The 251,221-nt window shown below is 37.9% G+C and overlaps 4 protein-coding genes and 3 long non-coding RNA genes across 17 annotated transcripts; 4 read left to right on the top strand and 3 right to left on the bottom strand.

The window, feature by feature from the left end:
* Window positions 1-28,619: 28,619 nt before the first annotated feature.
* PDE5A (phosphodiesterase 5A) lies at window positions 28,620-161,032 on the top strand. Of its 5 annotated transcripts, none has more exons than XM_052681609.1 (21): window positions 28,620-29,127; window positions 112,797-113,379; window positions 114,820-114,909; window positions 123,088-123,159; window positions 124,193-124,282; window positions 125,394-125,531; window positions 126,266-126,333; window positions 128,230-128,338; window positions 131,513-131,597; window positions 135,143-135,318; window positions 136,737-136,796; window positions 141,488-141,634; window positions 143,379-143,504; window positions 144,552-144,646; window positions 148,559-148,646; window positions 149,788-149,888; window positions 149,975-150,052; window positions 151,547-151,610; window positions 152,111-152,185; window positions 152,699-152,782; window positions 156,041-161,032. In XM_052681609.1, exons 2-21 carry the CDS (start codon window positions 112,801-112,803, stop codon window positions 156,176-156,178), a joined length of 2,463 nt encoding a protein of 820 aa, XP_052537569.1. In that variant the 5' UTR covers window positions 28,620-29,127; window positions 112,797-112,800; the 3' UTR covers window positions 156,179-161,032. The 5 variants fall into 5 exon arrangements, with proteins under 5 accessions (XP_052537569.1, XP_052537567.1, XP_052537566.1 ...); XM_052681607.1 differs by lacking the exon at window positions 28,620-29,127 and adding an exon at window positions 97,353-97,759 and having other exon boundaries at window positions 136,737-136,787; XM_052681606.1 differs by lacking the exon at window positions 28,620-29,127 and adding an exon at window positions 97,353-97,759.
* Window positions 116,011-173,355, bottom strand: LOC128079925 (uncharacterized). 2 transcript variants are annotated; one of them, XR_008206376.1, is made up of 4 exons: window positions 172,687-173,355; window positions 154,706-154,822; window positions 121,894-121,946; window positions 116,011-116,453 (listed from the first exon to the last, which is right to left on the bottom strand). It is a non-coding gene; the product is annotated as an uncharacterized LOC128079925 (long non-coding RNA). The 2 variants fall into 2 exon arrangements; XR_008206375.1 differs by lacking the exon at window positions 116,011-116,453 and adding an exon at window positions 117,070-117,783 and having other exon boundaries at window positions 172,687-173,354.
* On the top strand, window positions 168,980-171,909 carry FABP2 (fatty acid binding protein 2). Its single transcript, XM_052681634.1, has 4 exons — window positions 168,980-169,058; window positions 169,696-169,868; window positions 170,465-170,572; window positions 171,373-171,909. The coding sequence occupies exons 1-4, from the start codon at window positions 168,992-168,994 to the stop codon at window positions 171,421-171,423; spliced, it is 399 nt and encodes a 132-aa protein (XP_052537594.1). The 5' UTR covers window positions 168,980-168,991; the 3' UTR covers window positions 171,424-171,909.
* Window positions 173,356-173,538: 183 nt separating the features above from the next.
* On the top strand, window positions 173,539-174,447 carry LOC128079921 (uncharacterized). The gene is made up of 2 exons (XR_008206363.1): window positions 173,539-173,709; window positions 174,109-174,447. It is a non-coding gene; the product is annotated as an uncharacterized LOC128079921 (long non-coding RNA).
* Window positions 174,448-178,967: 4,520 nt separating this feature from the next.
* USP53 (ubiquitin specific peptidase 53) lies at window positions 178,968-213,128 on the bottom strand. 3 transcript variants are annotated; one of them, XM_052681587.1, is made up of 16 exons: window positions 213,004-213,128; window positions 203,412-204,056; window positions 201,302-201,394; window positions 197,173-197,307; window positions 195,632-195,745; window positions 195,469-195,551; window positions 195,064-195,169; window positions 194,031-194,177; window positions 193,315-193,464; window positions 192,707-192,869; window positions 191,695-191,844; window positions 190,596-190,739; window positions 189,610-190,342; window positions 188,206-188,279; window positions 183,118-183,223; window positions 178,968-182,289 (listed from the first exon to the last, which is right to left on the bottom strand). In XM_052681587.1, exons 2-16 carry the CDS (start codon window positions 203,553-203,555, stop codon window positions 181,305-181,307), a joined length of 3,327 nt encoding a protein of 1,108 aa, XP_052537547.1. In that variant the 5' UTR covers window positions 203,556-204,056; window positions 213,004-213,128; the 3' UTR covers window positions 178,968-181,304. The 3 variants fall into 3 exon arrangements, with proteins under 3 accessions (XP_052537547.1, XP_052537548.1, XP_052537549.1); XM_052681588.1 differs by lacking the exon at window positions 213,004-213,128 and adding an exon at window positions 212,328-212,539; XM_052681589.1 differs by lacking the exon at window positions 213,004-213,128 and adding an exon at window positions 204,523-204,647.
* A 190-nt stretch (window positions 213,129-213,318) lies between these two features.
* LOC128079908 (uncharacterized) lies at window positions 213,319-249,591 on the top strand. The gene is made up of 3 exons (XR_008206362.1): window positions 213,319-213,727; window positions 227,675-227,742; window positions 249,424-249,591. It is a non-coding gene; the product is annotated as an uncharacterized LOC128079908 (long non-coding RNA).
* Window positions 227,063-248,588, bottom strand: MYOZ2 (myozenin 2). 4 transcript variants are annotated; one of them, XM_052681602.1, is made up of 7 exons: window positions 248,369-248,588; window positions 244,716-244,948; window positions 244,055-244,158; window positions 238,306-238,475; window positions 236,094-236,223; window positions 234,313-234,496; window positions 227,063-227,493 (listed from the first exon to the last, which is right to left on the bottom strand). In XM_052681602.1, the coding sequence occupies exons 3-7, from the start codon at window positions 244,128-244,130 to the stop codon at window positions 227,262-227,264; spliced, it is 792 nt and encodes a 263-aa protein (XP_052537562.1). In that variant the 5' UTR covers window positions 244,131-244,158; window positions 244,716-244,948; window positions 248,369-248,588; the 3' UTR covers window positions 227,063-227,261. The 4 variants fall into 4 exon arrangements, with proteins under 4 accessions (XP_052537562.1, XP_052537565.1, XP_052537561.1 ...); XM_052681605.1 differs by lacking the exon at window positions 248,369-248,588 and adding an exon at window positions 245,996-246,010; XM_052681601.1 differs by lacking the exon at window positions 248,369-248,588 and adding an exon at window positions 245,856-245,887.
* Window positions 249,592-251,221: the final 1,630 nt, after the last annotated feature.

Genomic DNA, 251,221 nt, shown 5'->3' with positions numbered 1-251,221 from the left:
AGCTTTCATTTTATTGTCATACTTCAGGCTGACATTTTGTGTCACATACTTTGTTACTTTATTCACAGACACAAATGTAAAGACATTAGAAAATAGAAAAGCAGCAAACTGAGGTCAGCTGGGTTCCACTTTCAAAAAAGTAAATGCTGTTATTTTGTTTTGTTGTTGTGCAAGCACAGTCCTCTTTTAAGTGACCACAACTCACATTTGAATTAAAGCTATTTTCTTACCACAGGAGGAATAAATTATGTGGACTTAAGCCACGGCTTAAATCTTCATGATAAAGGTGTAGCTTTCGGGACCTGAGTGCTTCTCTTTGCTAACTGGGATTGTTTGCTATTTAGGGAACAGGCCATTGTTTTGGGATGCACTGGTGGTGAGCTGTATGCATTCATGGAAGGAACACATTGCACCAAATTCTAGTTATCTGCATTGCCAGACTATCTCTTCAGGTATGAGAGATGGCAGTCATAGACTCTAAATTTCTACGTGTTTTATCCTAGACAGCACTTTATGTCCCCAAAAGAAATTGTTACTACATGCCTACTGAGATCAGAATTTCCCACCCTATACTTACCATGTGTCTGTTTAGACACTGGCTCTTGTGTTACAGCTTTTCTGAATATTTCTGTGAGTGGATAGTTAATAGTTATATCAACTGTCACAAAATAAAGATTACTATCATTTAGTTAATAGTAACATGTTTCATTGGCACTGTTACATAACTATATCTAAGCCACTGAACCTTGACATAGAAGCATATAAAAAACTGACTCACTTTAGTGCATGCACATTCACAGCTCTTATGATGAAATCTGTGGTGCAAGGTAAGAGTAGGGGCAGTGCTTCCTCAGGGGCAAACCAGGAGTAACTGCATGGGCATGGATTCCAAGAGGCAGGAGCAATGGGGATGTCATAAGTATCTCATCCACAAAGCTTTCTGCCTTATTTTATCTTCTCACATTAACAGGAGAGCATGAAACTCCATTAAATTCAGTTCAAATCCACCAAATCTCTGCTGACATTGAGTGCAGTCTCAGAACCGTGCTTGAAGTCAGTCACTCTCGCCAGTGAACCAAGTCCCCCTCTGAAATCTGCCTGCAATGAATTCCTCATGAAAAGAGCCAACAAATCAGATTCTGTTTATTTTGCCAGACTGTGATCTAATCTTGGGAACATTTTAATGGGGGAAATACCTTGTGATCTTAAATTATGCCATTTTCAGATCTTTTAAGGAAAAAGTTTATATGATTTGGAAAGAGGCCCAGGAACTGCTGTATACACATACTCAAACCAATGTTAAAGAGAAAAAAAGCTGGGTGGTCCTGGATTTTATTTCATGAAAATAATAATCATATGGAGATAGACTAATATTTAATAAAAATATTTCTGCGAAAGTTGTAGATACATGCATATTTTTATTCTTGTAATAACAGGGTTCCTTAACTACAGCATTTTTGTCAGAAACCCTGCAAATAATCCTCAAAGGGAGTAACCTGGGTATGAGAGATGTTCATGGGACAAACAGCAGTGACTGCTGGGCAGCTGATTACTGCCTAATATGTCCAATTAAAAGAGCTACAAGATAAGGTTTTGGCTTTGTGTGTCTCTGGAAGAAACAAAAGATAAGTGTAGAAAAACAATTCTGTATGGTTGATATGTCACATTTAAGAGAAAAAAATATATAAAAATTAAAAACTTCTTATTTCTTCCAGTTTTTCTTTTGTCTTGCTCTCTTCAAACTTAACTCAGATGATTACTCATTTTGTATTCAACATTTTGAAAATAAAAAATGACTTTTTAATGAAAAAATAAGAGCAATTTTTCAGGAAAAGAGAATCCAGTGTTTCTGCTTTTTGCATGTGTCAAAAGGAAATGTTTGACATTTCATATTTCTGCCTTCATCTTTTCACTTAAAGGGATTTACTTCATTTGGCTTTCTAAAAACTTCCCAAGCAGCTCCTCAAAATTCTATTTCATGATCTTTGTTGCAAAACTTTGCCTGCAGCAGCATATTGAATTGCAGATAACACCGGGGAAAAGTACTGATGTTTGTGTACATCCCATCCACAAGGTAGACTCTTTCTGGATAACTCCCACACGTAACAGAGCTTAGTGCATCTGCATCCACGGGAAGCCTGTTGGGCATAAGCAAGGTGCAGTCAGAAGGGTTTTCAGAATTTCGCTCCAGATGTGGCCTTCTGACATGTGAGAACACATTTAATGCAAAGAGGATCAATGTTTACATTTAGCGTTATTGCCAAGTTTTTACTGAATTCTAAGGAAATAGGATCAGACAGAACTCAGTATTATTTAAAACACTACTTTCCATATACTGTGCAGCATGCGTCTTACAAATACATTAAAATAAGCACGAACATAAAATTACTCTCCATCGACTGTGAGAGCAAAATTGCCTTCCCCATTGCAGACATCTGTTTCTGCAAGAAATCCCACTACTTTCCATGGACCTGCAGATGACTCCAGACCTCTCCCTCTCTGGGATATCTGCTGGGCTGGGCCAAAGCTGACTGTGGGAGACAGGAACTCCGCATCTCTTGGGAGGTATGCACACTTGATGGGTCTGAACATGAGGTCACTGCTCAGTCTGCTCATTCCTTCGTGGCCTCATTGCCTTCATGCTGCCTTCTGTGTGAGCAATGACCTGGCTGTTATCAGCTGCTAATGTGGGGATTCTCCCACTAATTAACCCAAGACCAAGTCCTCTAACACTCCCCCCATCCTCTAGCTGACTAACAGCTGCTGCTGTGATTTCTTCTCTTTCTTTAGTGCAATTCATTTACAAGCATTAGTGGAAAATATTCTAAGAAATCTTGATTTTACAGTAACTATTGTGAATACTTCACTAGAAGAAAAGCAGACTGCTAATAAACCACTCATACTGTTCTCAGTCATTGTCCTGGGAAATTACACCTGGAGTTTTAGGAGTTTCTATGTTATGAATACCAAATTATACTTTATCATCAATTTTGACATTTTCTGAAAGTGGTGGTACCTGTTTGCAGGCTTCCAAAGCAGTACACTTACAAGAAATTAAATGTAAATTAATTTTACTTTAAAGTGCTTGTTAAGGCTTGATTAATGATCCTGAAATAGAAAAATTAATGTTTTTTAGTTACAATAAACAGTGATTGCAGTGGTTTATTTTTCCATCTTCTCTGATCATAACAGAGGGCACTGTTACTAAAAATTTAATTTTTTTTTGGGGGGGGGTGATGGGGGATGGTAAAAAGAGGCATTGCTATACATGGTCTCCACAGGCCTATATGACCTCTCCTACCTCCACAGGGATGAAAGGTTACAGTTTATTTAGGAAAAAGAAGATAGACTGAATTACTTTTGAGATGAAAGACAGTGAGAGGAGAATAGATGTCTTTTCCAGACTCCGTAATTGGGAATCCTGCCTCCTACTAGGTTACTTTTTAATTGAACCTTCAAGATAAAAATACAACTAATTATGCCATTTAGGTAGCGGAAGCATGTTAATAAGTTCACCACAGCATGAACTATTCATAAAAATACTGCAGACTAGGGAGCCATAAAAAGAGATGCAATGAAGCAACCTAATTAGGCGGTTTATCATTTCAACATGGAAAACTTCATAGGAAATGCTTTATATACACAGATGTAATTCTTAAATGTCAATGATTCCAATATGGGAGTGGTAGCTTCCAGACAGCAATTTGTATCTTAAAAAAAAAAAAAAAAAAAAAAAAAAGCCTTCCAAAAAACCTTTTTAATTATTCTTCCTTTATGGTCCAGTCTATTATTAGCAAACTACAAAAAACTCTTTAACAACTTCAGGAAGGTAGCTGTTGTTTGGAGCAGAAAAATCATGCAAAAGAGAATTAAAACAGCATATGTTGGAAGTGAGTTGCAGTAATTTACACAGGATCACAGCAGAATAGTTTCACTCGTTTGCAGATTGTGCTGTTGAGCTCTAAATGAAGCTGTGGTTCTGGTGCTGTAACAGTGTGTGATAATAGGGCTGCAAAGATCCTCTACTCTTTCCCTGTTAATTTATGCAGGGAAAGATTTCATCGGAACATTCTGTTTTGCCTACAATTATTTGAGACAACTGTCCAGCCAAGATAAAGAGACAGAGCCTGAGGGACGTCAGCAGACACTGAAGCTCTATGCCAAGGAAGGAGCTGAGTCCCAGACACTGAGCTGACAACATATGGCAGGAGCAAGGAATGGGAAGAGATGGGTGCAGGCTTCTCACAAAACCTGGAACCCTCACCACTTACTGTTGGGACCCTAACTTAGCTCACTACTGAAACTGCATTTGTCAGTACTGGATAACAGTAGATGAGCTGAAAGCTTTCACTACAAGCATCCAAATAGAGGCTTTCAGAAAATAAACACCAGACCATGAATGTGGCAGCAGAAATACTGATCTACCATTTCACAGACACCTGACATCAGTTCATGCCTTCTGCAGTGGGTACAGGTCCAGAAGTAGGTATTGATCTTCACAACACAAGCTCATACATAGACATGCACTGCAGGCAGCACAGCAGAAAACTTTATGAGGCAGAGCACCATGGAAATAAGATGGTAGCAGCCTTTCACAAATTCATACATGAAATGATGGGGTTCAGGCAAATTAGCAAGCATGGGAGTGAGGTTCTGGAACTACTATAGATAAATAAAAGTATCAGCTCTATGTTTAGGACAAGAAAGAATAACAATAATTAAGAATTATTTCAAAAGGGATCCACAACACAGCAGAGACTATCATTATTACATTATTGTAACCCCCTGCATATTCTGAATTCTGCAGCTTTGGTCAGTCCTCATTCTTCCCATTCATTCCACACACCTCCTTCCCTGCCCAAGATACAACAATAGAATTGGAAAATGTTCAGAGAAAGAAGATCAAAGATACGGAATGGTTTCCATCTGTAGAACAGTTGAAAAGGATGGATAGTTGGGCTGGAAAAAATATGCATGGGGGGAGATAAAATAGTATTAGAAGGGCCTAACGTTTGCTTACCCCTTCTGCCAGAACAAGAAGAAGGTAACCTCAGATGGAGCAGCCGGAGGTAGGTTTACAACAAGAAATAGGTTCATCAGCAAATGAACTTGTAGTTAAGACATGGACCTCTTGGCCACTAGATTCCAAGAAAGCTGAAACCATATACATGCAACAAAGGCTGAACAATTTCGCAGAAAATAATGCCGGGGGTTCTGGTGGATGGGAAGCTGGACATGAGCCAGCTATGTGCCCTCACAGCCCAGAAAGCTAACTGTATCCTGAGCTGCATCGACAGAAGTGTGGCCAGCAGGTCGAGGGTGGTGATCCTGATCCTCTGCTCTGTGTTCGTGAGACCTCATCTCGAGTACTGTGTCCAGATGTGGAGTCCTCAATAAAGGAGGGACATAGACCTGTTGCAGGGCCATAAAAACGACCCATGGAATGGAACACCTATCCTCCTGGGGCAGGCTGACTGCTCTTTAGCCTGGAGAAGAGGAAGCTGCGAGGTGACCTGACAACAGTCTTTTCGGATGACACCAAGTTGGGAGGGAGTGTTGATCTGCCAGAGGGTAGAAAGGCACTACAGAGAGACCCAGATAGATTGGATCAGTGGGCCAAGGTAAACTTTATGAGTTTCAATAGGGCGAGGTGTCAGGTACTGCATTTTGGTTACAACTCCAAGCAACCACACATGCTTGAGGAGGAGTGGCTGGAAAGCTGCCTGATGGAAAAAGACTTTGGTGTACTGATGGACTGAATATGAGCCAGCAGTTTGCCCAGGTGGCCAAGAAGGCAATGGCATCCTGGCTTGTATCAGGAATGGTGTAGTGAGCAGGACTAGGGAAGTCATCCTGCCCCTGTACTCAGCACTGGTGAGGCCTCACCTCAAGTACTGTGTTCAGTTTTGGGCACCTCACTACAGAAAGCACATTGAGGTGCTGGAGCGTGTCCAGAGAAGGGCAAGAAGACTTCTGAAGGGCTTGGAGAATATGCTTGATGAGGAGTGACTGAAGGGTCTGGGGCTGTTTAGTGCAACCTTATTGCTCTCTTCAAATATCTGAAAGGTGCTTACAGCGAGAATGGGGTTGGTCTCTTCTCACTGGTGACAGGTGACAGGATGAGGGGAAATGGCCTCAAGTTGCAACAGAGTAAGTTTAGGTTGGATATCAGGAAACACTTTTTTACAGAAAGGGTTGTTAAGCGCTGAAATAGGCTCCCCAGGGAGGTGGTTGAGTCAGCATTCCTGGATGAGTTTAAAAATCATTTGGATGTGGTGCTCAGGGACATGATTGAGTGGAGGGTTGTTAGAATTAGGGCGGTATGGTCAGGTTGTGGTTGGACTCGATGATCTTTAAGGTCTTTTCCAACCTGAGCAAATGTATGATTCTATAACATTGCAGGTTCCTCACACTTCTTGAAAGAAACCAGCTTTTATAGTGCTCAGCCCGCCGTTAGGAGAGTGTATGATGAGGGGCAAGCCTTGACAGGAGTAAAGCCCACAAATTCAAAGCAATTGTGCTGATGCACTGTGCTCTGTAGAACTCACTTCTTTGGCAGCTTTCCACAAGCCCCAGCAGGATCAAGGCCTTTCAATATGAAATGCTGCGATCTCACATTTAATGAGTTTCTTCTCAAGGAATGGATAATAAACAAATCTGGGTCCCATTTTTAAACCAATCAAGAGGAAAACAGGTGTGTCTTACTAGCTTCAGTTTTCTACTCACACAGGCTAAGTTTCTTCATTCATCATGCACACAAAAAGGTTTTTCATCATATCTGTATTTCTGAAGCAAAAAGAAGCTCCTTCCTGTCAGTAAACAACCTCAGTAGTGATAGAAATCAGTTGGTGCAGGTGTGCTTCAAAAGAATGTTTGTTCATAAAAGTGCTTTTCTCTCTGAATCTGATGTTCTGCAGTTAGATCAGAAAAATGCACACACTTTTTTTTTTAAACCAGTTAGGTCAAGTTCCAGCCTAATTCTCTGTGTAAAAAGGCAAAGATAATCAGGAGGGTAGATTTTATCAAGAGAAGATGCTTAAATTTGCAGGAGAGGGAAGAATCTGATGTATTTGACATCCATACCATGCTTTCATTTCATGCCTTCACAGCCTTCCTAAAGGAGTTTATTGTCTAGCCAATATAGAAAGTATATGTGTGTTTTCATACACTTGAGTCACTTAAGTGACTAAACCTAGCTCTCAGTTTCTTCCTCCAAGAGGAAAAATCTTTTCTCCTAACCTTTTAGATTATCTACAGAAAATGGAAAGAAATGCCTTCAAAATTTGACAATCTCTGTTCAGAGACACTTGAAAATATATTATTTAAAATGTGTGTAAAATAAGAGGAAAAAATGGAAATCGGTGGCCTCTCCATCCCTCATTCTTTTCAAATCCCAACTGACTACCTTTATGGGAGATGAACTGAATGAAACACACATTATCGTCAGCATACAGTTATCGAAGCAAAGTACAACAGGGTTTCAAAACACATTGCTCTAAAGCACTCTCCCTTCCTTCTTGTGCTGGAAGCAGCACTGGGCACTGAGGGGCTGCATGCTTGTGCCCAAGCTGGAGCTGCAACTGCAGCTCAGCCAAGGTAGGACCCCATCCCCTGCCCCTCTCCTTTCCCTGGTTTCTGTGTGAAGTCAGACCTGTATACTGACAGGTCAGAGAAGATCCACAGGATATTCTTGCTGCATCCCAGGGATGCCAAATGGCTGCCAACCAGTGCTTATCTAACGCAGCGATGTAGTTAGAACAGTTCACTTCTTTATAACTGTTCAAAACCTGAAAGGCAATGCTGAAATGCAGCCCCATTGTCTGTTTGTAATAACATGTGAACAGACACCTGGGTTCAGTTATGTTTTGTTACTGCAATCGATCACCCATCAGACAGTTCAGATAAAAAAAAAACTTCATATGACGAACAGCTCATGAATTCTCCTCATCACTTCAAAGCCTTGCTTTTCACCACTTGTACTACTCCTTGCGTGTATTTTTTGTCACTAACTCTCTTTGCATACCACCAAATCCAAAGACTGCTCTTAGGACAGCCACATTACCTGTAGGTTGTGAGCACCTCTGCAAATACCATGGCATTCCCACTGCTTTCTGTTGCTGCACAAGGAAATTCTCTGGGAAGTGAATGCAGGGCTTTCCGTATGGTGCCAAAAGGGAAATTTGAGGAGTTTAGTGGAACAAATGTGATTTTTTTTCAGTCTTAATTCAGCTGTAATTAAAATTAATATAACTATCTCATACTAGCATCACCAACTGTAAGAAAGTTTGTAGCTAGAGCTGCCAGCTCACTAAGCTGCTGCACATATGGTTTATATGATCACTGAGTGTTCACAATGACAGCCCATATGGCCTACAACAACCATGCAACGAAAACAGTGGTGCTGTAGCCTTGTTGCTGTTGTGATTAACATTTTTCTCAGTTGCACTTCTACCTGTGAGACATTTATTGCCAGTAAGAAACTTTTCCTCCGGTTACTTCTTAACTGGGCATTAACAGTGTCTTTCATTTAACAAACAAAAAATATGAACAATAGGAAGCATTTGTTCTGTTCTTTTTTTTTAAACTTGATTTATAATAGAAACATTTGTTGTGCTGCTTGCTTGTTTGGTGGGTTCTACAATTGTTGCTAATATTATGTGAAATATTCCCTTCCATCAGTTTCAAATTATTTTGAAATCTAGTGATTGAGGTATACCTCTCCTGAGTTGTTTTTTTCCCTGTTTTAATGAGTTTTAGATGCTTATTTTGTTTATATAATTCATCTTACTCTTCTCATGAATCCTTCTTTCCTCACTTTAACATAAGAGTACATTCAGAACAATAATTACCACTGGTGCAAGCGTAACAGCTTAAAGGCAGTGAATTAGAATTAGTGGGTTTTTGAAAAGCAGAGCTCATGCAAGTGCCAGTGAAGTGTGGCTTCAGTGGCTGTCCATTTTATGGCTGCATATTGTCTGAGGGTGCTTAGCAGAAATTAAACACATCATCTGTAGCAAGTGGAGTACACATGACAAATCTGAGAATATCACTCCTTTGTAAGCCAGCACTTTTTTGTACCTGTGATTAATCAGTGAATGCCTACGAGCCGAGTAAGCTTATCCATGAATTAAGTCATAAGGATGCTTGAATAGACAACTGAGTTGATTACAGAGATTTTGTATTTTGTTCTTTTGTTAGGGCCATTGAGTCAGGAACTCCATCAATCTCCCAGAGCTGTCCTTGCTCTCACCAATGCACTTTAAGCTGAAAAGGAAGATTTGGCCACATATTTTGATAGCTTGTATTTTGTTACTTCCTATCCTCAAGTGTTGTATCTTTATTATACTGACTGTAAAAAGGGAGAAAAAACAGAATTATGTCAAAACTTAGTTTATGTAACTCTAATTTAATAGGAAGCTATTAAAGTGCAGCAAAAATAGAAACACACTCTTCAGTCCAAAGCTGAATTTCAGGTGAACTTTTGGTCTTCACAACCCAACTGGAGGTCCATATTAAGTTTGTAAAAATGAGTTTTTTGTTCAAGTTGAACTTCCTTATTGGTAGCATTTTTGAGACAGGCAAAAAAAAAAAAAAAAAAAAGTTTTAAGTTGAAATCATTAAGGAAAAAACGTATGTATTCCTACAGTTGTTTCCTGCAAAATTACTCACTCTCAAAAGCTGTTAATATGAAGATAGTCATAATTCTTCATGAGTTTTTTGTTTTGCATGCTATAAGATGCACTACTTTTTCAGGAAGTGAAATCTGAGTCAAGCACTTGGGAGAGAATTAACAGCCCACAAGGGGCCCCTCTTTGTGTTTAATTAATATAAATAGCACAGGCAAACTCATGATCAACATGACTCTTAGGCATAAAGATCCCATCATCTGCAATATTTGTTGATAGTGCTTTTCTCAAAGAAGTAATTCCATACTTGGAAATACAGTGTAAAAAGGTTACCTTTGTCACATTACAACATAAACAACATTTCCTACTGCAAGCAGTTGCAAAGCCATCTGCAAAGGCATCTCCCAAGGCCTACACTGCAGACAGGATTGGGTTGGGGTCAGAGATGACATGCTGGAGAACAGCTGTTTCCTCATATCCTGATGGCACTCCACAAAGGGCTGATGCTCACGGGACCATCCTAACAGGCTGCCTCAGAAACATCTGAAAATGGGGAGGGTCAGAAGTGGGGAAAAAGAGATTTCTGAGGGCCTGTTCCTCAATGTTATGAACTAAAGCAGCTGTGTTGCTGCTGGTGGGGTGCAGTACAGAGCCCCACAATAACGACCTCTGGGCTGTGAGCCATTTTAAAATTGGATTTGATTTTAATCTTGTCTTCGTTGTGTCTGCTGTGAAGAAGGAAGAGTGGCAGCAGTTACTGAGCATTTTGAAATGCATTCACACTCACATAGCTTAAGAAGATTTTGTTTTGTTGAGACCTAAGATTGGTGTGGAGCTGGGACAGGAAGTGGAATGCAAGTCCAAAGCAACCTGGTGAGGCTACAGAGCCACCACCGCAGCAGAAGAAAGTAACCCCTGGGCTTCTGTGGTCAGAAAAGATATGGCTATGGCAAACAGGTGTGGGCTGTGAACTGCTCCCCCCCATTTGTGCAGAGAATATCTTTTTCTTGTTAAACACCAGCTAGACTTCTGCCCACCAAAAGGGTCAAGGCTGGCTATAATGTACTGGTCTTAGTTTGATTTGGCTTGTGAAGATCTGGTATTCTCAAGCAAAATTTCAAAATCATAAAATTTCTTCCCTAGACACCAGCAGCTCCAGGACAGCTCTTGGCACAACACAGCTCCCATGCAGCTGTCCCTACTTTCCATCAGCTACATCTCCAAATCCATAAAATACTGTAACTTTTCTGAACTCTCATAGAAATATTTAGTACTTGTAGAGCTACTGCACAGCTGGTTCTAGAAAAGTAGCTACGAATAATTGTAAAAGAAGTAGTAGGTGACAGTTTAAAATTCCAGAAGGGACCAAAACAATGTAGAAAAAAGAAGCCACTAAACTTGTTCTTTACTTTCCCAATTTATGTGCAACAAGTGGAAAAACTTCACAACAAAATAAGATCTGGCAAACACCTCCAGACAAAGTCCCCACTACTATGAACGCATCAGGGGTCACTTGAGACTGAGAAGAGACCTGCTGTGTTAACCAGCTCTGTGCACTTTATCACAAGCTGTAGGAATTTACTATAACAGTGCTTTGCAAATAAACTATCATCAATACAACAAATACATCCAGACATTAAATGTGAAAAAAGATATTTCTGAGATCTTTGAAGAGGGAGAAAATTCAATTAGAGTTGCTCAGAAGACAGTCCTAAAAGAATGTCTTGTTTAAAAGCATTTTGTCCAGATCTCTCACTCAGACTAATAACAAGCTGTAACAGCAACTGGGGCTTCTACAGGACCTTTCACCCGTGGAGCTTAAGGAACAAAAGGGGAATTCCTTTCTAGTTATCCCAGACTTTGTTTTGTTTTCTTTTATAATCAGAGGCCTAAGGGCAAAGCTCCAGCTCTGAGTCAAATCTCTTGGTGGGGGCAGTGCTGACACCGAGGACAACATAAGGGATGCTGGAGGGACCATGCCTGAAGCAGTCAAATGTTCTTGGTACTCCATGAGCTGCTACAGAATTGAAATCGCTCAAGGCTGGCACAAGCAAGCTGGTTTTGGCAACTCAAACCCATTTAAGTACATCTTGCTAGTTTCTAAACACATCTATTACTTCTATTACTTAACGTGCAACCTTGACATGTGTCTACATCTAACTGAAGTTACTGTTACTTGGTGCAGATGACTCCTTAGCAACCTAACAGCTAATAAAACGTGTTTGCCCACCTTTAAATAGCTTCCCTGCAGCTGTAAAATTCCTGTGTTAGTGATGCTTCTCATTTTACTGAAGGGCATTTCACTTATTCCACTACTCAGCAGCAATACTCACAAATGGCAAGCAAGCACTAAATTGCATGATACGAAGCTAATAAATAACAACACAATACAATAGATGGGTGTCCCAACTGAAACAGGTATGGAAGCCAGAATGTGCCCGCTCTGGACTGAACAGGAAGGTAAACCGTACCCAGTTCCATCCCTTCCCCCATCTCTTCCCAGTTGTCAGACACATTTCAAGTCAGAGCACACTCACATGAACTGCTGCCTCTGTTCAAGGGTATATTAATTACAGGCATATCAGAAATGTGAACAAATTAAAACTCTTTCTTCACATACTCTTGCTTTAAGTATTTTCATCCTCTGTTTTGAATTTCCTAACAGAAAATGAGCAATTAAACTCAGTATTTTATGATGCAGATTCTCCTAGCAAGTGTACGCAGCCTTGCTATGGTTGACAAATGGCTGCAAGAAAACATATTTCAAGGTACCCAGAAGCTTGAAAGAGAAAAATTGAAAGGTTGAGTGGGGAGTACCACATACTCAGCCTTTGGAACTGCTGCAGGCAGTACAGGGCAGGCAGAGACTTCCAGCACAGCACAAGGCCAGAAAAGGCTGTGGATGTTCTTGAAGCCAAGGAAGTAAAGCTCAAGCAAAAAACAGGAGATATATGTAAGACATGGTTGTTGCTTCATGAAGGATGTAAACCAATCATAGGATCATAACATGGTTTGAGTTGGAAGAAACCTTAAGGATCACTTAGTTCTAACCCCATACGTTGGGCAGGGAAACCTTCCGTACATCAGGTTGACCAAAGCTCCATCCAGCCCAGCCTTGAGCAGCGCCAGGGTTGGAGAAACCATGGCTGCTTTGAGTAACGTGCTCCAGTGTCGTGGAGAACTTTACTGCAACCAAGACAGCTAACTAGACTGACTAATTCAGTCTGGCAGCAAGGGCATGGGGACAGATCAAGCACTGTTCCCCTTTCTTAACCACCACTCTTTACAGACACTCAAACATTTAGCCCATGTGGGACATCTACTAAAACAAAGGCCTCCCACTGGAGTGCTCATGATGGAAGTCATGTACTCCACAGTGCTGCTTTAGCACAGCAAGTACAGCACGGCCAGGAGGCCCTGCCAGCTCAGCCACCAAGGCAGCGAAAGGATGGTCATGGAAGGACAATGTGCTGGCCTATCACTAGCCTTGTGTGCAATGGTAAACAAGCACGGCATCACCCCTCCCTGAGCACAGCAACAGCACTGGAGCAGAAGAGACTTCTTCCAGGCCCTGCCTGCGCCCACCAAGGCTGCTCACCTCCTGCCTTTGTATGACAGATAAAAACCGCCCCCTCACACGCTTGTGTTTTGCTATCTTGAAACAACCCACATGAGAAAGTACATCCAGTGAAAATGGGTATAAGACCACACTGCTCTGAACACTGAGCTCCGAGCTCACAGCCCAAGCAGGAGGCACTGGGGCAGCCAAAGCAGAGCAATGCGTGTCGGCTGTATAAGGAAGAGAAGGAAGAGATCCCCAGGACTGCCGTCTCAGCAGGGAAAAGGCAGCAGCGAATAAGGTGCTATAAATACAGACATGTTTATGGGACACGTTACATAACAGCTTTCCATGAGCTCCATGCTTTCCCCTTCGCTGACAAACACCACAAAATGTTTAATCTTACTGTCTCTTTATGTTGGAAGGAATTTAATTTTAAAGTCAGAAGCTGTGCCTGTATTTCATGATTTAAAACTGCAAGTTAGCATGAGCAGAGTTTGTTTTTCATTATATTTTATTTATTATTTGTACCATTTCTTCTTTTCTTCCCAGATAATACACATTTACATGCTTTCATTTTTTATTTGTTGCATAGTGTTAAAAGCAGTATTTTTCCACAATTTCAGAATGTACTTAGGAAAAAAAAAAAGATATTTAGAAAGTACAGTAATTAAAGGAACACACTGAAAGACTGAAGTACCTTTTAAGATATGCAGGGTGATAGAAGGCATGTGTCATTTTTCTGCCATTTGTCAAATAACAACTCTATCAGCAGTAAGATGAGGATAGCTGCTAAAATAGGGGGGCAGAAGTTGCAGAATAAATTTTTAAGCCTTTTCTTGAAATATTATAAGGTAGAAAGTCCAGATTTGCTGGGTTAATATGGGGAGGTGATAGCTAGAACCTCAAATAATCAATCCTGAACTGAAAGGAAAGACAAATGAAATGGCAGCTCATCTCAACCCATCCCAAACGCTCAACATAATGTACTTATACACGTTCACTTTGAATGTAACACAGGTTTTGCCATTTTCTTCAAAGAGGTGTGGGTTATAATACTTTGCTACCTCTAGTCTTTAGTGACAGGGTTTTTTTTTTAAAACAGTTTGATTTATAAGTTTGATTTATAAGTTTTTTTAATAAGTTCTGCACCGGAAAGGAAGGGAAGACAAGCCATGTAGGAAACAACTGACAAAAAGCCCATGCTGTGGGAGTGCATCCCAGGAGTACACACATGGGAAGAAGCCAGCTTTGTAGCACTTCAAGAGGTTCATCTGGCAGCACACCAGGAACATTTTGCTCCCAACTCAGAGTGAGTAAGGGAAGAGGTCAGAAAATACAGCACCTTCACAGTATGTCATTTCTCATTGTAACTAAGCTGTCATGGCATGAGGGAAGAACTAGGGGAAAAAAAAAGAGGAGCAGGAAATAAAGTATCTGGAAAACTCAGCAGAAGAGAGAGTATGAAGTATGGAGGAAACAGTGAGGAGAAAATGGGAATAGAGCGGGTTGATGAATAACGAATGTATAAGAAGAAGAAAAGAAATAGGAGAGGAGAAAGTGATTGAGGAACAAGCCTTTTTTTTTCCTTCTCTTTTGTCTAGCACAAAGCTAGTGATTGTGTCTGTGTGACCAGTTCTTGATATCCATAGAGCTGCTCTTGGGAACACATTTACATCTAGTCAAACCAGACACCTACCCAATCTCAGGTTTCATCCATTCATCCATTCATGTCTTATGCCACCTTTTAAGAGACACACATTAAGACACACATTTCAGTATCCCCCTAAGAAAAGACTAATGGGATGGAGCATGTCCCATGCTGGGACAGGGTCTTTAGCTACGAAGTGACACACAGGGTAATATCCATGCATGGAGAGATCACACTTTACTCGCCTTAAAATGACACACTCTTATCCTTTTGCAGATTTCAGAACTGCTAATTCATGTTACTTCTCCCTGTTTAGTATGGCATCATTTTCCTTTTCTTTCCACAAGACTGCCTTGTTTTCATTTCTCCACCCGATACCTTTCTGGCACTTCCTTTTTCCTTATTATTCCTTCTTTCATAGATTGAAAAATTCACTGCTCAAGGTGCAAGAATTGCTCCCTCGTTTCCACTAGAAGCTCAAGTTGAATTATTTTCCCTCTCCTTCCCTCAGGATTGGGCATACTGCTCCACAGCACAGTTGACAACCTGCAGCTACTCGAGGGTGGGCTCAGTAAGCAGAGAAATGTGAGCAGGGAGCAGCAGAGACACCTGGATGTTGGGCTGAGTAGGGGACAATACATTTTTTGTTTGCCTTCAAGGTTTCAAAACCTGTTTTTGTTTCACTGAAGAATTAAACTTTTCAAACAATTCTATGAAACTGAACAGTGTTGAAACATCTGCTTTCTGGCTGAAGGCTTGTTTTTCATTACATTCTCTCTCAATTAATTTATGATATGATACGTAGATCCTTCCAACTAAAACTTTTGTTAGTATCTCCATTAAATATTTCAGCTACACAAGAACAGTATGTTTGTGCATTGATGACAAAAGTATAATCAATGAGCGAGGAACAGCTTTGCAGTGTCTAAGCCTCAATCTACTGATAAGGAGGAAAACCAGCTGCAGCCTCTAGGAATACAAATACCACGGCCAGAAGTCTTTCACCTGCTTGCAGCTGGTAACTTGGCTATCTTGTTCCTTTATTCCCTTCATTTTTCATTCTCTCTGTAGCTTGTTTTTGCCATAAATTACTCTAGCGTTGCCAGTGACAAGAGAGTAAGCTTGGACTGCACCTCACCTTTCCTAAATAGATTTACTTCCTCTGTTATTAAAAAGAGGAACTAAATAATGCATCTATCTTCTAAAACACAGAAACGTACTGGCATTAGTGTATCAATGATACGCTGTTTGATGATTTCTTGAGCAGGCATTTAATGGAGGCTACCCTCTGGAAGGCCACAGACTACAGTGCCACTCCTCAGATTAAAAATTCATTGTTCTTTTGCTTTTAACAATTTCTACTCTTCATTATTGTAACTCTATGAAAGATCGTGAATTTTTAGCTCACTTTTTCTTAAAGTTACTGCTCAGATATGCTTTATACAAAATACCCTGGAAGTCCAGTAAATTTTCTTTTTGTCTCTATTGCGTATGTGTTTACTGCTTTAGGCTCTCAAAAAATCTGCATTCAAAGGAAGATACCATTTATTAATTGTTCATTAAAAATAATTTGGTTTATGCATGAATAAAGCATGTTCCACATGCATCTGCTTCTCAGCAAGAAAGGAAATATGAAATCAATACATGTTTCAAGCTCTATTTCACAAGGGTTAACTTAATTTTTTGGAGTGAAAATGAAGAGCATTTCAAATTCAAAGAAAAATATGGCTAGGAGAGAAAGAACCAAATTGCATTTGAGGCCTTCAACTGTGACCTGAGCCTGCAGCTGTCTTTTGAGCTGCTGAAAACAGTCTACTCAGGAAAGAAATCCTAGATATCAGTGGTGCAGCCAGCACCAAAATATGAAAAAAGCAGTTTTATAGGAGGTACAAAAATGTTTCCTGCTTAGTACTTTTTCCACTTAAATTTAACCTACGGAATTAATTTAGCTTTGTCAAACAAACAAACTAACAAAAAAAACCAAAAACACTTGTTCAAGGATTATGTTTGGATATTCACTGTTAAAATCCTGAATATGAATCTGCTCTTTTCTTGTTTGTTTGTTTTAATCATTGTTTAAAATTAGGTGAAAATAAGTAAAATTAAAAAATTGTAGAACATAAAATTTTTGTATGCCTCTCAAACTGGATACTGAATTTCAGTGAAACTTATTCCGAAATACTAAAAATGATCTTGCTGAAGATTAAGAATCTACTAACGACTGTGTTGAATACTCTTCTTATTGAGGAGTATGAACATGAAATTTCCATGATTTTTTGCTATCATTTCAGCTGTGAAGTCTTTGGAGTCCAGTAGGGATACTGAAAATAAATACACTGAACATTTTGCTTCACTATTTTTCCTCAGAAGCAGAGGATGCAATGTTAGAGACAGCGCTACTCACTTCTGTGAGCTGTCAACTCATTCTAGCATAAGGAAATGGAAAACAGACCGCAGAAGAAAAGGCTATGCTTTCTTTTTGCTTCCTTTTCCCCTCTCGTCTAATAGCTCAATTTAGGGCACATACATATTTCTTAATGTTGTATCTACACGCACACCACTCCCATTGCTTCACCTGAGACACACAGTGTGGGAAGTACCTCAGCTGCAAATAAGACAAAATAGCATCTCTAAGATACAGCCTGTGTTATCACAACACCAGAGAATTTCACTGCACAAGAGTACTACTGGGCCTTTTCAGTAAGCGTGATTTCACTCTGAGCTGTGCCAGCACTTCTTGCTGGACTCACAGTGAGATGAAGCAAGTGGAGTTCTAATGGAATCAAAGCCTTACCAGACACAGTCTCTTCCCAACCAGTGCACAGGCACCCAGCTGGATCTACCGCTTTCTTCCAACACCATCACTTGCTCTGGTCACATATCTGACACAGGTAGGAGTCTTCTATCTGCATTAGGCAGTGTTTGTAGTCTGCTTGCCTAGGATGCAAAGTGTTCCATCTCTAAGGAAGATGTTTTACACAGAGTGCATTGTTTCATTTTTGCATCCTAGCTAAAGCTTGCTAAGGTCAAAAGGTTTAAAAGAAACAAACAAACAGAAACACTTCAGTAATGTAGGTGGGCTCTTTACAGATAAATTTCAGAGGAAAAAAAAAAAAAAAAAAAAAGATTGTTTCAGAAAGATTAAATTTCACATTTGTGTGTAGATCACAGAACAGCTTGGGTTAGGAAGGATCTTTAAGTTCCAAGCCCCTGCCATGGGCCGGGCAGCCTCCCACCAGATCAGACTGCCCAAGGCCCTGGCCTTGAATACTTCCAGGGATGCAGCATCCACAGCTTTGCTGGGCAGAACATTCCAGTGCCTCACCACCCTGAAATGTGATCAGTTCCATCAGTTTCTTCCTAAATCTCCCCCTCTAGAACAAATAGCCTTTATGCTATCATTACAGGTCCTAGTGAAAATTCTTTCCCTTATAAGGCCCCTTAAGCACTGAATGTCTATAGTCAGGTCTCTCTGGAGCATTTTCTTCTCCAGGCTGAATAATCTCAGCTTTTTTAGGACACTCCCTAAACTGGAAAAGGCTAAGACAAAGTTTCCAGACCAAAGTTCCTATACTGATAAATTAGACTTTAAGCACCTACACCAGATTTCAAGGATTTGCACATTACTGCAAATGAAGAGGATGCTAATATAACTGAAAGGTAGGTGATTTCTTTGGTGCTCAAATCCGACCCTGCACTAGGACTCTGCCACAGAAAGCATAATATCCAGGAACCCGCTAAGGATGGTGCCATTTATTTTGGCTGTAGCAAGTGATGCTCATTAAAGCAAGCTCAAAGGAAAAGAGATAGTCTAAGAGATGTGAGAAATTAATAACTTCTCAGATCCAGGCTCCAACCAGTTCAAAAAGCTTTTCTGCTGACAGCAGGTTGTTTTCAGCACTAAGTATGAAGTATTTATCTTTGTCCTTTGAAGTCGCGCCATTCACACCAATATATGCACAAGGGTTCTGAAATGGATACTTAGTAAAACAAAATGCCTGTTCAAAATGAATATCTTTTTCTACTTCAAACCACACTGTACACAAATTCTTTGGAGCTCTTTAAAGACAAAAGCAAGAAAAATAAAGGAAAGGGGAAAAAAATTAAACAATTCTATCCCTATGAACCAAGCAGTAAAGTAAAATAGAAAAGTCGTGTCAAAGTGAACCACTAAATGGGTATGCCTTCTGTAATTCTAGCCAATACAAATTTCATAAAGCTTTCCCTGTTAGAAGTACAAACCATCTGTTAAAAGAATAACATTGCAGTGCCATAGATTTACACAGGTCCAACTGAAAGTGATGTTGTGTATTGCACTGAAACAACAGTATCAGATATCGTAAAAATGTGTCGAGCCTCATGAGGCATGCTCCCCGAAGGCAGCCTGATGCTGGGAAGTGAAATCTTCATTATGGAAGTACTGCTGAGATGTTGCTTTCTTCCAAGCATTAGGTTACTGGTGTATTAAAGTTTTCAAATGGGCATCTATAAAAGTGAATTTACCATTGTTTCCTAACAAATGTAATAATCAATTCTGGCATGCTGTGTTTATATTTGTGGATTTAACCTTTTCAGGATTTTGCATGGCATTTAGCAAGGGGTTAGCCATACCAACCATGAAGAATGCTTTGCCTGTAAGGAGTAACATCAGTAATTTGGGTTATTTTTCATCATTCACAGTATTAGCTGAGACTAATTTCAAAGCTTCCATCTATTTTCAACCCTCTTTCTATTGGTTGGACTAGATCATCTTATAGGTCATTTCCAACCTTGTGATTCTATGAACAGAGACAACAAATATCTTTCCAAAGAAAGAATAGTTTTGATATGTAGTTCACTTAGGCAAAAACTTTTTGGTGTCCTTAATTGAGCTAGTTCTGAATTACACTGACAGTACTTTTTGCTTAACAGCTTCTAAGTAGAGATGTTCAAAATTAGTTAAAATTATTATAAGAAAATGAAGATCTTGCAAACAATAAACTTTAATAAGTTCCCACAGCATTTTTACTTTCAAATTTCATAATCAAAAATCTATGAGGATCTGACAGGTGCAAAAATAACTAATCACAACTCTAGTTGCCAGCATGGGAAACTGATACTTCACAGTATGATCAAGGTCGCAGCAGTAGTTCATTAAATGTGCAAGTCTGGTTATTTTCTGTTATCTATAGATATTTTGATCATTAAGATAAAGGAAGTGAATGCCAAGGTTATGCTATATATACAAGCAAAGTTGACCATTTACAAGAATCACTCTCTTCCTGCTTTCTAACATTCAGAAAGTATCATATAATCATAGGATGGCTGAGGCTCGAGAGGGTCTTAAAGATCATCTAGTTCCAACCCCTGCCACGGGCAGGGCTAACACCTACCAGATCAGGATGCCCAGAGCCCCATCTAACCTGGCCTTGGGCACTTCCAGGGATGGGAACACAACCTCTCTGAGCAGCCTGGGCAAGCACCTTAATACCCTGAAAAGTGAAAATTTTCTTCCTAACATCTAGCCTAAATCTTCTCCTTTTTAGTTTAAAGTCATTTCCTACCGCTGTCAGACTGTGTAAAAACTGAGTCCCCCTACTGCTTGTAAGCTCCCTTCAAGTACTGGAAGGCTGCAATGAGGTCTCCCCAGAGCCTTTACTTCTCCAAGGTAAACAAGCTCAGTTCCCTTTCTTCATAAGAGATGTGCTGAAGTCCTCTGATCATCAACGTGGCCCTCCTCTGGACCTACTCCGCCAGCTCCATGTCCTCGCAAATATTGGGACCCCAGGCCTGGGCAAAGTACTTCAGATGGGGCCTCACAAGAGCAGAGTGGAGGGGGACAATCCCTTTCCTTTCCCTGCTGCCTCCCCTCTATTGATGCAGCCAGATTGCAGCCAACTTTCTGGGCTGCAAGCACACACTGCTGGCTCATGTCCAGCTTTTCATCTACCAGGACTCCCAAGTCCTTCACAACAGGGCTGCTCTTAATGAGTTCTTCTCCCAGTCTGTACTCATAGCTGGAATTGCCTAGACCCAACTGCAACTCCTTCACTTAGCCTTGTTGAATCTCATTAGAGTCTTGTGAGCCAACTTTTCGAGCATGTCTATTTCATTGATAAAGATTTTGAAAAGCACTGGTCTCAAAATGGACCCCTGACTGACATTTATGATGTATACCTGAACACAGAGCCATTGACAACAATCCTCTATTTATGACTATCCAACCAATTATTTATCTACCAAATAGTACACCCTTCAAATTCATATCTCACCAACTTAGAGATAAGGATGTGGTGTGGGAATATATCAAAGACCTTGTACAAGCCCAGGTAGATGACATCTGTTGCCTTTCCTTTGTCCACTGATGCTGTCACATTGTCATAGAAGGCCACCAGATTTGCCACCACAATCTGTTCTTAGAGAAGCCATGCTGGCTGTCTCAGAGCACCTTCACATCTTGCATATAACTGAGTATCTGTTCCAAGAAGATCCATTCAATGACCTTCCCAGGTACAGAGATGAAGCTCACCAGCCTGTAGTTCCCAGGTCTTCCTTTCTCCCCTTCTAGAAAATGGGAGTGATGTTTCCCTTCTTACAGTCACTGGGGACTTCATCTGACAGCCACGGAGAGCGAGGTCATGGGGGTCTAAGTATCCATCTCCATCTTGTGACAAAAACTCTTTGTTGCATTTATTTCACAAAATTCATAGCTTATGAAGTTATCCCTATTCAGATTGCTCACAAAATTGCCATATTATTTTATTACCTGGATGGATGCATCTGCACCAGCCTTATTAGTTCAGTCTCATTTCAGAACTACAGTACCTTAGGGCCACAACTTTCATTAACACATTTTATGTGGTTCACGTAAATACCACAGCCATTCACTTTTAAAAATAAGATGAAAAAGATTCCACCTTGAAATTCACTAAATTCATTAACATCACAAAAAGAAGCACCTAGAGATTTCTCACAACTCACCCTGAAGTTTTCTCCTCATGCCTGCTGCTGTCATTTCCCATTTGTGCAAGAAAAGAAGTGCCTTTGTTCTGTACCTTAAGGCATTTAGTCATGCTGCAAAGACTTTTTTTTTCTTCATCAAGAGAAATCCTGAAAGACATTGCCATGGGATTCAAAGTAGGGCAGCAAATACTCAAAGCTGCCTCATAATCAAAAGATGTGCCAAAGCTCACAATTAAGAAATACACAAAAGTTTTTCATAAACATGAGAACCCAGAGTACTTGCAAATGTTTGAATTCTAGATAACTGATTTTGTTGTGTTCATTTCTCTTTCAAACATTTTCAAATTAGATAGCTTTTATAAACTCCATAGGTTTCCAAACACTTGTGTGTAGACGCAATTAGTTAAGAAAATAAAGAAAAATGTTCAAGAAAGTATGAACTTAATTTACAACTGAGCTTGAAATGGTGTGAAACTATAGTGAGGAATACACTGCAAAAGTAATTTACAAAATGTACTGGGCTCTAAAGATCAACATATCAAATATGCGTATGTGGAGCATTACACTTATTGCAAGCTATCCACTTTCAGAATGGTGTTTTTCTTGAGTAATCCAAGGAAAGGTTAATTTCTACTAAGTTTGTACAGGCAGCAATTGTAGAACAGGTTCAATATGAGCAGGCTAGAAACAACAAGTTTGAAGGTTTTTCATTTCACTTTCAGCCACTTCTAAAACATCTTGTCAGCTGCCTGGGTTGATTTTTATTATGACTTTCTGATTTACCCCTTCAAGAGGAACTCATTACGTTTACAAAAAATGCAATGACATGCCAGCTCTTTCCAGGAAAGAAAGACTTTACAGTGCAAACTGTAAAGGAAGCTATGAAAAATACATTTAAATTCAACTGTTCTGTTAGGCAAGGGCATATACACAAAGAACTGGTGATCCTGTATCAGCTGCAGATATGCAATAGGAACAAAAAGAAAAGCACCAGATCTGGCCATCCACACAGCAAAAACACTCTTAAAATCAACCATAGCAGCTCAAGTGATAATTCTTGCCTACTTCAATTTTCTGTTCATCAAACCAACATCAGACCAATTTCTGCACGTATTTCTCCTGCAGTAAAACAATTTGGCATAGCTAGAAAGGCAAATGAAGTCCCTTCATTATAATCTGAAAATTTTCACTTAGAACTGTACACCCTTGAAGATAAGAAGATTCCTCCTATGAAATCCAAAAATGGGCAGCTGAGAAGAAGATTCTTTTTCCCTGTATTAAATTATTTGTTTCCTGTTAAAGCACAGAACCTCTAGGGGCTCTTCTGGACCAGTGCTCAGATCTAAGCTTGAACACAGAACCAAGAGGCTCAGCTGTTTGCACCCATATTCTGTCTCCTCACTTAGATGCAGGTTTCTCTTTCACTCCATACTCCAGCGAGAGCAAGAGCCAAAAGAGATGGATTGAAGAAAGTGGTCTCAAATGGCCAACTAAATCCTTAAGCTATCATCACCATTGACCTCAGAAGCAAACTAGATTATTTTGTGTCATCGTCATAAATTGTAGGATTTGTGATACCTAGAACAACAGGAAGAAGAGCACACATCCTTCATCTCTAATTTTTAAGCAGTTTGATAAGTACTATGTAGTCCCTTGACAGAGAATAGCTAGAAGACCTATTACCTGCTACACAACCAGAAACGTAATAATTGCCTTCAAATTATTGAAGCTTCATTTTCTTAGTCTGTGGTCCAGACAATTCAGAGGCAAAACCCTGAAAAGTGAGAGCTGCTTTTTGCTGCTTTCCCATCTGTTAGGAGGACGATATAGCAACTCAATAAGCCTTTTAAATGCACTGGCCATCTGCAGTGCAAGTCTGGCAATAACATGATTTTGTTAGCAAAGGTGTCTATTTGCAATTTAAGCATTTTTTCAAGTACTTTTTCCCCCTCGAGATTCACTACAAAGGATTTCTTTCTTGCTAATTTTTTTCTTAATTAGAAAGCTCTCAGATTAAAAACAAGGAACAAAACAACATTCTTCTGAAGTTTAGATTCAATATGATCAACTTATTCTATCAGATTTGAGTGTGTCAGAAGTCAGGACATGAAAGTTGAAATTTTTAGCTAGAGACAGTAGTATGAAAGTGAAAAAGTTTGATTATTTTGTTATTTGCATGCAGAAAAAAAAAAGAGTATTTCAATATATTTTGCTTTTGATTAGATTTTTGTATTGAAAACTAACTATAATTTGAACAATTATCTCACTGCTAAAGGGAATTATACCTATGTCAAGTCACAAATATTGTAGATGTGTTTATTTTTGGAAGGAGTAAATCCAGATCAAGCAGAGCATAAGTTGATTTACTTTGGTCTTGGTCTTTGAAATGGAAGCATTCTCCCTACCCTTCCCATCCCTTCCCCCCCCTAGAAGTAACATTAGTGGTTTCACAACAAAGTCTCTCAGATAACTCTCCAAAGTTTCACATAGATGACTAAAATCTGTTACAAAAAACTAGGACAAAAGCAAATGTGTTGTTTTTGTCTGCAGCTATTACAGACAGTGTAGAGTGAACAGAATGCCTACTGCATCTAAACAATTGTGGATTCCTACCATGACTTCCTTCTTACACCAGGGAGCAGCAGAAATACAGAGAAGGAGGCAGTGACACCACTGCCAGCTGGCAGTTTCCTCAGTGTCACAGCCTGCAGTAAAGAAGAATCTGTCCTGATGGTGTCCTAACTCATTTTCTTGCTGATTCTTTGAAAAATATATCAGAGGAAGCAACAAAATTCCTCCTTGCTACCTTCTGATAATCCCAAACTATTTTGATTATATCCATTATTTCTAGTGGAGGAGCCACAGTCAAGTGTGCTTAAAGGTGACACTTAACTGAGAACATTAGCCAAGTTTTTCCCTTCCTCTCTTCATAGGTATGCTGGAGAGCTTTCCTTCGTGACAGTACCCCCAAGTCTTAGTTCAAAAATTCTTCATTTCAGTACCTGCTTTCTGGAGCAGGATGAAGTTTGTTACACCAATTGCACTACTAGCAGCAAGGACTGTGCTCCCATGGCACCACAGAGTACCAGTTGCCAGGCTTGTTCTTGGCCTGCCTTGATGACTGATCACCATTGTGTGACTTCAGCAAGTCTCCAAGGTTTTAATAAATTTCAAATGTATTCACATCCCCTTGGCCAACGAGTTGTCTCATTCTCTGGGACTTTCCAATTTTAGATGGCTCTGAAACAGTTCTAAAACTTTCTTCTCCAAGAAAAGCAGGGCTGCTCCTCCAGGGAAAGTTTTAGGGTACATAAGAGCACTTTTTAGCTGAGGAATGTCTGCATTTCTATGTAGCAGTATATGTAACAGTACGCCATGGTAACGCAAGTATTTCACACTGGAATAACACTGACTTCATTCTGGTAAGGTGAAGAGTTTCAGTTTCCTCAAACACCCTGAATGTTTTGCTGTCAGAGTGGGATCTATCCTTTTAATAAATCAAGTGCATCATTATATGATGCTATAATGTCTGCACACCTAGCTGCTTCTAACTCAAGTCTGCATGAAAAGTTACATAATTGAAGAGGACATGAGAACAGAAACTTCCAGTATTTTCTGTTGATAACTAAAGGAAGTCTCTTTAGCTAAAAGACCCTGAATTATAAGGACAGATATATAAGGACAGATTCTTATTACCTCCAACATCTTTCAGTTAATTAGAATGGGTGTCCAAAGTGTACCTTTATACATATAAACACTGAATCTTTGAGTGTATAAATTTAGATTTAGAGAGGGAAAGATTATCAAACATTCATTTTTTGGTTACTTGGGACTTTAGACCTCCGGACTGCCTGAAATCTTTTATTCTGTGAGAGAAAAGTGAACTATTCCAGAGCATTTATCCCCCAAAAACACTAATTTAAATTGCAGCTAAAACATAGAATGAAAAAGCCTATGTAAAGAACATTTACAACCTCGTATTAATTCATTTTGCTTCCCTTCTCTTTGGGGATCAGGAGCATAAGTATCAAAATAGAGCAAGAGACATTTCTTCCTCTATTGCATTCCTGGCTGTAATCAGGAAAGACTGGAAGTCTCACCGGAAAGGCTGGTTGTCCACAATTTTCCCAACAGCAGAACTTTAGTGATGCTTCAAATAAAAAGGGAAAAGGTAAAAGGGAAAGTAAAGGGAAAACTCCCTGAAAAGGGGAGTTTAATAGTTAGATTTCTTAGAGAAGCCTGGGCACTCAGAGATTAGCTTTAAACAGTTTTAGTTATTCTGTATGCAAATCAGTGCCTGGCAAGAATTTCAGAAAACAGCTCGCAAACTAAACCCCTTTAGAAATGTTTTTGTTACCGACTGAACCATTCTGAAGTCATAAGGAAATCTTCGGGAAAGTTATTTGTATCAGTAGCTATCACACCCTTGAAGTCAACCAATTTAATCATCCCTAGAGAATTGCAACAATGGGAAATATAAATAGCAAAAATATCCTGGATATCTCCTTCAGTGTTTTATAAACACTGGTCATACAAACTAGTAACTAAGAAGAAATATCTCAGTTTGAATATCAGACTATATGCTCCCTTGTAACTGCATGTACCTCTCCTAAAGGTCAGATGCTTTTACTTCTAGATGGGGGCCAGACAGAAAATACATATGTATATATAGTGATGAGATGAGGTAAGCAGGAGCATTTAGTGTTCATTTTTATAGGTTGTCAGGAAACGTAACAGGTGATACAAGCTTACAGAAAGCACAAGCTGGACTTCTGATTAAGAAGATGAATGCAATCAAGATGTGCTTACCCTGAATCTATTTGTAGATGAATTAAGTTTTGTCATCATCTTCACTGTGGTTGAAGGCTATCCAGGGAAGTGTAACTTCTAGGTCTACATGTATTTATATATAGAAAAATTATTTTTTACAACTTTTTTCCCTGTCAGTTAAAATCCACTGAGTTTTAGGTAGTAAAAGATACATATTATTTCCACACTATTATGAGCATGTTTTCAGTTCCTTGGAGAAATTACACACTACTCCGTCTATCTAAACACCATGTTAGGAAGGCCCAGATGTCTTCACCCCTCTTTTCACTTTGTGTTTTGCAGTCTTCAGCAGTCCTTCCATAACGAGCTACAAGAAACCAAAGATTTCCCCACATGTTGTTCCTCAGCCATCCATTTTATATGAAGGTCCCAATGCAAACAAAAACAGTGGTTAGTCAGATGACATCAGAGTAGACCTCACTTGATACTGTGTTTTAAAAAATTTTTACTGGTGTCCCTTTGGATAGCATGAGTGAAGTCATTTTACACTAAACTAAGGCTTTCAGCACAATTTAAAATGCCAGAAAAGATGCCAGAAAATATGTTGCAGCCCTTGCAAAACAGAACCACTTCCTGCAGAGAATGTTTCTTTTTGTTCAGTTAAACACATGAAGAAAATTTTGAAAGGTTTAACAAATACAAGACAAATTGGCTACAAGCTGGGAAGTGTCCTGGGAAAGGTTAAGCAAAATGAAAAGCTTAGGAAGCTGTATTACATTTCTGAGCACTTTTCTTCTACATCCTTAAAAGATAACCTACAAACGTTTTCTCCCACCATCCTCTGAAAACATCCAGGTAGCTAACAAATAGGCGGCACTTGTGCAACTGGACCACACTTAAAGACCTATAGCATTCAGTTCTGTTATGGGACCATGTCTGTCTACTAAGATAAACTGTATTACAAAGAAGTAGGATGGGCATATCCTGACCCTTTCCTTTTAGTCTTAGTGCTGTTATTATAGGATGAGCATATTATGAAATCAACAGTTCACTCTGCCTAATTATTTTTGCTAAACACTTAGCTTTTCAAATATGCCAAATTTCAACCAGTAAGGTTGAAATTTCTGTTACTTAAACTCTGGACTTTTCCTTATTTATTTGAAAGCTTGATAGAAAATAGTTCAGCCATTTTTGGAACAAACTTAGCGAAGGAAATTTTTGCCAACATCCATATTTTTCATATGTTTTCTGAAGAGCCATAATGATTTGTAACAGAGGCTTGAAATCTGGCAGCAAGACAACCTTCAAGTTAGAATGGTGCCTTTTTTGTTCTCAGGAAAACCCATTCTTATGCAGCTGGGTTAAGTTACAGAAATATCCCAGCTAGTATTTACGGAACAGAAGCTGTTACATTTTGCACTCAGTTCGTTGACTACTTTAACAGGAACATGCAAACTCTGAGGCCTGCTGAGCCTCTTTTCCTGAGGAGGTACTACATATCTAAAGCTAGAGCTTAGGACAGCTTTATCCTGAAGAGATTTCCACGGTTTTCTGACAACTATGCCATCAATAATAACAACATTAAACTTCCAGTTATATTTTCCTTTCCTGTTAAATTTCCACACATTACCTATACAGTTTAGGAAAATATTACATCCTTTCAAGATACTACTGATATGTTCTTACCCTGTAGTGATTTCTCTAGAATCTAAGGACTATTTCTTTTGTTGTTGTAACTCCACTCTGCTATTTATTAGTGGACTTACATTAGTTTATCCTCACTAATATTCTTTAGCTAAGCAGCCAAGCTAATAAAATTAGGCTGTGCTCTTAAACTAATTCCCAAATATTGTAAGAAAAAATCCTTTAGTGCAAGAAAAACACTCCAACGTAAGGCACAGCCCTGAATGTATTGCACAATCCAGACTACAGGTCAATAGGAGCTCTGTGAGGGTACCTTAGGTCAGTGCTTCCTCACAATGAGTTCACGGGGAGAAAAGAGTTTGAAAAACATTCCAAACTTCTGCAGAGTTCTTCTTGCCTTGCAGACACAGAAGTTACTCTGCAAGGTCCAGAGGGACAGCCTTAGTGAGCCCTGACATTCTATGACAAACTGAACCATGAAGTTCCAGAAAGTAATAAGTTGGGACAGCTAAATGCATGCCAAAAAGAAAACTGCTCCTTGGATTTTTTCAATCAAGTAGCACTATATTTGGACTGGAAACAGCCTGTGGACAAGCAGGAATAACCATTAGAAGGCAAGTGAAAAGTTCCAAGCAGATGATACTACAGTCAAGGAAGAAACAACTTGAGCGTATCTGGGCACGTTTCCATACTGACTCAAGCAACACTTTTTCCCATGACATCAGACTGAAAACAACCAATATATTATAGCCCATATGTTGATTAAAGAAAACCCAAGCAGTGCAGAGACGTGCGCCAGCCTACTGAACACGACTGAACAAAAACTGGACTGCTTGCAAGGCATGGAAGTTAATAAAACAAATAAAAAGCCCCAAGTTTCCAGGATAAGAAGCCTGGGTAAGACTTCTCAGCAAGATGAGGTTGTGAATACCAAGGTAAGGCTGAAAGTAAACTGGCTGGATAAAAATTATACAATCTAACTAGATGACAAAAACAATAAATGAACAATGCTTTGAATGCACAGCAGTCATAAGGCTCAGAAAACTGAGAAGTTGGTTACAGATAATCTACTTCAAGAACCTGCTACCTACCTAATGTGATGTGGCATTTACATGAGAAATTTTGGCTGCAGAAAGGTTTGTAATTGGGGTTCAGGAGATTTTTTGGCACATTAAGTGTGTTCTTAGCAAAATAATGCTAAGGATTAACATGCAAAAGAAATATATATATAAATGCTTTCATAAGAATAACGCAGCTTTCATAGAACTGATTTTATTTTAAGAGAAAATAGAATGCTTGCAAGATGCCAACACAATCTATTGAGAACAGTTACTAAATCATATTATTTAGTAACTAAAAATAGCATGGTACCTTTTGAAATCCCAAGCAAAAACAAAGCCATATTCTGCATAAAAAAGAGTTACTAGGAGTAACATAGTGGTGCTTTTTAGAGAAGAGCTGGGAATTCCACTCTTACTTTAAGATGGCCTAATAACAGTAGTGCTTACTGCATGCAGCTGAATTTACTGAGACATTTGATCAGACCTTACATGATATAATCTGTTCGTGCTGCATAATAAGAGACCACAGGCTATCTTTGTTCTTTCTCACAGAGTACATGAAGTCATAGTTAGAGGTCTGTCAAATGAAGGGAAATTTGACTAGTAGGATAAATATGCAGGTGGTTACATTCCAGTTGTTTTAGCAAAAGTGATACAAGCTTATAAAGCTCATTAGCCACGGAATACCATGAAACGAAGCATCATTGTGAAATTCTATGTTTATAGGGGAATTATTGGTCAGTAACATTTCTTTTGGTTTAGACAGTACTAAACACATTCACAAAGGTAAGAAATGCCTTGTTATTAACCAGATTTCTGAAAACAATTCACTTGGAGTTTCTTTTCTTATTTTTTTAATGAATATATGTAAAGGCATGGTTTTCCAATCTTGTGCATCCATTTTCACTGCGTTATACAGCTCCCAGATGCTCCCAGATCAAGGAATGACTGGTGAGCAAACCACATTGTGAGAGTAAAAGATGAAAGACCAAAAAAAGGTTTGATAAAACTCAAGTGCTGTAGCAAAACAAACAAAAAAAAAAGTAGAAGTGTGCTTCCTGTAAGCAGGTGATCCTCCTGAGACAGCCTCAACAGCAAGCTGTTATCTGACAAAAGAACCCTCAAGGTCCTCAGTTTTAATAATTACCTCCCACATCTTTACAAACCTCATTGTGTCACTGTGCATCTGCCACAGTTACCTGGAATGTTTCCACGTTCCACGCAGTTTCTTAGAAGTTGAATACTACTGCTAACAGAAGGACATTAATGTCTGCATAGGGCATTTGCACTGATCTTTAGTGCTTAAGGCAAAAGTTAACAGCTATTTTCGTCACATCTTCCATCTTCCTCCTTGCAAGAAATCACCAAGTTTTTGAGTGAGACATATGGAAGTATGCCCACAATTCTTCTAGTGATATCACCATTTGAACCCTGATCTGTTCTCCAAGGTGGAGAAATTGTGGTCTGGTCTGCTGGTAACAGTTGCCAGTACAGAGAAGCTGCAGTTTAGAGCATCTTGTATCTAATGTAACATTTTGATTGGGAAGAAATAAATCTCTTGCAGGCACAGAAGTGGTTTTAAATGGGTTCTCCCTGTTCCTCCTCTTTTCTCTTCCTCAGCACCCTGCAGGCATAAGAACAATCATGCCAGAAAACGCACAACTTTAGTAATCTTTTTCCACCAGCATCCTCTGGAACACTGGCTTGCTAGAATTCCCATGAAGCAAAGATAATGTCCAGGCAAGCATGGACTTCTTTAATCTAGATGGGGTAATTCCAAAGTCCAGTCAGAGCAAACATTTTGAAAATGGTCCTAGAATGGTATAAATTACAAAAACTTCATTAACCCAGATGCATCTAACAGCTTTCATCAACAGACTTGCACATGCTTTAAGGTTATTTTGGATGGCGGCAGCACTTGAATGTTCTTCTGACAGAAAGAAGTCCAATGCATTTTTAGAAAAAAATAAAAGACTATAATGAACTCATCTTAAAACAGTACTAATTTAATAAATGCATAGTCTAAAGATTGTCAAAATATATGGACAAGTATCAGTGAACAGTTTTTTTGAAAGAAGAATCTCATATATTTATAAAGAGAAAAATATATATTCTAGGTTCGATTTGAAACCATAGTCATAGAAATTAACTACCTATCATTGTTCCATGCTCATAAGAAAGTTACACAGGGTAGAGAGCACATGAGGCATTGGCACAGGTTGCCCAGAGAGGTGGTGCATGCCTGGAGAGGCTCTGAGCACCTGATCTAGTTGCAAGTAACCCTGTTCATTGCAGAGGTGTTGGGCTAGATGGCCTTTAAGGATTCCCCTTCCAACTCAAATGATTCTATTATTCTATGATGAACATCTCTCTACAGTTCTTTAAATTAATTTAAAAAATGTAATTTAAGCTGCTTAACAGGATACTTAACTGCTCTGCTAAAACTACTATGGTGTAACATGCCAGCATTTTTAAATAGAAAATCCAGATATTTTCACATTTAGTCTTAGCATAGTCTATTTGCATAATTTCTTTTTATGATAATATTTACCTTAGTGTATGAAAAGAAACTGAATGGCACTGCGGAATACCATGAACTGCTAGGTAAAGTATAGTTTATTGGACTGAACCAGCTGTTCAACATGTCTTTTCAAAAACATGTTAAATGCTACATCTTATTTTTCGTGCACCTCAGCAATTCTTCATTTTGGCTGGAAAATCAGAATATGAAATAACTGTTCCTGCAGCATTGTGAGTGTGCTATGGCCAAGAAGTCCTGGAATTGCAATAGTGTATTTTTTGGGGTATATTCAATGTTCAACTAAATCTCAAAATATTTCTTGGCTCTCCTGCCATTAACTGGTCCTTGAACTCACCATTCGTGTTCAGCAGTGGAGGGGCTTGCATTGCCATCTGTTTTGACAAATGTTTTCCGTTGTCTGCATGGCTGACAGAACATTAGGCACATTTAAAAAGAGATTAAAAAAAAGATGTTCTCCGATTCATTCAGAATTTCTCACTCAGAAATCCAATCAAACGTAGCTGACTGTGTATCAAACTAATTGTAAATCAGTTTGTAAAGGGTTTTAGTTTGTCATAAGCCACTAGTCTTGGCAAAGTCTTCCTAGCTGCATAGCAGTTAATCTGAGCATCTGTCTGCTCTTCATTCCTTCTGTCAAAAAAATGTATATATAAGTGGAAAATCATAGCTAGAGGAATTCTGCATAAAATTGTCTTACATGCTGATTCAAAAGGAGGTACAAGTTATAACCATGTACACTGAGAAGAGCATTTGTGCAAAGTCAGACTTTTTTTAAGTTATTAAAACTAGCAACACATAAATAGCTTTAAGAATAGGGCTCTATCTTTCTTAAAAGAAAGCTAAAGAAAGACAGATTGTTTCAAATTGTTAGTTTTAGGTGTGACTTAAATAGCTTTGGCATAGCGATAGGAAAAATGACATCTCAGAATTCTTGTATTCAATGCCATTAAGTTCTTATTTAGCCTGCAAGAAATTTTGATAATAACTTTAATTTTTAATAAGTTCCATAGCATAAGAGCATGAAGCAAATGTTTCTTCAAATCAGAATTGTCATTTCAGAGTATCTTCCTAAAGCAATGTCTAACACTATAGCTCTCCAGCAGAAAAGCTAGCACGAGTCAGCTACACTTCATTTGTTTTTTAAATGAAGCCAGTCTCTGGCGCGTAGACCTGGGTATCTGCTGGGTACTCTCATTAGCAAGAGAAAGCCCAATCTCATTTCAGAAGCAATCATCTGCATAGCCCTCCGGATCTCAAGACCACATTAGATTGGTGTTAACAGATGATCTATGTGCTGTGCAAGTTCCTCAGGAACTTAGCCAATTGCCTCATGAAACAGGAGGAAAGTATTTTTTTTCCACTCCTTTTCCATATAGAATTAGTCACTTATATCACGATGATGTTTTCTTCACTCAAGCAGTAGCTAGAAATTGATTATAAGCAGAAGTTCCTTGTGCCTTCTTTAAGTGTAAAACTCTTCAACATAGCACACATCAGCTTCTGGAGCAGCTACTTCATTAGCCTCTAGAAGGTAGAGTCAGGCTTATTCCCAAATTTGAAATGAAAAAAAAAGCACTACTGACTGACCAGAATCATGAAGATTTCTTACCTTCCTCTGTAATATGCCTTGTATCCTCAGTTTAACACAATCTGAGTTTTTGAAGCAAGCCTGATGGCAAAATAAATCCCAGTGTCCTAAAGTGCGATTTTACTCAAAAATAAGCACGTAAAAAAGCTTTAATTCTGCCTATTATTATAAAGCATGACTTGAAGGTATTTCTTAATTTCACATCAAAAAAATCAAGTTTAGACACTGAAAGTATCAACCCTGGTCCATTCTGGTTAACACAGTCATCAGTAATAAAAATTCAGTGACATGTAGGCTTGCCTTAGACAGGTGGAATTTAGTTAGTCTAGATACCTTTTGTTTTTTAACTTTGCAGGTCTAGTAGAAGGAAACAAAACAGTGTTAATATTTATTACTAAGCAGATGTAAAGATAAAGTCAGTTCTATCAGGTATTAACACTTTAATTCCCAGTGCACTACACGATGTTATGATGCGGAATATCGATAACCAAAAATCACAAAACCAGGACATTTGGAGAACAAAAACAGAAGGATCAAATGCTAGGAACTCTTTCTGTATGCACAGGTACAAGGCGCACAGAGGGGACAGAGCACAGACCTACAGACAGTGCTACTTACTGCCCAGATTGCACTCTGCATAATAAAGTCATCCCCATTGCTATGCCTGGTGCTAGCTGCCTAGAGAAAATACAAAGAGCAGAGACAGTTGAAGGAAATAGTGCCCACTTATACAGTAGTAACAGAATTAGTTTGTAGCAGCAGTGGGTACCACCATCACTACCGGGAACAACAGTCCCAGAAGGCAAGTAGCATTCACTTCTCTCGCTCCTGCAGCAGCTTCTCCCCCAGTCCCGATTTTTTCATACGCCACCTATCACACCCAAACACAAGCAGTGTCTCCCTAGCTATACTTGCCAGGCCAACACAGCACATCCATGTCACTCTGCTATGGCCCTGCTCTCTTGGCCAACACTGATATCACCACCAAGTGCAGCACTAAGAGAAAACTGGTAGCCTTTTCCTCCTGAGATGCCAATGGCTCTAGTGAATCTCTATCCAACAAGAGTTACCTGAAAACGGTTGTCTTGTATCTCAGCTAGAAAATTTCACACAGAACTGAGAGCTGACATCATTGCATTTAACTTAGAATGGCTGGATGGCACCAGCAATAAATGAACAATATCTCTGTATGACCAAGTAGAACATAAGTAAAAATTGGACTTGGTTGTTCAATTTGTTTAACTGAAAAATGTGAATGATCATTCTAAAAATTACACTGTTGGATTTCTCAGAAATGCACTTTCTTTGGTAAGAAATGCTGCTAAGGATCAGTGACTGCCTGGGCTGATACAGGATTTGTCTTCCAGATTTCAGATTTTTCTTGTACTTATTAGATCCCAATTAGTTCTCATTTCATGTTATATCCATCTGCTTTGCTAATCGGTCTCTTGAAACTCTAAAAAATCAGCTTCAGCTTTTATCCTACTTTTCCCCCTATATTTGGTAATTTACTATTTCACTGTCTCTCTTCACAATCCAGGCCCATCTTAGTCACTGTATCCTTTAATCTCTTAAAACTACATGCTTGTTTAGATTATGTCTTTATAACCAAAAACCTCTGCATCTTCTCCTTGAAAGGAAAGAACAAAGAAACACTGTTGCATGCCAATACCAACAAATTGCTATTAGCCTCATTTTATTTTTTTCTGGAGCTAAGATGGATGAGATATTTTTGGTATAGGGAAAATGTATATTTAACTAAATAAATGTACAAGCCCTGCCACAAAATGCTTTTAGGCAGATAATATATGCAGACATTTATGTAAAATCACTGAACATCATCATCTGAGTTACTTTCATTCTGTGTAAGTAAGACAGCAATCTTTTAGCAGTAAAAAAGCATTTGGGGGAAAAAAAAACCCCACAACTCTTCTTCAGAAGTCTAGTGTGATGTCCTAGAGTTTCTTAAGTTTTCCATAGGACTTTATTTCCAAGTGGCCTTGGTATCACGGTAAAAGAGACATAAGCAAGCTTTAAAAAGTTGGTTTTAATTGGCCTGTGCACTAGACTTCATCATACTCAAGTGCTGACTTCAGTGTCATAAGTATAAGGTTCTGCCTACATGCAGCACTGTGCAAAATTTGGTCCCCTAATGCTCTTGAGATATATATGGAAACTAGATACGCATCTATGTAACTGGAGATTGTTTTCAACACTCTTACGCTATGGCTTCACATACAGTCTTTCTCCTTATTCATCACAGTCTCAAAACTCCCTAGCAATGTTATTTACTATCTGCTATTCTCTGGCCTTTTTGAGCTCACCTTTCATACTTCCACAGAGACAATCCAAGTAAAATTTCAGGAACCATTTTTGAAGCTTATGAATCATTTTACTGTTCCTATACTAAATAGGTCTGCCTAAATATTTTCTCTAACAGCAATAAATTCAGTCTTCCTATTTTAAGAACAAGAATTTCCAGCCTCTTATTAGAATCATGAGAATCATGGAAGCTTGATAAGGTTGCCAATTATGATAAATTAAATAAGAGTAAAAAAAAAAATTTAAATAAAAAACTAGTAAAGAAAACTACAATTAATTCTGAGTTTTAAGATGAGCTTTTGCAATTTCTGTGGAAAACATATACCACACACAATCAGCCTTGCATAACTCAAATCACAAGATGTGTTTCTAAAATATTTGACTTACCCAACTTTGAACTGAATAATGGATTTAATTTATCGGAATAAAAAAAGAAAAGATGAAGACTAATTGGGCTTATGAAGTTCCAAGTAGATGAATCACATTGTCACATACAACGTGAATTGTACAATAGGATTTTTTTGTGCATGTCATTCCTATGTGATGGTGGTGAGACACTGGAACAGCTTGCCCGGTGAGGTTGTGAAGAATTCCAGGCCAGGTTGGATGGGGATTTGAGAAACCTGGTCTAGTGGGAGGTGTCCCTGCCCATAGCAGAGGGGCTGGAATTAGGTGATATTAAAGGTCTCTTCCAACCCAAACCATTCTGTGATTCTGTTCTATGATTCAATGACTTGTGTCACATGCAACAGTCATCATATACATATATAAATCAAGTGCTAGACATACAATTAGATTAAAAACTGTTTCAAAACCATTTCAGCCTTGAAATTTAGTCGCAAGTTAGCACTCACTTTTTACAGATTAGTCCATCTCTTACTGATCATAACTGAATCAAAATCAGAACAACCATGTTTCATAGATTTTTCACATTGTTTAGGCACCTCCCTATACTATAGTCAGAGCCACGCATCATAGATACCAAAAGTCTGTCTGAAGCATATCCTTAACCTGTCAGACACTTAACAGTGCACAACAGAAATATGTTGATATGTCCAGGTGCATCAGTTGTTTCTGGGTCATCCCACATGCAGAAAGAATTTTAAGATGTTGTCTCAAAAGGCGGTGACAACTCTTGTTGAATCATACAACAATATCATAAACAGATTGCTGAAACACTAAAATTCTACTTCTAATGCTAACTGACAAGAACAACAACATACAAAGCTGCTTTAAGCAGCTGCTCAGCATCACTGCAGAAGCCAGTGAAGGTAAGGTACTACTCACTTGAGGCTTCTTAGATCATTTGATCAGGTTGACTCTCACGTTGCCAGTTCTTGTATGAGGAAGGCAAGGGCATTTATTGGTTTGTTCTTGTCGATTTGTTCTTGTATACCAGAAGGCTTTGATAAATCACCTAGATAAGATTAGCTTCATGAAATTAAGTAAATCTGGACATTATTTCACAGAATCACAGAATTGTAGGGGTTGGAAGGGACCTCCAGGGATCATCGAGTCCAACCCCCCAGTTATTTATGATTTTACTGTGGTCAAGTGCCATTTTCCTCCAGAAGCACTTTATCTAAAAGTGCAACAAATGTCATCGCATTTGTCCAGATCAAACTTCCACTGCAGCAGCACAAAGCATCTCTTTTTAAAGAAAGTCATTTGAGTTTTCATATATAACTTCTCTCATTAGTTTTAATTTAATTCCTAGATTACATAGTAATTCCCTAAGTGTATATCCTAGTTAAATATTATAAATAAGATCTTATGGGAAACAACCATTTAATACCAAAAAAGAAAAAAAAAAAGTCATTTTCTCATTAACTATAAGTTGGGAGATCAATTTTCTTTCTGAAATGTAACTCTTCATATGTTTGTCTTTCATTTGTCCTCACTAACAAAACAAGAAACAAACAAGAAAAGCTAAAGAGGAAAAAACAAATAACTCATTTTCTGTATTCATATTATCAGATTAAACAAGTTTCTTTATAAAAAGGTGAACGACAGCCCAGGGTATACGCCTAGCCTAGAATTTAAAATACTCAAGATTAGTATTTTAAAACTTGAGACAATCTTAAGCAGAAATAATTCAAGTTTCTCCTATCATAATTGACAGATATTAGGCCCTGAAAACTTTTGTATTATACTAAGTGATTATTTTAAATACTTAAAAGGAAAAGTTCTGCACGTGCACTCTCTTTGAGGAACCATTCCTTCACCTCCACAAGAAGAGACTCTGCTCATAGGAATTACAGCAAAAGCAGCCAAATGATTTGTGGGTTTACATTTTATTTAAAAAGGTGATCGTTTAGCCAGTAAACGTGTATCAAAGGGAAGAGTGAAGCCCAGTGATATTATCTATTAAACATTTGAAGAATAAAACTAAGAAATATTCTGATTTGATTTAGTCCGTATGACATTTTTATGTCCACTTCAAACTAACAGGTCATTAATATCCAGATCAATGTAAACAAGGGAATTGAGCTAAGAAGTCTTGTTCAGAGTAATAAAACTTTTACTCACACTCAGCATGTGCATCAAGACTTCGTAACTTGGCAGCCCTGAGCAAGTACTCTGAGAATCAGCCATCCAATGGCACAGAACAGAATCAGTCAGCGTCTGTTAACAAAATCCTTGCACAGCTATGGAAAAACCAATTACCATCTGCATTTTTCCCCCCAGAGAAAGCTGGCTATGTATGGGAAAAAACAACAGACAACAAATTGCATGTGGTATGGACTTCAAGTTTTTCCTTTTGCCTTCTACTCAGAAGAGACTCTTTGCAACCAAAGTTCTTTCACAGACTTTGACTTCCTAAAGAGCCACAGGAGAATTTGGTCATCCAAACATCTCTTCCAAAAGCAGTCTTGTTTTACTCTGAAATATTCTCAAATGTCAAGATTAGCAGATAACAAGCACATATGTCATGAAAGACATGCTTTTATTCAGGAGAAGATATTGGATAAAAATTTTAAATTTAGATATTTTCAGTTTCAGATGTTCTCATTTACCTCTGGTTTCTGCCACTCAGTTTCTTTGAGCAGACTATTCTACCACAGCATATCAAAGCGATACGTGGTACAAAGCAGAATAGAATACTAAACAAAAAAAAAAGAATATGATTCTTGGTATATTATTTAATTGTGCAGTATTTATTAGAATTTACAAAGACAGCATACCAGCATTTAACTCCATATACTAATAAACAGAATTAACTAAATATTATAGCTGCATGTTGTTACACAGATACAGTAACTTTTAAATATCTACCGTCAAGTAAGAATTCATTAGTGATAGACAACCTTCAAGTAACAGCAAGTCTTATTTTGAACTAGCCTGAAAACAAAGTTGTTCCAGTTTCTCTTGTATCTTTCCTACGCCAAAGGAACAGTCCTGGGGTATGTTACTCTAATTGCAGAACTGAATAGGAAAGCCCCACTGTTTTCAGCGGTGCATCCAATTTGTTTTAAATACTTTTTTTTTTTAATTCAAAAACTAATTTTTAGATTTTTGTAAAACTTGAAAATTTTCCTGAAGGTCTCTAGCAACTTATACAAATACTAGTATAATATATGTATGCATACACACACAATCATTTTAACACAGTGATAGATCAGCACTAATTCAAAGATAAATAAAGAAGAAACTGATACAAGAGGTTGCAATGACTAGCTGAATCAACAATATGACTAATGGCATGAATTTCAGCTGACAGCACATCTTTGTGTAAGACCACGACAAAGATAACTGGTCAGAGAAGAATGATGACTTAAGAGATACTTTCCAAAGCACAAAGTAAATGCAAGCAGATAGTATCTTCAGTGCACATGAAAACAGCGTTGGTTGTCAAGGCCTACAGTATTCATTGCCTGCATACCAAGATATGGCTGTGTATTTTTCATTAGTACATCTTTCCACTGTTTCAGAATGTTACGTGCCAATTATAGTTGTATTTAGCCGTGGTCATTTATTTCAGCAAATATAATAATGTCAAACACTTTTTAAAGGAACACAGGCAGATGTGGCTAGAAGCAATGTCTGATTTTAGCCACAGAACTGCTAAAACTAATCAACACTCACATCTTGCTTCTCCTCTATGCCATGTACCATAACAGGTCCCTAAGTAGTGTACTGTGTTTACCAAATAAAATTTACGTTATTTCAGTCCTACTTGTAATCATTCTGAAAGTTTAATTACTGTTGCCACTTACATATTTTTTTGCTCTGTAGTGCTAAATAATAAATAAAATTGATTTGCTTTGGACAATTCCTGGGGCTAGCAAGTTCTAGAAGGCTGGTGAATCTCTATTAATTTGTTGTTCATTTCACTGCCCAGGAACTATGCTGGGTTTTGGATTATGGAGGCTTTAAAGGCAAACCCCTTTGATGTCTTTGATGTAGGGGGGATTATACAGTGTTAATTACTTGGAAATTAATTACTATTTCTGATAATGCAGACAGGAGCAGAATACACTGACTTTCTCATCTATATTTTTGTTGTGGGGACAGAAAGTGATGAAAAATGATCTCTTACAACATTAAACCCAATCTCTGCTGCCACAGGAACCATTTTATCTAATCTTTCACAAACTCTAGCAGAGAATTACCTTGCCTTCTTGCCATCTTTCAGTCAAATGAATATCTGCTTCAGAATCTCTGCTTTAAAAATTAAAAGCCTCTTCTACTTTGCAATCTAAAATGGCTTTAAGTGACCATGAATTCATTGTGTCAGCTTTATCACATAGCTTAAATTACCTTATCATTATTCATTTTCAATGTATTATTAAAGAACACGTTACCCCTCTCCTATTTAGCTAGTATAACAAAAAAAAAAAAAGCATTCTCTTTGACGAGTAGAAGCCATGGCTACAACTATTTCTACTGCTGTAGGCATTCCAACAGAGAATTACTTAGAACCAAGTGATGAGCTCATTTTAAAGGCTGTTTTCAACCAGATTTTCTCTTCCAGATGGCATATGAATTAGAACCTTCTATCATGGACTTAACAAGTAGTGGGTTGCTGTTAATTGTCATTTCCAGGTTTTAATGTTGTTCATGAGCCCCTAATAAATCTGTTGTTCCTCTTACTCAAAAATTAGATAATTAATTCTAATTTTTAAAAGAGTACAATTCATGCCCTACTTTCTGCTTCATTATATTCCTGCCTTGACTTTTGGCTGTATATTTCTTACATAATAAGCAGTAGATCAAAACTTCATGTTTGTTGAGATTTTCCTCATATCTTTTTCAGGTTAAGTTTCTTGAGGGAATTTACAGCATAGATCAAGCACCTACCCAAATTCTTACTCTGGTGAATAGTCCCTAAACAGAAAACACACCATATACCATGCATTTACATACCATATGAACACTTAGTATTTTTAATATTTCAGTTGCCTGACAATTGCAGGCCTTCAGGCAAAGCCCTGAAGAATAAGCTACACGAGACCAGTTGTCAGGTATGTATAAAGCAGACAGAAGCTGGGTCTTTCAGAATTGCCCTATGAATGCTTAGGGTACATAAAGCCACAAATATCTTGTTTCTGGCATCTCAGATGACAGCAGAGCATCAAGGCCAAGACTGCTCTGCCATTAGCAAGACCTATCAGCAGACACATTCCTCTCAGGACGCAGGCATACTTTGGGTTTTTTTGCATGATTAATGCTATGGTAGCTACGCATTGTAAAGTGTAGACATAAAAAAAGTACTAAAACCAAAGCCTTAGGAGGGGAAATGTGCAGATGTTCAATCATCCCTGCAGCAGGGATTTGTAAGAAGAGACCAAGGTCATACTGCATAACAACAAAAACCACTTGGCCAGTCCATCTACAGATGAGCTCTCCAAAGAAGTTACTTTAACCTAAGGCCAAATTCACAGCTGTAAGACATATAAATGCCCTGGGAGGAAAAATTCCTCCCTCAGCCCCCAAGGTATTTTCCAGCACAAAGCCCAGCTGATAGGTCTGGGAATAATTCAGAATTATATATTATTCAAAATCCTGCATTTTAATAGTTCATTGAAAACCAGATCTGATGGAAACTTATCAGAGAGGTCAAAAAACAGAACTGTTGTATGCATGCTTCCCCTGTACACATCAAGAAATAAAAACCCAAACAAAAAAAGTCTATTTGCACTTGTAATAAGCACTAGTCACAGGCTCTGTACAACAGATTCAAATTCACTAGACAACATTAGGCTCTTACAAATACTCCTTCAAGAGAACATGCACTATGGAATTGAATATATAAACTCGGTAGGAGCTCTCTAAGCCCCTAAATGCAAACTAAATCTCTCAAAGCTCTAACTTTCTATTAAATATGCATACAAATTTAATACACAATAACCTTGCATGCTAAACAGAAAGAAAATCCACAGAGTTACTTCTCAGGCTATCTTCCTGTTTGTTTCAGGACTACTGGAATAACATCTGCTTTGCTTTTAGAAATCTCTTCTCCTCTGCCACCACGCACTAACACAAAAACAAAACAGAACTAGGTATATGTTGTATACTAAGATGTACACACAGTACATTCATTTGGAAGCTCATGAGGCTCCTGAGCTTGCCACACAAACAGCTATTTTTCATCTGTTTTCTTGAGTAAATAATTCAAGGAAAAAAATAATGTTGCGTTCTTTCAGTACTTTGGAATGTGTGTTGGGGCAAGAAGGTATTATGTTGGATTTACTGTGCTTTTTGATATTTCTGTCTCAGTTACTCAAGATCAAAGCCAAACTCCCCCTCACAGGGTGGGGAGGTGGGAAAATCACCTTAACATAGGATTTTATAACTTTATACTTTATATAGTATATATATTTATAACTTTATATATGTATATTTATATATATTTATAACTTCATATATATTATATATATATATTTATAACTTTATACTTTATACTTTATAGTATAAACAGTATTTACCTTTGGAGAGCATAACATCCTGCTATCACTGAAATAAACAATTGCTAAACAGTACAGAATACTAACAAATTTCAGTTGATTAAATCAGCTGCCTTTAGTTTCCATACACCGGATGACTTTATAGTCTAACCAAGTATTATTGTTGGCCCTGAGTTGCAGCATTTTGTTCTAGATGTGCATCTGGTCTCCAGGATATTTTTAAACAACTTCATGCAGCACTACATAGTGCAGATCCCAGCATATTTTCTATGGTCATCTATATTGATTTGAACAGATGTCTATTCCCACAGTAGATGTTACTGAGGAGAAAAAGTTGTGAACATACCATGAGTGGCCCTAAGTTTTCAAATGGAACACAGTAGTTCATTTTTTTCTTTATTTCTTGTGTGAAATATTAATATTATAGTAATTAATGCAGCACCTCTAAAACATGTTATTTATATTAATTACAAATTAAAAACTGATGGATTATTCAGGGTTAACCCCTCTATAGCTAGTTTAGTTTCTACTTTATTGGCTGCCTCTGCAAAAGTGTATTTTCATTAGGAGATCATCTCTCCAACCATTCTGCTGGGAAAGACAACTCTTTCAAGAACCTTGTTTGTAGACACTGAGTCAGCTTACCTGACAAATTAGTCTTTCAGAATCTTTTGGAGACTGGGGAAAGCACTGTACTTTCTGTTAGACAACAAAGGCAGATATTTTAGTCAATTTCTTGATGGTTTTATCATTTAACTCCTCTTTTACAGACTTAATTATGGCTCAGTACTTCTGATATGAGTAGTCCCTCTGTGTGCAACAAATGATTTAAGCCCTTAGCAGCTGGGAGTTTCCAGGTTTCACCTCCTGCTCAAACCCCTAAGATGTTCACACATGTAGCTTCAGCTGCTCTTCCAAAAACTCCCATCAAGCTTTCAGAAGAGATATAGCAGCGGATCTGCAGTGTTTTTTTTCCTGCAAATTTTAAGTTTTGTCTCAGTAACTGCAGTGAAGCTCCTTTGAAATCAGACCCTGGAATTACTGTTTGCCACTGACTCTCAAACATTTGGACTGCCCATGTAATTTAAATTTCATAAAGCCCAAGTAATTCTGTTTTCAAAGGAAAGTAGAGCTGAAGGGTAAAACAAATCAAGCTATGAATCCTCATGCCCTTCTTTCAAAGGAGCAGCTAACAACTTTCTTTGGGAAGACTAGAAAGAGATCAAGTATGAAGGTATGATTACGAGAAGAAAAGTCTTCAACACTAATTATATCCTCCATGCTTTTGGCTAGAATCTGTAACCCTGCTTCCGGGAGTAACCTAGTGACTTTGCAATTGCCTAATCACACTTATAGAGTCAAAGGGATGGATGGATGCTATCAGTTTGGCATTTCTTAAGCTCAGAAAGAGAGAAACGGGATTGGCAAACTGTCTCTAATTCTGTTAGAATATAATTAAAAAGCAAACTTAAAGCAAAATGCAGCATTAGAATAAAGTCTTCCAAAAATAAAACTACTCAGGTTTCCAAATATTCTGGTATTAGTGACCATACAAAGATTCTATTTTTTCCTGGCTCTTCATCATCACTGTTTCCAGCACCACCACAGCTTCACAAAAGCCTTCAAAAACACAGGAAATTAGAATAAAGCAATGAATTCCACCACAGTATAAAGTACTATGCTCAACATGCTCTCATTTGCTAACCGTCTACTGTTTTTCAAAACTAGTTAGCCTTCTTTGTCTTCTGCTTTTTCATCTGATACAGGCAGAACCGCAGACATCTGTCCCAGCAGCAAAGTTAAGTTCTCCAACACAAGAATCCATGGTGCATTAACAAGGTTCTGCTTTGTCTGACTGGGGAAAGTTTCATGCCCTGACAATACTTTCCATGTTTTCAGCCAAATTAAAAGGATAAATCTTTGTTTAGGGTATGAAAACTTCAGTCAGCAGAGTGAAAATACAGAGGCAAAGGGGAATAAGTTGTGATGCTTTCAGAGCTGCAGTATTATAGGTGCTTCTGAATAAAAGCAAGCATCTAGGAAAGAGCTATTACACTTACAGCCACACACAGGTGCACCACAGCTTCCAGGCCATCTTTACAGCAATGTGTCACCTGCCTTTCAGGGTTTGTCACAGCACAATAAAGTCCACAGCCCTCATAAGGCTCTCATGTGCTGCTGCAGGTTTGTAGTTCCACCTCTACACCACCTCAGCATAGGAATAGTTGGACAGTAGAGCAGAGGGAAAGGGAACTGAAAGCATTCCTATGATCCCAACTGTAAGAGTGGTTCTGATAAAACATCCATGTAGCTGCTGTAATTTGTAATAAGAAATATTTTGTTCCACTAAAGTCAGAAAGGCCTGATATAATTTGTGATAAGTATATTAATTGGAATTATGTTTTTATGTTTGTTCGGGTGTTATTTTTTTTTTTTCCCTGCAAAGATCATGAGTAAAAGGAATTAGACCAAATAGCATTTGAAGTCTGATGTTTTCTCACTTGCTGGCTAATATATGTGATCCATAGCGTGTTAAACAAGAGCTAAGCAAATATAGAGCTTTCCAGTTTACTAGTAGTTATCAGATCTGTGTATATGAATATAAATCTAAAATCTAATGGTTGCTTCTTGATGCATTTCTATTTACGCTCTCAAGAGCCCTTTTCACAACTCTCATTAAGCTATGTACTAATTCAAATTAAATCCTAGGATAACTTTTGTCATTTTATTTCTCATCCATTTAAATGATTTATCTACAGTAGGCATGAATCCAAAGGATATGATCTACAGTGGTTATTTAATACAATTTCTGACAAAGCAGTAAATAGTCAGCATGGCCAAAGTAATGGTCATCTTGAGCTAAGTGACTAGGGTTGGGCTTCCCCCTTCACGTAGACAGCCAAAAATACAGTTTGTTGCAATAGAATTGAAGAGATTTACAAGTGGAATTTCCTTTAGTATTTCCCAATTTCTTTACAAGAGAACTTATTCGTTGTTTCTGAACTACATTCTACATTTTGGCATAACTTAATGCAGCGTGAGTAGACTAATTAGAAGTGATGTAAATAGTCCTATGAGGAAATAATTTAACTGACAAGTAGTGCCTGGACGTGAGCAAAGCTCTTCATTTCCTGACTTGAAAGGAAAGGTTTAAATTGGAAATTTAAATTGGAAATTGGAAATAACTGGAAAAACGTATACTGAGAGGATGAACAGCCAGAAGATTCATAACTAGCACAAATAACAAGACATAGGCAATGGTTGGCATGTGCTATTATTTGTCTATATGTACTGATTACCTTTAACACAACACAGCACCAGTCTTCTTGCATAAGGACACCTGCACATGCTGGTATCTTGGAGACACCTAGGCAGTAGCAGTGCTACTTAAAAGTAGGATTCTAATTAAATCATATATATTGTGTGCTCTTGAATAAGAAAATGGATAGTTATTTCTGCAGAGCAATACCAGTGGAACAAAACAGTTTAAACTAAAGCCTTCTAATAAAGTTTTAGAAAAATTCTCGGAAAAGTGAGGGATTACATTTTACAACTTATTCTTCAAGCAACAAGTGAAAATACTACTAGTTACTGGGAGCTCTCACACTACTTAAAGCAAAATGCAGAGAAGCCATTCTCATTTAGGCTGACATACAAGTTCTTTTTTCTGATTGAGCAATATCTTGTCTCCCTCTGTGTATCTATCAGCCCAGTTGGAAAATGTAATAACAAGGTTAAAAAAAAAAAAAAAAAAGTAATAATAAAAACAAAGCAAGAGACAGTTTTTCAGGAAGATCCAGATGTTCTAAATAAACTGCTCTTCTCCTTGATAAAGACCTTGCAAGCCTTAGCTAAATAAGAACTTAAACAGAAATACGAAGTTCTGTAGAATTGCATTTTGCAGCGATTAGAAGGCACCATGCCTCTGTGAAAACTGGAACATTAGGTTCTTATATCCCTTGTAAAGGCAATTACAATGGAACTGTACTGATGCAACCTTAAGATTAGAGGATCATATATTTTATGATTCTGTTTATACAGTAAGATATTGTGTGGTTTACCTTGGCTAGGCAGAGTGAACACTGGACTGCTTCTTATTATATGAAATTCAATCTTTTCCACTGTTACCATGTCCTTTTCTGGCCTCTAACTGTCATTGTTGAAGGGCTTTTTATCTTTATCTATTAAGATCACAACATTTTATTGAAATATATTTATATTTGTATTTATGCATACAAAATAATCAAAGCTGAACCTGAGCGCACAAGAAGTTACACAAGTAAAACTGACCTTATTTCAAGGCAACTTGAGTGTGAGCTTTAGCTGAACACGCATTTGTTTCCTACACAAACAGATAAGATGAAAGCATGGGGTAAACTATAGAACTGATCACGCAGCAAAAGACTGATATCATAATGGATACGCAGCTAAATCTGTATAGAAATCTGCTACCCTGCTGCGCTATAGTGTTCTACTTTACAGCACAGCTTACTTTTTAATTAAAGGTTTGCAACAAGCATCTGCAGCGCATACTGCCAATTACTCCACCTCAGCAAGAGGGCAGCAAGACATTTGCATGACTTCTTATTGACTCAAATCACCCCATTAAGAAGTCACTGCAGCAGCTGACATCAGTGCAGCCCCAGTAGCTGGATCTGCAGAAGTTGTTTCTGATGTGTAAAGAAAATGTTTGTGAACACTTGACTGCTGGGAAAGTACTATCCTACCACTTGATAAACAACTGAGCAATGCTTTGCTACAGGCAAATAAAGGTTCCCAGGCCATGCATAAATATTTCTTGCTGCCTGCCCTAGATTTGAGATTCAGAATACAAAAGTAAGGTCTCATGCCTATTTGACTATTAAATAGAAACAAACAAACAAAAAAAAAACAATAAAAAAATAACCCGACTAGAAGCTTACTTGAAATGCAGACATTTTTCTAGAAGCATCTCATTTTAACTATAATATAGGCAGCAAATCTGGATCTTCCTATCTGCTTCTACAAGCTTCTGCCATTCTGCCAACTCAGTCACATATAACATGCCACAGAGACCTGATTCCTTTACCTCAGAATTTGAATATAAAATACAGCCTTTTGCAGTAGAATCTCTTACACCAAATGACTGGCACCTGGGTGAAATATCATACTGTGCTTCATTTCAGGTTGGGCTTTATCCTCTGCTAACTGTCTCCAAGGGACTTCTAGAAGCATCACACACACACCTGGTACTTGTAGTTACCATTCCTCCAAGCATGCTGCTGGGGCGGTTGAGGGTTCTCTCATCACCTCAGCAGTAAATAAGAAAGCAAATAAAAATCCAGTGAAACTTTTCTTTGTAATGCCTTTTCTTTGTAGAAACTGCAGCCACAGGGTACACTGTAAGAATTAGTTCTGCTTGAAATAATTTCTCAACTTATTGTCTGCTCTTTGCTATGTAGGCAGAGTACCCCACGTGCTCTTGTTTCCTATTGCTGGGAACCTGACTATAGCCTATACAGACCTGAGCAGATTTCAAATTCAACGTAACAGCAAGAGATAAGAGGCGTTCTCTTTAAAAATCTCACTTAGATAGATAGATTATCAGATTCGCAGCTGAAATAACAGAACACAATTGCTTGCTTATGGGTATGGAGAATGTTTAATACATACTACAAATGGTATTGCTAAGTAGCAAGTGATAGAAAACCGAGAGAACCAAAAGTTATTCATACCGACACGGTCTTGAACAACGCCGGTCCCACAAACCCAGCGCATGTCTTCTCACTGCCGGCACCGGGAATCCTACTTGCTCCCGGCTGCAGCGCCACGTCACATTGCCACCTAGCGGGCACCGGCACTGATACTCTCAACCTTTAGTCAGAGGGGCACAAATAGTTTTAGGGAGTTTTTTATTAAACTCACTATTTTTATTTCAATCCCCAGCTATAGCACTGTGAGTGAATGCCAAAAACACCCACACCAGCAGCTTTATCCTGGATTGTGAGTGTATCTGGAAATAACGATTTCTTCTCACAAAATCAAAAATCTGTAACACCAGAACAGGAAAGCCAGTAGCTAGATTTCTGCTTATTAGAATTATTTATTTGTTTGTTTGTTTGTTTGTTTGTTTTGCTGTACTGCATCACTAAAGCAACTCCTCCATTCTAAAGCAACACGAAGCCACTCATAAATAAAACACATCAAAGGGCATTTCACCAGTGGGAAAACCCCTGAAAGTTTTAGCACAGTTCCTTGCAGCAACCAAGCAGGCTTCATGAGAGAGATCTAAGAAAGACACACGGTACATGCCAAGATTAAAGTGCAGGGAGATAAGCAGATACTGCTTGCACTGACACTGATTTTTGCCTTCAGCCAAGACACTTAGTCCTTCCTTTTGTAACAAGATGTGATATAATTTAAAAATGGAAACACTGTTGGAAAAAACAATGAATGTTAATTTGAGAAAAGCCACCTCTGGTGCGTATATAAGCTTCCAGCTTAAGAATGACATCTGGCCAAACATGACAACCTGAACTTGGATCTGTGTCTCAGCAGTTGTCTGATGCTTCTGTTTTTCTCATGAAGAAAAGTAAGTTCTCAGTAAGTTCAGCCATTTACTTGGTGTATTCCATTTCTGTTCTGCCTATTTTTCACTAACTTAAAGTGAAAATACAATAAGAAAATTATTCATTAAGACTACCAATAAAGTTTTTATTTTGAAATAGCCATAATCCAGTACAGCTCTTAGAGCATCATAAGATTGTTTCCTACTCCCTCACATTTTTATGTTCCAAAGTTGCCTGCTCCCAACCCATCGTGATGGGGTGGTTGGACAGCTGCAGCCAGACAATTGCCAGTTCAGGTGCCAAGAAGTGGCACTTTAAGACAGAAAGCCAGCTGTGAGCACAGAGTTGCGCAAGTGCTCATTGGAAAGAACAAAATCATAGGCCTGAACCCTACTTCACCCACTCATTTTTGAAGGAATTGGCCTAAAAGAATTGGTGGTTTTGACCTCAGCTTCACAAGCTAAAAGTTAGATCATCTTGAACAGAGCCATTGATGTCAGTAAAGTCATGCCTAATTTGCTCCATGAGAACCGAAATTAAAACCTAGCCCAAGGGTAAACACAGATTACCCAGGCTAATGGTCCCCTTTGCAAGTTTGTAGCTTCACCACAGTGACTTTTTTCTCCTTTTATAACCAGCTCCTATGATTTGAAGCCTATCACTGATCCCTTCTAAACACATTGTAGACAAGATTCTCAGGGTCATAGTTAATCATGGGCTTCACTTTGTGAAGGGAACATTTCTCCCAGCCTTCTCATATGTTAGCATTTATCTGTATTCTCTTCTAATTAAGGGCAACTACAGCTTGGCAAAATCAGAGAAACTCACTAGGCAGGATAACCTACAGTTTTGTCAAGTCCAAGGAAAGCTAATTGGTTAATTCTGAAGAAAAAAAAAAAAAAAAAGAAAAAAAAGAAACTGAGAGAAGCAAACAGAAGTGTACGTTTCACTGTTATATTTTTTCAGGTCAGGGGACCTAATGAGAATCAAACTATTCAGGGAAGGAAAGACTAAGTGACAAAAAAGGTGGAGAACAAGGCAGGAACAGAAGAAACTAGATCAAGTCAACAGAAAACAAGTTCATGAGTGGATTTGGCTGCCAAAATATCTTCCCATATCTCTCTCTCCTGACCTCTAGTAAATTATATCCCACGCTGTTCTTCCTCCCCACAGAGCCAGAATGAACATTTACTTTCCTTTGGCTCGAAGCATGATTTCAATGCAGGAAAGCCAAGCAAGCTAAAAAAGATTTGCAAAAACAGACTGACACTATCACTGATTACTGCAACAATGTCTCTTGAAAGCATTCTCCAGGGTAGCCCAGGAGCTGAGGGGCTGTGCTGAACACATCTCTCGCTGGCTCCAGCCAGGAGACACTGAGCAGGCTGTGAGACTTCCAGCCTCCAGCATGAGGACGTGACTGACTGCAAGAGGACATGAGCATCCTGCTGTAATGCCGACAACAGCCTGTCTTGGACTCTGCAACTTCCTGAAATCCCTTCCAACATAAATATTCAAAGATTTTACCAACATCTTTAAGATTTCACTTTTTTTTTTTTTTTTTTTTTTTAATAAACCTGAGTTGAACAAGGATAGAGGAACAAAACCTCTCCAGGAATACACAGAGCACGATTAAGTTGTATGCTGTAATAAAACCTTTAAGTGAGCCATAAGTGACCATTAAAAATGTAATAACACACCTTACTACAGCCAGCAATGAAACTGAGTTCTGAACCCTACACTCAGAACGAATTAACTTTGCATAGATGTCTCGACAGTTATTCAAATGTAAAAAATAAAGGACTGCTGTCTACAACGTTAGAGACATGTTGCCATGTGAAAAACTCATTCACAACTTTCTTCTGTAAATTGCTTTAATTTAATCTGATAGGAACTTTTTATTTTGAAAAACAAGACTAGACATAAAGTTTCTTTAATGTTGTTAGAGAGAAGAAAATCTACCTCAGCTTTGGTAGTTATTACTAGTGGTTCCTAGACCAGGCCTAATTTCTTACCTATGACCATATCTTTCCACAATGCTTATTGCTTTCACAGACCAGTGTATGATGTAAAGGACTGGCTACAGCAGCTCAGGGGCAAAGCAACCAGCATACCTTATGTAGGTATAGTGAGTTAGAGATTGTAATTCAGACACCACACCCGAGGAACTACACAAATAGCCTAGCTGGCTCATTCTAGGCTCACTAATTCTGGGGGTAGAAAGAAATCAGCTTTATAGTTAATCTAAATTATATACACCTGGAAAACATCTTCACAGCCAGTACTTATCCATCTGGCAGCTCTCAGTCTAGAGCTGTGTTGTAGTTCTTTAAATTAGGGTTCTAAGCTGGTTTGTATAAAACTGCCTGTCTTGGATCTGCAGTCTTCCTCTTTGAGGATTTGGAAATAGCCCTTTAAACCAAAAGGTATTTGCTGTGTATGAAGCAAAGCAGCACTAAGTCAGAAAATTTATCATAGTCTTGTTCACTTTCTATCCCAGACTTTGTCTGTTAATCTGTATTTGTTGTAGAAACTCCCCAAATCATATTGGTGACTGAAACAGCCATGGTAAAGTCATAATTACAGTTGGAAAGCAATGATAAATTAAAAAAAAAAAAAAAAATCAGTGTTACTGTATTACTAAAGGAACTTCTGTCTGCTTTGCCAGAAGACAGATTTTCTTTACAGTGTTACTTCCTCACTATTCAGGAAGTGTTTTGTACTGCTAATTGTAAAGTTACAAATACAATGTGAGCATATCACAGCATTCTCAAACAAAGGACTACTACATCATATGTGCAATTCAATTAACTATGTGTCCAAAATGCCTTCTCTGCACTTACTATACAGTCCTAGAGAACCCACAGGGAAGTGGAGATGCTGCAACACCATCAGGAAGACAAAACCATTCTAATACATGTGCAGCATTTAGGATCAAACTTTATGACAAGTCATAAAACAAATTATGCTTTTCAATGCAATACTAAAAATCAATCTCTCCAAAGCCCACTATACTGCCTTCTGGAGAACTTCAGGTTCTCTGTTTTAAGTTTTTTTCTGCCTTGATGCCAACAGACACAATGACCCGAAGGAGGCAGTTGCTCCTGGCTAGCTGGACAATTTGATTTGCTGCCCCAGCGTCCTTACTTCTGCTTTCTCCTCACTGCCTACTCCCCTGTACTGTCCAGACAATTTTCTCCTTAGTGCCAATCGTAACAGTTTGTTGGATATCTGGACTTCTAAGCTGTAACAATAATAGAAGTTCATAGGTTTGAATCCACATCTGCTATCCCTGTCTCTAAAAGCCGTGATGGATACACTGATAGATTTAGCCATAATGTGTTAAGGCTTTTCTACTCTCAGCCACCCACTCCCCTCTTGGCCAGAGGTGATAACTCGCAAATCCGTGCAAACCTGAAGATTCTGTGGTTTGCAGTTTGGCAAATTTAACTGCAGTTACTTACTTTTGTAACTCTTGCAACATAAGTTCTGCAGGCAGGTCAGGTAGGCATCTGAGAACAGGAGCACAACAGGCCATATGCCTTAATCCAACAGAATTCAAATGTCACTGCCAAAAAGACCAATATTTTAATGACAGATTTCTGATATGGACCCAAACCAAACAAAAGCCCCTTCTGACATGCTGCTACATGCAATTTAAGAACAGATTCTTCTTATTTTCTGTTAGATCTCTAGGTTTACTGAACTTCTGTTTTGTCCATGCAGTATTTCCCTTTACAGGTCTAAGGCAAAAAATGAGCTCGTGCAGACTTCCATTTCAAGCACCCTGATATCCCTCCTATAATACAAGTCAAACTGACCCTACCCAGTCAATAAATATTTCCAGTGTTGCTGCTTTCTCCGTATACAGCTTAGATGTAATGACACCACAGCAACGGTTCCCAGCACTCTGGAGATGATGGGAAAGTATAAACAGCGCTCCATCTGCAGTTCATTTGCTATTGCTATAAAAAATAGCAAAACAAGCCTTTGACTGATGGTTGGTTTCCACAGTCCAGTGGCAAAAGCTTTGCAAATGAACTTTTTCAGGCAAGAGCTGCTGGCAGTTATTTGATAAAATGCATCAGTTCTGATAATATGTGGAATTTTTTAAACTAGGACTTTGGAAATGATTGTATTCAAGGAAAAACTTTCCAGGTCAAATTTGACCCAGTTGCTGAGTTTATAAAAGCTGAGAGATAGAGATCGCTCTGAGAAAGATTGATGACATGACTATCATGAATTTGTGCAGCTACATGGCATGCACAGAGCTGAAGTTTTGTTTGGAGGCACAGCAAATGAAGCCTTGATACGCACTAGGGATACTTTGATTCCTTCTTCTGTATAAAGATATTTTATCTCACTTATTCAGATACTTGAGCTACTATATGCAGGCTTTAAAAATCAATATTTTCTTTACCTGATGAGTTACAAGATACACTTTGTTTAACATTACTCACCTACCCTGCAGTGAAAGATTCTCACGATATGCCTCATGAGCCTTTTTTCTATTCAGAGGAAGTTATACTCTTCAGTTACTCCTGCTCTACTTAGATTTCTCCTCTGCAAAATGAACCCAAATACTTCTCTGGTACTCAGGTATGAAAAAAAGGGGGTTTGTAGCAGCTGCCTGCACAAATTAACAGGTGTGCTCAGGGTTTATTGCTCCTTTTAGCCCCATTGAAAGTCACTGTAGTGTAATGTGGCTGTAATTGAAAGGCATTTAAGTTCTGATTGGAGCTACCTCTATCCAGAATATTATAGGAAAATAAACAGTCTGTTCATGTGTAAAATTCAATGTTGCTTGCACTTTCATCTCTCAGGTACCTTTCAGAGCTCCTAATCGAAAGCTTGACATTCTCTGTTAATTCATTAAGAAAAATATTTGTTTTTTTTAACTATGAACTGCAGTATAATTTGGCTTTTCACTCCTTTGCACAGTGACAAACTGGAATTTCATCTTCTTTCTAAACCATTCTTTCACTCATATGGGTAAATAGGATACAACCTCCCATTTCCAGCTGATTACTGTTTGGAGAAATCCCCTGTTACGCATACTAGAAGTTTAGGAGTATGAATTAAAGCAATGACACATATTAAGCACTATGCCATGCTTTATCTAGGTATAAAATTTCAGAATGTCTGCTCAAGTACAAAGTCAGTTTGTAACTTCACCTACCTCTCATTTCCTTATAATTATTTACATGAACAGTTGGGATATAGCATGTTGTAATATTAATCATACTTGTTAACCACAAACAAGGAGAAAGCTAAGCCAGGACCAATGTAAACAGACAGAAGCAGATTAATACATTTCTCTATGAATAAACAACAAGTTTTTTGCTTCCTCTCTTGGAAACTTTCTTGGATTATGTTCCATCTCAGTTTATTCTTCTAGAGATGAAATGAACCTGCTTCAGTAGTCGCATAATATTTTAAAGCATCATCAGATTCAGGAATCATAAATGGCTGAAGTTTCAAAGAACAAAAATAGATCTAATTTTTAGAGCCAAAAATCCATCACTTGTATAGATTAGTAATAGATTAGTATTAGCTAAATAACGAAATAGACATAATGAGCTCTACATATACAAAAACAGTACTAATGAAGGTGAGAAGTTGGAAGTGAGCTGAGCTAAATGTGAATGGCCAGGTTGCTCCTACATAAAAGTTACTTTGCACACCTGAAGCACTGCCCATATTTTGGAAGGGAAAAAGGGACAGAATTGTGCTTTCCCATCCAGAATAGGATCATCAGAAGAAAATACAGAGAGCATGTCTCACAAAAAAAAATAAGCATTATGCATCTCCCAAGTGAAAGGATTCTAATCAACTTCATGATAGGAACTGTGCCAAAAATCACAGGTTGGTAGGGGTTTTTCACTGCCTTTGGTGGACCTTGGATAAAGTTCACAGATTACATTTGATTAACACTAGCTACAAACTCTAAGATTTATTCAGTCTCTATGTTATAAATGTATAGATTTGCTTTCACTAGGAAAGGATGGAATGCTTCAGGCTTTTTACCATAAAATGTTCAGGGAAATATCCATATCAAATCAAAGTAGATTTCAGATTTAATATTTGTCATAGATAAGTAGATATTTTCAGTTATTTCTAGTGACTTCTCTGATCCTAAATCTATGTTCCAAAGTTCTCAAAGAGATTTATTCCAAATTTTCTCTAAATTCAGTCTGTTATGCTCAAGTTGGTAGAAAAAAAAAAACAAACCTGTTACAGAAAGCTAAAATAAAACCAAATGTTTTCTATCGCCCATAAGAAAAAAATTCTCTATTTGGTGTTGCAATTTTTTATGCTAAAATTAAATTCTAACTTGCAGAACCACAAGGACTATTTTCTGGCTAAATACTACTGGAAAGATAAGATCTACTTATCACTTACAGTTTTCAGTAGTTGGTTATATTTATTTGTTGATATTTACAATAGTTCAACAGTTACTCACAGAACTTAATTTTTTTAATTTTCTCAGTTGCATTTCTCAGTTATATATCTTATTTCTTTCCTGACTGAAAGGACTGAGCATTCCCACAAAAAAGATTTCCATAGTTTATTCACAGACTTTTCAGCAGCAGATCTAAGTCTGTTCCATTCATCTATTGTGTAAATAAAACAGCATTTCCATCAAAAGATGAAAGCATTGCTTTTGCAGATAACCTTCCTGTGAATCTAGTCAAACTGGAATCCAGAGTTCTTTTGCTTTCAATTTGCAAGCTTGCAAATAACCATCTTGTTATTCAAAGATTCATAAATAAGAATGCTGTTCTACAACCAAGCCTGCCAAGTTTGAAAAAGCTCTGCATAAGTTTAGGAGTCTCATCAGGTGGCTTTGTGAATGTACTTGGCTTACCTGTAGGAAGGAAGGAAGCAAAGGTAGAATTTAACCATGTTTTTACACTTGTTTTGTATGAAAACTTATCTTCCAGCTACCTTTATCCACCTCAATGAGGTCATGACAAATCTAATATGGGAGTAAATCAGAGAATACTTATACCCAGAGCTTTGAATACTTAATGCCTAGTAAGATAAGACAAGACCAAAGAGGACAAAAAAGGAGAGAGCAGTTCTTAGTTATCTTCCATGTGTCTTTCTCTGTCCTGGAAAGTTTTACAACTACTGCTTATTATTTGAAGCTATTGGGTTTCAGACCCCATGGTGAAATCAGAGGATTGAAATTTGGTCTAAAGAAGTTTGCCAGATCTGTTACTTAAGTTTTAATGGGTCAAAAGTAATGGAAGACAAAATACAGAATATTGTAAATAAATAGTGTCATGTGTCTGAAGAAAGAAGAAGGGGGCAGATGAAAGACAATGAAAGACCATGACAAAGTCCCATTGCAGACCAGCATAAATATAGTGGAGTTCTGTTAAGAATTCTTCTTTCAAAACTATGGAATTTTATTTTTGGGTTGAAAATATTTTGAAAAGGAACTTCACAGGAATTTGTAATAATGAAGAAAAATACATTTCCCTATTTGCGCTCTCATTGAGGTTTTAATCCCTTAAAGTAAACTCAATCTGATGATTTGTTTTTCTAAGGAAATTTATTCCATTACGGCAGAAAGAGATAAATGTCCCAAGAAAGCATTTTAGCACAGGTATTCAAGCTCTGTCGCTGGAAAGGATATTCGGCAAGCTAAACATCTTGAATGTTAAGTTATTTTCTTTGTCATATTTTCATTTAGTGGTCTTGAGTGAACTTTAGAAAATTGAGGTGTGTGCATACATGCATCCTTCTGTTTATGGAGGGTGTAATAACTCTGGAAGAGCTGACATATTATGACAAAGAATAAATACAAAACTGAATAAACAGATTTGATTGTAATTGATACTTTCTTGTATCCACGTAGCGTTGATCTCAGTAAAGACATGATTTAACAAAGCTGAGTATAAAGTACAAAACAAAGTTTGAATTCCACTTTGATGTGTATTATATAAACGTGGGATACTACTAATTTATTGCTAATCTGGGAATAAAAAGATCAAGATCTAGCCCCCATGGAATGATTAAAATATAAGTGTTTGGTTCACTTTTCTGCAGATCAAATAATATGCTAAACTTTGTGATTATTATTTTTAAATGCTTTTAATTAAACTAGGAACAAGTTGTAGCTGAAGGTCATGATTTCAGTGTAGAGATATAGCTCTAAGGGAAAGTGTGTTTTCCCGCTGCTAGGAGAACCCTTAATTTGTGATGGCAGCAGTCATGTGCAGAAAAAAAGAAAGGAAGCATAAGCAAATACTGTTTAATGAGAAGCATGAAAAGATTAAGTCAAAGTTTGGAAAATCATTAAGCATAAAAAAAGGAAGAGAAAACATTTTCTAAAGTATTTTAAAAGAGTGGTACAATACTTACATATTAAAACTATATTTAATTATTTCAGTGGATAAGTTTAGATCAGAACTATTGCCAGAGATTTCTTACAAAAAGGTTTAAATAGAACTCTGAAAAGACATCAGAAGCCTCATAATACATATGTGAAATCACTGGAAAAGTGTAGACTATAGATCTTCCATAATGTTTTCTTCAAAATACAGAGACTGGTTAAACTTTGCACTGCAGAATCTGTCATAAATACATCTCAACAATGTGATAAATTTGTATGTACAGTTGAGCCATCTTTTACAGTAATCTCCATTGCCAAGGTGCAATGAAAATCCTTCTGAACTAAATCCTAAACAAAACTTTTTTCTGTTTGCTATGGATTGAAATCACTGCTCCCGATAATCACTAACAGTCATAGAGTCAAGGTCTCATACAGACTGCCAATTTATATCCACTAAACAGATCGTATGGTGCAACAAAACAAGGACACGAGGTGTCCTTATTAAAGAGAGTCCAAAGGAGGGCTATGAAGATGGGAAAGGTCTGGAGGATGTATGTAAAAAAACTGTATGTATGAAATGTATGAAGAGTGGCTGATACCCCTTAGTTTGTTCAGCCCACACAAGAGAATGAGATTGAGGGGGGCCCTCATGACAGCCTACAGTTTCTCATGAGGGGAATCACAAAAGAGCCTGGGTTGAAAAGGACCTTAAAGACTATCTAGCTTCAACCCCCCTGCCATGTGCAGGGTCACCAACCACCAGACCAGGCTGCCCAGAGCCACATCCAGCCCGCCCTTGAATGCCTCCAGGGATGGGGCATCCACAGCCTCCTTGGGCAACCAGTGCTTCCAGTGTTTCAGCACTCTCTCAGTGAAAAACTTCCTCCTAATATCTAACCTAAATCTCCCGTCTCAGTTTAAAACCATTCCCCTTGTCTTATCACTATAAACCCCTCTAAACAGTCATTCTCCCTTCTGTTTATATGCTGCCTTCAAACACAGGAAGGTCTCCCCAAAGCCTTCTCTTCTCCAAGCTAAACAAGCCCAGTTCCTTCAATCTTTCTTCATAGGAGAGGTGCTCCAGCCCTCTGATCATCCATCCTCTGGGCCTCCTCCTCCCATTCCAAGAGCCCTGCAATTTTCTTTTGCTGGGGGCCCCAGGCCTAGACACTGTACCCCAGATGGGGCCTCAGAAGAGCTGAGTAGAGGGGGACAATCGCTCTCACCATTTGATGAGGGGCCATGTCAAAGGCTCTGCAGAAGTCCAGTTGGATTACATCTGTCACCCTTCCCCTGTCCAGCAATGCCATCATTCCATCATAGAAGGCCATCAGATTGATCAGGCAAGATCTGCCCTTGGCAAAGCCATTGTTTCTCCCAGAGCCTCGCACCTGCATATTGCAATTTGTTGCTTTGGATAGGGAAACGTTTAGTCCTACTGCCGACACAGAAAGGAGAAAAAAGATGTGCGTATTATCTCCTGTTAGTTATTGGAAGCTTATTTCCTTCATACTTTTTGTAGTGCATCATGCAAGGGCTGCTAGCAGAAACGTCACAGTCATTGTTATATGAATATATACACATGAAGAACAAAAATGTGAAATGTCCATTAAATCATTTGATAATTTGGATGTTTCCCCACTTCACAGGCTTAATGATCAAGAAATTCTGCACTCTTGCACTGACAAAACTATAAAAATTTCATAGTCTTAAAAGGACATTACATACAAAATTACATACTCTTAAAGCACAGCATCTGCATTTGAATTGTCCATAGAACCCAAGTCAGCAGTCATAAAACACAAACAGGATAATGAATTTATTAGATCTAATTTCTATGCACAGTCCTCAAGACTAATCACTAGTTATTGCATTCCCAACTTTATCTCCGTTTTTTTGACTGCAGGATTATCACATATATTGACAGTATCATATTAAAAACCTTAAACTAAAAGGGAATACGGACAAATAATGAAAAATAACATTGGAAAGCTATTGACCTCAATACAACAAAATTCACTATTTGACATTTTTCTTCTTTGCATCAGACATTCAGAAAGAAACACAAATTTCCATAGGGACAAACCATACCATAATCTCTTTTGTGAGAAGTATTGCATTAATATACCTGAATTAATGTACTGTTATTTAGGATACATAGAACTAAGTTTCCAGTGTATAATCCTGGATTCAGTTATGTGGCATCAGATATTTCATTCTAAAATGTTTGGTGTATACTAGACATTTATAGCAAATGCTTACTCCAGAAGTTTTACAGAAGGGAGAAAACATTTTGTATTTTTCATTAGTTATGACTTCTTCCAGCTTAAATCATAATTCTCTCTCTTTCACACAATCTTTTGAGTTTCATTTTACTTTTCATGCTCCAATAGCATTAATAACAGAACAGCTAAGTAAGGCATATTTTAGTTGAGTATGCAATAAAAAACAAAGCAAAATCCATAATGTTTGCCATTTATGACTTCATTGTTCCCATATTAAATTTCTATAATTACATTAATTTTCACAGTACTGCACCAGCATGTAACTAAATAGCACATTGGAGGCTAATGCCTGGAACAGACAGGCTTCTCATGAGCCAGTTCCCCAGCTGTTACTCGCCAGCACAGCTCTGTTGAAACCAATGCAATTACACTAACATCAGCCAAAGATCTGCTCCACTGGGTCATATTATGATGTATTTGCACCCATATATATACACATATCTACAAATACAACATGTATTAGAAATGACATAAAATCATAAAAATTGAAAACAATTGTGCAGTGCTCCACTACAATCGGCCCAATAGCATATCCAAAATCCCATCCAGTCACAGGAAACTGGGAGAGTAGCATAAAATATTGCAGATGTATCACACGAGCTTCCTCTAGCAGGGGTTCAGGTTCACTGAGAGCAATTAGTGAGCTGAAGACTTCTCAAGGAATACTTTGTATCCACCTCAGACTTTGTACCCACTGAAGGTCCTATTCTCATTATGTCTTAGTGCTTTATAAGCCCATTTCTATTTTTTAATTCAGCAAAATCCAGCGGCAATCACAGCTGTCTGAAAAACAGCTCTTTGTATGTATGTTTACCAGCTGCTCAGTATTTTCACTAAATACTCACTACCTCTCATCATAAATGATAAATAACAGGTCCCCCAACTCCTTAGCAACCTAGCCTTTCCAACCTGCTTTCCATGCTGATTTACCCACTGATCAGACCAGTCCATGACAGTCACCCACACTGTCTTTTTCCCCAATTATTCCTACTGGAGATTCCCACTGGAGATGTTTCACTAAAGTTACACAGGCTTGACTGCTTCACACCTTCTGTAATCATTATAACATACAGGGCAAATAAAGTGCAGAGTAGTTGAAAAGGAATCTTGATTCAACAGCGTTATACCCCAATGCATGACATAATATATGTTTAGTCATACAGGAACTGACCACAGCTTGATAGAAATCTTCCTGTCTCTAGTAAGATCAACAGAGCAATGTTAATTTACACCAGATGAACATTTGGCCTAGCCTGTGTAAAGAAGTTGAGTAGGAAATACAATATTATAACTAGCACAAACTACAGGACTCTGCAATAAAATTTAAATTTGGATAGAGGATTAGTTACTGCTTTGGTTATTTGTTAAAGGTGGCTTACTTTTACAGCAAACAGAAAATTGCAAATAACTGGAATCAAAGTTTTTGCTGTTTATACAGTGTCACTTTCATGAACTGACCTTAAATGTATTTATTATTGAAGTGAGTAAATGACATGGCTAAACAAGGTGAGAAAAAGGGTCTGATACTTTGTTTCTCCCTTGTTTTTCTAAAAAAGCTTGACATAACCAGTCACAGCCAGCCAGCCCACTCTATGCATTACAGAATCACAGAATGGCCAGCGTTGGAAGGGACCTCAAGGATCACAAATCTCCACATGCAGGGCCACATGCAGGGCCACCAACCTCCACGTTTAATGCTAAACCAGGCTGCCCAGGGCCCCATCCAACCTGGCCTTGAACACCTCCAAGGACGGGGCATCCACAACCTCTCTGGGCAGCCTGTTCCAGCACCTCACCACTCTCTGGGTAAATGCATTATTTATGTAGAAATGAATTTTGATATGTTGCAATGTCCTTCATAAACCATAAACTTTAAAAATCAGGGAATGTGAGAATAGAAATATTCATACACTAACCACAACTAGGGTTTTTATGATTCTTGGGTTCCTGAAAATACTTTCAGGACCAAGGTTCAAAGCAAGCAAGTTCTCAGAGAAAAATAGCTTACATAACAGTCTTTTTCTCCTTTCATGAGGCCAGATGCTTGGCCCTCCCTTAGCAACTGAACACTATAAGAAAGCTTGCTTCCTACCTATTGTCCAGGCTTTCTGAAGTAAACCATATTCTCCTTCACCTTGCTGTAGTTTCTCTACCTTTTCTTCCACTGCACCTAAGTGATCCCTAGTTTTAAGGTCTGGCAAAAACCTGAAAAAGATAAACACAATTACATAGTAGTAACCTGTTTTTTAGTAATTTTCACCTGGCATTCCAGAGATTAAATTAAACTTCTCCAATTCTGACTATTGCCAGGAAGTGTGACAGACCAAGGAGTAATCACCTGAGTTTCTGCAGCCCCTCTTGCAGGCTCACTTTTCAATCACTTTCAGGTCCTCCTCAATGGTGTCAACTATGTATCATACCAGCTGCACCACTCAGTTTAGTATCATCAACAAATTTGCTGAGGTTACACTCAATCCCTATGTCTATTTCATTGATAAAGACATTGAAGGGCACCAATCCCAAAGCAGATTCCTGGGGGACATTACTTGTGACTGGCCTCCATCAGAACTTAGAGTGGTTGACAACAACTCTTTGGCTATGACCATCCAGCCAATTCTTATCCACTAGCCTACCCTTCAAATCCATATATTTTCGATTCAGGGAGACGGATGTGTAGTGAGATCATATAAAATGTCTTGCAGAAGTTCAGATAGATGACATCAGTTGCTCTTGCTTTGTCTACTGATTCTGTTCCATCATAAAAGGCTACCAGACCAGTTAGGCATGATCCAGCCACTGGGGACTTAACCTGACAGCCACAACTTTCTGAATATGATGGAGAATGGCTTGACAACTACATCAGCTAGTTCCTTCAGGACCCTGGAATGAATGCCGCTAGATAGACTTGTACACAATCAGTCTCATTTGTTTGTCTTGAACTGACTCTTTGTTTACAAAGGGGAGACATTTTGCTCCATAACCCCTGCCTAGAGGTTCAGGGCCAGGAGAAGTGGGGGAAGCCTAACTGCCAGTGAAGACTGGGGCAGAAAACTTGAGTACTTCAGCCTTCTCCATGCCTGCTGTGACATTTTCTTGCTTCTCATTTAACAGAGGGAGTACAATTTCTTTGGCCTTTCTCTTCTGACCACCATACCCATGAAATCTACTGTTATTTTCTACATCCCTCATCAAGTTCACTTCCTTAAATCCTCTTGGCACACATTCCTATCTGTTTGACCTTCAGAACCATATATGAGGTTCTGAATGTTCAGCAATGTAACTTTACTGTTACTGAAACCTATTCATGGTAGTGGAAAGCAGCCTATGCTCCAAATTTTGTTAACTTGTGTTTGTCATGGAGTTTGATCACTGGTATTTTTATTTAAAGCAAATATCACAAATTATACGAATGCATCACAGACATCTGAAAAACTATTGAAAGATCCATGGAAAATGGCTTTCAAACAGTTATTTTGTCAGGACTATCTCTGGCTTTTTCTTTTCATAACATGTCTGTACTGAAATTATTTACCTGAAATTTGTGGAATCACACTCATTTATAAAATAAAGGCAAAATTAAGCAACACGACTTGTTCCTAGTTCGCATTTGAAGTCCCAAACCCAGTATTCAAAAATAACCCCAAACTGTCCATCATAATGCAAAAAAGCCTACAACCCAATTCTGATAATCTTTCATCATATGTTTTGGAATGAGCCTGGGGTTTCCAGCAAGCCTGGTACATAACAGCTACAAACATCTTAAACCAAAACTGACATTGTGAACATAACATTTTTAGTGCCTTAAGTATGTGCCCAAGGCCATAGGAATAAGCATGAAATAATGCACCAGGCAGGAAATCTATGTGAATTGCACCCAATATAGTATAATTTTCAATGTTAAAACTGTTGTTATTAAAAGTTATGTAATAATCAATTACTTTTAAGTTACTTTCTGGCAGATTACATATACAAACTGGATTCTCAGTTCTTGCACTCTTAACAGATGGCTATAAGCTTGACTTTGCCACAAAAGTTAGTATTTTCTGTGTAATTATCCTTTTTAATAGGAATTTCCAGCACACTGAAAGAGCTTTCTTTTTCATTTGATGCAAATGTGTCCTTTAAGAAAGAAATAAGAGATCTTGCAATGGTACACTACACATAATTCAACTGGCAAAAGCCTAACATGTAGAAACTTGTTTTGGTGTAGAAACTTGGCAAGGGGGGCCAAAGAACCAATGGAGGGATAAGAAAGCAAGGGAAGAAAAGAAGGGGATATTACATATAGGATCTATGCATACATTTTTATGTAGAACTGTTCATCTTAAATAGTTTATTTCTGGCCCCTTGCTCATGGGATTTTTCGATGACAATATGGTATAAGAAGAAAGACAACCTTCATGGACAATGTTGCAGACAAATTATGGGAAAGATGAGATTCTTTTAAGTTTGAGGGGATATTTTATGGCTTTGTCTTTCTGTGCTGAATGCTTGTCATCCTATATGATCACTATGACTTCTATATATTCATGAAAACTTATTCCATATCATCAAGATGAGCGTTAGTTTATTTTTGTCCATCTCACACGTTACAAATAAACAGTATCCATCTAAAAGTTGTTTAAATTTAATAAACTCAAATCCCATCAGTGTTAAGGTAATGAAAGAAGCATTATCAAAAATAGCATCAATTATTTAGATAGACACCAGAAAAACCTTGTGCTTATATGGCACTAATGTTTTAAAAAAATGTTTCTCCTAAAAAAAATAAACCATTGCAAGATGTACGGAGAACATTATCTTCGGGTTATCTGAACTTAGTCCAAGAACTAGTGCAGAAATTCAGAACTAAATACAGCAAACTTGAATATTCAACTGTTTGATTTAGTCACTTATTTCAAACCATACGCTCTTTGTAGGAGACAATGTTGAGTGCTGTTTTATTATAACATTGGATCAATCACAAGTTCCTGAAGTAAAAAAAAGGTCAGAAATATAAAGCTGATATAAGGACTAAACAATATTTTGCTCTTACATAGTAGCTGTTTAATAAAAAAAAAAAAGTATGCAATAACATTTATTCTGAAAAGGGAAGTGACCTATTGTTAATTTTGTTTTTTTCTAAATGTATATCTAGGAATTACATTACTTTCATGAACTATGGTTTAAATCTTAGGAAAAACAGGAGCAATTAACTAGGTTTGGCAGCTAAACATTGAGCAGTGATTTCAGGAATAGTTTTCCATATTGAAGACTTTTCCATTGATAACTCTATGATACAGTGAGAACAATGGAGCACAATGTATTCTTACAGCAGGAAGTCAGAACAGATAGAACACTAGATATCAAGTGTATTTTAGATATGATTTCATATTTTGAAAAGATGAAATAATGTGTGTTTCCAAAATAACACCTGCAAAATAGCTTGTCATTTTCCTTTACTCACTTTCTTTCTTTCTTACTCGCTTTCTCAAGACTCCAGGCTTATGCTTCAACATTAATTCAACTCTGTGCAGAAACATTTTTCTGCAGATAGAATGGTGATGTTTTTGCAAAAGTGGAAGTACTCCTCCAGCATGGATCCATTAAAGCTGTTCACTGCATCTTTGGAAGTGACAGCAGCAGTATAATTTGAAACAAATCATTCTTGCCAATCCATAGTTGCTCTAAATTATTTCCAACTGTACATAAAGTATATGATTCTTTTTTTCACAGATCAGCACATTTTGTTCTTCAAAACCTCTGATCAAGCTACCAGCTGCTAAAGTCAAAGCTGACAGTGGCTGACACACAGTCCTATTTTTTTACACCATCAATATTAGTGCTTCAGTGGCATCTCTAGTGGAAATGAAGTGCTGTGGAAAGGCTCCTATGGCAGATTCAGTAATATAGTCAATGTATGGAGGGAACTGAACACAGAGCTGTCTTGACAATAAAAACCAAGCTAAGTTTCGATAAGAAGTTGAAAAACATCTGAAGAAATACCTACTAGTAGATAACAAAGGAGTCCTGCCAGGGCCCTAAGCAGGACTATTTATAAGAACCAACACAAGGCCTCTTCAGTGGTAAAAGTTGTTATTTTTAAAGGTATGACAAACCAAAGAATGAATATGTCATACACGTAGACTTCTATACTCAGAAGTTATCTTCTACCATTTCTATTCCCCAGAAACTTTTGAGTTTCAGGCCGTGGAAGACAGATGAACAAGGACACATTCTTGTCTTTAGAATACACAGTGTCTTGATTAAACTGGAGGTATTTTTCCAAAAGAATGTGTTATGTTTTTGAGAAAAGAAGTTCACTGTGGGGTTACAGAGATCAACAGTTTCTTTCCTGGAAGAAGCTTTGTTTAGTTTCCACTAAGTAACGAGCTGCTAAAGGATTTGCTGCTACAAGAATCCAAAAAAAGACACCTTAAGCAAACTAAAGCATTGTCCTTTGAGACAATTGCAAAGCACAAGTTGGTGCCAGTAGGCACTCCATCACTGATATATGAACTAGAAATAGCTAACATTGAAGATCTGTTCCAGAAACATTCTTGAGAAAATTGTTTTCCTGAAATACATAATCATGCTTATTTTTTTTACATTCCAGTGTTTTTACTGGTTTGGTAGCCTTGACAGGAGGCATGAATCACAAACTTACAAGAAGACAGCATTCTGCATTCCTTTCTGTGGAAAAGTCAGGCCCTAATGATTTTTGCAAGACAGACCAAGGGAATATGCAACATTAACATTGCTTGCTCGAGCTTCTTACATAAAAGTGAGAAAACAGGATACTTCCACAGATAGAACTACATATAGAAAACACTGGATGAAAGTCATGCCAAAGACATGTTCTTTGCTCTTTATAGCTAGGTCATATCTTGTTCTGTAAAACTATTTAGTGTTAAGGGAACACTGAAGTACAATGCTGGTAAACTTAAACAAGAATGACAAAAGTGAAAGGCAGTAGGGTCAGTCTGCTGATATGCCACTCTGACTCTTTCATTCAAAAATTCTCACTATTTATTCCAAACATTTATTCCAGAGTAGTTTTTAAGTTGTTTAGGAACAATTTTGAAAAAAAGTCTAGATAGATTAAAGCAGTTCTTCCTTGCCGGGGCATCAGAAGGATAGAGACATAAAAACTGTCAGTGTCTGCCAGTTCAGCTAGTGAGGCCTGCACAATGTCAACAGTATTATTAATGTATGCATTTGCATAAGCATTTTCCCAAGTGTGCAGCAAGAAAATGTGTCAGTTGTAGAGACAGTACATCAAGTTCTACAGGATTTCAACAGGTATACAGTCCAAGTCAGCTGGTACCACTTCAAGATCTCTCTGCAGATGAAAAAACAAGTATTACTTGTAAAAGGGTAACAAGCAATACTTGTACAAAGACTGAGGCTCCTTCACTTCTTGGCCTTTGCAAGTGCTTGCCAACTTGTAGGATTAAATCTGTTACTCATTCACAAGGCAACCTGTAGCTCAAATCTGTGTTTCTACTTGGAATTGAGGTAAGCAACTTAATCCTCCAGAGACAGTTTCAACTTCTGCAAAAAAAGTTTGAAGGCAGTATTTTCCCCTACAGGGAGCATTATGAAGTGAACTAATTAACACTTAATAAGTGTTTAAGGTTTCAGGAAACTAAATGATATGGCAATGAAAGGTGTTTGGAACCGACTTAAAGCTGAGTATTTGCATTTGACAGGTATTTGAGAAGTAGCCTTAGCATCTTGAAGTGTCCTGCACCCTTATGAACATCTTGTTCTCTACATAGTTGTTTTCCACAGTTATTTACCATTTTCAGACAACAATTATCATTACGATCCAAAAGTGGCAACTTTCTTACAAGTCACATTTTGTTTCACTGTTACTCCATTATATTATGAATACAAATATCATAATTCTCTTTGCACTTCTTATTTCAGCTAGACAGTTCTCTGCTACCTCTACTTAGAAAAAGTGAGTGAAGTAATAGCTTTTCTTTCAAACTACAGAGCACTGAGTTTTACACCTAACACTCTGGCTACTGTTGTATAGAAAATACTAAAGGTGACAGCAATGAGAGGAAACAGCCATTCATAATCGTAAACTCCTGGGTGATCTATGTGGTATGAAGGTTCTAAAGTAAGAATAAATGTGTTTCATATCTCTGAGTGCAAGCATAAATTACAAGCATGCATTTCCAAAATATTTCAAGCCCCTGAACAACAGCAGGACTCCACTGTCTATTCCACAATCTTTTTCAGACAGGTCCATTAAAGTTTCATATACAGTCGCCTATACATGAGATAAACAACCCTGTTTAATGATACTTAAAAAAAAAAAACAAAAACACCTCTGCCTAATAAAGCAAAGATGTAAGTAACACGGGGTAAACCAAAATTACAAATGCAAACACCTGTAGGTTTTCAGAACTTTAAGATCTTTACACAACTTTCATCCTGCATCCAAGTATTCTCACGCTGATTTTGAACTTACTGAGCAGCTGGAATCTTCAGAGTAGAGGATGAATTTCAGTTACCAAATGCTCAAATTCTTTACAGTTTGAACGCTTATCTGAATTTGAAGTATATCATGAACTCATTATCACTGTGCAGTAGAGATGATTTAATGCATGTGTACCAAATACAGCATAAGTTACGCAAACATTTACATGTGCAGTCTTATCATACATCAAGAGTACTCAGACCAAAAAAAACTTCTTGATATTTAAATTCTGTATTTTGAAGAAGTAAAGTAATACAAAATATGCAACTTCTTTTATTTGTAATTTAAAGGGCTGGTCTGTTAACAGCTTGTCAAGCTAAATTAATCAAAATTGTATTCCTGACAAATAATGCTCTTGAGGAGATACATAACCTTTACTGACATTACAGTGGCACCAGCCCATTTAAAAAAAGCTTTAGAAAAAATAAATCAGAACAGATTTGAATGCTTACCTCTAGATTTTCCTTGCTCCTGGGAGGTGGAGAAACAATATGAGTCTTAAATATTTAGAATTCATTAGTGTTATCTCTGCAATATTGTCTCAAACAACCACCTCACTCCTCATAAACCAGCCAGGGGAAAAAATCTCAAATATGAATGCAAAGCTGAATATGTTACCAAAGTTCACATATCAGAGGAAGGATGTACCAAATGGATTTCCCACTGAGATCTGTTCTGGGTCCGGTGGGATTTAATATTTTTACTACTGACCCAAATGGCAGATTAGAGAATAGGCTCATTAAACTTAGAGGCAGATGTAGTCTAGTACATAGTAACTACTTTGGAGGACAAGAACAGGATTCAAAATGGTCACAGTGAACTGGAGATAAGAATGATAAATGGAAATATATTTTTCAGCTTGTGCAAGTGTTAAGCTCAGCAATGAAAAGGTAGGTACACAGAAGATAGGTAACACAGAGAGGGAGAAATGCAGATTGGAATGGGTATAGAAATTAGAACAGACATGAGTTAGCAACATATTGCTGCAGACACAGAACTGTTCTGGAATGCAGATAGCACACAAGTTTGTGAAGCAACAATTTGCTCTCCTAAGTGCTGATAAGGCTTTATCTGGATTATTGTGCCTAGGTCAGGGACCACACTTCAAGAAATTTATGAACTGGTCAAAGACAGTCCTAAAGATAGCAGTAAAAATGATAAAAAAATCTATAAAATATGAATTATTATGAAATATTTAAAGTGGCATTTTTAGCATAAGAGGCTGAAGGAAGGTTTGTTAATGGTCTTTCAGACCCATAGAAAGCTACTTCATCTAACTACAGAAATAGCAGTCCATGCAAAAACAAAGCAAAGAACATGTTTACCTAGCTCCAATCCTTCCAGTCACTCAGGTTCATTGCAAGCACCTGAGCTCCCCTGGGTTGGCCCTGTCTTCCCACCAGGTGCTCAATCACAGGCTCACGCTGTGACTTAGCATTTCCGCTACACTTGGACTGTATGACTTCATGTTCCTTGTATGTAGCAATATGGTCCTGTACTTTAGGCTTCCTCTTTTTCCTCCTTAAGGTAACAACATATGCCATATTCTAAGATATGTATATCGTAGAGCCCAGTACATGTTTCTGCTTCTCTTCTTTCTACTTTCATTTTCTAATAAAGGGGAAATTCTAATTATTGTTGTTCTCTTTCAAACCAAATGTTTTACTGCAATATCAGCTTCTTGGTAACAGTCCAGAAAACTCAAGTTTCAAACTTTTTAAATAAGAATATTCCGGTCCTTATTCAGATCAGCAGTGAAGGGCAGGAAGAGCCAAGCACGTGCTTACTGTTTAAGGAATTATGATAATATCTGACAGATTGTTCAGAAGGTTCATTATCTTGTGGGGTAGAGACAACACAGAATCACAGAATTACACAGAAGGATTAAGATTGGAAGGGACCTTTGGAGGTCATTCGGTCACCCCCACTGTTCAAGCAGGGAGACATAGAGCTGGCTGCCCAGGACCATGGCTGTGTTCACAAGGCTGATCTGGATGCATCTCTCTCACAGAAAGAAAACAGAAAATTAAATCTTCAGTGCTGTCACAAATATCTTCAAAACCTCATTCCATTTACAACTTCAAACAACGGGTACAGCTTAAACTGAGAGGACAGAACTGATGCACGTAACCACAGGAATTAATGAAGAAATTTTCTTTTATTACCAACAATGGTATTAATACTTTTTTTTTTTTTTTTTTTTTTTCTGAGCCAACATGAAATGTTTGATTGTATGAAAAAAAACCAGTATTTATTTTTTCAAAAGCAGACCAAGGTTTTTTTAAGGAAATATCTATTCACAGCTGGTTTGGAGGTATTGGAGGAACTAGCTGAAAGGCACAAATTGTAATTACAAGTCCAATCATGCCAAGCCACCGTGGACATTGTTCAAAAAAAGTCATCCCCATTGGCACCCTAAACATGCAGCGCAGAAAGACGGTTTGCTAGCAATGTGGGGAAAATTATCTCACATCAGCATTAACATTGTTTAAAAAAAAAAGAAATTATGTCAGCCAGTTACATAGGGCTTGGCTGCAATCTAGGTTTGAAACAGTGATGAAGAGAGCCATTAATGCTAAATGCCAAGCCTGAGTTTCATGTCATTAATATTTATGACTTAGCGTGAAGAGCCTTATTTAAATGCCACTGTGTGTGGGTTGGTGTGGAGGAAGACGGAGACGCTAAAGGAAGAAAGTTATTGTACTTATGCTAAAATGTCAAATTCTTGACATGGAACAAAGCCCTTTACAGACACAGGGTAGTAATAATTAACCTAGTGTTTGAGTAGTTACACTTTATGCAACCTTCAATTTTAATGGCATGAAATTGTAAAAACTAACTATTTTGTCAAGCTGCCAAGGGGAATACATTTGGATGGGATTTTGGAAACCACGGATAATCTTTAACTATCATCTATTATTTTGGGCAAATTGCCTGAAGTGGACTGAACCTCAAATATTTATTTCATGCTGGCCTAGCACTTCTGATTTTATGTTGTAATTTCAGACAGACTATGTGCTTTGTTTAACATCATGCTATAACTTCTACCAGTGCTTGCTGAGGTCAGAAGTAACTGATTTCCTCCTTTTCCAGACTGTGGGCAAGGAACTCCACGCTGCAAGGAGTGCTGTCCTAGATCTTTACCGGGTCACAGGAGGTGATTCAGGTCTTCCAGAAGCAAGATTTTTTTGATGATGAGATTTAGTATCTAGGTCCTTCCTTACTGAAAGACAGCTCCATTCTGTTGTTGTACTCTGTCCTGGAATGACAATGCTCTGCACTTTGTCATACTAACACGGTGATTTGCTCTCATATTTTTATACAATTCACATAAGATTTGCATGAACTATGGAGCCAGTCCTCAGTTCTCTCTTTTTAATTGCAAATTGTCTCCTTCTCTTGACATAAGAAGTCTGTTTTATGTCATAACTTAATTCCTACAAACTTCTGTGTATCTTCAACTTCTCCTGTTATGTCAAGAAATAAATGAAGTGCATTGTACACATCATATTTTTCATGCAAGTGTCTGGCATGCTTATTGCTTACATAAAAATACAGCATTGTTTAGAAAAGAGAAAAAAATAGAGTGAGCTGGTATGAGACCACTTTTTTTCTAATGCAGGAATTCCTCGGTGATTAAATTTTTTAAAAATAATAATATTTCATAGGCTACAGAGAAAAATCTGCTTTTCAAAATGTAGAGGACACTCAAATGAAAACAAATGTATAATTTTATATGAAAATGCATTAATTTTTCATTCACTATCTCCTCTTTCTGTTCACAGAAAGCCAAAGCTCAGGTTCAGCAGGAATCTAGAAACTTGTAAAGTAAGGCCAAATGAACCCATACATGTCTTCTTAAACAATCTTAGACAACTTAAACTACAGAGTTATTCTGTAGCTACACCCATTCAGAGTACCCCATAATAACCAGAAGAAAAGCATGAGTAACCATAGAATCATAGAATCACAAGGTTGGAAATGACCTGCAAGATCATCTAGTCCAACCACCCTCCCATTACCATTGCTACCACAAACTAAACCATATCTCATAGCTCCTCATCCAGGCGCCTCTTGAACACAGCCAGGGACGGCGACTCCACCACCTCCCTGGGCAGCCATTCCAGTGCCTGACCACCATCTGAGAGAAAAAGTTCTTCCTTATGTCCAACTAAACCTCCTCTGATACAACTTGCAGTCACTTCCCCGGGTCCTGTTTGTTGCCTGGGAGAAGAGGCCAAACCCCTCTTCACCACAGCCCCCTTCGGGAAGTTGTAGAGTGCAATGAGGTCTCCCCTGAGCCTCCTCTTCTCCACACTGAACAATCCCAGCTCCCTCAGCCACTCCTCATAAGGTTTGTGCTCCAGACCCCTCACCAGTTTCGTTGCCCTTCTCTGGACACGCTCCAGGGCCTCAATGTCTTTCCTGTAGTGAGGCACCCAAAACTGAACACAGTACTCAAGGTGCAGCCTTACCAGTGCTGGGTTCAGGGGGACGCTTACCTCCCTGCTCCTGCTGGCCACACTATTTCTAGTTCAGGCCAGGAGGCTGTTGGCCATCTTGGCCACCTGGGCACACTGTCGGCTCATGTTCAGGTAATTTGTAATTGTAATTTGGACTGTAAAATTAGCCCCAAAATAACAGAGTTTGGTTTCTCACTGATTTAAAATTGATACCAAATATTAGACCATGGAGAAAACTCCTCCTAAAAAACTCCTCCTAATGGTTGCTCATAAAGTTTTCTCTCTAGTAATTCATTTGGGTTAGTAAAGACTACGGAGTACACACAGAGAACTCCAGAATCCCATTGCCACAACATCAAAGCTCTGCATACTAAGCTCCAGGTAAAAAGCTCCCTATTCATTTCCTGATTAATATAAATAATGTGTATGTTGAAAGTTGACTTCCAAACATTTAAGGGCAATACATTAACTAAAAAATTAATGTTTTCTATTGCATCAATCACTTACTGAGTTTGCTCAGATGTCTCTGATATCCTCTGTCCATTTTCTTTAGTCTTGACTAACCTAAATACATTACTAGATCCCACTACGTAACTAAATTAAATAGGTTCTAGATACCACCACATGATAATTTTGTGGGCTTCCTACCTCATTTATTACTATCCTTTCATTCAATTTATCAAGAATAAATTCCATATTCCCTTGCTCCCAGGTTACATTTCATACACTTTGGTTCAAACCTATATTTAGCACAATAGATTGCCAGCTAAAAACAACAGCAACAACAAAACAGCACAGAACAACAACAAAAACAACCAACCAAACAAAAAACACCACACTGTATTGTTCCATATCTCTGGAATGTGCTATTGTTCTTTAATACACCAATACAACAAAAACAGAACCAAATTATGAAAATTAGAGACCACTCACCTCAAACTGAGATCACAAGGTCTGAAAGCATTAGCAGACCTTTCTTACAATGTGATCTCAGTCTACAGTACGTGTGTTAAACACTGATCACCAGAACCTCATGTTGCAAATCATACTTATTTGGGCATTTTGTAGAAAGATTGTATTTATACACACACTCTGCTGGTATTTTGCTTTTGTCAACTTATATGGTGGCTCTCAAACCTTTCTTTCACTCTTACACACATGCCATGCTTGCCTAGGGTTCATATTAATGAGTTCATAGATACTGGATGCCATTATCCTTTAAAGGAGAACAATATTCTTTTTGATAACTCCAGAATAGCCATGCTCAATGTTAGAATCCAGGCTGCTTAGAGCACTTGACCAAAATTTTGCTACTGCAGATGCATTAGGTTCAGGGGGAGCTTGCCCACCATCTGGAATTGTTTCATTTTTACTGATCATCTTTTACTGCAGCACTAAGATTACCTTATCTCTCTTCATTACCTCTGTATGATGCATACACGTGTGTTTAAATAAGATTATAATTCAGTCATATTACTGCAGTCACATAATTGCATCAATCAAGTGAGTATTTTGGACATATAACTCCTTGGCATTTGATCAATTTCCTGAAAAGATAGTAAGATATTTGATCTCAGTCCTAAAGAAGGTCACTGGAGGGTGATCACAAAGATGCTGAACACAGATTTCAGTGGACCTGATGAGCAGGATATCTCAAAAAGAACTGCTTAGTTGAAGAGTTCAGCTAATCCTCCTAGGAGGTATGGAGACCCTACAGCTGCTCTTGCTGTAATGGGAGCTGAGGGTGCTTTGTATTTTGCATAACTTGGCTATAAATGCATTGCACTTAAGTGCAGAATCTCAAGAATAAGATAACATCTGTCACCAATAACAGCAAACACCATCTGCTTTTGTATCATTGTATTCCTACAGACTCGAACAAATGAAGCTCGAGTGACACTGGGCACTAGTTCAAAGAAAAAAAAGTATATATACACATTTACACTTGTTACTTTGTCCTTTTTCACATTTTGAACAACTATAATAAAAGAATTTGCCCACAAAAGTTTTCATAAGAATAATTTGCTATTTTTGTTATCTCAGCTATCCTTTCAGAATTACATCATTTTTCTCTAACCAGTTCATGGAATATATCCAAATTCGTCATGAAGTACTTTGCTTTGCATTAATCCTGACCCTAGCCAATAGCCTATTTATTTTTTTTTTTTTAAGATAATAGCAAGTGCTCTTCTTAATCTTTTCAGCTTCTGTCCCAAAGAAGAATGGTTGGTCCAGCCTTCTGCTTTTCTTTGCTGGTAGTAAAACAAATGAGCTGCAATATCAGCACAGTATCAGGCCAAAAATCTTTCCTGTCAGAGTGAACTAAATCTCTGGAACTTCACCAAAAGAAATTCAGCTGAGTTGATTTGAACACTTCATACTGCTCATAATTCATTGTGTCTTCTTATTAATATTTTTAACGTCTGAAGGAAAATAAAATTATACTTCCACTGCACTATGAATACAATTTTTAAAGATCTTCAAATTACCTGACTAGATAATTTTTCTTCTGACTTCTAATTAAGAATGTTTCTTCCGTCTCTGGTATAAATAGATAGGAGAATACTTGACCCAGTCTAAAGTAGGAAATGGTTCTTTAGAAAGCTTTGGGAAATTCATTGGTTAGCTACCATGTATTCTAAAGGCAGTTAACCACAGCAATTGATGCTATGCTTTCCAAATTTAGCCCTGAAGAGATTGATGTGATCTGTCTGATTGCTGTGTGCCCCCAACAGAATACCCAGCTTGAAAAATCCAACTTGGGAACTCGTGGTAGAAAAGGATGCTGAAGTAGGCCAAATGAAGCAAATATAAACACAGCTCTGAGAACTAAGAGGAAATTAGTGAGTAACTGTAACAGCATACATAAACTGATGGAGACAAAAATACGTTTGTTTGGAATCTTGGAATTCAGAAGCAATTTATATCTACAGTTGATATTTTAAAATGCTCATCCTTTTCTATATAACTTGTTCATCTTATTATAATTTGTAAAAAAATCTATTTCACTAAAAATGTACACAGACAAGTTTTGTAGGTAACTTTTTGTACTTCTTTGACCAATTCCAACCATGCTCATACACTTTCATAGATAATTTGAACAAATTGAAACAAATGAACAAAACATCTTTGAAAGGCCTACACATTCACAGATAAAGTTGCAGCTTTAAAATGCCCAGCAATTCTAAAGCCCCAGATGTTAAATCCACACTTTCTCTCTATTCTAACCATAAAACTGAGCACTGACCACCCGAGGTAATGCTTAATATTCTTACATGTCTTACAGTAGCATCTGAGGACTCAAATGACATGCTTCCTTTATATTGGGAACTGTGCAATATCTGCGATAGGAGGCTGCCTTGTAAATTAGCTCCTAGGGGACAGACTAAAGGCAAAGAAGGAATAAGCTCACAGAGAAGAAATGTTAAGAGATCATTTCTATTGATTTTCAATTCAGGGTATTACACAACAGAATGTGCTGACTCTTAAAACATCATATAAACTATAACTACTTTTGAAGTGTCATCCTTTAAAGCTCTCTACTGTCACTAAAATAAAGATTTTTGTCTCTTTGGTAATGCAAAATAAGGATGTGCAAAAGTCTCCTTAGGCACACTTGGAATAAAGTCTCAAATACTTTTCTGCCAAGAGACCTAGCCTTCAAACACAGACACTGCAAGGTTTTCCTGGTTTTATCTACTCTGTGCACTGTGTGGAACAGCACAGACATAACTGAGCTAATTCCAACCACACCACCTCAGCTGCTGAAAGCAGAATCCCTGTTAGTGCTGGCATCAGTGCAAGCTTATCACTCTTCCTTAGCCATGGTTCTCTACTACCAGGCTTCTCTAAATGCTTTTTCAGCATTCAATTAAATTGTAAATTAAATAATAGTTCATTTCTTTTCAGGCTATTTGTGGTTTCAGAGAAACCTTATTTCTCAAACACAGACTACCATGAGGCCGTGGAAAAGAAGACACAGGCAGATTCATCGGATGAAAATGTTTCCATTATGATCACACTTCTAGATTAACATTTCCTTAAATTTGTTGACATAATTTCACAGGTAGTCCTCCTTATGTAACAGATATTTCTAAGTAAATCTTAGTTTAAGACTTACTAATAGTGGGTTGAGGGTTTTGTTTTGTTTTTTTTCACTGAATTATGTTTGCACAAATTTCATGAATGATTCTTTATCTGGGACATGAAAGAAGCCAGGAGAGAGCCTTATCTACAACACTGCTTGTAATAAGGTTTATTAACCATTTCACTGGTATTAAATGCTTCAGTTCAATCCACCACTTTCTGTTGTGAATTAGCTACCAATTTTTCAGGGAAAATTTAATCTAAAGTAACTGTTCAGGACAAGGCAAAGCACGCAACAGGCAAAGGCAGAACAAGTCTTTTCCAGCAGGAACACAATATGCCATACTATGGAGAGTCTTTAAGACACTCAAGGAAGGAGTAATAATGTAATCTGATCCATTTTGTTTTCTGATGTAATGTTAGTAGAGCTTGCCACCTTCCCTTTATAAGAACAGAAATGTATTTGAGATACCAAGTGACCAGTTTGTCCTAAAAGATTATCACTTTGGCAAAAGTCTGACCACTATTATTTCTCAGCAACTTCCCATAATCTTAATCATGGATTAAGATTATAAACTATCAGCAACTATTTTATTGGCTGGAGTGACACAACAAAGAGAAGCAGTGACTGTTGTGCCTTTCCAAGCATCACATAGTGAGCACTCCCCAGGACTTCCCACTGCTGCACACTAACTGCTGCATACCATAGCCTGCATCTGGCCTGCACTGATCTAAGAGCGTGCTTTTTCTCCCGTGAGAAAACGAGAAAAAATTACTTGAAAACTCTTTTTCTGATGTTTCCAGAAATAATTATTGGTTGATTTTGCTTTTTTTTAACTTGTAATAGAAGACAAATTCCATTGTGACATTTTAATTCTTGCAGTGGTAAGAAGAAGCTGAGGTTTCCTCAATGTACTTCATGGTAGTGCATGAAGACTAGCTATATACATATGAGTATTTCTAGTCTGGTTGGATAAAAAGATATAAGCAGTGTTTGAAGGATCATATGCAACAGCATCTCCTCGCAGGTAAAGCCTCTGTGGAGGAAAGAGCAGCCTCTGTTTTCCTGTGATTTATAGCCCAAACCAACCCAAACCTTTTCTCTCTCTCTCTCTGATCTCTCTTGCACTGATTTACAGTAATCAGCTCAGAGTGTTGTGTAGTGTCACCTATAACACAGGAAATTAGCATAGGAGACAAAACTCTTTCCTGTACAAACTGTAGCTGAGTGGGAGAAGTCTAGTTGTCCTGACTCAAAATGTAAAAGCAGGCAGTGCCTTCCTTCTTACTTCCCCAGGAATGAACCTCATTTTTTCCAGTTTGCTGTTTTCCAATGATCTCTTAGAAGAGATAAATTGGCAACATTCTTCACTTTCAGTCTCTGACGTATGTTCACGTATCAAATGCCTTAACTGTCAGTACATGGAGTAATAATAATTAAAGATCAGGAATCAGTGCTCTAGTTTAGAAGGCAAGTGAAAAGTGAAATGTAGCCTATGACTAAGTCAAGCCCACATAGGGATAGTGGACTTTCTGGGCAAATTCAGTTAGGTCAAAATGACTGCATGCAAGCTGGTATAGAATCAGAGAATCAGAGAATGGCCTGGGTTGAAAAGGACCACAATGATCACCTAGTTTCAACCCCCTGCTATGTGCATGGTCTCCATCCAGCAGACCAGGCTGCCCAGAGCCACATCCAGCCCGGCCTTGAATGCCTCCAGGGATGGGGCATCCACAGCCTCCTTGGGCAACCTGTTCCAGTGCATCACCACCCTCTGTGCGAAAAAATTCCTTTAATATCTAACCTAAACCTCCCCTGTCTCAGTTTAAAACCATTCCCCCTTGTCCTATCACTATCCACCCTCATAAACAACCGTTCCCTCTCCTGTTTATAAGCTCCTTTCAAGTATTGGAAGGCCACAGTGAGGTCTCCTGGAGCCTTCTGTTATCCAAGATAAACAGGCTCAGTTCCCTCAACCTTTCTTCATAGGGGAGTATGTCAAGCCTCTGTTCATTGCACTTCTCCATTTGGATTTCTGAATATATATTGTGAATTAACATCTCTCTCCTCTGTTCATTAGTACTTTAACATGGGATTGCAAAACTTATTTAAATTGGTTTACAAATGTTAAGGGACAGTAACTCATAATGTTTTGAAAAGCAAGTATTTTACACCTGTTTTCCAGCTATAGCAAAGAGAACTAATGAAAGTAAATCTTTGCCCATGCTAGCTGCTAAATTATGAATTTTTTTTTTTAATTTAAAGAAAGGAAGAAATTCTTACTTTTAACAAATAATCAGTTGTAACAATAATTAGTTATAATAGCAAGGAATGGAAAAAAATAATCCTGGATTGAAACAGAGGTAAAATGGAGAGGAGGAATTTTGACTCTCTGCTATAAGAAGCCACTATGAAAAGTCAATTAGACCAAAATTGCAAAAAATAGATGGAAGCACAACTAAAGCCCTGCTTGTACACGAAGAAGCAAGAAATTATGCTGCTGTCAGCTCTGTTCATGAAACTGAGAACTTGAGTCACTAAGACACTCAGTGTCTTTCTCTGATTCACAGCTCAGAATTCCCATCCATCTCTCATAGGTATTTTATTTCTGGTCTCCACACCACAGCCATAGATTAATTTGTGAGCTGGAAACTCCTTTCCTTAGAGCAAGCCAATTCAAACAGCAAAGCCAGCCGAGCAGGAGCTGAGTCCCCCACCTCATACACATCTGGCTGTGCCCAAACACTGCCTCGTGCTGTCGGGACAGACCAGAGCACCAGGTCCAGGTCCCATCACTGTTCTCTCATTTCATTCCATGTGTGCCTGGGAAAGCATGCTTATGCCCTAAGATGAACACTGGCTGATGTGAAATTAGGCATTCAGGGTGAAGCGCTGTGATGGTATGACCCAGCTGTCCCTCTGCTACAGCAGGGCTGACTGTGCTCGCATGCCTATATCAAAAAGTAACAGCCACAGAATATCCTAGACTGTTTTTCCTCTCCAAACTGACTGCCTGTTGTTTTTTCTCAAAACATGAGTCCATCTGTGTCTTTCCAAGCTATGGACACACGGAGACATCTGCGTCATTTTTTAAAAAGCATGTGGGTTTGCTGCTCATGGAAAGCTGAAACTTGCCAAGAAATAATTGTCAAGATCCTTTATTGTTTTCTTTCTTTATACGTGTTATTCCTGAGCAAAAATGGCCTGAATCTCCTCTCTTCCCAATGTACATCTGAATCAAGCTCATAGAGCTATAGAAAATTAGGTCCTTAAAGAACAAGTATTCTTTGATCCAGAAAGCATTTCTTTAATTTTATTATGTAGAGGACCTACATCTACACTAAGTTCTTAGTGAATGCCACTTCAGGGTAGCAAAGGTTCGCATGGCTGCTATGGCTCACCCAGTGTGTTATTCACTGAGACATATCCAGAGTTATGGACAGTACTAAGAATTTCCATGACAGAGCTGGAAGCAGAGCCAAGACCACTTCTCTAAACTATCATGGTAAACAAGCATCAAAAATTTTATTTTGGAAAAAGCTGGTAAAGAAAAATAGCAGCAACTATTAAAGCAAAATTAGCAAGGTGAAATACTTTATCATTGCCCAGATTTGCTGTTTCCCTATGGTTTTAGTAGAAATACCACTTCGGGTGCAAATGTCCCAAAGAGGACAAAATGTCATTTTGAACAAGATTCAAAATGGCCTTGTGAAGCCAAACGCTGTCCCAAAGCTACCAGTGCTCCAGCTCTGGAACCATATAAGCCACTCTTTCCTATAGAATCATAGAATCATCAAGAATGGAAAAGACCTCCAAGATCATCCAGTCCAACTATCCACCTACCACCAATATTTCTCCACTGAACCATGTTCCACCGTACAATATCTAAACCTTTCTTGATCACCTTCATGGTTCCACCACCTCCCTGGGCAGCCTGTGCCACTGCATCATCACTCTTTCAGGGAGGAAATTTTTCCTAATGTCTAACCTGAACCTCCCCTGGTGCAACTTGAGGCCACTCCCTCCAGTCCTATCACTAGTTACATGGGAGAAGAGGCCGACTCTCACTCAGCCACAACCTACTTTCAGGCAGTTGTAGAGAGCAATCAAGGTCTCTCTTGATCCTCCCTCCAGCCTAAACAATCTCAGTTCCCTCAGCTGATCCTCATAAGACTTGTGCTCCATTCTCTATAGGATACCTGTATTTCACAGTTTATTCTCTTATCTTTGTTACAATTAATGAAATATATTTCAGGGCAACCAACAGTAAAATGAAAATATTTTTCTCCTACTCTGCAAAATCACAGAATCACAGAATAATATAATATGGAGACAGCTCTACAATGATAACATCATTCATTAAAAATATAAGATCTGCTATGCAATGTTATTTACAATTTATCCTTTTTGTGGGAGGAGGAACATTGTTGTGGCAGTCAGGATTATAAGCTCTGGAAACAAATCCAAGCCTTATATCCAAATATTTCAGGTGCATTCTTAAAATGCAGCAGTAGTTCTTCATTATCCTTCTTTTTAATTAGGAAATTGCACTTGAAAGCTGCAGCTTTTCCTTAAGTAGGAAAAGTAGGTTACTCAGAGACAAGGGAACTGTCATGTGAAATGTTCAAAATGAGTGGGATGACAATATAAAGTAAACAAAATTTAAATATTTTTGCTTCTCAAAAGCAATATTTAAAATATTTAATATTTAAATATTTAATACTTAATATTTAAATAATTATAATTTAATTATTATAATTAAATAATTATAAATAATAATAATTAATAATATTTAATAACATCTTTAAAATCTGATTTACATTTCCTGTGGTAAGAACTTCTGGCAAAGTACCTGAAAATACATACTTATAGGAATACAGTGCAATTTCATAAATATCAGCATTTATCTTCAAAAAATTCCAGATCAGTAACTGAATTTTTTATTTTACTCATCAAGTTTTTTTTATTTTTATTCATCAGTTTTATTCATCAAATGCAAATCTATAAAATCTTAGTTGCTCATGGCATTACTCTGCAATCTGGAAGTAAAACAGACTGGGAAGTAATACAATACTTTCTGAGTGAAAGAAGTCATCTTCCTATAAGAACGCCCTTGGTGTTTGGAAGGCTTCTATCTTAAAAGTGTGTTATGAAAGTAGTAGAAGGTTAGAGGAAGGGCTGGATATTTCACAGTACTACAAGCATTTTTCTCCCAGACACTATTACCCTGTGGGAGTCATATGAACTTTCTTTGTAGACCACAATTTTTGCTTTAGAATGGCTCAGACTGTACTGAGCTGCAGGTATTTTGAAAACAAAATTAAGTTTCCATACAAGGTTAAAAATATTCTCTAAGCCTTCTCCCACATCAGACTGCAGGAGCTGAATGCTACTAAGCTATCAATACAGTCAGTATATTTTTCAGGAACAAAATATAAACATTGAGTTAGAACACTTAATATAGGTTTGCTAAGTACTTTTGCTTCCTTTCTTGGTCATGGTTTTGAGAAACTGTTTGTTTAAATGTGGAGTAAAATGAATAGGTTTCCCAGACTTCTCTCCTTTGCCAGCAAATATAGTGCTCACTGTATATTGCATAACATACAGTGAAAAGGAAAATGAAAAAAAGATCTTATTAAAACACTTGCTGTCACTAGTCCATTTGTTGTTAAGGGTTGGTTTTTTTTGTTTGTTTTTGGTTGGGGTTTTTTTCTATCTTTTTCCTATAAACGTGCACCTAGCACCCTCTGAGCTTCCACTGACATCCAAAGGGATGGGTCTGGTCCTTAAGAATAATGGTAAAAGTCACTGGTCTAAAATCTGTACTAACATTAATCCCTGTAGTTTTCCTACCAATCCTAGTAAATGCTGGGCATGTAGTCCTGTGCAACTGCTCTAAAGGGAAAAATACTTAATATGGAGGCATAGTCAATTACAGTAAATGCACGGTACTTAGACCTGAAGAATGCTATTCCAGCCTCACGCCCCAGTTTGCTGTGGCCAGCAGCAGCAACGTATGAAAGAATCAGATGCTGCAAAACACCCAAGCATCATTCACAAATTAAGTCACAGATATTAGGAGAGTACACAAGTAGAGTTCAAAGTGCAACCTCAAGCATTTTTCTTTCAAGGAAACTTTCTAGATAGCAGGAACAAAGCCCACCATTCATGTGGAGGCTGTTTAACAGTGTACAGTAAGTGAGATTTCTTTTTCCAATCGCTTTCCAGTAGACTGTGTTAACATAAGAAATTATGTTAACTACTACTTTCTTTATTGGCAAAAGTTTATGTTAACTACTACTTTCTTTCTTACTACTTTCATTATTGGCAAAAGTGTAGCGTCCTAAGGGAACCAGCAACGTGAACAGACTGAAAGACTTCTTGGACACAGAAGTCTATGATGTTGTTTGCTCACACTAACAGTGCTCTCTGAAGAGCAAGACATGCAGCATGCTCTGTGAATGCAGACCTCCCAGTGACAGAGCACTACCTTCCACAAACACTCCAAAGCCATTATGCATAAAAGTAGGAAAGAGTTCTTTCCTTAATTTCTGGTAAAAATAACTTTGAGAAGGAATTTCAATTCAACATATGTAAATAATTTCCTTTTGGATCCATCAAGATGGACCTTAGAGTCTGATAACAGTAAGAACATCAAGAAAAGTCCAGGTATTAATTCCATATCCCTTTTCAATGAATTTCTGTATCATCTGTGTGGCTAACATCTGTGAATAATTCTGCTGCTAGAAACTACCAAATGCAAGTGAAAGCATCTGTGCTCCACATAGCACAGCTGTCTGAATGCTGCTGCTTGCCTGTCTGCAGAGCACATGCCATGCCAGCCGTTTGACAGGGTGAGCAGCAAGGGAGATCAATGAGAGGCTTTCTCAGAGAGGCCGTGGTGCACTTCAAACTTCCTCTGCTTTTATGTACTGCTCACACTGCTTCAGTTATTTTACTTCTTTAATCTGATGAACATTAATAAAACAGTAAGCACTTCTCCCAGCACCAATTTTTTAATGATTTCTTTAGACAATGAGTTGGAAGTCTGATGCAGTGCCAGGGTCAGACAGCTCTGATCATGCAGCTGCATCCCTGTAGTCACACCCCAGGGTTTATGTAGAAAGTTCCTATTCCACTTCGTAGTCAGTGGAAATCAACAAAGCTTGCAGTGTATCAATCAGCTTTCTAGTGGTCAGTAATGTTCTGTACTGGAGGGAACATTGCTGTTAATTAAACAAATGTTTTTACCTTTAATGGCTTTCTTTACATTATTTCTCTCCATTGTTTGTGCTCAGCTTGACGATAAATTTGCACTAATAAAATATCAGTTATATTTTTTTCTCATTTCTGGAAGAAAAAAAACCAGATTAACCTGAACTCTAGTTACCCTTTTTGTCAGTGGGAAATAAAGTAAATATTAAGAAAAGCTTTTCTCATCGCTTTCAAGGCAGTTTTATCTGTGTTTACAGCTCTTTTCGCTTGAGCTTAATAAGCATTTGCGTGGACAAAATTGGGTTGGCATTAACAGTACACAGAGTGAATTTCAGGCCTGTAAGAGATTTGCTATCTCTGAATTAGATTCTTGATTAAATAAAACACATTTTGGCAGGCTCAGAGTTGCTTTTTAAAGGTCAAGACATTCAGACAGAGAACAGAAACAACACTATGTACAAAACACAAAGGCTCAGTCCATATCCCAAGGACCTTTACAAAGAAGCACAGCTCTATGAGCAGTATACAAGTGAGATCAAAACGACAGCAATAAAACAGAACCACTAGCGTGCATGTTCAGACAGTGATGGCTCACTATTGCTATTAACTTGTATTTCTAAATGCTAGGGAATAAGTGCTTTCTGAGGGAGACTTGAGTAAGAGAAGATATTGTACTTTTGCACTGGAGCTTAAGATATTTTCAAGCAATAATAAGAACACAAACAAAATGCTATAAAAACCACCAGAGACACTACAGTATTCTTAGTCTTGATCTGTAAGTTGGAAAGGCAATAGACAGAGGTGCACTTCTTCGATTTCTTCCATGAAAAAAGCTAAAAATGGGAAGGAGAACAGAAGTTAAATATCTGTTACTGTTTTTGAAGTAGTGGGGAAGAAATGTTTACACTCAAGCATAGATGAGCAAAGAAGCAAGAGAACAGGTAGATTCCAGTCTAAAGTGGGAGCATAGTTTCTTCTGAGAGCATCAGAACAAACACAGTTGTTTCCTTTTTGTTGGTTTTTTTTTGTTGTTGTTTTGTTTTTGTGACCAAGTGATTTAAAACTGAATTATGCTAATGTTCCAGACAGCAAAAAGCCTGCACAGGAGAGCCCTTGCTGTACAAATATTGTCTGAGATGGTACAGACCTCCAGGTGAAGCTCCAACATGGGCACTTTGTGAGGCTCTCTACTGTGCAAGTGCTGTTGCCTCCTGAGACATTAACAGCACATCTCTTCAATTGCACACTTGAACACATGAACATTTATCCTTCCATCAGCTTTGTCGGGTGCTGGTGGATGTGAAGGATTGTGAAGTTAAAGACAGACACTTCTGTGTCACAAACTGATAAACTATTTTCTTTATTCAATTGTAGCATGAATTTCAGAAATAATTTAATATTACTGTTCATGAGCTTCAGAAACACTGTAATGAAAACAAAAAAAAAAAAAAAAAGGAAAGAAACTCTACTTTTGAATGAGGGCATTTGTTTCACACTCAGCTTTCTTAATGCTCCAAGCCACTTTGAATAAGCAGCAGCATAATCCTTCAGGGACGAGCACAGTAAGTAAGGAGCCTTAAGTGAAAAAATAGTACTACGCATGTTTCAGATCAATGCTCAGTGGGATTGTATCTGTCTTTAAAATCTACAGTCTACAAAGCTTTTATGGCTGAAGAGCACTTGGGGGCATTGTAGCCTTTGCTTTGTACTTTACTGAATAGTTTAAGATCAACTTTAATTTCTTATTTTTCTCCCCTGAAAAGGAGCAATAGGCATTATAGGATTCCAATTCCTGGTTTGTTTGTTTGTCGACATTTATATATGCATATATATATTTATAGATAGTGTTCACACATTTTCCATTCTAAATCGCTTGAACTGTAGCAATCAATAGAGATACAAGATTATAGCAGCGATTAAATTTGTTTTACCTTAGAGTAATATTAAACTGCAGGTGACAGTTAAACAGAGAATCAGTCCATATAAAATGAACATCTTTCAACCTCAATAAAATTCCAAATAATCAGGAAAACTGATTTGTGGTGGTTTTTTTTTTTTTTTTTTTCCTCCTTTCACATAACTCTGAATTCTCTTATCTCACCAAAACTGCTTTTAGGTAGAAAAATAGGAAGGTATTTTTATTCACAGACAGACTGAGATCAGAAAATTTAAGTCAGACATGAAGTAAAGGGAATAGCAGTGATCTACGTCCTACAAACTAACAAAAAGATCTTGCTCAAGACAGAAATGATAGGAGGAAAAATTAATTAATTTCTAAAAGACATTTAAATAGCAAATTGATGGAAGACAAATCGACCAAAAGAAGTGTTCTGCTCATTTATTAATAACATTTAATTCCCATTATACCGGAAAAAAAAAAAAACAAAAACACGCAGTGGCAAACTTTTGACTTATCCCGGGACTTCAGGAAATTAAAGACCAGAGGAAGAGATATAGTTCCTTCGGGCCTACTGTAGTTTTTTTTCCCCGTAAATACAGACCTCGCTCCTGTCAATATTAATCTAATCAGCAGAGCTGTTTCCTTATGAGACCTGTAAAGTCAGCTGTCAACACACAGAAAGCATTCTTCTAGATGATTAATAAAGAAGAACATGACAGATACAGACCACATACCTACCGCACACACATTCTATCTTTCATTCCATCTTGCACCTCTGTTCTCTGGCCTCCCATAAAAAGGAGAAAAAAAGCACAGTGGAAAGGTGAAAAATGTGTTCATTGCAGGGTGAGGTGACGGGGCAGGGCTGCAGCCTTTCCTCCCAGGCTGTCATGGGCTGCGCTGCATTTCAGCTCTTTGAGGTGACTGGCGCAGTGAGAACACCACAGGAACTTCTGCTTCCACATAACCATTTTACTTGGGAAATGAATAAACCCAAAATAAATTAAATCAGTGCAAATAAAAATTAAATGTTTTTTTTTTTTTTCTTCCCTCCAGGTCTCTGAAAAGAGACCAGACTGTGCAGGCAGACAGAAGGCTAGTCAGGCACAGCCTATGGCTTGCATGCAGCTGGCAGAAGGTTTCAGATCATGATGAGCCTCCTTAACGTTCCTGCCTGGAACAAGCAACTCAGCAGAATTGTGTGCTTATTTCTGTATTACTGTCTCCATATTCCTAGCTTTTTTCTGGCTCATACAATCCGATTCCCTTGTCTAAAATCCACACCAAAGGCCCAAAGGAGGCCCCAAAGGGACCTCCTCTATTGGAAAAGAGACTTACTTGTCTTCCAGAGATGAATGCCACAGTTCACATCTGCATATGCTACCAAAGCAAATGCAGGCTGTTTTAAATTTTTGAAGTGAGTCAAAGTCAAGTCTGCCACTTCTCCCAAAGGACACTGTCGATGTGGTTCTTCCCTGCTCATAGGAGGTGACAGAGGCTCTCGGAGGCAGCCAGGTAACCCTTGGCTGTAAGGATGAGATTAAAAATCAGCTCCCCAGTGGTCTAGAAGGATAAACACCATACTAAAAGAAAGTGACTCATTCTACATGATTTTAGATACGACAAAGATTTCCTCTGTACTCTAAGTCAAATCACATAATCTTTCCACTAAGTCATAGTAATCTGTAGTACATGAGTAGTGACAACTGTCTGTCTTCATGGATGTAATGGGAGGACACTAATAGAAAAGCTTTCAAGAGATGCAAATTGTATTTCGGTTCCAACAACAACAACAAAAAGATTTTATTCAGTCATTTGTGTTGTTTTTACAGCAACACATGAAGGAATGGTTATTCTAAATGCTGCAGAACCACGAGGCTAGAGACAGCCTCTGTCTCAGAAACAGCGTGCAATCTGATGGTGATGAAATGTAAAGCTGCAATTGGAGAAACTGCATCACGCATGAGAAGGTGTGTAGCCATGACAATGTGGACCCTGTTGCTCTTAGATCACTTGCTGTTTTCCTGAGAAATAATCATTTCTTCAGGAAGGGGATGGTGGTGATGACCCCAAGGTATTCAAAGGGAAAATCTGAAAATCTATGTTACTGTCTTGATCTACAATTGTTTTCTTCTACTTACTATACAGAAACCAGTAACTTGGCATTAAATGGTTTTGAAGGTTCCAGATACTCCTGACAGCCATAGCTTTAAAAAAAAAAAAAAAAAAAAAAAAAGCAGCATGAGCAGCCACTGGGGGAACATCTCTTTATCAGACAGCAGGTGATTTAAATTTAGCAATGGTACATTTGAACAGATTCATTCAAATTCCTTTGGCTGAACAAATGTCTACACAGATGCCTTCAGGGATAGGCATGAAAGCTGAAGCAGAAAAATATAAGGATCCCTACTACGCCATATCCATCCAAGAAAAAAAAAAAAAAAACCTTCTCCCTTACACGTTCCCTCACTTGTTCAGAACAGTGAATGCTTTGTGGTTGTACCTTTAGGTTATAATTTTGATGTTCTGTGTAAGTAATCTTTTAATTCATCTTGTTTACTGTTTAACTTTTGCTGAACTTCCACAACCACAGATTAACACTATTTAATTACCAGAATTTGTCTACACATTCCTAAAATGCCCTAAAAACAATTTTTATGCCCACTGCATAATTCTGCAGTGATATATACTGCACTTACTTGTAGGCTCAATACCTGACTGGGTCCAAACTTCTATTCCCCTCACCCTTCCATTAAAAAAAGTGACTATTTGATGATGTACCCACCCAAGCAAAAGATATATTTGTTGTACAGCTTCCAGTACAAAGAAGTTTTACTTCAATTGTGTTCTTTAGAAAGTGTAGCAATGACTCCTATTCATAAATATTTTTCTAGAATCAATGATGCATACAGAATACCAAAGAAGTTTGTTCTCATCACTAAATCAGACCACTGTTCTACTCATAGTATGTTTACTCAGTGGGCTAAAAAGAGTTAATTTATTCAGTTAAGTAAAGTTTGGTCAAAGGAACACCTCATCTTTCAAAAATCTCCTCCACATAGATCACTAGGAAATGTTAAACAGTTAATTGCTTTGGGATCTGGACTAGATCAAGTCTGCTCTTACTCTAAATAAATAATGTAATTGAAAGAATTTTAGATTCATCACATGCTTTAAAACTTTGGCACTAGCCAGATTTATTACTTATTCCTATTTGTACTGAAATTTCATTGGGATATAGATTTTATGGGCACCATAGGATATACCAGATACTTCACAATTTCTGACTAACTGCATTTTCCCTCTTAATGGGAGGATAAAGCCATGAAGGTGTTTGTATTGCTGCCTTTTTTTACTCTGTACATTCTGGACTATGAAGATCTCATATTGAGAGTAATAAGTAGAAAGGCTGATCAGCTCTGTGTCAGTAAAATATTCTTCACATGATCTATTGATGCAGAAATTCAGATGTTCATTAATAAAATTCCAAAATACTAGGAATTAAAATTGTACCTGTTTAACAGGCCTAAAACCTCAGTAAGATAAAACTTACGACGAAAAACATGTCTTGAAATTCCAGGCGAGTTCCCAAAGACAGAAGAGAAGCAAGCATTGTTCCATTATTTAATAAGGAAATTGTAGATCATTTTGTCTGACATCAATGTCAGGAAAACTGATGGAAAGACTGGTACAGGAAACAATCAGTGTACAATTAAAGGATGATAGTACAATTAACGCCAGTCAGCATAGTTAGAGAGAAAATAGATTTTGTCAGAAGGAAACCCTTCCTCTTTTCCCATGAGATTGTATATTTGATAAACATCTGCAGATTTCTGCAGGACTTTAGCTGACAACTCTACAAAAAAATCTGGTAAGAAAAAAAAAAAGCAAAACAAAAACCAAAACAAAATGATGTATACCATCAGTGTGGTCCATACTAAGTGAAGCCAAACCATACTAAGTGATCTAAGTAAAAATAGAAAAGTATTGCTGGAAAAAGTAGCAAATGACAAAAAGTTATAGAGTGATAAAAAATGGGAAGGGCAGGAGTTTAATATAGTCTAAATAAATTCACTTAGTCTGGACTATATTTTAACACACAGGAGACAAAGCTGTTAATCAAACTACAAGGAACCGAATTCTCATATCCAAGTAGGAAGAAGGTATTTTGAAGAGCAGGGACTCTGAAAAGAAATAAACACTAATAGCAGACCCAAGTAGACACGCATTCACAAAGCAAAGTGTAGGCAAAGGGTTACTCTTATTGTTACTCTTAAGTTACTCTTATTGGATATGATAGGCAATGGCTGGTAGGAGTTGCTGGTGCTATTAGACCTGCCTACGATTTCAGAGAGATCATTACTTTAAAAATATGCCAAAGACAACATAACCAGAAAAGCAAGGACTTGTGCTGAACTAAACTCTGCTAATATTGTGTGCAGACAGGGAGAGCATAGAAACTCTTTGTGAGAAGCTTAACAGAGAATTATGGTCTGTGAATGTATAAATGGTACAGCAGATGACTTTCTAATCTACTGGAAGAAAACAGCACACAAAACAGTAGGATCAGTACATGATACTGAAGACAAATGCAATGCAAAATGACAGAAATATCAATTGGCAAGGAAAATTAACTGTGTTAACAATGTATTTGGGGATGTGCTGGATTCAAGACCCTGTATAAAAACAGACTTCCTAAAATCTTGCATTAATGCCAAATTGTGAGATTCTGTGACCTATCATGAGGAAAACTTGAGATCACTGTCAGATCTACACATTTAACACTACATTGGAGGTACTTCTTGCTTTCTTTGAGATTATTCCCCTATGTTCCAATTCAATCATGCTATGCTACACAAATATTCACAGCAGAAAACACCTAGCTGTACAAACTGTGCCAGGGTTGATCAGATCCTCAACAGATTGATAACTATCCTGCTTTCTTATGCAGATACAGAGTTTATCTGCTGCAAAGCCTTGAGTGAAGTAGTATTATGTTTAGAAAACATGAAAGAGAGAAATAGCATGGCATTTCATACGGGTGGGGAAAATGCCTTTAGTCATACACTTGGCCAATTCTTTATAATTGTCAACTGAGAATATAGAGAGATGGAAGCTGCAAACAAAATTCAACTCTGGATCCACCGACATCGGTTTAAAGCATTCCACTGCTTTGATTTTCCTCCTTACACAAACTTAAGCAACCCATATAATCCTAAAGCAGCATGGCCCCAATTGAAAGGATACATATTCAAGAAACATCCAATTAATCTTTGCTTTATTTAGTCCATCACTTTTTTTCCTTTCTTTTTCATGCTGATGTCACCTTCTCCCAGAAGGAAAAAAACAAACAAAAAAAAACAAAACAAAAAAGCCCCTTATAATTTACCTTCATAATAATTTCTAAGGCTATGTACAAAACTAATATTTAAATTCAAAAATCACAGATACTAACAAAAATGCCAAAAAGAACACTTATTGAAAATAACCAGCTAGCCAGTAGATGCTAAAAACTTGGCTCGAAATTAACAATGTATCACATCAATTAAAAAAAAGAAAATAGAAAAACTGTTCCTTATACACTGAGAAGGGCCTCAAATCTGGTTTACACAATTTCCTGCTTTCTTAATGCTTCCTATTTAAACTTTGAACTGAATGCATACATAAAAAAAAAAAAAGGGATTATTAAAGTTTCAATTTCAAACACATCAGAAGCCTAGAAGCATCTGCTGAATGTAACTGGAAATCGACTATATGAGCACACATCCACAGATTGTTGTAGCCTCCCCACTTTAACCAATCAATGCATTGTGCTTGCTTTTATTCCACAGTATAACCATTGCATAGCCTCCCTACTTTGATTAGGACTATGTCAGTACATTCAATGAAGATGTGGCTCTGACACGTAAGGAACAGAAACTCTGGTTAAATGAACCAGAAATAATGCTGAGAATCCCCTTCACAATTTAGCCATCCCAGTCATTGCCTAGATACATGTCCTTCAGCAAATCTGCACTTAGTTTGGCAAGGCCAAGAATACACTGGAGAGCAGATATAGGATTCAAAATAATGATAGAATGCAGAAATGGGTAGTTACCAAAAGATGAAATTCACAAGTCTAAAGAGAAGGAAGTACTCTTAGGCAAAAGGAAGCAGCTGCACAGGGAATACCTGCCTACATAGCAAGTCATTAAGAAAAGGGAATAGAGAATACAGTAGGTCACCATGATCAGGCTGTTGCCAAGGTCACATATCCATAGGGGACTGTATGAGCCTGCAGGGCTGTATAGCCAATGAATATAAAGATGTTATAATTACGAAACAAACAAGAGAGTTTGGCAAAGCAGATTATAATAAAAAAAAAGGGAATAGATAGAAAGCTTACCTGTGTCTTGGGCTCACCACAAAACTCCAGAGGAGGGATCTCCAGAAGAGATTCTTTCCCACCGGTAGTCAGCTCTCAAATGGTCATAGAGTCACAAGGTTGGAAACAACCTATAAGATCATCTAGTCCAACCATCTCCTCATCATCATTGCCACCACAAACACTAAACCATATCACGCAGCACGCCACCCAGTTGCCCCTTGAACACAGCCAGGGACGGCAACTCCACCACCTCCCTGGGCAGCCATTCCTGTGCCTGACCACTTTGAGAAAAAAAGTTCTTCCTTATGTCCAACTAAACCTCCTCTGGTACAACTTGCAGCCTGTATAATCAACGGATATCAAGATGTTACAATCACAATATAATCAAGAGAGTTAGGCAAAGTGGACAATGATAACAAAAGAGCATAAAATGGATGGCTTACCCTTCAGCTGGGCTCACCACAAAACACCAGAAGAGGTGATCTCCAGAAGAGATCCTTCCCCTCTGGTAGCCAGCTCTTAAATAGCCTGGCTCCACCCCTTCCGGCAGCACAGGTGAATTGCCTTCACCTGTGCTCCTCTAGCTGGCTCATGGCTCGCCTCAGGTGATCAATCAGAGGTTCAGGCCATGACTCAGTAGTTCCCATACACGGCCATTTCCCCATGTCCTGCTCATTGCCTGGGAGAAGAGGCCAAACCCCTCTTCACCCCAACCTCCCTTTAGGAAGTTGTAGAGTGCAATGAGGTCTCCCCTGAGCCTCCTCTTCTCCACACTGAACAATCCCAGCTCCCTCAGCTGCTCCTCATAAGGTTTGTGCTCCAGACCTCTCACCAGTTTCTTTGCCCTTCTCTGGACACACTCCAGGACCTCAACATCTTTCCTGTAGTGAGGAGCCCAAAACTGAACACAGTACTTGAGGTACAGCCTCACCAGTGCTGAGTAGAGGGGGATGATCACCCCCCTGCTCCTGCTGGCCACACTATTTCTAATGCAAGCCAGGAGGCTGGTGGCCCTCTTGGCCACCTGGGCACACTGTCGGCTCATGTTAACCGAGCAACAACCAACACCCCCAGGTCTTTCTCTTCTTCACACTCATCTAGGTCTAGGAGAGGTGCAGCCAGGCTCCACCCCTTCCAGCAGCACAGGTGAATTACCTTCACCTGTGCTCCCATGGCTGACTCACTGCTTGCCTCAGGTGATCAATCAGAGGTTCAGGCCATGATTCAGCAGTTCCCATACAAGGGTAAACAGAATATCTCTTCCACTTTATTTGTTACTGATATGTGTTCAACTAGATTACTTGATCCTAACTCAATAAGACACCACAGGAGTGGCAGAGACCATGTGGGAAGAGCCCACATTGAGAAAGAATGATCAGAGGGCTAGAAAACATGACATTCAAGGAAGAACTGAAATAACTAGCACTACTTATCTTAAGCCAGAGAAGGCCGAGAAAAAGAGAAAAAATCAGCAGCAGTCTTTAAACAGTTTCTTTATCCTGAGATTTTAAATGCTAATATGTTAAAACACAAATTCGGAATTACATTTTTTCAGGAGATAAAGTTAGACAGTATTTTCCAGACAAATTTCTGTGTGCTACAAACTACTTAGAGAAACTGCTGCCTTCCAGGGGTTAATAATAATTTTGCATGGTACTTTGACTGATGCAAATGCTTGATGACATTCGAATCAAAACAGGAGGAAGCTACTATTTTACATGGCTTCCTGTAGGACATATGTAATGTTATCCCAGAGGAGAAGGCAGATTATGCAATGAATGAGCAGCTCTGCATTTCGGTTGCTATTTCATCCTTTGTACATCTTAAATAGTGGCAGGGAAATGGATACTTGCTTTACTAATACTAAAGTTCTTCCACTGTGTACATATTTGCATGTGTGTAAAAGTGCTGGCTAAAAAGGAAGCAGAATAGTTTCCTCTGCCTTATCGTATTATGGTTTCATTGGCAATACGATACAGTCCTAAATTTGTTTTAGGAGCCAAAATGGATCAACTGTTTTCCAGATTTAAGGGATGGTAGAAAGACAGAAAGACAGCCAATTCCCACTTCTTAGCAATGCTAAATGCTGCTCCAATTCATCTAATGAGTAAGTCAGACAAATAAGTCAACTGTGGTGACATTTGAAACCTTATTTTCTTCCCTTTTGAACGGGAATGTTATAGAAATAAATGAGCTGCTAGGAAGTTTAAATAAATAAAGGGTACTTTGAGCATAAACATCACATAAATATTTCTCTGATTATGCATTTGTTCTATAGTCATATTCTTACATCTGACCATGAGTTAGCAGCATCTCTGATTCAAGTGCCTTGCAAATAACAAACAAACAAACAAACAAACAAGCCCGCACAAAATACCTTTCTCATCTACTTATGTTACAGTATTTGCAAAGTATACAAAAATTTCACCTTAAAAACTTTTCTTTCAACCACTTCCACTGCAGAATGGTCCTCCACAGGACAAGCATTCTGGTTTCTGTATGAAGCTCTCAAGCACCCTGCTTTGCTACAAGTAACTTTTGAACTTGAAACGAACATACTTGTCATTACCACAGACCCTTTTCAACATTACAGCTGCTATACTTCTGTCATCCAAATTCTGGAAGCAAACTGGAAAGCTGGGTGTGAGTTAAGATGCACGGAGCTTTTTCATAGGACTTCAGAAGCCAAAACTATGAAAGACTTTTTCCACCTTTAACATTCACTTCCCTGTTATGCTTGGCCTTCACCCCCCTCCTGTCATCTTAAAAATGAAAACAGCATGTTCATTTTTATTCATGGAAATCCACTGGATATGGAGAAAGTACCAATTTTCCCCCAACATCTCCAGTTTTATGATTTATTTTGGGAGAGACTACACAATTCTTTGCTTGGGTAGCAGTATTTGAACTGATGTTTTACCACTGAATTCACAGGATGCATTAGCTTCACTGATTCATATCTGTAGGATGGCTAACTGAGTGGCTGTCAGCCTGGAGCAAAGTGCACTGCAGCCCTGCCCAACTTCCCCTCCTTTGGTACAAAGTCAAATGCACATTCTCCCATTCTGGGCAGCTGTCCACATTCCAAGAAGCTTTGCCCAGGGTCCCAGTACCTCGCGGCATGAGCAGGGATGCTGTACTCTCACTTCTCAGCAAGCCTGGACTTTAATATTATTGTTGGAACTAGGTGACCTTTAAGGTGCCTTTCAACCAACCCGTTCTACGATTATCATTATTAAGCCTAGACTTTAACACTACTGTTTACAGAGCTCAGCACAATGCTTATTTATTCTTGTCTGGTGTTTACTGAATCTTGCTACAGTATAAATGCATATTTACCTGTAATTATATAAAATGAGATGGTACATATTGCAGCCGACATAATTTTGTTGACTATTATCTTGTTATTCTCCAGTGAGACACAGAGCAAATCCTATTGTATTTTAAATACCAGGAATGAAATTATATATTTGCATTCATCCTTTCACAAAAAATCTCTTTTTTTCTCTTTATAGAAAAGAGATTTCCATCAGTTCTGGATTTCCCCTCTAGATCAACTGTGATAATTCTGCAATAGTTTTTGGGGACAGGATGTGCAGGACTGTGATCAGTATCCTATACGAGATCATTCAGGGAAAAGCTTTCTGATATTTATGAAATCTGTATTTGATAACTGTATATTTTATATTTCTCTTGTATTTCTTAAGCATTCTAACATAATGTTGTTCTCTGAAAGCTTTGCCCAGCTCAGAAAAAAATATATTGCCATGTCTAATGTATCCTCAAGCCCCTTTTCTGGATGAAACAGTTAAATACATAATCTATGAGTTACATGACAAATTTATTTTTTTTTTAACAGATCATACTTTTCATGTTTTGACACTAAACATCACGCTCCTTTATTGCCATGTTGTCTGCTTCTGTGGTTTACTGCATTCTGAATTTCCCCGTTGAAAGATTCCTCTTTGCTTTGAACAGTGGCTTGACTTTTGCAGCATGTCTTAACCAGTTTATACTTTATCTTCACACTTTGGTCACCATGTGCGCTTCTGAGATTTGTTTTCCAAGTTGAATTATAAGGATATAAGGTTGATGTAAACTTTCCATTTCAGTGTGCCTCATATTACACAAATTACAGCCAGAAGACAGATGTTACACAAAGACAAAGAAGAAAACAGTTTGCCCCAAGCTCACAGACAGGTTCTCAGTCGCTTTGCTGTGAAGTTCCTGCTGCAGCCTCTGCTCACACTGCAGAATTCCACTTCTGCCAGGAGCTGGAGGCAAGGCTCTTGAAGCACTGCAGAGTATTGTGGAGGTGTGTGGGGCTCTGTTTATTGTATCAGACAATCATTTTAAAGACCCCAAAGATTCTTTTCCACAGAAACATGCCGCTATTCATTATTGATGTCTTGCTTTCAGAGACACTTTATGTACGTAGATGACACAGGAAACAATATATGTGCATTCTATTTTGCGTACACTCTTTTGTGAATGCAGTTGGCAAATTACTATGTGTGCACATGTTTAGCACAGAGTGGAACTATGAGACATAGAAGTGATGCTTGGCATTAACCCAGGTTTTCAATGCTGCTTTCCAATAGTAGAGAAAAAAAAAAAAAAAAAAAAAAAAAAGCAGTCGTGAGTCTGGAGCACCTTCAGAGCTAGGCTGTGTTCATTCAAGGTCTCAAACGGATTTAAAAGCCTCACTGTAGGGTTTTAGGATGAAAGATCGAAAAGCCAGGGCTGTCCTACTCGTATTCACGCTGACACCCAACCGTGAAACACTGCGAGGCGGCTTCTATTTTCCCACTTTTTCAAGCAGGCTTAAGCAGGCCATATCTTGAAAGGAGAAAAACTGAAGGGGGGTTCCTTTGCCAGACTCACAGAGAACGACTTACTTTTACATCTCTTTGCGCTTTTCCCTTGCCCGCCCGGACCGCCCGGCCCATCCGTCCCGCAGCACTCCCGGCGCGCACAAACGCCTCCTTCGCCCTCCCCAGCGCCGGGCATCGCCAGCCCGAGCCGGGGGGCTGCCGCCGGTGCTCTGCGGCCGTTCCGAGCAGAGCCGGGCGGGGCGGGGGCGCGGCAGCCCCCCGGGGCGCTGCGGGAGGTGGAGCCGGCTGCCTGCCACGGCCGGGGATGCGCTGAGGTGCGGCGGAGGGGCCGGGGCCGAACGCGGGCTTCCTGCCGCCCGAGCCGGGCGAGCACCTGGGAACCGGCTCCGGCAGGCCGGGAGCCCCGGCGGCAGGGAAAGGAAGGGAGGAAGGGTGGGGAGCCCCTCGCCCCCGGCCCCGCTCACAGGGGAAGCGGCGGCGGCGGCGGCGGCCGGGAGAGGAGGCAGAGCGGCCGCGGAGCGGAGCATGGAGCGCAGCTGCCACCCCTCGCCTGAGCAGGAAGCGGTGGAAGCGTGGCTGGACGATCACTGCGACTTCACCCACTCCTACTTTGTCAGGAAAGCCACAAGGTAAGGCTGGGAGGCGGCGGAGAGGGACAGATCCTTCCCTGCCGGCAAAAGGTCGCTGTTCGGTTTCCCTTCTCTGCTTCCGAAGAAAACGAAAAAGCCGTTCCCCCACCCCCACCCTCGAAGGAGCCCAAGCTGAAGCCAGGCAGGAGCGGCTCCGTCTCTCTGCCACCGCCGTTCCCGGGCGGGCGCTGCCCGGCTCCGGCTCCGGTTCCTCCCGCTCTCCCGGCCGCCTACGGCCGTACGGGGCCGTGCGGAGCGGCGGTGCCCTCCGGCACAAGGAGCTGTCCCAGCGCCGGGCTCTGCCCGCAGCCCCGCTTTAGACGCGCGTTGCTGGGGCTGTTCCCAAACGGGTTCGCTCAACTTCTCGAGAGCGGCGGGCGATACACTTCTCCTTGCCCTGCGAATTGGACAGAAATACGCGGGAACCTCACAATAACGTCTTCTCGGAGCGGGTGGGGGGAGGGCGTGCCACGACTCGGTCCTCCCAAAACAAAGTGCTGCTCGACCCGCGAGCTCCTCAGTTTTTCTGACGTCCCGACGGAGAGCGCGGGGCTAAGCGGCGCGGGAGCCGAGAGCCGCGGACGGGCATCCGAGGCTCCTGCGGCGGGTTCCGCGGCCCCGCAGCGCCGAGTCCGGCCGGGCCGGGGCGGCCGGCGGAGCGGGGGAGGGAGCGGCGCCGCGCAGCCCGGCAGGGGGCAGAGCGGAGCGGGGCTGCGGCCCGGGGCGGGCAGAACGGCGAGTTCCCCGCGGCTGAGCGCTCGCGGTGGTTGCTCTTCCGTGCCCTGCTCTGTCCTCTTTATTTTTATCGGGTTTTGCTTTATTTTTGCGAAGAGCTAATGTAAAGACCCGAAGAGCTCGTCTAGGCTTTCCCCCAGTGGCTTGACATGCTGCCTTTTGGAGATAAGACGAGGTATTTACGTACCGTTGTCACACTTCAGCAGTGGGACTTCAAGTTGAAACTCAGTAAATTCAGCTATTTTTAGAAGTGGAGTCAGGTTTCCATTTTGAATATTTTCCGATAAACAAAGCGGTGGGGATGCAGAGCACAGGCGATCTGCAGCTCCCACGGTACATCCCAGTGGAGAGCTCGGGTCAGTAAGTCCTGCGCTCTGTGCCTCGGACACGCCATCTCCGCGGGCTTACTTCTCCTCTCGTCTCCTCTCCTGTTCCTGAGCTTTGCACCATCTGCTCACCGCTGCCGATTTGCTTCTTTCGCAAGTCACTTAGCGGGGATGGATGCGTTCTGAGGAAGGCTTTGCTGCCGCTCCTCTCTGCATGGGATGGGGCGGTAAGAAGAGAAATCCCCATTAATAATTGACTCACAGCAAGCTAGAAAGCTTCAGGGGTCGCCTGCTTTCTGGTGACCATCTGTCACACAGTCCCTTTTTTCTGCTGCTGCTTCTTCCTTAGGTTCATTTTGCAGAAAAGTAATGAAAACGCCTTTAAAAAGGTCTTTAAGGTATTGAATTTTTTTAAAAAGGCTGTGCATAGCTGTAACTGATGGATGCAGTTAACTTTGCTGCTCTGCTGAACACTAGTGCATGGTATGGAACCGAAGGGTAGCTTGTTTGCCCAGGAAATAGGAGGTTAGCAGCTTTGAGAAGTAGCATTTTATTAGTTCAGCATGTCACACTTCCTTTGGAAACTGGAAGTAGTATTGAACAAATAAGAATGTTAATTAATAGTAACCGCTGTGTCAGATTTGTTTTCCCCATGGAGAGGTTTGGTTAGTCCTTTTGGTTTTTTTCTGCTGAAGCACAGCTTTGTGTTTGTGTGAGTCTGAAACAGGCAGTAGTTTGCAAAATACCATTCAGGCGTGTCTTGGTGACAGCAATGCCTCTGCATTTAGAGAAGGTTTTGCAGAAAAGCTGTTGACTTGGAGATCTTGCTTGGCGATAATTCCGTGATGTTTTACTGTGATGGAAACATTGCTTTAGTTTCAAAACTGTCTTCTCTGTTGCTTTGCATGGAATGTTTTGGTTTGCTTCTTGTCTTTTTACTTACTGTCTAAGTAGCAAGCTATAAATATTTAATAAGGAATACCTCTTTCATAAAACAGTTTGGATTTGATGAGACAAGTTATGAGTTACCCAACTGCATGGTGGTCCAGATTTTATTCGCTAACTGATATCCCGTACACCTGAGCAGTCTGATAGAATTGATTTCTTTTGATAAAAAGGTTTAACATTCTATATTGTTGTGATGTGTTAGAACTTGAAAAGAAACACCCTGATGTTTAATGTTATGCTTTGTGTTAGTTGAATCTTTGTATGACAACAGGAACTGGCTGTGCTGTGAGTGCTTTGGTTACTTAGCAGTAAAGTGGCTTATTCTGTCAAGCCAAAAAACGTTCATTGAGCCTAATTTGACTGTTCTCCAATCTTAATTTACTTCTCTCTTTGTGTTTTGTTTTGCTTCATGATATGCAAATTCCTCACAGGTCCTGAAAGCAGCAGAGCTAGATGTTAGTTAGCTTGGTCTCTCACAGAGCACAGAGGCGCATTCCACTTCACACTGTGAGGCATGATTGCTTCTGACAAAATTTTCTGTATCTGTTTTTCAAGTATTTGTACACAGATCACCAGCTCAACCATTTATTACACAAGACCTTTCTAATGACAATAATTGGCTTTGAATCAGATAAAATAAAGAGTAACTTTACGCTGCTGATTTTATTTTTTAAGTATGGGAGTTGCATAAGCCAGTATATTCATGCTTTGACAAATTCTGTTCTAAAGCTATGATGATCAGCTTCCACCTGTGCAGCACAAGGTTCCAATCTCACAAATATGTGGTACAGCTTAATAGCTTTACATTTATCCCTGCTTCCAGTATGTGAACAAACTCTGATCCCACGAGTAGGAAGCTACAGAATCACCTATTTATTACTTTATTTTGCACAAGGGAGATAAGTGATATATAGAGATGACATAAATAGCTATTATCCACCAAGTGTTACAGTGTGATCAAAGTGCAGATCAGCAAAGGGGAAGTATGCCATCAGCACTCTCAGAGAAGTTTAATCAGACACGAATTTGGTTCACTTAGGGACTCAGTCTTCTGGCTGGCAAACCTGCTGGACAGAGTGTGTCTTACTGCACACCTAGGGTTCAAGACTTCCTAAATGCCTGGGTGCTACTACATTTAAGCAATTTATTTTATTCCTTCCTTTTTTGCTATTTTTTCCTTTCAAAGCTCTAGAATTGCATAGCACATGTTCGCTTCCTAGAAAGCAGAAAAGTTTTCAAGTAAAACTACTTTTAGACTGCCTTGTGTTTCCCCACACTGTTGTTAAAAGCTCTCTGTAGCACTTGGAAGCTATTAAGTATAATTAGATGTTATTGTCAGAAAACTGAATGGCTTTTATGGCCGAATCCATTGCCCTTTTCATCTTCGTAAGATTTATCATTTTACATTCCCTTAAAAAACGATCCATGCATTGTCATGCTCAAACTTGATATGTATTCCATCTCTCTGTGGAATACTTCTGCATTTATGACTTATATTTGTCCCTTCTTTTACAAATACAAGAGTGATTCTCTTTCAGTTCTCTTAGCGATCCCAAACAGCGGACTGCCAAAACAACCAGTGTAAAAATTCTTCTCTTGGTTAGAGGCATTGTTCCAGACAGTTTTTATCAGGCTTCCGAAATGTGTGGTATGTGGATATAAATTATTAAACCAAGTATGCTTTTCACTGGAAATAGGTTATTTTGTTATAAATACATCTTGGCTTATTAAGCAGGGTTAGAAAATACTTACAAATGAATTAAGGTGGAGTTGTTTTTTGGAAAAATAAAGGTCCTTAACAGCATGGCACTTCCAGAAGTGGTATCTACTGGGAACCTGCACTTTGCTGGAATTCAGAGATTGCACAATTTGAATATATCAATTACGTTTACTACTTCGAAAGTAAGTACAGTTTTGGTTTTTTTCTTCTTGATAGTTGGTGGACAGTTTGTGGTATGCTGCCTGGCAGGCAGGTATGTTTGCCTTCTAATCGCTCTGTCTAGAGGGCATCTCATTCCCTCTTGAGCTGGATATCTGATGCTTAATCTCATAAAGATTATCAGTCATTATGCTATTACTTTGGTAAATTGCTTAATTTTTTTAATTGAAAAGAAATGAATTTTTAGAGCAACTATATGACAATTCAGATTATCACAGATAGAGCTATATAAAATTTTCTGCACTGAAATGTGTTTTGGCCTATTTCTTAGGATTAGTATTCTTTCATACGTCAGTAGTTTTTTTCTAAGAACATACAAGTATGAGCCATTCTTAAACCTACTGTGACCATGGAAAATAGGCAGTGGTTTCTAAAGCTCTCTGATTGAAGGACCCTGTACAGTTTTCCCGTAGAGGCACAGAATCCTATACAAATTGTTCAGGTATGCTGAAAGCAGACTTGCTTTTCTAAGTAATTTGGTCTGAAGCATTTACAAGAGGACTGCAGACCCACTGATTCTGTGGACCATGGCTTGAAAGCCACAGGAAGCAGAGGTGTTAATACAGGGATCAGAATATTTTCTCCCACTTACTTTTATTACATGCTTACAGAGCTTTTCTGAGAAAGATGTGCAGAAAAAAAATCATTTCTATGAAAACTTGGAAAGCTTTCTTGTAAGTTTAAGGATCTCCATAGTTGTCTCAATTATAAATAGTCTTCAAATCCTTTTGCCTTTCTTGATAACTGCAAGTATTAAGATCATCTCAAAATATTTTAACCTCCTGACTCAAAAAGCATTCAGGAAGCATTAGGAATGTTATCCACATTAATGAAGTTGTAAATATGATTAAGTATTTTTGGCATTTATTCTTGGAAGTAAAGTTAGGTCTGTGCCTGAGTATTTTGGAAACAACGTCTAAAGCAGCAAATTCTGTAGACTGAGGAAAACATCATTTGAGAAACAGTTAGAAATCACTTACTAGCAATTTATAACTTTAATCCCTCTAAAGCTACAATCTCAAATCCCACACAGATAAACTAACCAGCAGATAGTATGAAGCATCTGCAAGGAGAATATGCTTTTACTACTTATTTTTTTGCCCTAGATGATAAATAAACAGGCAATCACAACACATTAATTAAAATACAATTGGTGAGCCTTAGAGACCAGGTAGAAATAAAATGTGGTTAACAACTTTTAGTTTACATCTTTCTGCTTTCTTTTGTTTCAGGATAACTTACAGTATTTGTGATAACACGAGTGGGCATATGAAACTCTTTTCTATTCTTACTGCTGTTAATAGGATAAATTTAGAAAATGGGGTCTAAATTTATGGCAACTAGGAAGAAACACTGAGTTGAGGTATACGTTGCCTTTCTGGGAGACAAAGTAGTTAAATGCTTTTATCCGTATGGTATAGAAATTGTGCTAGCTAACAAACAAGTATTAAAATCATGACACACCACCTATGATGTCATCAGATCAAAGGAAGCACATTTAAATATTAAAGACTACATTTATGCTTATTTGAATGCTAGATTAAAGATGAATTGTGTGGGAATATGTGATCCAGATTCAAAATAAAAGCAAAGCCAGTGTAGACAGCACATTCTAGACTTGAATTAATATGCTACAACTTATTTTCATTTTTAGTAGAAAAGAGGAAGCATTTTGCTTTTGTCATGATTAAATGAACAAATATAATGAATAAAATCACAGAATACAAGTCTTTCTCTGGCCAAGAAGCATAGATAAATTTATATGGAATGTTTCTTGACTTAAATGATTTACTTAAAAAAAAAAAAAAAAAGGCATTAAATACAAAAGGAACTATTTACAAAGTGCCAGAAAAGAAACCCTTCTCAAATGGCCCTTGTGAAGTTGTAATTTCACATTAGGTCTGGCACTGAAAATATAGCCACAAAATATATTTGCTTAGTGAAATATATATATTTTCCCATTTATTTGTGCATTATGGTGAACTCGCCCCAGAACAGAGGGCCAGCCCAAAGTCTGTGCTCCACTTAAGTCTTACTTAAACCCCTATTTTGGGATTTTAAGTCGAAGGGAAGTGGTGGAAACTTATGGAAATTTGCTGGGCAGGTGTGAACTTAACTTTTCGTCATTGGTATTGTGCTATTGCTTTCCAGAACTAAATAAGTGGCTCCATAGATATTTTTAAAATTTTTGAGCCTGGAATGAGAAGTAAACATTTGGAGGGGAAATTAAGGGTCACATTTTAGCATTTGACCTTCAACCTCTGAGGATTTTCTCTGTCTTTATACTGTGATTAGGAAGTCCATATATAAGATAGCTATTCTTGTGAAACACTAAGCTTGCAGTCCTTTAAAAAAATACTTGAAAATATATAAGAATTGGCTGTTAATGAGTTTCCCATTTCTAATACTTATGCTTGAAGTAATAAATCAACTTCTGTCTCCTGCTTTAAAAATTACAGGAGCATCAGACAAGATTTATACTATTTCATTTTTCCACAAAGTGGTTATTTCTCTTACATGAGTGTGGTTTGAATCATGATACAGAGTTCTTCATTTAGATCTGTATTCAAACAGAAATCGACCACTTACATGTTTAACATTAAGTGTAAGTCTATATATTTGAACAAGTTGTGCCAAAAAAATTGACATCAACTTCAAGTTATACTTTGTCTTCAAAAACACTGTTTGCCTACCACTGTTAGAAACGGCATCTTTAGTAACCACAACTGGAAAGGGTTTGAGGAAAAACAATTATTGTCCTTGGCAATTTACATTTTCAGTAAATGGGAAAACACCTTTTTGCACAGTCACTTCTAATGCTTCCATCTAATGAGGCCTTGCACAGTTTATTTAAGTCTTTCCATAGCTAGAAAGGAGACAAAAACACATCAAACATGATGGTGAAACAGGACACACTGGAAAGAAAATGGGAAGGCGAGTTTAATTCCCAAGTGACTTGTGGTAGTTTTCAAAATTATTTTTTAATGTTGAATAGATTTCAAGTTGTTAACCCTTTAAATGATTTCTGTGTCTAAATTATGTCAAGACATAGGAAAGAAATTTGAAGACATCTTGTGGTTATTTTCAGGAAAGCCACTGAGAAAATAGACAAGCTTGCTGTGAAATATTGTTGACTTCAACATTTGCAGGATTAGACCACAGGAATTAAGATAACTAAAAGCTGGCATTCTGAAAGTAATATGTCCTATTTTATGATGTTGGCCTATGACATCAGAGGCAGATGTTGGTAGTGTGGCAGTAGAGGCTGAATGTTCTGTTACATTTTGTTCCATGTGCCAGATGGCAGCACAAAATGAGTCCAACAAAGTGGCATCAGATGTGGAAGTGCACATGAAGCAAAGGTGTGGAACTATGTGAAAAAAATAGCAACCACAGATATTCATCAGTGCTTGCTGAATGTTTAAGGAGATGAAACAGTAGATGTGAGCACAGTGAGATAGTGGGTAGTGCATTTCAGCAGTGGAAACTTTGACATGAAAGACATGCCACATTCCAGACAGTCATGCAGATTTTCAAAAACACAGCATGCAGGCTCTTGTTCATCATTGGCAAAAATGCACAGCTAATGGTGGTGACTGTGTTGAAAGGTAGTGTTTTGTGGCTGAGAATTTGCTCTAAGAAGTAATGTTATTGTGTTCTTTGTAGTTGTATGGGAATAAGTAGGAGGCATTACTTTCAGAGTGACCTATGTATAGTAGGCAAGTTTGAATTCAGTTCCTTCCTGAAGCAGTGTTAAGGTTTAACCTGGCAGGTGGCTCAGCACCACACAGTTGTTTGCTCACTCTGCCCTTTCCCAGTGGGATGGGGGAGATAATAAAAAATAATAACCAAAGTAGATAGGACTCACAGGTTGAGATAAAACCATTTACTAAAATAGAGAAAAGGAACGAGATGATAGGACAGACAAGTATATCTATACTATATATACATATGTACACAAGCATATACAACAAGTGATGCACAAGCAATTGCTACCGAGATGCTGACCAATATCCAGATAGCCCCCAAGCAACGGAAGTGAGAGAGCTGAACTCCCACCCCTTTTCAAACTTTCCTTCCTCATGATGTCATACGGTATGGAATATTCTTTTGGCCAGTCTGTATGAGCTCTCCTGATTCTGTCTCCTCCCAGCTCCTTGGGCCCCCTGTCATTGGTAGTATGGCAGGAGAAACATAAAACTGAAACGGCCTCCGTGCAGCACTGCTCAGCAACAACTAGAAACATCAGTGTATTATCAACATTGTTTTTCTTTTAAAACCAAAGCGCAGTATCATACCAGACACTGTGAAGAAAAACTGTCCCAGCTGAAATGAAGATAGGCAGCTTATCAGTAACTGCTGGTTTGAGTCTTTCAAGGAAAGGCTGGATGTTGTGTTGAGGGACATGGTTTAGTGGGAGCTATTGGGAATAGGTGAACGGTTGGACTGGGTGATCTTTTAGGTCTTTTCCAACCTTGGTGATTCTATGATTCTATGAATGCAACACTGGCAAAACATTCAACACACCTTAAAAATGACGTTGTATATCTGGAAGATTTATGAGCAACAGAGAAAATGTATTTGTTATTTGTTATTTCACTAAAATCCACTCAGCACTTATTCCTTTTGTGGTACAGTAATTATTATGCATTTTTGTGCCAGATGGGTAGGATGCAGTATACTATCATAGTTGATTCTTAGTATTACTTTTGTGCTGTTTTTTCACTTTTTCGCCAAACATACTTAATGCTTGCCTCGTGGTCACGTTTGTATGGCCTTAAATATGGTTACAAGTGTGCAAGGCAATTATCATTTGGCTGTTACTCTTTGCACTTCTTTAGCAGGTTCTTTTTGTTGTTGTTGGTTGTTGTGGGTGTTTTGAGAAATACACTGAGTATTCTGAAGACAAGCACAGTGATGCAAAGAAGGGTAGAAGAAATTACTTAATATTCCTAGACTGTGAGTAGAGTAGTAATTAGATCAGCATGGTTTGATTGATAAGGCACAGAAAATAAAGCCAGCTGAGGTTCTTTTCAGGTTTGTGTTCTCTTCTGCATGACCAAGCTGTCTCTGTTTGCTCAACTTCTGATTTTCATTTTTCTTTTTTTTTCTTTCTTTTGTTTTGTTTATTTCTCTTAAAAATCTCTTGCTTTTGAGGACAGTTCCACTTTCTGTACAGTTGAACACACCAGGGCCAGAGAGTCTGAAGTATTCTGAAGTTTCTGAAGTTCTCAAGGGATAATGTAATACAGATTTTACACATGTAGTTGGATACAGAATCACACAATCACAGAATCACCCGGGTTGGAAGGGACCTCAAGGATCGTGATAGGGAGAAGAATCACACAAATCTCACAACAGTCTTTTTTTTCTTCAAATATTTCATCTTCTCTGTACTTTCATTTGCTTTTTACCTCTCTCAAAAATGTATGTCAAGATTTATCATCTGCTCAATGAAGTCACCTGCCAAATTCAGCAGTCGGTATTATCATGGTCCTTTGAATTTATATTTTGTAGAGGAAAGACCAGGTTTGTCTGGTTTAAGTGACTAAAGGATTTATTTTTTTCATAGTAAACTATTCCTGCTTATGAATTCTAGGGTAAACCATAGCTTTCTCAAGTGGAAGCTCAAGGATTGTAGTGCATAAAAGGATGTATGCTGCACATATGGAGGAGTGAAGATCCTTAACTCCCCAGTCTGTAGTGATTGAAGCTTTGCTGTGATGGAAACACTGCATGCTTTTAACTATCTGCATAGATCACTAAAATTCAGTATCTCTTTCTGACTAATGTGCTGTAACTGCTAAGCTTACTTTCACCACTATCCTTATTATCAGCTCTTAACAATGACAGTGCTAACTGAAGGCTGCTCCTGTGAATAGAATAGTCAAGGGTGTTTTTTTCTTCACGTTGTCCTTTCAAAATAACATCTTGGTCATACGTAACACTGGTTACTCATTTCCGGCTCAGTCACAGCACTTGTGGTTCAGTATGTGTCCAGTATTGGATCTCTTGTGCTCTTTGCTGAGAAAATAGTTATTTGTAGAAATTTTTTTGTCATGCATTTTTAAATAGGACAGATTGTCAACACTTCTCAATACTTCATCTCATAGATTCCACACACAACTAGAATAGATCGGTTGATGTGAAAATCTGTTCTTCCACCCATAACTGTGTGTAAAAGGGCTAAATAGTTTCCTTGTTAACAGTGTTCAGTAAAAGGTCAGCAAACACTGTTCTTATTCCATCTGAATTTGAACAGCTTTCTTGTTGCCTAAACTAAAATGCCTAAATGGTATGAAGTTCAAAAAGTTTTGAAGTTTAAAAAGTATAGGTAAAGATTTTGTTGTTGCTGTTAACCTACAGAGCTCTTTGACAACTGCATGCTGTGTTGGCCATCTATTGGAATGTCATCTAAGAGACATTAAGGGGTAGAGGAATATGTTACTCATAATTATGAAGCTCCACATACAGTTCTGTTCTATGTCAAAGCACTTCTAAGTACTGCAGATGGCTAACAAGTAGCCAGATCTTATTAAAGAAATGCAATTACTTTCACTAGAAAGGTTTTACAGTTATGTTCCACATCCCTCAATAACCTCCAGAAGACAGAAAAGCATTACAGCGCTTATTTTACAGAGCAAAAAGCCAAATAAGTAAAAACTAAATTATTTCATGTCCACAATTTGAGAACTGGTATTAGAATTCAGAATGGTTTTTTTTTTTTTGGAATTGGTTTTACTTATTATTCATACTACATTATTAGAGCCAGAGGACATCATTGCACAACACTCAAAAATAAATGAAAGGACAAGTTTCAAGACAGACCAAAATTCTGCTTTAGTTTTTGCTTTTCCATACAGGGCATACCTGAATCTTTCTCTGCTTTTTGCCTTATATCAACACACTCACCTGCGTAGATTCAATGTAAATGAGAGCTAAACAAAATAATAGCATTTTATACTCTATTTCTCATATATAAGTAAGTGGTTAATCAGATTCCTCTAAAAAATGCTGTCACTCAGTGCAATAGACGGATTCATGCCAATCCATTAATAAAACACACATAGACAAAGCATACAGCTTCCTATATCTAATCACTGGCTAGTTTAAGAATGCTCTCTCCATCTCATATTAAGTTAAAACAGTCAAATATAAATCTTATTTTACACCAGTGGCAGTCCTCAGTGTCCAAAAATCAAGTCAGCACACACAAACATGAAATTGGCTCAACTCACAAGACTTCTTTTCAAACTATTGATTATTCTCTACTTATCTGCCTGTGTTTGAATGTGTTTTAAATGTACTCAGCTCATATTTTCAGATTCTTACTTGAAGACTTAGTGCTATATGCTAAATTTTGGTAAGAAGAAGCCATTTTGAATGCAAAAGCAATTTTGAAGTAATTGCTTCTTTTGAGGAGATTAATATTAAAATAAAACATACAAACAAACAAACAAACAAAAAAAAAACAACAGAAAACCAACCAACTGGAAATATAACATAGTATGTATGATAAAAAGTTATTAGCACTTATAATTAGAAGTTGTACTGGGTTTACTTACACATTTTTTCCATTTATGTTTTTATCTTTCTTAAGGATATTTTTAGTCATTGCCATTGCTGATTTTCATTCTGCTTTTTCATTCAATTTAAAAACGAAGATTTCAAATGTTATAAAATGAATGAATGCTACATTATTTTGATTCTCATTGAAATAGTTTTGCAAATGTGATATTGCCTTATGTATATTATGTATTTCAGCAATAAATAGTCACAACTCCTACATTTAGTATTTATGCTGTGTAAAGTACTATAAAGTAAACTTGTTAAAATTGAAGTCTTAATTAATATATCAAATGTTCCTTGTGTTTCTTCATTTAAAGAAATATTTGAGGTGATTACTGCTTTAATTAAAAAAGATCAGTGGTTTTTATTAATATACTTAAAAAAACATAGTTTATGTCCTTGAATACTAAGTAACTAAGCAATGAACCAAAATTCACTCAGAATAACAACGGAATTTCATAGTATTCATTGGCATAATGTTTCCAATAATTGGATTAGCTTTAGATTGCTGGGAAAGTTATAATAGCTGTTGATTGAAGTGTATTACTGCTATAGCAAGCACTTTTTCAGGAGCTTTATGGAAAATGGAAAAACAAGGAATGAAATACTAGACCTGTGGAACTCAGAGGCAAATCTTTCACTGCCTTAATGCTATCCAATTTTTCATTTAGTGGCTTTGGACAAACACCCTTACAACTAAAGAGTTGGGAGCTGGACTAGATGACCTTTTAAGGTACCTTCCAACTCAAACAGTTCTATAATTCTGTGAAACTCAATGCTCTCATCTTCAGAAAATTCACAAATGTGTTATGTGACCACAATGGACATTCAGCCTTTAAGGTACGGATGTCATCTACCTAGCCTTCTGCAAAGCCTCTGACATGGTCTCATACCACATCCTTCTCTCTAAATTGGCGAGGTATGGATTTGAAAGATGGACTGTTCAATGGATTAGGAGCTGGCTGGCTGGTCTCAGCCAAAGGGCTATGATCAATGGTTCTATGTCTGGGTGGAGGCTGGTCAGAACTGGTGTCCCCCAAAGGTCGGTCTTGGGACCAGTGTTCTTCAGCATTTTCATCAATGACACAGATGATGAAATTGAGTGCACCCTCAGCAAGTTTGCAGATGACACCAAGCTGAGCAGTACTGTTGACACACTGGAGGGAAGGGAAGCCATCCAGAGGGACCTGGGCAGGCTGGAGAAGTGGGCCCTTGTGGACCTAATAAGGTTCAACAGGACAAAGTGCAAGGTGTTGCACTCAGGCTGGGGCAATTCCAGGTATTTATACAAACTGGGGTAAGGTCTCCTTGAGAGCAGCCCTGTGGAGAAAGACTTGAGGGTCCTGGAGGATGAGAAGCTGGACATGAGCCAGCAGTGTGCGCTTGCAGCCTGGATGCCCAACTGTGTTCTGGGCTGCATTAAAAAAGAGGTGGCCAGCAGGGAGAGGGAGGTGACTGTCCCCCTGTACTCGGCTCTTGTGAGGCCCCATCTGCAGTACTGCATCCAGGCCTGGGGCCCCCAGTACAGGAAGGATGTGGAGCTCTTGGAGTGGGTCCAGAGGAGGGCCACTAAGATGATCAGAGGGCTGGAGCACCTCTCCTATGAGGAAAGGTTGAGGGAACTGAGCCTGTTTATCTTGGATAACAGAAGGCTCCAGGAGACCTCATTGTGGCCTTCCAATACTTGAAAGGAGCTTATAAACAAGAGAGGGAACGGTTGTTTATGAGGGTGGATAGTGATAGGACAAGGGGGAATGGTTTTAAACTGAGACAGGGGAGGTTTAGGTTAGATATTAAAGGAATTTTTTCGCACAGAGGGTGGTGATGCACTGGAACAGGTTGCCCAAGGAGGCTGTGGATGCCCCATCCCTGGAGGCATTCAAGGCCGGGCTGGATGTGGCTCTGGGCAGCCTGGTCTGCTGGATGGAGACCATGCACATAGCAGGGGGTTGAAACTAGGTGATCATTGTGGTCCTTTTCAACCCAGGCCATTCTCTGATTCTCTGATTCTATACCAGCTTGCATGCAGTCATTTTGACCTAACTGAATTTGCCCAGAAAGTCCACTATCCCTATGTGGGCTTGACTTAGTCATAGGCTACATTTCACTTTTCACTTGCCTTCTAAACTAGAGCACTGATTCCTGATTTTTAATTATCATTACTCCATGTACTGACAGTTGAGTCATTTGATACGTGAACATACGTCAGAGACTGAAAGTGAAGAATGTTGCCAATTTATCTCTTCTAAGAGATCATTGGAAAACAGCAAACTGGAAAAAATGAGGTTCACTCCTGCGGAAGTAAGAAGGAAGGCACTGCCTGCTTTTACATTTTGAGTCAGGACAACTAGACTTCTCCCACTCAGCTACAGTTTGTACAGGAAAGAGTTTTGTCTCCCATGCTCCTATGTCACACAATTTCCAAAGCCATTTTATTTTTTCATAGCATGTTTGCCTGCAGCTGAGGCCTATGAGTTGTATACAATTGTAAAATCTGAGAAATTCTTTCAAACCTACTCAGTGTTAAGACAGATAAGTTTTCTATTGTGGATTCCTTGCTAATAGATATAGGATTGGTGGATTTTAGGTTTTAATCAGCTACATTTCTCTGAATTAGCAATTAGCAACTAACTTATGGTGTTGCATTCTACAACATAGATTAATAAAAGAAAGGTCATGTGCTATGCTCCACATATTTAACACATGCTGATGCCTGTAACCTATCAGCAGCTGACTAACCTGATTAATTTCCATGGTTTCATTCAGCTTCACTCTTGAAATTCTTGTGGTCTGCTGAGCAAATAAAAAATATCTCAAATTTAAAACATGACCACCATGAAAGATTTCCAAGAGATCAGACTTTTTAATAAGATATTTGCTGTTCATAGGACCAAACATTATGTAATTCAGAAAAAAATTACTTCCACTGTGAGCAGATCATGAGCTGTGAGAAAGCCTTGTTACAGAGAGAATTAAATAAAAAGCCCCATATTAAAAGGAACCAATAAATTTTGGACAAGAAATATATTAGAGTACATACTATACTGATAAGAAAAAGTATACTATGTTATTGATGATATACAGATAAATCAAGATAGAAAGGTAGAATTAAAACAAGAAGTTTCGTCTTCGTTTATACATTTTATAAATCAATGTATAAATTTTTCAGTTTCATTTATAAATAATTGAAATTATAAATTTCAAGCACAAAATTAGTGTAAACTTTTGATCTTCTATATTCTGAAAGCCACATAATAAGCAGTCTTCCTCTGCCTTTTCAGGCATTTCCTTCAAGGAGAAAGAGTTTTCTTGTCATGGAGGATAAAACAGTATGACTTAACATAGGCTAAGCACTGCTTAAAATAGAAGAATATTGATAGAGAGGAGCTCTAAAGGTGCCCTCACGTTCACTGTATGAAAATGTTCAAAGTTATCCTCTTTGCAGTGTCTTCTTCAAATATATTAGTTTCTGAAGATTTTTAACTTTCACTGTTTACTATATTTTATTGTTGTTTTACAGAGAAATGGTTAATGCATGGTTTGCTGAGAGAGTTCATACCATCCCTGTCTGCAAGGAGGGGACCAAGTCTCAGAGTGAATCCTGTGCTTGTCACCAGCCTGCCTGCCCTGAGACCACCAACTCTGGAACACCAGCAAGGAAAATCTCTGCTTCAGAATTTGACAGACCCTTGAGGCCGATTTTTGTCAAGGACTCGGTAGGAGCAGTAAGCTTCCTCTCTGGCTCTGAAAAGAAGGAACAGATGCCTCTGCAATCTCCAAGGACTGGGACCAATGCAGGGGATCGGTGCTCAAGGCTTTTAGAACTTGTGAAAGACATTTCTAGTCATTTGGATGTCACAGCACTTTGCCATAAAATTTTCCTACATATCCATGAGCTTATAGCTGCTGATCGCTATTCCTTGTTCTTGGTCTGTGAGGATAGCTCTAACGAGAAGTTTCTTGTAAGCAGGCTGTTTGATGTGGCTGAAGGTTCCACCCTGGAAGAAGCTTCAAATAACTGCATTCGCCTGGAGTGGAACAAGGGCATCGTGGGCCACGTAGCTGCTACAGGCCAGCCTTTGAATATCAAGAATGCATATGAGGTAAACCAAGAAGACCTGTCATGAACTATTGTGAAACTAGAAACAGCCATATTACCAGCTGATGTAATATTGTCATTTTAGTACATGTATTTGGAGCTACACTGACATACCCCAGTAAAGATAGAAAGCAGACAGTAAACTTCCAATTATAATACATGTATTACACAGAGACTTGGAGCTATGACTAATGCAACTGGAATGATAACTTCCAAATAAATTATTTAACTTTGTCATTAGCAGTCTGATTTTCAGACTTAACCATTTATGTGCACATTACTGTTTGCACTTCTAGCTTTGAACAAGAAAATGTTTAGGTTTCTGTACCAAAAGGAATGAAATTATTAGTGTAATTGTCTGCAAAACTACAGTCTTACAACAGAAAACAGTTCTGAGAATTTGATTGTATCTGAGGCATAAAGAGCAAGAGCGGAAGAAATAAGACCAGGATGAGGGTTTGAACTGTATAGCAGTCTTCCAAATAAAATAAGACTATAATTTGTCTAATTTAATACAAGGCTAGATGAAAAAAAGGAAGGGAATCCAGCAGTGGGACAAGACTTCTCTTACACCTCATCTGAACATCACTTATTTCCAGAATCTTTGGATATGTTTACTTTGTGCTTTAGGGGTGACTGAATTTAGTGGTGATGGAAATGTATTAAATTAATTGATTGAGTCAAATATACAGAGATAAAAATGCACAGTGCACTTCCGATCAATCGTGTCTTGGTTACTCTGAGCATGGTTGTAGAATTGGGCACCATTACCAAGTAGTATTTTTCAGAAGCTACAAGGAGTGCAGAATGATTGCATATATTGGTGTAATTTTCAAGGAACTCAAAAAATGTTTGCTAATTACATTATTACAGTGGGACTTTACTTATCCTTGTATTTTAAAAGTTTCTCCTTGACTTGGGTCACTGTGCTCAATTTGAAATAAATTGCCAGAGAAAAGACAGCACTCTTTAGAAATGGATAGTGAGGTTTAAAAAAATCAAGGCTTTATAACAACATTCAGCTGAAAAAAAAAAAAAGATGCAACAGAATAAGACAAAAAGACCAGCCATCTTCATGAAACTTTGTTTTCCTGTGGCCACGTCTTTCTGAATGTTTCTGAAATTTCTGCTTGATGATAAAAGCTTCATTGGAGATACATGCATAAATTAATTATAATGATGGTCTAGACTGAAGAAAGGCTTCTTCTGACAGTTTTTTTTTGTTTGTTTTTGTTTTTTTTCTTGCTCTGTCTGGCAACTATTTATCCATTGGCACTCATGATGCACTTTTTTTTTCCTTTGAACACACAGTTAATAACAACTTTGATTATTAAGTAGTAATGGAACCTTTGCTATCCTATATAACGGTTAATTCAGATGTCAGACTTTTTCAACCTTTTAAAAAGGCATGTATTCAAATAATCATATTTTTCTCTTGTATCAGGATCCAAGATTCAATGCAGAAGTTGACCAGATCACAGGGTATAAGACTCAGAGTATTCTCTGTATGCCAATAAAGAATCATAGGGAAGAGGTAAGTTGCAGAATTGGGATCACTTTCTGTAATACAGTTTCTTGCTATGCTAATTCCTTAAACTTTTCTTAACTGTCAATCATTATTTTACAGCATAAAACTATCTCTTTTTAAAAAAGACTTTGTGCTTATGATTGCCTGGACTTCCATTTTTTCTTATCTAGCTCAGTAATATAAGACAAATGGAATTGTCAAGAGGCAGAAGTAGAATATACATATTTAATTCTAGATGTGCCATTGATTGTTCCTGTCAGCATTGAAATTCTCTGCATATTTATTGGTCTTTATCAGCACACTCTCAGATTGCAGTTAAGAGTTAGTGCGCTTCAACTTGGATTGTATCTAGATTATGTTCATCACAGGACACTAATTGTTTTTATCATTGTCTAAAACATTTTTTAGATTCTGTTAACTCTGGTCATTAACAATAAATTTAGAACCATAGTGCTTAAGACCAGGCGCTGAAAACATGTGGTGTTTATATAATTCAGAAAAATCTCTGTTAAGTTATTGTCCTGGTTTGGGGGAGATAGAGTTAATTTTCTTCCTAGTAGCTGGTATGGGTCTATGTTTTGGATTTAGGATGACAGTAATGTTGATAACACACTGGTATTTTCGTTGTGGCAGAGCAGTGCTTACACTAAGTCAAGGTCTTTTCAGCTTCTTGCACAGCCAGAAAAGATTTTGGGGCACAAGGAGCTGGGAGGTAAAAGAACCAGGGCAGGTGACCCAAACCAGCCAAAAGGATGCCTCGTACCGTACGGCGTCATGCTGGACAGTTAAACTTGGGGGAGTTGGCCAGCAGGAGTTGCTGCTGCTCAGGGACTGGCTGGGCATTGGTCAGCGGGTGGGGAGCAATTACACTGTGCATCACTGGTTTTATATATTTTCTTATATTTTTCTATACTTATATATAGTTTCCCTTCCTTTTCCATCCTATTAACCTGTTGTTATCTCAACCCATGAGTTTTAGTTTTTCTCCAATTCTCTCTATTGTGGGGGGAGTGAGCAAATGTCTGCATGGTGCTTAGCTGCCTATTGGGTTAAACACAATGTTCATCTAACTTAAAGTGAAATCACTATAAAATAAAATGTCTCTGTTTGTTGATCTCTTGCATGCATTTTCCATCGATGCTAATTATCACAGAAGTTCTCCCTTTGAATATGATGCTATCGCAGTAGGGAGAATTCTTATTATGAAATTCTTGTAATGTCTTCTTATGCTGAGATATTCAAGAATGAATTCAGTAAAGATAAAGAAAGCATAAAATTGGAATTGAAAAAAAGGCAAGATCCATGTTCTTACCTGGGGAGATAGTTTGTATTTCTTTGCTGTTTGTTTTTTGTTTTGTTTGGTATTTGATCCTGAAAGTAATAGCCTTCAGCCACATCACCAGTTCTTAGAATGCTTGCATAGCATAAGGCTCTTCACAGAGTGCACCCGGGATTTAAGATGGAGATTTTCTCTCCCATATTTCCTTTGTTTTTGCAGACTATGTATCATTTCCAGATAGTTGAAAGTCCTCAAACTCCAAGAACAAATTCTGCAAAGATTATTTTGAAGATACTAAACCACCTTTTTCCTTGCTCTTCCATTTTTTCAAATCCTCTTACGAAGTATGTCACCCTGACTGTCACATTATTAAATAAACTGATTAAGCTCTTGAATTTAGCTGATCTGTTGAACCTTACTCTAGCTAACCCAGACGATCAACCAGAATTTCCTTTCTTTACCTACCGTAAACTTTGGTTTAAAATATCATTTCAGTACTTTCAAGGAGAAAGCTTGAAACTGGCTTGAGTTGATAGTGCCTCATGGACAACACTTGTAGTCTTGCTCTCCTGCTCTCATGCCCACTGAAAAGCCTCCCCTGTTCCAGTCTGCAGCAGCCACTGCTGACCCTAAGCCAGCTGACAAGCAAATCAGATGTTGTGTGGAGGGCATACAGAGAGCAGTGCTCCATGTCAAACTGATGTAAGGTTTTAAATTTCACCCACGCCATCCCATTTTCTTTGTTCTCAAATGGAAAAAAGTCTGTGTTCTCCTGTAATTGCAATCAGAAATTAATTACAAGGCCTTGCAAGCCAGAGAGCATGAAAGTGCTAACTTCTTATTGAGTCCTCATGGTGAATGGAGGACAGAATAGGACTTGTGTTTGTTGGTGAAATATGCCATGACTTACAGGCTGAATAAACCTGCAATTGGCCGTATCTTCTGTTAGGTTTCTCCTCTTAAGTGCATCAGCAAATGGAAATGAAGCAGATACGTATTTATTTTGAAAGCTTCAGCCAACATGAATTTTGTGGAGAGAGTTACGCTGACTCTTATATGCAGTAATTTGAAGGAGCTAAGCCAGGAGATTTCTGCTAGGAAAGGATAACACTTTTTCTTTCCCTTCTGATTTTAAAGTCTCTACCAGAAGGTTTTTGTCCCTCTCACTGTAACAGTTTGCTGATATCCTTCTGGACAGATGTTGGAGTCAGTGAAACAGTCTTCAACTTGCCATCCACTTTTTGAAGAAAAAAGAAGAAAAAAAAAGAATACTGTCTCCCCCCCTGTAAAAACAAACTAAATAAGTAAATAAATTCCCAAGGCCCCTCTAGAAATACTGAAGCTAGTGAATGCTTCCTTAGCCCACATCAGCAGCCACAGTCAAAAGATAATTCTGGAAGACTTCCAAAAATAAACACTGAGAATGAGAAGCAAATGTATCTTTTTTGTTTGTTTGTTTAGTATTGGTATTCTTTTTTAAAACAAAGAAGTCGTTAATTCAGGACGAAAATCTCATGTTGATTATAAAATGCTCTGGGCCTGCTAAAGTATGAAGATTTTTCCAGTAGATGTTTTTCACATTTCCTTTATTTCCATGAGGCCTGTGAGAAACCAACGTCTTACTTAAAAATAACTACTAACAAGAAATTCCATAGATGAAAAGAAGAAAACAGTTTGACTCACAGTAGTGCTCACAAAAGGGACCCAGCAACTAGTATTAATCTTGCCAAGAGAAAAGTAGTAAAGTATACGTCTGTCTGCACAGACGCACTGAAGAATGGAAACACACGGATGTGATAGTAGAACATTTAATGTTTTTCATTCCCCTGCTCAGTCTACTCTTGCTGACAGAAATGCCACAAAAACATTATATTACATCTTGTGATCAGATCACAGATGCTTGTGTAGTGCTAGTTTGTAAAGAGTTTTCATTTGCTCATAAAACACTGCAAATACAAAATGACCAAACTTTGTTTCAGCTTCAGGGGCTTTGATCAAAGTCCTGATACCCGTAAATCAGTACTGTGCAATGACTGTCTAATAATTAAATGGAAATCCTGTCCATCTCATCATATGCCAAAAGAATTGCCACATGATGCTTGGGGACAGACAAGGCTATATCATTTGCTATTTTTTTTTACCTCTGAAAAGCCATAAAACCATAGGTTGAAAAAGACTTCTAGGATCATCCAATCCAACTGCGCACTTATCGCTGATGTTGCCCACTGAACTATGTGGCTAAGTGCTACATCCACCCTTTCCTTAAACACTTCCAGGGACATTGACTCCACCACGTACTTCACTGGGCAGCCTGTTCCAATGCATTACCACTCTTTTTGAGAAGAAATTCTCTCTGGTATCCAACCTGAATGAGGAATGTGAATGAGGTAGAAAGGCCTTGAATGGGAGTCATTAGGTTAAACCAATTTGTAGAGTTATCCAGAACTGATACAAGGGTCAGTACGGCTCTCTGGTTTGGGATATCTGTAGAATGGATGTTTCTGGACTGGGAGAGTCATCACAACTGGTGTGGAATGTGTACTCAAATGACATCAGTTTCTGCTATTTCTACATTATTTTTCTTTCAGTTGTGCAAAGAAATTTCCATAATATCCTATTTTGATTTAATTTCTATTAAAATCTGTAGCATTTTCTCATTTGGGGGACTTTCAGTTGTATTGAGTGAGACTTGTCATTCAGACTCTAGGCCTCAAGTGCATGAGGCTGAACTTCCTACTAATTGGCAAGGCAACTCTTTTTTTTCTGGGAATACACAGTTCAATTGTTCAGTTGTTGGTGTTGTCTTAATTTTCTCTATCTCCTGTCACCATGAAGCTTTTCCAAATACATCAGGGGCATATTCTGTTTACACCAGCCTTTTTAAGTATCCTGACAAACTTTATAAAATATAACCATGTTAACGTGGTGCAGTGTAGAAATACCCAACTTCACTTGAAACAAACTGACTCTGGTTTCTAGCAGCAGCTGTTGCTGTATGGAAAACAGTCATTTGCTTCTTGGATGGATTTTCATCTTATGCTGAGATATTTTGTAGCAGCTAGACTGCTAGGAGTCACGCAGGCTTCTGCTGGCAAGAATGATAGAGGACGTGAAAGTTTGTTGATTAAAAATGAAAGCCTGTAAACACAAGTCTGTCCCTACAGGATAATTTTGTAAGCCTGATCAAAGTTCTGCAAGAGCAGGAGAGCAAAGAAAGCTTAAAACCACTTAATTTGTCCTCTCATGTGAATATGTCCCACCTTTACAAAGAGATAAAAGTTGAGTTTTCCTCTTCCTGTTACCATTTTTTGGCTTTGCTCACTTTTTTTTATGGTGCCAGGAAAAAAATACATACATTTTTTATTCTGAGGATGCAAAACAGTCTTTTTAAAATCAGCTGAAGTAAGAACAAACTAAAAAGGGCACTGAATCCCTGTAGAGCTGGAAAAGCTTTCACAGAATTAGGCCTGCCGTCTTAATGTACAGAGAACTGCAGCACATTCAGATAAAATTCAGATCAGTTACCAGGACTGAAGTCATTAGTTATCATCGGATAAGAAACATTCCAGGTAACCTGCTACTTCTAGAGGCAGGAGACAACTACTGGAAGAGAATAGTTAGTAATGCCTTCTGATAATTAAAAGAAATCTCTCCTTGTAACGTGGATCACATTTTATTGAATGGGTTAAGTGTTACAGCTAAAGAAGAAAGGTTACAGAACAAGCGGCAGCACTGGAAGATTGCTCGTGTTGCCAGCAAGAATACAATTAGGAGAGCTGTGTTCTGATCTGGAAAAACAGGTATGGCTATCAACCTAGTAACTGTTAGGTGTTTGTTTTTTATTTCCTTTTCTGAGACTACAATAAGAGAACTATTCCATCATCAAAATTGCTTTTGTGTTCGCAATATATGTTTGCCTTATGGCATCTGAATATCAAATTACAAAGTATTTGGTATCTGATCCAAGAGGACTTTTTTTTTCTATTGATTTATTGATCTATTGAAAGAAGGCTGGACAAAGGAGTAAGCTCCTTTGTGTACAGCTTATTATTTTCTGCCCACCCCTTTTGCGCTTCAAATACAGCAAACCTGGATAGAGGGTCTTGCTAGGAGTTCCATGACTGCTATGGTGTAACACCCTACCTAAAAGCTCATAAAAAAGCATTTTTAGCACTCAACAGATCACTAGTTACTTTAGGGATTAGGGCACAAGATTACAGATATCTGAGTACAAGCAAATAGTAATTACTTTAATGTTTACTCTCCCTTATTCTTGGCTTTCTTTTTTCCACAGCACTTCCTAATGATTTTCTAGTAGTCATCCCCTTTCATGGCTGTTTAAGCCTCTGTTTCCTACTAATTTTTCCTTGGTTGAACAACAGATATGCAGGATAATTCTGTAGGCATAGCAAGACAGTGACAAAAAGTAACTATCTTTGATTTAGTGCTGCAGCTTTTAAGAAGGTTCATTTAGTGTTTGCTTGTTAAGGAAGAAAGATGAAACAGTAGGTGATTTAAAAAAAAAAACATATTTTTGTTAGACTGGAACAGTACATACATCAGTGAATGTTCAAGTGGGCTGTCACTTTTTTTACAGTGTTCTTCAGGCTTTCCAGAGAATTATCTTTATCTCATATATACAGATATGTCTTGTTTATTGCCACAAATATATCACACTTTTATCTGAGTAACATTTCTGTACAGCTTAGCTCATAGTAGCTACTGTCAACCTTTTATTCAACATATATTCAACATAACACCCATCTGGAGAGACCAGACCTATGTTGTTTCAGATTTATTTATATTAAGTTTGAAAAATGAAGATTTGGTTTTCATACTGTGCTTAGAATTCTTTAAAATGCAGGCCTATGTTTGACACAGCCTAAAATGCTATTACTTTTGTCCTAATTACGTAATCATTTCAGTAAAAGGAACAAATCTCCCTGGGTTTTTTACATCTCCTCATTACCCTATCTCATACCCCAATCATTAAGATTGGAAAGACCACTGTGATCATGTAGTCCAGCTATCAACCTATCACCACCATAGCACTATATCACATCACTCAGTGCAACACCTCCACATTTCTTGAGCACCGCCAGGGACCATGATTCCACCACCTCCCTGTGCAGCTTGTTCCAATGCCTCGCCGCTTTTTCTAAGAAGAAATTTTTCTGAATAACTAACCTGAATAATACACATCTCAGTGAAGTCCACTTAAATTTGTACTGGTATAAATACAATTCAGGCCAGAATTTGAGTCAGTTTAATTTTATAATGTGTCATTTTATATGCAAAAATTGCTCATAAAACAAGGTTCTCTTTAAAAGTTTAGAATGTTACTGGAAAATGTACTCTTTTTTGTCAATATTTTTTACTAAAAAAAAAGTACTTTATACCGTTTGTCTTTTGCATGAAATTGTTATTATCAAGACAAGTATGAACTTTTAATAGGTTTACTCTCCTCAGTGTTCTTTCCCCCTTCTATTAAAAGCTTTTATTGGATGGACTTAACAAAGACACAAAATGACCATTTCCATTGGAACACATGCTTTTTTTAATTTATGAGAAACCTGCAGGCTAATGAAGGGAGGCTAAGTAGTCTTTCTGTGGTACTAATATGGTCCTGTCACTGTTTCCTTTTAGTTCTAAACACGCCCAGCTTTCCTTTCATTGTGAGGGAGATGTTTACACAAGACAAAATTACTCACCTTTAAGAGCCTCTTAACTCATTAAAATTGTCTTCCTTCATGCTGGATCAAAGCTGGAAAAAGAAAAAGAAAAAAATGAGAAACCCAGAAAAGATAGCAGTTGGAGAAATGGCTTAAGCATTAGTCTTTCCACATGCAAGTAAATGTAAAAGCATACAGATTTATTAAAGGATTTGCTTACAATTCAAAGCTGGCTGTAGAAATAAATACGGCAAGTATATTGTTATTACAGTGAGAATGCTCTCTAGATAAGAAATCATCACTGAAGTAAATGAGAAGTTGACTGTGGGAAGTCTTGCATTGTATGGAATGGACATGACAGCTGAGCTTTATTTCAGACAGACATTTTTGAGCCCACAGTTGGCAGTGGCTCATGCTGCAGAACAATGACCTTACTTGTAGCATCAGTATTTTGGGAATGCTGCTGTGAGAGACAGTAAACTGTTGTCTTTTCCATTACAGAAATATAACTGTATGACCTCCTTCAGTTTAGCAGTTATAAATGTCATGAGTAACACATAAATACAGCTTCTTAAACACACACAACATTTTCTCCTGATATTGTTTATCCTAAAAAAGTAAGATGAAAAAACTACTGTCATTAACAACTTGAAATGGTCTTGTATGACTTCAATCTCAAAGCAATTTTTTTCAAAACCTATCTTTAAGTAAATACTTACAGTAACAAACTTGATTCTGGCAGGTACCCAACATGTGCATACTGTTTTTCAATTCTAACTGAACAGTTCCAGAAATAAACAGAAAGCAAAAAGATCACAGTAGAGAGATCTTGTAAGAAGCCTACAGTAAGAAGGGGAAGGTTTTGGAAACTTCATCAGAGCTAGCAGGAAGGGTAGGTTCTACACACAAAAGTAGATGACAGTTTCAGAAGTATAAACCACTGCTGCCCTTGTGTGAGATGATTGCTTCACTTTACAGAACAAGTCTTGGATCAAACCAAACATTCTTTATAGGAGCATCCAGGAATTTTGCCACTGTTTTTCTTTCTGTTAAGTCAGGCTCATGCTCAAAAATTTGTAATACAAATAAATTAGAAATAAACAGGTTTAAATGCAAAAGTCAACCAAAGGAATACATGTAGTAATCATTTATTTTCATGTATGTCTAGGAATACCACAGTCCAACGACAGACTTCTCAAAAATGATCTAATTATTTCATTTTTAATACACTAGGTTGTTGGCGTGGCTCAAGCAATTAATAAGAAATCTGGAACGGGTGGGACTTTCACGGAACAAGATGAAAAGGTACAGAAGCTGGACATTTATGTCTCTGTTTTCATAGGAGAGCAGGGGTTGAAAATGTTACTGCTTTTCACACTGATCAGACATTTTAAAGTTATGAAAAATGAAACACCTCTAACGAGAAAATTCCTTGTTATATTGCAGAGTTTTTTTGCTTGTAAAGTCATGAGAAAAGTAGATGGGATGTAGTTTAATTTCTTGATCAGAAAGATACCTCTCATATGCCTCTGAAACACAGGCTTACTCTACTGAAATACACTGTAGGACAGCTTCACAGCTTATAACAGACATAATCTTTTATGAACTGATATTAACTTTCCTGGCATTCCCAACAATATGTATTTTGGATATTAAAATTTGTCTAGTGATTACTTTTTAAATACTGCATCACTTCCCAATACAGCAATTGCAGGAAGAGAAAAGCCTCGGATAAATTATAAATATATGGCAACTTGATTCCCAGTTCTCACACGGTAGTTGTTTTCCAGACATTTCTGGAACTCACTTTAAATTTGTATAGCAAAAAAAACCTGAAGAAGATGATTCAATATCTGTCAATAAAAAAATCAGAATTTACTGTTTCCTTTTGAAAACTTTCCCATTTAAAGCAAAATTTATACAGAGTATCTGCAAGATATCAGAATTAATCACATTCAGAAACTGAAAAAAAATTTGTGGTTTTGCTACGTTAACAGAATATTGTTCCACTTCAGAAGAGACTGAATTCCCCATAATAACAGATGCTGATTGTCTGTACTGTTTTTCTAGGTAATATCTGTGTTATTGCAAAACGAGTTGATTCTTATTCTGGTCCTACTTTCACCAGGATAAACTTGCAAGACTATTCTTTTAAAAAAGGAAGAGATTCTTGAGGACAAAAAAGTATGAGTGGCTGAAAAAAACCTGAATTGCCAGAAATATCTTTAAATATCAATTAATACTTCAAGATGAAAAAATGTAACAGTTGAACTTTGAATAAAGCTAAGAAGCTGAGAGACACTATCTTCATCAGAAGCTTATGTTTATTTCTCTACAGGATTTTGCTGCATATTTGGCATTTTGTGGAATTGTTCTTCACAATGCTCAGTTGTATGAAACATCTTTGCTTGAAAACAGGCGTAATCAGGTATGATCAACAGGTTTGTCCCAAAAATATAAAAATTACAGTTAGCTAGAAATCAGTGCATTCTGCTGTTTCCTTCTCATGTGGCAGCCGTTCCTTGGCAATTTTTAATTTCTCTAATTGAATACTATGCATAATATTACGTAAATATTCTAAATGTTGCCTGAAGTTCTCCTGTGGCTCACTGTGTATATTACACAACCAGATTCTTCCATACTCCAGAAATTTCAGCTAAAATTGTCCATACAAAATTGTAGAGATTATACGGATTGCTCTTTTAGACTCCTACAACTATAAATAGTCACTAACAATATTTTCCATAATGATCAGACAGGAAATAGAATTTTCTTTTTACTCTGTAGCCATCTATGTAATTGATGGTTTATTAATGCCATGGTCTCTACGGGTGGAGTATGTCTACCCAATATGGTATGAAAAGGTTTTGGAGAAACAACTAGGCAGCAGGTCTTTTAATAACTTTCTGGTAGGTCTGGGTTTCCAAGTGAATATCAGCGTTCGTAAATTGGTACAAATTTGGATAATCTTTTCAAATTGGTTCCATGCTTCCTGTGGGGATAAAGGGAGTATAATTTGCCGACATCTGAGCAGAAGTCCTTCAGCAACAGCTTTGAAATATGACAGCCTGTGTCTAAATGATGTTTTTACCAAATGAGTTCATTAGGATTTCTTTGAATTACCACGAATAATTGTGTTTGAAAGTCTAAAGTAATTTAAATATCACTGTTGACGTTCTTATAATGCACACATGAGCCATAGGAATTTATTAGGTTTCCTAAGGGCAAATTAGAGTTTTTGGTCTGGACTTCTCAAATTTCATTTGATCAACTGTTAATGCCCAAATCTACTCTGTCTCTCCAACTGAAAACATCAGACAGCTAAGTATGCTATCAATTTCTTCCATCAAACATGTCAAACTGGCTTTTAATTACTGCTGCCTTGCGGTCTGTGTAAGAGCCAAAGCTTAATCTTTGTCACAGATGTACGTGTTGACTTCCTTGGTTCAGGGAGTAGGGGGAAGAATCATACTGAGTAGTAACTGTAATTATTGTTTTCATCACAGCTAGTCAAATTTTCACAAAGACCTGTTTTCCAGGTGCTTCTTGATCTTGCCAGCCTTATTTTTGAAGAACAGCAGTCTTTGGAAGTCATTCTGAAGAAGATAGCTGCCACTATAATATCCTTCATGCAGGTGCAGAGGTGTACCATTTTCATAGTGGACGAAGATTGCACTGTGAGTAGGATTTATTTATTTAAAGGCAGAAGAGCTTATTCCCTAGAGGAGGTATGAACAACCCATAGGCTGCAGAAAAGGAGAAGGATTTTATTTTGTAATAATAATCTCTCTCAGTATGTTTAAGAGATTCACTCCTGAATAAAACAGTACAGAAGAAGAATTTACATAATGCATGTATTCACATAGTCATGCTGTCTCTGCAAGTCAACCAAACTCCAGCACTTACTTTCCAGTCTGTAGTTTGAATCTTTAGTGCAGGGACAATCTAATTTCTCCCTGCAATTAGGATTCTCAATTGTAGGGAAAAAAACTACATGAAAAGCAATACAGATTTGTTGAAATGCTTAGAAGGCATTGATGTCCTCATCTCCACAAGCAAAGCAGATATTATGCACTCTTGGTGCATTCGCTTGGATGAATGTTCAAATTTGGAACTTTCAGAGATAGATGGTACAGCTTATATACTGGCATTTCTTCTCAGAGTGGTCAGTAGAGATTCAAGATACTTCAGTGATATTAAAAACTATGTATTTTTGTCATAGGATTCTATACTGTTGCTGCTTGATATGAAATGAAGTTTAACAGTTTTATATCTACATTTATTACAGAGCAGATGTTGATAATAGCACATGAATGCTTTCCACATGAATACTACTCTAGTTATTACTCTACTACTACTCTAAGTTATTACATCCACATCTATAAATTATAATATCCTCTTGTTTTTTCAGGATTCATTTTCGAGTGTGTTTCATATGGAAGCTGAGGAATTAGAAGATTCAGCAGAAAATCAGAAGAGGTAAAGCAATGAAATTAAGCTTTTGTTAGCCACCGGAAAATGTTGAAGAAATTATGTTTTTAATGTTATTTTTCATAATAAAGAACCGGTGTACCATTTCATCCCACTGGCTACCACATATTTCTGCTATCTGTTTGTGGAGCAGATTTATCCTGAAACATACATAGACAAGTTGTCAAATCGAGAAGCCTAGGAGAACAAGGCCTGGCCTCTTCACTTTTTCAAGTTCATTTCTACAACTCAAGGAATACGACTGACAAAATCAAAAGAAAAATTGTAAAGTTCTTTCAGTCATCTTCAAGAAATGACTAGGGATTTAAGCTCGGAGGAAGAGAAGGATGTAAAAATAATTGAATTCAAATATTCAGATTACATAGTTGGCAAAATTTAATCTGAATCTCTCTGTATTTCAGTTTTGAAAATTAACTGCCTCCATAACCTGTCTGTCATCAGAGGCAGTTGATACCAATAGTGTCAGAAGAATGAAACACAGTCCTATCAAAAATACAGTACTACAGATGTCACGTCCAGAGAGAAAATCAAAATTTCCATACCTTTGATCTTTTTTTAGTGAACATTTCTGATATGAATTTTAATAATATGCATTTGAAAATGAACTCCAAAGTGTGTGGCTAAAGCAAATAACCCTCGAACTGTGTTGGGATTTTAGACAATGTACAGTCATAAAATACATAGGTACAAAATGGTCCTAAGATCACAGGATAACTGTTATGTAAAGAGACAGAATTCACCTTCCTCTGTATTATCTTTTTTATGGGTCCTAGTTGATGTACTAGAATTTAATTTACTGCTTGCATGGACCGTCACTAATTTTTTTCTCATGATTGATAAGGAGGGAATGCTAGAACCTTAGCTGCATATCTGAATTTTGTTCATGAAACAGCACAGTTACATGTCATGGACTGAGTCAGCCACTGGAGTTAGAACTGGAGCTTTGTTTTAGGGTCACATTATCAGGCAACAGAAGAAATCTAATTACGTGGATTAGATGGGAAGTGTTACTTTACAAGATATAATTTCAGACTTATTACATAATCAAGGACCCCGAATCAAGCCCAAATCAGACTAATATTCAGAACTGTGGGATACAGCCTTATATAATCAAGTTGGTGAAATAATGAAAAAGTAATTTTCTCCCTTTAGCACTGCGAACATCTTTTGCAAGTGCACTTGCACCAGAAGGATAACTAATGTCAAGTCAAATGTCAGAGTAAACTACAGGAGCTTGATGATAATATGCGCATTACTAGGATGTATATGCTCTCCTCTAATGCTGACAATGTGTTCTGATTGAACACCTCTAATTAAAAACTTAATGTCTACAAAAGCAGGAGATGATTGATCTTGTGAAGGTATTTTATGACCCAATTTAGAAAAAAACATCTATATGGCAATAGCAGAATCCCCATACCGATTGTTCTGTTAGAAAAATTTGAAATAAACTTTGACGTAGAAACTTCACAAGTATTACCAACTGCACTCAGTCTAAAGAATATGCATGTCTCATACAGTATTGATTTTTCAGGTGTGCCAGATTTGCAAATAGTTTGTTTTCAGAGTTGTTTATTTCAGTGTAAACCCAGTTGCTCATTCTTTGTCCTTTATCTGCATGTCCTGTATTATTTCTTAAGTTTGATGTTTGGTGATAAAATTTTGGAATATTGAAGAAATGGTGCAGTGTATAAATTAATTCTCCCAGTCATTTTGCAATGACAGATGGATTAGTGTACAGGATTGGAACTCAGTACCACTATAATGCTGTTGGTTATATCTTTCTTGGCCCTATACGTGAAGGATATTCACAATTACCTGCTTTGCATAATGAAATGATTTGATATCATACTAAGCATATAAAAATAATATTGCATCTTTCAGGGACTATGATACAAACAAAATCAATTATATGTATGCTCAGTATGTGAAGAATACAATGGAGCCTCTCAACATCCCAGATGTCTGTAAAGACAGAAGATTTCCCTGGACAGTAAGTAAAATAACGTTAGATTTGTAATTCAGAAATGAATTTTTCTTTTCTGTTCACCTTTCAAATCTTTCTTGCTTTTCCCTTAGGGTTTTTTTTTTTTTTTTTTTGTCTGTTTTTGTTTGATTGATTTGTTTGGTTTTTTTTTTTTTCCTTCTAATTTAATGGTCACAAAATGCTGCAAACAAAGAGATTTACTACCTTTGTTTTATAAAATTCACCATCAGTGCAGAAATAGTACAATACTCACAAAGTGGGCAGTGTATCTGTACAACCATTATTTAAAAAGCTCCGGCATTCATTTGTGAATAAACAGACATCATGATGTGGAGAGCTTGCAATACATTCTCTGGAAAGCATTTAAGTGAAGAACAGTTGGAGATTTTCATAGTAATCCTCTGTAGCTTCTTGTGATTGTTGGGAGGCTTTCAGAAGTTCCTTCCCTTTTACTCTCTCCCTTCCCTACTTGGCAAGGATTAACGATATGCATGCAAGTTCTTTGCTGTTTTGGATAAGCAACAACTTCTTTTTTTTTTCTGGAAGCTTTTGCTTTACACTTCATCAGATATATGCTCATGCCATAATGTACTACAGAATGCATACTGCCAGTGCCAGTAGGGAAGGCCAGTTGGCAAGACTCAGATTACAGTCATGGCTGCGCTGAAAGCTGTTGTCAATACAATACAAAATTGTAATTCTGTGTTTTCCTCTCAATGCAGAATCTTGAAAAAAACTCTTCTTACAATAGATAGGCACATAAGCTCAGGGAGAGAGTAAGAGGAGAAGTGTTATGGTGATGAGCAGGTTTTTACCAAGCACTTTGTTCTGAATCACACAACCAAGAGTTCAGAAAGTACAACGTTGATTATGATTGTACCAGTAAGTGGATAGGAGGAGCAGCATCATGGTGGGGAGCTATGTTGCTTCCCTTTTTCTCTGTGCAAGGTTTCACTGATGTTCTGGAGTGGGATTTTATGAAGGACAGAGCAAAAAAAAAAAAAAAAAAAAAAAAGAGTGCTCACCATAGCACAGGGCCCAAAGTTATCTTACTGCAGGAGTGGAAGAAAAAGAAGAATCACATGGATATACTACATGAGATCATTAAAACATAAGCAACTATTTTGAAGACATTTTAAAATATATAAAAGGAATACCGAATGACTGTCTGAAACAAAACTTTCTATTTGTCAGAGAAGTTAAGTTCTTACACATTTTCCCTGGAATCTAGTTGATCTACACATTATGCATGTGAAAGAAACATAAAGAAAATAATGTTTTTAACACAGCCACAGTGGCTGCATCGCTACGCAACATAAGAGAAACCTTAAGGCTGAACTGTAGGCAAAATCTTTTTAAAGCTGACAAACCATGGCATGAGGAAAATCCCAGGTGTACCTAGTAAACTAAAAATGCTGACTTGCCTCTTTCTTTGGAAAGTTCACTTCCTCACTTTATAAAAAGGACTTTGTGCTTTCTAAATGAATTGGCTGCCAACGTAGTGACATGAGGCAGAGAACCAGTATAGGTTCCTTCACAGGAGAGCCCTAATATTCCCTGCCTCGGGTTCAGTACATACAAGGACAGTAAGTAAACCAGCAGCCATGCATCTTTGTTTTCCCCTGAACCAACAAAGCTAGAGTAGTGGAGTTAAAGTTCAAATAACTACAACACTCTGGAAGCCATTTATGCCTGTTCTTGTTTAGTCTCCTTCCTTTTCATTAATACTGAGTCAAGTATTTTTTTTTAAGCACTGTGAACTCTGTTTTTATCTCACTCCACACAAGTTTGAGTTTCAGTGCATTTGAACTTTACCGTAAAACAGCAGGTTCTTATTAGGGTAGCCTTAAACCAATTTTCATGCCAACTTGATTTAATGTTTCTCAGTTGCCTCTGCTGAAGAGGTCTAGGGAGAGATGCTGGCTCTTATCCTTTTACAGCTGATTACACATGTACATCTTTTTAGACCAGAGTACAGAAACCAGTAAATCATAGTCTTGAGTAATTCCATCTATCCTATGATAATGAGCTACCAAATACTGAATTCCCATAGTCATGTAAATTATCCATCATGACATAATCCTTAATGTTTTCTTCAGATACTCATACTTCCTATTGCCAGTTACAGGCAATATAGCTTTTGTGCATTCGCTTGCAAAGGAAACTTTCAATCTCTTGCAGAGCACCAAATAGCAAAGCAACAGTAGTAAAACCAAACAAATAATTCATCCAAACCCTTTGATCTGAAATATTGGTGTGTGCACATCTTTTGTGCCACATACAATTAGAGATTGACCCTAATTTACTTCTCGGCAACTGCCACATTATTCTAGAACTAAGAGCTACAGAACAAAACTAGGTCACTTTCTCACCAGAAATTTGGAAAAGATGCCTTGTCATTTTGTTCTACCCATCCACACTTTTACCTCATAAATAAGTAAATAAATTCAGTGTCCTTGGAGCATGAAACAAACTGATAGCAAAATATACCCAACCTAGCAATGATAAAAGGCCTTTGGAAGACTGCAGAATGTTGACCTACTTGGAAAACTGGGCATTCTTTGGATCATAATTTGGTCTTCACCAAGGCACCTTTCATTGCATTGGTGGGTTAATTAAGTCATTTCAAACAAACCAAAAGGGTTTACACAAAGTTTAGCGTCACAAAGTACACAATCAGCTTAATGTCATGAACTCTTCTTTTATAACTTGTATGGCCCTACTGCAAGTACAGGGGAGATGCTAGAAATGGAAGAGATCACATAATTTCACAGCTCTTTAAATGATAAGAGTAGGAAGTTGTCCTAAAGCCCAGCTGGTCTCTTTTCAGCTGCACTGAGTGAAAGACACACTTCGTCTTGGTGCAAAATTGTTGTCATGAAAGTGAAGTGAAAGAACCTATTATAAAATTAACGCATTTTTAGCATGATGTTGCAAGTCCCTGGAAAGTTTGAATGGTGATTATCATTGTTACTTATATTATTTTTCACCAAAGCTTGTAACAGATGTAGTGTTTATTACACCATCCAGCCAAAGATGTGCAAACTCTTCAAAGACATGGTTGCTTTCTGAAGGAACATGTGTAAGCCAATAATGCAAACTCTAGCTCTGCATTTTCACTTCAGGTACTTAAACACTGGCCTTTAAAATTTTAACTGTTTTGTTTTGTTTGTTTAACAGACTGACAGTGCAGAAAGTGTAAGTCAACATATAAAGAGTTTGCTGTGTACGCCAATAAAAAATGGGAAAAAGAATAAGGTGATAGGTAGGTATCTTTACAAAAAATACTTTCACAAAAAATATTTTTGTATACTTCATGGAAATATTTCTGTGTTACACAGTACAATCTCAGCAACAAATGCAGGGCAAAGTTCTTAATTATGATGCTTCCAGCCAACAAGTCCATTGCAAACCTGCCTGTAAATTGCTTACCTTACAAGTAAGCAAGATACTTACCAAGTATCTACAACAATCTTGTGATACTTCACCATTTTTATGGATTCAAAATAGTTAGGTAGCCCTGGTGTGGATCTTCAAAGATGGATAAACACCTGAATTGTTTGGAGGATCTAATCCTAACGGCACTTCAGGGCATATGTCTGTTAAGTCTTTCAGTGAACTTCAGATTTACATCAAATAAGGGTGTAATGATGCTTTTGGAAATTACCAGGACTTCCTTGTACCATGGGAATTGGAATGCACATCAGTGTGCTACGCTGGTAACAGTAAGAACCACAATGAAACAGAACATAAAATATACTGACTTCTGGATAGTGCCATGAATTCAACTTCCTCAACGTTACAGAATTTGGCAAGAAAATTTTCCAAGAGTGCACTTTTAATCACCTTCAAGTAATTGTTGTTGAGAGTTATGACAGAACTACATAATGAATGTCTATATTAAATATGAGAGCTCTTTTCCATGAAGACAGATCTAATTTCCTGAAACAGAAAGAGAAGCCCAGTCTTCTCTGAATTGAGTTCCCTGAAATTTCTTTATCAGCTTCTTCAGTGAGTTCTTTTATTACTTTGTTGTATATATTCTATCAGGCTCTAGAAGACCAAGATAAAAATTGGAATATTGAGCTTTTATTAGAGACATTTCACTATGCTGTTAGCAGCTGATAAAACAGTTGCATCTCATGTCATATGGAGATCTTCATTTTTTTTTCCCCTGTGGAAGTTCAAGCACTGTTACAGTCAGGGTACTCCTTTAGGTGGGTTTTTCAGGTCTGAGCTATGGGAAATCTTCAAAGTCCTTTAAGGACAGCACAGATAATGTTCAGATCTTTAATAGGATTTAATTTTCCTAGAGACAATACCCAGAAGTTCCTTTTGCATATATACATGATATAAGATTATTTTAAGTCTTCTCTTTTTTTAAGATTAGTATACCCATGACCAGAACTTGGGGGTGTGGAATGTGCAGGTGTGGGGTGAGGGTGGGAAAAGCTCTCCACAGCAAAACCATGCAAATCTTACTGGAAGAGAGGTGAACTTTTGCACTTTTGCACTTTTCAGGTATGTGGTGAAAACTTTATTGGATCTTTCTTTGGTTTTCTATGTCCCAATAAAAGAATTTTGAGTTCCTTTAGTTCTAATGTATGGATGCCTGAATGCTTTAGTGAATCTTCTGAAATATATTGAAGAGTAACTACTTGCTGTAGTTTTTTGTTTTTTGGTTTTTTTTTTAAGGCATTTATGTTTATCCAAATTCTTTGTCTTCTAAGAATTCATTTGCTTTTATGGCTTACTCAGTTGTGTTTGTTACATCACTGTTGCTATGGAAGTAATTCTAAAATCATAAACAGTACTAAACAGAGATCTGAAAGTAAGTTCCATGAGATTTTCCCTGAGTTTTATAAGTTTGCTTCTTTTTCCCAGGGAAAGATAATCTTGTTATTATGAGGTCAATCCTCATTCTCTAAGATTATATATTTTTACTACCAACTAAGGATCTACTAATCCAATAAGTCAGAAACTGTTTGCAATACTCAGATACCACAATGCCTGCCCAATGGTTCACAGCTACAGGTGTAATATTCTTATCTCTTTAGAGGAAAACTCTGATACTAAAATAACAGTTCCCTGAAGAGAACATGATTTGAAAATAGGTCAGTGTTCATATATTGCCATTAGACATTAAAACTTCGATGTGCAAGGCCACTGTTCTTCTAAACACATAGTTTAAATGTGTGCATAACATTCTTTTTCTCCTTTTTTCTGTTTACTGTAAAATGTGCAAATTTGCTCCCTCACAGACAGTATGTTTCTTGCAATTAAAAACCTTAGTGAGGTTTCTTAGTCTGTAAATTTAGAGTATTGCAATGCTAGAAATACTTCCATATTAAAACAAACAAACAAAAAAACCCAGCAGCACTGCTAAGATCTTAGAGCAGCTGCTGACAATATTCAATATTGGGACTGCTGTAAAATAGCATTATAATTTCATCCATATCTACAAGCAGAAAACAAATCCATCTTCTGTGCCCTTATGGTGGCAAAGTGTAAAGCATTCAGATTCTGTTCACATAGCCTATTTAAATTACAAGTAGGTCTGCTAGAGCAAGACAACCTGCAAGTTGGTTACAGTGTTTTAGAAACATCAAACTAAATAGTTACCTTCCTTTTTGCTGGTAAAGCATAGATTTAATCAATTCAATCATCTGCAAAATTTTCTTTATAAAATATGTGAAAGTATACAGACTGGTAAGCAATTACATTTTATATCAAAATAAGACTTCTGCAATTACTATTTTTTTTTTTTTATTATTATTTTTTGGTTTGCAACTAAGTTTTTCACTGGGACACTTATTCAAACTGAGTAGGAAAACGTTAGCTTTCATCCTTAAAACTGCTAGTACTTACACTCTTGTGAGCAAGGAAACATATGGACCTCCTTAAGACAATAGGCACGCTCACAGCTGTTTTGGACAATGTATGCTTACAAAGCAGCTGCTTTAATCCATATTCTACTTTCTTAGCAAAAACTGCCATGCACTTGGTAAAGCTAAATTAAGGTATAAGCAAATTCCCACCTGCTTAAAATGGCACTGAAAATTTAATCTGCAGGCTTGGTAAAAGTTACCTCTCAGACCCTCAATGTCAAGTGCACAGAGAAATCTGGCACTAATCAGCAGAAATAAATGGAAAATGAACAGATGCAACTACCAATCATTTTGAAGCTAACGATCTGATTTCTATAAGATGCTTTTTGATGACTTCAGTAATCTTTGAAGCAGGCTGTAATTCAATCACATCTTCATACAGTCAGCAAATATATGCGAACTTTGAGCCTCAACTTGGTTATTATCTGTTAAGTTCATTTATTTTAAAAAATTTCCAGTACTGACTCAAATAAGGAAGCAAAAACTCTGTGTACCAGTGTTCTGACTTTCATAAATGTTCTTTTGGCATGCTTACAAAAATTTAATTAGCCTCCAAAGGACAAATTGTCTTTAGGGATTATATCAATCTAGAATTCTATTAATAATAATAGCCAGGATGAAAACTATCCTAGAATTTCACCTACATTTTAGCTTTGTAAATCCTAGTAAGTGTTTTTTAGGCCTACTAAGTAATATATTATGCTTCAAGATTTATGCTTTAATACAAGGAAACCCATCTAATAAGCTTTATGGGGGAAAAAAAAAGTCTGTAGCATTTCTGTGTGTTACTTTTATGTATATTGGTAATTTGTACTGTAGGCTAAATGGTAATAGACTTAGTAGTTTTCTTGATTTCCATTCTCTAGGTGATATTTTGACAATTCAATCTTTTACTTCTTCACATTTCTCTATCCTGACTTAGGGGTTTGCCAGCTTGTGAATAAGATGGAAGAAAACTCAGGCAAGATCAAGGCTTTCAACAGAAATGATGAGCAGTTTCTGGAAGCATTTGTCATCTTTTGTGGCTTGGGGATTCAGAATACACAGATGTATGAAGCTGTAGAAAGAGCAATGGCCAAACAGATGGTGACATTAGAGGTGAGCTCAAAAACTAGGTGATGTTTAATTGGCACAAAACAGATTCTCGTATTCCCTGAACCTTGATCTACACATAAATGCAGCTACTCACATGAACAGAAATTATTCTCCTTCATGAGAATCCTTCATGAGCATTTGGCCTGAAGAGTTGCACAGGAATTTTTCTGCTTGTTTCCATGTCTCCCAGCAGACTATTTTATTTGGTATTGTATTTTAACTTGACTCATGAGATTTAGCAGTGAACTGAACACATCTTTTCCTTTACAAGGCTACCCACTGGCAACATAGCTTGTTCTGTTGCGTAGGAAGAGGAAATGGTTTAGGGGATTAGGGGCTTCCTTTTCTTGTCTGAGGTTTTCTGTGATGATTTTGGCTCAGTCCTTTAGAGAAACTGGTTTGTGGAGCAACAACAGCATTATTGTAGGTTTTTAGCAATTTCCTTAAACTCCATCAAACCATATCAAGTCTTAGCCATTGAATTGGTTACTGTTAAGTTTAATAGCTAAAGAGGGCTTTAGTTAGAGAAGCTGAATTACTCAGAGGTGATAACTTGAAACTGAATGTGAAAAATTTGCAGGCTTTGGATCTCCTAACACTCTTTATGTAAATAGAGTATTTGGAGGATTCTGAATTGTGGATTATGTACCCTGTAGGCTCTAAAAAAAAGGAAAAAAAATCACCTCTCTCAAATAAACCTGTATAAAATCACGTTAAGTAAAAAGGTAGTAAAATTATTGTCAAAATAATGTAACTACTTTAAAAAGAAGCTGTTTGGTTACGTGGGAAATTAGCAATTCTTTCTCCTACCATAACACTTCACAATATATGAAGTCCATACCTCCAAGTTCCATAATGGAAAAAGATTATAAGTTAATACCTAGATTGATTTCTTTGTAAAATAATTTATACTTTAGTTGGTAAAACAATCTGAAACATTTTCATGTTCTGAGTTCTCACAACTGAAAAATATGAGCTTATTTTGTTAATTTAAAACAAACATTTTCTTTCAGACTTTTCTGCCAAATTTCAGTTAAGGCAAAAATTTTCTTTTATGTCTGAATAAACTCCTGAAAGGATTATTATGGCAACAATGTCAGGCACATAATTATAGCTCTTTCATGAATTATTTGTCTTTGAAAGTGGGGCATGAAAACTTTCCAAAGAGAAAATCAGAGTTCTTTGCTCATTTATAGAAACTATTTACATTTTCTTGGCCTAATTATATCAAGAAGATTCTGTGCTGTTGCGGACTCCCTACATGCTTTCAGAACTTAAAAGCCCTGCAGAGACACTACATTTCATCAGCAAGAGCAATGTAAACTCAAGAGCAACGTAATGCCATGAAAACTCTGCTTGCTGAATTCTCTGTTTTATCGCACTGCTCTTTTGTTTGTACTAACGGCTCCTTTTCTCTTTAGGTTCTCTCATACCATGCTTCTGCTGCTGAGGAGGAAACAAGGGAGCTGCAGGTAACAGCGGTAATTGAATTTTTTCCTATTACTTTGAAATATTCCATTGATATAACAATGAAGGGTGGTCCTTTACACAGATGTGATCCTTACACACGCAGAAGCACACACTTTTCAGAAGTAAAAATTACAATGAACCTAACATTACAATGTACAGAGGGTTGCAATTACAGAAACAAACAAACACCAGAAAAATAAAGTTACTGACATACTGACTGCCACTCTTATGAGTTTAACTGACAGCAGCAGTTGATGCAATAATACTGTCAATTCATAATTACTAAGTATTGCGGAAGCAGAAAAAAACACAACCAAAATCTTGTGAACTCTTCTTCTAGCAGTTGAGTATGAATTGTGTGTATTCTATATCTTTGGTATATTTCAAGCTTCCCAAGCATGGATGCAGGTTTATGGCCTATGACAGAAATTCAGCATTTAATTATTCTTATGTTTACTTTTCTGTGCAGTGTCCTGTTGTACTCATGTTTAATTCTGTGTTTACAAACCACTGCCTTAGGAGTCACTACAGCCATGATTTCCAGTATAGTTCAAAGCACATCTTGTGCTTAGTCTCTGCTGTTCTTTCTATTGGAACACAATGTTCTGGGCAAATTGCATCCCCTCTACTGTGAGGAAGACAATGAAAGTGGTGGAGGGATGAAGAGGAAGGTTAAAAAAAAAAAAAAAAAAAAAAAAAAAAAGGAGACTGCAAGGCGACCACATATTATGGGACTGGATTGGACAAAGCAGGGTGCCACAGAACAAGGCACAAGACTGAGGATCATGTACCACATTGGATAATTTTGGAATGGTTAGTGTCACGCACAGTTTCAACCTCAGTTCTACCACACTGTTGCTTTCTGATAAAAAGGCACTGGCAAGAATAGTATGCTATGCATCTGCAGTGGTTTCTTTTAAGGGCTTGTGTTGCAGTCCCTGTGGTTGCAACTGTACTGCTAAACAAAACAACCACACAAAATGCAGCACTGAAACAGCATTCATCTCTACTGCTCAACTGCTCGTGTGACTCCTACCACAAATTTTTGTGCTTTTCAAACACCTCTTCTTAAGGCAGTACCAGAGCACACAGCACATGCTTTCTTCAACAGCCTGAGAGGATGAGTGCAATAGATTTGGATTTCTCTATCTTACTGTCTAATCGCATTATTTGAGCAAGTTTTACACCCTTAAGTAAACCAAATATCCTCACTTTACATCCCAACGCATAAATCACATACCTAAATTTTCATGCTATGAAACTATAGAGTAATAAAATTATTTCATATAGCTAGTTGAAAAAAGAAAATACGCACTAAAAATAATGATATCTTAAGACTTCAGGCAGATCTTAAGATCTCAGTGCAAACCAATCACCAAACACTACTTAGAGTAAACATGTCAATTTGTGGTGTTTGGCCTCATTACCAGAGAATGGAACCTGTCTTTTTTTCTTCTTTGGAGCATGCTTGGTCATGGAGAGGGTTTTGTTCAGTAAATCTTTATCCTTTTCCCATCAGCAGACAACATAGATTTCTGTAGTCTTGCTATCTCACAGAACAGACCTTTATTTCCAGTGAACCTCTACTTAAACTGCCTGAGACTTAGAATATTCTAAGAGGGAAAACACATATTCTCTAATCTTTCTAAATTGGAAAAACAGTCAAGAGAAACACTCCCTAAAAGTGTGTTAAACACATATTACAGACATTCTATTTCCTGTAGTGGATTTTCCATTCAACCTTGAATTTGTGTGGGATTTGTTGCTCCAGCTGGATGCATATGTAAAACAATGGAATTCATCCCAGGGTGCTTAGAGTTGGCTGCTGTCATCACAAGACCTCTCTCAATTATTTTTCAATAGTCCTGGGAATCCAGGGAGGTCATAGTAAATTCAAAGCTGGCAAACATTGTCCCAGTTTTCAAGAGCAACAAAGATGACCCTGGTTATTACAGATCTATCAGTATTACTCCTGTTCCTGGCAAAATTACGGAGAAGATTATTCTGGAAGTCATTGAAAAAATACCTGAAAGACAACACAGTCAGTAGTCATAGCCAATGCAGATTCACAATAGGAAAGTTCTGTTTAATAAACTTTACCTCCTTTTATAACGAGGTTGCTCACCTAGTTGACCAAGAAAAGCTAGCTGATGCAACTTTGGTGTATAATCAATGGATATGAAGATGTTACAATCACAAAATAAACAAGAGAATTAGGCAAAGTAGATTATGATAACAAAAGAGAATAAATGGAAGGCTTACCCTTATGCTGGGCTCACCCACAAAACACCAGAAGGAGGGATCTCCAGACAAGATCCTTCCCCACTGGCAGGCAGCTCTTAAATAGGTCTAGGAGGGTGCAGCCTGGCTCCACCCCTTCCTGCAGCACAGGTGAATTGCCTTCAGCTGTGCTCCTCTGGCTGACTCATGGCTCGCCTCAGGTGATCAATCAGAGGTTCAGGCCGTGACTCAGCAGTTCCCATACACTTTGGTTTTCAGCAAAACATTCCATACTGTTTATTACAGTATGTTCTGGACAAAATGTCCAGCATACAGGTAGAAAAAAAAATGTAATGTGATTAGTGAATAATTAGCTGATGAGCTGGACTTCAAACGGTTATAGTAAATGGAGTTATATGAGGATGGCAGCTGGCATCACTAGTGGGCTTCCACAGGGAGCCATTTTAAGGCTAATACTTTTCAGTGTTTTCATCTGTGACTCAGACACAGGACTTGAAGATATATTAAGTACATTTCCGGACAACACTGAATTGGGAGAAGCTATTGACTCGTTTGAGGGCAGGGAGGCCTTGCAGAGAGATCTTGACAAATTGGAGGGCTTGAAATTTCAACCACATGAAATTTCAAAAGAGCAAGTGTCAGATTCTACAGCTGGGATGAGTCAACCCAGTACAGGCTGATGAATATGTGGCTGAAGAGCAGACTCACGGAAACGGATATGGGGATTCTAGTTGATGGCAAGTTGAATGTGAATCAGCAGTGTACTCTGGCAGCCAAAAGGGCCAGGAATGCATCATGCTCAACACTTCTAGGCTGGTTGAGGATTGTCCTGTTCTTCCCTGTGCTAGTGCAGCTTCATCTTGAGAACTGGGTGCAGTTTTGAGAGCAACAATATAAGGACATGAAACTATTAGAGAGCATCCAAAGAAGGGCAATGAAGATGGGAAAGAGTAGAGAGGACAAGACATACAAGAAGCAGCTGAGGTCCCTTGGTTTGTTCAGCCCAGAGCAGAGGAGGCTGAGGTCAGGCCTGATGGTGGCTGCAGCTCACATGGAACAGAGGAACAGGTGCTGATCTCTGCTGTCTTTTGACAGTAACAGGACCCAAAGAAACAGCATGGAGCTGCATCAGGGAGGGGCAGGTTGGAAAAGATTCTTCACCAGAAGATGACTGGGCACTGGAACAGGCTCCTTAGAGCAGTAGTCGTGGTCCCAGCCCTCCTGGAGTTCAAGGAACATTTGGATAATGCTCTTAGAAATATGGTTTGATTTTTGGGTAGTCCTGCATGGTCCCGGGAGTTGGACTCAATGTTCCTTGAGAATCCTTTCCAATTCGGGATGTTCTATGATTTTAAGAACTGTTGTAATTCTTCCCGCTTACCAATGAGAAACTCTCCTAATTATATTCTAGATAGAAAAGCTCTCCTAAGCATGCTTATGCATGATGATATATATAGTTATCTGCAGAAGATTAAAGTGATTCAAACAAAAAACACTCCTGAAATCTTCCCAAAGTCACAACAGATATCAATAACAGACCCTGTACTAGCCAACTTTCCTTCTCAGGAACCTGGAAAAGGAATAGAATCAGCCATTTTGTATTGTCTGAACAGTACAAGGAATTTAGAGTACAAGCACGCACGTGGAAAAGACCTTCCCAAAAGCTACCTTTTCTTCCATAACAAGTTATGGAGAACAGGATATTAACTTTGAGCTTGTTCTGCAATTGCCCAGAAAAATGGGAGCCTCATACTGGGAAAGTGATTTTTAATGTATAGTGTAGCGTAAGACTTATCACTTATTTTGTTGACAACTTTAACATCCATACTTTGATGGGCATTCAATTCTTATACTCTAAATTTTATAACTGGAAAAAACCAGCTGTAATATACAGAGATATGATGAAAGATATAATAAAAGTTACAGATTTTAAAATGTACTGAGTTTTTTGCATCTACTTCATAATTTCAAATTTCAAATCAAAGTTCTATGATTGTACTCAAGATACATTAAAAGCATTATTCAAAGATTTTTAAAGATGATCCGAAAAGAGGTGAACCCTAATTTTTCAGACTTTTACCCCTAAGAAAGTTCTGCTTGTGGACATGTTCTAACTTCCACAGTGGTTGAATGTGGATTCCACCACTGCCTCATTTTCACAATCTCTCAATGTCATACAGGCTTTTTGTTATAGTTTCTCTTGGGTGACTTAGGTAAGATTTTCTGATCATGCAATACTTTCCTTATTCTTTTGATTGGTGGAAAAGTGTTCCTTAAATCAAAGAAATGAATGAGGCAGTGTTAAAGTGGAAGAGCTAAGGAAAGATAAATAGGAAGTAATAATCAGATTTAAAAATAATGTGAAAGTAAAATGTAGGATCTCACTATTTGTCTGCTGAAAAAGCATTTATGTTATGCTTTATCATTTCTAGTTCAATTTTGTTCTCTTATTCTTCTCTAGGCAGCTGTAGTACCATCTGCACAATCTCTCAACCTGACTGACTTCAACTTCAGTGATTTTGAGCTATCAGATTTTGAAACAACACTGTGTACAATTCGAATGTTCACAGACCTCAACTTGGTGCAGAATTTCCAAATGAAACATGAGGTATGAATGCTGTCAGATGCTGCTTCACATAAAGAGACAAATTAATAACTAAAAAATCAGAAGAATAGTGAAAGGAACCTACAGCAAATGCATTTGAAAATCTGTATGTAAAAGCAGATAGCAAATTATGAAGGTATTTAAAGTATTGGGGTTTCTTTCTAGTTTGGTTCAACTGGACAATTAACAACTTGGTTGATGGACTAGAAAATGCATTTAGAAAACCTGGAGAACTGGAAGTGTGCTTAAAATTCTAGTGAGTTTTGAAAAGTATAGCAGTATTTCAAAAGCAGCAAGACTAAATATGTAAGTACTCAGATGCATAAATTAGAGATAGTAAACAAGAGAATAGGTAGTACTAACACACACACACACACACACACACACACATATCCAGGCTAATATTATCAGAAACTGTGAGAAGTCAGTTATGTTCCACAGTAGCAAAAAAAGCAAACATTGTTTTTTAGTTGCACAGGAGTGGCATTTAAGGCCCAGGGAGTAATTATATCATAGCTCATAGATTTGCAAGAACAAAATAGCACCATGGCAATAGATACAAGTACACATCTCAATAGAAATAAGAGAGCATTAACAGCTTTGAAGCTACAGCACTGTCTTTCCATTCTAGAACTAAAGAAAACTAGCAGTAGCAAAATACTCCTTATTTAAGAGTGGAAAAACAGAAAATACTGCTGTTCTTGTGCAGAATTCTTTATATGGATGAATGATAATGGATTTTCATTACTGTCACCTTTCAGTAGGAGCTCTAAAAATCATCTTGAACAAACTAAGGTTGAAGTCCTCAGCCTGCATTTAACAGATGGCAGTTTGCAGTATGCATTTAAACTAAGTGATCTGTTTTAGTGCACATGTGATTACCATATTCAAGCCTTTTGCTCTCTTAAAAGTATAACCCACAACTTTTATTACATTTGTGTAAAACATTCAGAACATATTTTCTTCCTTCCTAAAAAAAAGCAACCCAGCAATATAGTAATCACTTTCCATCATGCTTGCTTTCCTTAGTCCAATTCTTCTTGTCTTTTGACAAGCTGATATAAGTGAAAAAACATGTTTGTTATCAAAACCTTTCTCAAGAAAGCTCTGTAATTAAAAAATGAATTGTCTCCATGAAATACGTTGTTACAAGCAAGCATTTTTTTCCTAATAGTTAGCTCAATATAATTCAGTTTCTGAGTTAACAGCAGCTTCTAACTAACACAGCAGATACTAATACAGGCTGGATGTTTGGAAATACCACTATTCCAAAAGAGTGGTCAGGCACTGGAATGGGCTGCCCAAGGAGGTGCTGGAGTCACCATCTCTGAAGGTATTCAAGGAATATTTAGATGTTGTGTTGACGGACATGATTGAGTGAGAACTATTGGTGATAGGTAGACAGTTGGACTGGATGATCTTGTAGGTCTTTTCTAACCTTGGTGATTCTGTGATTCTATTATTTATTTATTATTCTTCATTCTATTATCTATTTATTATTATTATTATATATATGAATAAAATAAAAAATAAAATAAAACCACAAATATTACATTCTCAAGGAGAAGCTAGTGATTGTAAGCATTTTCTTATCTATATTCACAGATACAAGTATATTATTTTAGAACTGAATTGAGGTAAGAGGAAAAATGCTCTGTATGACAGTTTTCAATTGAGAAGGATTCATTTTCCTAAAAAGAAACTTTTAATATATTTGCAGTTAACTATATGATGCTGTTTCTTAAAGGTTCTCTGCAGATGGATTTTAAGCGTGAAGAAAAATTATCGGAAAAATGTTGCTTATCACAATTGGAGACATGCCTTTAATACAGCACAGTGCATGTTTGCTGCTTTAAAATCTGGTAAAATTCAGGTACATTTTACTGTTACTACATTAAGAACTACCTGGCTGAATAAATTTTGTAATGGTACATAGTTCTGATTGTCATGTCAATAAGACGTTCAACATAACAGCATCACAAATGAAACCAAAGTTTTCCTGCTGAAGACTTCTGGCTTCAAATGCTTGGTTTGTTAAATTGTTGTCATGTTGTTACGTGTTCAGTTTCAGCCGCATTATCTAGAAAACAGATGGAATCCACTGATGCTTTATCTGCTTGAAGAAAATCTGGATTCAGCCATACACAGAATTCAGCCCCTCAGCATCTGTACAGTGCTGTTTTTCAAATTCCTGTCCTGATTTTGTGCTTGCTATGCCTATCCCATTAAAAATATGCTGCAAGAATGCTGTAGCTTTGTCCAGCCCCTCTTTATCACTGGTCAGGTTTAAAGAAATATTTTATCAATTTGTGTTAAATAATCTTAAAGGTGAGGAATAGCTATGAGAGAGAAACAGTAACCTGTCCACTAATTTTTGCCGGAGCTCTAGAATAAGTTCATAATAATGAATCAGACACTGCTTAATTTTGTTTTACATGGGTTTTGGACTTCTGTTAACGTATTTGTACAGTGGATTGGTGAAGATCATGTCATTTTTTCATTCTGATTATTCCAAGGACATATGTACTTTTATACCAATTTAGGGAATGCAACCTAACTCCCTTGAGTTTATATAGAAGTTGAACTAGACATTATGGGTCCTGATGCTGCCTTTTCACTATCAGATGATATAATACAAGTCACTGTGTCTTCTGCTGCACCAGTTTCCTCATCAGTAATATAGAGGATTTTATTTCTTTCTGAATACTGCATTGACACCTATGGAGAATGATTACTGTCCAAGACCACGACTTCAGAGATAACCCCTTATTCTCACTATACAGTTTAATGTCTGTGGCCTCTCTGGATACAGATAAAGCTGTATCACCTACATAGGTAAAAACAAGATAGCAGATATAAAACAAATTGTGCAAAGAAATCGCAAAGCTAACTCACTTCTTGTATTACTCTTTACATATAGAGCAAACTGACTGACTTGGAAACACTGGCTTTGCTGATAGCAACTCTAAGCCATGATTTGGATCACAGGGGAGTGAACAATTCTTACATACAAAGGTAAGGAAGTATACAGAGAGAACTTAAATTAAAAATGAATACACAAGTACACAGAACCAAATTACGTACAACTTAATTGATTTGACAGTGTGATGTTGTGCAAAGAAAAGGTCTTCGCTAAGCATTAAGCACAGGAAAAGCCAGAGATATTTAAGGAGGCCAAAGCAAAGATATGACTCATAAGAATCATAGATTGCCTTGGGTTGGAAGCTCAGAGTCCACTTAGTTCCAACCCCCTGTCATGGGCAAGGCTGTCAAACATCAGATCAGGCAACTCAGGGCCCCATCCAACTTGGCCTTAAACATCTCCAGGGATGGGGCATACACAGTTTTTTTGAGCAGCCTATCCTTGGGCCTCACCACCCTCTTCATATATAATTTCTTCCTAATATCTAACCTGTATCTCCCCTCTTTTAGTTTAAAGCCACCCTCCTCCTTGTCCTATCTCTCTCTGCCCATGTAAAAAGTCAGTCTTCCTCCTGCTTATCCTCAAGGGCACAATGAGGTCTCCCTGGAGCCTTCTTTTCTGCAAGCTGAACAAGTCTGGCTCCCTTTCTTTGTAAGAGAGATGCTGAAGCCCTCTCATCATTTTCATGGCCCTCCTCTGGACCCACTCCAACAGCTCCATGTCTTTTAACACCGCCTGGGATGCTGTTGGCCTTCCGGGCTGCAAGCCCGCACTGCTGGCTCATGTCCAGCTTTTCATCCACTGGAATTTCAACTCCTTCTGCACTGGGCTGCTCTCAGTGAGTTCTTCTCCCAGTCTGTTCACATATCTGGGACTGTCTTGACCCAAACGCAATACCTTGCACATAACCTCACAGAACCAACTAACTACAATGGCAGATGAAGTGAACTCTTTGTAGACTGTGCAGGGGCAGCGTCTTCCTGCTCTTTTTCAGATGTCCTATCCCCCATTTCCCACACAGAGATAGCAAAAGATCTCAGCTTCTAAGTGACAACATGCCAAAAACGTGCTGTTTTGCAAATTGCTCACTGCTCATCCAGCTGTTCTCCATCTAGTCTGGCCAGCACAGAGCTGAGATCTTCAACCATCTTGATGATTCCACATCATTGTGAACTCTGATTGTTTCATACGTGACTTAGTCATGGTTTTCCAGAACTCTTAAGTAGATTTGGATAAGACATACATTTAAAATCAGATTACAAATTCATGACTGTTTAGCATTATTTTGGATTACCTGTACTCTGATTTTGATCAATTCGAAAATTACAGGAAAAGCTTCATAAAGAAAAGTCTAAATGTATTTTAATACTTTGAAACAAAATATTTTTACCAAAAAGATATTTCACTCAGAAGTTATCAAAATGAATCATCTGAACTCTTCTGAAAATTTCTCTATATTTTCATTTTTTAACTAACAATATATATTTTTAAACGTATTAATAGTTTCAGATCTGCACAAAATGTGTTTTTCAGTGAATTTAATATTAAGTTCAAGCAGTAAACATTATTTGATTAAATAAATAGCTTGACTTAAAACATGGCGTAATGTTATTACTGTGATATGGCAACGTATCCTGATCTGACCAGAGAAGGGGAAAAGATACTGAGGAACATTTACTTGTACTTTTTTCTGGTAGAGCTATAGAGTACTTTTGAAGCTTTGAAAGAAGTGGTCAGCTGTTCTTGCTGTGCTGAAATGATACTAGGTTAGGAAAAGTTTGTTCCAGGCAGAGAATACTGAAAGGCAGTAAGCTGAAGCAGAATACTTTCCTTTTAGGATGCATGTCCAGAATAAATCTAAGACTGATGTGTAAAGCAAAAGGGAAAAAAAAAAGCCACAAAATTGAATGTTAATCTTTCTCTAGTTCCCTAATAGGGGAATCCAACAGTAACTTGTAGCCTTGCAGCAATTAGAACTGGTCAGCTATTTTTTGCTTTATTTATTTAAAAATAAATTTCCTGGAAGACATCTGGAGAAGCGTCATCTCCTCTCAGCAATGTCCTGGGAAAATGTCATAGGCAGCAAAATTTAACATTCATACATGCTGTAAGCAGAAATGATCACAGCTTAATAATTCTTTTTCAATAAAGACAATCACGTGAATTTTGTTTTTAAATTCCTCATGTACATTAAATGAAAAATTATTTTTCTAGAAATTGATCTCTTGGAAGTGGAGAAAGTGGACACTTGGCATATGATTCCTTTTTATTTAAGCAATGGTGTTTCAAAAATTAAATTGGTCCTGGTAGTAGGAATTACAGGAAATGAACTGTTTAAAAATATTTCATACTTATGCAAGGGTTTTGTTCCTTTTTTTTTTTTTTTTTTTTTTTTAAATCCAAACCTGCATGTAAAATAGACAGGCACAGAGTATGAAAACTGCATAACCAAACCTCTGTGTTCTGAAAGCAATGATGTCCTTTGTCCTAGTGTGGTGGTTTAACAGAAACACTATATATTACAGAAATAAGAACCTGAGTTTATTTCTAGCACTTGTATCTTCCCAGACAATCAGAGTCTGTAAGTACTGAGCAAGTTCTAGTTTGGGAAGATAACCTAAAAATTTTCTCACATATTTCTCTCTTCGATCAGGATGAACTTTAGGGGCATTGTATGCATCCCATTTAACTCAATGGGAATTTCACTCAGCATGCATTGGCACAGTCCTACAACTTGTTTTCTAACAGAAGCATGCAAGCATATTTGCTGTATGTTCCCCTTGCAGTGGTCTCAGAGGAGGTGCTGGGCAGCCAGCCCATAAACCTCAAGGGCTTGTATCCTCTAATCTCCCTTTCTGTGTTTTTGTTTGTCTTTCCATCTTTCTCTCGACATTTCTGTGCTTCTTAAATCCCCGGAGGCTCCTCTTATGGCTTTTACTTAAGTCTCTGTGTGCATTCACTTTACATAGGGACCCAGTGCTGTAACCACTTATTAACGTGCACGATCCTTAGCCATACAGAAAGTCAGAATTTCTCAACTGAGTGAATGTTTGTAGGTCAAATCATAACTATAGTAATAGATTCAGGATCAGTAGCAGAACAGAATTCAGAGTACCCTGATTTAGTTAAAGAGATAAGATAAACGACATGGGAACATCGTTTTATGTTTGAAAATAATGGGCTTGAAAATAAAGATACAGTAGCAAAAGCTTAGAACATTATTACGCAATGAGGATGAGAGGGAAACTAGAGATCCTCAGAGGAGGAATTTTATCTATTTTGTCTAAAACTACTCAAACAGCATTTTTTTTCTAGAGTAAGCTTTAAATTTTATCTCTACACATTTGATTTTATGCTTATTTCCCACTGCCTGTAGAACAACTGACATCTTGTTTCCCTTTCGGATTCCATCCTGGGTGAAGGGAAGGTAATGATACTGCAGTAGTTTGGTCACCAGCACAACAGGAAATCAACATTTGGGGACCTGCACCAGAGTTCACTGAGGTTAACAGGAACTTTCACAGTGATATCATTGTGCTTTAGATTAGGTCTCATTATTACTTGCAAGCTCAATGTAGTTGATTAAATATATGAGGCAAGTACGCAAAATGTAACACAAAACAAAACTGTCACTTAAATTCTGTTTGTGAAAAAAAAAACCAAAAACTTTCTTGTTGCTTTTCCTTTTCATGGAATAACTCACTCTTTACCAGACCTCGTATTACATTCTCACTCTTTCTGTGAAGCTGGTAATAGAAGGCAGAAAACTAGAGCGGTCAGTGCTCTGACAAAGTAACAGGGCTGTCTTTTATCTGTACTCCCCCTGCAGACTTTCAGATGTATTCACTGAGTTGCACAGAACTGGGAAAGGAACTGGTTAAGAACAAGCATTAGTGGGTGGGGCAAACTGTTAAGAAGAAAAGGACATTATAAAGGAAATTATTTTTGGATGAGAATTATGTTTAATTTGATTTTTCCATCTGATGGGTCATTTTGGTCCCCAGAAGTGAACATCCACTGGCTCAACTGTACTGCCACTCCATCATGGAGCACCACCATTTTGATCAATGCCTGATGATCCTGAATAGTCCAGTAAGTGCCTCATTGTTGTGTATGCTGAAAGGGAACCATTCTCTCTATTTTGCTTTTTATTTTTAGCTTTTGGATAGATTCCCACTGTTATACATTCCTAAAGTGATCTGTATTCCTTTTTGGGTAAGGAAAACAAATTGCAGCAGTTTTGAAATCACAGTTCCATTTCTGAGCACCACTAAACCTTTCTAAGTGTTGCCTGATAAGGGAAGCCTTGCTAACATCCTTCTGAGTATCTGCTTTCTTTGACCAAAGAAAACAAAAAAGCTTTGTTGCCATTTTCATGACCTCTTATGAGCCACCAAGCAAATCCAAGTCCTTGCTTTCATTTCAAAAAAGATTCCAGCATATACGCACACAAAGCAGTCCTGATGAGACCAAACCAATACTGCTAACGTTTATGTTCCAAAGTGAAGCCAAAACTAAGCTAAATAAGTATGCAAAGTAAACTACTTTCTTCTATTATTAACCAATTCTAAGACCAGTTATTCATCTTGCACAAACATTTCAAAGCAGTATACCTCCAGTGTTCATTTCGGATCACAGGTGTGGTACTTCCGACATACTTTGTATTGCAGTGATTCTCTTCAGCTCAGAAAGGAAAATATGGAAAAGCACGGAGTCAAGTTACCATCTCACCAGCTTCAGAGGGCTTTGGTTTAAAAGTGGGATGCTGATCTTTTCTTTCTATGTAATAGCTTGTTATTTATGTAGCTTTGTGAATGAAAAATATTTCAGTGTGAGGTGTATATGCAAGTACTGGTATCTGCTACCGTTTTTAAGTGAGAGAAGAAATTAAAGGACAAATGCTCCAATACAGGTCATGGTGAATTCAATTTTTATCTGTGAAAGGGACTGAAGATTTTGCTATTGCTCTGCCTGTAGTTTGATCTTGTAAAAGTCTACTATGATGACGTTGCTGCACAGCTTTCTTTATGCCATTACTCAAGAAGATTGGAATTTTTATTTTTAAACTGGAGAATCCACAAAAAGAATCATGGCAAAAGGATGACAGTGCATACCAGTATGCAATTCAGAATGATTCAGCATCTAAGAGATTTTAGCAAATTGGTGGGTTGCCTAATTTACTGCTAACACTGTTTTTTGTTGTTGCTGTTGTTTTGTTTGTTTGTTTGTAAAGGGAAATCAGATTCTCAGCAGCCTTTCCATTGAAGAATACAAGGCAACACTGAAAATGATAAAACAAGCCATCCTTGCAACAGACCTAGCACTATACATAAAGTGAGTCAGAGACAAGTTTGACTGGTAGTCCTAGTTTGCTGTATGGACTGCAAGCACATTGTAAAATCCTTTCACTTGTTTTAAAGGAGGAGAGGAGAATTTTTTGAACTTCTAAGGAAAAAGCAGTTTAATTGGGAAGATCCTATGCAGAAGGAGCTATTTTTGTAAGTAAATGCAGAATGATTAAAAAGTTGATTAACATTAGATGTCCAATTTCCCATGCCACGTTGTCAGGAATTGCATTAAAACCAACCAATCTGCATGCCTGGGGCCTGTACAAACTGGTACAGGTGATATAAGTCACTTCTAGGGATTGAATTACTAAATTTGCAGCCTTTACAACAAACTGTGTTAAATAGTATGTGTAGTTACAAAAGCGTTTCTATTCCATAGAACTCCTAAATACAATGCTATTTTGCTGTTATATTTAAATATTTAATTGCTGAAACCACTAACTAAAGATTCAGGACAGATGTTTTGTTTTGAAGCAGATTTCTTACTGGCAGTGGAGAAAAAAAACCAAAAAAAAACCAACAAAGAATATTTAAGAACTGAAAAAACTTTATAAAAAGCTACAGAAAAACATTCATCTAGACTGTCTAAGAAAGGACAGTTGCCCTACTTTAAATTCAGTGTTTTTAAAAACCTGTCTCATTTAGTCATACTGCATTTAATCACCTTTTCCAATTTCAGTTACTGACCTTTGTATTGTCAATGAAAATGGCAGTCCTTGTTAATGACAGAAAGGAATGACAGAATCATAGAACTGTAGAATATTCCAAGCTGGAAGGGACCCACAAGGATCACCAAGTCAAACTCCTGGGTCCATGCAGGTCCACCCAAAAATCATAACCTATGTCTGAGAGTGAGGTACAAACACTTCTTGAACTCTGAGAGACTGGGGCCATGTCCACCGTCCTGGGGAGCCTGTTCCATGCTCACTGCCCTCTGGTGAAGAACCTTTTACTAACACTCAACCTGACCCTCCCCTGAGAGACCTCCATGCTGTTCCCTCTGGTCCTGTCACTGTCAACAAAGAGGAGAGATCAGTGCCTACCTCTCTGCTGCCCTCATAAGAAACTGCAGGCTGCCATGAGGCCACCCCTCAGTCTCCACTGAACAAAAACTGTGACCTCAGCTGTTGTTCACACCTTCCCCTCCAGACCCTTCCCTGTCTTCATGGCCCTCCTTTGTATGTTCTCTAATAGTTTCAGCTCATTCTTACATTGTGGCGCTCAAATCTACACACAGTGCTTGCTGGTGAGGCTGCACAGAGTAGAGTGGGACAATCCCTTCCCTCACCCAGCTGGCAGTGCTGTGCCTGATGTACCCCATGGTACCGTTGGCCATTTTGACTGCCAGAAATAAATGTGCTATCTGTCCAGTAGCAAATAGAATGATGTGACTCATTTTATGTGAATCCAACAAAGGAGCTGGTCCAAATTTGTTCATTTCTGTGCGCCCTTTTCAAAGAGGTGGAAGTCTACATCATCAAATCTTGGATGTCTCTATAACTTTGGTTTAATTTCACTTGTTTTTCTGCCTTTGATTGTGATTGAAATTGGATATTCTATTTACTAATCACTTGGCTTGGTGGCAACAGAAATTTCACAATACAGTAATTCATAGATTTCTTTTTTTTTTTTTATTTTCTATAGAGCAATGCTGATGACTGCTTGTGATTTATCAGCTATAACCAAACCATGGCCAGTTCAGCAACGGGTATATCCTTAATTTTAAGATTTCTTAAATACAAACTCAGTCCTTCAAAATGCTAAGTGTGGATTGAAGATTTTCTCAGGTCTTTGCAGCAAGATCTATGCATTTAGCTATGTCAGACTGTTATTAATTATCTGAAAGTAAATCAGGAAGCTCCGTGTTTGTTTTTTTTCCCCAGCATTTCTGTGTTACTACAAGGTGGCCAGTTGATGCAGCACACTGTCTATATCAGCTGACCTTTCTGTATGTTTTGATCGTTCTAGCTGTTATCAATGGTAAGGCACTTTGCTTTGTCAGACTACATATCAGCACATCCAGGTGTATCTTTTGTGAACAGATGTATATGTCAATGAATCTAAAAGCTGGAGTTTAAATGGGAGATTCTTATGGATGTTGATCCCAATCTGGTATATCCTAAGGCGGCACAGGAATTTTAGGAAATGGTTTTGATTGTAGGTAGCAAGCAAACTTTTATAGCTCTCAATGTCTGAAATCTCTTACAGATTGCTGAGCTTGTAGCTACTGAGTTCTTTGATCAGGGAGATAAAGAGCGGAAGGAGCTCAACATAGAACCAACAGTGAGTAGAATAATCATGCAGAATCATCTCTTTTAAAATGGCTTCCATAAACAGCTTTATGGAATCTAAAACATTCCTTTCAAAAGCCAGCTTTTCTTTCCGTGATCAGATTCTAGAACCAACTCCTTCCCTGTCTTCCTAGCAGTCAGTTTTCTTTTGGGGTTACCAGACACCAACACTGCCACTGTTTTGAGCCAGAAGAAAAGACAGCATTATATCTTCTAAATCAGTATTATTAAATTGTCTAGGAAATGTATTCCTAAAGTGGTGCATAATTGCAGCCTATGCTAAATAAGTAAACTTGTCTATTCCCCTAATTCGATCAAGCCCAAAGACAACCTTTAAAGTCTGCTAGTCATGCAGACAAATTACCTGCGTTATAACACATGTACCAATACCCTGCTATGTTGAGATTGCTGTGCTTTCTGAGGTGCTGCCTTTTAATTCTGACCCCTTTGTTTTTGTTTCAACTTTAAATGCATTTAAACATTGAGCTTATTTATTTATTTGCAGGATCTAATGAACAGAGAGAAGAAAAACAAAATTCCAAGCATGCAGGTTGGATTCATTGATGCTGTTTGCTTGCAGCTGTATGAGGTATGGTGCCTGAAAAGAACTGGAAATATCTAAAACCAGAACTGTTCAGTGTAGTTTTCAGTATTTTTAAATTTCTAATTTAAAATTAGAACAAAATTTGGTTTTAGTATCCTATTTTAAAAGATTTTTTTTTCATATATTCTATATGGTTTGTCATTTAGTTGTAGAAAGGATTATTTTAGCATTAATTGTATGTTTGGCTGATCAATGTATTTTGTTATACCATTTTTTAAAATCAGTGGTAATTGCTGTGTTCTGTGCACTGGGCATTAGGTCCCTGGGTTATGTTTTAGATTCTGCCAGTGAGATGCTGTGATCATTAGGGAAAGTCACAGACACATAATGCTTTGCTATCTACTTAAAGAATGGTATCCACATATTGCATTATGAAGAGTGATGTTTAAGAAAGTTCTATGGCATTCAGAATTCTTAATGCAAAAGGTGATAAAGCTACATATTGGAAATTTACGTGGGTTTAAAACTTCCCCTCTTTTTCTTTTCTCTCTTGTGGCACTTAAAAGCAGTGCATGGGAGCATTCATTGAAACTTTTTTCTTTCTGGTCACAAAATGCATACAGAAATACTTGGTCAGATAAAGTATGAAACAAAATATAATAATTCCTGACTTTTTTAAACCGGTAAAGCACCAGGGTGAAAGCCTGTTCACTGAGGCTGTACAAGTATTTTATGGGAACTAAGGTGAGAAAAAGGTGAAGTACAGACAGCCTCACTCTTGGCCTAGTATTCCAATGGGAGAAACAAATCGATCATTCTTTTCCATCTCACATCCTTCTAAAAAGAATCCACATCCACCAGTTGGAAGAAAACAAAGGTAGTGGAAGAAGGGAACTACTAGCTGCCCTTGAAACTTGCATGTCTCTGCACTGTAAAAACTTTGTCAGGAAAATAAGGCAGCCTTTGCTGAGAAGCTGAAAAGGTAGGCCACTGAAAGAAGTCTGAGTAGCTGTGGAAAACGTATAGAGTATACAAACAGAAAATTGTTTGAACAGAAAATCTAAACAGGTTTGAATGTCCACAGCTCCAGAGACTGAACTACTGTACTGTATTAGCTGGGACAGCTCTACCTTCTCATTTATGAAAAGACCAGAAAACTTTCAAAAACTTACATGTCTGTAACAGTAGTCCAAATTGAACCCAGCATTTTACAGTTCCCATAAAGAAATGAGGTGTGTGAATAATTTCTAGCTATTTAGCTCCTGTTTTGTAACTGCAGCTTAGTTATGCTGCAGTGAAGACAAACCAGTTCCAGGCTAGCAGCCAAGTGCACCTACATTTTTTTTTGAGTCTTCTCCCTTCTCTTTATCCAGGGAAGAAAGAAGATGCTGTCCCTGTAGGAGGGGCTATAAGCAGCATCTTTCTGTTCAGAATATGTTGCCTCTTACATCTCTCAGAGTATCACTCCTATTTTCCACTCTGTCTCAATCTGACTTGACCTGTAATGGCACATAGCAAGCTAGTAGTGTCTGGCACTTTTATATAGACTCAGAATATGCCAACACATGTCCTAACCTGAAAGAAAAGTGAGCAAGACTGATGTACATGGGCAGAGGGATTGAAAAGAACGGGGAGCCTATGAGAAAGTGACAAAACTAGTGACTAATAATTACAAGGAAGGCGCTATGGTGTGCCCTAATGCAATGTACCTAAGTCTAGTACAGGTAGGGGATACCAGGCCCTTACACGGAGTCCTTTTCTTCAATGGTAAAACATATAAACTATGTTACTTTGAAGAAGAACAAGCACACATTTCACTCTTAAGTGTTCTAATGCTAAACAGCAAATAATAAGCAGCGTTGTAACTACAGCTTTTTCACTATTCCTTAGCACTGATCCAGCCAGTAGGAACTTAACAGACAATGCAGAGATGAGTGCCCAGTGAAGCACTACATGTATGTGACTTACCACGTTATTCAGAATAGTTCTGTTCCCATTGAACTGATGGTGTGTGGCTTGTTTTAGAGAGATAGCCAGTGGAGTTAAACGGAGTGATCTGAATATCCTCCCTTTAAGTTCAGAAATCTGAAAGAAAAAAAATAATTGTATTTTACTTCCAATTTTTAATTGAAAAAAGTGTTACATTTAGCAGTTTTAATGCTACTTAGATGTGCTCACATAAATAAAACATGAATACTCAATATTTGACAGCCCCACTCTTCCTAAAGAGGTGTAAATCAAGAATAATTCAGTTAGGCCTATCAGAACTAATGATGCTGCCTAGAAAGCAAAAAAGAATTATGAAGATTTATACAAGCTGATAATTCAGTAAAGTACCTATATAAAATTGTTCCTAAGTTACAGAAGAGTTAGATATCACTACCTCATGTTATTTGAATAAGACATAAGTTCCAGGTAAAATTCTGACTTTTAAAATATATATAATAGCAGCAGTGAGGCCAGGACTTTTCTCTGTGTACTTTGCAGTTGGTCATGGTAGTTCCAGAATCAGTAGGCTCACTCTTGCCCATGGATCTTGCTATCCAGCACTGTCTGAACTATCAAACTCCCACTTCACACTTCTAAATAGTGTGACTTCATTCCAAATGTCAACAGAATCCTTAATGCAAGTTTCTGTCATTATTGTGTGAGGATACATATACATCACTTCCATCAGGAAAAAAAAAAGTACAAAGATGCTTATTGAGTTGTTTAATTTCCAATTCAGTTTTATTTCAGTCTGCTGTAGTACCGCTGCCACATCATGAAAAAACAGACTTCAGTTACAGCTGTCCTTGAAGAGGCAATAAGTGTCAAATGTAATTTAATTATCAGGTGCTAGTTGTCTTGAATTCAAATATTTCTGGAAGAATTCTGAATCACTTGTGACATTGTGAAATGGGTCACATTGATTATAACTGCTGATTACCCTTCCAAGGTCATCTTTTTGATCAGCGCTGCCACATATAGAAAGAACTGGCTTACAAAGTCCATGCATACTACCTCACTAGAAATCCTGGATAGGTCACTTGTGCATAAATCTATGTTGCAAATTCATATATATATATTTTTTTGCATGTATGTATCGTGTATTACCTGGACACTGCTGTTCAGTCTAATTGACCATGTATTCACGTCTGATGTGCAACAGAAAGCTTTCTTAAAATCAAAATATAAGTTCAATTTCAAGTATTGATAGACCTCATATGTCAGTCATTTTCATCTCTTTAATATTCACTTTTTAAGAACACTTGTTTTGTTGTTACATATAAACTGTTTTACATGTTTTACAATTTATTTCAGGCCCTAACACATGTATCAGAGGCCTGCTACCCTTTACTGGATGGCTGTAGAAAAAATAGGCAGAAATGGCAATCCTTAGCTGAACAACAAGAGAAGAATCTGATTAATGGAGAAAGCAATCAAGCCAAACGGAACTGAGATGCCGATTTAAAAACCACAAGCTTAAGTTCACATAGAAGACATAGTAATAGGGAAGTACTGCATTCTACTAAACACTGTATGGATTTGGATTCTGTTTTTGCCACTGCTGTATTATTTTTCCACATTTCAATATATAGCATGATGGTGTATATGCCAAGACCATATAATTCTTCTATTACATCTAATGAGATGGAAAAAGATCTGCAGTTAGTTTACACTAACCTACTCCATAGAAGGTATGAGTGCAGTTTACTCGAGTGTCCCTGAGAGCCTAATTACTTCATAGATGTATATATAGTTGTTCAGTGATTATGTTGTGGCCAGTATCTTAAAGACTACTGCATTTCGCACCTTTTTGCCTCTTTCAGTCTTGCTGTGTTAGGCTGTAAAAGAAATGCACAGTCTTGCCTGTTATCTTCCCAGAGGTTTAGAAGAAAAACTGGGACTAATGCTGGCAAGCCTGATCCAGCATCTACTATACCAACCTCTTCCAGAAAACAGAACTGGGCTTTGAAGTGGAGAAGCCCCAGAATTTTGTACCCAGTAGCCTTTTCATATTGTAAGAATGTCTTAGCAATGTGTTACATTTTAAAAAAACCCTGTGAGTTACGAGGCAATGGGGGGCTTAGGAGTTTTGTGGTACAGGTGTCATAATTACCCACAGATAATGGAAATTGCTTGAAGACTGATGGAATACATCACAACGTAGCTGACAGGCTGCGTGCCTTGGAAGAACGACCGCAAGAAGCAGAGAAATTGAAACTAAACAAGATATTTCTGTATGTTCATTTTAACTTCATTTTGAAGTTGAAAACATTTTCATAACAAATAAACTGAATCACAGGCGGGAAAGGAGAAGAAATGTGACTGCAAGAGCAAGGGATGAAAATCCAAATCGGAATGATGCAGGAATGGCATGCTTCCAGTAACCATCAGTGGCCGGTGCTATTAATGACCATCAATAGGCCAGTGTTGTTATGAAATGGCTATGACCACTTTGAAGAAAGTATTATGTTAACATATTTTTAAAAATATTTTTAGCACTCGTTAGCATTAAAAATTATCTATCACTATGTCTTAAAGGAATATGAAAAAAGAATACCGAAAGCAAAAATAGCCCAGAATGCTACAGGGATTTACTGTTTGTACATAAGGATCAACATTCAGCAAACTAAGAATCAATTAGCTTGCACTAGGAAAAGAAGGCATTGATATTTCATTCAAACAAAGATGATTAATACAAATGATTTTGAACTCATCACTGGGAGCCAATTCACGAAAATATACACAAAAAACAGTCAAAAAAATAAAGCAGTACAAGCAGAGTACAATTTCATCGAGCAGGATTAAAAAATTAATGTCAGCATTCTTAGACTGGTGAGCAGTAATTTCAGTTACACAGAGACAGAAAATGTTGATTTTTTTTTTTTTTTTTTTTTAATCTTTAGTAATGAGGCGGTAGTTAAAATTAATAAAAGTAATACATTTGGGATTAGACTTTCAAATCCAGGAGTTAGTTTGTATTGCAGTAATCCAGAAAATTCTAGTTGAAAACTGCAATGCATTTAGTCTTCCCAGGAGATTATCAATCCCACCTGCAGTAGCCAGTCAGAAGGACACTGGAAAGGAGCTCTTTTTGTCAGTCTCTGCATTTAGATAACAACATCAGAAGCTAACAAAAAATGAAGAAAGTGTTTCAAAATGTTCCACAGAACTGTTTTTCATGGTCACTTTTTTTTTTTTTTTTTTTGAATGTAGACTAAGGAATTCTGACAGTTTGCAGCATTTCTGCCAACATCTATCATTTGTTACTGATTAAATCCTATCTCAAATTTCTCTTATGACTACCAGTAATAATTTATTGCAGCTGAATGTGAAAGTATTTTTTCTATAAAAGTATTTCTCCTATGAGGTATTTTTTTTTCTTCCCAGGTTTTCAGAAACAACAACAAAAAAAAAGTATGGAATTCAACAATAATTAAGGTTTCTAGAGCTATTTTGAATCTACACATGTATATTTATATGCATACATGGCACATATGTATATGTGCAACAGATCATGGCTCTGCACAAAAACTACAGCAGCCTGCCCTTCCCAACCTTCCAGCTCAAAAGAGGACAAAAACCAAAGCTTTTAGGTACTTTTTGATAAATAGGAATTTTGCTTCATGATTTGCATAGTACTCGTATATTCTTTTCCTTGAATGTCTGAGATACTAAAATGTGTCAACTATAAAGTACATATTTAATATAAATATAAACAAAATGTATGTATATAAAGGTGTATTCTTGTTGGTATGGTTGAGACTAGCAATTCATGGAGACAGCACAACTGTGGTGATATAACAGTGTAGTGACCAGTCATTTACATTAAGATTCCAGTAACTATACTTTTCTGCTATATTGTGTGTTCAACAAAACTTTACTATGACATTAACTTATAAATATTGGAAAAGAATGCTGGATTCTTACCTTGGACTTGAAAAAATATGCATGACAATCTGCAGTTCTTCAAAGGTTCACTTAAAATGAACAAAGCTATACAGTATGTGCGTACATGTAATTACATATTTGTACACATTTATCATACCAGATCTCTTCCACTACCAAGATTCAACTACAGAAATATAGTTCCTTGTGATTAAACTATTTAAATGTCACAATATGTCTGTATCTGTATATATTTCTACCAAGAAAAAAAAAAAGCCATTAAACTACTGGTTTAAGAATTTTAAAAGCATATTTTGCTGTTGTTTCATGAAAAATCAGACATCTGTGTGAAGGCAAAGGGTGCCAGTTTTGTTTCATAGCTCTGTGTGTATTGTTTGAAGAAAATTTTTCTTTTATTTCATAATGTAGGTAGATGAAAATATGAGAAAGAAAAAAAATAAAACAGGCTGTTTCTTACTTAAATTCATTGCCTTCCGGAATTCGACATTTTCATACTCAGCCATTCCATACTTTACAGCCATGCTGCTGTTAAGTTACATGTATCTAATAATTTTAGTCAGGTCTCAACCATTTACTGCTCTATCTTAAATCGTCTAGCTAAGGAAATCTAGAGGAAGATGCAAGATACAAGCAGAAACTGAGTGCATCACTTTGTCAATTCAGTTTTAGGTCTGTTAAAGCCATTGTGAAATTTGGTATTTAAGTTCCTAGGTACAAAAGTTGTCCCATTAGTTTTTAGTACTTGTCTCAATAGAAACATCTAAGACTCGTTCTCAGATATGGACATTTTCTTTTGAAGTCAGTTCACAGCACAGTTTAATGCTTTAAGTACAGTTCTCTTTCTGGTTTTGTCCCCTTTCTGAAAAAAATAACTTGTCTTGTTAATGTATACAGAATTACTCATTAACCCCAGCTCTTCTATAAAAAACAAGGCTCTTACACTGTAGGTAGTACTTTTCCAAGAAGTTATCCACACACCCAATATTAGCTGTAGAATATAGGTATGTAGGTTTTCTTTAATCTCAATCAGAAAGGAGAGAAAAGTAATCTTGATTTTGGCAATTGTATTGATTTTTAATTAGTAGCAGTTTAAATCATTCTCAGATGCGCACAGAATGCAAGCACAAGCAGACTAGTGATAAAAGTGAGTAATCTATTCCATCAGTGACCAGCTGGTCTCTCTTTACAAGAGAGGGCTGAAGCCTGATAGAGGCATCATCTTCCACCAGCTGGGTGCATGTAAAGGTAAGTTTTCAAACTGCAGTCCAATGCATTTTAATCTGGTAGTGCTGTGAACTGATGCTTCAAAACTGATTCTTGTATGTGTTTTTCAAAACTGCTGGTAACTGATTGTGCAATCCATTAAAGAGAAAAAGTACAAAAAGCCAGACTTAGCCCCTCAATTAAAATTTGGGAATACTCCCGGAAGGATCTGGTTGATGCCCCTTGCAGGTAAGCCTGAGAAAATAGAGTGTTGATGGAAAAAGTGCCTCAATCATAATAAATTCAGAAATGTTTAAAGGTTTTAGAGATCTAACCTTTCAGGTGATTTTTTTTACATTAGCTTTAGCTAAAAGTCTTGTCTCTGCAATGCTGTAGGTTGTTTTGCATGCCAAATCACATGCAGTCTACATTCTACAAGGTTTCAGCTTTATTTCTTAGCCCTCTGCTCTGCCTCTTCATGGACTTGCACTAATTTGAGAGAGAAGCTCGAACACTGGAGCTTGAATAAAAACTTAAGTTTACCCTGAGGATAAGAAATAGTGAGGGCTGGACTATATGGACTTTCATAGGAACAAGAAACATCAGAGAATCTGGCCTGGCAACTGCTAACTCTTTCTAAACATGACAAATTGCGACTTCAAGATCTTTTATTTTTGTCATTGCAAGATATGAAAATTGCATGGGAAATTTTATTTTCCACACAGAGAAGTCTGTTTCCATAGAGAAACTCGTATCTAAGTACCACTGTGTGTAAATGTATATTTATGTGATAATGCTAGATAATACTTTCCACTAACTTTCACTGCGTGAGCTTGTCATGGTAGTTCCTAAGGTATGCTCAGATTCCCATTCAAAGTTAATTACATGATTCCTGTTTACCTCAGTGGGAGTTCAATTGAGCTGTATAGGAGTGAAGGAATAGGTCAAATTCACCTTTTCTAGCTATAGACTCATCCTCAGCAACACCTGCCTCACCTGTTCTTTACTGTATTCAGCTATTCCTGCTGATGCTCAAGGTACCTCACAGATGTAACTGGTTGGAATTTGAGCCTTCTATGTATTCACGTGGCAGACACATGCATGTGTCTCTTGAAGAATGTAGTGTGAAATGCACTGTAAAAAGTTTTAATATACATTTCTATTATACTTTAATAAAAATCCTAATCAAAATCACTAGCCACCAAGTTTGTCCGTTTGTATTCTTTTATCTTAAAAATATTTCAACACAGTTTCTGTACACAGTATTTTTGTACTAGGTTATCTGGGTTACTCTGTATCTTATGTTCTGACTTTAAGGAGAATTAAAGTCTTCTGAATGTTATGGGTTCTCACTTGCTTCTGTCCTATGGATACTCAGTAAAATGAATTACATTACTTAGAGAAATATTACTCCTCTCCTACTTTCTGTGCAGTTGATGGAGGATAGAGTCAGGTTATCTTCTGAAGTCAAACTGCTGCTTAGTTCTTCATTTCTTCTTTATTCTCTTTGTATTATTTCATGTATTTTAAAATAAAAAAGACAATGCCAATTCAATTTTACTGTTTGTTAGCTAGTATCATTGAAGTTAAATTTTCAACACCTACCTTACTGTCCCAAGTAAAAATACAGCTTCTGCAAATATTTGTTATATTGCATTTTCAATAATTTCTCTAGGTTCTAGAAATTCAGACAAGAATTTCACTATTAATATCAGGCTATTTCTAACACACACTGCTGATGTGAGACTGATTCTAACAGCAAATACTCATTTGCTACTACTAACCACTAGAGAGCAGTGCAGCTACATTTACTAGGAGCTATCAGAAACCAGATTATATATTGGTAAGTAGAACTGGCAAATAAAACTGTTATATACAACTCTGTCCTCATCGTTTGCCCCCAGGTGTCAATTTCTGAGAAGTATGTAAGAGAGAATGAAAAAGCCAACCTTCCAACTTCTAGCAAAACTGATAAACTTATTTTTTGCAACAAAAGTTGCATTGTGTGCAAACTTAGATCTTGGCCAATGGGCTTCTTGGCACGTCCAGATCTTTGGCTATTAGGTTCTCCACAGCAACAGTTCTGGGTTGGTGGGGGTTGTTTATTTATTTATTTATTATTTTAGCTCTAGGCAAAACCAACAAGTATGTGCACCCTGACGAACAGCAGTCTCATTCAAAAGTTATGAAGGGCCAGATTTAGTCCAGCACAAAACACAAGCACCATTTGCTCAAACCAATGAAACACTTCAACGTGTGAGTGCAACTCAACAACTATCTACGTATATCTACATATACCAGGTAATCATTTGCTCTGGGACTACAATCTTTCCACTCCAGTCACCAACTTAGAATCATCACGTTCCTGCACAGTGTTCAGTTGCCTCCTGAATGTTTGAATTCCTTTCAGAGACATGAGGCTGTTTTCAACACAGTAATACTGGAATATATTGGAATACATTTCTTATCCATTCCTGAAAAGAATATCCCTTTAGCCTAGAGTATGTTGTTGAAGAAGTGAAAAGCAATTTTAGACTCAGACTTTCACATCTTGCGTAACTATGACTTTTTGATGAATGGAAAATAGCCCCTTCTTCCACCTATTGTAGTAAAGGTGCCAGCTACTGCTAAAATGCAGCGATCGTTGCTGTGAAATCTCTTTTTAAGATTTTCACAGAATAATTCTTGCAGTAGTGAGCTTTAGGATCTGAATTTAAGGCATCTAACAGCCATTCTGTTTTTCAGTCTTTCAGAGGAGAATAGCATTTCTCAGCATTTACAGAACTGTGACGTAGGACTTCAGCTGAAAAACATCATGAGTTACAATTTTATTTCAGTAACTTTTAATTTCAGTACGTGCAGTTCCAATTTTTTGTAATGCCTGGCTGCATGGTTTTCCACAGTATTCCAATGCTTTATTTTATTCAACATGTATTTTTACATCCTCTAAGAGATTAAACTATTCTCCAAAATGCTATATTATTTTCTTTCCTGAACCTCTACTTTCAAGAGATGATAAAATCCACTTTCCTGATATGATGAAATGTGAGGCTAATCAATTCAGCCATAGCCTACTGCTACACTCTCAATGCTTTATAACAACTGATAAATAGCTGCACTTTACATAGGTTTTTCTTTAACATTATAGAAGATCTTTAACATACACTAGGAGTAAAATAAATGGTTAAATCCTACCATTAAGTTACACGTGATTAAGATCACATGCAAACATTTCTTCTGAACTTTTTTTTTGTAGTTGATCGAGTCACTGGATATTATTTACGACATTACTTTTTTTTTTAACATAAGCAAAAGTCATTTCATAGATAAGTTGAGGGGTTAATTTGATCAAGGTCACACAGAAAGTCAACATCTGAGCTGGAAGTAGAATGAATAGGACTAAGGTCTGTGTCCCAGTTCTGCATTTACACAAGACATGAATAAAAGAAAGAACACTGTTCTATGTTGAAGCCATCTTCTCCCTTTGGATACATGAATGGATATATATACTGGCTGCTTAGTCTGGGGAAAAGGAGGCTTAGGGGAGACCTTACAGCTCTCTTCCAATATCTGAAAAGTGCTTACAGCAAGAACGGGGTTGGTCTCTTCTCACTGGTGACAGGATGAGGGGAAATGGCCTCAAGTTGCACCAGGGTAAGATTAGGTTGGGTATCAGGAAAAACTTCTTTACAGAAAGGGTTGTTAAGCACTGGAATAGGCTCCCCAGGGAGGTGGTTGAGTCACCATCCTGGATGTGTTTAAAACCTGTTTGGATGTGGTGCTCAGGGACATGATTTAGCAGAGGATTGTTAGAGTTAGGGTAGGATGGTCAGGCTGCGGTTGGACTCGATGATCTTTACGGTCTTTTCCAACCTGAGCAGTTCTATTATTCAATTCTATGTAAGTGCTTTATTATCAGGGCTATACAGAGTGCTCCCTTGCTGTCCTGATGTACTCAGGAGAAGTTTCCATGTTACAGACTGAGATTAGATTCAAGTCACTAATCCAGATAATCACCATAAGAGATATACAATCAGCTAACAGCTGTGCTAAAATAAACTAAAAGTCCAGTTCAAATTTTGCAGAAGTCCAAAAGGCAAATGCAGACTGTCAAAACTAAATGTTAGCTCACTGCACCATAACTCATATCCTTCTTCCATCAAACTTCTAATTCTAAATAAAAATAAACTACTTCCCTAAATTTGCTTGCTACTATGTACTTGGAAAATACAGGAGAAGAGTATTAAGAAACACATTTAAATACTTCAGCAAGTAGACAAGCCCTACATGTCTACTGAATCAATCTGTATGTGACAGGTGACAAAAGTCACTAATACTCAAAGGTTTGCATGAACTTTGGTGTAAAAGAACGCTGTTGTTTAGATTGGACATTGTTCAAAATCATGTCATTTTCATTGCTACTATGACAAATTGCACTAACCTAGCTAACTAATCCTAGGTTGCATTTTTGGATTTTATGATCAACGCCTGCTGCAATACAACATCCACTTCAGTACATACTTTGACATTATTTATTGAAGTGTTAGGCTACAGTGTTAGCCCATAGTTATCCTACATCCTAGGCTACATAACTAGCCCATAATTATCCTAAGGGTGGCTTTACTGACATAGCATTATCCATTTACTATAGCCATATAAAATTGAGTATTGTGGTTTAAATGCTTAGTCAAGCTTTATGACAAGGGACCTAGATGCACTAGAATGATTTAAATGCCCAGCTAGCCATGCTATCCCTTCCTAGAAATTTAGAAGATTCATGTAATAAAAAACATGTTCAAATACAGCCAAATTAATTTCTGACAGAAACTAAGTAACATGCATAGTTTAAACAGGTGTGAACAGATTCATATCTCTCCTAGCATGTTTAATAACACTGTAATATAAAAATATATTATATAAGTATCTTATTTTTATCCTGACCCCAAACAAGAAGCACTCCATGGTAAAGCTGAATTCTACTGTCTGAGCAACTTGACAACAAGCCAGAAAACAATAAATGCGATCGAAGAACGCAACCCACTGCAAAAGCATTTTTGTCACCCTGATCTTTGGAATCTCATTGATAATTATCTTCATAATTGAGCCTGGTGAGATTATCAGAGACTGGCATGATGAGATTGGTACAGCAATACAAGTTAATCATTTATTTCCATCCACTGCATTTAAAGATCAAACTTCGAAGTCATGCTTATCTTTTTCCTAGTGTCTTGTAGCTAGCAAGCTGAAGAAAGCCACAAGGTCACAAAGCAAGAATCCACTCCCTTAGCTTTCATGCAGACAGCGATACTTTACAGATTTTTTAATGCAGCATCTAAGCAAAAATTGTAGGTTTAAAATCTGCACAAGGACAAGCTAGGCAGAAGAAGGAAAAAGGTTGTGAGATATTTCAATATAAAAATACCTCCACCAAAATTAGTTATAATATTAGAAGAAGAAAACTTCTACAGAACTCAAAGGAACTCTGATTAAAGTGTACATAGCATCATTCTTTTTACACATAAGAAAACTGAAGTCATATTTTAGTATGTTCGTAATCCTAATTAACTTGTAAATTATGGGAGATTAAAAATGCAGCTGTTTGTTTTGCCACTGACATTCCATCCAACCTCAGGGAAGAACAGCTCCTTATGCTGTCAGTTTTATACCAACGTGGAGACACCATGTAACTCACAAATACCAGCCACTGTGGAGATTCCTTCTTAACAGAAGGGTCCTGTCTTGTCAGAGCTGTGAGGCTGATCAGAAGAGCATCCGAGGATTCATAGTCAATGAAAAGAACTGCTAAGGATGGAAAATTGAGACAGAGAGGGAGCAGCCACAAGCTGTAACAGGAAATCCAGGAGCCAGCCACTTGCTGTTCCCACGTTGAAAAGGTTTGGAGCAGGCTGTTTAGCCTGACTTCTGAGGGAGCCCGAGGAATCACAAGTGAGAAGAGGCAAACAGTGATTACTGACAGGAAAAGCACATCTGGGAGGAACTCCTGTTAGTTTGGGACTCGCTCCATGAGACCCCTCCCTCTTTGTCAAGGTTGCTGAATAAAGTTTAATGTAGAAATTAATGCTTAAAACATGGACTTTGTTTTCAGAGCTTAAAAAGATGGCCTGAAATGACAATCATGAGGGGAGAAATCAGCAACACTAATTTTCTTTAAATACATAAAGGACTACTTCAGATGTTTTAAAGTTCCTTAAATGTAATGAATCAGCAGCTTCTTGGAGAGAAAGTCAAATTCAACTGAAAATTAGGAAACTCTCTTGAAATGCTCAAATAAAGTGTAATTTTCCACTTGTTAAGAGTTCATACTGTTGTGAAACAATGGGAATATGGAAGATGTTGCCACTATTCAAGTAAAGTATTTTCAAAGTATCTATCAGTAAACAATAAATAAATATCCAACCTTCCATATAAAAATACTGTACATTATGTATGTGCATGAATTATGTATCCATATTCTTTTACATATATTTGAACTGCTGCATGGCATGGCCCCATGTTTCTACTGGATTCAAGTCAGCTTTTCAAGTGAAGAAGTGGCTTAAAAGTTACAGTGCACCACTGACAGAAAGAACACTTCTGCAAAGGCTATTAAAAAAAAGAGAATATTTTTAACAGTGTGATCACCTAACACCATACTTTTGTTTCCATCCATATATTACATAAGTGATACAGATAGATAATGATAATTACAAAGGTCAAGAGACAACGCAATGCAATATAAGAGATAATCTGACTAAGAAACAGACATTCTTTTTGCTTTTTTTCGGAGCTTCCTCAACAGTGGGATGGGTGTCCATGATGAACACAGCACTGGGCATGGGCTATGACACTTCTGAGGCACCAATTTTGTGCCCAGCTCCATAGTAGTACAAACACACATCTGCCTTGAAAATAGCCGATTTTTATCCAGTTCCAACTACAGGGCTGGCAGATATACATCTCCCTAAGGCAAATGTCATGCCCATACCTGGCAGTGCTACAGCTCACAGTGAGATATAATAAATTTCTCCTTGATATAAAACAGTAATTCTGGAATTACAATACTTTCATAGGGCCAAAAAAAATTTATTTTCTATGAAAATTATGCCTACTTCTTTGCAAATTTTATATTAGAACTTTGCTGTAAGTCAGTGCGATTTAAATAAGAGAAAGAAATAAACCTGAATATGTGGGAAGAACCTGCATTTAAAAACTGTAATAATGAGACGTAAATGCTGTTGTTACATTATGAGGTAATCCCTTACATTTTCATCTGCAAATACACAGTCCACAAGCCTTTGATACGCCATCGTATTGAAGACGGGATTGTAAGGAAAGAGCAGCTGGCCAGTACAGCTAGAGTGGCAGACCGCGCTTTTCCCTACACTTAGACCCAAAAAAAGGCATCACTAAGGTGAAAGGCTGCATCTTCAAGGAAGGGGAACTGCAGCAGCTGGTACGGAGGAAGATGAGAGGACAAACTGCAGCTTGAAGAGGATATGTCCACAGCCCCAATCCTTGCCACTTCTGGGTGAAACTTCCCATGCAGAAAAGGCTGTGGGTTCTTTTTCCCTCACACAGTTTCTGCAAAACCCCCAGGTTCAAAACATCTGCTGTAAGAGGAGATGGCACACTTCAAATGAAGCGGATTATGAAACAGATATAAAAAGAGCTCTGTTGGCAGATCAGAAAGAACCTCTGCTGGGATAAACTTCTTAAAGTGGAATAGATATAGGTAGAACAGGAGGTGTTCTCACCTGAACAGACCAGTTTGTACCACATCCAAACTTCTGGGAGACCAAAGGGTCTGAAAAACAAATTAATTCTGGTGCACAGTCAGTAGCAGACTGTTTTGGGTGCAACTATAGCAACTTTGTTTGCAACAATAAGAATCTGAGTTGTTTTCTTTTCCTCTTTCCTTAACTTCTGTACAGTAAAGGTGAGGAGTAGCTATTGAGTTACTTCTTCCTATATGCTGTTAGCCAGATTAGCATTGATTTCAAAACAAACCTGAGTGGAATGGAAAGCCACACCATTTTGGTATCACTAGCAAAGTTCTAAATTTATAGTTACACTTCAATAAAACCTTTTGCTGCGGTCTAGAAGAAAAAGAAAATTATCGTAACACCAGACTAGTAAAATTCATTAGTTAGAGCACAACCCCATTACTTGTGTGATGAGCAAAATTCATTTCAGCATTCAGGATTTACATTTTAAAGGCAACAGACAGCAGATCTAGTGCCATCCATAGGAACAGACTAACTATAATCCTGAATTTGGTACAAACAGATTTAATACCAGCAAACTTGGTCAGTTTCAAGTAGAGCTACCTTGTGGGGAAGAAAGAGCTAAGTCAGAGTGTGCTCATTTTCTGCACTATCCTTCAACATTTAAACCTGGGATCTACAGAAATCAACCACATTGGGTAAAAATCACTTAGCAGCACATCATCTATTGTAGAAATGGACAGAAGCAGAGCATCCACTGAATGGGCTACAATATAGAGAATGTGTAGAAAGTGCCCTGAATTTAAACTACCTATTAAAGAGTGGGGACATGAATAGAGAATATCACTGCAATTTCCACAGCTCAGCCCTGGACTAGAAGGTAGCAAATTGTTTCTGAAAGTGAAGCGAGTTTCCAAAACTACCTGTGGACATTCAGTAAATCCTTCATCTCACGTTTATTACGTGCAGTACAATAGATTCTCACCAGAGTAGAACAGACAAAGCAGAGATTTGTGTTTGGCTTGTTAGGTAAATGCATTTTCTCCAGTTGTAGAAAAACTCTTCCACCAACATAAAGTCTTACGCAACAAAGGAAATGTTAATACATTTGCTTAGTCTAATTATTACTTTCACTAGATAGCCAATCTTTTACTACAATTCAAATAAGATGAACACAATGGGTGGTTATTTATAAAGAAGAGTAATAAAGATCATCATTTGGGGCAATAAAAGAGAGAGAGATTCAGCAAACAGTTGCTTACAAGTGGAAAACTTAGTGAAACTACAGTGACCCCCTCCTTGACAGGATCAATGCCACAGTTGAGCTTTAGCCAGCCACATCATCATGTAAATTGCTTTCCTGATAAGCCAGCCCATAAATTCTGTTTGCAAAGCTCTGCTATTTACCAGAAGTCTGCCTATAGACAGAAAGATGGCATTTAATGGTACTTGGAAAGTAGAGAAAAATGAAAACTATGAAAAATTCATGGAAGCGATGGGTAAGCCTTACTTTTTGAAAGCTGGAATACAAACTTAAGCTGTTCATGAACTACCATCTGGCTGACCTGGCCTTTGCTGTCTGCTACTTTGCCCTTGCACGTTGCCCTGCATTTATTTTCAAAAGATTCTATAGAGGGGAATACAGGGTAGAAAAACACTGATTTTATTTGCATTGCAATAATCTTATGCATTTAGCTAATTCCAGTAGATGCATTTCAGCAGAATCTCCACGTCCACATTTGTGGAAAAGGCTCAGAGAATTTGAATGGTAAACTTTAAACGGAATTATATGTAAGGAATATTATTTTGATCAGACTGTTTGACAAATTACACAAGAAGGAAATTGTTGGTCTCCAGTTTTGCAGAACACGTGATTTGAGTAATTTTAACATGTTAGTGCTTATTTTAAGCTTGTACAAACTGTGTGTAATATGGATATAAAATCATCCTAGTTGGATGCTGGTTTGTATTACATGTGTACTGCTGAACACTGCCTCAATGAAAGGTGGAGAAGAGTAAGATTGAGTTAGAATTCTGGGCTAAGCTCCCTCAACTAAAGAAAAAGTCATGAAAAAAATGCAAAAATGATGTTCTAATTTGTTTTTCTCTGATTGATGTTAACTGATTTTTTTTTAGGTGTTAACATGGTGAAAAGAAAGTTAGGAGCCCATGATAATCTGAAGATCACAATTCAGCAAAACGGAAATAAATTTCTTGTCAAAGAATCAAGCAACTTCCGTACCATCGACGTTGAATTCACTCTGGGAGTCAACTTTGAATACAGTCTGGCTGATGGGACTGAACTTTCAGTAAGAGACTTTTGATATCATTATATATTCATTGAATAGCAATAACTTTACAAAGTACAGTTTCAAGATTAATGACCTGTCTTCCTAAGTTCCAGTTTAAACTTGGCTTTAAGGTCTGACAGTCCAGGAACGCTTGCACCCTATATACAGAATCACAGATTAGCTTTAACTGTTAATGGTTCAGCATTGCGACAGGAAGCTCAGGGATCCATACAGTGCCCCAGTAAGCAGAGCATCCAGCAATTTTCACACACTGAAATCCAGGCAATTGCAAACTTCACTTCTTACAATAACCAATATAATAAATAATACAAATAATACAAGTACACCATCTAGAGCACAGTGTGGGTATCTGTAAGAAATGAACCATACCAACAGAGAAAGAGATCACCTAAGCCTGACCAAAGAGCAGTTAAATAAGCTTTTTTCTAATATTTAATTTTTTATAGTCTTTCCAATTGTGTCCTAAAAAACATTATTACACTGTTTTAATCTCATCTTAAAGCACTTCTGCAGCTGTTGAATCAAATCAGTGCCATGTTTATTGCAAAACATTTGTGGGTTGTTATTTTATTTTATTTTTTTTTCCATTGTAGGGTTCTTGGAACTTGGAAGGAAATAAACTCGTAGGAACATTTACTAGAAAAGATAATGGAAAAGTACTCACAGCATATAGAGAAATTGTAGGCAGTGAACTCGTCCAGGTGAGTTGAGCAGTCGCTTAGACACAATGTGGGAATACAATAACTGGAAACATTCTCAGAGATATCCTGAAAGTCCAGAACGTTTTTCGCAAACCAAATAACCTTGCTTATCTTCAGATAAAATTCTCAAATCTACTAAAAGTATTAAAAGCTAGAGCTTTGGAATTCAGAACATAAAACTGGCAACGTGTGATTTCCTACCTGGGTGAGCTGTATCTTATCAACAAGTCTAAAGTCTGTGAATACAAGCTGTATGTAGAAGCCATATGCATACTCCCTGAAGGCCCTTTTTTGCCTTCTAAAGTCATGCTACAGGAGTTTTCCCAAGGATAACATTCTCAGCAGCTGACACAGAGCAGGAAGCTAAAGACAAAAGAAAAACCTTCCATAGCTCTCTGACCAGCTGGTCACAAACTTCTTAAATAAATAGCCCTCCAATGGACAGGTGTGAGCTCTGAGCTATTAGAACATAACAGGCCAACTCTTTCTCACATTTCTAATAAAAGCAAGCACATAAGTGACATCTGGGAATATTTCAACACTTTAGGAGTTTTTGTTTGTTTGGTTGCTTTGCTTTTGAAAGAACTGTCCAGTGGTGGTTCAAATGTTTCCATAGAGAATTTATGCCTACTGACAACAGGCTGCTTTCCTTCTGTTCCTTTCCTCAGAGCCCTTCCAAAGGCTTTTAGGCCCCCACATGGCCACCTGCCATAATTAATTAAACCACCTCTGACCACAACACCTGTGAAATGAAATTTTATAATAGCAGTCACTGATTTTTCTTCTTAATTTCTGAACAGACCTATGTGTATGAAGGAGTTGAAGCCAAGAGAATCTTCAAAAAGGAGTAAATACTTTACCCAGAACAGCACTGGAATCAAAATCCTATTTAAAAAAAAAGACAATTTTTCTACATATACTTTTTTTTTTTTTTTAATCTCTTCACAGCACCTCCTATATTGTGATTATTCAGCCCTAATGAAAACACAAGTTTACATTTAGTATTTTACCTTGGATTAAAAAAAAAAAAAAAATCCAGTTAAAATTTGAAACAAAGACTAAAAAGTTACTTGTAGGAAGTCTTACCCAAGTAACATACTGTAAAATGCTGCCAAAACTATTTTCTATAATCAAAACTTCAATATTTTTGCACTGGTTCTTGAACAGCAACTTAACTTCCTTACCATGACATTTGTAGTGACAAATGGTTTCTTTGTGTATGGAGTATCGTGTAATAAGAATGGTAAAGCTTAAGAGCCCCCTGACAACAAGCAAGTCTCAAAAACTGTTATATGAAAATAGAAATATACAGTAAATAAAAAAATATGCTCTGATAATACAGCACACTTTGTTGTTTTAAATCGCATATACCTTGCTTTAAATCTCTGATACCTTGCTGACGTCAACAGGAGCAGTATCAAGCACTTACTGACAAAAGACAGATATCTCACATTGCAATTTTATAAGTTGGGTTTAAAAACTATGGCAATGCTTTGAAAGCATACAGGCTTGAGCTGTCCCCATTTATTGAGGATCAAAGTCATTCTGTCAAGAAAAGTACTGGCAGCTCTGAGTGATTTTCTTTCAGGACATGAATGAAAATATTCAAGGAGTCTTAACTAGACAAAAAATGAGTTCAGATTAAGCTGACTTCACATGCAGTGCCTCTGATGGGTAACAAACAGGCACCACATTCTGCTCATGCTGTTTATTCTGCAGCTGCTAAATTCAACCCAGCCTCAACCCCCTGCAACAGTGCTTTTTCCTAACGCCCTCTGAGGGCCAGCACTCTGCCCCGTGCTTATTTCTGTTTCTTAATGGGCACAGTTACACTTTGATTTTAACGGCCTTTTTTTTGTTGTTTTCCTAAGTACTTCTTTAAGTTTGCCCCACTCTCCTTGACTTTTCGCTGGGAACAAAAGAACCAAACAAAACCTTTCACCCTTCGGTTACTTCTTCAGCCTTTCTGGCCTACGCTCAGGGCTCCCCCTGCTGGCACCACGCCCTCATGGCGCGAACAGGATTCCACTCGAGACGATGACGCAACTCATTTCCTTATAAATTGGGATTTCCCCCGCCTGCCAGATATTGATCGTAATAGATAGTCTGCTCACCCTTCTACACAGCGAAGCTGCCTGCAGCCCTTGCAATGCTGATGGAGCTGTCGGGTCTCAGCGCAGTGCGGCTCTGTGCGCTGGGAGCTCCCGTCACAGCATAAGCCACCCGCACGGCTTTCTGCGCTCTTAGGGAGCACGGCTAGCTATCGACGGTAAGCGCGTCTCAGAACTGCTTCCAGTTTTCCCGCCTATCTTCACAGCAGCATTTCCGAGCTCATCCTGTAGCTTCCTCCAGGAAGCCACAACAAGAATTTGTGTACGCTCCCACTCCAGTCCTGCCGTGGTTTAAGACGCAAGGCCAACGTGACGGGCGGGGGCTGATGTCTGTTTTCCACACACCTGACGGGGCACGCCGAGTGCCGGCAGGGAGCCGCGACCAGCAGAGCCTACGGAGCAGTGCGGGAACGGCACCGGCTCCGAGCCGGCCTCCCAAGGCATGACTCCTCTCGGCAGCAGCGGAGGCGGGACTTCCCTCTCAGCCTATCTTTACCACACCGACCCGGGGCCCCGCCAGCTCCTCAGCGGCAGGGCTACCCGACAGATAGGGGGCAGAGAAGCCGTGGACAACTGCGGTATCCCGACCGCTGCGCGGCGCAGAGCTGTATAGCGCGGCCACAGATACCGCCACAGCGAACACCACAGGCGACTCCGAGCTCGCGCCGGGCAGCAGCAAACCGCCACCACCGGGGCGGACCGCGCGTCACGCGGCAAGGGCGGTGCCCGCGCGGGGGCGTGGCGGCGGTACGTGCGCTCCGCTCCCATTGGCTGCCCACCCGGAAGCGCAGCGAGCGTCTGCGCCCCGCGTACCGCGCCGAACCTCTCGCGGCGGCCGCTGCGTGCCGAGGAGATGGAGGCGGCCGTGCGGCGGTGCCCGCAGCCCGAGGAGCAAAGCGCGGCGAATGAAGAGCGGCCGCTGGCCCTGTCGGGGCAGTCCTACTGGCTGGACCTGTGGCTCTTCGTCCTCTTCGACGTGGCGCTCTTCGTATTTATCTACCTGCTGCCCTGATGGGCCGGGCCCAGGTCAGTCGGGGCGAGGCCGGAGCGGGGCGGGTCCCCTCCAGGCGGCAACGGGGGGGCAACCGAGTGCCGTGTTGTCCCGCTCGCCGTGAAACGAACGTCTCGCAGTCGAGCCCGTCACCTCCCGCCTGAGCGCCCTCTCGCACAGGCTGCTGCTGCCACGCGGGACAATCTGCTGCGACACGGAGGTTTCGGGTTAATGAGCCGTGAAGCAGAGGCCGATTCACGGACAAAGAGCGGTAAATGCAGATGTAATTCAGAATAACTAGCAGCTTGGCTTCTTTCGACAAAAGCGCTTCACTTCGTAGGTCGGGCAGTACACCGGATGCAGCTTTCATGCTAGCTGCATCTCCCAAAGGCTGTACAGCTCTGAAAGTAACCAGAGCTTTCTTTTTTCCACAGAGCTCGTGGATCAGGAATCACTGGACGCACCTTCGGAACACAAGCAGGACCATTTGGAGGAGAAGCACTTGCACAGCACAGACAGCAGTGGATAACGAGACTTCCATTGATGGAAAGGCAGGAAGCTCCTGAGCTGGAGAGACGGGTACATGCTGTATTGCTGTACAGCCCACAATATATTGCAAGTATGGTCTTCAGGATCGTGCCTGTATCTTGCCTTTCCATGTTCTAAATTGTGCCTTTCAGGACAGGAGACAGCTTGACTGTGCTTTTGTAATTTGCTTGAAGAATATAAATGCAAATAGGCACTGTTTGAATAAAATCCAGCAGAGACTGAAATTGTTACTGACTTATTTGTTCAAAAGATGAAACAGCCCATTTGTCTTGCTTTTGAAAAATTTACCTCTCTCTGTACAGGAGTGCATGCAAGATTCTTGCTTCAGCAGTTACTGTGCCAGTGCACAGTAGCTGCTGCCTTCACCTGCTGATTTACGTAATACAAGTTTTGATTTCTTTGCTACAAGCAGTGAAGGAAGAGTGCTCTTGTAAGCTCCTTAGGCAATTGCCAGGTTTCACATACCCACTCCCCTCAAAAATTTCTAACTCTCTGCCTATAATGAGGCTTTCAAAAACAATGTTGCATCAGTGAACATCTTGAATGCTCAATTTGCTTGCTAGACCAATCAGGTTTTTAGGAAGACTGTGGCTGAAGGCAGTTCAGTATCTCTATTCTTTATTTTCACCTTATTAATAATTTGAGAGGTATAATTTGATTTTTCAGAAATATAAAATGTAACTGGATTTCTGAGTTCGGTTGATCCAGTATTTTCTGACACCACCTGACAGGAGCTTATTTTCATTTAATACAATATTCAGGACACAGAATTAGGTATGCATGCTCTATTTTCTTTTTTTTTTTTTTTTTTTTTTTTTTTCATTCTTAAGCAGTTCTTCATTGCTGATTTTCATTACATATCCAACTTGTGTATTCAGAAATAAGACTGATGCTTTAAGAACTGAGTTACCGTTAACTGCTAGTGTTTATGACCTATGAAAATGTCGGTAGCTTAAAATCACAGGGAAAAAAAAGTGAACAGGGCTTGGATTCCCACAAATAGGAAAATGGTTTCCTTTTTATTCTTCTACAGCTGAACTGAACTTATTATAGAGGTCAGTTTACTTTTGTTTCCCCTCCTCCCCCCAGAGATTTCACTGTAAAATCACAAAGGAACAAGCTACTAGAGAAACACTAAAGCTGCTTCATTTCTCCTGTGTAAGGAAGACTGTTGAGAATAAATCCTGACAATTTTGACAGAAGAGCCATTAGGTTAAGAGAACGCAATGTAGTGATTTAGTTTTTTCTTTCAGTTGAGTCTGAAAGAGAAGGTTTTACGTATCTCAGAAAACATAAAAGCTATCAAAGCACAGGCATGTGCTGCTTTGAGCTCAAGTTATTTCATAGCTTGAATAACAGCATCAAGACAACCTTCATTTATAACTAGGTACAGCAAAACTGTACTATATTATATACTATACAGTACAGTATATTATATAGACTATATTAGAAAGCCCACTATAAACCAGTACTTCAGGTGATGAATTTTACTGTTTAAATATGGTCACAGCTTTAAAGCTTTCAAGCATTACTATTAGCTATCATTTCTTAGAAGTGTGGTTCTGGAAAGCCAGGGTGTGGTTTCATTGTTGCAGGTTTACTTCTTGCTTTTAAGGAAAGCACAGCATACAAAAAGAATACAGACAAAGATATTTTATATTTTTATCTGATAATCTGAACAAGCAGAACTTTGCAAGAAAATAATTCTACAGACTGAAAAATATATTAATTACAAGACTTATTAATGTATTTACTGTTAAAAATATGTCTAGGCTCTTATACAAATCTATAGCCAGGAGGGGATATTTATAAAAAAATAAATAGGCACCCTACGTAAGTCAAGACAAGTTATCACTTATTTGTTAGCAAATATTACATACATACATACATGGAGTGCAGAGTCAAATATAAAAACAAAGATGTCTTAATTAACTGTTCTACTATTGTAATTAAACACCTGGTAAACATGGGTCATGTAAAAAGTTGTCTGGTAAGATTGTTTCAAGCAAAGCAAGGAGACAGAAGTACATCTAAACTACTGCATATACTTTAAAAATAAGTTTTACCAGTTGTTTGGAAACCAATTTCATTGGCATCAGTAACAGGCATTCATTTTGCTTACTGTACACAAGTATGAACATTGCTATCCATGTTTAAAAATTAACTGTTATAACATCATTCACAGTTGTTGCTGTGCTATTTATACATAAAAATACTGTCATTTCAAATACAATTTCTGCAAACATTTTACAAATTATACATTATTTACAAATTCCAAACTCCTCTGTTTGTTTGGTGTTTTTTTTTTACACAAGTATTAGAAGACAGCTTTACTCAAATGTTATGTATAGCATATAACATTGCTGTAGGAACATTAGAAAAAAATTAGTTTACAAGTTTTGAAATCTCTTTCAAAAATAAGACAACTAGGAATCTTCCAAGGTTTTTCACACTCAAGGCTTTTTCTCCGGTTTGTTTACAAAAAGATACTGAAGTTTACCACCAACCATTCCTAAACATGCATAATTATTTGCTACAAACTCCAGAATTCATTTCTCAAGTGCTATAAATTCTCATCAATAAGGTAAAAACGTTGATCTAAGATACCTGGTTTGTTGCATATGTTGTGTTCCAGTTTCACTACAAGTTACAAGTAGTTTAAAACACTGACCATGAAGAATAACCAAATGTGTAACTTTGTTCATTGTTAGAGTTCAACCAAATGTCAATATTTGGTTGAAGCACTAAAGCTCACACATAAGGTGTATAAACATAAAAAAAGCCTTTCTGACTAGCAGTGCAAGCATAAGCAAGAGTGTTTTCCATGAATATTTAACCTGCTTGCAATATTTTCCTAACTAAAAGGCATTTATGTTTAGATATAGTCAGCAGCACCCCATTTGTAAGATAAAACTAACAGAAATCATTAAAAAATTCAGCCTTTCCAGATTAATTTTAAGTTATACGTTACTTAGAATAGACTGAAACAGAATTCTAAGCCTACGCTTCTGACTCAGCAACACAGAGTGGGTTATTTCAAACACTCAGGGCTGCCATGAGGGTAAAATCCTGTTCACCCACCTCCCACCTGTGCACTGATTTAACATATAATCAAATAAAAGATAAATTAAACTTCTCTTCTGCTTTTTTACTGAATCAAGTTGGACTAGCGAAAGACACAGTAAATGCCAAACCTGCCAAAACAGCAGGGCAGAGTGCTAGAACAGAAGAAGCAGCTTTTTCTTCATGCTACTCCAGTCTGAACAGCTGCAGGATCAGTCACACTTAATTGCTATGACAGTACTTAACTATTTGTAGAATTGTTTCAAAGAGGTAAAGTTTGTCAGTAAAATCATGTATAATCCCCACTAAATGTTGCCAAAACATCAAGCTGAAAAGGTAAGTTCCATAAATAACAACAACCTCCCTAGGGACACTTATCTAGCATGCTGTCTAGCATCTCATCTTGAAAGAGTCCAATAATAGGTTTTCAAGATGTGGCTGAACAGAGCACTAGATTATCTCAAAGGCCCCTTTTCTCAAAAAAAAAAAAAAAAAAAAAAAAAAAAAAATTGGACATGATTATCTTCTGAGATCCATTCCACCCTGGGTTTGGACTGGTCTTTGATTCCATGATTCTGAAACCTTGTAAAAATACGTATTTGAAAGTTGTATAGTAACTCTGTATTTTAAAATTAGCATCGCTACTGCTGTCTGTAGTTTATGTAACTGAATTTCAGTAAGCATACAGCTTAAAGGATAAACAAATCTGATAAGCAAGTTTAAGAATTTGTACAGAGCAGGTATATTAAAAGAATAGCATTACCATAGTTTATTTACTTGTCACTACTGCTGCACAGTAGTGCAGAAGTAGACATAAGCTGGTTAGCAGCAGGAAGCAGGATAGTTCCCCAGGTTAGGAGGACAAGAAGGACAAAGAGGCAGACAATGGCTCCAATGAGAAAAGCAACGTGGGCAGAGTTTGGGCCAAGAGCACATCGTGGCCAGTACTGTACATGGCTGACAAGTGCCAAGTAGTGGAACAGCTGGTGTACAATCATCTTTGGACCTGCCAAGGATGCTTCTTGCCACAGCTTCACACTCTGGCTTCAGCAAGACATTAGGGTGACCTGTGTCTGAAGGACAGAGTGCCCATGAAGAAAGTGTGCCTGCCCACAGCTCTGAGGCCTCCCCCAAGATAAGTCTTCAACCACAGAGGAGATACCAGCAAGGAAGTCCTGCCTCCATTTGGAGTGCACCTTCACAAGGAAGCATCTGCTAAGGGATGTGCTGTGTTTTCTCCACCACACTCAGAGCAAGCTGAGAGTGAAGCAGGAGCCCAGCCACTTAGACATCTTCTGCGAGGGCTCCTGCATGTGGGGAAAACCACCCACTAATTCCAGAACCAGGTAACAGCAGCTTGGAGGCCTGTTGCATGATTGCTGCCAGACAGTGCCGCCCTCTCACCACTCCTTCAAGACTGAGCTCACCACTTCCTCCATTGAAATGATGTTTAGGGTACAGCTCCACGACATGGACCTGTTCCTGAGCATTAAGCAGGCTGATGCCAGCTTCAGCAGCAGCACAGCATAAGCCAGAAATCTATGCTGGGGCAGCAATTCAGTCTGTTGGGCACACAGCCAGGTGTGTCCAGCACCACAGCTGCCACCACCAACTATCTGCAGTCTTGCACTTGTCTGCTCATGGGCACAAGTTTCCCGCCCCTCCCGCCCCTGCCCCCCCCCCCCCTTCCCCCAAAGCCCTGAAGACAGTTCACAGAATCACAGAAACACCAAGGTCGGATAAGACCTTCACGATCATCCAGTCCAACCATCCACCTGTCACCAATAGTTCTCATTAAACCACATCCCTCAACACAAAATGCAAACGTTCCTTGAACACCTCCAGGGTTGGTGACTTCACCACCCCCACCCCCCCGCCAGGCAGCCCATTCCACTGCCTGACCACTCTATCAGAAAAGTAGTATTTCCTAACATCCAGCCTAAATCTCCCCTGGCACAGCTTGAAGCCATAGTTCACAGTTGTGATTTGCCACCTGGCAACCACAGCTCCCATCAAGCCTGACACAAAAGGGATTGACAATGTGGCACAATGATCTACTGCAGCACCTTTGCTGCTTCCTAAAGAAATGCCTCAACTGCTTCCTTAGGCCACCACAGGGTGCCTGAGGATATGGGTCTTATCCTGGCCTTCTGAACAGCTGGTCTGCTCAACATCTTCCAGCAAGCTACCCTCAACCAGGTGTTGCTTAAATTCAAGGAGCTGTGAGATAACCTTACAAGAAGGCTGACCCCAAAAGAGGTCTCCACTGACACAGAAAGTGGTCTTCTCACACAAAACTGCACTGATGGGACTCGCAGTTGGTGGCAGATGATGATCTGCTACAAGAAGGAAGAAGAGGGCAGGCAGGATGCAGAGACAGAAAGGAGAGGGAAGGCCCTGTGCTGCAACTTTCTGCAAAGAGAAGCAATATCTTCATTGGGACAGCCCCCGCAGCACAGAAGACAGTGATGTAGCCATAAATTTTCACCCTGCCTTCCCATCCCATAAACTGGTACATTCTGCACAGGACCTGACATTACCCCTCTCAGCTGTGGTTATGCAGGGACCCAGCAAGAGACACCACTAATGTGCCTTGATGTGCTAGCTAAAGGCAAGGTGGAGAACCTGCCTGTCCCAGGACAGAGCAAACTAGACAAGCAGCAAACACTACTCAACAGACTGTGGGTATTGCTCCTGCACATTTTCTCTGCTGACAAACCTCATTTTTGGGAACATGACTCCATACAACTTAAGATGACACTGAGTGGAGGCTTGCAACAAAGCACTGTTAACATGGAGGCAGCGATCTCTCACAAGCATGGAGAGACTTCATCACTTCTGCAAGCCCCTGTGTACAGATGTCAATGAACTGATTTTATGAACAAATGCTCCATCTGTGAGTGTCTATGCAGAACTCCATGGAAGAACATGGGCACAGGATGCTGAGTGCACAACTAATGCACAACCAGGGAGCACGGGCAGAAAGCACAGAATCCACAGATCTCAGACTGACTGAGATGGAAAGGGCACTCTGGAAGCAGTACGGGGGGGCTTATAAGACAGAATGGAACAGACTGTTTAGTGTGGTCTGTGTGATGGAACAAGGGAAAATGGTTTCAAAAACCAGAAAGAGGGGAAATTTAGATTGAACATAAGCATTTGTTTTTGGTGTTTTTTTCTTCTTTACCATAAGGTTAGTGAAGCACTGGAATGTTGCCAAGAGATGTGATAGATGCCCCATTCTTGGGGCATTCTAAAGGTCTGGCTGGACTGGGCTCTGAGCAACCTGATGTAGCTGTAGGTTTCCCTAGTTAGAGTTGAATCATGACCTTTAAGGTCCTTTCCAACTCTAACGATTGCATGAATTTATGATTCTACTTGAATTCCCTTTAAAAAAAAATCTTACCTATCACTTACAAATAAAACAGTTTCAAAGAATTATTATTAAGGCTTTTAAATAGCAAACTAGAAAAATCTCTGGATAAACCTGTATTAAAGACACTTAAAGGTTTGTGAAAGCACAGACTCTCAGCAACATCAGTCAAAACAATCTCCTGCTGCCTGTCAGGGAAAAATACTGCTCTGTTATTCCCACTGTGTAATATTTACTGGTAATATATTTATTCCTTTTATTAGCCTAAGTATGTAGTGACTGAAGTCTGAAGGAACACTTCTTATACTGCAGCTATTTAAGTCTTTAAAAAAAAAATTTCAATTAGTAACATCTAGTTGATCCCACTGCTGTAAAATGCATACACTTAAAGGGACCCTTTTTAACATAAATTATAGAAGACAAGCCAAGTAACAGAGGTAGGCATTAAGGCAACTAGGAGTAATAAATCAAAGACCTAGAAGTTTAGCACCTCTTTTCCTCTGTTCACCTATGTTTGCATATTCATTTAAACTCCCGAGCAAAATACAGCCGACTGGGTACCAACCTACCACACACAGATTCAAGTCCTGTGCCCATTGACAGACTACATGAAATGCAACAGTCAGATCCAGATGTATTTTTCATCTATCTACTGCAGTGTAAGCCTTCTACATTTGCTTTATACCTTTGCTCAGATGTGGGATGCCTGGGCTCAAGAGTAGTATGGTATGTAGCATTCAGTTCTACTCCAGTTGGTGTTAGATGCTTTTCTTTGTGAAAGCTTCCACTATCTGTAAAATAAAGCTTGGGTCTCTGATGATATTTCATCCTGTATGTGTCAGTCATACAACTGTCTACTGAAAAATAAGTTGTAAGCGATACACTATCATTTCCATCCACATAGCCAGCACTTGGTCCTGTATGATGAGATCCTTTCTTTAAGAAGTTCTCAGACATCAACCAAAAGTCATTAACTGGTAAGCTAGGTGGAGAATCTGGTTTATGAACAAACAACTCATTCCCTTGAAATGGCTCTTTAAGCCTTTGTTCACTTGCAAATACATTTGTTTCTGATGCAGACTTAAAAGGTGTACCTGTTTGTCTTAACAAATTATTCTGCAACGCTTCTGTTGATTTTACATCAGCTACTGAGTTAGTTTCTGATCCTGGCAAAATATTCAGAGCATATTTCTTTGGAGGTAAAGGGGGAGGAAGATTCTGGTAAACTGCTTCTGGCACCCAAAGAGCATCCACCCGTCGGAGCTGGTGTCCAGCACGCTCACAGGGAGGAGACAACACAGCAGGCCTCTCTGAGGGATTCTGTGGCACAAAAGGTGAAAACCCCACTTTGGGACCAAATGTTCTTGCATGATGAGGCTGTGGTTGGGAAGAAGGGTGAAAGTCATTGTTGATGGGCTTCCTTCCACAGTTGTTTTCTGTATAAGGGTGAGATACACCATCAGCACAATATGCTGACACATTCATTGTCTCAAATCTGTCTGGATTAAGCCACTCTGAAGAACTCTGTTCATTTGCCTTGTTCCTACTGTCTGACTTCACAATCTCTTTAACGACTGGCTGTAGAGTTGATGATGGGAAAAATTTCCTGTTAACCTCAGGCATTTCAGCTCTAAAAACAAAACAAAAAAAAAGAGGATGTAAGTATCTGTACAAACATTAATGGCCAAATGACCAAGCACCTTTAACAACAACAGCCCTGGTAACACTTGGGTATCCTGGATATCCTTGAACTGACTAGAGATCTGGTGTCTGGTTAATACACAGCTGTTTAACTGCAACTTCTATTAAATTACTACAAGCTTCTTTCATCTGAAATGTACTGTGTCCCAAAAAAACCTCTGCAGACAATTAAACAGCCATAATAAGAAAATTCCTTAGAGATTCTGGACTATATCAAATACAAATTGTTTTTTTAAACATTTTTGTGACTCAGTCTGATGCATCAGCTTTTCAAAAAGTGTCAAACATCTGAGTGCCAAACATGCATCTACATTCTTGATTTCTAGGAGGTTCTGAGCATTTGCAGTTCCAATCAGAAACAATAGGTATACAGCCACAGCTTTTAAATAGATAAAACATTTCCCTCCCTTTCTTGCCAAGCTTTTCAAACCTTTATTGGGTTACTGCGTTAAATCTCTACTTGTTCTATAACACAAATTAAAACAAAAAATATTAAAAAGTTGTTGCACTACTAAGATGGTTTAAAACTACCTAAGTTATCTGGGGTTCCATCTACTGAATACCAAAATTAGAACTATGTTTTTCCCCAGGAGTAGAGCTTTCAACTCTGTAAGTTAGGTAAATGCCAAGGGCATCATCTGTCAAAAGATTTAATATCTGTCCTTTTTCACACAGTTAACAGTGATTTCTATCACATTACAGAATTCAGAATTTTTTAGTAGCATTACGTAGTAAATTAATACTAATATTTAGTTACCTCTTTACTTGAGGACTGGGCACCTGCAAATGCAACTCTGTTGGGATATTAACATGAGGTCTGTAGTTAACTTCTGTATTGATAGGATCTTTCCTAGACTCTGGAACTGGAAAAAAATATTTCAAGGTAAATAGAAATACAGTCCAATTTCCTTGCGATTTCTCAGAGGTTAACAGGCAAACAAAACACAGCAAGAAACAACTCTTGACAGGATCTGACATAAGTCAAAGTAATATTTTTGGAAAAAAAAAATCTTCAGGGAATCAGAACATATATTAGTCCAAAATAATATAGAGCATTTTTTTTTTGTTGTTTCCTTTTTGTCAGGAAAGGTTAATTATCACAGTTTTGGAGTCCTATGGACATAGTTTCACACATTAACACATCACAATTAAAAGCATATTTTGAAAACAGGTTTTCATACAAGTTTTCATACAAGCATTTATGCAGGCAGCCAAAATACATTTAAGTTAAATACTTCATGACTTATTAACAAAATAGAATAACATTAGATGGGGTTGTTTTGTTTTTTTTTTTTAAGATGGGTTGCTTTCTTTTTTTTAAGATGAGGAATACATTATGCATTCTTGAAACATCTATAAAATGCCAGATAACTGTTACAACAATTGTACAGTTTGCAGAGACACTGAATAGTTAAAGAGCACTCTCACCCACACACCCTAAGCACACAACATTAAGAGTGTGTGGGCCAGCATTACTACACACACTCTAGAAACTCCTATTCACTGACCACAGAAAAAATTCTTTGCTTTTAAAAATACACAATTTCTGAACAAAGCAGCTCCTGTTGAACGGTGAATAAAAGAAGCACTGAAGAATCCATGTTGACACCACATAGAAAAGACTCTCTTGACAAGTGACAAGCAACAGCCTGTTTAAAGACAGCTACTGTAAGTGTTCCTAACACAGCAACTGGCCCACTGTAATCAGTCACCTGCTTCATAGCCTTTCAAAATAAGCTGAATTTTGTTAGGTGTATGGTCTACATCATGCAACTACGTTGCTTATCACAAAAGAACTAGAAATGTACTTTACAAAAACCAGCGTACACTGCCTCAAATAATCTAGCAGATTGATCTCTTGATTCAGGGATTTAACTTACCCTCCTGGAAACAAGTAACAGACTGTCCCTTTACATCAGTGATTACAAAAGTTTTGTATCTTTTCTTTCCTGATGTAATCTTACTAAGGTACTTAACTGTTCATTTTTGATTTGAACATGTTAATTTCCCCAGTTTTAAATAAAGCCTTAGAAGCATTATTTTGCTATGTGAACTTAGTTTTTTTTACTTAAGTCAAAAGAATGACAGAAGTTAGAAAACAAACCAACCAAAAAAACCCAAACAACTAAACTTCGCGCAATGTTGGAGACTTGCTTCAAGGGTCTGTATCCATCCTATCTTCAAGAGAGGAAAGATAAAAGATGCTAAATCTTTGACAAAGGACATAGGTTATAGAAGCCTAAAAGGTGTATACCTGAAAAAACAAAGTCTTCAATATCCCTTTCCTTCCAGTCTCCAAATTAAAAAAAGTTTCTGCTATTCCATCATGGTAAACAGTACCATAACCCTAGAAAAAATGCTTATCTGAAAATATGGTTACTTGAATGAGCCCTTACAGCTGCAAGGGTCAAGGACCTAAACTGGGAGAAAGTCCAAAACTGCTCCAGCAAGCTGTGCCTTCAGAGATAACTAACACTGAAGTAATCAAATAGCAAATATTTTGTTCTACTGTAGATTTTGCTAAGCCGTAAATCCCTTTTTGGAAAAAAGCATAGGCTATACAACTGCTCCTTAATTCCACAAAACAGCTGATGTGAAAAGCATCCCAAGCCAAACTAAAGGAATGCAGCACATTAGCTCCTTCCAAGAGACAGTATCATAAATCTGTCAGCAGGAGGCAGCAAAGGTTAGTAAGCTGTTCTTCGCAGTGACCGTGGCACACGTTCAACCAAAATTGCTCAGTGATACCAGGCAATTCGTGCCTCCAGAATTCCAGCCAACTTAAAAATAGATGTGTTATTTTTTCTTCTGCTGACACGAGATCCATGCAAGGTTAAAACCTGGTTCAGAGTCTATTGGGAATTTTGGCTCCAGGTTCTTTGCAAAACTAGATATGGGACACATGAGCACTGTGCTCAGCTAGAGACTGCCAGCCTTATCAACAGGTCATAAGCATCTAAGTAAAGGTAATTCTGGTCTCTCAAATACAAACTGGCCCTCTTTTAAGATTTATGAACATCTACTTCGACACCTGAATGGGCAATCTAGATTTTAAGATCATGAACACACACTCTATAGCCAACAAGTCAAAGAAGAGTTTTTTTCTAATGTCTTAATATACACATACATGTGCAAAATTCTGCAATGCCTGATTTCTACACATTAAAAAAATCCATTTCTTCCTATTGTTTTAGCTGCATATTTCCTGTAGTTTTGATTTTTTCCTAGGATTTTCTTTTTCAGAATTATGCCCAAATTTTAATTTGTATGGTTTTCTAGTGTGACAAAGAAGTAAAGGTAATCTGGACTCTTGCTGACATATTCATCAGAGCTTCAAAACGATTTTAAATGGAACTGGAAATGTCTCATGCTAGTGAACTCAACAACCATTTCCCCTGCCAACAAGAATACTTTCTACTGAAATTGTCAGAGTGGCAATTTCATAGGTGTGTGCCTTCAGAGTCAAGGGATCATTTTCACAAAGACAACTAAAAGCACTTCATTATTATGAAAATAATTATCAGTAGCTAGCATAGTTATTACTATGAAAAGCCACAAGAAGATATTTTATACCCCAATCCTGTATTTCCAAGAGTTATAGCCACCTTTCTCCAGTGTGAAAAACATAAGGTTGCAAATTCTGCCCCCACACTTTTCATATTATTTGTTCTGCATACACAATAAATACCACCCAAGTTCACTGAACTCGAACATCAAACATCAATGCATAAATAAAAATTAAGAACATTGTATCTGCTTAATATTTTTGTCCCAAAATTTAATCACACAAATTAGAGATTGGTTACGTGGGTCACTCACTTTAGTACTACAGTTATCTACTGCTTACTCCTACAGAAAGAAGCAGCAATTTTATTCGAGTTACCACCATGTGATCCAATGTTACTATCTTTATAATGCTCTAACAATAACTTTATTTTTGTAAGTCAAAGACAAAATTCCTCAACTACTGGACATAATCCTCATTCAGCTCCTGTTAAAATCAGGAATCAGCAAAAATGGTAGGCGTAATTCAAAGTTACGTGTTATTTTCCTGCAAGGGACAAGATATTTTTACAAGTTGCTATGCACAGCTACAGAAGACTTCTTACATTTCATTGTACTCTCAGAAACAACTGGGTATTTACTTGAAGTACTATTTTCTAGAAGTCCATATGGTATTTCCCTACCAGTTCTAGTCTTGCCCATAATATTCTGAAACATTCTCATATTCTGTAATATGAGGAGGTATAATAGGTGCCTATAAATGATTCCTCCTCCTCCTCCAGGTGTACAGACACACACTTTTTAGACAACCAAGATCAGACTAATTAAATCTTTATCTCACTTGATAATCAAATTCTTCATTTTTTTCCTCAGCCTATTAATCACATTAAAAGTAGTTTTGCAAAACACAAACACATGAGATCTTCACTTTTAATTTAGAATTACATCCTTTCTTGTTAGGGAACTATTAAAAAGTTAGTTACTGAAATAGAAGTACTGAATAGACAGGACTTTAACATCAATATTCTTTGACAGTTATTATGATAATGTTTTATGATAACTGTAAGGGTCACTTGGAATAGAAAACACTACTGAAGAAACATGATGCAAGGTGAATTATAGCTACATTTAATATATTAGTTTACTGTGTAAGCTAATTAAGAGCCCTATTTCTCATCCTGACAGAGTCTTTCATATATTTTAACTAGTGCTTTCTGTGGGTTGTTTGTTTGGTTTTGTTGGTTTCTTGTTTGTTTTTACTACCTAATTATTTTTCACCCTACTGGAAAGTACAGTTATAGTACAGAACTACAGCAGAAAAAAACAGAAAAACAGATTTTTGTGTTCCATGCAAAATTTGTCTTTTGTCATCAAGATGAAACACCGAATTGGTTTTCCTTCTACAACCAAAAAGTAACTGGAATAGCAACAAAGCAGCGGTACGGCAAATCCACCCCCTATGTTAAATTTCAATCTTAGAAGAAACTAGACTGCACATTCTTCAAATGAAAGTATGATATCTATGAAAATCAAACATTTCCTGGGGAAGTGTCTTAATACTTATTGCGCCGCTTTGTACAAGCACCATTCCATTGTTCCAGCAACAGCAGATAATGATTTTGGCTGGCCTCATGGTGACCTGTAACATTTATACCGCCAAGGCATTTATAAAAATCCAGTAGACATGTTATTATGTAAAAGGAAGCAGGTTTCCTTATTACAAGTGTTTCTTCCTGATTTTGCCTCATATCTTGCAGAAAAAGAAATCGTAGCACAGCCTACCCAGACCTTTTTTTAAAAAACAAAGCAAAATCCTCCTTAGCATCCACCAAAAACACATACAGAACTATTTTGAGGGAAAACACAGGGGGGAAAAAAAGGACTTTTTTTTGGAGGGGGAGGGGGTGGGAAGGAGGGGATCGTTTACTTTTGCAGGAACAGGGAAGGGGAATGGATACACTTGCTGAAAGAGCATTAAAATGAGCAATGTTCTCAAAGTGGTTATCAAAGACCACAACAAAAATTGAGTCGCTTTTAACCTTCTGCATTGAATTAAAATCAGAAAGTCTCCAACTAACATCAATGAAAAGGAGTAAAACTAAATGCCTTATGCCAGCACAATGTCATTCAAAATTCATAAGTACTGGTAAAAAGAAGTGCTCTTAGTGGGGAAAAATAAATGAAATTATGGCAAACTTGCAGCAACGTTATAAAGTAAAGGAGATCATCAGAAACCTCTCCATCTTCTGCGAGATATCAGTATGTTAGTATTAAAATTTTGGTATACCTCAATTATTTCTAGAAAGCTCCTTGTTTGTTTGTTTTAAACACAAGTTCTTACCATAGAAGTTTCTGTTCTGCTGAGGTACAGAATGTAACACACTTTCAGCTTTTTTTGTTGACAAATTCTGCTCACTGTAAAATAAGCACAGGTGATTTGAAGGGTTAAACTACTGATGCACCATCACAAACCTTACCCCCTTGAGTGCAGTAAGCATAACAACCTTGTCTGTTCGATACTTTGTCTCCCTTTACCACTCTCATGTTTTTTACTAAAACACTACAGAACATACGTAAGATGGAGAGGTAACCCTTGAATACTTTTAGCACAGCTTCCCTTGCGTGACAAGCTGTAATGATGCAGAGGAATTTAGGATGAACTACAGTCTTCAATACAGACACTTGACAAACATACAGTTCATGAGGATGGTGTATCCAAGTTTGTTCTGGGGATTACACACCCACTCATCCCAGCCCTGCTCTAGAGTACAACAGCAGAACACTCATTATGCAACACAGAAAATAAAGAAAAAGTGCCTTGCATTATCACAGCAGCCTGCTCAGTAAAGACAGCTGGTTCCCAAAGTTATAAACAATAGTAGAGTGATGTGCCATCTGTGAGAAAATACCACCAACTGCACAGAAAACATTTCATACAACTTTCAAAAAGTATGTGCTAATAGACAACTGAGAAAGCACAACTACTTTGAATGTTTATTTTCTACAGTGATTTTAAGGAGGGGGGGGGGGGGGAAAAAAACAGACAACACTGGTCACTTAACTCCAGTTATCTTAAGTGTTCCCAATAATCACTGCTTCAGTGCAGCAAATAATACTAGAAGTATCCTTAGAAGATCATCTATTCCAAAACCCTGCTCAAAATATGATCGGCTAGAGCAAATGCTGCTCAGAATCATGCTCAGTTGGGTTAGGAGCATCTCCATGGACAGAAGCTCCAAAAACCCCTAGAGCAGCATACTTGTTAATGTAATTCATAGTGAGATAGATAAAATTTGGCTACTAACCACTTATTTATTTACTGCCATTTCCATCTTTTTGTCAGGAGCCTGTCCATACAACTGCTACAGGTATGATTTATGAAGACAGTTATACTCCATTACAAATAGCAAGTTACCCAGTAACTAAAAAAGTTTGTAACTAAATAACTGTAGCAATTACTTCAAATTAACACACCCTGACCAAAGCAGGGCTTAGAGATCCTGGCTCAGCACCATAATGATGAGGCTCAGTACTTTCCCACCAGAAATAGTGCTGCAGCTTCAGAGTTAAGATCAACTCCTAAACTGTCTGCATTCATATTTCTAGATGTGTTGCTAGTTTTATACATCCTCAAGAGTATTAAAGTTCTAAAAGTATGCTTACTCGACTGAAACAGCAAATGAATATTACAACTTATTTTCCTGCATAGACAACCTATGTAAATTCTTAAGGGAACTAGCATTACCTGCCAGAAGCACCTTCTTTAATATTTTTGACATCTGCTGGATTGATTCCTTCAATGACAGGCGAGTCCGGATTTGCTGATCCATTGCTGATATGATCACTGCTCTCATAACCAGATTCTGTCCTCTGAATTTGCCAGTTATCACCATGGATTTTTCTCTCTGCAAATCCTTTGCTTTTTTCAGCATTCCCTTTCCCCTCTGAATCCAAAGAGCTTCTACTTCCTGTATCTTGTTTTGTCTCATCTTCATATATAGTCATTAAACCTTTTTGGATTTGATTTTCTTTTGGCCAATGGTTAAAGCTTCGCTCTTTTTCATGCTTAGATTTGCTGCTCAGATTTGCCTTGTGCTTTGGGCTATGTTGTTTCTTCTCAGCCTCGCTGAAAATGCTGTCCACATTTAGTGTCTCTCGCATGGGTTTCCAGCCTTTACTTCTGCTTCTGCTACTGATGATACTTCCTTTATCCCTAGAGTCTTGACTGCTATCCGTGTCATAGCCAGTAAGTCCATCAGCTCGGGTCCTAAGCACAGGTTTCTCACTAGCAGGAAGAGTTTCTGTTTTATTTGATCCAAGCACCTGTACAGGAAGTTTTGTTTGGGGAGGTACACTCTCATGTTTATAAGGCCCTCTTCCCTGGCTGCTGTATATGCGCTGATCCATACATTGCCTAAGTCCATTTCCAACTGGAGGAGATCCTGACTTAAAATTGGAACGATCTTCCCCAATTAAATCTAGTAAGAAGGGAGAGAAAAAAAAGCTGCATTTAAGTTCCCACAAATAGTTATTCTTGATTTTATTACAGGTACATACTTTTCCTATGTTATCTCAACACACTCAGTAACAAATTCAGTATATATTTCAGAAAATTAGAAACAGATCTTACAATCTGCTCTTTAGAAAGAAGAATGAAATCCTTCGCGGCTAACACAGACGTGCAAATCTGTTTGATTCACTGATCCTCTGCTCAAATCTTTAGAACATTACCTCTTTGTCTCCCAGATTCCCTTCTTGGTCCTCTGTCTGCATCTTTTCGTAGAGATGAGAAGTTTTTCATATCAGTAGCCTTCTGAGCACACTCTCTGGATATGTCCTTCAGCCTGTCCTTTTGATCACCATAAGCTAACTTAGCTGCAAAAAAAAAAAAATAAATAAAAAAATAAAAAAAAAGGATTCATTTGTCAAAAATCACTAATAAAAAGCAATTCATGATCAAAATATACAGTAGTATTTATGCATCATAACATTTATATTTTAGTATTAGCACTACTTAAAGACTAACAAGTTACATAGCATAGGTTCTTAAGAAAACAAAAGATAGACATTATAGGTACAAGTATATAAACATCTCCAATAAGTGCAACTTTTTTGAATTATAGTAAAAAACTGAAGCCAAGTTTATACTTGCCTAAATGTGAAGTTGTATTTTTAAGGAAGCAGCAGTCACTGCTTAAAAAACAAAAAAATCCTCAATTTCTCAGAAGGTAAATGCTATTTTGGACTCATCACCTCATCAAAAAAGAGGCATTCTCAAGTTTGAAAAAGCTTGACAATCCAACGCTAAAAGACAACAGAAATGTCTCTGAAGAGAAGCTAGCGTCTCCCCCTGACATGTATTCAGATTTTGGAGAAAAGGCACAGACACGTTATATAGAAGTCAATCCCCAGTATCAGTACTTATAGTTTTCTTTGTGTTGTTATTGTTGTTTGTTCTCCTGAAAGCCTGGGTTACTGACAGAATGTAAATGTACCTTTAGAAATATATAATAAAACCCTTTTTCTTTTTTTGCCTTTTTTTTCCCCCCAAACATACGTATTAACATACAAGACTTAAAATAATACTGCATACATGCCTTTGATCAGACAATATGATTACAAGGCAGAATGAAGAAAACGCTAAAGGCCTCAAGAGCCACTTCAGTATTTCAGACATTACTTAAACATCAGTTGCTATTCAAAGATCCATTAAAGACAATGATAGAATTGCTGTTCTGGAAATAGTTCTAGCATGGAGGCTAACACATACCTGAAATACTATTAACTATTTCTTAAGCTGTGTACTGCAGTTAGGGGTGAAGGTACATACCTGGACCTTTACCACCACTAGCTTGAACGTGGCTTCTACTGAATGCTGAACTATCTGGCTGAAGTTTTTTATTACCCCTTTGAATAGTAGAGTCTCCAATTCCATTCTCTTTTGAATAGTCTGATTTAGGAGTAGAATGTTTCTCACATCCTAAAAGAAAAAACATATCTATATTTAGAATGAAAGGCTCCCTAATTTGAAATTCCCAGTGTGAGAATTCAAAATGTAATTCTTAGTTAAGAATTTGAAAAAAAAAAACCAGCCAATTGAGGGGAGCATGCACGTGCACAGGGATATGCAAACACCTCCAAACATACCTCCATATTTATACTAAGCTTTGCTTAAAGTACCTTATAACATTTAAAATACTGGTAAAATGCATCAGTGCATACAAAAGAGCACTTCTATATGCAAACTTACTGATATCTGTAGTAAAAACATATTCCTATCTGTAATAAAAACACATTCCCCCCTACCCCTTAATCCATGTGTTTGAGGTGGGAATACCAATTGAGACAAGACACACAGTGTCAGTATTAACTAAGTACACTAGCCTTTCCTTTTGAGACCCCTTTAGATACTTACCAATTGTATAATCAATGAATATTAAGATGTTATAATTACAAAATAAACAAGAGAGTTTGGCAAAGCAGATTATGGTAACAAAAAGAGAACAGATAGAAAGCTTACCCATACCCTGGGCTCACTTTCAAAACTCCAGAGGAGGATCTCCAGAAGAGATCCTTCCCCACTGGCAGCCAGCTCTTAAATGGGTCTAGGAGAAGTGCAGCCAGGCTCCACCCCTTCCTGTAGCACAGGTGAATTGTCTTCACCTGTGCTCCCATTGCTGACTTATGGCTCGCCTCAGGTGATCAATCAGAGGTTCAGGCCATGATTCAGCAGTTCCCACACACCAATAAAAATATTTAAGAACACATCAGCAAATCTATTATTCCCATCTTTAAAGTATTCATTTCATAAATATGGTTATTATTTAAATAAATCTGATTACCTGCATTTCCTCCTGTTGCTTTGCTTTGAGACCAGTGAATAATCTGCTTTGGAGCATCTTCTGGAGATACAGCTGTGCCATCTGGGTTAGCATAAAATAGCAACAACGGCTGAAAGTGACATCGAATGCACCGAGAGACTACATCTTTCCATTTTGTTCCAATCTAAGAAAAAAAGTCATTTCTGTATCAAAACCAGTTCAACAGAATTATGGAAAGAATAATTTAATAAGCATCAGTACTAAATTCCTAATTCTAAAGGTACGTTAAGAATCAGTATTTTAGCACAAGTTTATGTAAGCTGTGGCAAGAAGCTTGAACCAGCAGCACATCAGAATGGTAACATTGCAAATATAGCCATCAGTCATTGATTCTTCTTCTCATAAGAAGGAAAAACTCAACAGCTGACAGGAAGAGCATTAAGAGTCTTAAGTATCTGCTATCTGAAGGAGTGAAGTTGATTCTAAAAATTAATTTGTGAAAATCGACCTATAAAAATTAAAGTTCACTAAAATTAAGACTCTAACTTGCTTTAATCTTAATGTCAGAAAAAATGTGTTCAAGAAAACTAAAAGATCACTGAATTACATAGCAGTAAAGAAGTATGTACCTCTTTCACATTAGCATCATCAAACAGCACCCATTTGCAACTCTTGGTATGAAAAGCAAAGGCACAGTAATGTCGGCTTGTGTAGCAAATCATTCCCACAAGAAAAAGTTCACTGTTTTTGGCATTTTCATCTGTAACCCTATAGAAGAGCTGTAGAAACATTTAGCATTTTTACATGTCCACAGTACATTTAACCTGGATTGAAGACCTACTCCAGCACTTCTAAAATTGGTACTAAATAACCATTTGCATTATTCAGATTTTCATGAATATAAGTTGCTTGCACTTATTACGTCTATTATATTGTTACATCTCATTATATTACTATATCTATATCATTATGTCACTACATTTTTTTTTTATCACATCTATTTTGACATTTATTTTTAACATAGTTGATAGAGCAAAACAACAGTGCTCTGGAATAATTCTACAAATATCAAATCAAATATGATATACTTAGATTTTCAATTAGGAATTCATCTACATTCATCTTCATTGTTCGGTGTAAGACCAACACATCTGACAATATTTTTTCCTCTCACAAAAGCTGTATCAAGTAGCACATTACACAACATCAGCATAATACTTGAAGCTGATTTTTTTTTTAATTTATGTACTTACAAACATGTGCATTTATATGCATATATTAATATTCACATTGACGTGTCAGATTAAATTATAAAATAAAGAATTAGTTAATTTAGGTCAGATACCCCAGGAAGATAAAGTTGTGTTGCCAGATTCCGCATAACATCTTCTGTCAGATCAGAGTGTTCTGAGTCCCAAACTAAACCAATTGTAACAATCTCAGGGCAATTCATAAGAACACGACGAATTTTTATTTTTTGACCACAGTTACTCTAGAGAAAGGGAAAAACAAAATGGTGGCAGGTAAACGTTAAATATAAATTTATAATATTATAATAGATTATAATAAATAATGTTAAAAAAAAATGACTTCCCAAAAACAGCCCTGGTATTCTCAAGTTGAGTTACTAGACAAACAAAAAAACAAAAAAACCTCTGAAACTTATTTTGATTTTTATATTTATTTATACATTATGATGTCAGCTTCTAACAATCTACAGATAAAATTCTCCATCTTTTTTTGTTTAAAATAAATAAACACCAATAAGTACATGAACACCAATGAAGGCTGTAACTAAACTTCTACATCAAACCAACAGCCTGGTCAAACATAAAGCTCTGAAAACATTCGATTCACCATCAAGATTTTGTTATCCTCCCCCATTTCATCATTTCAGGTTATTTCTATACTTTATGCACTTTCGGATGATTCCTAAATTAACAGTACTGATAACTATTGATAGTATTATTTAATGAAAGAGAATAAGTTGAAAATATGACTATTTTTATCATTAGAAGCGCCACATTATTTCAATGTAAGACAGTTTTTCAAGCTGTCAGCATATATGAACTATGAACTGAAAGTGCTCCCTTCAAACAATACACTTCTACAGACCAATCAGAAATAACTAGCAGTATATTTAACATGGAGTGAAGTATAAAGCACAGAGTTAATAAGTTTCCAACCAGGCCACCTGAACAATGAAGTTTATCTATAAATGGAGCAACAGAGAAGAATTACAGGCTTTCTTACCCTAAGCAAGACTGCACTGAAGTGGCCACAAGGAATCTTTCAGATGAATACTGCACTCTGATCTAATATCTGAAAGAGCTCTGCATTGAATCTTTACCAAAGTCACAGAATCTCTGCTTACTTACAGGACACTTTCTGTAATCATCAGCAGTATTTGCTGCCTGCAGCAGTTCTGCAAACATTTCTGGCTTGAGACGCTCATGCCTTTCCATCATTCTTTCCACCTCATTACTGTAAAAAATAAATGGACAAATAAAGATGTATTGTCTTCTTAGGAGTAAATAATTTGCAGCCAAGTCTTAACTATCTTTTGTCTAAAAATTAAAAAATCACAGCTAAAACAGCAGCAGCCAGTTGTGTTTTTTTTGGGTTTTTTTTTTTTTTGAGTGTAAAATCTCTCTACAACTTGCTTTTGAAATCCACGTTCCTTTGATACAATCTCAAAAGCACTTATTTCTCTGCCATGGTTTTTTTTATTCCTAGGAGGTTGTGTAGAAAACTGAGACGTATACAAGAACAAAAGCTCTTACCACAAAGCTGTGGTAGAAATATAACGCACAAATTCCGTAAAAGGCAACGGGTCTGATGATGCTCCACAACTACGGCATACACACTACAAAAATAAAAATCCTGTTGTTTTTATTTATTCATGACAGTGGAACCTAAGTATTTGTTAAAGCATTAATGTCTGACCTGTTCATACAGTGTCATTGCAAACTTTTGATGAGAGATGCAGGATTTTGAAGTGCACATATCTGTGTCGCTGTTTGGCACTAGGTGAAAATGAATCCTCTCAAGGATATTTTCCTAAATAGAAACAACAATGTAAATACAAACTGAATTGATGAAGTCAGAATACATAAGCAATGTTACAGTTCAATATTCCAGCAGTTATTCCCCTTTACAGTCTACAGGTTTAAAACGTACATAGCTCTGTCCCTATTCACAAGCAAGTAGATGGAAAATCTCTTCACCTCAAGGCTTTCAAACATAACTAAAGAGCATTAAAGTTATTCAGCTCCAACTTCCTACCATATTATCCTTCAAAATAAGGGAATCTTAAAAAAAAAAAAAAAAAAAAAAAAAAAAAAAAAACATGAAGACAATATTAATTTAATTGCATACAATGCCTGAAATTTGTTCTGGATCAGGCCTCCACCTCAGTTCTTCATACCTGAGCATTTTCTGCATTTATCAATCTGATAATCCAATCACGTTTAGTGTAGCTTATGCAATGAATGACTACTGCTGACAGAGGCCTGGAAAACGCTCATAAATTGCACGTCTTAACTCATACATGGTTTCAGTTTTTAACAGAACGAAAAAAAAATTGTCCTGCTTGTCATTAATTTGGCCCTGAATCAGCACGGCCATTTTCTTCCCTCTGCTGTAACATGAAAGAGTTAACAGGAAGAAGCAGGTCTAGACAGGTAATTTAGCTGATTTCTTCAGGGGTCCAAACACGTTCTGCTTAAGACGCAACACTGACAAGATTCCCTTTCCTGACTGCAATTTAGTAATCTGCCTGCAAATAATCAAAACAGCCACAGGAGTTCTCCATTTGATTTTCCTACATATTTGTAAATGCATCTGGCAGGTAGCTATTCATTTGTAGGTACTTCCAGATGACGTTCAAATCTTACAGTAATCAAAACAAAAAGCATTTTCAGTTTCTAAAACTGATTTATTTACTTATTAAGTTGAATAATTTCCATTGTCTAACAAAAGACCTCTGAGAAAAGCTTCGACAGCATCCATGTGATCTTGAGTCGACTTTTATGACTCATAAAAGTCAATAAAGCTCAAACTTCTCACATATTTCATAACAGCAGACAGCAACTGCAGCAAGAGTCAAGCTCTTCACATGTTCATTCACCCTTGGATAAAAAAGTGGAAATGTCTTCTGCAGAAGACTTCAGTGAAGATAATCTCCCTCTCCACCCAAAAACTTTCAGAAGCTATTTGTCACCCAGCTCATACAGTGCTTCACATATCCCTTTGTCTGAGCTACAGAACCAGAGAAGAAACCACAGAGCACATCTAAGACACTCCATCCCGTATTATCAGAAACTTACTCCGTGCATTTCGTCTCCATAAATTGATGAAAACAAGATCAACAGAATTATGCCACTTGTACTCCACCTGCAAATCTAAAGCTATTAAAACAACAGACCAGCTTGGTATCCTTCCCAGAAACCTAACGTAATCCTACTTGACAATTATAAAGTACTCACAAAGCATTCTGCTGCATCATCCATGAATCCAAGCTGGAAACGCTGTTCATCTTTAAAACTTTCTGCCAGGGCATGTCTCATGTTATCTGATGGGAGAGCTTTTTCTCGACTGTGCTGAAATTGTGAAAATATTGCCTAGGAAACAAATACGATTACGTAGCTTAATTAGCCTTGACTACAACTGTAGCTCTGTTCAAATACATCAGCTATCATGCAGCAGGTATATAAAAAAAACTTATGAATATATCCACATTTAGAAATGACTCCTTTCTCTTCAGTTTCATGTTCTCAGTCATTCAATTATATAGTGTTGAGCCACCAAACTGTACTTTGATCCAATAGAAAAAACAAACAACAAAAATGCATATAAAAATGCAAGTGATTGACCTTAACTCCCAGAAGCAACATAAACCTTGATCTATAATTAAGGAGTTTGTTTAATCCAGTCACTGGAACAGTGGCTCATGCTCAAACATTTCATCTTTACAGGTGGAATGCAACTGTGCATAACGCAGTACTTCTCATTTTAGTTTTACATATGTTATTCAGTAAAGAATACAATTACATTACTACTTGAGACACTTCTACGTTCATTACAATGATGCATCTGCAGAATTATACGGAACGTTGGTAATCCATGTTACTAAACCAGCTATCTGCTCACACAGTGCATACAGCAAGGCAAGAAAACAGGTCAATATTTGCAATTCCAGAACCGGAAAAGAAATTGCACTTGATTTTTTCTTCAGAAAAGACAGCTGGCTATTACTTCTCTTTTTTGGCAGAGATACACCTAACTGACCTCATTATTTAGAAACTAAGGGAGTTCGGGTTTAAAAACTGAACATCAAAAGCCATTAAATGGATGAAAAAACATTTGCAGATATTAAAGGGTTTATTCCACTCTCAAAAATTCTCTGAAGTCAAACTTCACAGAAAAAAAATGAAGAGAAATAAAGACAAAGCAAAGACCAGCCACATAAAACAGAAATAAGGATTTTCATTCTTCACATTGGCTCCTCTGGTAAAAAGTAAACAAAATCTTTATTTTGCTGCTGGTCAGACAGCAAAGATGCAACAGATATGCAAAGCTTCAGTGTTTATAGAAAGCAGTTTTAACCATAATGCATTCCACTATCTGTCAAATGTTTAGGCTTCCCTCTCATGCCAAAAATCATGATTACTGATAAAAATTACAGTCAAAACTTTCGAATGCTCACACTGATATAAGTTGTTAACAGAGCCAACACTACAAGTTAATTCTGCTTTGAAAATACTTATTTCTCATTGTGGCTGCTAGGTCATTTCTGGTATGCAAGAGAACCTTACATGTCCAGTCTAAAGAAAAAAGTACAGATGAGCAGAATTATGCAGACATATATGCTCATTGTTAGCAGTCTCCACATTTCAAATCCCATTCCAGTGGTGTCTAGAGAAAAAAAAGAGTGCATTTAACTCCCACACCACCACCACACAACAACACCCACAACACAACCAAAAAAAAGTTGAAGATAAGTGAAACAGAATTCATTGGCACAGCTTTCAGTTTACAGAATAGGCTCAGAAAAATCCATCTACCCTAGAGTAACACTTGCCTAGAGCAAAAAAGTCAAATTCCCTCAGGAAAGTTTAAAAAAATACAGATTGTTTTTTTCAGATTAAATATTGATTTTCATTGGTGAAGTAGTAAGTAAGGTTAAAACAGTCCAAAACCATTTAAAAAAAAAACAAACTTAATAACTTACTGAAATGCATCCACATCCAGAACATACACCACATAAATGTAAAAATGCCTTAGGTGCTGAACACAGAACAAACAGAATCACTCAACCAGTATCTCTAATAAGCCAAGAATGCAAAACCAGTGGTGTACATAATGACTGCGGACAGATTCTTCCATATGAGTTAACTACAGCATTTCTGGTTCAATACCTAGGCTACTGGCCATGCAGTTGTAAAGATCACAACTATACTGTTAAAACAAGGATCAAGACAATTCCGAACAACTCCAGATCAAGCAGTAAATCTGCTTCTCAGTGTTGTGGGGCACTTCTCAAAATAGAAAGACGAGACAACGCAAAATGTTCAGCTCTGTAAGCCATTTTGAAAAGCGGCACAAGACGACGCATTGTAGAAAGCAATCAAACATCCAAGACACTTGGAAGAATAAAGAAAATTGCGACTCATAAATTGCAGCAGCCTCAGGAAGGAGCTAGAGGTGCTTTGGTGGTAACTTGAAATAACGCAGAACCTATCAAGCAACTCCATATTGCAGTTCCAATGATTACAGAGACAGAGTATACAGGAACATTAAGTGGCATATTCAGCTTAGGAATAAAACCAAAAACTTGTCTTCAGAAGTGGAGCATTGCTGGAACAGAACAACTTACTACTTAAGGTTCAACTGTGCCGTGACATAGGTGACATCTTCACATTTCTAAGCACCTTAAAGCTGCTACAGCATTTTTACAATGATTTTAGCAATATGATTGCTCACTATTACAATTCAATACATATTTTCCAACAGTTCACACCATTCAATCCCTCTACATTTCTGAAAGGCATCTTTGAACAAGGGAACAGGCCACAGAGCTTACCCTGCATTACAACATCAAATACAAACCTAAGTCCATACACACAACATGTTCCAGGAAACTAGAAGCTATCACCCCAAGACAGACATAAGATTGTACGTGAAAAGACAGGTACAACTTGAGTTATCGACTGGACTTCCTGTAGTAACAAGACCAAGTGTCAGCAGATAGATTTTGACATGCCTTCTATTTCACTGGAGTTTTTATGCAAGTTCTCTGGAGTAAAAAGTTTTTTAAATGTTGGAAAAAAAGCCTCAGGAAGCTGGTTTGAACATGCATAGTTGTACCAAAATCTACTTCAACTTGTTGGCATTTTAAAATTAACTATTTTAATCAAATAATTAAAATGGCATCTTTTAAGAAAGCTCCGTTTGGAAAAAGAGATCAATGGACAATTAGCTGTGCTTTACTGCAACCATGACAAACTCTACAAACAGCAAAAACAAACAAACTAAACCAGAATACATAGACTATATAAATCTCCTGGCAGACTAAGTATCGCTGCAAACAGTCTTTGCCTCCAAAGGCTTATTCAGTAACAAGGTTTGGTCTGTAAAACTCCCTGTGAGTGAACTCTAACCAGAAACACCCGAGAAGCAACTCAGCATCTCCTTGCCTACAATTTACTATACTCAAAAACCACTTCCTCAAAGAACTCCAATTTTAGCATAGCTCCTTTCTGTGCTCTCCATGAGTTATTCTCAATTCTGTACACAACACATGTTCTACGTTCTCGTATCAGAAACCCAGAAGTGCCTTTATTGCCAGTGAAAGTAGAAGCTGTATATCACTAAAAAAATATACATATATGTATACAAGCCCTATGCCTTTTTCCAGTGAGACTTTTATCCCAGTGAAACATGAGATATGACATTTACCACTATTCCCTAGTAACCGCAGGCAGCCAAATACCAGCACAGTAGAAACAGTAAGAGCCTAACAGAACACAATGCTTGTTTCCAGATTTCAGATTAGTTACAAAACCAAAATGCAACTTTTATACACTAGTTAAGATATGCAGCTCTTACATAATTTCAAACAGTAAAACATCAGACTTCTTTAATTTTCTAGTACCTCTGCATACCTTTCAGTACAAGTACAGCAATTAATTTCTGTACAGTTACTATCAACTACCGAGTAAAAAAGAGTCTTGATAACTTTACATTCAGTAATGCTGTTACTCTATTTAAACACTGCATTAAAGAAAAGTGTATGCATGTCAATATGAAAAAACCTCCATGAGGCTGTTATTTTTAAAACAAGTTATACTTATTAACTCTACATACAAGTTTTATGCTTTAGCACTTAGGCTGTATAGTTTGTGTACTGTCAAAGAAAATATTTCTTACAAACATCTGTTACAAATGGCATTGAGATCAAATTGCTTCTACATACAAGAATGATCTAGTCAGACTCGTGAATTATAGGGATATAAAAATTACCAGATCTCAGTAAAATTATTTTCCTTTTTTTTTTTTTTTTTTAAGGCATAAATGGACAAATGCATGATGATTTCTTAGAAAAGCCTTATTTACCTTCAAAGCACAAAATATGCACGCATCTCCCTGGCACACGTGTCCAGTTAAACCTCTTAAACTTCGTCGAAATATGTCAAGTTGCCATAAAACCTACAAAAATAAAATTGCACAGAAATTAAACAACATAATCTGAAGGTTCTCCATTTAATGAAGTTACATACAGTAGATAATTTTTTTTCACTTTACATACAACATGAGAACCAAGATTGCTACATGAATCAACACCCTTTTTTATTATCTGAGCAAACTGTAGAAGGTTTGCTTTCACTCTTATAAAATGCTTCAGAAGTTTGATGGTGAGATCTACAATGGTACTGCATTTGTATTAGGAAAACAACTGTAATGCTCTTTAGCAAACAAGCAGTAAGCTGAATATTATACAAAGATCGCAGTTGTCTTATGGCTTTACAGAAGAGGGAGAAAACTATTCAATCTACCTTATTTTTCATCTCTCCTTCCTCCATGCTTTCTTTCAAACAAAATTAAGGAAGATAAAGAAACTGAATTGCTAGGTAAACTGTGAAGAGTTTCATTTTGTTCTCTTCCTAAAACAACTGCTGAAATAATTTGCTTTTCTACAAACCGTAATAATCCACTGGTGCTTTATCAGCTTTAAGCTGCAGCATATTTGTATAACTGTTGTACATAAAGGCAACATCAGTTTGGTTGCACTAACTACACTGCTTCTAGCATTTAATGTCTTAGTCCCACAATGGGTGCAGTAGTTCACAAAACAGCCCACAAAAATAAATGCATCAAAAATGAGTTCTCAAAAGGCACAGCTACACGAGTTACAAACCAGAAAAAAATATTATGTCTATAAATATAAGTGCTAAAATTGATTAGTACTAGTTTGGAAGGTAATATTAGAACCTCAGTTCTGAAGGTTGAACAACAGAAAGAAAAGAAAGGAACACATTACTCCTTTCCAAAGGGCAGTCACCATCATCACCCACTGTTTGATAAACAGCAGCAAGTTGTAAAGTGGTAGGATTGTCTGAAACCATAACTAAAAATGACTTAGGTTTAATTTTAGGCCACCCTAGGGGAAAATACCAAAACTGAAAAAGAATATAGGTCAGGCTGTTCTCACTAAAAACAAAGCAACAAACTCATTCTGCTGAATCTATCATACGTTTTTGTTCTAAACATACATAGATATCGTATTTACACGATGTGCATCTCTTATCAGCTATGTTCAAATCTATACAATTGTTAAGACTTTATGCTATGGCTGGTTTTTTTTTGTTTGCTTGGTTATTTTTTAGGGTTGTTTATCTCAGGTTTTTTTTTTGTTTTTTTTTTTGTACATTTTAAAGTATGAATTCTGAGCCCCTATTAAAACCTCTGCCACTTAAGCAATTAATTTATTTTATTTAAAAATAAATAAATAGTTTATGAACTATTCAGGCTTGCAGGCAACCCAGAAAGACCAGCACTGCTCTGTCACAGAGTTAATTAGATTCCCATATTCCCTGTTGTAAACAGGCTTGTGAAAGACCAATATTTATTGTGCTAATGTTACTGTGCTGTTAAACTATACTTTGGAGATCCAAACAGGCGACATTTTTCCAATTACAGTTCATATAAATACAGAACAGTACGTAGGCAAATACTTGCAAGAAGCTGGTCTGCATCATACAAAACCAGCAAAATGCTGTTTATTTCTTTGATATATCTCCTAATTCCATATGACATTCCTAAGATTAGAAGCAAAGCTTGAAAGGAAAGCACTCCTGACAATGTACATAAACATAACGTGCTGCCATTTTTGGCAAATTATTTAACACTCACAGTCCCTCAAAATCAAATACTAAATAAAATTACTTCCACAGTCTTCTTTTCTCTAATAGTAGCCACCCCTTTTTTCAGAAAAGCGAGTTCCCAAAAGACACAGCATTCTGTCTCATTAAGCATCATTGAAAAGTTTAGTAATTTGAGAACGGAATTTAACACCATTGAAAAATGTGCTGTATTTTTCTGCAGAGCATGCATACTGTGATAAAAACAGTCAAAGCAGCATTTCTGAGAAAACTCTTTCCCTGCTATGACCACCCAAAGCTGCAACAAAATGAGAAACGCACAGTAAATAAAAAAATTGTCTTACCTGAACAGCACTATTAAGAAAGCAGCTGTTCTGTCCTGGTTCATTTAATAAGCCTTTCGTAGGGGCCAGGGACAATATACTTCCAGGCTGATAAACTTTTCCAAGGTTACCCCCAGGTTTTCTCAGAAATTTCACCCATGCCATTATTTTCTAGACTTTATATTGCACTGTTCACACTTGAATATTTAAGGATATGATGGATCCAAGGCAAAGAAGGTCCTAAGACAATTGCTCTGAAGTCATGGTGTTCCAGTAACCATTCAGGGGTTTAAGCCCTTACCCCAGGTGTCAGTCATCTACAAGGATCAGTCCATCAGCTAAAAATTTTCATGTGGCTATACTTCAACTGACTTTACAAAAATAAAAAGGAAAAAATATGCTATTAAAAATATGCTGTCCAGTTAAGGTTAAAATATGTTAGTAGAGTAAAAGTTCTTGTTAAGGATGTTGCACAGTAACTGACTTCTTCTTTTGGGAATATCAGAGCATTACTACAAATCATGAGTTGTATTAGATCAAGAGTTTATACAGGCATTATACATCTATTCTCTGACTTCCTTCCATCTTTCTACTTTTAACTGCGATCCATGAAATATAATCCAGTTTAGAAGATTCCATGTTTATCTCATTCTTTTTCCAGTGAATCTGAAATAGGAAAAAAAGCGAAATATAAGAATGGAACTTTTTAAAATGTTAGAAACTATCTAAATAGAAAATTGAAATAATGGCTGAAACAATCCCTTAATCTAAAGGGGCATGCACCAATCAGGGAGCAAGAGAAAAAGCTTCCACTTGACAGTCCTAATAGTGTTTGAGACATAAAAATTACAATATTTTATCTGTCGTTATCAGTTACACCCTATCTTATTCTGCAGCTTTTTTAAAGATCACATAATGCACTATTCTAACTTGAAATCTCAAAGTCCAATAAAAATATTATCAAGAAATAAATATTTTTATTTTACATCTGAAAATGTAAGAAGATGCTTTTTATTTCAATATCAAAGCAAATCACATAAATTTGTGCCTACATTATGACAATATCATGAGTGGATTCTCAGTTAGTACAAAATATGGAAAGCTGAGTACTGTCCAGGAAATAATTACCTACCCACATTCTTAAAGCATCAGGAGAGCCACAGCTAGTAGCAGACCACAAACATTCTGATAGCTGTCCTACAGCTGGCTGCCCAGTAACAATTCCAAGACTTTCAAATTGCAGCAGCAAGTTTCTCTTGCTGTTGAAAATACGTATTTGCAGGTAAATGACTTCTATGTAAAACATCACCATACGCGTGCTTATAGCACGTATAACAGTCTCCACAGAGCAACGAATTGGCCAGCTAGTGTGATGTTACATATGTGTGATGTTATTAAAATATTCACATAATTACTTAAAGGACAGAACTGAATAAACTTAAATAAAACAAAGCAATTATAACTACATATTTGAAAAAAGTGCAACACAACCTCTTACAGACAAGCTAGTCATTCTAGATTTTACAAGCATGTGAGATATTATCAATTTATCATTATATAGCAGAACTTGCAGGATTCCCACTATACTTTCTTCCACCACATAAAGCTTTTAAGATCAGCATTCCAAACCCAGCTAAATACAGCAGTCCAACAACAAAAGCTAAGTTGACTAAGATGACTTCACTGGTTCAGAGCTACCAACAGCACACTCGTGTCCAGCAGTTCTACAGCTCTCAAATACTGTACAACTACAACACCACAGAAATGTATCATGTGAGCTTCAAAAATAATGCAGGAAGACTCGCACCTCTAAAACCTTTTGTATGAAGGAAACATTTACACTTGCTTGTATTATTAAAAAGAAAATCAATAACTGGAACATAACCAAAAGTCCCTTTTGCCCAGCACATAATCAGATGCTTTCTGTCTGTTTACTGATGTTACTCTATCTCACCCGTAAGTAATTTGATTTAATAATACTGGAAGTAGTAAGTCTGATCTGTGGCAGCACTGAGCAAAGAATCCGAAATCTAACTGGAAACTGACCTTGACAGAATATCATGGGATAATTGTGCTTTCTTTGTGCTCACTGCAATAAACCCAGAAGGAGGGGCAAAAAAAAACCCCATAGTAAATAACTGTAAACATAAATCAGTTTAAAATCTTACTAGAACCCTAAATTAAAGGGCGTATCTACTTCAAATTCTATTTCCACATGGAAATCACAGTGCTACACAGCATAACAGCTAATATTCTACAAAGAAGCAAGCACAGGTGAAGGTACAAGTAAAGCAAGGATGACAACAGAAAATGATTAAAGAGCGCACAAAGTGAGGCGCACAGAGGTTGTAACAGACCTGCACAGAGCAAGTAAGTGAAGAAAATATTTCCAACAAATACTTTCATTGAAAAGCTTCACTACGGTATAAAATATAGTAATAAAAAGCAATGGCTCACTAAAATAAAGTTAAATAAAGAGAAGCCAAGGAAAAAAATCCAGGATGTACAACTGGTTCTAACCACTCAGCCAAACACACATTTATACACACGTGCATCGCTGTACAGGCGCACATACATTGGGAGCCAGCAACTCGCACTGAAAATGTGGGCGCTGTGAATCAGCACAAGGATCAAAGTCTCCTGCTGCTCATTTAGAACAGTAACTTTTAACTCCTAAACAAATTATAAATTATCTGTTTAACTATGAATTTAAAAAAAGCACAGACATTTTACATTCAACTTTCAATTGCTAAAATATTTTCTTCTAATTTCTGATTTAGAATTTCTGTATCAATGCCAAAAAAAAAAAAAGGACCTACTACATTTCTGTCATAAAGAAAGCTTGCTCCCAAAAGTACTAGGGAAACTTCTTGAGCGCCTGCTTGCCTGTCAGTATGGACTTCTTCATTCCACTGTACATAATTTCCCATATAGAGAAATGTCGGGGAAAGTTTTCTCCAGCTTCCTGCTGTTGTATCAGAAAACAAAACTAAACACCAACTGGGCGATTTTTGGTAACTGAAAGTATCAATGCAGGCACATTGAAGAGGAAACAAAAGGTGGAAAAGACTGGATAGGGAACAATCTGAATGGTCTGTGGAGAATTAAAGCAGTGGAGTATTCATGCTCCAAAGCATACTCAAAGTATCTCCCGCTGCATTACCACCTTTGAAAACACAGTCAGGATGGGTCTGACCCACAAACATTAGGCTTGCTATTCTCCCAACCAAAACTACATTACTTCTTAATACATAACACATCTCCAAAACATCTCCAACAGAGGGAATCCTCAGCACAGGTGATTCAGCTTTCTCGCTCCCTGTTGACTGCAGTTCAAGGTCAGTACTGCTCAGCCTACAGCAATGGAGCAATAGTAGAAAGAGATGGAAAGTAAAATAGGCTGTACATCAACATTAGGATTGAAGTCGCAGGTAAAATATGTGTTTCTAATACCTAAACTTCGCTTGAAAACACACCTTACAATATTCAACTACAAATGCACTGGAGGAGTTTGTGAAGTTGGACTGCAGTTGGTTACGTAAAGAAACACAAAGATAGAGAAGAATTCCAATATTCATCTGCAGAAGAAAAAAAAAAAAAAGCTTGTTCCGTGAGTTTTTCTTTATCATTTGAAGAGAAGTGAAACTTAACATGACTTGGGCATGTCATTAAAGATACATCTGTTTCACAGAATCACAGAATTTTAGGAGTCAGAAGAGGTCTCCACAGATCATCAAGCCCATCTGCTTTGCTAAAGCAGGTTCCCTACAGCAGGTTGCACAGGTTCACATCCAGACAGGTCTTGAATATATCCAGAGAAAAAGACTTTAGAAAATGTTCTTCTTTTTAAATGCAGAACAAAGATAAGGATCTTCTACACAGTAACTTACAGATAAAAATAATGAAGTAATTAGGGAAATATTACCTCTAAGATTGCATTCTCAGCCTTGGGACTTACATCAGTGATAAGGGTTGAAAAGATCCCATTCATTTTTATGTTGCTTTCTTACCATACTTTCAAGTATCACTTCCCCATATTTTAGAGAAGAAGACTTACACATGGATATGGGGCCGAGGGAATGGAACAGGATAACTCAGAATCCACCTAGCCTGTATATTTTAACTGCTGGTACATTTTATTTTGTGAACGAAACTCTATCAAAACAAGACAAGAATTGTTTATTCGCTAACAGCTTCTGTACAGTCACTTTGTTTCCCACTTCACTGGTACAATAACATGTAACTTCCATGCACAAAGCATTGGGCTGTTGGGGTGGGTTTCAAAAAAGTTATGGCTCACTGTGAGAATTTCAGGGAAATGGTCTTTCTTAGCTCAACATCAGCATCACATTACATGAAGGTGCATGCTGTTTAATTTCACATCCACAAAGCAGTGAATACAGTTTTTCAGTTATCCATCAGGTAGACACCCAAATAGCTTATAAGTAAAACAGTATATTGCAGAACGCATTTATTGCACCATTTTCCACTCATTTTCCAGAATACCATTGTATTACAGCCATAAAACCTCTTTCAACAACCCCACAACATCAGTACACCTTTCCAGAAAAATTTAAATGCAACGCTGGGAAAATCAGGAGTGACTACTTTAAGGTTATCCTTATACAACCTTCTAAAATTACTCTCTGGAACTGGATTCTTTAAACCACATACGTCAAACTAAATAACCTACTCAAATAACTCTAATATGCAACAATTCTTTTTAAAAACTAAACTGAAAAGGACATAGCAGACAGCTTCTCCACTTAAAAGCTGTTTGCAACTATACTAAGCTAGGAATTATACAAAGCCGGTACTGCAGTCCCTTTGTTTTATTAACTACCATCTCCCTCCTCCAGAAGGGTCAGACTTAAATCCAGGAACAGACAATAGCTGAGTAATAATTCTACTCAGCACACTTCTCCAGACATCAGATTGTTTAGTCCTACCTTGGGGTGGGAAATCCCACTGATCTTCCTTTTGTCACTAATAACCCATATCAAACATTACGTTGCACCACTCCTCATTCACTAGCAAGAGGGGCATTGTAGAAGAGCCGTCCAACAGAGCTATGAGCAATATGATTAACATTTGTCACACATTTACTTTTGCAGCCTTTGCCTCTCCCTAAGGAGAGGAAAGTTTATAGTTGAGAAATTTAGATCACGCATTCAAGGGCTTTTTTGATTTGTTTTTCTGAGGAAAAAAAAGCCAAGATTAAAGACAGCTATTGCAGAAGATGCTGGCACAGATATATGCTTTTTAGTCACAGCAAACTTTGCCTGATTTGAACCATCCACGAAGCACATTATTCCCTACACTCAATGGAGGCCATTCCAAACATCTGAGAAGCAATGCTGCTGATCAACTCAAGACCACTGACTCACTTGACCTAAATTCAATCTTCTCCAGGGCTGTAATTAGGAGCTGAATACTCTTCCTTCATATCCAAGTAAGCCATTATTGCACTGCAGCGTTTATAAAGGACCTTTAAATTTCAGTGGCTAATAAGTTGTTCGCTTGAAAAGGTGTGGGTGGCTGAGGATTGACTGTAATTCATCCAAACTGTACAGTCTTCTAGGAGTCCAGCCTTTCAGCAAAGCACGTTTCATATGATGTTAATTAACATGCTACGGAAGATTTTTATCATCTGGAATTAAAGAAATATTCTTGTCTTTCGGCCTAAAGGGACAAAGTTTGGATGGCAACTCTCAACCAAAGGAAAAAAAAAAAATCATGAACTTTTAAAGCAACAGCTATTTATCAGCCTAAGTTCTTCCACTTTGCTCAGTTTTAGCAACTGTTCCTCAGTCATCACTGTTCCCCATAAAGCATCAGGCGACCATTAGCTGTGCAGACATACAGGACAAAATACATTTCTGCTACTTATCTTTTTGGCTCCCAGAACAAGAAATGCACTAATCTACAGAAATGCACACTTTCACCGGTTTCATACGAATACCCTGGGAATTAATCAACTGTGGCTTGCACAGTCTTTTCAGTATAAAACACTGCTAAAGTAGCGTAGAAAATGGCATAGTTACTACTTCACATCACCTACTTTCTATAAGCACATTTGAGTTTAGACATCTTTGGAGTGCACTCAGTTAAAACTGGGAAGATAAACAGTTGGTTCTATGAGCACTGCAACTACGAGTGCTCTTTACACACTTATGTCTCATGGGTTACTGAGTCCTCTAAGTCCTAGCTGGCGTACACACCAACGCTGCTCCCTGCATCTGCTTACAAGCTCTCTTTTTTCCAGCCAGCTGCCCATTTTCATGTACTCTGTAAATACATAATCATTGTTAGGATTTCTATAACTTCCATTAAGTTGGGTAGAAACCTGCCAATGGGCTCAGAAATTGTTGACTGTGTCTGAAATTTGGCTGAAGAATCATCACTTACATCTCAGTCTCATTTTGCAATGCATTCCAGTGTGTTGCATAGATGAATAGTGACAAACAGCTTCAGTGTCCAACAACGAGATTACTTTTAAGCAATACAGTTCTTTGCTTCTGCTGGTAGCTCACACCTCTGCGCTGAGCTTGGCAACCTACTCAGTGATTTGAAGACTCTGGTAAATCAGTTTCTTAACTGATAATTTGTTACAACTTAGGAATTTACATATATTTAGAAAGAATAGAGACTAAGTGTATTTGGAAGAAACCGTACTATGGAAAACTGCCAGACTTCAACACTGAGCTAACACTATTAGGACCGATGACACTTCCAACCCCCCCAGCCCCCAAAGGACAAAATTCATCAAAAATCTAAAACCTTATGATCATGAAAATTTGAATGTTTTTGTCAGTTTAAAGTTTGACATTTAAAATGACCAAATTTCATCAACAGATAAAAAAAAATCTTTATACTGTGAAAAGGCCACTATAAAAATAACCAACTCAATGTTTTGGTCACTGTAGTAATCTGTCCCCATCTTTATTACTGCACTGAACTGTATGTGACAACAGATCTCACTTGCTGTAATACACATCTAATGCTCCTAGTAGTCCTTAGTTTCTGTTTGTCTACAAAAGCCCTCAAATTACACGCTTATAAAAATTTATGTTTTCAGTCTTTGAAACATCAGAGCAAAAAACCTGTCATTGATAACAGTGCATACTTGCAAGACATGATTTGCAACAAGAACATTACTGAAACCAATTAACGTACATCTCCAGCTGTGACAATCAGTCCTGATTTCATGGGGTAACGGCAAGTACACCAGCCAGTACTATTGGTCTGACACATTCTTTCTACCTTCCAACACTGACTCAGAAAGTCTCAGGAGGCAAAAGTGTTATTTCAAGTCTTCTCTCTCAAAATAATTCCACCCAATGCCTGAAGACCTTAAAACCAAACTTTTCTTCTATTTTAAATATCTCTATTGTCTCTTCTCTTGCACACATCCATTTAGCAGTCCCTCAAAAGCTAAGTCACTGCTCTGTGATGTCATATTTATTCATATCCTTTCAGGATGGGAAAATCAAAAGTGTAGATGCTATCACAGATGGCTTCTGTAAAAGCATACAATTTTTTCTTTAAACTGTTCCAACGAAAACTTTCCTGTTTGCATCTAAAAGAAAACAACAGGTTCATAGCAGCATCTCTCAACCGTTGCAACTAGGAACCAACTTTAGAAATAGCCACAATGGCAATTCTGAGTAAAGCTCTTAAAGACAAATTCCCAAGACATGACACGAGCCAGTATTTACAGTGAATCATCATGCAGAGAAACTCACACTAATGAATTCACATGGAGAAGTAGGACAGAAGAGGCAGAGAAGGAAGCAGTGTGTCTCAGCTATAAAAAATTTGGAGCCCAAATGCCCTAAAGCAGCAAGTTATCTTTGAGTTTTCTCATAATAGCATTTCTCCCTGCTGAATTCAAGTATCAGCATATATTAAATATCAGACCTATCAAGATCTCAAACCAATCTGAATGTGATGAAATCTCAGGAGTGCTATTCCCAACCATCCTCACTCTCAGCCACAGAGATATATTATTAAAAACAACAACCTACAGAGATTTTTGTTTCTGCATCTTCTCAGTCATTTATGAAGTGTTTTGTTCTCTGGAATGTTTGATAATTAACAAATGTGAAAAACACCAAGTTTTTTATTTCTTCCCCCAAAGCTTTCTTTCCACAACCTTTTTTCCCCCTCAGTCCACACAGCTCAAACTCCAACCAAGTCCACAACCTTGGTACAGCTTCAGCACATCAGTGTTTCACCATGCCCTGCCAAAATCCAGCTTGTTTCCATTTAAGCCAAAAAAGCATTTTTGAAGAAGTTTTTGAACAGGTTTTGCTTCTGTTGCCATACTCCTCAAATGACGGAGCTGATTTTACTGCATCCAGCACCAACAGCTGAGGAAAAACTACACAAGTGTTGCAATCAAGACCTTGGAAAGCAATGGAACTAAAAAGTAACAGCACTAGCGTTGGCCCTGGAGCCCCATGGATCCCACAACCAAATAATCCTGCTGCCGTATACCACACATCCCATACGACTGGAAAAAGATTCTGCACTATCAGGTAGATAGAAAAATCAAGTACATTTTTGGTGTTTTTACTGTCAACATCCCACTGGTCCAAAGTAAGAACTTTTTACAGAAATAACGATATTAAAAATCCTGACAAACAGTAACTATATCTTAGATTGCAGCACTGGTAAGGCAGGAGAACATCACTTGTTCATTATTCAGATTAACATGCATTCAGATTACAACAAATGCTTGCTGTTTCGATAGCAAAAGTCATCACTTCATGACAAGACAAGACAGGGACAACAGGAGAAGGGGCTGCACATCACCAGTTAGGCACAACACCATTCATACGACCGAATTTTAGCTCTTAAAATAACCCCAAAAGTTCAAGGCAAAACACGTGCAGTACAAAGGATTAAAAGGAGGTTCGTAAAAACCACACTTACTTTGGGAAGAGGAAAAAACGCGCTGAGAAAACGAGACGTATTCCCCTCGGAAAGCGTCTTTTAACGTATTTGCATTGAAAATCAAAGCAGGGGACAGCCGCAGCGCCGGGTGCCGAGCAGTTTGCAGCAGCCGCCCGCCCACCTGCACCCGGAGCGCTACCCGAGCGACTGCAAACGCTGGGAACTGATTAAATTTCACCGAGCTCCACGCTACCTGCACTGGCATTTCCTGTTCCAAACACTCCGAAAACACCCCAGCCGAGCTCGCTGACGGGCATGTGACTACCGCGTTAAACATTAACTTCTGGCCCCCAGCGACACAACCCCCGAGCTCGCCCCGTCCCGCACGCAGTCCGCGCGCTCTTCGGAGCTGAGTATCGCCGTGCCGGCCTACCGCCGCTTACACAACCCGAGGAGCGGGGACAACGCCAGCCGCTCCGTGCGGCACCACGACGGCCCCGGGAGGCGTTCAGCCGCGGTACCGCGCCGCGCCCCCAGGAGACGGCGGTGACCCTCTCCCCAAAGACTCCGCGCGGGACGGGACCCGCGGTCGCCCACCGCCCTCAGACGAAGCGACCCCAGCACATCCCGCCCCATCCCGGATGGGGGGGGGGGGGGGGGGGGGCGTCCTCGTACCCCATTCCCGCCTCAGATCCGCCGGGGCACCCCGCCTCACCTCTCTTCTCCGGCGGCGCCAGCTCGTGGCTGCTCTCCCGCCCCCTCCCGGCAGAGCCTCCAGCCACGGTCCCGCCCTCACAGCAACTTTTGCTCCCCCCTCGCCGCACCCGTCTCCTCCTTCCTCTCCCCGCGTCTCGCCTTCTGGGGCGGCGCGTGCGCGTGCGCCCACCCCGCCTCGGGAGCCGCCTACGCCCGGCTCGGCAGCGCGCACGCGCGGCGGAACGGCGCCGTGGCCGGGGCGGACAGGGTCTCGCCGCGCGTGCCCGGCGCCAGGAAGAGGGAGGATAGGGGAGGAGGGAGGAGGGGAGCGGGCGGCGCCCGGCTGTGATCGGAAGAAAGGCCGGGCGGTGACGGGCTCGGCGAGACGTCTCAGTCGGCGTGCCGCGCGCAGGCAGCGTGCCTAGTAGGCGCGGTGCAGCCCGCATCCTTCGCGTCGGCGGGGTCCTCGTGGGGTCGCGCCTCGCGCTTCCCGCTTCTCCATTCCCGCCCGCTGGCACGAGGTGGGCGCGCGGCCGGCCCTGAAAGCTACCGCGCGCTGAGGAGAGCGGAGATGGGGCTGAGGCTGTAGGGCGGCCCGCCGTGCCGGGAGGCCGAGGCAGTGTCAAGCTGATGGGCTGCAACACCCCTTCTTTACCCCCTTTCTTAGTGTCGTTCTCGGCGCATCGCCTGCGTGCGAAGGGCGCGATTATCCTGTGTGTGCAAGCAGCGCGGCCGTGCCCCAGGTAACTGAGGGAGCAGCTGTAGGGTTGCAGGCCAGGAAGCCGGCGTTGGGGCTGTTCCAAACCACCGGCTTTTCGTGTTAATAACCTGTTAAAAAGAACGGGGCAGCGGTTGCTTTTCCAGCAATTGTTCCTCAGCGCTCCTTGCAGGATGTCTGCCCGCGCACGTGGGCTCTGCTGAAGGTGCCCGTGAGGTAACGCGGGCGCAGGGCTGCTCCCGGGCTGAGCGCGGCTGTACATCCCAACGCTGCACTGCGTCTTGGTGCCGCGTTGCTCTCGGACGCTGTGCCGTATCACCTGAAGAGCTGCCCTCGGGTCGTTGCCCCAAAGTCACTTGCCTATTATTTTACCTGCTGTATTATTTTGTGGAGGGTGGGGTGCTTCCTTTTGTTGTTTTCAGAAGGAATGACTTGTTTGCGAATACTTGCATTTATAGCTGCTTGAGTGCTTTTAGTGGTTTGCTTTTATAGTTATCGTCCTGGATAAGCGCGTGGATTTCATTAACGCGTTTCAGTTCTCCGCTCATAATGATACTTCACCTATCGCCGTGTCCAGGATCAGTCTTTAGCACACAACTTCTTACATTCCCACTTTTCCAGTTGCCTTTCTTTATGATTTTTCAGGGCTTGAAGAGTGCTAACGTGACAAAATGTGTGGTCACTTTCACTATGAACTCTTCTGCCACATAATCCTTGTCTTGTAAAGTTTACTGCCCTCACTGTTAGATCTCCAGATTGCAATATTTCACTCTTAAAATACTGTGTGGGACTCAAGGTCCTGTGTCAGATACCTCACTTGCTTACGAGGACACCATACTTGAGTTAAACTGTTATCCACATTCATAAAATTCAGTGTTAATACCTTTTGATCAGCCTGATCTTGCTAATGTCTCTTCCATTCTGCTGCTTGTGTAAAAGGCATGCTGGCAAAGGCAATTTCCTCAAGGTCACTCTCCAACCTTTATGATCAAGCAGCCAACTTTTTACTTAAAAAAAAAAAAAATAAAAAAAAAATCAAACAACCATGATGCACTGAGAAGAATTTCAGTTAAACTGTCAGACTTTATATTTTTATACCTATCTCCACCCTTTTCTGTGATTTGAATGGTCATATTCTCAAGTGGAAGGGAAGGAATACAAGATTAATGTGAACTTCTTCCTTGTGACTTTCAGATGTTTCGAATGGTAATTTGCATGTAAAAAATACCTGTTTAAGAATGTATACATTTTTGACAGAAAGTAATACAGTGCATTTCCTGAATTTTGTGGTTTTTGAAGGGAATAGCTTCTGTGATTCTCCCATTGTCCTGAGGTTCATCCAGTATCTTGGCACAGGCCCCGTGTTCTTATGTAGTTTATGTAGTACTGTACTGGCTGCTTACTGATAGGTATTTGAACTCCTAGTTTTTGCTAGAAATTTTGAAGTGAAGACGTGTTAAAGTCAGCACGTTAATTTTGCCACCAAAAAGTCCAATTTCATGTCAGAATATTTTGTTCTGGTATGTTTATAAACAACCTTCTGCATATCATTTTGCTTAGTGTCAATTTAGTCTTTGATCCCTGCATTGCTTCTTCGCAAAGGCAGTCATGCAGAAGCATCTGTGAATCCCAAAGAAGGATTATGACTTCATTGTGATTATGACCTCATTTTGATATTTTTGTTTCTCCTGTATGCTACTTTCTTGTTTGCCTTTGCCCTTTCCTCAGCACAGATTTGTTTTTCCTTGCTGATCTATTTAGAAGTCTCTTTGGACATATGCTGGTTTCTTCTGTTCTTTTTTTTTTTTTCCAGAGGAAATGTAGTCTGTGAGCTCTAATTATGGTATATTTTAAGGTTTTCTACCAGGGAATCTTAAGAGAGTCTCCCATGCAGTTCAGATGGATAATGACACAGGTGTGGCACAGGAAGCCCTAAATGAACTAAAAGAAGAATTTTAAAATTAGAGTAAGTGATGCAAATGCAAAACAATGCTGCAAGGGCAAATTATTTCCTCTTGTAGTACAGGATATGTGCTATGCATGATGCAGGGATGCAGAAGAATGTTTACATATTTTTACTTCAGATGTTTATGTAAAGTTTGATGGTATAAACAACATAGGTTGCAAAACCAGAGAATTGACCGGGGAATTAAACAAGTGTTATGCTTAGAGAAAAGGGATCCAGAATAAAGTAAAAAAGGTATTCACATCCTCACTAAGGATTCTACTTAGAAATCCAGCCATTCAATTTAGCTCCAGGCTGACTGACGAACAAGATTTTCAAAAGGAAGGAGGAATGATGTGGTGGAATGGATGGTTATGGGGATGCAGTTGAGAGTGACAGATGGACTCTGTCCAGATCCTTCAGTACATCCAAGGGCTTGGCTATGTGCATTTTGAATCCAGGACAAAATATACGTAGGGGAAGTTTGAAAGAAAAATCTTAGTATAGTTAGAAGGCATCCAAAGGTTTTAAAGTAGTTGCATTAATTAACTTTTTCTCAAAACTGCAGGCACTGTACTTCTTTTTCAGTGATGAATGGGATGGAAATCTGTGTTTCACAGCTGCATGTGACAAGGTTTATTCATGTGTTGTGTTTTTACATTGTGATTCATGGTGCTGTTGCCACTGGCCGGTCTGTAAATAAATTCAGTTTCCTTCATCTGAAATAACTTTTTTGAGTCATGTATTTTGAATATGCAATGTTTCTATGAACATTTTCAGATCTGTGGCTGTCCCAGAACACTTGTTCTCAATTTGCTTTTGTATTTCTTCTTCAACACTTGGAACGTCTTCACAACAATCTTCTCAAACAGTTACTATCCTCTTCAGATGATTTGTAAAGAGATGAGATCTGCTTTAACTTTCCCTTGAAGGAGTAGAAGACTGAATCTGTTGTTTTGAAAAGTGAGTTAAGTATATTTTATTGAGTAGCTCATATATTTGTTATTGTTACTATTGCTCTTCTGGGCCGACATAACTCACCATTACACGTTACATTGCCTAGTATGGTCCAGTCTGTTTAACCAGACTGGTTGTTCTGCACAGGCAGTAGTGGGGTAATGTTTGATTAAGATAAAGGTATCTTAAGATGGCTGTATTGCTAGACTACTTACGAATGCCTAATTTTCTATTTTCTCTAAGCCTTTGGGGTGTCATCAGATCAAGTCTATGCTTTTTGCCAAGGGATGAGAAAATAACGTAAATATTCCAAGACTTTATAATACTGCAAGAGTTCACTGCAGTAAGAAAAACAGATTGGTAGGAAGAAGAGCTATAAGGGAGTAAAGTAACCAGAGGATAAAAAAATATTGTTTTTGTTACTTAAAACATCATAATGATATATGCGTGTGATTTCTAGGGGTGCTGAAAGGACATCTTGACACTTGAGTCCAAGAGCTGTTCTCCTGTTTGTTTTGCTTAGCTCTATTATGACAAAAAGATCAAACACAGAAGTAGAGCAAGTAAAAAATCTCTCTTAAGCTTTCAGGAAGTTAAGTAAGCACACGTTCTTTTGTGGGTCACTTTACCTAGGTGTATTCCTTGTGTTTCCTGTACCATGAGCACATGTATCCACAACCTTTTCTTTTAAAGGCACTCTAGCAAAGTTTTCTTTTAAGTAGCTTGTAGCAAGCAGTCACATGGAATGTAGTCATCTGAGTGCTCTCTTCTTGTTCCCACAGCGTGTACAGAGGCTAAAATTTATACACACATCCACATCCATTTTCTTCTTCCAGACAGGCTAGTGGAGCATTTCTTTAAAGACTGTCTCAGGCGGACAGGTGACGCTCAGTCAGCTTGTTTCCCACTCCTTTTTTTGGCCTCTCTGGAATGCTATTTTTAAAAAGCATTTTGCTAGCCTTTCTGACTGTATTTCTGCTTATGGACGTGCCGCAGCCCTGCTTCACTCACACAGGAGAAGGCACTAAGTAAGGGCAAAACCTACAGAGGTAAGGACACAGTGAGCAGAAGTATAATAGAAGAAAAAGACTAACAGAGGAAAATATGAAATAGTGACGACAAAAGTAGAAGTGCAAAAGAGTAATGAGACGGGTTAATATCAGCAGTAACAAGAAGGGTAGAAAATTCTAGCACATTAGAAGACATGAATGAAAGGAAATACTTGACCACTTCTTGAACTAGCATTAGACACACCTTCATAGGGCATAAACACACTAACTTTTAAGTTCTCTTCCTTTAGGTGTAGAGCAAACAGAATGTATTTCGCTCTTACACTGTATGTTATCCTGACCATTCCCAGTAGTTTTTCTAGTGCCAAAATGTTCAATAGGCTGATGGAAGCAATTTCACTCTGAAGTCATGCAGAGTTTCATGCTGAGAGTGAAAAAACATTGGTTTCCATTCTCCTCCAGACCTATTGATGGTGATAGGCTTGAAACAAGACCTGTGTGTGCACAATTATGTTCATTCTTTAGGATTGAGGGAAAGAGTGGAGATTGCATAAATCTTGCAAATGAGTAATTTTTTGCTTGGATAATCCAGTTTCCAGTCCAATAATCTACCTTTTTGGAACGACAATGCAATGAAAATCCTCTCCTATTTTAAGCTGTTTCGTTTAAAATCCTTGAACAGGAACAGTATGAGAACCTTCTATGCATGCTGTACTTATCAGGCCCTTTTTATGAAACTGTGTCCTCATCTGACTGCTATAGCAAACAAAGTTTTAATGACAGTGTTTGTCTCACATGACTCTTGCACAATCCTTTTAAGTTTGCATGTCTGGTTCATTGTTTTCTTCTGGGGTATAAGCCAATGAGAATGGATGTGTCTGTAACAGGAAAAGGAAAGAATGAGAGAGATGTTCCCTTGAATATCTCATTCCTTGGATTTCACATAGGCCATCTCTCTGGCAAACTTGAGCTTTCTGGGTGAAAACCAACATAAATTAAGTAAAAAAAAAAACAAACCAATATTTAATACAAATAAAATTGAGTAATATGGTGGTTATGGTTAGCATTACAAAGCATATTTTCTCACTAGAGTTTAAAATAAGTGCAGTACCTCAGAGAACAGAATGCAAAAATGTGGGTAAGAATTTCAAAGTGATTTTTTTCTCTGTGAAAAAGTGAACACAATTTACAGCCTGGTATTTGGAAATGATGTGTTTGCAAATGTTACAGTGCTGAGACATGCATATTTAGTTCTGATCCCAGAGCTAGCATGTTACTGCTCTGTTCTGGAGAAGCAAAGGAAAAGTAGGGAGTTGCAGGTCCTGGGGCCAAAAGGAATGATTTCCTTGGTGAGGCCTGGTGCTGAAATGATCATCTTAACTCTGAATAATTATCTGTAACATGGACATTGCATGGACAGGACGTGGACTGTAAGTCAGACTGGTTCTTTATAGAGGACAGACACTTGAGTTTCAGCTAGTACCGATTTTTACTTCGATTTTTTTTTTTTTAAGCAAATCTTTAAGGAGTGAGGAAAAAGAAAAGGAGAGAATGGAAGTAAACAGGTTGAAACGTCTTTTCTGTTTAGGTGGATCACACTAGATTTGCCTGCTTTCTTTCTGTAATACTATAATGCAGCTTTTTTAGGTGAATGAAATTGTTAAACTGAAGAAGAGGGAGTTAGTAAATGAACTGTCAAATGGGCAACAAAATGCCTGAGAAGTAAGGGTGTTAGACGGAATGGCATTGGGGAGTTGTTAGAGCTCTGTCTAAAGACTGATACTGAAGCTGGTGGTGTTTCATATTTTCATTAGTGGTCTTGGCAAAAAAAAAAAAAATAGAAGTTGCTAATTATTGAGATCACAAACCTGGGAAACGTTCCCTGAAGGGTGGTGTGCTACTGGAATAACTGGATGACCTTGAGATGTAGAGAAACAAAATAGGATAAAATAATACCGAGTACACAGTCATGTGCTTAGGAACTAAGAGCAAAGGCACTCTAATATAAGCTTAGAGCTTGTCAGATGGAAAGTGAGGGAATTTGAAAGCACTGACTGTGCAAACCGATGAGAGGGTGGCTGTGAGATGCCAGTTTGGTGTTGCTGTGGAAAAGGTGCACTCAGTCATGAGTAAATTCAGCTGTGTATTTCTTGTACAGATAAGGAAGTACTGATGCCACTCACTGTGCGTGTGACCAGTGAAACGTTGGAGTTAGGAGAGTTGCAAGGAAATAAAAAGCCCTATTAAAAGAGGGAGTGGATGATAGACCAAAAGCGCTATTATTGCTTTGTTCAGTCCTGTGAAGCCTAAAAGACCGTACTGTCTTTGGACAGTTGAAGTAAATGTGGAAAGAAAGGAGGCTTGTGTGGTTGGAAATTAACATAAATTGGCTATGAATAAGTTTTGATTGGAAAACAGAAATTTTTTCAACTGTTCAAGCCTCTAAAAACTGCTGAGAGAAAATACTGTATGGTGTGATGATCTGTAATGTGCAAGGCACATATTACAGCGTGAGGTTTGTTTCATTAAGTTGTAGTTAGAGCACACTCAGGTTTGAAGCGTTTTTTGTACATTAGCTGGAAGCAGGCTAAATCAGTCTAATATCTGTGGTGCAGAGAACTGTTAGGCTTCTTTTCTATAGTAAAGGTGATAGATGTGAGCACTGTGTTGAACACTGCTCACATCACTAGTGATGTGATGAAAAGCCACTGTTGCTAGTGGCTTTTCTTGCTGCTTAGAAGGGCAAGACAGCAGGGATGGGGAAAATACTAATGCTCACGTATTTGTCTCAAGAGAACTGTAGTGTTGCAGGTTTTGCTGTCCTTGCCTTGCTTCTGATTTCCTCAATGTCAGTTCTGAGCCTGTTTTGTAAGCTGAATATGTCTGACTGAATGATAGTGTCATGAAACACATGGAGATTTACTTTTTTATTTTGAAGTCTATGTAGTATCACTTTCTCTTCAGCAACTGTGCGTCAATGAAATGTATTTATACTGCAGCAAAATCCTGCCAGAAAATAAGTGAATTCCATTTCAGTTCAGTAGTGCTTCCTGTAACTGGTCAGCCTGCTCTTCTTCCTATGTGAACAGCATGTTCTTATTTTTTTTTCCTTGCCAGCAAATAGGCAAAATGTTCTCATTAAGAACTTGAGGAATGACATATCTCTAGGATTTAACTGCCAAAATTAAGCCTTACTTGGGCTCTTGACGTGTGGTAGGTCAGCCTAGGAAGAGCCAGTCATCTCAAATGTTTGTTCATAATTATTTGTAGTTATCTTGCATAGTCATCCTTCAGTAATCTTGACTGTAATGACTGTAGAAGCTACTGTTTAAAGTTAATGTTTTGCCTAGCTTGAGTAATTTGTCGCTACAGAAGAACTATGCAATGGAAAAGGAAACAGAGCGATACCCACTGAACTACTGAGTGGCTGAATGCCTCCTTCCAATGGGAATTCTTAGCCTGCTTCTCTGTATGCCTTATGAGATCTCATTCCCTACACTGTCCCTTTAAACCCTTCTCCATTTCCTTCTTCTTCCTGTCTTGGAGAAATAGGATTTGTTTTCTTGCAGAAGAGTGCTGTCCTTATGAGAGCAGGAGAGAGATTGGATGTTTTTGTGCTTTTTCTCTTACTTTTTTTTTCTTCTTTTCACTGTGTGTGTCGAGGACAGGGGAGTGACTTTCCGCTTGTCCATCAGAACTCCGGAGAAATCCAGTTCTGAGTTATACCTTCCACACAAAGCAGCCTGAAGGCATTCCTGCATTAATGAGTACAGCCCGCTCTGAGCTGGCAAAGTTCAGGCTGTTCCTTGCACAAACTCCATCGAATATTTTAATCTCCATTTGCTTTTGAAAGAATAGTTGGCTCACAATGTTCAGGAGTAATTTTACTCTTACAGTCATTTAAAAATCCCATGCCTCTTATAAGTATTGCTAAGCTGTGTCTCACAATGTCCCTGTGCAGTCGGGCAGCACTGGCTGCACCTGGTGTTTTGGATGAATATTCTATTTGCAGGAAATACAGTTTCCTCCTGAAAACAAAATATTGGTTAATTCATCCTGAATGTAGTTCATACATTTAACCAAACATAGCTTAAGAAAGAAGCTATTTGGACTTTTTAAGAACTACATCGTTCTGCTTAAAAACATTTCCAAATACTACTTTGTTGGTAGTTTTTTCAGTCAAAATATGTTCAGTGTAGAATTGAGTCTTTTACTACAACTAAAACAAAGGCAGAATGTCACTCTACCTGTAACGATTGTGGTATTCCTAATGCAGCTGGAGGGCTGTGTATGTATCTGTGTAAACCCTGAGTTGTGCTTTTTTTCTTTTCTTTTTACCATGACATTTCCTGTTTTAAATGCAAACAGCTTATATCACCTGCATTAATATTTCTATTTTATTAATTGCAAAGCTGAGGAGCAAATGACGTGTTCTGTTCCAAACCAGTCTGCAATAGATGTGATACAAAGTTTGGATTTTACAGTTTTTTTCCCGAGAGTCGTGTTTTAATCAGTAAAGGCAATCCTTCCTTTCACTTTTATCATTTTCCTTAAACTTTGAATCCTAATGACCACTTAGCAGCAATGCTTTCTGTAGGCTGTGGGTTGAGGTGTTCCTGCCATGAGGGACGCCGTGAGCTGGGACATCAGGGTGAGGTCTGGCTGCATGGGGTTGGGAGCGCTGCCAAAGGCGGAGTGAGGTCAGGCTCCTGTGTTCCCTGTGCTGCTCAGACACCACGTGGGAGGTTCTGACATTTGAAGTGCTCTCATTCAAATATGGAACTTGACTTTGCTCTTAATTCTCCCATAATGGATGCTTTACCGTAAACCAATAAACCTCTGTGCTAACAGCGCTTGCCAGAATTGTCATACTGCTTTAATGCCTGATTGTTATGGGACTACCAGAACCTATTACTGATCTTTGAGAGTGCCCAGCAGGAGGTACTTTATACTTATATATGTACCTGTAAGTAAATTGGCTAGGCATGGGGTGATCTTCCTCACACCAGCAATAAACCCAAATTCTGATCACATTGGTACCACTGCCTGTAATGGACATTTGTTTAATCTTGGTTTGAAGTTATTAATAGCTCTTGACCCAGAACATCTTACAGCATGACGTTCCACAGCTGGGCATTTCTTGAAGAAGTATATATCTGGTTGATTTTAAAGTTGGTTCTGTATCATTTTATTAACAGTCAGTTTGTTCTTTATTGTCCCCTCCTCATCTTCCCTGTACCCTTTGTAGAGACCTTTGTCAGGACTTCCTTGGTTTGTTTTTAGACAGTGTAGTTGCTGTTTCCTTGCAGATAACTTTTCTTTGTCTTTTTGTTTTCTGAGGCTGCTCTGTTCTGCTATGCTGACTTTCTTGGAGGGGAGGTTTAGAACTCTGTATTAGTTTATGCTTGATCTGAACAATTAGCTTGTGGGTTGTTTAAAATAAAGTATTTCCTTGAAATGATTTTATTTTTTCAGTTACTTTTTAAATTTCCTTTAATAAGAGTATTTTAGGTTCAGTATTTTTTTTATTGAAATGCATCAATGTGCCAATTTATTTTGGTGAACTATTTATTACTGTCTATCTGCTCACACTCAGTTACATAACAGCTCTGTGGCAAACATATTATTTGTAAATAATTTAGAGTACTTTATTTGTTTTTGAAAAATCTGTAGCCTCTGGGAGTCGTAAACGGAGCGAACGCTGCATGACTGTCTGCTGAATAGGGGTTTGCTGGTATTTCTGTCTAGACTGCTAATGATTTATCCATTACGGGTTATAAAATTCTAATCCAACATATGTAGGATTTTATGCTCCACTTTATTACTGTATTTCCTACAGTCTTAGCTACAGTCTAAAACACTTTGCATTCGTTAGGCCATCTGACAACTGTAGTAGAGGGCTTTAGCTTGCAGGCTATTAATCTTCGTTCTGAAAATAAATAAAATCAAGTGTGAAAATAAAATCTGTGTGTACCCAGAGGCTCATTTTTTTTCCCCATGGTTTCATGAAGTTTCCCCAAGTATTTCTGAGGCATGACTGGAGTTGTTTGTGTTCTGTCATATGTGCCATGCAAAAGCAACCACACATGTGGTCAGCCTCAGCTCTATAATCTAAAACATCCATTCTGTTGCTGGACACATAATGGCTTAAGACAGTGACATAAATTTCAATTACAAATACAGATTTGAAATTCAGTAAGTGCAATGAATGGTGAAATTCTGCCTTCACAGAAGTCAAAGCCAAAGCCCTTGTTTGATTCTGCTGAGGTCAGAATTCTGTCGCCAGCATTGTTTTCCTGACTATGGTCAAAGCAAAGCCCATTAAACTAACTAAAACACTGCAATACTTTGAGACAACAGATTACTTCTTTATTTCCACAACTATCATTTGTGTAGATTTATATGGGAGGTTATGCTGACATATTTATAACTGCTAAGAATGTTTGTGCCTGTAAGAAATTTTGCATCTGAAGTACAAGATTAGGCATAAACAGCATGTTTTTGGAGGAAGGCTAATAATATAACTTAGCAGGAATTGTTCGTTTCTTGGTATTGACTTCCGTCGTTACATGAGAAACGTGGAAGAAATCAGCTACAGGATTTGGTAGAAAATGGGAGAGAGACTTGATTGGTTTTTTGTTACCACAGTCATGCAGACATGCCTGATACCCCGTAGACTAGTGGCACATCAGCAGAAATCCACAGCAGAGGGCCTATGGCCTGCTGGATTCAGGAGCGAATCTCAGATCACCTATTGCATGCAGTACTTCCAAAATTGATTTAGCTGCTGCCAGTGTATGATTTACATGTTACGGTAATTTAGCTGCATAAAACGAAATATGGATTTATAATTTTCTAAGTCAGAAATAGGAATGCCATTATATCAGTGAGTATACTTTCATACCATAACTGTTGAGGATTAAAACACGGACTCCCTCTGACGATGGTTACTGCTGATACCAATTAGTCACCAACACTGCTGACAGCACAGGCCATGAACTTGCCATCCTTTTCATATCAGAGAGAGTTTTAAAGTGTGTATGTTTTTTAAAAGGCTTATATTCACTGGTCAGAAGTACGCATCTTTTACTTCATTTTTACACAGTGTAATCAGGCAGTATTTTGTGTAGGTTCAGAAATAGCAGATCTGTTTCCGCTGTTCACCACATTGTTTAAAACGTTGAAATGAATATGTAAGTCCCTCTTAAACTGCTATGATGAGCAGCTTAATGTAAAGACAAATGAGGCCACTTTGGGCACAAAGACCTTTTAAAATATATATTTGCCCCCCACTACATTTCTGCTCTTTCATCACACCATTCCGTTCTCTTCTCATTTGGAAGCAAGTATGAGTGTCATGTGTTACAGTGTGTGTGCTGCTTTAAGCATAGTTTTAAAAATATTTGCATGCTGTGATTGTTTATATTTGTGTAAAGCTGTTGCCTGTGTGCTTTTTTTTTATCCTTTCTGCTGAACTCCATTGCTGCAGGAATTTTTAGAAGGACCACTGAAATTCATAAAATGTGTTCGTTATTTTGTATATATCTTTCCAGACTTTTAACTAAAGAAACCATTTATATCTCATTTGGGAGCCATCTCTTTGTCTACAAAAATTAATAAAATCCTGATCTCTGAAATTCATTGTTTTCACCCAAAGCTAGTTTCCTACTTCTCATACGTTTGAAGTGCCGTATAAGCATCCCCCAAAACAACATACTGAAGTCAATAGAAGATCCCTGAATTTCCAACCTTTACAAATATTTTTAGTGGCAAAGGAGTTGGTTTTTTTTTTTTTTTTGGCAGAGAGATTTGTTTATTGCAGTGAGACTTGTATGATAAGACTACATACATCTAGAGTGATGCTGCCAGGGAACATTCCTGGACACTGGCAGTTGATCCTCTGTGCTGCTGAATGCTTAGTGCATTGATGAGCCCTGATTTCTGCCAATTACCATTCTCCCAAGCAGTTCCCAAGCATGGCTTTAGGGTTTATTATGCTCCAAGGCCTAATCCCAAAAGACAGTCTGGCAAGAGCCAGTCAGTGTTGGAAGATTAAATACCAAAAAGTTGCACACTTCTCTGACACAATTGGCTCTCTTCAAATATCTGAAAAGCGCTTACAGCAAGAGAGGGGTTGGGCTCTTCTCACTGGTGGCAGATGACAGGACGAGGGGAAATGGCCTCAAGTTGCACCAGGGTAAGGTTAGGTTGGATATCAGGAAAAACTACTTTGCAGAAAGGGTTGTTAAGCACTGGAATAGGCTCCTCAGGGAGGAGGCTGAGTCACCATCCCTGGATGTGTTTAAAAAGTGTTTGGATGTGGTGCTCAGGGACATGATTTAGCAGAGGGGTGTTAGAGTTAGGGTAGGATGGTAAGGTCATGGTTGGACTTGATGATTTTGAGGGTCTTTTCCAACCTGAGCAATTCTATGTTTCCATCTGCATGTGTAAGTTGTCTTTACAGAGTATGCAATAAATACGTTGTGTTCCTTATTCACAGTGCGTATGTTGTTCACGTGTGTATGTTGTATTTCTATAGCATTTTATGAAAGCTTACTATAGCTTACAAAAAACAACTTCCTCTACATGTTTGCATTAGTCCTTGCCATAGTTTTCTTTCTTTAGCTTTTGCATTTTTAGGCTTGAAGAATTCATATATACATTTTTTTATCATTGTCCATATATTGTTGTACGTTGTATGCAGCTAAGATCCCCAAACTAATCTATGCTAGGAAGCTGTTGTCAGCCAATGAAGTTGATTTTGCTTGCCTCCTATGAAGTTATGGATGTAATAGAAGTCTAATAATTGTGTTTCCAAAATGTCAGAACTTGTCAGCATATCAAGAACAAGAAAACTCATGTGCTTTTAAGTCCCCAAATATATTGTGACTGTGGGGAGAATGATATATGAATTTTCTTTATATTAACAAAAGCTCTTATGGAAACATAGCTCACACGATACTGTTCTGGTATGTTTGACACAACCTGTTTTTTAGTTGCAATCAGCACTAACATTCTAAACTCATCCAGGAAATGCCTTTGTACTTTTTCATACCAGTACTTACTTTTGTCATAGACAAATACACTGCATTTTCCGTAAACAAATCCATATGACAAAGACATTGATGTCCTTAATTAAAGTTGAATTAGAGAAGGAAAGAAGAAAATGGCTTAACTTGCTGTCACCAAAGTAATGATGAAACTCTTAACTTTGGATCAAGCAGGTTTGAGAAAAGTGGTTGGTTTCTCCGTGCTCATCTTGAGCAGGTGATACTAGGAGTTCATGGAGTGCAGTGTCACAGTATTACTCAGTTCTACCATAATCAAATCAAATTCCTTGTTAGCAACTTTTCTTAATGCACCTATTCTGAGATGACAAGCAAAGATTTTAGAACAATTTTAGTTTTCACTGAAGTAAAAGAATAAATAAATACAAACACAAAATATCTCAGCCAATACTTGCCAAATTGCTTTATTTATGTTGTGTCAACAGATGAAAAATAGATTCCAGAAAAGAGATGACACATCAGACATTATGTGCCAGCTGCCAAGGAAAGGTTTTCTCAGTAGCCTTTAGTAACATTTGGACCAATAATTCATGAATGTGCAGCTTTCCAAACTTTGTACAATATAGAGTGCAGCTTCTCTCACAGGTCCTCTGTTTCTGGAACATCGTTGGAATCTGAAGGTTGAATGAACACTACTGGAATATTCTCAGATGTCCATCCTTTAGGAGTCCTATTGAAGGATCTTCTGGTAGCAAGAGGATTTGCAAGAATCATGAATCTTGGATCATTTAACATCAGTAGATTATAATCTGGCACCTTGAATTTAACCAGCTTTGATGCTCTCTCAAAACCACCAAAGGGAGTGGCAACTCTGTAGATTTTAGAGAAATAAAATTAAAGTTTATTTAAAAATTGCCTGTTTTATTTGCCTCCCAGAGATTGAAAAGGGTAGAAGTTATTTTAATGACCAAAATTACTTTCTAAAGACTTTGGAAAAAGAATGCTATTTCTTTTCTGGCAAGTTATCTCTAACCTGATGTACTTTTCCATAGGTAAAGCCTTTTTCAGTCATCAGTACAAAAGTGGACAGAAAAAATGTTGCAAGAAAACTTCTTCTCTGGTGAGTCAGAGTTACTAAACTTACTTCATTGGTGACAAATCAATCTGTCTGATAAACATAGTTCAGCATATTCTCACTAGTGAGTAACTAGTTTAGGAAGTTCTCACCCCATTTACTCATATTCCCAGCTGCTTGTTCTTCTCACTACACTGTATTTTGGCACCATGTTGTACCAGTGTATGTGTGGGGTATGCTATGAATGTGGGTCACCTATGTGATCTGCATTTCAAAAATAACAATAACAAAAAATACTGCAAAACAAACGAACAAAGAAACAAACCAAAACCAATGCTTCAAAAGGAGGATTTTAAAATCCAAATTATTTTTGCAATCTGCTTTTTAATCATTGTGGTGCAACGATTGTAACAATACAAGTGAGGAGGCAGTGAAGTGTAACATCAAGCAGAAAGGAGCAGCCAAAGACAACAGCCTTTAGAAAGGAGAAGAGTGGGTGAGGGCTTCTTATCTCAGCTTTGTTGCTGAAGAAAATGTTTATGTAACTAAGCCTTGAAACAGTGGCTGAAATTGGCCCCTAATCTGCAGCCAGTATTTTTTCATGTTATTTGAATGTAAATGTTCCCTCAGATGATAAGCCTGAGAAACTAAAAGATAAGAAATTCTAAGCAGGAACTGATTGTTACGTGCATTTAAAAATATTTTAAAATGGAAGTATTTTCAAATACTTCCCATGATTCTTTTATATTTGCCAGTTTCTAGGATGAAAAAAACATAGGAGAGTGAGGAGAAGGGGTGGAGAGGGAGAGGTGTTTCTCTGCATCCAGAATCCTTTGTGTAAGCAAACATGACCAAACAGACATGCCTGTTTTTATCAGCCACATAACTTTGCCACGATATAGTCTGGCCAATGATTTTTAAGTTGCATATTAACACTCGATTTCTGTAAAAATACATATGTTAGTATGTGACACTTCTTACTTTTTTTTTTTGTGTAGTGGAATTTCTCTAGCCCTGGTAAGTTTTGTGTATTTGGTAACAAGCAGATCTGCTGGCATATGTTTCCAGTGGCTCCAGGTGATAGCATAAGCCAAGAGCAACAGAAACTAAAAAAGATAAATTGAAGATCTGACTATGGTTTTGCAGTGGATAAAACAAAACAAAAAAAAAAAGGGGGGCAATTAAGTGCACAAAAATAAAGAGATTGATACATTAAAAAAAAAATGAGTAAATCCGTGACCTGAAAGAAATATTACTCCCAGGCACTGCACAGATGATTCACTAAATTACGATACAAGCAGGCTTTGGCAAAAGGGATAGTGTTAAATCCTGAAGTCAGTCGGGAAAGATATAAAAATGTCATGAAAGTTCTGGGCACACATTCTTAGGAAGGGAAGAAGGCTGCTTTGGATTAAACTCTAAAACTCATTCCCAAATGAAGATAAGATTTTGCAGCAGCAACCACTCCAGGCATTAAACTCTCTTGAGGTCAAAGGGAATTCTTTTCACAGAATGCCTGTGGTATCAATCTTTTCCTGTCTTCCAGGTTACAGTGCCAAATTGGATACTGCATGATACTGATTAAAAATAATTGCTTGATAATTGGCCCAGAGTGAATGTGGTGATCTACATCTTACAGGATAATAAAGATTGTTTTAATTGCTGCTCTAATTAAGATACCCATTCTCACATTGTTGTAATATTTAATCCTCATCAATATATAAATAAAAGGAACAGTCAAGATGGGTAGAACAGTAGTAGCTGTATAAAATCCAAAACTAATCTATAGTGTAATACTTCGTATTTTTAGTATTTTATTCTTTTAAGTACAACATATTTCTATAGGCAACAGAAACAGGAGAGTGTTCTATAGTAATTCAAGTGGCTTTTCTGGGGAAAAAAATATTATTTACTATGTGAAGTCTGGCCACAGAGGATTATGCATTCTTGTGTGTTTGGCAGAAGCACATGAAGCACAATCAGCATAAAGGGTAGTACAGTAATTGGCTAATAGATGTAAATTTTCCTTTACAGCAGTGGTATATTTGTTATGAGCCACAACTTGTCTGACTACGTGATGTTATAATGAGCTGTGTTGTAAGCTCTGATTCATTGTATAGAAACCTAGAACTCATATGTAAAAATTCCAGGAGTCATTGCTCATAGCAGGGGCAGAAATCCTGGTTCAAAGCCATAGGAAGTAGAACCAGGAAGCCTAAGAGACTGTTTAATGACCACTTTACGTATTCCTGAAAAGTTGATGCGTGATTTAATGTCATCAGACACAAACAGGTTTTCAGCTGTTTTGCCATGGGTTCTTGTTTTGGTCTCAGTCTTACTGTATATTTTATTGTCTCAAAATAGAAGATTACTTGTAGTTGATGATTTGGGAAAGTTTGAGGTAACTGTATTAGCAGATTCAGTTACATCATTTTGAAAAATGTGAGTTCCGCAAATAAAAATGGGACTATTATTTACAGAATATTTTGCTTATTCTGTTAGTTCTATCTGAAAAGGAGATGTAAGAGCAGACATCTTGATCCTACAAAATGCTCAGACCTTCATGGCTAATTTACTGCAAGAGCTAATACCAGTTTGGCAAAGGTATTTAGGTGCTAAGGTACTGGCTAAACATTTAGTCTTCACTAATCTCTTACATTAGTTGAAGTTAGGCAGCCAAAATTCCTTTGAGGATCTGGTTCTTGGCATTTTTACAATATAGTTCAGAATCCATTAATCAATAAAAGTGGAGCCCAGTCCAGATGGACTGGATTCCTTTAGTGTTTTTGGAACACTCTGGGAATTAAGAAGGCTGAGCAATAATTTGTCTGGTAGGACAGACAGAACCAGTCTGACTTGCTTGTCTTATGTGAGCGAGATGTAGTGCTTTGTGTGTCACATGTAAGCTAAACTTTGATATTTTACTCAGTTTCAGGAAGGCATATGCAATAAAGGTACTAAATTAACTGATATTACAAACTCATCAACATATGTTAATTTGCCTGAAGGAACCTCCAAGAGAAGTCACGTGGCATGGCTCTGTTCTGAAGCATTTCTCTGTGAGCACAGATTCCTTTTCATCCAGGGGAGAAAGGGTAGCCTTGTCTGAAGAGTCTTCTTCCAGTATTCTACGAACCCAATTTCTCTGATTATACGCTCTGTCTGGTGCTAGCTGCAGTTCAGCCATTATTGGCTGCCTCACAGAAAGCCCTGCATCAGAAAGCAGATGTGCCTCTTGTTTGTTGTCACTGCCTCTCCCTTCATTGACCTGCCAGCTTTTCAAGATGCCTGCAGTGTAATATGCCTTCTAGATTCCAATATTACTGTGAATTCCTTAGTTCAGATTCTGCTATGGTTAAAGTCAGTGATAAAAAATTACATTGCTGTATGGTCCAGAGCTGCCATTTCATTGCTGGCAGTGAAAAACAAACAAACCAAAAAGCCTGAATGCTGATGAACACTGAGTGTACTTCAAAGCTGTGTCTGTGTGGGGCTGTTCCATCTCATCAGATGTCCCTCACTGCTAAAGTCATGTTGCTGGTTTGTTCTGGAATGTGCAAAGCTGAAAGGAACCTGAATATGGCCAGTGAAATCCAAGAGCCATGTTGACAGATACCACTGAGCAAACTTGGATAGAATCTCAGGCCTGTTTCTTTGGGAATTCTATGCATCACATATTATGTTAACCACACCCTGTTCTGACTAATGATGACTGTACTAGTGTTTTGCTGGAGAACAGACATAATGGTACTTTGTTGAATGATGAATCATGATAGAAAGCTTTCATTGATGCCCCCACTGATAATAAAAGGGTGTCATTATACCACACTTTGAATGTTTAAAACACTGTCATTTGCTTTCTCTCCTAGACTGCAATTAAAGACATCAAGGATTCTGTGACCTACATTAGATAACATAAAAGTATCTAGAAACAAAAGACTGATGAAGTTTTCCTTCTGCAAATGTTCCGATCTTTTAACTACACTGGCAGCTGCATCTGTCTTAATTCAAGCTCATCTGTGATTCCTTAATTAATACAATTTTGCCCAAACTTTCATATCTGAGAACAAACGTGACGTACTATTACCGCAGCAAGGTTAGAGTACATTACAGCACTTTCACTCAAAACCAATTGCTAGTACTGTTGAATTGCTGTGTCAAATGGCAGTATATGTGTGAACAAAGGTTTTTTTGCAATACATCTCTTTAAGAATGAAACTAACAGCTCATATATAGTGTTCCAGAGGTGATGAAGTCCTCTATACGGAATCACAAATGCTGTCCAGAAATATAAAATTAACTGGGTTAGAAAGACTGTGGTTCTTTGTCTAGATGTCAGGCCACACAGTTAATAGTAAAGAGGTTTAAATCACAGAATGGCCTGGGTTGGAAGGGACCTCAAGGACCATGAATCTTCAACCCCCTGCCACATGCAGGGCCACCAACCTCCCCATTTAATACCAGACCAGGCTGCCCAGGGCCCCATCCAACCTGGCCTTGAACACCTGCAGGGACGGGGCATCCACAGCCTCTCTGGGCAGCCTGTTCCAGCACCTCACCACTCTCATAGTAAAAAACTTCCTCCTGACATCCAACCTAAATCTTCCCTCCCTCAACTTAAAACCATTTCCCCTTGTCCTGCAGTTATCCACCTTTTCAAAGAGTTGATTCCCCTCCTGTTTGTAGGCTCCCTTTAGGTACTGAAAGGCTGCAATGAGGTCACCTCGCAGCCTTTTCTTCTCCAGGCTGAACAAGCCCAGCTCCCTCAGCCTGTCATCGTAGGGGAGGTGCTCCAATTTAGAATCTTTTTGCTGCTCCCAAATCTGTTTCTTCCCCTTACTAAAAGCAATAACTACAGAGAGTACTTTAACAGATCTGGGCATTCAGGTTCGGACCATAGTTTCTCATCTTCCACGTGAGCTCCTTTATTGTTCAGCTAGAAAAAAAAGGAGTGTTTATTCCCTCTGGCCCAACTCTGATTTATTTTCAGTATTCTGGCAGAGGTCACACTTAGCCTTCTCTCTAATATTTGTAGTTAACTAGGTTGACAGTTGCAGGTTGGATGCATGCTTTCAATCCCATTATCAGGCACTCCACTCTCCTATCCATTTTGAGACATGCAGACATGTAACTCATGGCCCTGAGATCCTCTCCAATAGGCTAGTATCTTGAATTTCAATTTTCCAAATTCTTTCTTTTGGAGCTTGTCCTTCTTGCTCAAAAACATATATCAGAGTGTACTGTATGTATCAGTTTTTCTGGATTCACTAGATTGTTGTTATTTTTACTGTGGAAAGTGGTGTTTTTGTTTAAGTATCATAGATTATATCTGTGTCTTGCATTTTGAGCAAGAATCTATCAGTTTCACAATCTGGATTTGTTTGTATGTGGCAAGTTTTAGGTTTTCTTATGGCAGTTTCAAGAGTGAACGAAGAAGAAATCTGAGCAGTTAGTGTTATCTGAGCAGTTAGTGTTATATAGAGGACAACTAAAAGATTATAGGACCACAAAGCAGCTAGAAATTCACAAATAAACCATCAGATACTGTCTCAACTCACTGATGCACTCTGTGCCTTGACTGATCCTATCTTTCAACAGTGATGACTTGTGTGCTGGACTTCAAATCTCTCTTGTGTGAGGAAACACTGATTCTTTCCCTATTTCTGTCTATATGTACCTTTGGCTATTTTTTTCTCCCTGTCTGTTGCAATGACCATAGTACATAAACTGTGCTGCTACTGTTCCAATATTGGCAGCTGTAGCATATCTCTGATTTGTATTTGTTATTTTGTTTACTGACAAGAGCGTGCTACACACTTGTGATGTGTGTTATATTGTATTAGGATATAAAAATTAGTGTGGTGTCCACAGTGCCAATTTTGATGTACTGCAGAGTTTTGCTCCATGCACTCATTGTTGAGGCCCATCTATGGTAGGAATCCAAGTGGTGTTTTTCACTAAATAAATAGGTGTGAACTTTTTAATTACATTGCCATCCGTCTGTTGTTTTGAGGAAGGAGTTTAAGCTTAGCTAAGCTGTAGTAAAAAACTGTCCATGACTGATGAATAACGATAATGCAAATGGAATGAATGATAGCAACGAATCAGGAGTCTTAAAATTTCAAAATATTTCCAAACTATTATCCTCAGTTTGTCGAGAAGCTCTACCAAAAAGCCCCAGTGTAGAAGCTACTGTATAAGAAACTTTATTCTCAGACCTCTTTCTATTTCTAATGTATTAGTTTGCAAGCCAAGTGTTACTCAGTTTCCCTGATGGGTCTTACGAGGTCATTATACTGTACCTGCCAAAGTCAACAGAAATGCTGGAATAAGTTTGAAGAGTTACTATATCCTATACTATTTTTTATGCCACTCTTTATTTCTCTCTTTCTCTTATTGAATATTTTCAACAATTAACCTCCCATTATTTGTTCTATAATTAATGTTGGTGTTGGGCCCACACTGCAGAAAGAGCTCTTGCTTGCTGCTTGTGATCTGTGTAAATTTGGATGTATATACTTGCAAGTACAGATGGTGTGTATTTTTACAGCTGCTGGAAACATTTTGTTTCACAGTAATTCTTCACTGTAAAATTCAGAGCCCTCTCAGAATTACCTGTTGAAGCTCCTGTAGTCCGGCAGTTCCGGCTTTGCTTCAGGTTTGAAAAGTTTAGGATATAAGGCCTCCAGCAGCTCAGGATCATCCCTAATGGCTTCTATCCAAGGAGACTGATAATACTTTGGCACAGAAGTAGTGTTAAACTTTTCAGGAGGAATTTCTTTTAGTGGTCCAGAATATCCTGCAAGGAGATCACAGGAAAACCAGTATAACAATATACTGCCTTTTTGATTCCTTATAATTGTCCTATGAAAATAGGAAGTGATATTCTATCAGTTCACCAATAGATAAAATGAACTACTGAAACAAATGGGTTGACCAAAGCCATGCAACAGCAGATAGGTCACAGAATGCATTTGGAGATTTTTAGATAACTGCTCTGAGGTATTCTACTCTCCTTTTGAGGCTACATTTAATTCATATAAATTTATAACTTTATTCATATAATCATAAGTATCTGTTTGAAAATGAGAGTGTATCAATACCATCCTTGGCCTGAATTAACAAACAGATTTTTCTCTGCATAAACATCTGAGGGTCTGGCTCCGATCAGAGTTTTAATAAGCAAGCAATTCCATATTCAGTGTGATTTCTTCTATAAGCAAGTGCATTATGGCAAGAGCAAATAGAGAGAGAGGAAAAACAGGCCTGAAAGTACAGTTTGAAGAATTAAAATCAGCAAGGCATTATCCTAATATATGACCTATAATATTCATTTGAAAAAACAAAGGAAATCTATTTTCCCTTTTGTCCTTATTCAGCATCTAGCTCTACAAAGTAATGCTATTTTCTCTTACAAACATTAAAAAAAACCAACAAAACCCTACTCTGTGGTTCAATAACTACTTATTTCACCAGAACTAAAATAATTTTCATCATTTTCAAATGTGAAGATTTCTATCATCTCTTAGCAATGGAAAATGCCTCCATCTGAACTGTATTTGTCCCATGTATGCACAGTCTTAGCATTCTCCAACAGAGTAGCATTGACCTAGTTTACATAGACTGGAAAAGGTCTGCACAAAACGTGCATTGAATAATTCCAAACAAAGAATGAATTTGTAAAAAACCAAACAAAAAAAACACCAAAAAAAACAGTGTGTTCATGGATAATTCATAAACAGGAAGAAAGAATATATCACTGGTTAAATTAATCACAACAAATTAGCCTTCTCTAGTCTTAGAGAATACAAAATAAGGCCTTAAGTCAGCTCACTGCTTTTAATTAAAAAAAAAAAAAAAAAAAAACAGTACCCTCACAGTTAAAGACTTAAATAAAGCAGAACTGTTCATAGCTGGGGCAAATTCCTCTTTACTTCTCTATTGAAGAGTCCAGCAAAACTTGCGATAACTTCATATTTACGTTTCTGGCTAATTAAACTACAATAGATAATTTTCAGACTGTTGAGCGTTGTATTGCAGTTTAGAAACTAGGGCAGTGTAAATGCAGTGTATTAGTCTGATTTAACAACTGAGGAGCTTTCTCAATATTTATGGGATCAATAAATATATGGGCAGTTTCACCGGATCATAATGCACATTTTAGTTGAAGGAAAAGTTGTACAAAAGGCAGGTAAAATCATTAAAAATGAAGCAAGTAAACTGTACTGCTTTAAATTTCCATGGGAAATTGATTAGTTATCTTAACTAAATTTATGAATTTCTAACAGCAATTCCATTCCTAAATAATGGTTAATGATGTTGTTTTATAAAGAGCTCTGCCACTTGTTGTGTAAGGAACACTAAGTACCATTCACATCTACAAGTTACTGTATTACCTGGGGCAATGTTGTCAGGATGTGGTGGGCTCCGGGGATCAGGTGTATTAGGGGGCGTCATTGGAGCGTGCTGGGGAATTCCTTCAACACTGAGGCCATCCATTTTAACACTGTGTATGGGCTCTCCACGCTGCATTCGAGTATAAACAAACATCATTGATAGCAAAGGCCAAAAAGTAAAAAAGAAAAAAAAAAAAGGAAAAAAAAGAGTTCATTCATGATTCTCTTTTGAGGGACGGAGTATTACTGTATTTACAGCCCACGTCTGAGACCCAGGACATATTATCCAAAGGCATACTTTCCTGCTTTTAGGTACCATTTTTGCTAGACAGCATTCCTCTGAGCTTTCCAATTGTTATCCAGAAGATTAAACAGTTTCACAACTCTCTTGCAATGGCTAGGTAAGCAAAAGTGAATAGTCTATCAGTTTCAAGAATGGTATTACAGCACAGTTTTAAATGTATATATTTCAAGTGTGTTAAAGCTTTATACAAAGAATTGAGGGTTTGAAGAGCTAGATCAATAAGAGGCCTAATTACCATCTAACTGAGTTGTCCTTTTCTGAAGTTAAGCTCTATTTAATTACTTATCTATTATCTAATTAATTATGCAGTCTAAGAAGAGAGTTCATCCTTCTGTTGCTCATACTGGTCACTACAGTACCTGCCTGTGCCTGTGGGCCACATGATTCACAGCAGATAGTAAATCCTGTTACTTTGACTGGGGGCTGAGGAATCACTAAATGCCAGGAGTTGTGATATGCAAGATAAGGCCCTCTCACTGTTTAAATATTCTGTTAGGTTTGAGCCATTTGAGTTTCAAAGCACTGATTCTTCAAAGCTTCTTTTCCTATCTTCGTTGAAAATCCACTGCATTTGTTGAATTGATTTCATTTGGGATTTTCCCTGTATTTATAATAGAAATAGCAACTTCAATGTGGGTCACTTTCTGAAGATTAATGATACGGTGTTATTTTCCACTCGGCTGTTGGGCCACCAGTTCTAAGGAAACATCTAAAAGCTTAATCATTGTTGCATAAATATAGAATTGGAGTCTCATAAGAAGTCAGTATCTTATTTTAGCTATGACGCATAAGCTAAAAGTAATTTAAATATAGACAGTTTTAGAGTAAGAGTTTCTTAAAGTAGGAAAGCAAATATTCAATACTTGTTTTAACTTGAAACAAACAAAAAAAAGATTAAGGCAGTCTGTTTTGGAGCTATCCTAAGGTATGTTAGAAAGATTAATTTTGGCAGCCAGAATCAGCTGATGCAGAAAACAATGTCTAAATAGGTATTTAAGGGAGAGGAACAGAAGCCAAAGAGGAACAATTTCCTCCATTGTCAGAATTGACTGTACATCATGCATGGTTTGTGTGTTTTTGCGAGAAATACTACAGAAGATGTAGAGAGATCTGCAAAATTTCCATTAGGATGGTTTATTACAAACTTTCTGCTCCAAAAGCCTCCTTGTGAGAAGCAGTTATACAAGAAAGTTTCCTTAGAGTCAAAAACCTGCACTTGTTTTATTGTTTCTGATTAATTTACGTGTGTTTTTGTTAATACAATTGAACATAGTTTGAGTAACCATTAGTGCTTTGCTGTTTGGTTCATAAATTACTCATCTCCTGTTTGTACCAATTCAAACTTCAGGCTTTATCATATCAGTACATGACATATACTAATTTTTATTTCCCTACGTGGAGTTCTTGACAAAAGAAGATTTCAGTACAAGTCTTTCTATGGATTCTGTAGGGTTTGGTACTAATACAATCATAGCATCACCTGTGCAGGATTTAAAGATTCAGAGTTGTGATGGAATTAGAGGGGCTGCTCGCATGCTATGTTAGATTGGATGTAAAGTGCTCACACTCAAATAATTAAGACCTAAATAAAATGTATGAATGTTTTTCTCCTTACTTTCAGACAATAAACAAGTGGTTTAAGTATTTTGCCAAGGCCACAGATGAGACAAACATCAAGTACATTTGATCACTGCCATAAGAATACCCAGGGTATTGCTAATGCTTTATCCCATTTCCTGTGGGACCAGTTCAGGAAAATAATTGTATTTCAGCCACAAGCTTTATCCTTTGTCTCCTTGTTCTTCCTAAAGCTACAAATAAATCATGCATAACGTTTATCTCGAGCACAAAAGGAACCTCAGGCTAGTTTCACTGTGTTTTGTAAGCAAGTTATTACAAAATACTCACATTTCTTGGCTTGTTTGCAACATAATGATAATTTTCATATGTGTATTTGTCAGATCTCCGCTGACGTCTCTTGAAGAGCCTCGCGCCTCTATTGCTGAGTGTTGATAGTTCCTCCACCATGATGTCTCTTGGGGTACTGACCTTTTTTCCAAGGTTTAAGCTGGGTGAGACTGCAATACAATGAATAAATACATACCTGTGTTTTTCTTAAATGCCTGATGTCGCACACCCTACACCTGAAACCCAATAACACATCAGTGCATAATTATCTAATACATGGAGGGAGCTTCGTATGGTGTTAGTGAAATTAATCATTCTTCCAACATTTTGGAGTAGAGTGTAGAACACTACAAAGACCCCAAGCTCCACATTTAATTCAGCTGAATGACATTTAGCTGTTTTGAAAATTGGATCTATGTTGTCCCGCACAGAGACTAGGAAAAAATGGCTTCTGCTGAAACTAGTAACAAAATTCCAGCTGACCTCAGCATTCCCAAATCAAACCTTTAGTTAACTTTGTGTTCTGCACTGGATAGATGAGGAGGTATCTCCTTTTAAACACACCTACCAGTTTCTTATAGCTTATATAAGTTTTATTTTTAATCTTTCTTTAATATTCTGCTTTTATTTATTTATTTATTTTTAAATCTGGTCTATTTTGTACTATAAGAGAAGTTTGTATTAGAAAGTCTGCATTAAGTAACATTTTTTATTCAGAGAAACCTTCAAAATAAAGCTCATGATGTTAAAAATGAGAGAACAAAGATCTACAACATGCTTATAAAAACTATATGTTTAGTATATAATTAATGGATATTAAGATGTTATAATCACAAAAAAAGAAAGAACAAGAGAGTTAGGCAAAGTAGACTAAGATAACAAGAAGAAATAAATGGAAGGCTTACCCATACACTAGGCTCACCCACAAAAAACACCAGAAGAGAAGATCTCCAGACAAGATCCTTCCCCACTGGTCGCCAGCTCTTAAATAGGTCTGGGGGGGGGGGGGGGGGGATGCTAGGCTCCACCCTTCCTGCAGCACAGGTGAATTGCCTTCAGCTGTGCTCCTCTGGCTGGCTCATGGCTCGCCTCAGGTGATCAATCAGAGGTTCAGGCCGTGACTCAGCTGTTCCCATACATTAGAATATTTATTTTTGATTCTCTTTAAGAGACAAGTTACAAGCAAGTCTCAAAACATGACACTAGCAGAGACTGAACTAGTAAATGCAGCGTTAATTTATTCACTGTTCAGGAAAAAAAAATTATTGTCTTTTGTTTACTGGGCTCCTAGGGGATTTGAAAATGAAGATGAGGAAGATCAATTTAGACTATAAATGGAGAACATGGAATATCTGAAACTTTACTGATCATCTCTGTGGTGATGTTCTGGAAAGAGGGATGTTTGTGTCAGTGAGCAAGCTGATGCTGAGTAGTCACTGTCTTATGAGATGTCCTCGATCTTTAGGTAATGCTGAAACTTACAATACAGTAACTTCAAGACTATGTTATTATTTTGTATTAATTTATTTCAGCTTAGAACTTAGAAGAATTGAAAAAATGTAACAACAATTGGATCATATAGTAGAACAAATTTTTAACAAAATAATTTCCTATTCCCACTTTTATTAATAATTATAATTTTGTTAATTACAATTATTCTCAGTTATTCATGAACTTCAGGAAAAAAAATGAAGATGGAATGTATTTCAAAGATTACATTGAAGAGATGTGTTATATTTCTTCGATCCACTTACTCAAAGTCACAGAGTTATTTCTTTAATAATAAGATCTCCTATTGTTTACATGCTCTTATAATCTACAGGGTATAAAATTCTGAATTTCATTAGGTATTTTAATGCATTAAAATGAAACCTAATTAGTTGTAAGGAACTGTATCTTGCTTCCAGGTGAATCAAACAGGAAGCCCAATCTAAAATTAGCAGTACAATATAATTATCTGCATAGGTACTTAATGTCAAAGTTAATACTGCATATACTGGGGGGGAGGTATTTTTATTTTTCAGTGTTTCATTTTGAGTACATGGCATATGTGACATGGCTTATGTCTCCTAGTAATAATGATGGAAAAGCAATGTGTAGTGTTGACACTTAGGAAAATATAACTGAGATACATACATTAAAAGTTTAGCCTAAGTTGTATTAGATGAGTTTTCCGTGAAGTAAATCAAACAAGTTTATAGGCCATGGAGTGTATCGCCGCTGATCCACTTTTGTTCTTACTGATTTCAATTGAATGCTTGTAGGAGATTTAACTGGAGCTAGGGCAAGCTAGCTGTATCAAGCATGCTCTTCTGCTTTATTAATAGTATGCAGAAAGAATCCTAACACACTCTTGCTATTTGTTAGCTACAAAACAGAGAGTTCTTAACATGGAAGAAAGTGACTCGGCTTGTCCAGACATATCATGACAGATAATGGTGGGGATTTGGCTCAGTGGTTAAGTGAACTAGTTACTGGCCTGTAGCCTAAAATTTTGACCCACAAGTCATATTTTGATTTTCTTCCTTTTCAAGGTTACTAGAGGGCTATGGGCTGTTGAATGGTTTTATGGTAATAAGAGATGAGAAGTTTACTCTTCATATCAGCAACATTTTCACATAGAAAATGTTGATCTTCATTGTCCACAGAGTTGGTAGTAATATAAATCCTGAGCCAAGATCTCTGTCCAAACTACTTTGTGTTTGTCTGGGAGCATGGTGGATGTTAACTTTTTGCTCTTTGCTGTTCCTTTATGTATGTGTCCTTCTTGCAAATGTTTGCTGTAGGCTCCAAGGTGTGGAGCTCTTTGTAGCTCACAGTTGTGTGCTATTGTGTATCTAGGCAGCAACCCAGAAACATAGCTGTGAAGTTCAGCTGAATCCCCTGCCAACTAAAATCTAATCTGCTGTCTAGTTCAGGACGTGTCTAGGGATTGTTTCAGTGTCAGTGCAAGAAAGGTGATGAAAAATGAGGAAAGAAGAACATGTAGGGCATGACAAAAAGAGAACATCTCCAAGTGCACCAATACAAAAAGCCTCATAAATGGACATTAACGCTGGAAGTTTATTTCATGGTTTAACCTTAATCTTAGTCCAGTTTCATTTCTTTATTTGTTCCTGCCAATTCAGCTCTATTCTGCCCTTAAAGTCTTTACTAACTTCATTTAGGTATGATTTATATGTTTTTTCCCTCAATCCCTTTTGATCTTCTAGCTTACAGTCTTCTCAAGACCTCTGTTTGGATTATAAATTCTAATCATAAGTATTATGTTTGTTATGGTATCAGAAGTAAGAATTTGTAACTCCATCATAATAGTTGTTTAGCTACTGAAGAATGCACTTAAGAACCTGGGCAGAGTTAGACATGAGGTTTGAGTTTAATTGAATACTAATCTGAGAAACTCCAAAGACTTCCCTGAACATAATATATACATATTTGTATGCCTCTACCAGCTAGGTTTAGAAATTTTATGATACGCCCAATTCTCCCAGAGGAAAGAATAAGTGTTTGAAAGGTCACAATGTTCCCAATGCTGCTGTAGTCCTACAGGCTCCCTTGTGAGATCATAAGAGGGTGTCTTTTACTGCAGCATTTTATGACACACAGAACTTAAGCAGAATATGAAGTAATTTTCTATAGCCAACAGGAAAATGTGGACTTCCAGTCATTACCAACCCAGCCCAGTTTTAAGACAGTCATAAAAACTTGAACAACTTCGTATGGTTTTCCATAAGATATTTCTGCTGTGAATATCTTCTATAAGGATTTTAAGGTTCAGTGTTTATGTGAAAGCATTGTAATAAAAAGGAGCTAAAATAAAAATGCAGTAGGTATACTTCTGAATGCCATCCCAAGCCAAAAGGACTTGCACTACAGAACCTCCTGTTAATGTTTACCTCTGTTAATGCTTAGTATTTCTAAGGTCTGTGAAACAGCAGTTTCTTTCAGGATGAAGTTTAGTTTTTAGGTAATTTTCAGGTGCAGGACCTTCATTACAAACAGCAACGCACAACATTTTATCTTCCAAATCTCAGGCTAAACTTGTTTAATTAGCAATTGAGGGGAAATAAATTATCAAAGATCAGATTTATCCCTGATTTCTTGAAGGATGGTTCAAATTTGGTCCTAGAGAACCAGCATATGTTTTGTCTAATTATGGCTTTGGTTATCCTTCTATTTTCAAATTGGTTTCACTTAAGAGTCTAAAACTTTAACTTATACAAGTTACCACGCACATTTCATGAAATTTCCCTTTGTTTTAAAAAAAAGTATATATCCCAGACATCCAAAGAAGAGGCAGAAGTAGAATACAAAGTTAAGGGTTAAGGTGTTTGTATTGTCTTCAGTGGCCTTGTATCGCAGCATGTCTTAAAAAACAAGTTGTAGGATCTGTTTATATCTACATGTATGAGTAATGAAAGGACAGATTATGTAAGGTAAACATCAACCCAGGTTATTCAACTACTCCAATGACTACCAGAACTGCATGGTATAATTATTAGTATTGCAATGAACAGCAACATTTACCATTTGAAATTCATTATTCTAAACAGTTTTTCTGCCCTGAAGAGCTTAGTGGCTTTTTCAGGCACATATGATACTTTCATGACAAATAAAAATCTGAGTCGTAATGAAATCTGTACAGGTAGCCTGGGTTTTAGACTTGTGTATGTTCAGTTGGGGAAAAAAAAAAAAAAAGGAAGAAGAACAGAAATTACTGAAAAATGTAATTATCAGTATTAGGACCAACACTGCAATATTACTTTTTTCTCAATTCTTTGTGTTTCTGGTCCTACTTTTCCAGCACTCAGATTGGTCAGTGAACACGTACAGAAAACCTCCCAAAACTCTGCATCAAAAGACCACAAGAAATTTTTTTCAGTATTGAAATTTAATGTCCAGTGCTTTATCGTATGTAAGAAGTATGACTTTCAAAAATTCTTAATATTGGCAGAACTCTTTTTTTCAGTGCCACTCGTAGAGTTCTTATCACTTTAAAAATAATGGTATTTTAATCTTTAAAAGATTCATGGGAAGGATTGGAAGGATCTCCAAAAGCACCCAGCACATACCTAATGAAAACTAAGACAACCAGCATTCCCAGGTGAGTTAATTGCTTCCAAAGGTGTCACACTAGAAGTGTAATTTTAATAAGCTCTTTTTGAACATTGAGCTACCTTCTCATGTCTACATTTCCATTAATGCAACAACAGAAAAGTAAAATTTCTGCATATAAGATTAACTGGTGGCTATGAATTGGGAGAAAATAGCCAGATTGATAGCAAATTTTGTTAGTTACAGAGATTAATTATTAGGAACAGAGCTGTAAATTATTTCAAAAATTTTTATCATTCCTATTAATAAAAGCAACATGAAAGAGTGCCAAAGAAAAAAAAAAAAGGATACAGGCAGATCAACATGTTCCTCAGCTGATAGCCATTTAAAATGGAATGAAGTCACGTTATTAACCCCAAATAATGTTCTGAAAGGCTATCCTAGCAGAATGCACATCAGCTGTTAGATTACTTCATTCCTTCACAGCAGTTGTTCATCTGAAAATAGCTTTCAAATGAAAAGAGGCAACTACAAAAGGATTAGTTACCATAGGCAGCACGATACTCCCCCAAGATTATTTATGGCAAAACACTCAGAGACAAAGCTGTAAGAGAGTTAAACTCTGTGATTAAAAAATGTTTTAGGGAGGGCTAGAGGACAGTGCATATAGAGTAAGTTGTGTTCAGCTCTATACCATTTCTCTGTATTTCATCCATAATGGCTGATGCTTGTTGTTTCCTCTCTTTGACCATGGCAGAATGTGATAACATTGTGATTTTCTGATGTGATTTTTCCTTGCTGAAAAAAAAAGAAAACCCACACATTTTTATATTGTTGAGCCAGCTCATGCTATTAAGCCAACTTTAATTTTCTGATAGCATGTTTAGAATGGCTGAATAGTAATTTTTTTTTTATTATTTCTCCTGTAGAAATACAGTGTTTTTAACTAGGCAAGATGCACTGGCAATTTCTGCTTGCAGTTCGATACTAGAAGGTATTTACATGGATAGAAACTGCCAAAGAATGAGCTTTGAGTTGGATACATACATTTTGCAGCAAAATCAGTGTTGGAGATTTAGGCCTTTGCATATCTACACATTACAATAAAAAACTTCATAACTAACATTTTTATTATACCTTGTATTACGTTTTCAAAACGTTATACTGATATTCTTAATCTAATAAAGAATTTGAGGAAGAAGATGCTCTGGCATCTTTAAAGAAGGTGCATTTCTGACTATGTTAAAAAATAAACATCTTTGAAATTGAAGAGCCAACAGGTTACATAAATGTCTTTTATCTGCTACTTTGTATGACAGTCAATGACAAAATATTTCAGGAAACAATACACTTACCGTACTGTTTCGTTGTGCAGAAAAAAAGTGATCTCAACTCTTTAGTTGAAACTTCAGGAGTTGTGAATGGGGGTGACCTGCCTGGTCCAGGATGGTTTCTACCCTTGTGCTTGGATCTGCATGGTACCTAGTACTGAGACAAACTGGGGGCTGATCCTCTTCAAAGGGATTGGCATCCAGCTGACATCAACTAGTTATATATAGAATCAAACACTCCAGCCACTCATATCTTCCTGGCAAAAGAGAACAGGAAAGATTCAGCTGCACCCACAACAAAGAGTTTATATCCCTTTAAGAGCTTATTGGAAAATTTAATGGAATGCATTCCTCATACAGATCATCTCCTCATCACCTCTGAGATTAATAATCTATGTCTTATAACCAGGAAGGAGACATTTAAAAATATGGTATTAAATATATGGATGATCAAGTCTGTATCAGATGAGAATGGCATGGGCTAATCCTTAGTGAAAGATGAAACCATACTTCAATAGATGGCTAAAGTCAGTAGCAGATGGTTGATACACAAAGTCTGCTCTGGAAAAGAAATGAGATTTTTTTTCAGTTTTATAAGTGGTAGAGTGTAATTTTCAGTATTATAAATGGCTGGGAGTAATTTCTCAAAAAAACATACACACCCTTAACTTGTTATTCAAAATCTTAACATTTTTGTTGTGTGTTAGGAAGAGAAACCTGCAGAAGTCTGAGAGGTAATCAAATTCAGCATTTTGGGATAGTGTTGTGCAACGCTGTCAAAGAAATGTGGGAAGCACAGATGTTACATAACAGCAAAAAACTTTGAGCAGAGAGAAGTTGTGGCAGAAAGGAAGTTTCCCTCCTCAAACTTTTTTTTCCCCACTCAATGCAGATAACTGAATTACGGGCAGTAATAGGAAGGTGAAATAGTTATTGTATTTCTGATTCAGATTTGGTTTTGCTCTGGGAAGCTTCGACAGGAGAAATGAATTCTGCACGTAAATTGAATCCAGAGAGTAATAAAATACACCAGTATAGTGTTTATAACTTTTCAAGCAAGCAGGCTGAGACATACAATATATATACCCGATAAAACGTCCTAGAAGGCTTTCAACCAAAAATTACTGAATCTTTTTTCCTTAAGCTTTCTCCTCCTAGGCTTACCTTTTCAAATCATTCCTCTGAGATCCTAGACATCTCTGCCTGTATAATCAATGGATATCAAGATGTTACAATCACAAAATAAACAAGAGAGTTAGGCAAAGTGGACTATGATAAAAAGAGAGAATAAATGGAAGGCTTACCCTTATGCTGGGCTCACCCACAAAACACCAGAAGGAGGGATCTCCAGACGAGATCCTTCCCCACTGGTAGCCAGCTCTTAAATAGGTCTAGGAGAGGTGAAGCCAGGCTCCACCCCTTCCTGCAGCACAGGTGAATTGCCTTCAGCTGTGCTCCTCTGGCTGACTCATGGCTCGCCTCAGGTGATCAATCAGAGGTTCAGGCCATGACTCAGCAGTTCCCATACACTGCCCTAAAGAGAATTGCATTTTATTCCTCACTATCAGAATCTAACACTATTATTAAATGCTGTGTACTGTTTTCAAGGTTTTCGTGCTTGATTCAGCCACTTACAATAGTACCAGCAAGCATGATCAAAGTCTTAGGTTGAGTCTTACCTATTTAACTAAAGCACCCATGTTTCAATGATTTCTCTTGCGAAGTGAAGGCAAGACTAGTGCAGATACTTCTAAAATGAAAATGAAAATAGGTCTTTCTCCTCTCTCTTATAGGATGAGTGAATTTAAAAAGCATATAGTGAACATTTCCATTCCTGTTACATATTTGAGAATAGAAGATGATACAACATTCAGTTTTAATTCAATCAGAATGCTGCTTTTTTGTTTCCTGAAAACCTGACTGGCCAAAGCCATGTGCAACTCAACCTCATAATCTTAGCTTTGAGCAGAGGATTGAACCCCCAGAGATCTCTTCTAACACAAGTTAGTTACTCTATAATACATAACATGTTTTCCCAAGACTATCAAGAACTGGACTGAGGTGATAAGGGATACAAGGATGTACGCAATCACAGAATATTTACAGAATTTTTACTTTCCACACAAGAAATATCAGTGTTGTTTTAACTTAAGTGTATAGCACTGTAATAGAAACTGATTTAATCCTCTCACGTCCCTCAAAAATAAATGACTAAAACATCAGTCTTTAAGCATCAGCAAGATAATAAGCTACTAGGAAACTTCCAGTAGAAGTTTATGAAACCAATTCACTCTTTTTATTTGACAATAGTTGACAGCCTATGATGAAAGGCGAAAGCAGTAGGCATAATACATTCTGATTTCATTAGGTTTTTGATAGCATGCCACACTTAAGTGTTCTTGAAACTCCTATGCAACTGATTGGAAACTCATACTCTAGTAATTAGTGATTCATCACCAAGCTATCAGTCGGGACTGAAAGGCAGTCTGTCAATGTTCGTGCTGCTTAGTGTTCTCATTAATAATACGAATGGTGGATTAGGGAGTCTCAATTAAATGCCACTCTAAGAATATTACACAATCTGTATGAAATAATGTAACTGTTTAGTTATTCTGATGAACTAGGAAATAATGCAATGTCTTAGAGTGGACATTCAACTGATTGACATTGAAGTTATCCTTAAGCTTGAATTTATTTATTTTTTTAATCTAGGAGGACATACCAAGAGCCATCTTCAATGGAATAGTCCAGGGTTCAATCTATTACAATCTCCAGTAACTAATTCTTTGACAGAATAAAAATTACATGAACAATTTGTGCTTTTGCAATATTGTGCTGGCATATGCAATTAGCTATCTGTCAGTTTTTGAGAGCTGCAAGCTCTTGAGAAATGTAGGATGCCTGTTCAAAATCACACAGAAATTACTCAAAATAATTAAATATTTATAATTCAAAATAAAGTAATTATTCAAAATCAAAGTTAAACTAAGAAATAAAATGCAAGTTAGTTTCACATCAGAAGGAAAAATTAGGGAATAGTTTCTAAAACAACATAGCAGAAGAATTACATTGAATCACAAAATATGGTTATATTTTGACCTATGAAATAGGTCAAACTATATGTTCATATACCATGAACAGTATATGAAAAGCAAGATAATCTCATTTTACTGATACCAAAGAGCTGGAGCATTTTCACTGCCTTTAAATAAGTACAAAGATGTCAAGAACTGAATGAAATGCAGACAACACATACTAAGAATTATTACCTGAAAGAATGAAAGGATTTAGGTGTTTTTGGCTTAGCAAAGAAGTACTTGTATCATGATATCAGTCTCTTTGCATGTAAAGTGATTCCATAATATGGACTCTGATCTTGCTCACGAAATTTAAAACAACAAATAATCAGCTGATTTTATTTCAGAAGTATTGATGAAATATTAGAGCTTTCCTTCTGGGACAGCTGACACTGGGCCTGGTTGCTTACCAGTGTGGTGGAAAGAAGTTTCTCAGCAATTTTTAAGAGAATGTAGTTTGGACATACTGGGCCCAGCCTCAGAATACATATATTAACTTTATAACTTTAGATTTCTCTTTCAGCCTTTGTGTCTGTACAACACTCTTTGAATATAGACATCCACTAGAAATAAATGTTATTTACCAATACCACTACTTACCCTATTAGATTCCTTTTTTTCCCCCCACTTCTGTTGGAATCAGTACCAGAACTATCTTCTACTTTTGCAGCTTTATCTCCAGTAGTTAGCACAGTACTCACGTATCACAGCTACAAATCTACAAATGTACGTTTTAGTTTTGTATAAGACTTCCACAAGCTTTCATTTACGTATCCAGGAACCTCTTTTGATGCTGTTCAGAGCATTTCAGTACCTGATACTGGAAATAACACAAGAACAAGAGATTGCACATTTGATGGCTACAGGGAAGAAATGTGGACAAAAACACTGGAATGTTTGTAAGCTCATTCTACTTATTAGTTTGTGAATTAATCCTACTTATTAGTTCAAATGTTTTTTTTTTTTTACTGAAGTACTTCTGATTGGAGATATAAGGATGCTTTCAGTAGCTACGCTTATTTTTATTCTTTTTCTTTAATTTTATATGTCATCACTTGAAGCATTGCTTCTACTGCTGTTGAACAGTATGTTTTGTTCCAAAAACAGAAGCAACAGCAACTTGCAGATAGCAGAATAAGTAATCTTATTAATAGATGCTTTTAGCTAGAATTTACCTTACTGATACTGTCTGAAGATTTTATCATAAATGGAATGAAAAACAAACATATGGCAGTTGGAAGAAAGAATATTTAACAGTTTGTATGATCAATGAATACTAAGATGCTGTAATTACAAAATAAACAAGAGCATTTGGCTAAGCAGATTACTATACCAAAAAGAGAATAGATAGAGAACTTACCCTTACCCTGAGCTTACTCTGAAACTCCAAAGAAGGGACTTCCAGGAAAAGATCCTTCTCTGGTGGCAGTCAGCTCTTAAATAGGTCTAGGAGAGGTGGAGCCAGGCTCCACCCCTTCCTGCAGCACAGGTGAATTGCCTTCACCTGTGCTTCCATGGCTGACTCATGGCTCGCCTCAGGTGATCAATCAGAGGTTCAGGCCGTGATTCAGCAGTTCCCATACACTGTTATAGCTAGGAATCAAGAGCTAAATGGTAAATAATGCTAAATACCACTTCTTTCCTATTACTTACAGAAGGGTATATGCTGAGTCACGGCCTGAACCTCTGATTGATTCAATTCACCTGTGCTGCCAGAAAGGGTGGAGCCTGGCTCCACCTCTCCTACACCCATGTAAGAGCTGGCTGCTAGTAGGGAAGGATCTCTTCTGGAGAGGGAACTCTGCTGGAGTTTTGAAAGTGAGCCTAGGATATGGGTAAGCTTTCTATCTACTGATTTTTTGTTATTATAATCTGTTTTGTCTAACTTTCTTGTTTAGTTCATAGCTATGATCTATTAATATTTGTTGATTATGCAGAGGTTCACATTACCAAATTTTTAAAGTATTATTTAGAGATGTACGTAGCTAACTAAGCGTTCATGATGATGAATAAAGGTTAAGTAGGTAATATACTAGCATCAAAAAAAAATCAAGCTATGCATTTCAGTGAGGGGAAGTATTATTTACATTGTGGCAAACTGGAGTGATTGAGTTAGCCTATGAACAAGGTCAACATTTCCATATCTTCTTCCATTACATCATTTTAGTTTGATCAAGTAAGCATTTTCCTTTCTTCTGCTTTTCCTTTAGTAAAAGTACTAAGTTATAGCCTGGAACAGTGATTGAGCATCTGGTAGGAAGGTATGGCCAACTCAAGGGAGCTCAGGTACATGCAATGTACCTGAGTGATGAAAAAGGGTGGAGTCAGGATCCATCCCTTTCCAGAGACTTCATTTAAGGAGTGGTAGTGGGTCCCTGTTTACTGAGGTGTTTTGAAGGTAAGCAGTTTTTTTCTCTTTGTTCTGAGTCCACAACTGCTGTTATTGGGCTTGTTCTTATTTGCTGCAGCCTAGGATTATGCAACTATGCTACTACTGTTGTGCTTTCAGTCACATTCTTTCTATCACGCTATAGCATTTTAGCATTGAATAATCTTTTGCCTTTATTTTACCTTCAGCAGAAACCTCAGACTTTTTTCTCATGGTCTTATTTCTCATAATGCCAGTATGATCTAAACAAATGACAACTATAGGGGAGGCTCCTTATATCTTTATGAGAAACTAATACTGAAAGCAATATACCTATAATCCTGTATTTACTTAAATTGAGAAGTTAAGGTAACCTAAACCTCCCACCCACGATGTGATAAATCTTATTTTTGTTGAAAGCTTTTATGAAGTGGATCTTGTATATTGACAGAGGTGGTACAGGGTCTCCTGTCTTCACTATGGGGGGAAACAATCCTAAATGTATCTGAACATTTGCATAAGAAAGAAAAAAAAAAATCATTTTCATGACTCAAAAAATGAAGTACTTGCATTTTTTAATCAATAAATTTTGGAAGATAGAAGTGAAAATACTTCAATTTTCCTTTTTCCTTCCTAGCTGTTTTTATGCATATGTCTTCATAAAAATTTTTTTAGAATTATTTTTAAGAAAGTAATTTATTCTTAAAAATTTATAATTCTAAAGGATTATTTGTTGTTTCTTAGTGAAAACCTCTATCTCATCCAAAGATGTTTTCCTATTGAAAAAAATCTGTGAAGAATTTTCAGTCAATTTTATGTCTTTGTTTTAATGTTTAATTACTATTTATCAAAAGGAGAAAATTGAGTAATAATTACAAACTAGGTATGTAATTTCAGTAAACTTAAATTTGTATATAATAAAGTAGTTTGCAACTATGCTGGGTTGGTAGTTCTATGGACTCACTGAATGAGTTGCCAAGAGATAAATACTTTTGAGGCATTGTTACTGTGTAGAATACGTTTGAAAAAAATTTTGAAAATATTGGTTAAAAAAAAATATTGCCTTTCCATTTAAGATGCCAAGT

Source organism: Tympanuchus pallidicinctus, unplaced genomic scaffold (assembly GCF_026119805.1).
Source record: "Tympanuchus pallidicinctus isolate F22 unplaced genomic scaffold, pur_lepc_1.0 scaffold2, whole genome shotgun sequence".
Taxonomy (NCBI): Eukaryota; Metazoa; Chordata; class Aves; order Galliformes; family Phasianidae; genus Tympanuchus; species Tympanuchus pallidicinctus.
Note: the sequence above shows the minus strand (reverse complement) of the source record. Positions and strands in the feature narration are given on the sequence as shown.

Excerpts from the sequence above, each read along its gene's own strand:
- PDE5A (XM_052681606.1), top strand. The coding sequence starts at position 97,656 with ATGGAGCGCAGCTGCCACCCCTCGCCTGAGCAGGAAGCGGTGGAAGCG. Across the intron at positions 128,339-131,512 it reads ACAGAAGATTTCCCTGGACA|ACTGACAGTGCAGAAAGTGT; the intron begins GTAAGTAAAATA and ends TTTGTTTAACAG. Across the intron at positions 144,647-148,558 it reads AACAATTCTTACATACAAAG|AAGTGAACATCCACTGGCTC; the intron begins GTAAGGAAGTAT and ends TTTGGTCCCCAG.
- FABP2 (XM_052681634.1), top strand. The coding sequence starts at position 168,992 with ATGGCATTTAATGGTACTTGGAAAGTAGAGAAAAATGAAAACTATGAA. Across the intron at positions 169,059-169,695 it reads AAAATTCATGGAAGCGATGG|GTGTTAACATGGTGAAAAGA; the intron begins GTAAGCCTTACT and ends ATTTTTTTTTAG. Across the intron at positions 169,869-170,464 it reads CTGATGGGACTGAACTTTCA|GGTTCTTGGAACTTGGAAGG; the intron begins GTAAGAGACTTT and ends TTTCCATTGTAG.
- USP53 (XM_052681587.1), bottom strand. The coding sequence starts at position 203,555 with ATGGCATGGGTGAAATTTCTGAGAAAACCTGGGGGTAACCTTGGAAAA. Across the intron at positions 195,170-195,468 it reads ATTTCTACCACAGCTTTGTG|TAATGAGGTGGAAAGAATGA; the intron begins GTAAGAGCTTTT and ends TATTTTTTACAG. Across the intron at positions 190,740-191,694 it reads TAGTGGTGGTAAAGGTCCAG|CTAAGTTAGCTTATGGTGAT; the intron begins GTATGTACCTTC and ends TTTTTTTTGCAG.
- MYOZ2 (XM_052681602.1), bottom strand. The coding sequence starts at position 244,130 with ATGTTATCACATTCTGCCATGGTCAAAGAGAGGAAACAACAAGCATCA. Across the intron at positions 236,224-238,305 it reads TTGCAAACAAGCCAAGAAAT|CGTGGAGAGCCCATACACAG; the intron begins GTGAGTATTTTG and ends ACTCGAATGCAG. Across the intron at positions 234,497-236,093 it reads TCCTGACAACATTGCCCCAG|GATATTCTGGACCACTAAAA; the intron begins GTAATACAGTAA and ends ATCTCCTTGCAG.